This window comes from Phyllostomus discolor, chromosome 2 (assembly GCF_004126475.2).
Source record: "Phyllostomus discolor isolate MPI-MPIP mPhyDis1 chromosome 2, mPhyDis1.pri.v3, whole genome shotgun sequence".
NCBI lineage: Eukaryota > Metazoa > Chordata > Mammalia > Chiroptera > Phyllostomidae > Phyllostomus > Phyllostomus discolor.
The window spans coordinates 211,586,960-211,875,317 of NC_040904.2; the positions used below are offsets into that span (position 1 = coordinate 211,586,960).

A 288,358-nucleotide genomic window follows, 5' to 3' on the forward strand; every position below is an offset into this window, starting at 1 on the left:
AGCCTGAAATAAAAACAGGAGGATAGATACAAAAAAAAAAAACAGAGAATCTGTTCATGAGTTAGGGCACAAGAGAGTTGCCAAAGTAAAATTAGAGAAGTTGCTTTAGGTAACGATGACAACCAGCTGGAAGTGTCTTCGGAGATCAGGAACCAGAACTTGGAAGAGCCTGCAGACTTAGAAGGTAAGCCTTGCAGGTGTGCAAGCAGTTTTCAAGGGGAGGAAAAGTGGGTTGAAACTCCCACTACTTCCTTTTCCAGGAAGTGAGAGAAGGGTCATCGAAGAAAGAGCAGTTGGAGAGGAATTGCAAAGCAGGAGGTAGAGATTGTCAAAAATGCCAAATACTTCAATCAGCCAGGAGGGATGATTTAGTAGAGGAAGAAAAAGGAAAAACTATTTGGCTCAAAGATCAAAATGATTTAAGATGCACATTGGGAAGCTTGCTCCCAGTTTTATCCTGTCTCATCTCATATCCCCTGCATGTGCCCCTGACACATAGCCTTTAACAGATTCTTTATGCAAATATAGGCAAACATATTATGGAAAAAGGCCTTTTGATTTGCTTATTAGAGGATGTTGTTGGTAATCAGTGAGACTGCGGCTTGAAGGAGACACCGGAAGTTGTATTGCAGTGCTAAGGAATAAAGCTGAAGAGGAACAAATTTGTTGAATACAGGAGTCCCAGACGTTGAGCTAGGGAATCAGCATCTCTTCTTTCCTTTGCACCTTAATGCACACCTGGGGCTCATCAGCCATATTTCACAGGTGAAAAGACCAAGTGCCAAAGATTTAGTAATTGCCCAAGTCAGCTAATAACTTGCAGTGCCAGGAATGGTTGGTGAAGGGGCAGCTAGAAAGAGAGATTTCCATGTTAGGGATAGAACAAGAACAAGTGAAGGTGTTTCCATAGTAGCAGATACATGCGTTTTAATTTTTTTTAAGATTTTATTTATTTCTAGAAGGGAAGAGAGGGCAAGAAACATTGATTGGTTGCCTCACATGCACCCCAACTGAAGACCAAACCTGCAACCCAGTCATGTGCGCTGACTGGGAATCGAACCAGTGACTTTTCACTTCACTTCATGGCATGATGCCCCACCGAGCCACCCACATTCACTGGTCAGGGCGATCTGTGTGCATTTCTTAAAAATCAAAGGTGAAAGGAGTCAGAACTGTAGAGATGAAAAATCCATATAAAGTAAAAGCAAGATAGTTTCTTGCATGAAGGGATAGAAGGCTGGAGGCAGAAGTCTCTATTTTGTGGAGGAAAAATAACAGCAAGTGAAGCAGAGAGGCAAGAGAGGGTTGGAAGGCTCAGAAGACAGCTGAGTTTGCAATCGTCACAGTGGAAAGTGAGAACAGTAAACTCGTCACAGCTCATCAAAGCAATGAAGCACTCTGCAGAGAGTGGGAAGTTGCAGGAAGTAAATTCATCTTCCCAGAATTGTCTGCCCTCACCCTCAAACAAATCCTCTGCAGCTCTCAAGAGGGAAGGTGGAAGAAGACCAAGGTGATGAACTCAGGTGACTGATGGGTCTCTCTAATGGTCAAGGTATTCTGGAATTGGTGCCGCAGTCAATTCTGGCTGCTAATTCTGGACTCCAGATGGAGGTATAAAGAAGTCATGGAATGAGGACACGGAAGAGGTGTGACAGAGGTTGGGGGAGAGGAAGTACAGTGTTAGAATCTAGTATCTTGGCTTGTGGGCCTATTTCTCCTGCTAGGCTAGGCTCCTTTTGGCATTCATTCATCCAGGAAACACTATTGAACACCCATACTATGCTAGATCCTGTGCTAGGTGCCAGGGAAATGGGCTATCAAGACTGCCCATGCTAAGTCTGCCATCAACGGGAAAGGCAAATTCTCTGGTGAAAATTATGAGAGAGGCCTAAGAAGCAGTAGGTCATTCATCATCTATGAAATCTCCAGGCTGGGCAAGGAGAACACTACAGGGGTGGCCTATAGGCTTTTGAGTGAATCTGGAATAAATGAAAGCAGAAATGGAATGATGACAGGTAAAGAAGTTAGTATTAAAGACAAGATCTTGAAGACTTGAGATCTATAACTAGCAATGTTTAATATCCCCGAAATATTATGGTTACTAGAAAAAGCTGGGAATTCAAATGGAATTTCCCTGGGAGGTCTTGTTTTTAGTGGGAAGCTCAGAAATAAGTAATTTTTAAAGCAGTTTGGTACCTTTGGAGTACCAAGGAAAGGGTACATTTGGAGCTGCTAAGAACCAAGCGTCTAGAGCCTATCTGCCTGCAATTAACAAGTAGCACTCCGCTTCTACATGAGCAAACTGGATACTCAACCTGCCCATGCCTTTGTTTTGTTATCTGCAAATTGTGATCATAATAATGGCTAGTATTTATTTAGCACTTACTCTGTGCATTGCACCAAAGGCTTTACTTGTAGTATTTTACTTAATACCTGAACAACTCAGGAACACAAGGATTAAATGAGATCATTTGTGCAAAGCAGTGATACCTAGTTAAGACCTCCATAAACGTTAGAGGCTTTTATTATTATTGGCCAACCAGAGCAGAGAGCGGGACCATCAGGGAATAGTCTCTGGACTTGGCCTTATTTCCTGAGGAGAGGTGTTCCAGAACGGGGGAATGCCTTCACCAGATCATGGTGTGACCTGGCATGGTGGGTGCTGGGAGCTATACCGCTTAATGGCTAAGACTGGGGACTCTTAAGCCGGGCGACCCTCAGCATGTCACTCAGCTTCTGAAACTTAGTTCCAGTAGTTGCTGGAGTCTTTTTTTTTTTTTTTTAAACTGCAGTTTCATTGCAAGGTGTCACTTGGAACTCAATAAATGCTGATTTATCTTAGGCATCTTCGTTTCCCTCAGAACTGCACTCAGTGCCAGACAGGCAGTAAGAGTGGGGGTGGGGTGGGTAGGTGATAATTATCATCATCATCACAGCAAACACATAGCAGGCTAAGTGTCCAGACGTCAACCTGCTGCTCAATCCTCGCAGCAATCTTTTTAAAAAAAGATTTTTATTTATTTTTAGAGGGAAGACCAAGGGAGGGAGAGAGAGAAACATCAATGTGTGGTTGCATCTCACGTGGCCCCCACTGGGGACGGGCCCGCAACCCAGGCACGTGCCCTGACTGGGAATCAAACCGCAATGCAACCCTTTGGTTCGCAGGCGGGTCCTCAATCCACTGAACCACACTAGACAGGGCCTCGCAGCAATCCTAAAGGCAAGTTTTAATGTACCTTTTCCCAGATGGGGAAATGAGGCACAGAGCAACTAAATCATTTATGAAGCGGTAATCCGTTTCTTGTAAACGAAGAGAAACTTGTTAACCCTAACTAGCGAGCCAGCAGGCGAACTCGACAACCTTGAACGCCCAGGTTTCCCGGAGCTCCGGGGGCGGGACTAAGTGGAGGAAGTCCCGCCCCAAAGGAGGAAGTTCCAGCCTTCAGGCTTCCGTTTCCGCCCTCGCTGTCCAGTTTATTCTGGCGGGGTGGGAAGTTCCGAATGGCGGCGGGAGGTGACTGTGGCGGGCAGCAGGCGGCGTGCGGGTATGACAGCTACCGCTCGCCGCTTGCTTCCCGCTACGCCAGCCCGGAGATGTGCTTCTTGTTTAGCGACAAGTACAAATTCCGGACCTGGCGGCAGCTCTGGCTGTGGCTGGCGGAGGCAGAACAGGTAACGGACCTTGGAGCTGAGAGACCCGGCGGAGGGAGGCGGGTCCGCTTCAGCACGTGCCAGGCTCCGCGCCCAGCGTGGGTCTAGTCGCCTGGGGACAGCTGCGCTGCTATTTTCGGCTAGGCGTTAACTTGAACGAGGAGCTGCAGCCCCAGGACAAGCCAGTGCAGGAGGCCGGGGAGCCGCCACCTGTTGTCTCCCGTGCTTTTAATCACGGAGGGTTAGAGACGCGGAGGCAGCGAGAAGTTCAAGTCTGTGGTTTCAGGGCCAAAATCTTGGCCATTCCTGCAGGAGTACACCGCTAACCACTGTGCGCTTGTGACGTGCTGTTGCCCTAATTTCTTTACAACATCTTTTCTTGTTTATCCCACACAGCCCTTGCAAAGTAGGCAATGCTCTTCCCACATTAGAGGGGGGAAAACCAAGTGTGTGTAATAACCAAGCCACGCGTGTCGTGTGCGCTGGGCCACCCAGCTGTCAAGAACGGAATTGGGAGGTGAACCTGCGCGCCTAGCCACTTGTCTTCCACGGTGCCTCTGTAGTGGTTACCAACGAAGTTGGACCTGGGTTCTTGAGTTCAGCCGGGATCTCAAATTATAAGGGAAAGTTTATTTACAAAGTTGCAGAGGTAGTAGAAGTGAGCCAGCTGGGCTGTGTAGGCTGAGGAAACAGGTTCCACAGGCAAAAGAAAGGGCCCTTGGAGCTTAGGAGCAAGGAAAGAAATACCCTGAACAGTCGAGTGGGCGTGGTGGGGGGGGGGAGAGGAAGACCGTGGGGAGAGGGGCCTGGGCCCTTCATCCTGAGGGTTTTAGAGGAAGGGAGTTTAGGGGAGGTGTTGGGAGTGGACCTCAGAACACTCAGCAGCTTCATGCTGACCACGAAAATGACATTTATTCCATGGGTGTGGTTGGCACCAAAGGCACTAATTGGATTTTTGTTACCTACCTGAGTAGGGTGATTTAAGCTATTTACCATCTGGTTGGGCAGAAGTGTAAACCATTTATTCCTTGTCCTTGGTTAAGGGAGCATAGGATATTAGATGGCTATAAACTGCTCAGGCATTGAACTATCTCAGTTTCTCTGTTCAACTTGTCCTGGTTTATTAGCCTGTCTCCACCATGACAGGGCTGTCCCAAAATCCGTGCTTCCTAGGGCACTATTTTCATTTCACAGGTCCATGTTTTGCCTCTGAAGAGGGAGAATCGGAGTAGAGGTGTATCAGACGGGACTTAGGGTTGGTTTGATGAGAACTACTTGTAGAGCTGTTCATCGCAGCGTTTTCCCAAAATAGCTCCTGAGGGGCCTTTCCCGGAGAAGTGGAAGGAAGCTGATCCAGACAGCTATAACGTTTCAGAGGAAAATGCCACAGCAAGCAAGACGGCAATGTTCTGAAATGTCATGAGTAAACAGCCAAGTAATCCGCAGTAGGTGAATGGAATGGTGGTACAATGGAGCTTCCCCAAAAGGAAACTTCCATTCTCAATCCGCTCCATTTCACTGTGCTCAGGAAAATAAAGTGACATAATAGCAGGCATTTGTATGCCAGGCACTGTTTTAAGACTATACATATTAATAGCTTATTAACCCTCAAATCAGCCTGTCAGGTAGGTACTGTTTTAGAGAGGTTACAGATGGTGAAATGGAGGCGCAGAGAGGTTTCATAAACAACTGACCCACTTAATGGTAATGGATAGGAAAAGACATTAATAGTGTGTGGTGGTTTCTTATGTACCAGCATGTACTCTTTATGTTCTGTTTCACTTGATACTTTGTTGTATAGGTTAGGCTAGTGTCATTCAAAGGCTTTGCAGGGTTGTTACAGAACAAACAAGGGGGGCCTGGGACGATATAAAGAAGCCCCCAGGTCCGTTATGTCCGCCGCCAGAGGAGAGACGTCTCCAATGCCAGAGATTTGTGAAAAGGAAAGGAAACATTTATTTAATGCTATACAAACTTAAAGTAGGGACCTAATGTCTTCACCAAAAATCCTAAAGTCCCTTAAAGCACCCACAAACAGACACAGTCCTTCCTTCCTTCTCCCTTTGCCCAGTCCAGAGTACCGTATCTCCTAAAGCTGCGGGGGTCCCTACTCTGGCAAAGGCACATGGTCCTCTCTCCCCGGACCACGGGAGTCCCCACTCTGCCAGAGCTGCGTGGTTCTGTCCCTCCGGGCCGTGAGAGTCTTCACTCTGCTAGAGCTGTGTGGTTCTCTCTTGCAGGGCTGCGCATGGTTCTCCCCCTCCCATGGCTGCCGCGTCTCGGTTTAAATCCCAGCGCCAATCTTCCTCTGAAGCCCCATTTCCGGCTCCTCTCACAATTGGCTACAGCTGCCAGATTCTGGGCAGGTGTGGCCCTGTGGTGTGGAGCCAATTATCTCCAGGCTCTTCTGGATCTTATTACAGATCCCTATTTGAGGCTCCCCTCTTGGCTGCACCTTGTTACAGGGTCACCAGGGCTAGTAAATGGCTTCAAGCTAGAATTGAAATGTAGAGCCACCTGAAAGTGTTCTTTCCTCAGCCCGGTCTGCATATTGCCTGAAATGCATACAGTTTTTTCTATAATCTCCTGCCTTTGGATTATCTATTAGGGTATCACAATTAGCAGCATAAATTACATAATAATTTAGTAGTTCAGGGAAATAATTGAGGGATGAGAGATAGGAGGAGTGCAGAAAATGAACCTGGAATGAATTTTGACAGGTATACATTGCTTGAGGGTAGGAAGCAGTTTGGTCACACCGCCCCCTGCTGTTTTGCTCTGGGAGGAGCCCTGAGATGTTCTAAGTACTGGCCCAAGATCCAGAGCAGTGCAGGCCACTGCAGAGTGGCTAGTGTGACCGAGGAGGTGAATTTTTATTTTCTCATTTTAATCAGTTTAAATATAAATAGCCACATCTGGTCAGTAGTTGCCATCTTTGACAAGATAGCTCTAAGATGCAAGATCCTCCCCAGGGCCCAGGCTTGGGAGTTCCAAGTCAGGTTTGAATGAATTTCACCAACGTACATAGTCACCACTTGGATCCTGGACAGCCAGTGATAGATGAGTGTAAGATGTTGGTGTGTTTACTTTCTTATCAGTATCTCCTGGAATTGCTTTCAGTTGCACTGAATTTCTATACCTGATTTGTTGGCAAAACTACTTAACTGCATTCCTAATTTTGGTTTCTCTGAGTAAATCCATCTGGGTGAAACGTAAAGCCGTGGCTTGGATCGCACACCTTGGGCGCTTACCTGCCAGTCAAGAGTGAGCAACAATGCTCTCCTCGTGGAGTGGACGTTCTGAGGGAAGGGAGGGGTTACTACATTTGTAAAAGTGCCATGCGATATGTGCTGTCAGCAAAACCAGGCTAAAGGGGAGGAGAGATGCAGGAGGATGTCTCCCGGGGAGTCAGGAGATAAATCTCTCTGAAGAGATGACGTTGGAGCCCAGAGACCAGAATGTGTGAAATGAGCAGAGAAATAGATACAGGACCTGAGGGAGCAATGATCAGGATCCTATTGTTGTATAATTGGGGTTTACTTAGAACGTAATTTACCAAGATTCACTGAGAGAAAGTCATTGCCTCCTTACCATGTACTGTGAGTTACTCCAAATTTTAATTTAAAAATTGGGAGAAAGAGCATAAATGCTGACATGAACTAGTTTTTTCCACGGTGTCACCCAGTTCAAATAATCGTGACTCCTGAAGTGATGTCATCTTATCTTGTGTGTTCTGCAGACCCTGGGTTTGCCTATCACAGATGAACAGATCCAGGAGATGAAATCAAACCTGGACAATATCGACTTCAAGATGGCAGCCGAGGAAGAGAAACGATTACGGCACGATGTGATGGCTCACGTGCACACATTTGGCCGTTGCTGTCCAAAAGCCGCCGGCATTGTACATCTCGGGGCCACCTCCTGCTACGTCGGAGACAACACAGTAGGATCCTGGGTGGTTTTGTTTCCACTTAGGGACACGATCTTTATAGTCCATAGTTGTAAATTACAGTTACAAACTGTAGTTTATTCTATCTAGTTTTGGAAGTGGCTCCGTAGATCTTTAGCTTTGGGGGTATCTTCATGCTCAGGAATTCTCTGCTTTGGATATTCCTCCCATCTAGACTGTAAGCCCCCAATGGCCTCCATAGAATAACACTTGCAGATACCCTTATGCGTTGGTGTGCTGGGCATAAGCCAAGGTCTTAGCATTTTCAAGGCCAAGGTTATTTTCCAAAGGGTTTTTTTTTCCCCAAGTCCTTTATAATTCTTTGCCATGATTCTGAGAAGAAAATGGGATTGCAATATAATTCTTAAAGAAAACCTTTAATCAGAAAAAGCATCAGCATGTGTTTTCCTAAGAGTTTACTAGGTGCCTCACACTGTTCTAAGCATGTTACATATATTCGTGTGTTCTCCATGACAGTCGTAAGAGATGTTATTATCTCCATTTTTAAACAGCTTCACTGGGGTAGGGTTTGCATCTCATAAGTTTTCCCATTTTAAATGTACGGCTCAGTGAGTTGCAGGGAACTGATGCCGCTGTTCGCCTTCACGTGCCTCCATTGTTGGAGCACGGGCCTCGGCCTAGGAGTCCTCTCGTGCCTGTTTGCTTCCAGACCGTCCCCGGCCTGCTCTCTGTCTTTGCAGTCGTGCCTTTTCTAGAAATTTCATGTGAATGAAATCAGAATATTTAGTCTTTGGAATCTGGCTTTCTTATCCCCATCTCTGCAGCTGAGGAAACTTAAAGAGGTTGAAGAACTTGCCTAAAATTACACAACTAGAAATGATACAAGCCCAGGTAGACTAGTTCCAAAGTAACATTTTCTATTTGAATTTTTATTATTATTATTTTAAATCCTCACCCAAGGATATGTTTGTTGATTGGTGTGGGGGGGAGAGAAAGAAAGAGAGCGAGACATTGATGGTTGCCTCCTTTAAGCGCCCCGACTGGAGATAGATAGAACGGCACCCTGTTTGGGGTATGGGACGACGCTCCAACTACGTGAGCCACCGGGCCAGGGCCAGAGCTGTGCCCTTAATCTCTTAATCACAGCACCTGTGGGAAGGAGTTAGCTTCCAGATACACTTCCAACTCAGATGGAAGTCACTAACTTTTAAGTTGCTTCAAATAGTCTTAAGTGGTATGTAATTAAAGGCATTTGTACATAATTGGTGAGTCAAATAATGGAGAGGAACGGCCCTCTCACTGAGAATTTGTTGTACTTGTTACAAGTACCCAGTGTGTTGTTGGGCTCAACAGTTAGTGTCTTGTATCTCAGAGTTGCCTGAAATACATCTCTTCTCTCCCCAAAAAACAGCTTTAATTTCCTAAACCTTGATGTTCTGGTTCATGACTTTTCTTGGTTGTTGTCAGCAATCGCAGACCTGAGACAAGGGAGAGGAGACTAACGCAGGGAGTGAATCCCGCAGAAGCTTCTCGGGGACTCAAGCACTCATCTGCGGGAAATAGACATTTGTTGACCTGGGCGTCTTCACAGTATCCAGGATGGGGGGGTCACCCCTCAACTATTTGCCAGCCATTTTAGGTACCACATAGATGTGGCTTTATGAGTATAAAGGGCTTGTTCCTTGTAGATTCCCGTAGTGCCACTAAGTTGGTGTGCTTTTAAAAGAGTGATCAGGAAAGAACGACTTCCCTTAGCATCTTCTGGCTTGTACAGTGAGTTGCTAATAGGCAGAGGACTAGCTGAGAAATCAGTCATTAATGCCCCAAAACTGTTATGTAATAATGTTTGGGCAAAGTGGTTTATTATAAGACCATCTGCGTTTTCCTTTGCAGGACCTGATTATTCTTAGGAATGCACTGGACCTGCTTTTGCCAAAGGTGAGGAGTTGCCAGAAATTTCCTACCAGCCCCGGATTTCCTGTGATAGGGCACGGGCAACACTTAGGAGTAAATCAGGACAATGTAAATCTAAATAGCTGATCATTTATTCAGGCGAATGATCCTATATCTATTCTGTGGAACCAGTAGTCTCTTATTCAGTTAAAACACTGTCGGTGAATGCTTTTAAAAGCCTAGCCTTTTAAATGAGGGAAGAAGTGGCATGTTGCTGGAATATGTGGGTCAAATTTACGATTTTCTCCTCTTTTTCTGCATGAGCGTGTCAGTGGTCTCAAAATTGTGCAGGAAAAGTTTGTGACTTTAGGTAGTCAATTCAGTGTTCGAACATTCATTGCTATGACCTCTTTCAAATACTTTCGGATACAAAGATGAAAAGATATGTCCTCTGCCTTCCTGAGCTGGAGGTCTGATTCTGTATTAAGTTGTCAAGAAGTTTCGTTCCTGATTATGTAACGAGCTCAACCTGAATTCACCCTCTTTCTCCCACGTGGTCTTTCTTGTAGCTGGCCAGAGTGATCTCTCGGCTGGCCGACTTCGCGAAGGAACGAGCTGATCTTCCCACCTTAGGCTTCACACATTTCCAGTAAGTGATGTGGTGACCTCCCGGGACTGGGCTTGTTGGTGTGCGCCTGGCGTTCATTTGTTTTTTCAGCTCTCCCGCAGGGAAACCTTGAGGTGAGTCGTCTCAAGACATAGCTGAAGTAGATACCTTGGATGCTTGTGAGGGACGGACCTGATATGTACCCCCAAAATCTGTACCTGTGAGAGAGTAAATATAATAGTTCATGTGGGGAATGTTGGGAAACATGAGTCAAGAGCCTTAAAAAGTATTCATGCTCCTTGATTTAATAATTCCATTCCAGAGAATCTAGACCAAGGACGTAATCCAGATTATGGGGAAAGCTTTGTGTGCAAAAATCTTTGTTACAGTATTGTAATAGTAAACTTTGGAACCAATCTAAATGTCTCACAATAAGAGAATAATTAAATAAGGTATATAGTGTATCCACAGGTTGGAGTTGTATGCAGCCACTAAAAGGATGCTGGTGAGACTAACATCATGGAAATGTGCTTAGGTTAATGTTAGGGATCAAAATGGCATATACATTGCACAAAGAAATCACACCAAACTGTAAATAGCGATTGCTCAGGTTTATGAGATAATAGGGCAATTAATTTTTTTCTTTACTACTTTTTGAATTTTAAAATGTTCAAGTAGTTTTATGATTACTAAAACCAAAAGCCCTTTTTAAAAAGGTTTATTTTTAGAGGGGAAGAAAGGGAGAGAAACATCATTGTGTGGTTGCCTCATGCGCCCCCTACTGGGCACATGTCCCTCAAGCCACTGAGCCACACCAGCCAGGGCAGAAAAGACCCTTTTAAAAGCTGATACCATTTTGGGGAGCCAGTAGCAGGTTTCAGGTGAGGATATTTGAGTGGTGTATTCACAGGTGCCTTATGTTTTGGTGGGGTATTGCTATGGTAACAAGGATCTCCTCTCCTGTATTACTAGCATAAGAGAGCCTAGGTTTGGGGTGAGTCTCCCTGAAAGTTAGGGCCTATGCTTATTGGTAGAAACCGGGAAAAAATTGTTCACGAGAAGGGGCCAGTGCTCGGCGTGTGTGCGTCTCGGCCGTGACACACGCTCCCTCTGCTGCCCCCCTCACGCCTGTGCTGCGGCTCCCCTTCCTCCCGCACGTCTGTGGGAGGGTGCTCCAGAGCCGCAGGCGCCCCAGGGCTCCTCTGGGGACCGCAGGACGGGAGGCATCTGCTGCCGCGGCCAGCGGGCCTCGGGGCTCGGACAGTGGCGTGGCCTGTGGGCGTCACCTCGGCACGGGTCGGCCCCTGTGGTGGGAAAGAAGCAGCTGTATTGAGATGTAACTCACACGCTATAGCATTCACCCCGTTAAGGGTGCAGGGGAGTGGTGGTTGGTATGTTTAGAGTTCTGCAGTCATCACCAGTACGTAATTCCAGGATGCTTTCGTCACCCCACAGAAACCCCGTACCTGTTAGCGGTGCCTGTCACTCCCCCGTTCCCCAGACCCAGGCAGCCACTGATCTATTGTCTGTCCGTGGGTTTGCCTCTCGTGGATATTTCATTTACATAGAAATCATACAATATTCATCTCTCCTGACTGGCTTCTTTTACCTTAGCGCGGTGTTTTCAGTGTTCGTCCATATCATAGGATGTATCAGCACTTCATTTCTTTCTGTGGCCAGATAGCAATGCTATCCTGTGGATACACCACCTTTTGTCCAGGTATTGGTGTCGTTTCCCCTTGTGGCTGTAGTGTATGGTGCCGCTATGAACAGATCCATGCAAATTTGTTTAGTTCTTTGTGCCAATAATCTGTTAACAGGAGTCAGCAAAGAAAACTACTGTGAGATTAATTTGGGAATATATTATAGCATGTGGTTTACCTGTTAACAGATGTTCCTGGTGGTGGTCCTTGATTTCCCCAGCTATCGGTATCATTAGCCTAACAGAGAATTTCCACCTGGGATGGGCTGCGTCCTCTGTTAGATCTCCAGCATTGCCCCGACTGACATGGCTCTGTGGGTTGGGTGTCGTCACACAAAGCAAAAGGTCACTAGTTCGGTTCCCGGTCAGGACACATGCCTGGCTTGTGGGCCTGGTCCCAGTTGGAGTGCATGCAGGAGGCAGCCTATCAATGTTTCCCTCCCTCGCTACCTCCCTCCCTTCCCCTCTCTCTCTTAAAAAAAAAATTATTATTATAAACAAACTGCAATAATGCTGGAGTTCTTTATTTTTGTTTTTAAGAGTTTAAGTTTTATGTTGCAAAACAGACCTGCAGTGGATTGGTATAGACTTCTGCCTGAACACAAAGCCATTAGCTGCTTTGTCTGGGGGGTTTGGTCGTGTGCGCTGGGGGCTCCCCACAGCGTGGCTGGCTCCTCCTCAGGCCGTGAGTCCTTACAAGGCCCTTCCTTGACTGCCCAGCTAGAGTAGCGTTCTCCATTGTTCTCATTTTCTTTTTTCATAACAAATCAATAAGTATCTTGTTTGTTTGTTTATATCACGTGTGAACGCCATTGGATAGGGACCTTTATACTCTCTGAATGTTTGTAAGTGACATAGAATCTCTTTAACTGGTATTTGCTCAAACGTTTTAGCTCCTGTTTTGTCTATGCCGATTTCTCCATCTCTTAGTGTCATCCCTTCCTGGGGTGACAGTGATGGCTAGAGGAAGCAGCGAAGCTTTTATGAATGCTTCTGCTTGGTTTGAAACTCCCCTGTGTTCTCTTTGGGCCGCTCTCAGGCCTGCTCAGCTGACCACAGTTGGGAAACGTTGCTGTCTTTGGATTCAAGACCTCTGCATGGACCTGCAGAACCTAAAGCGTGTCCGAGATGACCTGCGCTTCCGCGGGGTGAAGGGCACCACTGGCACCCAGGCCAGCTTCCTGCAGCTCTTCGAGGGAGACGACCAAAAGGTATTCTGAGAGCAGCCTGCGGGGCACAGAAACTCAGTGGGGGAGCCCCAGAGGCAGAGCTGACCCCCTGGACCACAGGAGGTTGGTCTCGGGGTGAGGGCAGTCTCTGGGCTGAAAGGGCTACGGGGGAGCGCATGCTGGGCAGGGTGCCGGGGGGTTCTCATGCTGGGCACACCCGGATTACTACAGGGGTGTTTCTTCTTTCCCAGGTAGAGCAGCTTGACAAGATGGTGACAGAAAAGGCGGGGTTTAAGAGGTAGGTAAAGGGGAGCAGTGCTGGCCTGCCTATTAATTGATGAAAGGCCTGTGTTCACTATACCGCTAGATTTCATCCTAACCTTTGTGCCATTTTCTTTGTTCTTCCACCCATTTCATTCCATCTCTTGCCTGGGTTTTCTTTTCTTAGAGCCTAGATTCTATTTTCTTACAATCTGTAAGAAAAAAGGAAACTTTTACTTCTGAGATTTTTAGAATAGGTTTACTTACCCATGTTACTGTTTTTGCTTATGTACTGAGGGCATCCAGTGGATTAGTCTAGTCTGGCCATCCCGCTGAGGGCCCCAGGCTCCACGGTGGCACCCTTTAGGCACTGGCATCAGGCTGCAGCAGGACACGGGAACGTGGACTGTGTTTCCTTCTTGGTCAGGACAGCTGTCTGGGTGCTGGGTGTTGACGAAAAGGGTGGAAGGGCAGTGCGTTCCAGGAGCCAGTCATCGGTGTGGTGCTCTGGGCCGAGTGTGACTCAGCATGCCAGTGAGGCCAGGCGTTCCCTGGGGCTCTGTTTTTGCTCATTTGTTTGACACAGTCACATTTTGAAATATTTCCACTTAAGGCTCTTTTCTGTTTATGCCTAGGGCTTTCATTATCACAGGACAGACCTACACACGGAAAGTGGACATTGAGGTGCTGTCTGTGCTGGCCAGCTTGGGGGCGTCAGTGCACAAGGTGAGCGGTGGCAGCCTGTGAGGGTGGGGATGAGACCTTCAGACACCACAGACAGACCAGAGCAGCCTCGGACTTCTACTTAATCATGTCACTCGAGATATCGGGTGTCACTTTTAACAATTCGGGGCCCATGAATGTAACCTCTTAATTAAGGTGCGTTGAAGGGAAAGACCAGTTTTGGCCTTCTCCTTCAAGTTCACCTTGCCACTGTCCTTCCATGGTGTCTCACGCAGTGTCTCACAAAGACGGGTCCATGCTCCCCGAGTCTGTCATCCCGGCTCTTCAGGAGTCAGGAGGGGTCTGAGTGAGGCTCTCCCGGGAGCTCTGGGGGGGACGTGCTGAAGAAGGAGATGAGCTGCTTGGGCTCAGCAACAGCATACTTGACGGGCTGTCTCCTTCATCAATCTAGGTCCTGCCCCTGGTTCCTGCACTCAGGAACGTGGGGTGATGCCTCTGCCCCTGCTTGTCCCCAGATCTGCACTGACATACGACTGCTGGCAAACCTCAAGGAGATGGAGGAGCCCTTTGAAAAACAGCAGATCGGTGAGTGCGTGTGGACACCACAGAGGTGCCGCGAGGCTCGCAGGCCTGTGTTACCAGCTCACCCGCCCGGCCTGCCTGGGCTCTCCCTGCCCTCTGACATCGTGCTGCCTGTGCTTCTTGCCCTTCCACGCGGGCAGGCTCCAGTGCGATGCCGTACAAGCGGAACCCCATGCGCTCCGAGCGCTGCTGCAGCCTTGCCCGTCACCTCATGACCCTCGTCATGGACCCCCTGCAGACGGCGTCTGTGCAGTGGTTTGAACGCACGCTGGATGACAGTGCCAATCGGTCAGTGGAACGGGGATGTCACAGAAGGGTGTTTTGAGTATGTCTGCATTTTCTCATCGTCCCCAAGGAGCCTGGAGTCCAGCAGGAAGGCAAGAACGTAGAGAGAACAGGGTGATGAGTGTTAGGCTTAAAGTGTGTACTGGGTGCTCTTCGTGAGGACGCTGGGAACGCTTCACAGGAGGTGAGGCTTAATACTTAAGGAATAAACAGGCATTTTAAAAAAGATTTTATTTTTAGAGAGAGGAAGAGAGGCAGAGAAACATCAATGTGTGGTTGCCTCTCGTGTGCCCCCTACTGGGGACCGGGCCCGCAACCCAGACATGCACCCTGACCGGTGAATCTTTGGTTCTCGGGCTGGCACTCAGTCCACTGAGCCACACCAGCCAGGGCAGGCATTTTTAAAAAGGCACTTAAGACAAGATCGGGAGCATGTGTAAAGGACCAAAGGCAAGAGAAAGATAGTTTAGGGAGTTACTAATAGCCGATGGGGCACTGAAGAATGAAGTGCGTATGTGGTAAGAGACGAGTTAGGACGTGATCAGGAGTCCACTTACCTGAAGAGGAGTTGAGGTGGTGTTCGGAAGGCAGGCTGACGTCAGCTGTGGTGTCTGGCGCAAGGATGTGTTAATGAGTTATGAGGTGGGTCAGAAGTAATTTGTAGCTGTGGGTAAGGTACCAAACATGCGTATGGTATTCTACGTTATGTATATACTTATTTAAAGCAGGTTCACGTTGCACTTGGGTTGTACTGGGATTTCTTGAGTGGAGGACATACATTAAAGCCAGGGTTTATCTGTGGAAATAAGATACGTGGACTCACTCAGAAATCAGTCACTGAATACTTTTAGTGGGGTGTGACCTAGTGAGACGGGCCTGTTAAAACACCCTGCAGCAGTTTGGAGAATCAGCTATAAGGGGACATTAGTCTAGTCCAAACAAGTCTGGAGGCTGCTTTAAAAATCCCATTCAAGCCCTGGCTGGTATAGCTCAGGGGATTGAGCACAGGCTGTGAGCCAAAGGGTCTCCAGTTCGATTCCCAGTCAGGGCACGTGCCTGGGTTGTGGGCCAGGTCTGCAGTGGGGAGTGTGCAAGAGGCAGCCACACATTGATGTTTCTCTCCTTCCTTTCTCCCGCCCTTCCCCTCTCTCTGAAAATAAATAAAGTCATTTAAAAAATAAAATTAAAATAGTGGCTGATGGGCCAGCCTTGGTAGCTGACTAGAGTGAGTGTTAAGTTTGGTGATGGGGCCCTGGCCAGGTAGCTTCACTGGTTAGAGCGTCATCCCAATATACCAAGGTTGCAGGTTCGATCTCTGGTCAGAGCACATGCAAGAAGCAACCCGTGAATGCATAAGTGGAACAACAAATTGATGTTTCTTTCTCAAATCAATAAAAGAAATGTTTTCTTTTTAAAGATTGGTGACGGGGTGCTAGTGGCATTCACAGAGCCAGGAGCCACAGGGAGTGGGAGAGTGGGTTCGAGTAGTGAACAGGAGGCAATGGGAAAGTGGCTGAATTCTGTTTGGGGTTCGGGGATCAACCAAGTGGAGCTCTCTGATTGGGTGTATGGTCTGGCACTGGGGCAAGTGGTCTGGAAGAGAGCAGATAATGGCTTCAAGGGCCATCGGGGTGCTGGGGTAGTTGAAGTCAGAGAATGCAGGCAGTTGTCCAGATAGCACATATGACCTGAGAAGTTAATAGGACTATTTCCTGGGACACACCCTACATTTCACTGAGATTGTTATTTGCTTAAAGAGATAACTGAATTGGTTGTTTGTTTTCCAGACGTATTTGTTTGGCTGAAGCATTTCTCACTGCAGATACTATATTGAATACGTTGCAGAACGTTTCTGAAGGATTGGTGGTGTACCCCAAAGTAAGAGGCCTCAGTTTAAAAGCACAATTTTAGGGAGGGGTTGGAGTGTGGGAAGTGGAGTGGGGAGCGAGTGGAACCTTCTTCTGCTCTACAGTGGGTACGTTGGGGGCTCCATATTCTGGGAGTCCTTCCGGCCGGCACTCATTTTTCAGGTTGTGACCAGAGGTCTGGAGCACGAATGTGTGTGATTTATAGACACGGTCCTAGAAAACGGGGAAAGACACCCCGAATTGGCTTCAGCTGCCTACCAGCAGGACCCACCAGCTGTGGTGTGACTGGCAGGGTCGACCGTTCCCTTCGCCTGTTTTTAAGTTCCTGAGGGAGACGGGTTCGTGTCCACCGGGTACTTGCCTCTCGCAGTGGGCGTTGACATGTAACAGCTGGAGGTTTTAGGGATTGTTTTCAAGGAAGCAACTTTTAAAAGTTTACTTAAGTCAATATTTCATTTTAAAATCAAAATAATGCTCTGGATTACTGAGGAAGATTAAAAATACGGTGGAGAATAAAACAATCCATCCTGCTCCCTTTTTCTGTGAACACGGTCGTTCATGTCCCTGGTGTGCACTGTGCTGGTCAGAGTTGATGTCATATACTGCATATGTGACTTTGAGGCATCTTTCTCGGCCCTTCGTTCATTCTTCTAGGTGATTGAGCGGCGCATTCGGCAAGAACTGCCTTTCATGGCCACGGAGAACATCATCATGGCCATGGTGAAAGCCGGGGGTAACCGCCAGGTTTGTAACCCCTCGTGCGCCTGGATAAGTGGGGAGTGCACCTTTAGTCCTAAAGGAGAGTGGATGCAGGAAGGAGTTTCTGTCATTGCCCTCAGCCACGGTACTGGTACAGAACAGTGACCGCATTCTACCATAGAATAGGCTTATTCTGTAAAAACCCTGTTTATTAAAAGTGAGTCACTAATCACTTGTAGCAAAGGTCCACTCTTAATGAAGGCATTAGGTTTGAGTTTCCATGGGAAATGATGGGAAGTGGGCAGGACACGAGCAGATGGTGCCAGAGGCTTTAGAGTAGCCTGCGTGAGGTGGACATCCACTTCCGATTTGCCCCAGGTCGTGGTCAGAGAGTCGGGGTCTTGGTGGAGTCAGACTGTGAGGAAGCACCTTGGCCTGGAGGGGCTTGTGTACCACTCAGAGGCAGGGTGGGTGTGAGGTGTTGGTGACTTACCAGGGCATTCAGGTGGCCCGTTAGTGGTGACCCAACGACCCCTCACTGTCTTCCCAGGATTGCCATGAAAAAATCAGAGTGCTGTCCCAGCAGGCAGCTGCTGTGGTCAAGCAGGAAGGGGGTGACAATGACCTCATAGAGCGCATCCTCGCCGATGCCTACTTCAGTCCCATTCACTCCCAGCTGGACCGTCTGCTGGACCCTTCTTCTTTCACCGGGCGCGCATCCCAGCAGGTAAGCATCAGCGCTCTTCCACGTGGGCTGCAGAGCCTGGAGTCCTGTCGTGCGTCCACTTCATGGGAATTGAGCGAGTGGGGCGAGTTAAAATTTGGAGCCAGTTGCGCTGGCTCAACTGTTAGGCTTTAGTTCTTTGGCTCTGCCTTAAGGATTTTCTCTGGATTCCTTTGAGTTCTCTTTTGGTCTAGAGACTGGGGTGTAATGGACAGAGATTGGGCTTTGTCATCAGGTAGATCTGAGCTTGGTCCTGACTTGTGGCGTTTCCTGGCCGACAGGACACACGCACACATCTCATAGGGCGGTGTGAGATGGAAAGGCCTAGCATGGTGCTTGGTGCATAGTAAGTAGTCAGTGTTTGTCACTTTTCCTCTTGGTCTCTTGGGGACTACAAGAGTTCATTCAAAACCATTTATCAAATGTAGACCATGTGCCCTGTGTGGGTTTGGGTGCTGTGTTTAATTCTGGGGCTTTAAGCCCTGGCCGAGTAGCTCAGTTGGTTAGAGTGTCATCCCGATACAACAAGGACCCCTGGTCAGGGCACACACAAGAATCAACTAATGAATGCGTAAATAAGTAGAACAACAAATCAGTGTTTATCTCGTGTGTCTCAATAAATTTTTTAAAATTCTGGAGCTTTAAAGATGTTTAGACCATTTTTACCTTCAGGGAGCTCAAAACTTAGTGGTGAAGACTTGTAAATAGTTCATTGTAATACCAAGCAGTACATACAGGAATTGAGGGAAGCACATCTTTTCGGGAATCAGAGAGGATGATACAACCTTAAATAGTAGAAGTTGGGGAAGACTTCTTGGAAGGCGTGACATCTGAGCTGAATTTTAGGGACAAGTAGGAGTAAACCTGGGAACGTCAGACTATCTAACATGGAAGAGAGAAACTGCGATCATGTGGCAGAGTATGGAGTGCCCCAGAAGTAGTTACGGGATTTAAAGTCGAAGACAGCAGGAGTTTATCATTATAGTCAAGTCACTCTGGAGTTTTGGACTTGAGAGATTTGAACTGGAGGTAGGGGGCCGATAAGGAGGCTGCCGCAATGGGCCGAGCATTGAACGATGAGGGCTCGGAGCCACCACGGGTGGATACAGACAAGGGGGGAGAGCTGAGTGCTCCTTAGAAGGTGAAGCACTCGGTAGTTGGTGGGATGAGGGGGAGGGAGGAAGCAGTGATGATTTTAGCTTGGGTCACCGGGTGGAGGATGGCAAGAGCCACTGAAAACGCAGCTCAGGGGCATAGCACATGTGGGCATAGTGGGTTCAGCTGCCTGTGGCGAGGGAGAGAGTTCTGACAGACAATTGAGAAACACAGCTCAGCAGTGGAGTAAATTCTTACTAGATTAGGTCTTTTCAACTGACATGGAAAAATTATCATCAAAACTTACATCCTAATGTTTTCTTTTGTTTTGCTTTCCTCTTTGGCAGGTACGGAGATTCTTAGAAGAGGAGGTGTATCCCCTGTTGAAACCATATGAGCACGTCATGGAGGTGAAAGCAGAATTGTGTCTGTAGGGCTGGAAGAGAAGCAAACAGAGTCACTGTTGGCTGTGTTCGCTTTTATTGCCGGGTCATGAAAACCTACTCTGGTGTCTTATTTCACCTCAAAATTGTTACCTTGAGTTAATGCAGCACTTTCCACGACACACCCACATTTCTCAGGGTTTGTAATGGAGAAATAAATTGCCTTGTAGTTGGACTCTGGGTTTTTGTTTTGTTTTGAGCAAAACAGACTAGCGTGATAAATGTAGCTTATAGTTTGCTCTGCTCTTTTGAAGCGTATTTTCTGGCTAGTCTAGGCCTTTTCACCTGTTAACTTGATTCTGAGGTAGTTAAGCAAGTCCCTGGTCCTTCTTTTGAGGGTGACTTTGACTGGGGTCTAGCAAAGGAACCTGGACTCAGTGGTTCAGCACAGTTGGGTGTCTTTATTTGGTTATGTTGGGCTAGAAGAAGTGATGCAACCTGAAGACCCAGTATATTCTCAAAGAAACTGATTTAGTCATCAGACTTAACTCAGCTCTAGTTGTACCTTACTTGATGTTTTGGTCAGGCTTTTGTGTATCAAGTAGGATATATTGATGTCATCAAAGCATTTGACAGTCTTTGACCCTGGTTACAGAGACTGATGGTTTTTTGAATCAGCTGCAGCTAAAGAAGGTGCACCGGGAATTACCGCCCACCCGGAAGGAGTGCACTGGTGTTATCTAGGCCTTGGGGCTCTGTCGCCAGCCCTGTGTCTCCAGGTTTCCTCAGCACAGATGAAATGAAAGGTTTTTTTTCTTTTTATCAGGTTTGCAAATGACACAAAACTAGGAGAATTAGCCACTACATTTATTTGATAAAATAACTAAGATTTTATCTAACCTTAAACTGGCTGAAATGATGTCAAAACTAAGAGGACAGAATTAAGATAAATTTGAGTACGTTGAACTCAGTGTAGACCAGAAGTGGTTGCCAGTGAGGTAAGACAGTTTTAGGACGTGTTAATGGTATGCGTCCCGAAAACCACCACTCTTACTCCATGCTCATGGCGTGTTCAACTTTGGACACACGGTCTGAGGAACAGATCCCTGGAGAGCCAGCCTCCAAAGAAGACCTTGTCGTGTGTGGTGAAGGAAGGTTGGGGCTCTTTCCCCCGCAGGAGAAAACTTGTCTTTGCTTCACTGGTGTGAGGAGGAAGAGTGAGTTAAGTATCTGTTGTCCCAGGAGGCACCGCTGAGCCCAATACCCGCTGTTGAGAGTCTGGGGCTGGTTGGACCTGGACATTCGCCGCTGCCCCATCACCTCAGTTCAAGCAGAAGACGACCTACCTGTCAGGAGTGGGAGTGCTTTGAGGGAAGACCGTCTTCACTGCCCCTAATTGTATCTAATCAAAGGGAACAGAATTTAAGAGCTCAACTTACTGGAAAAAAAGGAGAATAAGGCAATCCTTAAAACCAAATTTTACAGTGCAGTTCAGTGTAGCAAGCAAGCCTGGGTGGCAGGGACCCACATGACATTTCAGCTCTTTCAGAATCAATTTGATTGTTATTCTTCTCGTGAGACCCTTGAAGGGATGTTTAAATCGGGTCTGGCACAGGAATGAAGTCACCAGGCTCTGCTCAAGCATTCTCCCTCCTCTAGTACGGGCCAGATAGGAGGAAGCGAGCTTCCGTCAGTGTAGCTGTAGTCAGAGGACTTCTATTACATGGTAGACAGGCCGGGCAAATTGAATATAATGGATTTTAGTTAATAACCTTTCTCATAGGAAATACGATGCTAACAGTCTTGCTCTGACAGTCACATTCGACTTCTGAACTCGTGATTGGTAATCCTGGGCTGTTGGAGTGGGTGTATCGGTTTGTTGTGTGTTTCTTTCCTCTTCCACTGTCATTTTTATATACTAGTGATATACTCATAAGTGCAATTTTGTTATCTTTCCTTTTTAACATTTTAATTAAAGGCATTTGGGTGGGCTGAAGGTTGGCTGAGAAGAGAGAACACTCATACCTTCTAGAAGATTAGGTTGAAATCAGTGAACTAGTGATGGAAACTCCAGGATCTGAACCATCCGGGAATCAGGGCTTGGACAAACCAGGGGGCGACTGGCTTCAGTTCAGCGGCACCCAGGGACCTGGACACTTACTGCCCTTTGCCCCCGGCCGATGGTAGATTTCACTTAATAACCAGGAGTGCCTGATGGTGGCGTGAATCCTGGGTGGATGTGATGGTTAAGTGACTGAAATCGCACAGCACCTGTCATTTTTCTTCTGAGTCCAGGAGGGTGCTCCGCTCTTCCCCTCTGGTCAGTCGGGGGGCAGGCTGCGACGCGAGGGCGCTGCTGTCGGTGCGGTTTGCCAGCCGTGGACGACAGTGCATCCTGAGTGGAACCAACCAGAGACTGGGGACTGAGTCAACAATGGAATAGGAAAAACTGAAAAAGTTTCAAAAGCTGGAAAGCTACATAATGAAATATTAAGGGTAACGAGTTTAAGGTGACTTCTGTTTTCTTTGTGTACTTTTCAAGTTTTTAATGCAATTTTTATTTCAGTGAGCTTTACATTTTACAAGTTTTGGATTTACAGAAAAATTGCAAAGATAGTACAGAGAGTTCCCATATACACCATACCTGGTTTTCTCTATTATTAATACATTGGTATGGTATTGAAGTCACAATTAATGAACCAATATGGATACATTATTAAAGCCCTTTTTTAAAAAAAATTATTTATTTTTAGATAGGAAGGGTGGGAGAAAGAGAGGGAGAGAAACCTCAGTGTGTGGTTGCCTCTCTCATGGCCCCCACTGGGGACCTGGCCCACAACCAAGCATGTGCCATGACTGGGAATTAAACCAGTGACCCTTCGGTTCGCAGCCCACACTCAATCCACTGAGCCACACCAGCCAGGGCAAACCCTTAGTTTTTAGCTAATGTCATTTTTCTGTTCCAAGATCCCATTTGGAAAAGAAATTACATTTAGTCACAACTTTTTGAGTACTGGAATTCATGTACATTATCTAAGGTATGTTCTTTATCAAAGATGTGGTCTAATGAACACAAAATCTAGCTCATCAATTTAGCTAATTCTGAATGTAACTGGAAGTCAAGGCAGAATTGGGTTTTTCTATTCTGGGTCTGTGTGACCTCGTCCTTACCTCATTAAGTGCTGCGTACAGAGAAGTTCTCGGAGGCCAGATTTCTGAAAAAAGTAGTGTTAAGTGGTAAGTATAGGTGTGAATTTGTCTTCATGAAACGTCCAAACTCAAGAAGGAACAGCTGGTTTCCTGCCCAGATTTCAAGTTGAGCATGTAAGGAGACGAGTGACCTGCAGGTGACTCCAGAGACAAAACGAGAAATGAGCAGTGGATAAAAACAAGAGGCCCTCTGTATCTCCTGGTATAACAAGGCCCTTTGTCCTCAGGAAAACAAGGTTTGACCTGCCCTTTCAGATTCTGACGTGTGCTTGGTTCTGCCCGTTGTATCTGTGGTGGTATTAGGACTTCCTTTTCCATAGAGCCAGAAACTGTGGTTTGGCAACATCCCAGCCCAGGCAGGACAGGGTGGGAGGAGGGGTTTGGAGGCATCTTTGGGAAATCCTGTAGCCAGGCCCTGCAAGGAAATAACAAGCTGATATTGAGTAGTGGGTTTTTTTTTTTTAAGATTTTATTTATTTATTTTTAGAGAGGGAAGGGAGGGGGAAAGAGAGAGAGAGAGAGACATCAATGTGCGGTTGCTGGGGTTATGGCCTGCAACCCAGGAATGTACCCTGGCTGGGAATCGAACCTGGGACACTTTGGTTCCCAGCCCGCGCTCAATCCACTGAGCTACGCCAGCCAGGGCGAGTAGTGGTTTTAAGAGGTCATGTGTGAGACTGGGAAGGAGAGGGGCCTTGAGGGGTGTGAGCCAGTTTCTATCCAGGAGTGAGTGATCTAGCCTTTTACAGCTGTGGCTCGAGGGCACCGAGACATTTAGAGCAATGGGAAAGTGTTATTCCTCTTCCATGGTTTTAAACTTTAACAGGACACCTGTCTTTAAAAGTTGTAATTAGAATAGTGCTGGTTGTATGAGTTGAGGCCACGGATATTCAAAACGTATAATGCAGAAATCCAAAGATCTCAGAAGGATTCATTCTATAGTTCCTTAAACAAGGTTCCTTAAACATTTCTTTTAAGAGAAAAATAAGAGGTAAAATAATATATTTATGCTTCACATGTAGAAAGCTTCATTTCTTTAGGGATAGCCTGGAGGAAATAAGTGTTTACAAAATACTTTGTTCCTCATCCAGGTTTCGTACTTGAACAGGTATTTTTTCCAGCACCCTACTCTGTGCTAGGAACAGTGATGAGCAAGACAGGCGGCCCTCCTGGGCCTGCGGCCCCAGGGCAGGCAGCAGACTGCACAAAAGGGTGAATGGCTCTTCATGACGGGACGTACAGAGTCCAGCATCTGAACACATGTCAAGTTCATTAAGCTCCACTGACCAGAGGTGCTCTTGAAGCCCTGGTCGAGGAGCTCTGCTGGTTAGAGCATCGTCCCAACACACCAAGGATCCCTGGTCAGGGCGCATACAAGAATCAGCCAATGACAAGAATCAACCAATGATGCAATAAACAAGCAGGACAACAGATCAATGTTTGTCTCTACCTCCCTCCCTCCTGTCTCTCTACAATCAGTTTTTAAAAAGTGCTCCTGATCTGTAACTTCAACAAATTCACACTGCTTTGCTTGGTTTTAGCATCTTGTAATTCACTATTCATCATGAGGCAGGTGCTTTCCCCACCTGCAGTGTGCTCAGCTGAACTACTTCAGTGCACCTGGCTCTCCCACCACCGCCCTTCACGTGGCATGAATTGATAGGGGCTTTGCCTGGGGTGCTGTGCTAGTAAGCTGAGGATTTGGCATTTTTCTTCATCCCTTTTGTTGTCTAATGGAGGCTAAATGTGTATATAGAATTCTTACACAGCATTTACAGATAAGAAAGTTTCATTGACTTGGTAGCTAGTCTCTCATTCCTTAAAAAGGGAAGTACGTGTATTCTGTCTCCTGTGGCCTTTGGACCTGCCCATTGTTGATCTCTAACAAGTGTTCCACTGGATTGTGTGTGTTTGGGGCGGGGAGGATTAAGTCTTGGGGAAAGTAGGCAAAAATGAAATGCTAATGGTTTATTGCAAAAACCAAAGGGGCCTATGCTAAAACTAGCATTATTCAGCCATTGAGTTTTGACACCTTGGCTTATCTTACAACTATCTCAAGAAATTGTTTTCTGCCCTGGCTGGTGTGGCTCAGTGGATTGAGTGCCAGCCTATAAACCAAAGGGTCACCCATATGATTCCCAGTCAGACCATGTGCCTGGGTTGCAGGCCGGGTCCTGGGTGGAGGGTACGTGAGAGGCAACCACACATTGATACCTCTCTTTCTCCCTCCCCCTCTGTCTAAAAGAAATAAAATCTTTCTTAAAAATATTCTTTTAAGGTTTTATTTATTTTTAGAGAGGGAAGGAAGGGAGAAAGAGAGAGAGAGACATCAATGTGGGAGCCGTGGCCTGCAACCCAGGCATGTGCCCTGACTGGGAATCGAACCTGCGATGCTTTGGTTCACAGCCCGTGCTCAATCCACTGAGCTTTGCCAGCCAGGGCTCAAGAAATAAAATCTTTAAAAAAAATTGTTTTCCCCAAAATACAAATTCAAAACATATCCCCTGAAAGTTGTGTTATGAGAGAAAAGGGACGTTACCACACTCAAAAGGCTGGAATTCATTGTTCTCAGGCAATTAAAAAAAAAAGTAGAAATTGTAAGAGCCAGTGGTGTGATTGGGAGAAAAATGAAGTTGGCCACAGAAACTGGGTTCAGATTTCTGCTCTGCCACTTCAGAGTTCTCATAATTTTGGCCAGGTCCTCTGTAAAATTCCAATGATCAAATTCACCCTGCTTTCAGCACAGGAGTGTGGTGAACCACGTGGAAGTAAAGTGAGCATAAAAACAGGCAGATGACTGAGACTGCCTTCCTGTGTTTGTAGGCTTTGCCTGTGATTCCCATTCACTCACTCTGGGCTAAGGCACCACCACCTCGGAACTCCATTAGGAATCCGTGCTCAGGTTTATAATAAGCAGCTCTAAAACTAAATGTGTATCACTTCAGAGGAGGGTGAGATGTCTAGAACTTTCCGGTAATGCTATTGTAACTTGTGGTGACCTTTCTAAAATGTGTCAAGCAGGGGTTTTTTGTTTTTTTGTTTTTCCCCCAGCTTAAGGTCTGATGTCAACTAGGACGGGGACATCAAATAAGGATGGGTCCGCCACCTTTTTGAACTTAGTCTGTACCGTGCATCAGCATTTTCTCACAACCATTAATTCACATTCTCATTTCCTAGAAGAGCTAAATGTTAGCGTCGTTTAGTGATTCAAATGCAGGCCTCCGACTCCACCCACTATATTATGCATGCCCAGAGAATACCTTTCCTGGGCATGACCTCAACAACGACAAATTCGTTCCAGTTTGGGGCTCCTACCAAGGCTTGTGAATTGTGTGAGAGTGGCTCAGGCTGGTCCAGCATCGGTTATGTGCAGCCTTAAAGAGGGCACTTAAGTTTTCAGAAAATTAACATCCAGTGCGGCTCCTTCCCAGAGCCCAGCCGTGTCTGGCCCCCGTTCTGACCGTGCATTCACCTCATATTGCCCAAAGCGCAAACGGGAAGCCGGTGCACACTGATGGGGTAAAAACAGGCTCCGAAGGTTGTTCAAGAAAGAGCCGGGTTCGGGGCACGAAAACCACACCGCTCCCGCCCATCCAGTCCCGGAGTCGGAGGACTTCAGCTCCCAGCACGCCCCGCGGCCGCCCGCCTGGCCCCCGCGCGTGCGCGGTGTCGCCCCCGAGCGCTGACTGGATTCTAGCTGCGGAGCCGCGGAGCCGCGAGCCCGACCCAGGTTGGCGTGAGGTGGCGGGGCGTCGTGGCCGCGGCGGCGGGGCAGCCGGACGGCTCCTGTGGGGCAGGTAAGTGCGGAGAGAACGGCTAGCGGGGCTAGCTGGGTCTGCTGCCCTGGGGTCCACACATGCGCCTCGCGGCTGTGGACACACGGACGGACTGACAGACGGACGGACGGCGGAGGAGGGGAGAACACCTGCCTGGCCGGCCCTCGCTGGTGCGGTGCGGGAGCTGGGGCCCTGGCCGGCGGCCTGGCGCGGGCTCCCGCGTCTGGGGACGCAGCCTCCAGGGCGGGGACGGTGCTCCGCTCCGACCCGCGTGCCCCCGCGTCCCCGCTCAGGGAGGGGGCGGCCTCGGGGAGGCGGGACCGCCCCCAGCCGGGTGGCTCTGCCCGGCCTGGTGCGAGGGGAGGGGGGGGGCCCAGCTTAAGTGCCCGGGGGGCTCGAGTCCAAACGTCCCTCCCCGGCACCTCGGAGCAGTTTCACAGAAAGTGCACCAAATGCGGGGTGGGGGTGGGGCTTATATTATATTATATTATATTATTATATTTTTGGGAAGGGCGGCAGCCCTGAGCGCACTCTTCGGACGTACCTTGCGGCTGCACCGAGGGTGCGTCCGGCGCCCAGCGCGGGCGGAGCCTCGGGCCGGGGCTCCGCACACTCTGCAGGATCGCTCGTGGAAACTGAGGCGTGTGCCGGGGTCACCCAGTGTGGCTCGGAGTGGAATTTGGGGAATTATTCTCACACGTAGTCTAATGAACCAGGTTGCTTCTTATATGCGTGGGGGGGGGGGGTAAAAGTTCGTTTCAGTGACAGATGACTGTCACATGTTTTCCAGTCTCTGCTGCACAGGACACTGTGGTGGGTTTGGTTTTTTTCCGTGGGGTATTTAAAGGTGCCCTGGAATATTTTTTTTTATTTATTTTTTCTTATTCTTTCTAAATTCAGGTTCCTAATAAGACTGGGGGAAAAAAAAGAAAACTGAGTTTTCAACTTCAACTTGTTTTACTTGTAACTTTTGTGATTATATTTGTGATTATTTGTAGATACGCATTATGTTTCCTGGTTCTCTTTTCCCTCATTCCTTATTTCCAGGTCTCTCTGAACTCTGAACAATAGGTGTACCTTCTGTGTGTTACATAGACTTGTTTCTGTGCTCCATGACTAGTTTGTAATTGATTCTAAATACAGCTCCATAGCTTTCCCATCTTCTGACAACCCTTAGTGCACGTAGCCTGTTTATCACTAATCGCTGTACTGGCCTCGGCTCTAGTCCTCTTTCCCCCCCTTTTTTAAAAAATGTTTTATTTATAGCCCTGGCTGGTGTAGCTCAGTGGATAGAGCGGGGGCTGTGAACCAAAGTGTCCCAGGTTCGATTCCCAGCCAGGGCACATGCCTGGGTTGCAGGCCATGGACCCCAGCAACCGCACATTGACGTTTCTCTCTCTCTCTCTTTCTTCCTCCCTTATCATATCTAAAAATAAATACATAAAATATATTTTTAAACATTTTATGTATTTATTTTTAGAGAGGGAAGGGAGGGAGATAGAGAGAGAGAGAGAAACGTCAATGTGCGGTTGCTGGGGTCCATGGCCTGCAACCCAGGCATGTGCCCTGGCTGGGAATCGAACCTGGGACACTTTGGTTCACAGCCCCCGCTCTATCCACTGAGCTACACCAGCCAGGGCTCTCCATTCCCCTTTTTAAGCACAGAGGTGTGTGGTCTGGGAGAGTGGGGCTGGGGGTGATGTTTCCGTTGACCAGACATGGGTGACAGGTGAGCATGACCCATGACCCTCTGGTCAACCATTAAAAAAGGCTTGTGAACAAAAGTAGTTGACATACAAGAAGAGCACGGTAACCTTGTGAACTTGGGATCCCGTCAGGTTGACAGCAAAGTCCATCAACTGGGGTCGTACCTCACAGAAATGAACCTGACATTAGGGTGGAATATTTGAGAGAGGAACTTGGGAGAGAATCGTCTCTTACATCAGCACGGCCATCTTTCTGTGCCTGGAGTGGCGGCGGGGAACACCTGTTGGCTTATCAGCAGCGTCCTCTGTTTGTATTTCCCATTTCTCTTTCCTTAGCTCTCAATGAGAGTTTTGGCAGGAGCCCCAAATCTTGTGTGATTTGGTGATTTAACATCAGTTTCATCTACTTAAGTCTCCAGATCAGCGCTGCTCTTCAGCTGGCGGCATCACTGATTTTCCCACAGCGGCCATTCACGAGCTCATGCAGACTGTCACAAGGAAGGGGAATAATAGCTCAGGGGGTGGTGCCCACAGAAGAAATAAGAAGCCCGTTTCTTTGCCGCCCCACAGCACACACACAGTGAGACAGGAAATGGAGACTGAAGCACAGGCCATAAGGAAGAGTTAGAACACCGAAGTCCGGATTTCTGCATATAGTAATAATCATCAGTAGCATTTATTAAATGTCCTGTGTTTGCTGTATGCTGTAATTGTCACTGTGAGGTGTAGGGGTTAGTCTCATTTTATGTGTAAGTTGAAGTACCGGAGTTCCGTAAATTGCCTACAGTTATGGCGACAGGGCCAGAATGCAGCTTCAGGTCTGATCTGACACCCCTGCTCTGTCTAATGTGCTGCACTACCTTACCAACAAGTATGCTCAAGTCTCTCATTCTTGAAAAAGTATAAAACTTTACTGTGATCACATTTCTCCTTCAGAGAACTACCATTTCCTGCCCTTTTCTTCCATTTACTCCTTGGTTTATTGCAGTCTGGCGCTTACCCTCAACTCTAGTGCAGTTGCTCTTATGAGCTCCACTCAGCCCTTTATTGAATGCCTACTATACGTACCATCTTCCAGACTTACAAAGAGGCCAACACATGGTCTGTGCCCTCTTTAGGTACTAGTGAGAGAGGAAAACAAATTCATCTACATAAACATGATGTGTTAACTGCTGATGGAGCAGTCTTTGCTCTTGGGAGTTAGGGGAGGAACTCTTCACTGAGAAAGTGACACTGGACTGCCAACAGAGAGAAACCCTGCCCTGCCCTGTGTGGCTCAGTGGGTTGGGCGTCAACCCTCAAACCAAAAGGCCTCAGGTTTGATTCCTGGTCAGGGCACCTTCCTGGGTTGCAGGTTCAGTCCCTGGTTGGGTGCTTAACACATGCAACCGATTGGTGTTTCTTTCCCTCTCTCTCCATTCTCCTCTCTCTAAAAATAAATAAAAAAGATACTAAAACAAACCTGAGAGAAACCCTAAATTGTTTTAGACAGTAGTGTTGGGACTGCATACTTGGGTGTGGACTTTTAGGAGAAGCTGTATCTTGCCAGTGAGAAATGATACACTTGAAATGTAGTGTAGGCTTTAAAGTCTGACAGACCTGGGAACTGATCCTTAATTTTTTTCTTTATAATACATGTCTAAAGTGTAAGCTCTATGAAGGTAGAGTCTTTGTCTTTTTCACCACCTCACCCCTATCTCCTGGAATAGTGGTAGGAGATCAATAAGTAATTTTTAACGAACACTTCCTAGCATATTGTGTTCTGCACATGGTAGATACTAGTACTCTCGTCGCATTGGATTGGCCAAAAACTGTTTAGTTTGTCCTGTAAAATAAAAGACACATTTTTCATTTTCACCAATAACTTTATTGATTTGGATATTTTGAGTATATCGGCTATCTCCTGTATGGCATCACATTGATTGTTCTCAGTTAATGTCTTGATTTGATTGCCATCACCTTCCACTGGTCTGAGTGACCATCATCCAGTGAGAAATTTCCAGCAAGAAACTTCACAAACCACTTTTGACAGGTCCAGTCGGTCACAGCACTTTCTGCATATACTGCACAGATCTTCTTTTGTTTTAGTTGAGCTTTTACCTTTCTTTTAATAATAAAGCATAATATGCTGAAAATGTAGCTCATTTTCTTCCATCTTCAATATTGAAATGGCTACACAAAAATTCACCAATTTTTGGTAAGTTTTTTTAAAAGGTTTATTTATTTATTTTTAAAGAGAGGGGAAGAGAAGGAGAGAAACATCAATGTGTGGTTGCCTCCCATGTGCTCCCCACGCTGGGGACCTGGCCCGCAACCCAGGCATGTGCCCTGACTGGGAATCGAACCGGCTACTCTGGTTCATAAGCTGGGGCTCAATCCACTAAGCCACACCAGCCAGGGCAAATGTTTTTTTTAACAAGTTTGTTTTTTTTAATGCACTCTGATATGCCAGCTGTCACAATACAACATAACATAATTGTTTCAAATGAAGTTAAAGACAACTAAGTGCTACTGGAACCATCTTATGGAAAAAAACAAACTTTCTGATCAACCAAATACTATGTGACTGAAAAAGTGAGGCTTATAAACTGATTTTGAAGACACCATTGTTTGAACAATATACACATAATCACTGTTGCTTCTTTTTGACCAATTAGACTCATTACCTATTCATAAATGAGGAGACATTCACTTCATTTCAATAGGCACTGTTAACTGTGTCTTCACTTCTAATATTATCCTTCTCTTCCAGTCATAAACACATTACTGCTTTTTCTAAGTGTTTGTGATACAAGTTTTGTGTGTATGCTTTTTTCTCTGCTGCTGATAGGAATTGTTTTGGGAAGTAATAGCTTTTTCAATAAGAGTAATGTCAGAAATGAGATTGAACACACCAACCCAGTTATCAGAAGGCTTATTCTTGAGAAGGGCCTGATTTCCAATTATGGGTCACAGAATTTTTTTTTTTTAACAAAATGATAAGACCACTCCCTGACCTCTCTAGATATTTAGTTAGCCTCTGGCTAACATACTAAAGACATGAAACAACAGATCATTTCCCTCTTCTTGTGTTTGACTTTCATTTGTAAATATCCTTAATTTGTGTGACTTAAGGTTAAAGTCCAAATACCACTTTTTTTTTTAACTTTTGAAGTCAGTAGAGTATAGTAATTAGGAGCACCTAACGAAGTTCAAATTCTGGCTCTACCACTTCGAACTTTGATATAACTTCCCAATGCCTCATTTTCCTCTTCTGCAAGATTGGAATAATTACTGCTGCTACCACCACCACTCATAATAATAGCTAATATTTATTGGGTATTTACTGTATACTAGGCACAGAATTTTACTTATATTAAATCAATCTTCACAACCACTCTTTATATTATTAGTATTACACCCATTTAAAGTGAGGAGATGGTCACAAAAATGATGAGTAACTTGCTTAAGGCCGCACAAATAAGTGGTTAATTAGGATTTGAACCTGGGTTGTCAGACTCCATAGTTTGTGCTCATAACTTCTTACTTCATAGGGTCATTTTGAAGATTAAATAAAATCCATGTAATGTGTCTTGACAGGAAGTCTATAAGTGCTGGCTGCTATAGTTAGCTTTGAGTTTATAAAGCATTTCACATTTTCTAATTTGTTCGTCATAAGTACAACAATACGTTGTGACCATCACTGTCTTACAGATAGGAACCGAGTGTGGTCATTTGCCCGAGGTCATACAGCAAGCATGAAGGCAGTGCCCTGGCCTTGGTCCTCTTCCACACCTGGAGTTTTATTTTGAATATGAGGCATCATATTTTGAGAGTTTAGTGGGCATGTGTTATTTTGGCCTGCCCAGCATCCAGTCCAGGTTTTACTGAGAATTAGCAGCTCACTTTTGCTGTGAGGAAACACCTGATCCAGGTTGGGCCAACATGTTGATGTGTTCCTCCTTTAATTTGAATCTTGGGTTGAATGACAGAGTGACAGTCACAGCTCTCCAACCAACCATGGATTCATTCCTCATGTATAGACGCTGGAACTGCTCTGTTATTCATACTCAAAGACTTGACTGTTCACCTTTTCCTCAGTTCTGTGCCCTATCTCATATCCTTTAAATATATTCCTATATTACATAGTTTGTTACCCAAAGTCAGTTTTTGTGGCTTGCATCTGATGCTCCCTTAACTTACTGTTTCATGACATGCAGCCACATCACCTACAAAAGAGTTAAAATAACTCGTTAACTGTCTCTGAAGAGAAATCTCAGAGAAAACCTGAAGGTTATCTTCAAACGTCTGAAGCATGTGGTGTACAAAGTGTCCCTAAAAAGAATAAAGATATTGCTCACAAACAGATTTCTGTTCAAGTTAACTTGACAACTACAGTGGTACTATTCAGGGTGGCATGGAGCGACGGCTTAGGAGTCACTGAGTGTTTGATATGGGCAGTGCTTAGCCTCTCTGAGCCCTGATTTTCTCAGGTTTCTTAGCTCAGTGGTAAATGCTCAGTAAATATTTCCCTTGGTACCTCCCTTGTAATACCTCAGCCTATTCACTGCCACAAAGTAAATATAGGATTGGATTACCATAGTTGAGGGTTACTATGTAGTTATTTTCATATCTGCAATTGAAACATCCCCAGTAATTATATAGATGGTAGGGCCACATAAATGACTTAAGATAAGATGGTTTGTAGGCCTCTATGGTTTAATTATAGGGAGAATAGGGACTTTATTAACTATATTTATCATCTCATTTTAAGTGCCATATGCTCTTATGTTAACATAAAACTTTATTTAAAAGTGGTCCTTTTTAGCCCTGGCTGGCATAGCTCAGTGGATTGAGCACGGGCTGCAAACCAAAGTGTCACAGGTTTGATTCCCAGTCAGGGTACATACCTGGGTTGCAGGCCATGACCCCCAGCAACCGCACATTGATGTTTCTCTCTCTCTCTCTCTCTCTCTCTCTCTCTCTCCCTCCCCCCTCCCCCCTTCCCTCTCTAAAAATAAATAAGTAAAATAAAAAAAAAAGTGGCCCTTTTGACAGTCAGCCCTCAAGAAAATTTATTTTCCTCAAAAAACTCTTGCCTGCCATTGTTCAGAGCTACCTGAACGTTGAATTGCAGTTTGCTAATCATTATTTGTTTCGCTTTTACTTCCAAGGAGGTTGTTGCCCACCACCCCTGATGGTGGGAATGACAGAAGGTCCATGCAGTACCTTGCCTTTGCTTCCTTATCACCATCTAGGTACTGCTAGGCTGTAAACTTGGGGGAATGATCCTGGGAGGGACTCGGGGAGGTAACCAGATTATCTTGGATGACTAATTATTTTACAGGAAGACCCAGGGTGGATGCGCATGGTTCAGAAGTCTGTGCAGCAGGGCTTCATTTAACTGGCGCTGCTGTGCAGGAAAGGGGGAGCTGTGCCTGGGCTTGTAGAATTCTGGGGTGAGGCTGCTGTTTCTGTGGTCTGTGTTTCCACAGTCTGCTCTGCCTTGCATAGTCACCCCTAACTTTTGCCTACAGGGACACTATCTCTGGTCGCAAATGAAATACTGACTCGGGAAAGGGAAAGCAGTCCTAGTTGTAAGGCTGTGGGAGCAGGAGCGGGAGTGGAGCTCAAGGTAGAGTTGATTATTGGAGTCATTTTGCTCTTCTGCTGATGCCAGTTTGGGGGGAGGCAGTTAAGAAATTTGGATGAGAACCTCCGGCCAAGATGGAGGCATAGGTGGACACACTGTGCTTCCCCGCACAACCAAAAGACAGACAACAACACATTTAAAAATGAAAAACAACCAGAACTGACAGAAAATCAAACTGTATGGAAGTCCAACAACCAAGGAGTTAAAGAAGAAACATTCATCCACACTGGTAGGAAGGGTGGAGATGGGCAGCTGAGCAGAGAGGACTCATGTGTGCAGCAAGGCTGCGGCTAGCGGAACCAGCGAGGCTGCGGCTGGCAGAACCAGCAAGGCTGCGGACTGCAGACTGGGCAGTCCCACATTCGCATGCAGATAAACTGGGAGGAACAACTGGGGAGCGAGACAGACCGTACAACCCAGGGTTCCAGCGCAGGGAAATAAAGCCTCAAGGCCTCTGACTGAAAACACCTGTGTGGGTTTCGGCTGCGGCAGGGGAAACTCCCAGCCTCACAGGAAAGTTCACTGGAGAGAACCACAGGGTCCTAGAATGTTGTGTTGCCACCCTTCAAGGCCAAGCAGGTTCATGGTATTCGTGCGGACAGAAAAATATTCACAGAGCTGTTGGGATGTCTGCCATGCCTTTATTCATGGGTGGGCAAGCCACACACACTGCAAGCTGCATGTCTTTCTATCTGCATGTCTCATGTCGTGGCACCTGTCCCCTTGCACGTCTCTCATCATCATCACCCCCCAGCATGGAGTCCCTGCCTGTTTAAGTACTAGAGGGAAACAAAGCCAGCAAGATGCCAGAACATTACATAATATAACATAATTCTGCACATGCGAGCCCACTTCATGTTATGGGAACAGTTTATCAGACCCAGTCCCAAGGCTATGAGAACACTGGTTATCAGGCTCCTCCAAGGCTGTGGGAACACTGCTTCCCCTAGCTACCCAGACACCTGGGTGAGGAGGAAGCCTCCACTTGCCCTACAACTCACCCCTTCTGGGTTCCTCACCTTACAATCTATGCAAGGATGTCTTCCACAAGGTACCTTGGTGAGGAGGGCAGAGCCCTGCACCCATTACTCACAACAACAGTACAGGCTACAGCAACAAGCAAGCAAAACACAAGCACTGCCACAGAAGCAATACTACAAGCTCCAATAGTATACAGCCAAAACACAGGTAATCAGGCCACCCCTAGGTACAACGGCCAGTCCAATTTTCGTATAAGTATGGTCACTCATGTGGGCCACCCACTCAGAGGGTCCCAGTGGGAACAGTGGCCCATGTAACATTCTGTGCCTCCCAGCAACATCCAAGAATATGGGTCTGACACAGACCTGTCAGAGCCCAGCCCATCTGGGCTTGTCCTTTGGAGTTCTCAATGCAAAAGGGCGCTGGTCCAGCCAGCACCACAGCCTCAGCTGTGAGCTACCCTGAGCCATCCCATATGGAGTGGTTGTGGTTGCTTAACGGCCTAGGCCAGTCATACCACTGCTTTGCCCCAGCAAAGATTTCAGTCCAGGTCACATTTCACAAAGGATGTTTGCTGTTCCACTGGTTCATTCAGTCCAGGTCACAATTCACATTTCATTGCTGTGCCACTGGTGCTGAAGCCAAGTCCAATTTGAGACAAGCAGGAGAGATGTGCCATGGGAGACAGGCCAGTGTGCTCAGGGAGAGTTCAGTGCAGACCCAGCATGCTGATTGGTCAGCCACTAAGGCATAGGTATGAACCCAGTCCACTAACGTATTACCTTGCACTCTAAGGGTGAAAAGACAGAGCAGTTATAGGCACCAGTAAAGGCAAGTTAGGACCCTCAGGAAATACACAAGCCAGCTTTGGTCAGCTGATAAGACAATGGCTGTCCAAGGGGGTCTTCCTGGGCATGAATACCAGACCTTTCGTGCCTCAGTTGGGGGTTTAGCATCTACCTGCAATAACTGGAGAACTCATAATAGGCCATAGGGAAATCACAAAGGTGCCACAAAGAAGTACTTCATGGTCTGCTGGCCCCTGGATATGTCACCTTTAAGATTGGGGGCCAGGTCCCAATCACCCAGGGCACTATTTGTAAGTTTCTCTCCACCCCTTGACTCCCAGGGGCAACAGGAGCCACCCAGCACACATGGGAGGCTTTGACTTCCCAAGGCCACGTCCAAGTGGCTGTTTGCCCTCCCTCCAGGCCCTCTGGAGCAGGCAGGAGAATATTCCCCTGTTTTCCCATGTCTGGTTTCAGCAAAGCATCCTTAGTCTGTACCTGCAGTTGAATTGGAGCTGCAGTCTGGTGGAGCAGCACTTCCACCGGAGCTGGGCCCCACCTCCAACTCCTCATTTAGAGTCCGGAGGACAGTCCATAAGCACGGGGGAGGCAGCTGCAGTTCGCAGGCCCTGCTTTAAGAGACCAGTGTGCTATTCAATCATTCCAGCAGTGTGGGGATGATAGGCCACACAGAATTTCCAATCAATCTGCAAGTCTAGAGCCCACTATTGTACTGAGGCCCCAGTAAAACACGTCCCCTGATCACTTTCAATGATTAAGGGTCTCCCATAAGCAGCACATAACCGTTCCAGTGCAGCAATCACTGCTTTCTGATCTGGATGCTGTGCGGGGTAGGCAGCCAGAAGTCCTGTGGCCGTGTCCACACCTGTGAAATAGCATACTTATATCCCTCTGAACTAGGTAGGAGGGATATAGACAGGTGGATGTAGTATCCCCAATTACATCCACCTGCCACTGAGTCAGCAGTACCCGTCCCTGCACTACCTGTTCAGAAGTTCCCACAAGCCTTCAGGAATGCTCTCACGAGCAGACAACACAGGTCTCACAGGTTTCTTGGGTTTCTGCCAATGTAACAGGTAACCCTCAGGTTTTGATAGTGGACCACGTGGTCTTCTGCCCAGCGTGTAAGAGGCAATGGTGTAGCCACTGGGCTACTCCCCTTCCTGAGGGACTGATGGGTACCATTTCTAGGCACTGCATCTTGGGCAGAGTATCAGCCTCACCATTCCCAGGGGAAGCAAGAGGTGCATGTCCTGTAACATGATATATAGTAATTTGTTTCTGGTGGCCTAACTCCCATAAGTCTTGCCACAAAGCCTGTCCCCACAATGGTCTATGCATAAGCATCCACTTATTTGTACCCCATGTAGAGATCCATAATGTTAGCCCCCGGTACACTGCCCACCTATCTGTGCAAATAGTCAGGGGCGGGGCTTCATTGACAGTCACTATCCAAACAGCACAGAGTTCAGCCCATTGACTGCTTTGTCCCATATCTGTGTCAAACCACATCATCTCTGTTTCTGATTGGACTGCCTCAGCTGTCCACACAGCAGGCTGGCCTCTGCTGGACCCATCAGTGTGCCATGCCTCTGAGGGAATAGGTGCCTGCCCCTCCCAAAAGGGGCTGGTTTCTACCTCCTCTATAGGGACAGGAATGGTAGATTTCTGATCTACATAAATAACTGGACCTAATGCGTCCTGTAGCCCAGCCTGCAAAGGGCTAGTGCACAGAGCACTGCTTTGCTGCAAATAAGCCCCCACTTAGCCAGCGTGGGCATCTGAGCCATCCCACTGCGAGGCTTGGCCGTCCAGTCCTGGATCCACCCTGCAATGGGATGGGTGGTCCTAACTGTCACAGAGGCAGTTCCTGCTATGGCCTCAGTGGCCAACAGGGCAGCATATATAGCAGCCAACTGCTTTTCAATCAAGTAGTACCATACCACTGCTCCCTTCCATAGTGGGACCAGAAACCCAAGGGTTGACAAAGCTGTTCTGATCATTGCCATAAACCCCATCCAAACCCTTCCTGTGTCACATGCACATCTAGCTTACAGGGTCTAGCAGGGTATTTCCTCCCTCTTCTTGGGAGGTTGGCACAGCCAAATGGGCCTTTAGACACATAGGATGGGCCTCTTTGGGTCACACCCCCAGGGTTTGGACAGATAAGTTAGGCCTGCACCAGACCCTGGTGTGCGGGCACCAGGAGCTGCACTTGTGCAACACCACACGCTGCCTGGGTGGGTGCTGGTTGCTGGCGCCACCACTGCATCCCCTTGGGTCACCAGGACACTGATTCTGTGACCCTGGTGACTGCTGTCTCTGTGGCTCTAGGTGCCGCTGTCATCTTCTGGGGTGTCTGGCGCTGCACTCGCCTGCCACCACGGCTCTCTGGCCTACTCCCTATTAGTGAGCTTTCTGAGTTCCAGCACCTGCTCCCCTATCTCATACCACATCCAGCCTGCTTTCTTACAGCCTCCCGGGTCACTCCACCAGTTCCAACAGCTCCCACAGCCGCCTCTTCTGGAACGCTGCTGTAAAAGCTCAGCTCCAAGCACTCGGCCTTGACCTACAGGCACAGCAACCCACGCTACTCGCCTGTGGAGGGGTTGTGGGGGGATCCCCACCTCTTCTGATCAGCGTGCTGGGAACAGAGCTTTCCAGGTGCTGGTGCTGCTGCCACCAGATCACCGGCCCTGGCCGGCCCTCCAGCCAGTCACTCTCAGCAACTGTGTTCCAAGTCTGTGTGGGGCAGGGGAGGGAAGGGGATTCCCAGACCCAAACTTACCCACAGGCTGCTGCCCTCAGGTAACTCAGTTCATTTCCCCCCACCCTTTTCCCTTGAATCACTCACTAAGAGTGGGGAGGGGGCCTGCAGCAGCTCAACTGCTCAGAGGCAGACTCAAGCCTTCAAGGCTTTTTTTTCCCTATGCCTCTGTGTTCCGTAACTTTGCAGGTCAGGAAGTGCAGTCTCCTCTTCTTCAGCCTTTGGGGCTTCCCCTCTCAGGGCTCTTGGAACTTCACTTTGTCTCAAGGCGTAGTCTCCATCTCAGCTCATAAAGCTGAAAGAAACACCCAGCCTATGGCCCCCATGGCCGCAGAGACACTGGGCTTTTCTAAGGTCTCCACTACCCACAGGGCTTTCTCCACTGTGTCAGGTATGCCACTGACATGGGGCCAGTCATGGGGTGGGAGGCCAAGCTGCCAAGAGCCCGGCCCCTGAATACTACCTGCCAGTGACCAGCCACTCCAGGGGTGCTGGCTCCATAGCGTTCTGTGACAAATCCTGATGGCCCTGCCAATTGTGTTGCCACCCTTCAAGGCCAGGCAGGTTCATGGTATTCGTGCAGACAGAAGAATATTCACAGAGCTGTTGGGATGTCTGCCATGCCTTTACTCATGGGTGGGCAAGCCACGCACACTGCAAGCTGCATGTCTTTCTATCTGCATGTCTCACGTCATGGCACCTGTCCCCTTGCATGTCTCTCATCATCATCGCCCCCAGCTTGGAGTCCCTACCTGTTTAAGTACTAGAGGGAAACAAAGCCAGCAAGATGCCAGAACATTACATAACATAACATAATTCTGCACATGTTGAGCCCACTTCATGTTATGGGAACAGTTTATCAGACCCAGTCTCAAGGCTATGAGAACACTGGTTATCAGGCCCCTCCGAGGCTGTGGGAACACTGCTTCCCTTAGCTACCTAGACACCTGGGTAAGGAAGCCAGACTGCCTCCACTTATCCTACAAACATACACAAACCTGCCCACCCAGGAATCAGTACCAGAAGGAGCCAATTTGATTATGGGTAGCGGGGGAAGTGACTGAAAGCCGGCAAAGAATGGAGCAAGCAGCACTGTTCCCTCTTGGACCCCTGCCCCACATACAGCGTCACAACACAGCAACCTGGGTTGTCCTGCCCTGGTGAGCACCTAAGGCTCTGCCTCTTACTACGTCACAAGGGTGCTGAGACCAAAAAAAAAAAAAAAAAAAAAGCCCAAATGAAAGAACAAATCAAAGCTCCAGAAAAAAATACAACTAAGTGAGGAAGAGAGAGCCAGCCTATCAGATACACAGTTCAAAACAGTGGTAATCAGGATTCTCACAGAAATGGTTGAGCTCAGTTGCAAAATGAAAGAACAAAATGAAGGCTACCCAAAGTGAAATAAAGGAAAATGTACAGGGAACCAACAGTGACGGGAAGGAAACCAGGACTCAAATCAATAGTTTGGAGCATAAGGAAGAAAGAATCATTCAAACGGAACGGAATGAAGAAGTAAGAATTCAAAAACATGAGGAGCGGCTTAGGAACATCCAGGACAACCTTAAACGTTCCAACATCTGAATCATAGGGGTGCCAGAAGGAGAAAAGCAAGAGCAAGAAACTGAAAACTTATTTGAAAAAATAATGGAGAACCTCCCCAATCTGGCAAAGGAAATAGACTTTCAGGAACTCCAGGAAGCTCAAAGAGTCCCAAAGAAGTTGGACCCAAGGAGGACACACCAAGGCACATCGTAATTACATTACCCAAGATTAAAGATAAGGAGAGGATCTTAAAAGTAGCAAGAGAAAAGGAGACCGTTACCTACAAAGGAGTTCCCATCAGACTATCAGCTGATTTCTCAAAAGAAACCTTACAGGCAAGAAGGGGCTGGAAAGGAATATTTCAAATCATGAAAGGCAAGGGCCTACATCCAAGATTAATCTCTATAGCAAAGCTATCATTTAGAATGGAAGGGCAGATAAAGTGCTTCCCAGATAAAGTCAAGTTAAAGGAGTTCATCATCACCCAGCCCTTGGTATGTGAGATATTAAAGGGACTTATCTAAGAAAAAGAATATAAAAAATATGAACAGTAAAATGACAACAAACTCAGTTATTAACAACCAAACCTAAAAACAAAAACTAACTAAGCAAACAACTAGAACAGGAACAGAGTCACAGAAATGGAGATTACATGGAGGGTTATCAGCAGGGGAGTGGTAGGGGGAGGGGAGGAAAAGGTACAGAAAATAAGTAGCATAAATGGTAGGTACAAAATAAACAGGAGGAGGTTAAGAATAGTATAGGAATTGGAGAAGCCAAAGAACTTATATGTACGACCCCCGGACATGAACTGAAAGGGGGGAATTCGGGTGGGAGGGGTTGTGCAGGGTGGAGGGGAATAAAGGGGGTAAAATGGGACAACTGTAATAGCATAATCAATAAAGTATATTTTTTAAAAAGGTAGGCTTAGAAAATAGCATTTTTCTTCTTAGACCCTATCTTCAAATTGCTTTACTTTTTCTGGTCTCCTGGTTTATAAGCATCTGTTTTCCTTAATTTAAAATAATAATTTTTATTGATTTTTTTTAAAAAGAGAGAAACATCAGTTTTTTGTTTCACTTATTTATGCATTCATTGGTTGATTCTGTGTGCCCTGACTGGGGATTGAACCTGCAACATTGGCATATCCAGACAGTGCCCTAACAATTGACCTACCCAGCCAGGGAAGCAGCGCTCTTCCTTTAAACTGTTTTTAGTGGCTTTTGCTTTGGGGAAAGGATTTCCTTTCAGTGTAACAGCAAGAGCCACCCCAGGTGAAGTCACACACCTGGGGATTTTGTTATAGTCTGTGAAAATAAAACAAAAACAATGCCTTGGAAACTGAGTTTTAAAGTGTTGTCAGTTCTCTTTCCAGTGATTACTTGGACTTTTTTTTAGAAACTTGTGACAGTCTTTTAAAAGGTAAAGTAGCAGATTTTTACCTTTTAGCAGTTTAGGGAGTTCCTGACTTCACAGGTTGCTAAGATGTCAAATTCATGCTGAGCAGTATAAGTAAAGTGTTAGTTACAAATGAGAGGAAAAGGGACCCTTTTCACAGTTATAAATAAGCTATTTCTAATAGCTTACACCTTTTTATTTTTCACTCTCACTTTCCCTGGTTTTGTATAAACATTAAATCCCCCGAGGAGATGGATGTTTAAGGTGGTAAGTAGTGGCTCTGACAGGGAAGGAGCAGGGAAGACAGAAAGGCTACATAGGTGCTGTAAGTTCAGAGCTTCATTTGTGAACCTCGGGAAAAACTCAAGAAAGACATATTCTTCTTCCTCAGTGTTCTACGATACTTAAACCGTAATTTAAAAAACTTAAATATAAGCCCTGGCTGGCATAGTTCAGTGGATTGAGCGCAAGCTGCGAACCAAAGTGTCGCAGGTTCGATTCCCAGCCAGGGTCCATGCTTGGGTTGCAGGCCATGACCCCCAGCAACTGCACATTGATGTTCCTTTCTCTCTCTCTTTCTCCCTCCCTTCCCTCTCTAAAGGAATGAATGAATAGAATCTTTTAAAAAAAAGCGAATGATTTAAAAATTAAAAAATTGAAATATAAATCATGCACCACAAAGTCACCCTTTTAAAGCACGCAATTCAGAGGTCTTCTGTATATTCACTATGTCATGCAACCATTACCGCCGTCAAATTCCAGAATATTTTTATTGTCCCCAAAAGGAAGTCCATACCCATTAGGTGTCATTTCCTATTTTCCCTTCCCTCTAGCCTCTGGCAGCCACTAACCTACTTCTTGTCTCTACCAGTTTGTCTGTTCCAGGCATTTTGTATAAATGGAAACATACAAATATTACTGGCTTCTTGCACTGAGCATGTTTCCAAGGTTCATCTGTGTAGTAGCCTGTTTCAGTACATCAGTCCTTTTTATGGCTCAGTAATAGCCCAGTACATGGATATACACGTTTTGTTTATCCGTGCTTCATTGATAGACATTTGGATTGTTTCCATTTTTAGGCTATTATAAATAATGCTACTGTGAATATTCATGTACAGGTTTTTATGTGATGATATAATTATTTTTGAGCACAATACTTCTGTACTTTGTCAAAAAAGAAAATATTAAAAATCAAGACCAATAAACCCATACTCCTACCACCTAACCCAGCCATATTTATTTTTATATTACCTTCAACGTGCACATACAATATTCCAAATGGCTAAGAAATCATGTACTGTCTTGATGCTGATGACTTCTCTATTTCTTCTTCAGCCCTCTCCAGTTGGACTTTCACTCTCACCACTAAAAATTAGGGCTCTTGTCAAGATCAAGACCACCAGCAACCTCCAGCTTGCCAAACCAGTGTCCTCATACTACTTGACCTCCAAGTGGTGTGTGATGCTGATGACCATCCACTCCTCTGGAAACACTGTCCCCTCTTGGTTTCTGCAGCACCACACATTACGAGCGTTCCTTCTACTTCCCTGGCTACTCCTCAAATTATATGTCCTGTTTCTTTTTCTGCCTAACCTCTAAATGTTGGAAAATTCCAGGATTTGGTCCTAGGCCCCCTACTCTGTAGGCCTTCTGTTCTCTTCTCAGTCACAACATTTAGTCCTAATGATTCTTAAACCTGTATCTCCAGTTCTGACTGTGTTAAGCTCTGCGTTCGTATATACAATTGCCTACTTGGTATCTTTGCTTAGAGGTCTAATAGGCGTCCCAACTTATCATGGCCAGAGCAGATCTCTTGACTTTCTAACCCTGAAACCTGCTCTCTCCTCAGTCGTTCCTCATCTTGGTTGGACCTGCACAGTTGCTCAGGTCAGAAACCTCAGGTGACGTCAATTCCTTCTTTCCATTATCTCTCTCCACCTCCAAATTTCATCCAGAATCTAGTTAGTTGCCACCAATCTCAGCTACTTTAGTGCACGATAGAATCTCTCACCTGGACAACTGTAATAGCTTCTCCTCTTAACCCCTCTGTAGTTCACCCTTCAGCACCGCCAATGCGATTTCTTTAAAAATCTGAGTCAGAGACAGGGTCATAACCCTGCTCAAAGCTCTCCATCGGCTTCCCATTAAATAAAAGCCAGAGCCTCTGCCGTGGATAGAAGGCCCTGCATAATCTAGCTTCTGCCTGCCTCTCCAGTGCTGTCTGCTACTTCCCCCTCATTGCTCTGCCGCAGACACACTAGCCTTTTATTTCTCCAGTGTCATTTCTGTCCTTTAAGGCCCCCATTGCAGGAGCCATTTCCTCTACTCGGGCTGCCCTTCTAGGTCTTCGCAGAGCTGGCTCCTTGTCAGAGCTGCCGTCAGCTGAAATGTTCTCCCCTCAGAGAAGCTTTCCCTGACCACCTATCAAAAATAGCCTCTGCCACTGCGTTCCACTCTATAAAGTAGTATTCTGCGTTATTTTCTTCATAGTATATATTATTATCCTGAAATTACTTATTTACCTATTTTTATCTTACAATTTTTAAAAAATTGAGGTATAATTGACACATAACGTTGTATTAGTTTAAGGTGTACAACATAGCAATTCAATATTCGTATACATTGTGAAATTATCAATAGTCACAGTAAGACTAGTTACCATCTGTTACCTTAAAGCTTTTTGCAGAAGTTTTGCAAAAAACTTTTTTTCTTATGGTGAGAAGTGTTAAGAGCTTTCTTAGCAACTTTCAAATACGCAGTGTGTTATTATTAACTATAGTCATCAGATGTACATGGCATGGCCATGACTTATTTATTCTATAACTGGAAGTGTCTCCCCCCACTACCCCTGCTTTTGGCAACCACTAATCTGTTCTCTGTATCTATGAGCTTGACTTTTTTGTTGTTGTTTTTTTTAGATTCCACATATAAGTGAAATTTTATGGTGTTTGTCTTTGTACCTGATTTATTTCATTGCTTACTTATTGATTGTCACTAATATTAACATATGGTATTTACTAAGCTCATACTTTGTGATAGATATTTATTTACATTTTCTCATTCATCATCCCCATTTTACAGATGAGGAAACTGTAATTCACAGCAGCAAGAACTTTGTCCACTTGTTTTACTGCTATATCCTTAGCATATGTAACAGTGTCTGGCACATGGTAGTTGCTCAAAAAAAATTTATTTTTGGTTGGGTAAGTGATGGAAGGACTCCCAAATTTATATCTCTAGTTCTGCATCTCCCTGAAGATGTAAACTTGGTTATCCAATCACCTGCTTAGTACCTCCACTCAGATTTCTAATCAACATTTAAATTATCCCACAACTCTTAACTCCTCCTTTGCCTAAACCTATTTCTTTTTTCCTCTTCCTCATATTAGTAAATGGCATCACCACAAATCCAGTTTAGACCAGAAACCTAGGCCTCACTTTTAGTTGCTCCCTTTCTCCATTCCCCACATCCAGTCCAGCAGCAAGACTGTTGGTTCCTTCTCGGGTTATCTCTGCCCCCACTGTCACCACATCAGCCTCACTCCCCATTATCTCTTTCAGACTTGTCTTCCTGCATCTACTCTTGTCTCTCTTAAGCCATTTTCCACATAGCAACCAAAGTGATTTTTAAAAAACATGTTAGCTCACACCACCACCATGTTTAGGGCCCTCTTGTGGATTCCTGCTGTTGTTACAATCTGAGTCCTTCACTCTGGCAAACAGTCCTCTGGTGATCCCGTGCCTCTGCCCCTCCAGTCCCCTCTCCCCATTCTCCCCCTCGGTCGTTGGGTTTCAGTTTACATTGAGCTCCTTCCCTGCCTGCAGGACCTTCCCCACCTCAGAGCCTTTGGGCTGGCCATTCCTTCTGCCCGTGACTCTCTCTACTCCCAGGTCTTTACAGGACTGGCTTCTTGTCCTTCAGGTTTCAACTCAAATAGCACTTCAGGTATTTCCTCCCTGGATTCCATATCACATCAGCCATTTTATTCAGAGCACTTACCACACACTGGAACTGTCATTTATCTATTCATGTATTTACTTATTTTCTGTTTGATTTTCCCCCTCTAGATTATAAATAATTCTTGCCCTACAACATAATATGTATTAGAGAAATATTTGGGGAGTGAATGCCTGAATGATAAACACATTTCTGGGTGTACATGCTATATTATAATATCATGTTTTTCCTTAATGTTAGATCATAAATAGTACCAATTTCCTTTAGTCCCCATAATTGAAATTCCTTTTTTTTTAAAGATTTTATCTATCTATTTTTTTTTGGAGGGGAGGGAGAGAGAGAGAGAGAGAGAGAGAGAGAGAGAGAGAAACATCAATGTGCGGTCGCTGGAGGCCATGGCCTGCAACCCAGGAATGTACCCTGGCTGGGAATCGAACCTGGGACACTTTGGTTCCCAGCCCATGCTCAATCCACTGAGCTATGCCAGCCAGGGCCTTGAAATTCTTTTTATACTCTTGTGTCTGGCTTATTTCACTAAGCATATTGGTTCTTTTTTTTTATGTTATTATAGTATGCTTTACATACAATGAGTTCATCCCTTTTCGTGTGCAATTCTGCCAGCTCTGACAAAGATAAAATCATGTAATTACAACACAGTCAAGATACAGAAGAGTTCTGTCACCCTAAAAAATTACCCATGTCACTGTGTAGTCTACTCTTCCTACTACCCTCATCTGGTAGAAGCTACTGGTCTGTTTTCTCTACTTAAGTTTTGCCTTTTCCAGAACATCATATAAATGGAATCATGCAGTATGTAACCTTTTCGGTCTGGCTTCGTTCCTTTAGCATAATGCATTTGAAGTTCATCAGTGTTGTTGAGTATGTCAGTAAAATTCTTTTTTGCTGAGTGAGTACTATTCCATCATATGGATATACTACAGTTATTTACCCATTCACAAGCTAAAGGACATTTGAATTGTTTTCAGATTCTGTCAGTCATGGATAAAGTTGCTGTAAGCATTTACATACAGGTTTTTATGTAAACAAAAGTTTTCATTTCACTTAGGTAAATATACTTGGAGTGGGATTGTTGGGTTGTATGGTAAGTGTATGTTTCACTTTATAAGAAACTACCAAGCCCTCTTCCAGAATTGCTGTGCTGTTCGAATTCCCACCAGCAGTGTGTGAGAGTTCTAATTGCTCTGCATCCCACCAGCACTTGCTATTGTTAGGTTTTGGTGTGGGTAATATATGGTTCTAATTTGCATTTCCTTAATGACTAATGATGTTGAATATCTTTCTGCATGATTGTTTGTCATCTGTATATCTTCTTTAAACATTTTTTTTAATTTACAATTTTACTGATTCTAGGGAGAGGGGAAGGGAGGGAGAGAGAGGGAGAGAAAAACCTCTGTGAGAGATGAACATCGATCAGTTCCCTCTTGCATGCACCCCGACAGGGGACTGAACCCACAGCCCAGGCATGTGCCCCGACCAGGAATTGGTGACCCTTCATTTTGCAGGACCATGCCCAACCGAGCCACACCTGCCAGGGCTGTGTATCTTCTTTGGTAATGTTTCTATTCAAATCTTTTGCCTGTTTTTTCAGTTGGGTTATTTGTTTTCTGCTTACTGAGTTTTGACATTTCTTTTTATTCCAAATAGATGTGCTTTATCAGATATGTGATCTGAATATATTTTCTACCATAATGGGCCCTAGTTGATAAAATCCAATTTATCAACTTTTTTGTTTTATAGCTCATACTTTTAACGTAAGGTAAGAAATCTTTGCCTAACCAAAGTCACAAATATTTTCTTCTATGTTTTTTTCTAGAAGTTTTATAGGGTTAGGTTTTCTATTTAGGTCTATCACCCATAATGAGTTAATTTTTGTGTATGCTGTGAGATATGGATTAAGATTTTTTTTGCAAGTGGCTGTACAGTTTTTCTAGGCCCATTTGTTGAAAAGACTACCCTTTTTCCATTGAATTGCCTCTGTATTTTTGTTGAAAATTAGTTGTCTTATTTTCTTGGGGCTGCCATAACAAAGTGCCGCAAGCTGGGTGACTTAGAGGAACTGTAATATTATCTCACAGTTTGGGAGTCCGGAAGCCTGAAATCCAAGTGTCAGCAGGGTCATGCTCATTCTGAAACCTGCAAGGGAAGAAGATCCTTCCTTGCCTCTTCCAGCTTCTGGTGTTCCCAGACTTTTCTTGTCTTGTTAGCATAATTCCAGTCTCTCCTTCACCCGGTGTCCTCCCTGTGTGTGTATCTTCACATCGTCTTCCTATGTGTGTGTTTGTGTGCACCTTCCCCCTTTTATAAGGCCACCAGTCATACTGGACTAGGGCCCATTTTAATGTCTTCTTAAAATTGGTTAAATCAGCAAAGACCCAATTTCCAAATAAGGTCACATTCTGAGGTACCCAGGGTTGGAAATTCAACATCTTTTGCGGGGGACATCATTCAACCCATAATATTAATTGACCATATATATGGGTCTATTTCTGGATTACCTGTACTGTCCCATTGATACGCATGTCTGTCCTTTTGCCAGGGGCACGCCGTGTCAGACTGTGTGAGTTCTCCAACTTTCTGCTTTCCCGTTCCTGGCACTATAGCCTGCAGACTCTCTTCAGGCTGTAACTGGGGGAATTGTTTTCTCTCTCTCAGGATTCACTGTTCTGTGCTGCCTGCCATCTGGTGTCTAAAAATCACTGTTTTATGTACCTGTTCAGTTTTTTAGTTGTTTGGGTTGGGAGAGTAAATCCAGTTCTTGTAACTTCATCGTGGCCAGGTGTGAAAATCCATAGTTGGAGTGTGAAATGATTGAATCACAATTTTATTGTGTCAGTATACCAAAACTTGAAGAATTTTTCTACTGTTTGGCATTTAAATTATTTCATATTATTGCTGTATAGACAATGCTACAGTAATCCTTTTCATGCACATATCTTTTTGCTTTAATTGAATTATTTCCTTTAGATACTTTTCCAGGAGAATGGTTACTGAATAAAGGATGTGGAAATGTTTGTGGGTATTCTGTTTTCAAAGGAATGTACCCATTTACAGCAGTTCGTGAGTGGGCTAGTCTTCTATCACAAAACTAGTTTTTGCTGGCATTGAGTATTTAACAAATTAAATGTATTTTTAATTTTTAATATGTATCAATTTACATTAATATTACATGTAATATGTATATACAAATAATTATACCAATATACGTAATGTTCATATGTGTGTATATACAGGGTGTGGCAAGAGTAGCTTTACAGTTGTCTGTATAGAAAATAATGTGATAATCGATAATACAAGAATAAACTTTTTTTTCTTTTTTAAAAAATATTTATTTATTTTTAGAGAGAGGGAAAGGAGAGGAGAGAGGGAGAGAAACATCAATGTAGAGTTGCCTCTTGCACGCCCCCTACTGGGGACCTGGCCCGCAATCCAGGCATGTGCCCTGGACCGGTAATCGAACCAGTGACCCTTGGGTGCACAGGCCAGCACTCAGTCCACTGAGCCACACTAGCCAGGGCAAGAATAAACTCTGTTTCATTCACAATCGTAAACCTGCTTTTGCCCCATCTATATATGTGTGTGTTTCTGTCACCAAAGGGGATAGACCTCCTTGGCTCTCTGGTTCTCAAATTCATAACCTTCAAGCCCTGGCCAGGTAGTTGAGTTGGTTGGAGTGTCGTCTTAGAACTGAGAGGTTGAGGGTTTGCTTCCCGGTCAAGGCACATACCTAGGTTTCAGGGATCCCAGGTTCAGGTGTGTATAGGAGGCATCCAGTTAATGCTTTTCTCTTGCACTGTTTCTTGCTCCCTTCCTCTCTGTCTTCCCTGTTCTCTAAAAAAAAGCAATGAAAAAATGTTCCCAGGTAAGGATTTAAAAAAATAAAAACAACAAATTTCCAAGAAGAGATCTATCCAGGAGCATCCAACCTTTTGTCATCTCTGGGCCACACTGGAAGAAGAAGAGCTGTTTTGGGCCACACAGGAAATACACAAACACTAATGAAAACTGATGAGCAAATAAAAGACTTTAAGTAAATTTATGATTTTGTGTTGGGCCGCATTTCACAGCCATCCTGGCCTGCATGTGGTCCACAGGCTCCAGGTTGGACACTGTTTTGGTCAAGTGCTGACACCTCCTCTGATCACTTTGGCAATGCTATTGAATGTTATGATTGGCACAGCTCAGGTCTGTGCTTGCCTGGAATCAATCAGTGAGGCTTTGGAAGTTGAAGTCATATAAATATCAACAGCTTCCTGAACCACACAGTTGGAAAGAATGAGTAGAGGAAGCAAGTTTCAAAATGTGTGGGGTCAGTGTGGTAGGGAGGTTGCTGTTTTCCAGATGCCCAGAAGAAGGGAGAATATGGAGTGAATAAAATGCTAGTTATTTATTACTGTGGCGTGAGCATGACTTTATTTACTTTTTTTTTCATTTGCTGTTCATTCATTCATCTAACTTATCTAGCAAATGTTTATTGAGAGCCTGAGTGCCAAGGATGCAGAGAGAAACAAGACCCAGTTGAGTCTAGTGGACTCAGCCAAAAAAGAAAAAGGGATAAAAATGTTAAGACGCCCTGGCTGGTGCGGCTCGTTGGATTGCTTGCCAGCCTGCAAACCAAGGGGTCGCTGGTTTGATTCCTGGTTGAGGCACATGCCTGGGTTGCGGGCCAGGTTCCCAGTAGGGGGCGTGCAAGAGGCAACCACACATTGATGTTTCTCTCCCTTTCTTTCTGCCTCCCTTCCCCTCTCTCTAAAAATAAATAAATAAATAAATAATCTCTAAAAAAATGCTAAGAGGTAAGTTCTGTGATGGACTTATTCACAGGACTTAATAGGAGCATAGAGAGCCTCAACTAAAGGCAGGGAAGAGTCGTGAAGGTATATTGTCTATTGATGTGTAACAGATCACCCCAAAACTTAGTTGCTTAGAACAACAATAATCATTTACTATCTGTAATGGTTTCTAGGAATCCAATTCAGAAGCATCTCAGGAGATTCTGGCTCGTGAGAGAGGAGGGTCTGTCTCAGGACATTGCAGTCAGGTGTCGGCTGGGGCTGCATTACCTGAAGGTTTGAGGCTAAGGGATCTGCTTCCAAGGTGGATCACTCATGTGGTTGGCAAGTTGGTGCCTCTCCATGGGACTGTGCCGTGTTTTCATGACATGACACGGCAGCTGACTTCCCCAGAGCAAGTGGTAAAAGAAACCAAGGTGGAAGCTGCAATGCCATTTATGTATGGCCAACCTTGGGAGTTAATACAGGGGCCCTGCTGCTGTGTTCTCTCAGTCACAGAGGTTAGCTGTGGTTCACTGAGAAGAGGTCCCACACAAGGATGTGAATGCCAGGAGACAGAATCATTTGAGCCTTCTTGGAGGGTGGCTACCACAGAAGGCTTCTTTCTGTGATAAGGTGTCATTTGAGTCGAGTCTCGCAGTACATATACGACTATCTGGCAGATAAGGAGACCATTAGAGACAAAACAATGGAGACACTGGACAGCTGATAATAAGGAGGCTGCCCTGACTGTATTGTAAGGTGGGTGTGGGATGGTAAGGGGGGAGTGAGACCAGATCATGTAGGGCCTCATACTGCTGGAGTGTGTGGCCCTTATTTTGGAGATAACGGCAAACCGCTGAAAGAGCGCAGCAGGAGATTTAGGTTTCAGGACTGCACTAAAGGGTAATGTTGGCAGTAGGAAGCAGCTGAAAATAGGAGACTGGAGTTTGTGAGAAAGGTGTCACTGCAGGACGGCGTCTGACAGGTGCTTGTGGCAGCTCTGGCAGGGCATGAGATTGCTCAGGAGTAGCTCCCAGTGAGAAGAGCAAGGGCACAGGGCGAAGCCCACAGGCAGTATGGAGATATGCTGAGGAAGAGAAACCCAGGAAGATTCCCACTGTTTTTGTGTTCTACCTTCAGAAAGAATACTCATATTTTCTTTCTTTTTTTTACATAATTTCCTTCTTTATTCAATATAAAGAAATCAAGTATATACTTGCCTTGTCCAGACTATCCTCAGCTAAGAAATTTAATCTTTACTAAATCAGTCTTCAAACCCTCCCTTTCCCATTCTTTTCACTGGCATTTCTTTTTTTTTCCTTTTTTTAAAAAAATATTTATTTTTAGAGAGAGGGAATGGGAGGGAGAGAGAAACATCAGTGTGTGGTTGCCTCTTGAGCACCCCCTACTGGGGACCTGGCCTGCAATCCAGGCGTGTGTCCTGACTGGGAATCAGTTTCCCTTTGGTTTGCAGGCTAGCGCTCAATCCACTGAGTCACATCAGCCAGGGCCATTTTTTTCTTTCTTAATGGACTTTCTTGGGGTGACACTGGTTAATAAAATTATATTTGTTTGAGGAGTATAATTCTTTTTTTAAAATTATTTAGTCATGAAATCTTCACAAACGTGTAATCTTTTTTTTTAAAAGATTTTATTTATTTATTTTTAGAGAGAGAAGGGAGGGAGATAGATAGAGAGAAACATCAATGTGCAGTTGCTGGGGGTTATGGCCTGCAACCCAGGCATGTACCCTGGCTGGGAATTGAACCTGCGACACTTTGGTTCACAGCCCATGCTCAATCCACTGAGCTATGCCAGCCAGGGCTGAGGCGTATAATTCTAAATACATCATTCGTAAATACTTATATACTTTCCTTCATTTTCCAGTAAAATGTTCATATTCTATGGAGTATTTATTGTCTGATTTTACTTTTTTAAGCATTCTAGTAGCCACATTATCATCTTAGTCCAGCCTTTCTGGGACTTTTCTGTCCTTAATGCTTCTCTCCCAGTTTATTGTTATCAGTAGCCTTCAGTGTCCTGTTATTTTCTTGCACAAAAAAGTAGTCTTCAGGATCTCAGAGGCCTCCTGGAATACAAATATTTTTGCTTTTGCTGCTTACAGTTCGTGTTCCCTGAAACTTGATCTTTATCCAGAGCCCCCACCCTCCCCCACCCCCCAGGGATTTACAGTGACATGTGACGATCTCTGCTTTGTGAACAAAATGTGTCTTTTAGGACACGTGGAATCTACAATCTAGGGAGGAAAATATTGGAGGCAGAGTAAAGGACTGACACCTTTAAGCATGTAAATTAAATTTTTAAAACTTCTTTCTAGAGCTTGCATCAATCCTGTTTCTCAAGTTTCTGCCTGTGTGTGCTGTGACTACAGCAGGGCAGCCGGTGAGGTGGCTAACTCCTCAGCTGCGTCTGTGGGCTCCCAGATGGCTGATTTCAGGTGGTTTCCATAGTGATCAGAGGCAGGAAAAACCTGCCTGCCCAGCTTAGCAGTATCACATCCGGCTCCTGTTAAGACTTACGGGGAGTTGATGGGAGATGCAGAGATTCCTTAAAATATACCCAGAATCTGACCACTTCTCAATGGTCCCACTGTTGCAAAGCCAGCATCATTCTCACCTCTTCTGCCTTGCTGTCTCTGCACTACGGCTGGAGAGAGCTTTTATTTATTTATTTATTTTAAATATATATATATATATATATATATATATATATATATATATATATATATTTAAAGATTTTATTTTTTTATTTTTAGAGAGCGAAGGGAGGGAGAGAGAGAGAGACAGAGACAGACAGACAGAGATATCAATGTGCGGTTGCTGGGGGTCATGGCCTGCAACCCAGGCATGTGCCCTGACTGGGAATTGAACCTGAGACACTTTGGTTTGCAGCCTGCGCTCAATCCACTGAGCTACACCAGCCAGGGCTTCAGAGAGAGCTTTTAAAATCGAAGTCATGCTTGGGTTCACCTCTGCTTAGAGCCCTCCAATAATGTCCCAACTCATGAGAACAAGATCCAGTCTGTCCCACACTGTAGGGCCCTGTATGACCCCTGCTGCATCTCCCACCATCTCCTTCCACTCTTCCTTCATCCTCTGCCCACTGCCTTGTTGCTTCTTCCTCCGGCCAAGTATGCTCGAGCCTTAGAAGCTCTGCACATGCTGTTCCTTCTGCCAGAATCCCCTTTCATCCAATAGCCAAGTGACTTGATTCCTCACGTCCTTTTGCTTTGGTCTTTGCTCTGGCATCACCTTATACTCAAAGAGCTCTTCCTGACCATTTTACGTACAGAGCCCCTCCCTTCTGATACTCTGCCTTTCCCTGGCTTTATTTCCCTCATAGCACTGCAGTGGTCACAACCCGACACAGCTGTGTTTATGTTTATTGTCTGATTCTCTGCTCTAACGGGGCCAGGACTTTTGTTCTCCATCGTTCCACCTCAGCCCGAGGGCCGCACCTGGTGAGTGGCAGTGCTCAGTAATTGTGGAGTGAATGGAGGGGTGGGAGGCAGGCTAAGGTCAGGAAGGGAAGCGGCTTGGTGAGCATTATGTTCCCTGCCCCTAGGTCTTCCACAGCCAGAGACGGGTCATTTCCTCCACTGCGAGCAACGCCTGTGTCCCTACACTTTCCCTGCCCTTCTAGAGGAAACAACCAAATGACTGCCTCTGGGGTGTGGATAAGTCTGTCTCATGATCACAACTGGCATATATTACTCTGAACCATATAGAATTGTCGTTTTTATAGTTTGTAGTGGACGAATATCAGCAATATCAGATAGCTTTTACTGTATCAATGTTGAAGGCCCAGATACTAACAATAACTGTCTAGAAATTACTGGGACTACTGCTAATGCCTGATGCTTACTGAGTACTTGCTGTGTGTCCGACAGTGTGCTAAGGGCCATGTTTGCATTCTCAATCTTTATAATCACTGTGAGATGTAGGAGTTGTCATTCTGTCTTATGGGTAAGAAAACTAAGGTTTAAAGAGATGAAGTGAGCTCGCCAAAGTTATACTGAGTGGGGAGCCGCAGAGCTGGGATTTGAATCCACATCTGTCTGCCTGGAACTGTCTTCATTTGAACTGCAGCTGTCTGGCTGCTGCAGGAAGGCGAAGGTGGTGCAGAGGGGGAGCTCTGAAGCTGCCCCCTCCTGAGGCTGGTGCTGACGATATGCATAATGGAGCACTGGGTTCTTTCCCAGCGCTATCTAGCTAGTGGCCCTGTGTCGTCATTTCATGGGGCGGGGCGGGGGGTGAGCACGGTGTTTGGTTAGGGCACAGTTACTAGAGTCCATTTGGAAAACTGTCTGTGGGTCTCTTCTAGGCTTATTTTCTTGTGTATAAGGAATAGAGATATCTGCTTCAAAATGCATTGTGAGGATTGAATGACATGATTTAAAAACCTTCCAGCTCAATCCCTTTAATGTAAAAATATGTAATGTTCCATCCAGCACAAAATTCTGATTCAAATCACTCCCCGCATGTCTGTTATACTGAAGGAAGACATTACATTTTCATGATCATCCTCGACAGGACAGACAAGCTGACCTGTTAGGGACGCAGGTTCTGCCGTCTGGTTCTCTGTCTGGAGGCAGGAGGGAGTGGCTCTCCCAGTTGGGCACCAAAGCCTCCATTGTGGACATTTAACCCAAACTTGGCATGGTCAGGGTGTGTCTGAGGACAGGAGGAGATTCATGACCCAGCTGAGCTCCCCTTAGGCGTTCCAAGATGACGCTTTTGCCCCCAAATTTGTAAGTATGTCTTTCAAGAGAACTGGAGTTTTTTACGTGCCCATTTTCCACCTGTGCTTGAGTTAAGGGCCCACACACAGAGTGACGTCTTCTCCCAGCTCCCCCTAAGTGGTTTCATTTTCCTTGTTTTTTCTTTATCACGCATAGGACCCTTCTAGCTTACCCAGAATCCCAACACCAGAATTCTGTAGCAGACAGTGTAGAGCAGACAAGCGGGCTGCTGTGGCCCGGAGTAACAACTAGCACCTCTAATTTCTTGTCACCCGAAAGATGGCAAAGGAGGTTTTTCTTTAGGTCTAAATATAATTACAAAAACTGTAAGGCAGCTTGTTCTAAATATTTCAACCATCCCTCCTACTTTTGCCCTCATGTTTATTTCATGGAGTCAGCTCTTTTTACTCCATGGTTAAAAGTAAAAGGCTTAAAAAATGGAAAACGTCTGAAAAAAACTACCCCGAAAATGTGTTTCTGTTGAAGCTCAAGTGGGTGATTATAGGGTCTTCTGGTTCTAATAGGAGCAAGTTAGAAATAGGAAGTTAGAAAGTTAGAGGATGCGCCTAGTGCTGGCTTTTTCTTTTTTTATTTTTGAGATAAAATTCACATGCTACAAAATTTACCATTTTAAGGTGTACATTTCAGTGGTTTTAGTATTTCATGTGCAGCTGTCACCACTGTACAACTCTAGAACATTCTCCGTCTCCCCAAAGAGAAACCCCGTACGCAGGCAGCCTGCGTTTCCCCTCTCCCCCAGCCCTTGGTAGTCACGCATTACTTTTGGTCGTGGATTTGCCTCTACTGGACGTTTTATTTAAATCGAATCATACGATATTCATCCTCTTGCAACTGGCTTTTTTCACTAAGTGTAATGTTTTAAAGGTTCATCTGTGTTAGAGCATTATCCATACTTCATCCCCTTTGACAGCTGAATAATATTTCATTATATGGATGGATATTCCATACATTTTGCATATCCATTCACCAGTTGTTAGACATCTGGGCGATTTCCACTCTGGGGCTGTAATGAATAACGCAGCTGTGAGCGTCCATGGACAAGTTTTTGTGTGGACATGTGCTTTCGTTTCTTTTGGGTGAACAACCAGGAGTGGAATTGCTGGGTAATATTTAACCTTTTGAGGAAGAGCCAAACTGTTTTCCACAGCAGCTGCACCATTTTACATTCCCATCAGTGATGTCCGCGGGTCCCAGTTTCTTCACAGCCTCACAAGTACTTGTCATTGTCCTTTTTAAACATTGTTTCTTTATTGACTTGAGAGACAGAGAGAAGCATTGATTTGTTGTTCCACTTACTTATGCATTCATTGGTTGATTCCTATATGTGCCCTCACCAGGGATCAAACCTGCAACCTTGGCCTGTCAGGACTACACTCTAACCAACTGAACTCCCTGGCAAGGGAGTTGTTGTTTTTTTTATAGCCATCCTAGTGGGTATGAAGTGGTATCTCATTGTGGTTTGGGTTTGCATTTCCTTTTTTTTAACATTTTTTAAAGATTTTATTTATTTATGTTTAGAGAGGGAAGGGAGGGAGAGAGAGAGAGAGAAACATCAATGTGCGGTTGCTGGGGGTCATGGCCTGCAACCCAGGCATGTACCCTGACCGGGAATCGAACCTGCGACACTTTAGTTCGCAGTCCGCGCTCAATCCACTGAGCTACGCCAGCCAGGGGTTTGCATTTCTCTGATGAGTAAAAATATCAAGCATTTTTTACCTGCTCATTGGTCATTCACAACTCTTTTTTGGAGAAATGTATATTCAGATCTTTTGCCCATTTAAAAAATTGGGCTTTGTCTTTTTATCATTACTGAGTCCTTAATTTTTAAGTGAACAAAAAAGGGAGGGGAGGGAGGCAGCGATTTAAACAGTGGCAGGGGAGACCTGAGTTAGATGGCAGCTTCCTCGTTTCCCAGCTGTGCGGTCAGTGAAAACCGTGGCAGAGCAGACCGTCGGGGAAAGCGGGATGTGTCTTTGCTGGGCGAGTGTGGGTGACTCAGGAGCTCAGCTGTAGTTTATCTAAAGGATTCCTCAGAGATGCTGCCTCAGGGAAACCTGTTCACGGGGGTTTTGTTGGTGGCTGGGTCTTTTCTTATTTAAGAAATATTTGCCTGAGCATAGGGCCTTATGAGGTCTGTGTGTGTGATTCTCTCCTTCCCTAAGACGGGAACTGGATGGACACTCCCCTTGGCTCACAGAGCTGCTGAGAACATTGGTTTTGTAGCTTCTTCAAAGTGTGCCCTCCCTCAGATGAAATGTTCAGAAAAGGAGGCTTTTTTAAGTGTGATTTTCCCTTCCCTTGTTGAACAGTGGCCGGGACTTCCCTCGCCACTGCTTCTGGGCCAGCAAAATCAGAGTGGTGGGTGGAAGGACCCCCAGCGGGGACTGCCTCTGAGTGACTTTCCCCTTTGCTTCCCTGCCAGGACAGATGTTTCTGAACCAGATGAAGCCTGAGGAGCCTGCCCGCCGTAGGATACGAGGATAGAGGACTTCACGCCTGCATCTGCTGAAGCTTGCCTCACCTCTTCACACCATGTCAGGTGGGGAGCAGGGCCCTGGGCTTGGACATGGAGTGAGGGTCTGTGGGATGAAGGGGGGCTGTTACCCAGGAGGCCCCCCTGTGTTTATTTTTCACACACTTCTGAGGATCGAAACCATCCAGGTAAGGGGTGGAGGAAGGAGGAGCCTTGTGACTGGGAGTCCGGGAGAGTTTCAGCTCTCTTCCCAGCTCAGTTTTGGGAGTTTTCCCGAGTCTCTGTCCTCTCCCCTCCTTCCAGCTACAAATCCTCACTCATAGTGGAGGAAGAGGCAAGGAGGAGGAGTTTGGTGGTATTTGTAACATGCTTTTTTTCTTTTCCTTCCAGAAATTTGCACATTTCTGGGTTTCTACCTCTCCCCCACCTCACTTAAATGGTGCAGTCAGTCCCCATGTGCTGGAGCGCTTGAATTGCCCCAAAAGCTCTGTATCGCTTTCATCTCCTATTCCTGGTTTTCCTTGGTTCCAGGAAGCCACACATCTTCTGCCTCCGGTCCCTTCTCAGCCCTGACTCCGAGCATGTGGCCCCAGGAGATCCTGGCCAAGCACACGCAGGTACGGCGGTTGCAGCCGGGCACCAGTGGCTGTGCTCCCAGGTTGTCGTGCCCGAGGGGACCTGCGGCTGCAGTCTCCCAGTGGGTGGCAGTTCCACCCTATTCACACAGTCAGAGGCCACCATCAGAGCTGGCACCGCAGCTCCACGTCCTCTGAGAACCTGCCATTGGGTTGGGGTATGACGGCACTGAGCGCTCAGCATCATTGGGACACGAGCGCGTAAAACACGTTCCTAGAGTTGATCTGATGTTGTTTGACCTTGGGGGGAAACAAAATGCTGAGAGAACTCGGCAAGACAGTGGCCCCTGTGGCTGAGTGATGAACACAGAGCCTTTGGTCTGAGCCTGTGGGCCTAGACGGGAGGCTACATGGCAGACTCTCCTTACCCCGGGTCTAGAAGGAAGAGTCCGCGGAGCAACCAGAGTTCTCCTATGACGAGTTCGGTTTCCGGGTGGACAAGGAAGGTGAGTGGAGTCCCTCGCGTGTACTCTTGCGGGCGACCCTGGGGAGGACTCCAGCTCCAGTGACTCTCTCTGTGCAGGTGACTCACGCAGCTCAGCTGACCTGCACCACTCAGACCCAGGTGCTTCAGGGGTCAGCCGGTGGCTGGCGGTCTTTGTGCGCAGAGCCCCGCCGGAAGCGCCACACAGTTTGACTGTGAGGGCAGACGGTCCCCCTGACCCAAGGGTCAGCTGGGTATGGGCACCTCTGATTGTTTTAGATTAATTTTATTTATATGATAGCAAAAGCAATGTTCCTTGTAGAGAAGTTAAAAAATACAGAAAAGTATAAAGATTAAAATAACTTAATCTGGTGTGGCTCAGTGCATTGAGTGCCGGCCTGAGAACCAAAGGGTCGCAAGTTTAATTTCCAGTCAGGGCACAGGCCTGGGTTGCCGGCAGGGTCGGGCCCCCAGTGCGGGGCGTGTGAGAAGCAACCACACATCGATGTTTCTCCCCTCTCTTTCTTCTTCCCTTCCCCTCTATCTAAAAATAAATAAATAACTTATTTAAAAAAAAAGATTAAAACACATTAACCTGAAGATAACTGCTGACATTTTAATGTATCCTTTCCTGGTTTTGTGTTTATGTCTTTTTTTTTCCAGATCGTTAGATTTTATTTTTTTTAATATATTTTATTGATTATGCTATTACAGTTGTCCCATTTCCCCCCTCACTCCCCTCCACCCTGTACACCCTCTCCCACCCTGTTTATGTCTTTATATACATATATATATATATATATATATATATTTTACCTTTAAAGTTTAAAAAAATTTTTATTGCAGTTGACATTCAGTGTTACGTTAGTTTCACATGCGCAGCATAGTGGTTCAACATTGGTGTAACTTAGGAAGCGATCCCTGTAATAAGTAATGCCCACCTGGTACCACACGTGATTGTCACAATATTACTGACCATTCTCCCTGTGCTGTACTTTCCATCCCCGTGATTATTTTCTGACTACCAATTGGTACTTCTTTCTTTCTTCTTTTTTCTTTTAAATTAATTTTATTGGGTGACATTGGTTAAGAGGGTTATACAGGTTTCAAGTGTGTATTTCTGTGATACATGGTCAGTGTATTGCATTGTGCTTTCACCCCTCAAATCAGATCATCTTCTGTTTCCATATATTTGGCTCTCTCTGCCCTTTACCTCTCCTCCCATATACATGTTGTTATACTGCTCGTATAGCACAGCGTTATACTGTGAGCATTTTTCTGTCACTTGAGTTCGCTTTAAAAGCATAGTTTTCCAGTGGCTGCAGAGTGTCCCATTATAGTGGCTTTATCATGATATTCTTATAATCATGCTTCGTAAGTGGGCCTGTAGGTCGTCTCCTTCTGTGATATATCTGCTGGTTCCCGAGTGGACTGTTGGGAAAGCCACTGTCCAGGGTGGCCTGTCACCGGGATATAACTGTGACCACATGATTTTAATGGACTAAAACCAGTCATCTCAGGTCATTCCCATTTCTGATTCTGACTAAGTTTTCCTTGTTCTCTAGTTGGCAGGCAGATATTCGGAAATCAAAAGCTGGGCCTGAGGGGGGACTCAGGGAACTTTCTAGTGTGATACAAATATTCTGTATCTTGATGGGGAGACTGTTTAGACACTTGTTTGATACTCACCAAAATGTACACTTAAAATTTGTGCAATTTACTGTATGTAAATGCACTAAAGGTGAAGTTGAGAAAGCCGAGGCTGAGTGTATGGCGTTAGGATGAGGAAGGACGAGGCTCTCCCTGGGGCTGATGCACAGCGAGGCTGCCAGGAGGTTGTGGGAGCCTTGCCCATGTCCCCTCCAGCACTTTGAAGAAGGCCGACTGCTGTCCACCCTCCACTGTTGTGTCCCCAGTGCCTTGGACAGGACCAGAGGCGGTCTTGGCCTCGTGGAGTATCCTGGCAACACGTAAACAAATACGTGTGAGGGGCAATGAGAGCCATGAAAAAATTCAGAGCTGGAGAGGACGGGAGGTGGGTTGTGTGTAAGGTGGTGAAGGAGGGCCTCCCCAAGGCAGAGACATTGGGTCAAAGATGGGGAGGAAAGGGAGGCAGTGAGTAGGGCCAAGGAAGAGGAACAGTAAGTGCAAGGGCTCTGGGTGGGAGTGGATTTGGTGGGGAATAGTGGAGTGGAGGAAGCAAGGGGAAGGTGGGACGTGGGCACAGGGAGAGGACGGGACAGCAGGAGGTGGGTCACGGAGCCTTCTACGTGTCTGAGTGAGGCTGGCGGGCGGGTGGCACCAGAGAGCTCTGAGCAGTGACATGGTCTGACTTGTGTCTTCAAGGGCACTCTGACTGCGGTGTGGAGGTTTGCTCTGAGAGGGGCCGGGGCGGGACAGGGAGGACCCTCTGAAGGCTGTGGCAGTGGTCCTGAGGAAGGGTGATGGCTTGGACGAGGGCAGTAGTCAGAGGGGTGAGACTCTGCCTGTGCGCTGAGGACCCGGCCAACGGTATTTGCTGACAGATTGACCACGGGGCAGACGTGGAGGAGAAACCGCAGGTGGTTCCGAGGTTTAGGTCTGAGTACCTGGAGGAGGGAGAAGAGTTTGTGGATCTGGGGGGGGGGGGTCCTGGAGGGACAGGTTTGGGGGAGAGCGGAGAGCTCGGGCTTGCTGGTGCAAGTGCTGCTGGAGCCACGGGAGCGGTGGGTCTGGGCCCTGGGCTGACAGCCCCGAGACATTTTCCTCCCTTCCCTCTCACCCCCGTGTCCCTGGGTGCTCCCCTGGCAGATGGGGCTGACCCCACGTCCGGCAGGCTGCCAGCTGTGTCTCTGATGGAGGACCCTCCACAGCGGCTGCGGTGGCAGGCCCACCTGGAGTTCACCCATAACCATGACGTGGGCGATCTCACCTGGGACAAGATTGCTGTCTCCCTGCCCCGCTCAGAGAAGCTCCGCTCCCTGGTGCTGGCTGGCATCCCACACAGCATGAGGCCACAGGTGAGGCCGTGGAGGCCTGACCACAGAGGGCCACGGGGGAGCTCAGGTGCCCCATCAAAGGCTGAGTGCCTGTCGGCCCCTCCCCTCAGCTGTGGATGCGGCTCTCGGGAGCCCTGCAGAAGAAGCGGAACTCGGAGCTGTCCTACCGGGAGATGGTGCGGAACAGCTCCAACGACGAGACCATCGCTGCCAAGCAGGTGAGCTGCGGGCGCGGGGCCCTCAGGAACCGTGGGCGGTCCTGTGGGCAGGGGGTGGTCTGCCTGGCGTTACAGGAGCCCCCTTGTTGGCCTCTCCTTGGCAGGGTGGCCGGGGAGAGCACAGCAGCTGCGTGGCAGCCCTGGGCGGCCCTCTCCCCCACAGACGTGCGTAGCGCAGTCTGGCGCCCTTCTGGGCTCCCTGTGGCACAGGGAGAACTGTCAGCAAGGCCGTCTAACCCGTTTAACTGGCTGCACACTAGGGTCACCCGGAGATTTTAATGTAGATTTCCAGGCCCCACTCCAGATTCTCCTCCCATAGTTCCATCCTGAAGCCCAAGAGTCTCGTTTCATTGTTGTAAGTTCCCAGGTGAATCTGATAGAATCAGTTACACGTAAGCTGGGCTCTAATCCTGAAGGGAAGGGGTCGAAGAATCCCCACTCCTGGGAGAGAAGCCCGCCTGGGGTGTACCCCAAACAGGGGTCTCCCAGCCTCTCCCCCAAGTCTCGGGTGCCAACAGCCTGGCGGGTGTGGACCTGTGCTGGCTGGCCTTCAGCCGTGTCTCAGAGGGTTTTGTTGTGTGTGGGCCGCCGGCAGATTGAGAAGGACCTGCTCCGCACCATGCCCAGCAACGCCTGCTTCGCCAACGTGAGCAGCATTGGGGTGCCCCGCCTGCGCAGGGTTCTCCGAGCACTGGCCTGGCTCTACCCAGAGATTGGCTACTGCCAGGGCACGGGCATGGTAAGCACAGCCCAGGAAGCAGAAGGGGTGTCCCCGAGGGTGTTTGTTCTCCAGGCCCCCGGAGCAAATAATCTCACCATCTAGGGCAGCAGGGCGTGAAGCAGGGGTGGAGGCGGGAATCCCAAGGAGGGCCGGGGATGCCAAATACTGTGGTTCTAAGCCTGAGGAAAGCACACGGTCTGTAAGTGACCCTTAGAATGGGCACTGCTTCTCACTTGTGTGGAGGAGACCTGGGTCGAGGCCCCTTGTCCCCTGCCCTGGCCAGGTGGCCGCCTGCCTCCTGCTGTTCCTGGAGGAGGAGGACGCCTTCTGGATGATGTGCGCCATCATCGAGGACCTGCTCCCTGCCTCCTACTTCAGCACCACCCTGCTGGGCGTCCAGACCGACCAGCGGGTCCTGCGCCACCTCATCGTCCAGTACCTGCCTCGCTTGGACAAGCTGCTCCAGGAGCATGACATCGGTAAGGACGGGCTGCCCCTCCTCTTCTCTGGGGTCAAGGACGGACCCGAGGCCTCCTGAAAGCGCCTGCAGAGGACGCAGCCCCTGGCCCTCGGGTGGGGGTGGAGAAGTGAGCGCGTCTGACGATGGCTGATACGCAGACATGCGGTCTCCGCTGCTCTTGTTCTGTGCTGCCCTGACACCTGTCTCCTCCCTCCCCCTGGAGCAGGGCGGGCCTCTTGCTGCTTTTTGGGAGACATTTCTCACCTTTCTGCTCGCTCATGTGCTCGGGGGTGCCCCTTCTCTCATACCGTTCCCTGCCTCATACCGTTTGCCCGCAGAGCTGTCCCTGATCACGCTGCACTGGTTCCTCACGGCCTTCGCCAGCGTGGTGCACATTAGGTTGCTGCTGCGCCTCTGGGACCTGTTTTTCTACGAGGGCTCCCTGGTGCTCTTCCAGACCACGCTGGGCATGCTACGCCTCAAGGTGCTGCTGCAGCCCCGTCCCACCCGGGGCCACGCCGCCCAGCTTCCCAGCTAGACCAGGAGCTCCGTCCCAGACGCAGCTGTCCCGGTGCCCCTTCTCTTGGCGATGCAGGGGGTCCGGCTTCAGCATCGTGTGGCCTAAGCACCGGCCCCTCCTGACAGCTACCGCAGGGGGGTGGTCTCCTGGGGCCAGGGACACCTTGTGCTCAGCTGATCACCCCGGGAAGTCACGCATGCCAAGGGATGGTAATTGGTCAGTGACCCCCCGCTCCTTCCCCTCACATGGCCCAGGAGGAGGAGCTGATCCAGTCAGAGAACTCGGCCTCCATCTTCAACACGCTGTCAGACATACCCTCCCAGATGGAGGACGCGGAGCTGCTGCTGGGGGAGGCCATGCGGCTGGCGGGCTCCCTCACTGACGTGGCCGTGGAGACCCAGCGCCGCAAGCACATGGCCTACATCATTGCAGACCAGGGCCAGCTCCTGGGGACCAGCACCACCACCCACCTCTCCCAGGTGGGCCTGTGAGGGAGGAGCTCTGCCTCACCTACAGCACGGGGGTCTTTCGAGGAAGCCCAGAGAGCGAGCCCGTCCCTGTCTGCTGCCCCCTCCCCAGCTCAGCACCCAAGGCCGGGCTCGGCCCAGCAGACCACAGCTGTGGGGCGACATGCCCAGTTTGGGTGTAGGGCAGACCCAGCTTTGAACTGACAGGACACTTCTGATGAGGTGGCCCGCCCGAGAGGCCCTGGGCTGTCCCACGGAAGGGCTCGACTCCCTTCCTCCAGTGCTGAGATGCCCTCCACCTGGCTGGGCGCCTTCCTGATGCTGACCCGCTCTCCTGCCTGCAGGTGGTTCGCCGTCGAACCCAGCGGAGGAAGTCCGGCATCACCTCCCTGCTCTTCGGTGAGCATTATGCCATAGGCAGCTGGGCCCGCTCAGTGGCTCCCTCCTGCCAGCCAAGTCTAAGCTTTTGGAGCCCGGGGTGGGGGGCAGCAAAGATAGAGCCAGGGGGGTGTCCCTTCATCCTCATACTTCGGGATGGACCCTGAGCCTCCCTGCAGTTGGGGAGGGGGCTGGGCAGGAGCCATGGCTGCCATAGCTCTCTGGGCCTCTCAGGGGAGGATGACTTGGAGGCACTCAAGGCCAAGAACATCAAGCAGACAGAGCTGCTGGCTGACCTCCGAGAAGCCATCCTGCGTGTGGCACGCCATTTCCAGTGCACTGACCCCAAAAACTGTAATGTGGTGAGTTGCAGGCTCCCTGTCCTGTCCTGAGCCCAGGGGCTTGACCTGGGGGCTCTCCTTCCTCATCCCCACCCTGAGGCACCCTTTCCTTGGTGGGCTTTCCCACTGCTCTGGCAGGAGCTGACCCCAGACTACAGCATGGAGAGCCACCAGCGGGACCATGAGAACTACGTGGCCTGCTCACGCAGCCACCGGCGCCGGGCCAAAGCCCTGCTGGACTTTGAGAGACATGACGATGATGAGCTGGGCTTCCGCAAGAATGACATCATCACAGTGCGTAAGGCGGGCCTCGGGAGGTGGGTGCTCAGAGGCAAGTGGATCCTGGTTGCTGGGAGCAGGTACTGCCACCTACCTGCTGGCCCCAGGGCTGTGGCAGGTTATCCAGCTTCACCCAAGCCCTCTCCCTGCCAAGAATTTCCATCGGCCTGGCTGAGGAGGAAACCAGAAGGTGTGCAAGCCACTGGGCCCGGGCAACCAAAGCTTTGCCCCCTGTCCTTTTCCCCTGCAGATCATTTCTCAGAAGGACGAGCACTGCTGGGTGGGGGAGCTGAATGGCCTGAGAGGTGAGGCCCTGGTCGGGTCTCCAGGTGAGGGAGGTGGGCTGGGCAGTGAGGCTGGTCACTCTTCGCTGTATCCCTTCGGCCCTGCCACCTGTCGCCAACAACTGGGCTGAGCCTGTCCTCAGCACCTTGGGGGGAAGTGTGGGTACACCAGGCTCCTCACAGGACCCCGCCTCTCCCACAGGTTGGTTTCCAGCCAAGTTTGTGGAAGTTCTGGATGAACGGAGCAAAGAGGTAAGCGGGGCACAGAGTGGAGCCGCCCTGGGAGACGCTGCCCCCTCCACCCTGGGAGGCCCATGCCCTCCTAGCCAGGGCCTGTGTCCTGACCAAGTTCTGGCATGTGGCTGTGGATGTGAGGACAGGGAGAGAGGGGGGCTGGTGGTGTGGGTCTGGGGCCTCTCAGACCCTGTCCCCGACCACCAGTACTCCATCGCTGGGGACGACGCCGTGACGGAGGGGGTCACGGACCTCGTGCGAGGGACCCTGTGCCCGGCCCTCAAGGCCCTGTTTGAGCACGGACTGAAGAAGCCATCGCTGCTCGGGGGTGCCTGCCACCCCTGGCTGTTTATTGAGGAGGTGAGTCAGTGGCTGGACCCATGTTCCACACTGTTCTCCCCACGCCCCTGGGCCCTGTGGAGCTGGTGGCAGGAGCTTTTGGGGTGGTGATTTGCACTTAATCGGACCCTATGGCTCCGACCTACCCAGTTGTCCCTGACACTATCCCCCTGCCCTCAGGCAGCGGGCCGGGAAGTAGAGAGAGACTTCGACTCCGTGTATTCTCGCCTGGTGCTATGTAAGACATACAGGTAACCAGGGCCCAGGCCCCTCCCCTGGCAGGGTGTCCATCCCGGCATCCTTGTGGGGGGGAAAGGGAGCAGCCCAAGCCTGCACGCCGGGCAGCTTTCGTCCCCACTTCCCCAGGCTGGATGAAGATGGCAAAGTTCTGACCCCGGAGGAGCTGCTCTATCGGGTAGGTGGGGCCTTGACTGCAGCCTGGGTCCTGGGCTGGCACTGGGTGCATCTGAGTGACAGCTGTGTCTTCCCAGGCCGTGCAGTCTGTGAATGTGACCCACGATGCCGCACACGCGCAAATGGATGTGAAGCTCCGCTCCCTCATCTGCGTAGGGCTCAAGTGAGTGTCTGCTCCTGCTGCAGGTGTGACAGTCCCCGGTCAGACAAGGGGCAGCCTTGGCTTTGGCCCTGTGGGGGAGCAGGGGCCTGTGAGCTGGGCCTTCCAGGACCCCGAGGAGGTGGACAAGTGGAAGGCAGCAAGGCTGACTCTCCAGGGCCTTCTTCTAGCACAAGACCAGCTCTTGCTCTGTGGCCAAGGAAGGCACTTGGGGGTTATATCAAGCACAGATTTTAGCAAAGTGACCAGTGAAGAGACTTCCTAGAAGTGAGTCTACTGCAGCAAACTAGGGAGGGGAGCCCTGCCTGAGGAGCCTTGGGCATTTGTGAGGCTCAGGCCTGGGTGAAGGAGGTGTTTCTGGATCTGCCACCACCTGGGGTGGGAGGAGGGGCTGGTGAGACAAGCTCAGGAAGTGGCTGTGGCCCCACCAGGCTGGTGAGTATGCACTTCACTCGGGACTGACCAGCAGGGCTCAGGGTCCCTGTGCCTGGCAGGAGGCGCTAGCTGTCTCGGATGCAGAGAGGAAAGGGCTGAGTAGAGGACATGGAGGGAGAGGGGCTGGGGCTAGAGAAACCCTGGAGTGGGGTGGCCCGGCCCAGGACCAGAGGGCAGAGCCCCACGACCAGAGGGCAGAGCCCCACCATGGTCCTCAGAAGACACTATGGATGCCCCCCCATCCCCAGTGAGCAGGTCCTGCACCTGTGGCTGGAGGTGCTCTGCTCCAGCCTGCCTACTGTGGAAAAGTGGTACCAGCCTTGGTCCTTCCTGCGCAGCCCCGGCTGGGTTCAGATCAAGTGTGAGCTCCGGTAAGGACCCTGCCACGGTGCTGGGCTTCTGGAGCCCAGTCCAGTGACCCTGGGGGTTGGAGGTTGGAAAGAGCCAGCCTGAGGGTGACTGACAGCCTCCCTTCCCTCCCTCCCTCCAGTGTCCTCTGCTGCTTTGCCTTCAGCCTCTCCCAGGACTGGGAACTTCCTGCAAAGAGAGAGGTAGGTGGTTGGGGTTGGTCCCTGGCCCAGCAACCTTTCTCCTGAAGGGGCTGCTGTGGTGTGTGTGCTGGCAGATCAGTCCGAACACTTCCTGGGTGGCTGAGGCAGGGCCCCGTGGTCTCGCCTGAGTGCTGGCATTGCCTGTAAAGGACCACTCGGGCTCCTGCCACCTGGGGCTTCCTTGCTGTGCGGCCCCAGACACTGAGGGGCTGTCCCTGTGTGCAGGAGGAGAAGAAGCCCCTGAAGGAAGGCGTCCAGGACATGCTGGTGAAGCACCACCTTTTCAGCTGGGACATAGATGGGTGATGCTCTTCCTCCAGTGGCCCCATCATGCCCAGGCCTCTCCCAACCCATCGGCTACCAGAGCAGCTCCTTCCTCAGCAAGAAAGCAGCACTGCCCTGCTTTGGACAGGGGCCGAGGTGGCCCAGGCCTAACCCAGCAGGAGCAAGGGGAGAAGACATGGAGTGTCAGCCAGGCGTCATGGTAGGGAGATAGGGGACACCACCCTGAAGCAGAAGGTGGGGGGCCTGGCTCAGTCTGTCCCACCCAGTGTCTTTCTGTCGGCCCGGGCCCCAACTTCACTACTTGTACTGACCATAAACCTCGTGAGGAGGCAGAGAGCCACCTGTCAGTTTTCACTCAGGAAAGGAATGGGGGAAAGGAGGGGGGTGGCTAAAGGCTCCTTGGCCTCTTTGGGTTGTAAATAAATTGTCTTTGAGAAACCACATCCGTCTTTGGTCCAGTAGGGGCCATGGAGCTCTATGTCCAAGGTTCTGCCCTTTCTGGAATGGTCTAGATGGACAGCCTGGCTGGGAAGGTGGGGCTGTGGTGTGGCCCTCAGATGCTTGAAGGCCTGGGGCCCAGCCGTACCAACCGCGTTGTCCCTATATTGAATGCAGACTAACAAATGGGGTTTCTGTTTTTATTTTAAAAAGTTCACACAGCTTCCCCACTTCTGTCCCAGCACTGGTTTTGGTGACTCCCTCCCCAGTAGCCCAGGGCCCTGTGGGTGACACTGACAGGCCAGAAGGGAGGCTGGGCCCCAGCACAGGAGGGAGCCATGGCCTGAGGGCTACCTCTGGCCCCACTCTGTGGCTAATGCCCCTCCTGTCCCAGGGCTGTGGTGGCTGCAGTGAGGCAGCGGATGGAATGTGGGCAGGGGACCAGGAAGCACCTCTGCCCTTGTGGCACTGATAAGGAGCAGGACAGGTGGGGTACAGGCTGTGATGGGGTGTCTACATGTCAAACGCACGTGAAGGGTGGAGCTAGGGACCCCAGAAGAGGTGGTCTCCAGGCCATTCCGTATGTGCACAGTAGGATGGGAGGGAGCTGCATCCTCCTTCCCCCCCAAAAATATATGTATATATGTATGGCGATATATAATAGAGGTATGTACACCTGTACAGAACACGTTTGCTACCAACCGCTAAACGGTTACACTACACCAAGACGTTAACGTGGCAGCTCCCCCCACCCCCCACCAAACCCCCACCTTCCCAGGAACCTGGGGTCGGCCCACTGGGAATGGGAGGTCGAGGCCCTGCTTGCTTCTTCCCTCACAGGGAAGGGAGGGATTCATGCCTTGCCCACCTGAGCAAACTGCAGCCGGACAGGTTACCTCCAACCTCACAAAAGGAGGTCAAATAGAACACCCCTGGCCTGTCCAGGTCTCTCAAACCCAGGGGTGGACCCAGAGCTGCTGCTTGGCAGCTTCTCTCTTGAGTGAGCCTGAGCCAGGGAGGGGGAAGCAGGGCCTGTGATTGTCGGGACTCACGACCGCACGGAGAGGCTGAACCAGGCAGGAGAGAGCCGAGCTCCCTACAGTTCCCGAGGCTCCCAACTTCCAGCCCCTCCAGTCCCCTGGCAAACCTGAAAGCTACAAGCAGGAATCCCAATGTAGCTGCAAGTCGTGGCCGTCAAGAAAGTCTGTGGAGAAGAGGCTGGGGGCCGTGGTGCTGAGCGGGGCCAGGCTGAGCACGGGGCCACCTGATGACAACTCTAGCCAGTCCATGCTGTCCAGGTGGCCGTCAGCCAGGTCCAGGCCCATGCTGCCGGGCTCGGGGGCAAAGTGCAATTCCGAAGTGTCCATGGGTGAGGGGGGGTGGTCCAGGATGGCAGAGCTGCTCAGCATCTGGCTATGGAGGTCATCAATGAGGGAGAGGGGCTCTGGCCCCTCATGTCCACTGGTCAGCAGGGGCAGCCCTGTGCTGCTCTCCAAGAAGTCCTCCAGGCGCCCAGGGAGGGCAGGTGAAGCCGATGGAGGCAGGGCAGCCTGGGGAAGATCAGCAGAGGGCGGGGAGTGTGTGGCCAGGGGTGACCCGCAGGCTGCTGTCGAGGGAGGCTTCTCTTTCCCTGGCAGGGATGGTGGCTCCTTGAAATCTGCTGAAATTTCTGTCAATCAAGGACATAAATGGATGTCAGAAACCAGGCCTGAATAGGACCTGAAGTTGGACCCTACCTTATACAACGTACAAAATTACCGCAAAATGGGCCAAAGATCTAAATTCAGGAGCTAAAACTACCGAACTCTTAGAAGAAAACAGGGAGGAAATACTCATGACATTGGATTTGGTAACGATTTCTTGGTTATGATGCCAAAATCACAGGCAACAAAAGAAAAACTTGATTACAGAAAATTTTCAAACTTTTCACTATCAAGAGAGTGAAAAGACAACCCATGGAATTGGAAAAATATTTGCAAATCATATTATCTGATAAGTGATTCGTATCCACAATAAAGAACTATAATTCAACAAAACCCAAGTGAAAAATGTGCAAAGAACTCGTGGACATTTCTCCAGAAGATACACCAATGACCTGTAAGCACATGAAAAGATGCTCCACAGCACTAGCCACGAGGGAAACGCAAACCAAAACCACGATGAACCGCTCACACCCACTGGGGTGGCTGTAATCAAAAAGAAAAGTGTTAGTGCAACGGAGAAACCTGCACCTTGTGTACTGCTGGCATGAATGAAAAGGTGTAGCTGCTGAGGAAGAGTTTCGTGGTTCCTTGAAAAGGTAAATATCAAAAACCTTAAGGTCCAACAACCCCCACACCGCTTCTGGGTACAGAAGCGAAGGAGGGAGAGCAGGGGCTCCCAACAGCCGCCCGTACGGCCACGTGCACAGCAGCACTTCTCAGAGCGGCCAAGAGGTGGAGCAACTCAGGTGTCCAGTGGGCGAACGGATCAGCGTGATGTGGTACCGCCACACGGTCAAGTACTATTCAGCCATAGAAAGGAAATTCCGGTGCACACTACTGTGTGTGAACCATGATGGCTCTATGCCAAGTGACGTGAGCCGGAAACAAAAGGACAAAGACCAATTCCATTCATAGGAGGTCCCCACTGTGAGTGTACTTAATGCCACTGAACAGTAAGTACATTTAAAATGGTTAGAATGGCAATTTTTATGTATACTTTATTTTACAATAAAAAAAGTTATGAAGAAACAATCTCCATCCCTGTAGGTCCTGTCCTCTCACTCTTCTCCCATCCTAGCTGGACACTGCTCTCACCAGATGACCAGCTCCCTCCAAGTAGACTGGTCAACCCGCCCAACTGCCACCAGTGAAGACGCCGCCAACCCTACCCACTTGATTCAGATGCCCTCTTCTGGCACCCTTGCCACCTCTTTTTCTCTGGCCACTTCCCAGTGGTCCGCTGGGTGCAGGCGGCTCGCCCCCTCCCTGACTCTGCCACGTCCTCAGCCCTGGGGCTGCAGGCCGGCTTCCTCCCCACTTCCTGCACAAGCTCTCTGTTCCTGTCCGGCCTCGTCCCTCCCACTTTCGGTTCCTGTCTGGACACTGGGAACTCCTGAAGGTCACACCCAGGCCTCTCCAACTGCCTCCCAGCCCAGCAGCCTCAGTGCCACTTGCTCTTGTCAGAAATCCTCCTCAGGTCCCACTGCAGACCCCAGTGTCCAGGGAGTCTCCCATTGATCAAAATCAATGACCAGGTTTTGAGCTTTTTTTAAAAATTGAGGTAAAATTCACCATTTTGAAGTGTACAATTCCATGTCTGTGCTCTCTCCCTTTATTCTACCACCTCACTTAACCCTCCCCCTACCGACATAAAGCAGTTAAAAAAGAAAGTCCACACTCTTGCTTTCTTGCCTGCTGCCACTCGTGAAATCCCTGTGCTCCAACCTGACGCCAGCCCTGCTCTGCTGCCCTGTGCCCTCCCTGCATTCGGGTCCCCTCCCCCACACCACCAGGTTGGCCCCCTGGCATGCAAACGTGCTGCCCTTTCTTTGCTCCCCTTTGCAGGAAGCCCTCTGCAGAGAGCTCTCCAGACCTGCTGCTCCCCACACCTGCTGGCCTCTATTCAGCCTACAACTAACTTGCCCACTGTAGCGCCCTGGCTGAGGTCACCAATGGCCACCAGATCTTGGTCTCTGTCTTCCCTGGCTGCCCATCAGCAGCCCTCAGCTTCGGGCCTTCACCCTCGGGAATGCCCTCCCCACCTTGGCCAGCCTCATCTGCGTGTGTCCCCAGCTCCGCTTCATTCTCTGCTCACCCAGCCTCGTGGCTCTGCCTGCCGATCTAGACGCCAGCAACTCCCCAGTTACTGCCCTGAGCCCAGACCTCACCTGGGCTGTGCGCATGATTCCTCCAGTCTTGGGACATATCTAAACCCAACCGAGGCTGCACATTACATGGCCCCACACACCCCACCAGAGCTCCCCCCCAGTCACACATCTGCATCCTGGTGACTCAGGCGGAAACCCTTGATGCCATCCTTGGCTACATTCTTGTCCTCTCGCCACACTCCTAATCCATAAAGAAATCAAACTGGCTCTCTCCACAGCAGACTCTGACTTCTCCTGACTCCTCGCTTCTCCAGTTTGCTGCCGCCTCCCAGCGCCTGCCCTCTGCCCCTGGCCTGGATCGCTACGGCGGTCGTCTTGCTCCTGCCTTTCCATAATCCTCTGCTCAAAGATGTGCGGTGCATTGCGGCATCATCCAGAGTCAAAGCACCTCCACGCTGCACCCATGAGGCCTCGTGATCTGCCCTTGCCCTGACTCTGACAGCTGTACCTGCTCACCAATCACCCACCCACCATGCACCTGAGATCCTTCCCTCCTTTTCACAGCACTTAGTCCTATCTCAAATGATATAATTTACTTATTTTGTCATTTAAATCCCATTATTTTGCTCACTGCTGTGTCCCAGCACTGCAGGGACAGTGCCTTCCAGGCAGTGGGTCTGGGTAAAGCAAAGGAGTGTTGAGGCTACACTTCCCCTCCCCCGGAGTCTTGCCAAGGCCCTGGAGGCAGGGTGTCTTAACCCTTGCTGTGTCCAAAGTTCGAGGCCTGTTGCCTATTAAGTGGTCAATAACAAAGAATAATCGACCCAGCAAGGGCTGGAGACACGCTATGGAGGAAGGAAGAGGCAGGGAGGCAGTTCAGGGGTCTAGACTTTACCTCCACTCTGAATAAGAATGTCAAACAGGTCATCCATCTGTTGACTCGAGGAACCATTTTCCTGTGGGAGAAAAAAAGGACAGAAAAAAGAAAGGTGAAAATCTACAACAGGAGACCCCTAGCTGGGATCAGGGCGTACGCCCTCCCCCTCTGCCCAGAGCTGGGAGCCAGACCCAAAGAGCCCACCGGCCTAAGCTCAGGCTCCAGCGCCCACATACCCCACTGGACCAGGCCCCGGCACACCTGCCTGGAATGGCACAAGGCCTCTGCGCCCTTACAAGACTGGTTCCTGCCCACCCCCATCCTCCAGCTGGGCTTGGGGGGACTGTGGGAGCCCAGCCCCGCCGCCTAGGCAGCCACCCACCCTGACCAGGCCTCAGCCTACCTTCTTCACCTGCTGCCTGGGCTGCTGGTTCACGGCTTCTTCATAGCCAGGCGGCTCCTTCTTCAGCAGAGAAGTGGGGGTCCCAAAGCGGGGCTGTGGTGGGATCTCCAGGTCCATCTGGGCTGGTGGGCCGGGGGCTGGAGAACCAGGCTGGGACAAGGGCTGGACATGAGAACGGTGAGAGAAGCAGCAGTTGGGGGAGGGAAGCAGCCCCGGGGCGCTGCACACTGAAGGAGCACAGGCCGGGAGGCGCCCACCTTCTGGGCCAGGCCAACTTGGCCAGCAGCACTGGCTTTCAGGAAGCTTTCAGAGAAGCCACTGGGGAAAAGGGATCCAGGCTGGCGGAGGCCCTGACCTCTGACCCTGCAGAGGGTGGGGCTCTGGGCTGGCTCCCCCTCTCCTCCCTTTCTGCCTAAGGTTGCTCAGGGCTGCTGTCTCCCATCCTGAGGTGCCTGGTTCCTGGCACTGTCCCCTCCATCCTGGAATTCTGCAGGGCTGACCGGCCACACAAAGCCAAAAGGAGGCTGGGTTGAGGGTTTGGGCTGTTAGGGTGGCAGCGGTGGCAGGGAGCCAGCTGCCAGTGACACTGTGGTGTGGTCCCCTGGCCTCTCTGAGGGGAAGGAAAGGAGTGAAACTCACCAGCCTCAGCCCAGTCAGTGCCCACCCCCCGCCCCCGCAGCCAGACCCCGGGCCAGAGAGCTGAGCCCACAGCCTCTCCCTGACCCTCACAGAGGCCCGTCCCACACCCACGGAGCAGAGGCAGGCGTGGGCCTGGCCTGGGGGGCCGCTCCGGAGCCCTCTGCTGGGGTACAGAAATGTTCTGACATCAACAGCCGGAGGAGGTCTGCAGCCACTGACGGCTCCACCCTTATGGCTGTGGGGTCACGAACAGGTACCACAACGATCCCAGGTCTTAATACCCTCTTTGGTGACAGAGGGATGGCAATCCCTCATTTGAAGGGTTGAAGGGGAAGTTTAAAGGAAGCAAGCCTGACCTGCCCAGCCACGGGGGCTCCCGGTACGCAGGGCTGCCATTAGAAGCACCTTCACACACTCCTGTGTCCTCTACTCCCGCCCACAGCCACGTACCTGCTGGGGACTCCCACTGGCCAGGCCAGGGCTGTCTGCGTTCTTATTGGTCACGGTGAGGACGAGGTGGGTCCCTGTGGAGTCAGTGATGATGGTGGGAGGTGCGACCCCCTTGACAAGGCCAGAGTCCTGTGGGCCCAGAAGCAGCTGGGGTGCGGGGGCCGGCTCTGGCTCGGGCAGCACAGCTTCCTGCTTCACCACCACTGCAGGGGGCGCCAGGGCACAAGTGTCTATGTGGTGGGCAGCAGGGGCTGCCAGGCTGGGGCTGAAGGGGTGAGCAGGGCCCAGGGGCTGCTGGCTCAGCTGGCAGCTGGAGAAGCTGTTTTCCTGCTTCACTGGGACGCCAAGAGGGGCAGGGGCCGGGGCGGCGGCCGGGGCAGGCTGCTGGGCCCGCTTCTCCTGCTCCAGCTGCAGCCTGAGCCACTCCACCAGCTGCTGCTTCTGCCGGAGCATGCGGGTCAGCTCCTCGATCTGCTTGTCCTTCTCCTGCAGCATCTGGTCCTTGTCACGCCCCTCCAGCTCTGCCCGCACCCCAGGGCTCACGCAGCAGGACCCAGCCCGGGGACCCTCCTCCTTGACGAGGATCTGCAGTGGCGAGGCCTGCAGGGTGAGCTGGGTCAGTGGAGATGTCACCATCTCACCAAAGGTGTCCCCAGGCGTGGAGTTCTCGTCGCCCGTGCTGAGCAGCGAACGCTCCGAGGGCGTGGGAGACACGGGGGGTGTGGAACCCGTGCTGCCGAATTTCACCACTCCGTTGCTGGTCACGGTGGCCACCACCACCTCTGCTGGGGCCAGGCCTGCTGCCACCAGGGCGGGCCCCGTGCTCAGTCGGGCCGCGGGGAAGGCCACCACGACCTCGCCAGCCTTGGGCAGGATGGAGGTGGCAGCAGGGACCTTGGAGGCTCCCGGGGCAGGGCTGACTTGCTCTTGGTAGGCACGCAGGCGCTCAATCAGGTCTGTCTTGGTGCCTGAGACGGGCAGTGACCGCAACTTCAGCTCCTGCTTCAGCTCTGCCACCTGCAAGGGGGCGGACAGTCAGGGCAGCAGGGGATGCAGGGAAGTGGGTCCAGGCAAGAGGGCAGTCAGAGGAGGACAAGCCCTGGCGTCTCCCAGGCCTCGTCTCCTCAGGCGCCCTGGCCACTTCACATACCTCCGTGCCGCCCTCACCCCCCGCAGCCCTGGAGGGGGAGACGCCTCCCCCGCCCCCGTGTCTGGGCAGGACACGCCCTCGGCTGTCCCCTGCCCTAGCATGATGGCTGGTGCTCAATGACCACTTACTGGACTGATTAAATTTTACAGATACAAACATGAAGCTCACAGGAGGAAAATAACTTTCAAGATCACAGAGCTAATGCTCTGAAGCCGCTGTGAGGCACCGGTGTGTTGCTGCGGTCAGGGCACGATACAGGCCGGGCGGGAGAGTTTGTTCAGAGGACAAACTCTCAAGGGAAAATGTGACCTCTTGGGACAGTCTTCTGATCCGGGGAGAGGACGCAGGCCAGGCCCCAGCACAACCCACCCCTCCAAGGCCCCGGGACACGAGCACGTGCCGCCCCCCTCCCAGGCGGATTCCCCGCTCGCCCGGGAGGCAGGGGTGTGGGGCTGGGGGTCAGTGCTGGCCGGCCCAATGGGGGAGGCGGGTGTGCTGAAGCAGAAAGCCCCGCGTCTGAGTCCCGGCTCTGCCCCCCGCCAGACCTCCCCCGAGGCACCCCTGCCAGCTCATCCGTAAGTGGGGGACACTCCCTGTCTCCCACACGGCCCTGTAGAGGCCGAGGAAGAGGAGAGGCACACAAGGGCTGGGTAAGCCCCAAGGCCCTGGACAGGTGCTGGCTGATGTCGCCAACGGCCAGGGCCAGGCAGGCCCTGGGCCAGGTTCCAGGTGCCTCTGCTGGAGACTGGCTCTGGAGCTCTGCTCCGCCTTCCACCACCACGGGTGCCGGGTGCCGAGCGCCGAGCCGGCTGCTCTCCCTAACTTTCGGATGACCGCCTACCTTCATGTCGTCCAGATTGGCAGGCAGGGACCCCGGTTTGCCAGTTAGTGAGGTGCTGTTCTGACGTGCGAGCCCACCAGGCCCGGGGGCGCCCGAGCCGGAGCCGGTGCTGGGAGTGGAAAGGCTGCGCATGGGGGCGGGCCCACTGCTTGCCGCAGCCTCACTCGCCGGCCTGCGGAAAGACAGACAGCAGTGGGCACCCACAGGTCTCCCCCTCCCTCTTCCCAGGGGCCGAGCACAGGTGGCCTGGGACGGGGGTCTGCCCACAGGCACCGCCTGGGGACTACTCCTGCAAGATCCAGACAAAGGATCCTTGAAGACTGGGGTTCACCCACCCCAGACCTGGCTGGCACCTGCCTGTCTCGGGGCACCCACAGCGGGGGTGGGGGGAGGGGGGCTGTGGTGGGCTCCTACTTTGGCGGGGCCGGCAGGATGGTCTGGTAGTTATAGTGCTGCTGCTGCTGCTGGTTGAGGATCTGCAGCTGCAGGAAGAGCTGCTGCTGCTGCAGGATCTTGGCATAGGAGGAGTCCATGGGGGGCGCCCCCTTGTCCTGCTTTTGGTCCGGGGGGATGTACTGGTGATACTTGAGCTTCTTCACCTTTGGCTTCAGTTCCTTGGCTTTCTTGCTGCGCTGCAGCTTCTCACCGGCAGACTTGGGTTGGCTTTGCTGAGGGCGCAGGAGACGAAGGGGCCGTCAGGGGCAGTCCCAGGCCTCTCGGAGGGAGGCCGCCAAGTGGGAGGCCGGTGGCCATCCCACTGCAATGGAGTGGCTTCCGAGCAGGCACTGCCACCCACCCTGCCTCGTCCCCCTCTCCTCGTACTAGACCGTACCCCTCAAAAGCGGAGGCCTCATCAGTGGCCAGAGGTGTGCCAAGGAGGGGGCAAAGGCGGACTGGGGGGGAAGGCTCCAGGCTAAGAGAAAGTCAATCAAAAGCAGATGTCACTGTCACACCAAGCAGAGAGTGAACACGACAAGGGGGTAAAAAGAGCTGGTCTCTGGAGCCCGTGTCACTCACACCAGCTCCTTCACAGAGACCGTGTCGCTCAGACCTACAGGAACCCTGCCCGGGCAGGGAGTCCCAAGTTCACTTGGAAATGAGAAAACAGGCTCAGAGGCCACACAGTGACCTTGATCACGCCACGTGAGGGGACCTGGGACCCAAACCCAGGACTCCAAAAGCTCTGCTCCTTCGCCAAAGGGGCCTCGAAGACCCCCGACTGGCACACCAGGGACCCGGCTGACCAAGAAGGGTAGTGGATCACGGCCGGAGGCCTGTGGCTGTCAGGAAGGGTAGGGCTGGATAACGGCAAGCATCAGCAGGGATGTGCCAGGCCAGGGCTGTGGAGAGCGGAGAGGTTTTTGAGCCGGGAATGCCAGACAGAAGGGTGGGGACTTGGTACAAAATCCGCTGGGGTCGTGACCCAGTGGCAATGGGGACTGAAGCACAGTTTGGGCAGACGGACCAGAGGAAGAGTGGACAACGGGAGCACGTGGCAGGGGAGCAATTCGAGGGTTTACAGCTCTGAGCTCTGGCAACTATGACACCGGTGGCCACTTTGCGGGAGTCAGGAAGAGGCTCTGGTTTTGGGAGGGAGCACGGAAAGAGCGAGGAGACGAGAGAGCTGGCAGAGCACCTGGGTGCGTGGAGAAGACCCGGAGCAAGGCTGCGGAGCGAGCGGTGGGGCCAGTAGGGACGGAGGACGGAGGACGGAGGACGGAGGACGGAGGCTGAGGGCTGGGCCCGGGAGAGCCCCGCAGAGAGGGAGGAGCAGAAGGAGCCGAGGGAGAGCAGGCACGGAGAGAGGGGCACGGCCCAGGGGTGCCTGAGGACGATGGGCGGCCAGGGTGGGAGTCAGGGCCCCCGAGGAGGGCTCCCTGGCGAGGCTGGGGGCCCGCCCACAGGGGCTGAGGCCGACCCAGAGAGGAGGAAGTGAAGACAGACACGCACACTTTCGAGCGTGTGGTGGTCAAGGGAAGGCACAGGTCATGACGAGGAGCAAGTCTGGGGGAGGAATTTGGGGGGAATGCTAACAACTGTGGCCAGTCAGGAAGAGACCACAGAGGCAAGGAAAGCACCCACTGTGGAGGGAGCGGCCCAGAGCCAGCACAACGCCCTGGAGCACCGGCTGGAGCACCGGGGGCCGGCCGAGGGCGCTGGCTGCTTCCTCTGGGACTCGGAAGCCTCAAAGCAGGCAGGCTGGCTGAGGGGCGGGGCCCACGCAGGGCGGGTGGGGGGGCTCAGGGAGCCCCACAGACAAACACAGCACCCAGAGGTGCAGCCACGGCTCAGCTGGCGTGAGAGAACACGAACTTGGCCCACTCCCAGGCTGGGGGCGGCAGGAGCAGAGGACCACGGAGGGCCAGACTCCCACCAGGGCGGGTGGGGAGTGTGGGGCGACTGGAGAGCAAGGCCCGACAGGGGAGCGGGCGGGGCGGGAAGGGAGGGAACCCGGCCAGCAGGAGCAGGGCTGGGTTGCCGAGGCCCTGGAGGCGGGGGCTCTACAGGGCAGGGAGGACCGGACCGCGCTCCTGGTGCCCACGGGGTTGACGGCAAACCCAACGGCCCCTCCAGGAATTTCAGGGCGGGCCATGAAGGAGGACAAGAACGAACCCCTGTCACTGCCAGCTGAGTGACCTTGGGCCCTGACTTCACCTTTCAGCTCTGCTGCTGGGGGAGCAGGCTCTCCGGTGCCCCCCAGGGAGGGCCGAGATGAAAGCCCGGCAGCCCAGCCCGGAGCACAGAGCACGCCGTGCTCGGTGAACGGGGGAGAGCGCTGCGACAGCCGGCATCCGCGGAAGCACCGAACACCACCTCGGTGACCTCTGCTAGGCCCTGACCAGGGGGCAGCGATGTGCACCCCGCCCCCGCAGCTGTCCCCACAGGGGCACGAAGTCACAGCCGGCTGCGAGGGGCACAGGGAGGGAAGAACGGCCAACTAGAGAACGGTACCTTAATGAGCGTGGGGGCGGGCTTGGCAGCGGGGACCGCGGTTCCGTTGGCGAGGCTGGGGGGCAGAGGAGGCTGATCCGCCAGGAAAAGCGTTTCTCCAGCATCTGGGCCCACCGGGAGTTGAGGCACAACCTGCGAGAGAAGGGGAAGTGAGGGGGGCGTGCCATCTCCGGGGGGCAGTGCATCCGGCCCTGCTCTGCCTGGAGGTGGGTGACCGTCACTTCCTTACGTACCATCACTTGGGGCAAAGGGGACGAGAAAAGGGAGAGACAGAGGGTGGTCGGGGTGGGCCAAGGAGGCTTAGGAATCACAGGTGGCCCGGTGTCCTCCCCCTGGGACCACAGGCTGGCCAGACGCGCCCCTTCCCTGGAGCAGCCAGCTCTTGAGCTACCAGCGCAACACCCCTCCTACCATCGTCTGGCCTGGTCTGAGCGAGGGGCCCCAAACGGGGCGGCTCCAACAAGTTCGGGGCCCACAGGAGCAGGGGAGGCACGCGGGGCAGGCCAGCTCACCTGAGTGGGGGGTACAGGGGTGGCACTGGGCAGTGGCTCGCTGACTCGGGCTTCCAGGGGTGATGGCACTGAGCCCTGGGACTCATGGCTGGCAGGCTGCTCAGGGGATAAGGCATCGCTGCTGTCCTCATCGAACGAAGAGCTGTCCGCTACCTTCGGGTAGTTCACCTGGCCCACTGAAAGCCAAAGCCAGCGTAAGGCTCCACCTCAGGCCCCAGGGAAGGGGAAGGGGGGCCCTGCTCACCCGCCAGAGGCTGTCCCAGCCAGGTGCCCGTCGGTCCTCCAGCCCCCTCCGCCCCCCTGCCCCAGCCCAGCAGCAGACAGGAGACGGGAGACCAGCAGCCAACCTGCCTGGTGGGTCCGAGAGAGCTCTAGGAAAGCGCATCATCGTGACTTCGAAACAAAGGCTGGAAAGAGTCCCACTGGCCCATTACAGTGCTCCCCTGGGCAAGGAAGGACCTGACCTTTCACCTCTTGCTTTTAACTCTACACTGCAGTCAGTCTGGAAAGTTCTCCCCTCCCTCCCTCCAACCCGCTACCTCCCCTGGCTCAGCTTCCCTGCTGCTGTTACAAGTACTTTGTTTCCACCCCGTGGCTGCACACGAAACTCCCCTCTTCCCCAGAGGCTTGTGGACCCTGCAGGGAGGGCTCCCCAGCCAGCTGCCTGAACCACGACCAGGGGCAGTCCAAGGAGCCTCTTGGAAAAGGAACACCTGCCCGTCCAGGTGAGGCAGGACCACTGGAAAGATGGTGACCTCCCTTGAGTGACTCCCAGAGACCGAGGCCACCAGAAGAAAACCCGTCCTGCGGGCTATAACCACCCTGCCCCGCTGCACCCTGGGCTGGGAGGGACGAGAGTGCAGGTGCCTCTGGGGCCGGCTGGGGCCAGGCTGGGAGGGAGAGGCAGCAGGAACCGAGTCCTGGTGTGGAAGTGTCAGGACCAGAGCAAAGGAGAGACGGTAACAGGGGCCAGTGGAGTGATGCAGGAGACCCAGGCCACGACCCCCGCCTCAGCACTGCTGGGGAAGAGGCTCTGCACCAGGCCGCCGCCCGCCCAGGAGGAACCCAGGCAGTGACCACGGCACAGAGGTGAGCTGTCGGCCACACCTGCGGACCTGCTGTGGTGGGAAGACCGCAGAAAAGGAACAAGAATAAGCCAGCAAGTCTCCCAGCAGACGCTTCCCCTCCAGGGCCATGACCTGAGGCTCTCTCCTCCCCTGGGGCCTGGGAAGGAAACCCGTGGGTCTGTCCCTCCGCCAGCCAACTGTGGTGACGCAGCCAGGCGTGCCCATGGCCGGGCTGGCTCACTGCCCTCTCGTCTGTCCTGGCAGGGCCCCCGCGCAGTGCACGCAGGGAATGGAGGCTGCTGACCACCGTGGACTTCAGGACATCACACTCCTGGGTTTTCTCCCGTGATCTCTCACTGCCAGCGAGACAGCAGCCGCACGAGGGGACCAGCACGGAGGAGTTGCATCTCTCTGCCCTCTGGTCCCCCCAACCCAAGGAAGCTGCCGGCCACCCTGCAGAAGGCCAAGGACTGGTGCAGGCCTGGGTCACCGCGGCCAGGCGTGGGCCGAGTGCAGGATGTGGAGGGACAGAGACGGGTCCCTGCGCTCTGGGAGTCATGGCCTGGCTGCCTTGGGGTGCAGAGCGTGCTCTGTGCTAGACGGAAATGCAGACGCAGGGGACGGTGATGAGGGGCTCAGGGGGGACTCTGGGAGAAAGGCTCTGAGACACGAGTCTCAGGGTCGGCTCGGGGTGGCCTGCAGAAGAGGTGTCTGTGCCAGCGACTGTGGCAGATAAGGGAAGTCCCTCCCAGGGCCCCTTCTCTCAGGCTTTGGACGTCTCAGCTCCTGCCCCACCCCTCCCATCTCCTGACCTCACCCACAGCCTGCTCCACGTTTCCCAGCGGAAAATCCGTCCTAACCTACCATCTCCCTCTTTACCTCCCCCCTCACGTCTTGATCAAATGCACCACGTTGGCCATCACCACTTCCTTACTCCCTGCTCTGTGCTCAACCCGCGTGACCGGCCCTTTGCCAGCGAGGGCTTCCTTCTCTCCATGGCCAAACCAAACTACTCCCAGGCCTGAAACGGGCCGTGCTCCGCCAGACCTCCAGGACACGGCCCCTGCTGCCGCCTCCGTCCGGAATGTCCTTCTGCACTTCTCCACTCGACAATGTGATTCAACCTTCGGGTTGACCCAAAATGTGCCGTATCATCTGTGGCACTTCCCCAGCCACTGCACCGTGCCCCTCCCTGAGGGCAGCCCATCCCGGCCGGCCGCGCTCCTCTGCACCGGACACACAGCCCCCCGCTCTGTGCTGCCCGCCGCAGCCCTCCCGCGAGTCTGCCAGGTGCCAGAGCTGTGCCAGGTCCCTCGTCCTGCAGTCCAGTGACTGAGCTGCATCACAGGGCCTGGCCTTTCTGCTACACGATGCCGGCATCTGCTCGGGGGCCAGACTCAGAAGTCACCTGTTGATACATCAGTCTCCACCCCGCGGACTGAATTCTCTGAGGGAAGCCGGGCAAAGCCATGAGCCAGAAGGGCTGGCGGGGGCCCAGGGAAGGGCTGCCTCCGGCTCAGTGGCGGCCCCCTGCCCCGTCACGCCACCACCTGCGTGCACAGTGGCCTCTGACCCAGGGCTCAGGGCACAGCTCGCACGCTTTGGGGCCCACTCCTGTGGCTCCCCTCGCGCGCCACGCCCCACGTCTAACTCGTGTGGTGGGCGCAGTCGAGCCTCCTCCCCTGGAACCACGGCTACCTCCCGAGAGCAGGAACACACAGGCTTGTCCGTTCAGGCCTGGGGCCCGCTGCTGCAAAGCGGACCTGTCTGCACCAGAATGTAAGGGAATCGTGTCCGACCACTTGACCGTGGCAGAGGAAGCCCTGCCCGTCCTGGGCTCTGCCCGTCTCCCATCCCAGGTCTTGACACCCCTCCTTCCAGCTCCACGTCCCGCTCTGCCTCTCCCCCCTGCACGCACTCCACCTCCTGCTCACCCTGCAGCCCAGCCTTGGCGGTCACCTCCTCTGACACTGCGCCCCCTGTCAGGGCAGGGGTGGGGGGCCCTCTCTGCGCGCCCTCCCCAGCACGGCTCTGGCTTCTGCCTGGTTTAGCTGCCTGTGTCTGCGTCTAGATGTGAGCTCTGGAGGGACGAGGGGCTCGGTCTGCCTTGTGGGGCTGTGGTCCTAGCACCAAGCACACGGTTTGGATCAGCCAATATTTCAAAAGTAAAATGTCTGTGGAAAGTGCCAGGCTCCAAAAAGAGATTTCGCCAATGAAAACCGACAGTGTGGCACAGGCCTCCGGTTCCTGCCACCTCTGCACGCGCACGCACACACCGACCGTGACGTCCCCCGCCCTGGGGGAGGAGAGCAAGCCCAGAGCCGAAGGCGGACAGAGGCCTCTTTGTTGTTCACCTTGCTACGCTGGCACGGCACTGCCCCAAGCTGAGACGACCTGTTTATCAGGCTCTCACACCCTGTGCCTCAGGTCCCCGAGTCACAGCAGGAGGTCAAAGGGCAAGACACTCAGGGGGCCCCCCCCACCTGGCCTGCAGGCCCACACGGGGTGCCGGGCCTCCTCACCGATGAGGGCTTCCTTCAGGCTGGACTCCACAGGCAGGATGTTCTTCTCCACCAGCTCCATGGGGCCGGGCCTCTGTGCAATCTTCTCGTTGAGGTCGTCGGCCAGTCTGGCCCTCTTTAGCTTCAGCTGCTTGGCCTGCAGGGAAGGCTCCGCCGAGGTCTCTGCCGTGGGAGAGAGCGGAGTGCGGGAGGATGTAGGGATGGATCTGGCTCTGCCCTGGGCGCTCCAGAGCGCCTCTCCTTTCCTCTGAGGGAGGAGCGGAGGCCACCAGAACGCAAAGCACATCCCAGGCAGCAAAGGGCGGCCCAGCTGAAAGCTTCGCAAGGACAGGAGAGGAGGCCCCCGCTGTGGGCAGCGTGGGGTCACACACGGCGGTGCAGCGGTCTCTACTCCCCCGCGAGCTCTGTGTTACGGGAGCAATTCACCCCCCCCCCCCCCCGTTTTGGGCCTCAGTGTCTTCGTCTGTAAAATGTTGGGGCTCAGACTGGGAAAGCTCTCTTCCAACCCCAAAGGTGGTTCAAAACTACAACAAGAAACGGATGGATTCACACTGCCCTCAGCAGCCAAACTCCTCCCGTCACTAGGGTGTGGATGAAGAGCGTGCTGGAGCCGGGCAGAGGGTGTCTGGGACGGCCGCATTTATCCATCTCAGGTGCTCAGGTAAACGCTGACTCGATGAACCAATGAATCAATGAACGGGTGAATGAACGAATGAATGAAAAAGAGAAGGCAAATGCATTTTAAAAACAGGTTTGGGGGGAAAGAACTTTGTATCAAGAGATGAGATCCAAGACCACCCTCATGGCCACAGGAGAAAAGGGTAATAAGCCAACCCAACAGAGTGTGACTGTGGTTGTCTGGGAACTCCCACGACCGGCGACGGCAGCCACAGCCCTGCCGTTCCGCCGTGCCGAGGCTCCAGCTCCCCCACCGCCTACAGGAACGGGAGTGATAGGAAAGGGAAGAGATGTGGGTGGCGAGATGGTGAGCCTGCAGCGACAACAAGGTTCAGAAGCATTTCCATGATAACACACCTTCCAAAATGTGCATCCTGACCAGCTCCGATCTCTCTGGCCGGGAGCGAATCTTGCGTTTCAGATAGTCCTCTGTCTGCAGGAAAAACACACCGAGAAGCTCTCAAACCCGGGGCACAAGCTTGTGGCACGGACCAAAATGGAGCTGTGGCCGTTGGTCGCCTCTGCAGCCCCCAGGACCCCAGCCCAGGGACGGCAGGGTTCAGAGGCCCCACCCACCAAGGGCACCATCCGTCAAAACCACTGGTCATTTTGAGGTCAAACTACTGATATATCTATTTTAAATCTACTACTTTTACTGTCATAAAAGTAATATATGTTCATCAAAGAACACAATTAAAAAGTAAAACAATCAAGTATTTTAATCATCCCCTGTTAGTATTTTGGGGTATTTGCTTATAATCATTCTTCCACAAAGGCAACACCTTAATTTTGTAGAGTTGTAAGCAGACTGAATACAATTTTTATATCTATTTTCCAAAACTTTTTTATGATCTCATAAACAGTTTCCATTCATTCTGGACGACTACCGAGAACAACACTAATTTTGATACATGGTGTCATAGCTCCAGTTCCTCCAAGTCCGAGGGCCTCATTTCCTCATTTCTGAGGCTCCAGGCAAACGAAACCGTCTTGTTGACAGCCCCAGAGCTGCCCCCACTGCCTGGCGCTCCCGTTAGAACGTATTCATGTGGCCCCAGAGCCATCGGACTCCAGGGCTGGAGCTCTTAACCTCCGCATCAGGAAATTTCAAACCGTACTTCAAGTCCATCGGTGGTTCAAGAGCAGCAGGGAAGAGACAGGACGAGGTAAAGTAGGGCAGGGCAGGGCAGAAGCAGAAAATACAGTATTAGACTACACTGCGTGCGGCAGAGGTCAAGGCCTTGTTCTGTCCCGCTGGCCCTCGTCGGCCACACGGGCTCTGACCGGGCAGCCAGAGCCAGCCCGGGGTGATGCGGAGCTCTCCGGGAGGTGGTGTAAGAGGGGCTGGGCCCTGGTTCCGTCACCCCATAGGCAGAGGGCAGAAAAAGTGCTCTGGCTGCCGTAGGAGACGCTAAAGCAGGTGCCAGATGCCGCAGGTCTCCACAGCCCTCAGAGGATGGCATGAAGGTCTGGGCAGTGCCCAAAGCCAAGACAGAGTATAGTACTGATAAAAAAAATACCCAAGTCCACAGACCAAGGTGTGAGTCCCAGCTTTGCCACTTGCTGGCTGGACAAATTACTTAAAACTTTCTTAGCTGCAGCTATAAAATGAAGACAGTAACACCTAATTCATAAGAGCTAGTATGAGCATAAACAAGAAAATTATATACCTTCACATATAAAAATGCCCAACAGCCCTGGCTGGTGTAACTCAGTGGATTGAGTGCTGGCCTGCAAACCAAAGGGTCGCTGGTTCAATTCCCAGTCAGGATACATGCCTGAGTTGCGGGCCAGGTCCCCAGTAGGGGGCACATGAGAGGCAACCACACATTGATGCTTCTCTCCCTCTCTTTCTCTCTCCCTTCCCCTCTGTATAAAATTAAGTAAAATATTTTTTTAAATGCCCAGTAAAATGGCAGTTGCTTTAATGGGCTCACAGCTACTCCCTGCCCGCTGGAGAAGCAGCCAGGAAACGGGCCGGGGCGCAGGCAAAGCCACTCCCTCTCTACCGCGCTGCACTGTCCCACACTCCCGGCACGAAAACTGTCCCGTTTGTTCCTGCTTTGGTTCACTCTAAGGATTCATCATGACTTTCCTTAGAACGTTTTTAAAAATAAACTTAAAGAGAAGGCAGCAAGAAAAGCCTTGGAGGTCAACATTTCAGGCTCTGAAGAGCTGTGGGTCTTGGGGGACCTCAGTCTGTGGTCCTCCCTCTGGGAGATTCTCTTCCCTTGTCTTTGACGTGCAAGACAACAGTGAAGGGAGCAAGAGGGGAAGCGTGTGCTGGCAACTTCCTAATCTCCACCCACAGCGGACAGAGGAATATTCCCCTGGGGCTCCCGAGGGAACCGAAACCAAGCGGGGACAGGCAGCAGCCAGGTGCGAAGCATGAACCTGGCCTCAGAGCAGGGCCCCAGCTTCTGCTTCCACAGTCTCAGACGGACACCGGCTGCTCAGGACACACGAAGACCGGCGAATGCCTGCCCTGAAAGGTGTGAGCAGTGTAGCCACTGACGCGGAGGCACCACGGCTGGCGTCGTGCCCGCACGTCCGCAAATGGTTCAGGTGGAATCAAAAATGGGAAAATACAAGTGGTCCCCAAAGCCAGAGGAGGGGGGATCAGTGATCACTACAAACTCTTGAACCTGCGTGGTAAAGGAGGAGACTCCCTCTGATCACGCCCCATGTTCCGGGGCCCACTCTGGGAGATGGCGGGGTGGGGATGAAATAGCAAACGAGAGCTTTCTGTTTGGAACTGAGAGGCAAGGGCCGGCCCTGCGGGCGGGCGGGCTGGGGAGGAGCACAGCTAGCAGTGCAAGGTGCTCTGACCGCGCTCTCTCCAGAGGCGCTCGGGAGGAAGACAGTGCCTTACCCTGGCCCGCTCCAAGCTCCTTCTCTGCTCGTGAAACGCAGCTGGACTTTTCAAAGCTGTCGGGAAAAGAATCACAAGATAATCACTTCGTTAGTGAAGCATCGTGTCTACTGCTACAATTTACTGTGTTGAAGACATCTTAAACTCAAGTTAATTTTAGTAGTGCTATTAACATCAGCTGAAATGAGGAAAAAAGCAGCACCCAAGTAAGCACACGTCTTCATGGTCCGGCTTACCCCATTACAATGGTCTGGGCTATTCGTCCCTAATGGGAGCAGTCACTGACCTAGGCTGGGCTCTGTAAAGTGAACCCGTCAAATAGAACTTTAAAAGGTATCCTGGACCCATTAGCTGGACTGGTACGGGTACCATCCCCGTTGACTGGCCCATCTCCGAGAACAGTTCCTGGGCCTCACCTCACTCTCGGGGAGGGTCAGAGCGGCACGGCAGGTCCGCCCGACTCCAGCCTCATGAGAAGCCACAAAGTGACCAAACTGAAGGGAGCGGCTCAACAAAAAGACATGTATGTCTACTTGGGTGCCATTCCCCCTTCACTTCGGCTGGTATTAACAGTGCTGCTAAAATTAACCTGAATTTCACCTCTGAGGACCAAAGGGACTTCACGGCGATTGTGTGTCTGACCCTGGTGCACACGCACCACCGGCAGCCGACAAGCGGGGCTCGCTGCAGCCCTTGTCCAGGACTCCGCTCTGTGCGGGGGCCACCCCCACCCCGGGGCCACGGCTCCGGACTCCGCAAACGACGAACACTGAGGGTGGGAGACCAAGCAGGACCCCCCACAGATGTGGCACCAGGGCGAGAACTCTGTGTCAGAAACTCAGCTACAGGGACAAACGATGAGGTGGGGCACCCTGAGGATAAGGGGGTGAAAGGCCTGACTCAATTCAAGTAAGGAACAATAGCAATAGGAGAGAAATTCACAACAGTGGTTAGTTTCACTTCTGCCGCCCCAGAATTTCAGAACAGCTGCGAAACTGTGCGAGGAGATAACTTTTGCTAGGCTGCTGTCTGTGGTAGGAGCGCAGGGCAGAGAGACGCTAAAAGTAGCAAGAGCATAGATATGACCCTATCCTGCCCGGGCCTTTGTACTTCCTCCCTCCATCCCAACCCTCCCCCCCCGGGGGCGGGGGACTGGGCTTCAGCAACAGCAGTCCCAGAACAAAGTCCCAAATGTCCCAGTAATACTTATTTTAAAATTGTTTTTAATTTTAGTATTAAAAAGAAACTGTCGTAAAAGATGAGTTGAGAGCCCACACCATCTTCTAACAGCAGGGGGAGCTCTAGATTTAACAAATGTTCTCTCAAAAAAAAAAAAAAAAGCACAGGCTCCCTCCCCAACCCACTAGAGCATTCCAGGGCACTATCCAGGCCACCCCAACTGTGCTCTGAGGAGGTCCAGGGCATCTCCGTGGGTAAGCAGGCAGCCCCTGCACCTGCTTCTACTGGGTAAGGCTGGTTCAACTCCAAGATCAGTCCCCAAAAGCCGTGATTCTGTAGGAATCTGTACTAGGCATGACGGACCCGCAGGGCATGCACTCGTAGCCTTACTCTCCCCTCGGAGAGCGCATTACATGGATGGGACAGTAAGTACAAAGAATCAGAAAGAAAACTCAGTGTCTGCCCCACCCAACCCCAGCTTCCTTTCTGCCTTATTTTTCTCCACAGCACTCATCACCAGCTGACATTCTTGACAGTCACACTGCAACTACCCTCATGTGTGTACTGCCAGCCTTCTACCGGTAGGAGAGGCTTCGTCAGGGCGCGGCAGGGGTTTTGTCCATTTCTCTCCCTTCTGACAGCACCCCCAGTGCCTAGGGCACGCGGCACGTAACTCATGCAGTGGCTACTGAACACTCTGTAAGAAACAGACACAAAGTGCGCATGCGACAGGAAAACTGGGGGGCTGTGGGAGAGCACAAACTTTCATTTGCACACCCAGAATTAGGGTGTCATTTGGGTTCAAAACCTCACAGAAGTCCCAGACAGAAAATCAAGGCATCCGTGTTCTTGTCCTGGGTTTTACCAAGCACCACTGGTGTGCCACAGGGTGTGGCTATTTTGGGGGTCTCGTTTTCTTCTTCTGTAGAGTGAGAATCTGTCCACCTCCCAGGACTCCGGCAGGAGTCAAACAGGATAGTACTCTGAAGCAAGTGGTGCCTTGAAGGTGCTGCTGTCATCAAACACGGCGACTGGGCGGGATCGTGGGTCTGATTCCCACGCAGGTCAGCTAGTTTCCGTGCCACAGTCGCACACCATCTGTCTGAAAACCCAGCTGGCTTGCTGCCTACACAACCTACGACGGCTGGCCCAAGGGCTAAGGCACAAATCCAACTTGTAGAAAAACAAGCCACGAAGTCCAGAATTTGAGGGAAGGGGCGCGTATCGTTTTCATGGACAAGAAGGATGATGCGGCACTACTGGGGATACACGACAGGCGACCTGGCTGCAACGTGCATAACTTTGTTTGGCTCCACTGAGTTAAGAACGTTTTCACGTAACAGCAAGGAAGAGATTGCTATTTTTTGAGTGCCTACTTGCGTGGCAGGCGCTGTTCCAGATAATTTAACATGCCCACAGATTCTACGTGGTAGGTGATACTCCACTTCACAGATAAGGACAGACTCGGGACGGGCAGGGAAGACTAGCTAATGCAGAGTCAGGATTACGACCTAACTCTGTCTCGCCCTCAGGTCAGAGTTCTTTCCACTCCCCTGGGTTGGTTTCTTAACTTCTTCAAAAAGTAGAGAAGGAGGGCCCTGCTGGATGGGGAGGCGAGGAGGCTGCAATCACACATGCTGCTTTGGGGTAGGACTGAATGCATGCAGTGTGGGAAGGTCAGCCCGGCCACAGGAGTGAGCACAAACAGGTGTGAGGAAGGCTCAGAGGGGGGGTTCGAGGGACCGCAGGCGCAGAAAGCCATGGTTCAGAGCCTGGGGCCCCCTGTGCTGTGGGGCTTACAGGGCAGCCTTCAACAGTGATCCCAGGAGGTGGGCTGGGGGGTGGGCTGGGAGGGGAAGGAGAACCCCAGAGGAACTCAAGAGCTGCTCAGAGCCCAGTAAGGGAACCAAAAATGAGGACCAAGAAAAGAATTCAAAATGGTAATTACCAGCCCCAAGAGACAATTCCCTGTGGTAGGAACCCGTATTCTAATCTGATATGTGATAAAACCAACACTGCAGGAGGCTGTGATGCCCTTCACTGAGTGGAGGCCCCGGCCCGGGCCAGTTCTGCACCCCCTTCTTCCTTCTCTAGACAGACCGCCTCACACCTGGGCCAGTCCCTCCCCGTCCTTGAAGAGCCCCCTCACTTCGTGCTGCTCTCCCCATTTCTTTTTTCATTGTCATCCAATGACAGTTGTCCCTCCTTTCCCCCATCACCCTCCTCTGCCCGCCCCCTCCCCATTTCTAACTATGCTCTCCTACAGCAAGGTCGGCAGTTCGACAGCTACTTTAACAGATGAAAGGGGCAACGCCCCCTCCCTCGTCCTTCAGGATCCTGTCAAGAGTCCTGTAAGGCACTTCCCAGGCTTGTGCGGGGACAGACCGGAGCCGGGGCAGTCCGTGCCTGTGGTACCCTGGGCTGTGGGGTCCAGAGGGCATCCCCCCCGCGTGTCCAGCCAGCTCTGTTCAAGGCCGCAGCTGGAGAGGGCAGGAGGGGATGTAAGGGCGATAAACAGGGAGCCCTGGGCTTTCTTGATGTAGGAGCGACCAGCAGCCACCTCACGCTTCCGTGCCGAGGGAAGGAAACACAAGGCAGACCGGCAAGACGGAAAACACGGTTTACTTTAAACTTCTGCTAGTTGCGGGAACAGCCCGAAGACACGTCGTTAACCCATAAACGCGCCCGACCAGGAGGGCCACGTTCCTCTTGGACCACCACCCCCCTCCTCCTTGCTGCCCTAACGGTTTTCTCAGAGTAGCCGGGACACTCCTCAGAAATCTCATTTTCCCAGAAAGGGAAGCCCTGAAAGGCCACTGCAAGCCCTAGAACCGTGCATGTTGTTTATAGGAAGACACGTCCCTGGCGCGGGGAGGCAGTTCCGAATCCTCTCCTCCGGCTCTCCGGCGGAGCTGACTCTGCTGGAACACTTGCACTTGCACAGCTCTGTGTGCACAAAGGGAAGTGTGCAGCGCGTCCTGAAAGGAAAAGAACCGAGCTCCCCACGGAGCCAAATGCACAGAGGTGGCCGAGAGGTGTGGCGTCCTTAAGCACAGTTTCGGTTCCAGATGTGGGCCCCGCCCCGGCCAGCCAAAACCACCCACTAATACTTTGTTCCCTCTCTCCAGCACTTACTTTCTTTCTCCCCTTACCCGTTTGCTCCATTAATTAAATGAGGTCACTGTGAACTAAAAAGAAAGAAATGTTTTTAACTTTCTTTTCGAAAATACACAGTCATCCCTCAGTATCTGTGGGAGACTGTTTCCAGGACGCCCCGTGGACACCAAACTACCCTTATATAAAATGGCACAGTATCTGCATGTCACCTATGCAATCCTCCCGTATACTTAATTTTTAAATAAGATTTTATTTATTTTTAGGTAGAGGGGAAGGGAGGGAGAAACAGAGAGAGAGAAGCATCAATGTGTGGTTGCCGCTCACACGCCCCCTACAGGGGACTTGGCCTGCAACCCAGCCATGTGCCCTGACTGGGAATCGAAGAAGTGACCCTTTGGTTCGCAGGCCAGCACTCAGTCCTCTGAACCACACTGGCCAGGGCCTTCCTTATACTTTAAATCATCTCCAGATTACTTATAATACTCAATACAATGTAAATTAGTCATCACACTATATTGTTTAGGGAATAATGGCAAGAAAAGAAGTCTGTACCTGTTCAGCACAGACGCAGCCACCATAGGCCTAACTACACAGTACACATCAGCAACCACGTGACATTACTTTCCGGAACATTTTCAGCCCCAAGTTAGTTGACTCATGGATGCAGAGCCTGGAGACGAGCAGGGCAAGGTGTACTGCCGTCACTTCCGAGGGGAACTCAAAGTTGTGCTCAGTGCGTCTACAGGCTCTGAGGCTCCCAGTGCAGGAGCACTGGGATCCAGCAGTCCTGGTTTAATGTAGCACCGAGGCCCGGACCAGTGTGGCTCAGTTGTTTGGACGCTGTCCTGCATAGCGAAAGGTTGCCGGTTCAATTCCTGGTCAGGGCAAATGCCTGGGTTGCAGGTTCAGTCCCCTGATCAGGGCACATCTGAGAGGCAACCAATCGATGTTTCTCCCACTCTCTTTTTCCCTCCCTTCTCCTCTCTAAAAATAAATATATAAAATCTTTTTAAAAAATCTAGCACTGAGGAGTAGGTATGAGGACCCGTGAAACCAACCTATCATATTAATTTAGTACATTAAACAGTGCGTTCCCACCACTGGCCCAGATTTATTTAAACATGAAAGCAAGTGGAAGTCTAGGATCCACAAAGCAGTTCTGGAAATAAACCTCAGCAAGGAAGAATAGCAATTAACCACCAAAACTTATTTCCTAATCATTACGATTAAGAAATATTAATTAGGTGCCTGGGTCTGAATGTCACTTTATTCGGTGCTGACAAAATAAAAATAATGGTTCTCATCCTTGATAAGACACTATTCCAGAAGCTCTCCACCGATCCTGAGGTCAGAGCAACTCAAAGGCCATGAACACATTACAGCTAACGGAGGCCAAGAGGGCGCCACAGGCCCAGAAGCCCTTCTTTCAGGCACGCCTGCGGGACTCGGTCCCCCTGCAGACGCAGCCGGCATCCACGCAGTGCGCGGCAGGGGCTGTGTGCGTGCGCGTGGGAACAGGTTTACCTAACGACCTGGGTGTGAAACTAGAAGCACACTCATCCATCCCTCTGTCCAACAGCCAAGTGTGAAGTGACTACAGCAAGCCCTCACTTAACACCGCCGACAGGTTCTGCAGCTGTAAGTGAAGCAGCGTTTCACGAACTGTTTCACCACAGGCTCACTGATGTAAAGGGGAGTTTCGTTCTGCCCCGGCTGCTGTGGCTCAGTTGGTTACAGCGTCCTCGAGTGACCGAGGGGCTGCGGGCTTGATTCCCAGTCAGGGCGTGTGCCTGGGCGCGCGTCTGCTCCCTGGCCTCAGTGCGCACGGACGGTGCCCAACGGGTGTCTCCCTCTCACATCAACGTTGCTCTCTCTCCCTTCCTCTCTCTCTCAAAGCAATGGGGATGAAAAAAAAAAAGTTCAATTCCTGCAACATCTCATCAACATTACAACGGAATGATGCCGAATGAGGCGATGTCCCTCGGGGACCCGCAGTACTGCGCCAGTCACCGAGAACAAGGGTACGCAGCACGGGCCCAGCCCTCGGTGGCGGTCCTCAGAGGCAGCTCACGGTCTGCTCGGGAAGGAGACATGTAACCACAACACAATATGGAAGCACAACTGCAGATGTAACGTAAAGTGCCACATAGGACAGACGAGGCAACGTGCGGCCTGCATCCAGCCAGAGGGAAGAAGTGTGTGAACTGTCCAGGCAGACTTTGCAGAGAAAATACAAATGAGCAAAACAGAATCACCCAGAGACAAGGCAGAGAGGCGGAGGTCATCTGAGGCTGAGGAAGAGCAAGAGCGTGAAGGTATGAAAGTGCACCATTTCCAGGGACTACGAGTAGCCTGATACGGTTGAACCTAGGAGTTCACGTGGGGACAGTGCAGCTGGCGGGGAGGCAGGGCCCAGCCCACGAAGAGCTTCAATGTGTTACTGTGGGGACTCCTGCATCTGGGAAGACGCAGCAGACGTACTGTGCTCTATTCCTCCCACTCATGACAACTAAAAACTCTGCACACTGTATATTAAACAAACACAAGCAGTCTGACGTGAAGAATGCCAAAGTGGTGAGTTTCCTGGGTTTCCTTGTGCCTCGTGCATGGAGCTGAAGAAGTCAGCGACCGGGAAATGCCAATGAAGGTGGACCGAAAAGGCCCTAGGAAAACCTACTCTCACTAGCCAAGGGACCAGAGAAAGGGCAGCCCAGCAAGACAGAAAACTTTTAGACAATAATCATTGTATTCCAGCCAGACACCAGAGAAAGACAAAAGGAGCCTCACCCCTACACAAAAAGGTCAAGTGGGGAGTCAGCTTTCTCCCCTTGCAAGGCTGTAATGAAGCACCCCAATACCTCTGCCTGGGCTGTGTCAAAGGAGGCCAGACTGCATGGAGGGGCTTTGGGAGAGTTATTTCCAACTTGATGTTTTATGTTAAAACAAGCAGCCCTGGCTGCTGTGGCTCAGTGGATTGAGCACCAGCCTGTGAACCAAAAGGTCACAGGTTTGATTCCTGGTCAGAGCACGTGCCTGGGTTGTGGGCCACATCCCCAGTTGAGGACATGCAACAGGCAACTGATCACACATTGATATTTTTCTCCCTCTTGTTCTTACTCCCTTCCCTTCTCTCTGAAAATAAATACATAAAATCTGTAAGCAAACAACAAGCAGAAACACACCTGATAATTGGCTTATAGTCATGTCACCCCATGCCTGAACTCACATGCTCTCTCCTTCCCACACCTCCTTTTAATTTTAAATTTTTCAAACTCTCAAATGCTGACAGAGCAAATAATGAACAGCCCTGTAACTCTGACCTAGATTCACCAGGCACCTTTCGGCCATATTTATTTTACCTCGCTTTCTCGTTTGCACACAGGCACGCACATTTTTTGTTGTTTATGGAATCACTTGAAAGTTAACTGCACATAACAATCACATTTCATCCCTAAAATCTTCCGTATGCGTTTCCTAAGAATAAGGACATTCTCTTACATAGCTAAATACCTTTATCGCACCTAAGAAAATTATTATTAATTCAATAATGTAATCTAATTTACAGCCCATATTTGAATTTCCTCAGTTGCCCACAAACTGACTTTCATAGCTGTTTGCATTCCCACCCCCCTCAATCCAAGACTGAACCAAGAGTTACACACTGCATTTGGTTGTTGTCTCTTTAGTTACAAGCTAGAAGGGTATTCCTACCTTTTCCATTTTCCATGGCACTGAATTAAGTATATAATCAACTGTCTTGCAGAAAGAATGACCTATATTTTGAATCTGCTTCCTCATGATAAGATTCAGGTTAAACGTTTTTGCCAAGAAAATTACTTAGGTGATGTGTACTTAGTATCAGAAGGCACATAGTATCATGTTGTCCAACCACCGATGGTGCTAAAGGTTTGAAAGGTGACACCAGAGCGCTTTACCCTTTGTAATTAATATGTTATCTGTGGGGTAACATTTTTGAGGACATGTGAAAATTCTGCTCCCTAACCACCATTTACTTAATCATTTCAGAATCTACTGATGGTCTCTGCCTGAAATCTATTATTACAGCAGGAACTGCAAAATAATGAGAATTGCATTTGTACAAGAACATTCTAGTAATGATCAGGAGGCCATTTAGAAGAACAAAATGGAATGCCTGGGTGAATGTTGTGCCATTAACACTTCCAGACAGGGGGTGCAGGAGGATAAGCTTAGGACAGGGTGGAAGAGACTGAGTTCAGTGTTAGGGAGGAGATGATTGTGAGCCATCCTATTAAGAGATGTGCGAGTCGGGTGTATGTCATGTAAAGATCATTATCCTTACAATCATCATCATCATTTAGGGATAATGTGATAGATACAATGTGGAGGCAAGATAATACTTCCCCGGCTAAATCTTAGGGAACCCCAGAATTTAAACACGGGTGATGAAGAGAGCCTAGCCAGAAACCTGAGGCTCACAGAGGCAGGAGAGGGCTAGGCAAAGCAGATGTCGGGAGTAAGTTTCAAGGAAAAAGGTACAGGCATAAAGAGAGATGTTAATAGCGGACAAGCAGACGCAATAAGGTTTGCAAAGTTTCCAGAGGATCACTTACACTAGGGACACACAGCTAATGGGCTCAGAGCTATGCCCCTGGGCTGGTGGGGGCAGAAGCTAACTGTGACAGGCTGAGGAAACGGAGGTGAGGAGGCGGAGTCCAGAGGTGTAAGTCTCCGAAAGGTTAAGATGCACGTACTAACAGTTACTCGTGCACTCTCCCAAAAAAGTATGTATTGAGAGCCCACATGTCAGACCCCATTTTGGTACTGGGATACCCATGTTCTCGTGCAGCTTACACTCTAGTATAAAACATACAACACAGTAGTGTTGATAGTTGTTATTATGTACCACAACACAGAAGTGATAACACATACTATGAAGAAATATAAAGCAGGGTATGCAATGGAGAGAAATGGGTGGGAGCAATTCATGTCAGTGACCAGTTAAGACTTTTCTTTATTTTTAAAAATATTTTATTTATTTATTTATTTTAAAGAGAGGGGAAAGGAAGGAAGAAGAGAGGGAGAGAATCATCAGTGTGTGGTTACCCCCCTCATCCCCCCAATTAGGGTCCTGGCCCGCAACCCAGGCATGTGCCTTGACTGGAAATCGAACCAGCGACCTTTTGGTTTACAGGCCTGCGCTCAGTCCACTGAGCTACACCAGCCAGGGCAGTTAAGGCTTTCTGATGTAACATTTGAACAGAGACCTGCAGGAAGTGAGTGAGCCCTGCAGCCATCTGGGGAAGAGCCTTCCAGGCAAGGAACACCGCTAGTGAGGGCCCTGAGTGAGACACTGCCTCAGTGACAGAGCAACATGAAGGAGGCAGAGTGGCACACAGTGAGCAGAGAGAAGAAGAGTGGGAGGAAACGGGGGTGAGGGGTGGCAGAACTCGGCTCTCAGGCAGTACTGGAGGAAGTAAAATGTGGAGAAGAAAGAAAGCAGGATAGTGTCCATCAATACTGCCATTGACAAAAAGGCCCCTGAGGGTAACATAAGACTTGCTGTAAATGTTTCCTCGTTTTATCCCTGATGTTTGCACAGCACGTTGGGAATTCCCTTACCTGAGCTATTATTTTCCACACTACATGCTCGTAATGGAGAACTGACTTGCCTGAGATCACATCCTCATCGACTGCAGAACAAAGACCAGACTCTGGCTCTTCTGATTTCACAACTCAGATCTTTTCTTTTACGTGTATCTCAGCATGAGAGAGGAAGGAGGAAGGGAAAGGTGGTGGTGGGTTGGAGAAAGGGTATCTCACTAATCAAGCACCTTCCCCCCCCCCCCAAAATGTGACAGCAAAAAAACAAAACAAAAAACAAAAACAAAAACAAAAACAAAAATCTGACTTTAATCTGTTCTTCCACATTTAGCTTTCTTCCCCTGGTCATTCCTTTGGGAATGAAATGCTGCTTTGTCCTTTTCTCTATTACTGGCAACGGGAGGGACAGAAGGGAGGACTTCAGCAGAATTCAAGGGGACCTACCTTCTCCCATTCCTTTTCCCTCCAACCCTCTTTTGAAGGGCTAATATTGCAGAAGAAGGAATCGCTGAATGATCAAACTCCTTCCAAAGTTAACTGAGTCTTGCCCCGTCCCAAGGCCCCAGCACAGAAGTTTGTCACACGGCTCCAGGCAGCTCCTTCGCTCTGCCAAACTGACCACTGACGTGGTGCAAGGCCACACGAGAGGCAGGCTTTTCCCAGCCCTGGGGAGAGGGGTTCATACGTTCTCTGTACTCAATCATTTATGTAAGACAACCTCAACTGTCCTAGTGATTAGTTATCACCCCTTGACTTGTGTGGACAGGGCCATCCTCCACTTCAGAACTCCTGGGGAGAGGAAAATAATAACAGTCTACACCAGAGATTTTCAATTAATGTGCTGTAAACTTTTTAAAAACATACAATACCTGACTATTTACTTAGTCAGGGGCACTGACCTCTTTTCTCTTAGACTGTCAAATAAAAAACCAACAATAACCAACACAACAACAGCTGTCTGGTGTGAATGAATTAAAATTATACCCTTTTTTGTCAGATTGGCCAAAAAATGTATTTTTTGATGTGCTACAGAATTTTAGTAGTTTGTGTGCCACGAGATGAAAAACATTGAAAATCACTGGTCTGTGCCATTACTACAAATTAAAAAGGGAGAGACACCAGTAGCCCTTGGTCCGGGCTTCTCCAAGTGTAGTTCAAGAACCATTTGCATTAGAATGTCTCTGGAGCGAAGATTCCCAGGCTTTGAGAATTTTATTTTATTTTTTAAAAGGCTTTATTTGTTTGTTTGTTTTTTGTTTGTTTTTGAGAGAGAGAGAAAGGGGAAGGGAGAGAGAAAGAGAGGGAGAAAAACTTCCATGTGTGGTTGCCTCTCGCACACCAACCCCCACAGCTGGGGACCTGGCCTGCAGCCATGGCATGCACCCCGACTGGGAATCGAACCAGTGACCTTTGGTTTTGCAGGCTGCCGCTTAATCCACTAAGCCACACCAATCAGAGCAAAACTTTTAATCTTTGTTAAACTCTTTGAGGATTCTGGTACCACCAAAAATTAAAAAGCCATTGTTTCCCTAGTCCAAAAGGCAGAGGAAAGGTGACACTGCTGAAAGAAAGTAAAGATTTTTATTTCTTCGTTCTCCACCACCAGGGGCAAAGCGACTAAAAAGTACACTTAGTAAGGACTTGATAACTTTCTCAACAGCTTAATTCTTCATTTCAACTCTGTGACCTGTGTAGGTGGCTCATACACTGGCAAAAAAGTTCGATCCCCTGAGCCCCTTTCAGGATCAATGCTTTGAGCTGCAGAGCGAGCGTTCCTAAGTCACACACCCTGGCAAGGGCCTGAGTCCTCGGGGATGGATTCTGGAGCCTGCCTTCAGAAGCCAGGGTGTGACAGTCACAATCAATGGAAGCCATAGCGGAAATGCAGCCCTCGGTCTCAGCGTCCAGCAAGTGAGGAGCACCAGGGTTCACCAGTGTCGATACAGGAAACACAGAGGGTCACTTACACAATGAGCAACAAGAGAGCGGAGGTCAGCAGTGTCACTGGTTGCGTAAGAGTTTTAACTACTGGTATTGGGTAGATGATTTTTCTTAGGATTCTGTATCCAAGCAGAGCAGAGGCTCTTAACCTGGGGAACACTGCACCAGCTTTAGAGTATCTAGGAAACCTTAGAAAGTGCATGCTGGATTTTGAGTACTTGCTCGGGCAACTGTCTAGTGAGAGAATGTGTAAGATTTTCTAAGGAGCATCAATGGCACAAAAGAAGTTAAGAACCTCTGATTTAACCAAGGGTTACTGTGACAGATGTGGAAACATGCATGTCCTTGGCCTTTAAGACTCAAAACCAGCAGACAAGAGCAGTAACTTGGAAGCTTAAAAATGACAGGTTTACTCTTGCCCCCACCACCAATTTTTATCTTACCAACTATGGGCTCCTGACCTGACACTATTTTCAATTTTCAGTATTTTCAAAGTGGAAATTTTGGTGAAAGTACAGCAGGCCACCATCCTAAGATTCCTATTTCAGCAAGAACCATCAGACTATGATCTTCAGTAATTAGCAAGGGCTTAAAACAGAAACCTGGGTGGGATCTGCCTGTCTTTTAGTGGTGGTGTGACAATGGACGAGTCACACAGCCCCTCTGAGCCTCAGTATCCTCATCCACAAAATGGCAATTATACATACTACTCTGATGACTGTTAGCCTTAAAAGTGAAAGTGCTTTGTTAGAAGCCCTGTTAAGCTTGAGGCACTTCCACTGCTGTAAGGGTTTTCTGTGCCACCCTCCTTCTGAAGAAAGCAGCATGTATGGAGTCAAACGCTGAGAGCTAACTGGGCTTGACTTTCATTTTTTGTTTTACTGCTTTTAGCCATCGTACCAAAATGCCTACAAAAATATCCTGTAGCAAAGATCATTCATCAAAGAGCTGTGTCAACATTTCCAAAGACTGGCCAGACCAACATAAACCAGGAATAAGTTCGCGTGAACCAAAGAAACAGTTGGGCGGTAGGGTCTGGGGAAGGAACCACACACTCTGGGTCAAGTAAGGATCCACACTAACTGTCAGAAAACGTGCTTCACACACATCCTGTTTTGGTACTCAGGCGTGCCACCACCCAGGGCCGTCACCTCCACCCAAACAGGCAGGAACGCCAAGCACCAAGAATGAATATGTACAGTGGAGACTCAAGGATGCTAAATCTTTACCTTCCAGAGGTGCAAGCTGCTCCAGTCTTGTACCCTTGACTCACTGATGGTGAAAGAGACTCCAGACGGGGAGAAAAGGTCGGTGCACAATCTTGTGTAGCATGAGCATCAACAGTACCGTAAATTCCAAAAGGTTAAAGTGTCAGGGGTTAAATATTTTGCACCTAACTTCCAAGCTTCTTTTTGACATATACATGCCAGCCATGTTTGTATCTGGCTTTCACACCACTGCCCAGTGCAATGCTCTGAATCATTACGATCCCAATTTGCGCACGCGCACACACACACACACACACACACACACACACGCTGTCATCTCTTTTTGAAGCCCCATAATCAATATTCCTAAGTCACCTGTGTAGATACAAGTCCCAAATCGCCTCTGCCCTTCTGAAAACAACATCCCACTAAGCTGAAGAATGTTAAATCACCACCATCATCAGATATATCTATCAAGGTTCCCTCATGGCTATGGAATAATGCTTCAGGATTTACTTGTATATTATTCAGGTAAAATTAGTGAGTAGCTTCAATAAGTGACTTTATAAACTCCTTTACTTCATTTACTACCTTGAAAAGAAACTGACTTTGGATATCTCACACATTTCCAAAACTAGTTATTAAGTGAAACTGAATACCTACAGTACCTTTTAGGTATTAAATTGCATCAAGAACTCCTATCGAGGAAACCTCTCTCGATGGTTTAACAGAGCTCCCTGCTGGATTCTTCTTTAAATTCAACAATGAATATACTCAGAACATGAACATACAGCTTACTCTAGAGTCCTATTTTAGGATTTGTTAGCAACTGGCCAAAAAGGGGGCTTTATCTTAGTCACTGACCGAGCCGAGGAGTACACCCTACAACAGCAGGGAGATGAGGATGCTGACTGACATCGAACAGGTATGTAACATAAATCACCTGGGACTGATGGACCCAGCTGGTTGTCTCCTGAGATAAAAGAGAAGATATCACTGAGGCCACATGCCTAACACAATTTTCTCTGAGCTGCAAATCGAGGGATCAGGTTAGCCCCAATTCCAGAACACATGTTTTACAAATGCCATTTAAACTTGGGATTCGACTCCAGCTAAACGACCACACTCTGATGTATAAAGACACATCATCTCAATGTGGTGGGGGCGGGGGGATGTGCTTAAGAAAAAAGTTATGGTGTACACCTGAAACCCATATACTGCTGTATGTCGAGCCACGTGGATGACACTACCGTGTGTGAAGGCGAGGAGGGCCTCCGAGACCAGCAGGAGCCTGAGGGCATGACGGGAGACGAGCCGGGGGCAAACTGCAGGGCGTGGGGGATGCCTGCTCTGTGCCCCTGCTGGAGAGGGGCCCTGGTCAGGTGTTGGCCAAACTTCTTTGCTTCGCGGGGACAGCAGTTCAGAGACTGCCACACAGAGCTGCCAGCAACTCCTAAGTGGACTGGAGCAAACGGGAAACCACCATGGCCCAAGTGAGGACCGATTCTCACCCGGCCCCCACCCAAACTCACAATTTACAAAGTCTCTGTCGAGACATGTATCTCTCCAATCGTATGATACTTCACTCAATAACAAATAAATGCCATCTCCTTGAAGCCTAAGATTTTGTCATCTAAATCTTTAAGTTTAAAAAACAAAAGGGCAATTCAGCCTCAAACCACACCATCTCATCTGCTCTGGAATCACTACTACGTCCCCACTGGTGAAACGTTTCCGTCTCTTGGCAAGTTGTCCAGAAACAAACAAACAAACAAACAAACAAACTGACAGACATGGCTTCCAACTGGGGCACTAGTTTAATTGTTTTAAGAGAGGTTAAAAAAGAAACATCCACCACCATGGAAGGCAAGCTAATAAAATGACAGTCCTGTTAATGCAGGATTGAAAAAGGGGCAATCTTAACAGAGAACAATGTTGGTGAGTGGCTCTTTGATTCATAATGATTTTCAGCAATTGTTAAATCCACAGGTAGGAAGAAAAATTGAATTAAGGAGGTTTTTATTTACTGAAAATAGTTCCTGCTCCCAAACACTGGTTTTGGCAGAAATTATTGATATACATATATATATTATTGGATTGGCCAAAAATTTTGTTACTTTTTTTCTGTACAATGGCTCTAGTAGTGCTTGTCTTTAACTTCATTCGAAACAACTTTGTTAGGTTGTATTGTGACAGCTGTCATATCAGTGTGCATTAACAAAAAACATCAAAATTTGTGAATTAAAATATATATATGTATTTATTTAGAGAGAGGAAGGCAGGGAGAGAGGAAGAGAAATATCAATGTGTGGTTGCTTTTCACATGCCCCTTTCTGGGGACTTGGCCTGCAACCCAGGCATGTGCCCTAGACTGGGAATTGAACCGGCAACCCTTTGGTTCGCAGGCTGGCACTGAATCCACTGAGCCTGACCAGCCAGGGCCAAAATTGGTGAATTTTTATGCAGCCACTTTAATATTAAAGATGGAAGAAAATATGCAACATTTTGAAGTATTATGCTTTATTTCAAGAAATGTAAACACACAACAAACGCAAAAGAAAGATTTGTGTAGTGCGTGGAGGAGGTGCTGTGACTGGTCGAATGTGGCAAAAGTGGTTTGCAAGGTTTCTTGGTACTATTGGTACTACTGACACTTTGCCCAAATAACTCTCTGCTGTGGGGATGTGTCTTATGCATTGGAAGATGTTTAGCAGCAGTCCTGGCCTCTACCTACTAGCCAGTAACAGGAGACATCCAACATATTCAAAATAGCCAAATCAATAGTTATTGGTGAAAATGAAAAATGTGTCTTATTTTTATAGGAAAAAGCTAAAGGAATTTTTGGCCAACCCAATAAAAGCTGCTTTCGGATTCACGAGACAGCAGATCGCAGCTAATGCTCCTCTCGTTGTTCACTGAGAACAACAATTTCAAAATAATGAGCAACACATCATCTCACTTATCTCCAAACTCATTCTGTGGAGTAGGTAAGACAGGTATTATGACACTCATTTTTTAAAAGTTGAAGTTGAGTTCAAAAAAGTTAACCAAAGTTACCTTGGTCCTAAGAGGCACAGTAAGGTCTAATAGTCCATTGTCTATTAAAATAGCCACCTACCACTTGTAACTATTTAAATTTAAACTAATTTAAATTAAATTAAATTAAAAATCCAGCTCCTTACTCAAGCCAGTCTCGCTGCAAGGGCTCAACAGCACATGTGCCTAATGTCGTAGAACATCTCTACCATCGGTGAAAGTGCTACCAGGCAGGGCTGGTCTAGAGGCTAGTGCTTCCGAATTCACAGTAACTTGGGGAATGTAGATCACGTGGCATCCCAGTTGCTTTCTCATTACAAGAAACTCTGAAACTTCTTAGGAATTACAAAAACAAATTAGTTTTAAACGACCTTTACCAAAATGCATTTGATCCATATGTACTCAGGAGGGAGAATCTTGAAACTCAGTTTTATATTTGGTGAAGAATAATATAAATAACAATTCCCCCAAGTTACAAATAACAAGAATATCAAGATTTTTAGATTCATAGGAAAAGGGATCATAGTAATCAAACCTAACACTTCCAGCCATTAAATAACCTTTTGCAAAGTGCAGAATTATATTTTTCTTGGTGTAGGGACTGCTGCAGTCTGATGAGGAGGAGGCTTTCAGCTCACACTGGGGCCCAGTAGAGTCACAGCTCGGGTTAACTACGAGAGCTACAGCTGGGCCGCCCTGTCTCTGTGCAGACCTCTTAGCTAACACTGATGGCTGAATCGTGACAAAGGGATCAAACCGTAGAACTGAAGTGTTAGGGAGTCAAGATGTAATGAAGTTTATTAAAAATACAGAACTACAGGAACTCATGACACGAAGCCACTCTCTTCAGTTTCAAAGTGAGACACACGGGGCCCGCTTACGGACCCATGAACCAGTTAAACAAGTGGCCAATTTGTTCACTTTTTCACTTAGCAACTTGTTTTGAGTGCCTTTTAGGGCAAGGCAGTCTGTGAGGCCTGCGGACTGACACTGACTGGCTGTCCCCTCGGGGCTGTGTCGCCCTCACACTCTATGGTCCTACCAACCATTCAAAGGTAAATGCTGCCAATGACACTGGCTGGGTGCACAGAAGCACCACTTAAGATGAAAAAACAAGCTCACTCAAGAAACGCGGCAAGGTCCTTAGAGATCTGTAAGACAGAAAAAAATAATTTCTTCATGTGCTTGCCAAGGTACCAAGCTTTTTCTATTACGAGCACTTGGTAGATAATAAACTGAGGATTAACTATAGCATCAGAAACATGCCACTCTGAGAATTTTCTCAGGAATCCACAACAGAATGACAAAAAGTAGAGGAGGAAGAGACAAACAAGTTTCTTCTCTCATATCCAGAAAGAGCACAGGAGACTTTTTTTTCGGTCAGACTTTTGTCTGGGTCAGAACTTCCATGCTTTCCTTTAAAAGGTTATTCCTCTGCAGCAGCTTTCATTGCCAGAACATTTTTCTTAGTTTTCACCTTAACCTTATGACCCTGTGTACCTTTAAATGTCAAAGAGAGAGGCTGTGGGGGACGCTCTGTTTGAGACCGAAGTGTACCACACAAGACCCGTCTCTTCTATGAGTCTTCTCTGAACACAGAAGCATTCCCGATCTTTATCTTGGGAGTTAAACACCAGCTTCCTGTCTGCCACTTCTACTCTCCCTCAAGACATGCAGAGCTTCAGACATCATTAAAGAAAGCTTAAGGCCTGGAATATGTAACCCTTTGCTATCTGGCACGCTGCGTTTGGTAGGGTTTCAGTGGTGTTAAAGGAGACATGTGTTTACATGATGAGAATGAAGGATTCTGGGAAATGATCCTGTTTAAAAATACACCAGAAACCAACTTCTATACCTCGCGGTTTAGGTGCCAGCATGAACAGAGCATATCAAGCAGCAGAGAGAAGAGTGTAGATCCTTTAGTTGGATCCTTTAATTGAGAGATCCTTTAGTCCCCTGGACTTTATGGAAAGGCCATAGCCCAACTCTGAAGGACATGCAGAAACACGACCAACCCTGAAGGCAAGAGAGCAAACTGGAGACAGTGTCCCACAGATGCAATGTCAGAAGTGAAAGCCGGTCCTACATGGGAACTGTGCATGGGTAATCTGGGAAACGATATGGGTGGGTTTTTCTTCCCAGAGCTAGAAAAACAGATTGAGATGAGAAGAATTTGATAAAAGATATAAACACATAAGTGATGAAGCAGAATACAGCCATGCTACACTACTCTGTTCTCCCAGCTTGCGGGCCCCACCTACGTCCTAAGTTGGACAGCAAACGTAAAAATGAAGGTACTTTTCAGAAACTCTTCCGGCCAGCAAGATGGGAAATGGAAGCAGGCACTTCAGACCAGATGTTACTTTTTCAGGTCTCCAAATCTCCAATAACCAGCAACAACCCGCTGGTCATTTATGATCTGCCCCCAGCACTGCTTATACTTTCTCTGAGAGACGCGGAGATGCTGGTGGAAGATGGCCGAGGCCACACCAGGAACCCGGAGAGTGGGCGCAGAGCTGTGGCGAGGAAGCAGGTCACTCGCAGTACGGGGGGCTGGCACCGTGTGAGCCACATCTTTGGGGACCCTATCTGTGTATAACCAGGTATGTGGGTGAGCAGGGGATTTCATACTGGAAGCTAAGCCCAGGCCTCAACATTCTCTCTCCTAGTCTAAGAGTTTGCTACTCACTTCCTTCACCAGAAAAGCCGAAAGCCAAGACTGTTCATAGCTGGAGGCGGCTCTTGCTTATGAGGGAGTATGCAGTATTCTTACAGGAGCAGGTCTTTTCTATTCCAATAGGAAGGGCCATTGTTCTCACTTCTCAGATACAGAGAACAATTCAAATTACACAATTAGATATTCAGAACATTTTTGAACCCAGGCTCCTGACAGAACAGGAGCGTCATTTCAAATTTCATGCCCAGAAATCCAACAAGTTTGCAACAGAGTGGTTATCTGTTTCTGTCTGTCATGCGTACACCCCACACACTTTAAAACTGGCTGTCTTCAGTCATTCGTTCAGTGCCAGACACTGGGGACAGAAACATAAATAAGATGATACTTTCTTAAGGAGCTCACAGTCTAGTTGGAGAGAAAACCCATACGCAGATAACACCAAAAATTGAAGCATGACTTGTCTTAACAACATGGAGCACTTAAGCTAGGAGGCTGCGTTCAATAAACCGTATTAAAGAGTGATCTCCAGAAGCCCCTGATATCAAACGAAAGACAGAGGGAAGGGTGCAGGGCGCTGCTGCATGGCTTTTAGATCCTAAACATACTCAGATTCTGAGAGGTGGCAGTAGGCTCTCAGAACTAGCACTGTAACTGCAGTGAACACTGCACTGATCGGCACTGAATTGCCCTTTATTTTGTGTGTGAGTCAAGTTCAGCTACCCAAATAAACTGTTAAATGTCTTGAGGGCAGGCAGCATGACATACCTCTTTAATCTCTATAGCGCCTAGGACTATCCTGGGCACAAAGCACCTGCTACACAGGTGATGTCCTTGGTGAAAGGGACAAGTAGATGAGACTCTTAATAACTTGTTCTTCTACAGAGGTTTGTGGATGGGCACATCTGGAGTGTTTCGTAAAGCACAACACCGCCCCACCTCATCACATTACTGACCCACTGCACACACAAGCCATCTGTTCTGTCTTACACTTTAAGGGGCGGGGGAGGGGAATCCTTCCCTTCCCTAGAAAAGAAGCATAATGCCGGGAAATGACCTCGTGGTTAATTGTAGAGAACAAAAAGACAAATTTGAGACCGATGCTTAGGAACAGAAATAGAGCTCAGGCTCCTTATACTTGCCATACGATTCTAGCTCTCAGAAATGGACCTGCCATCACAGTGACAGAAATCAAATCACATCTTCACTTGCTTAAAAGCCTCCAATGGCTTCCCATTGTACTTAAAACAAAATCCGCCTCCTCTGTGTGGTTGGTACAGCCTCATTCTGGCCCCGCCCACCGTACGAATCTTAACTGGCCCTGCTCTCCTCTCACTTACTAGGCCCCAGCCACAATGGCTTCCTTGAGGTTTTCAACATGCCAGGCTCTTTCCTGTACTAGGGCCTTATACTTGCTTTTCCTTCTCCCTGGGACCTCTATCTATTTCTGAATGGCTAACTCCATCTCATCCTTCAGATCACCGCTCAAATATTTCCTGTTCAGGGAGGCCTTTCTTGACCATCTTCTACAAAGTTACCCCATCCTGTTACTTATTAACATACCAACCAGTTGATTTACTTTGTAGCACTTACCATACTCTGAAGTTACCTTGTTTATTAATCTGTCTCCTTGTTTACTATCAGTATTCTTCTAAACATAAAACTCCTGAGAGCAGGAGCTAGATTTATCTTGCTGTATCGGCAGGCATATAGTAGGTACTCAAATATTTTGAATGAATGAATGAATGAGTGAGAATTAGGAAAATACAGTGGTAGTAGGTCAGCAGACACTGTGTTAATATGAAAAACATCAGCTTCCCCCCATGAAGCTATGAGCTGTTGTATGACATTTTTTAAAACTTTATTAGGGTATATTCAAGTAGCAAAGTAGCAATAAAAGAAGGAGCGCCTAAGCTCACTGTTTATGACTTAAAAAAAATGTCAAAAAGAGCAAAATCTTGCTGGCTCCTGCTTCCACTCAGTTTGTTATGTTGTTGGTATTAGAAGCAAATTTCTTATTCCTCTAGCAGATTCCAAGGTTGGTTTAATTTCTCCCTGAGTGATGCAGCTCTGCACCCACTGTGCCCAGATCTGCAACCCCATCTAAGTCTCCATTACAGGCACACTCATAGTCATGCCAGCCTTAGGGTACCCCGAGGATCTCACTCTAAATAAAACTGCGGTCGATTCAAAATACCAGGTAGAAAAAGGTTGTTTTCTCTCTCTAAAAGAACCTCAACACTATGGCAAATCATAGGCATGAAGTGGGTTCTTCCTCACAATACTCCAGATCAAGATCTACTCCTCCTATAAAGGGAAGTGCAACAGGGTGTAGAAACCCTTTAAAGGTGCGATTCAAAAGCCAATAATTGCACTGTTAAATGTAATGCTGCTTGTTTCACTGAACTCAATCAATTAGGGCAGTTATCCTCACTGTTAGTGACTGAGCGCCACTGAACTTGGGGAAAAAAAAAAGCAAGCAGAGTGAAAGATGAAACCTGTTGCTCTTGTATTCTGTTGGATGCCTTCCGGGGCATACTGGGTACACACAATTTTGTCCTAAAAGCAACTCAATCAAATGCCGAAAGAGAATGGTACTTACGCGGCATGATCCCTTGGCTCACCAGTTCTTCTCGCGTCCGCCGCTGCTGGAGCTTCAACTGCAGCACTGCAGGGCAGCAAAGAGAGAGGAGAGAGAGGAGAGATGAAGGCTCGGTTGGGCATTCCACCATGAAAGACTCATTTTCAAATGCAAACAAAGTCTCAGAACAGAAGGGTGTAGTGTAAAAGAAGGATCCCCTTGAATTGTGACTGTAATTGCAGAAGTGGCCTGATACAGCAGGGTTTCCGTATTCTGCTGTGGGCGGCAAGAGGAAGTTGCGAAGGGTCTTGCAGGGTGATAACAATCCACAAAGTACCAAACTCTTGCCTCTTGCTCAAAACCTCCTACAACACTGTCCTCCTCTTAAGACAAAAAAAAAAAAAAAAAAAAAAAAACCCAAAGAAACAAACTTCACACACAAATGCTTAACTCAAAGAAAATGTTAGGGCCACAACCCAGCAGAAAGAGCTTCCTAGATAGTTCACACTTTCTTCCTGGTAGCAAATGTTTACCACCATAAATATAGTGAATGATATAACTATTTACATAGATCAGGAAGTATTGGTAAAATCTTTTCATCTGTATCTAAAAATCATACCTATTTTTACCAAGGAATGCATTTCTCTGGACCAGAAAATATTTTACCATTAATACAATTCTTTTTTTCCTCTTCACTTAGAGCCTTCCTCTGTAGAGGTGGAAAAAAAAAAAAACCCTAGATGATTCACAGCACATGGGCTAGAGAAGGCTGACAGGTGTTTCTCGTGTTTCCTCTCTGGCAGCACCCCTTAATGAAACAACTTATTAGTCAAGATCTTTATTTCAAATGCCAATAAAACTTAAAGGGCACTGTCACTACACACCATGCACAATGATGATGCCGTGGCCTACATCCAAAGGCTAGGTGAGAAAATGTTCAAAAAAGGAAGGTTGGGAGGGCCCCATGGGCCAAGGACAGTCCCCTTACATAATAAGTCTTCAATTACAAGGTCCCTGCAAGTCACATCTGAGAGGAACCTGCCATCCATCAGGAATCATATTACCCTAATATCTGCCTTTTCTATCCACAGAGTGATTTTTAGGAAAGCCTCCAAGAATGGCAGAATCGTAACTAGGCTTCTGACCATATCTCAAATCCAGCAGGACCAAGGTAGAACCTGTCTTTCTCCCCAAAACCTAACCCACTTCACACTCATTTTCTCTTTTACGGCATCACTGTCCTCCCCAGGTCTAATACTAAAATATTTGAGCCAATTTCATCTCCTGCACCTCCTCAATCGTCCTATTTTGTCAAGTTTCTTGCTCATTTTCCCATGTGGCAATGAGAGTTCACTGGCTCGTGTCCTTACTTGTGCTACGTGTCTTCCATTCTAAGCCGCCCCAAGGCTGTCCAAGTCACTCTTGTTCAAGCACCATGCACTCTCCCAACTCTTACTCGCTCCACCTGGAAACGCCTACCACCTGCATCTAACCTTTCTGACTCTCAAGCATTCAGAATCAGTCTAGGTCTTTGGTGAACTACTTTTTATCTGACATAAGAAGTAAAGCAATGTTTTTTCCTGTGTAACACTTAACCTCTGAATATACTTCCTCTCTCCTGCCAGTTTGAAAACTCTAGGAGAGCAGGAAATTCAGGGTGGGGCAGAAGTAACGCCACTGAGTATGGGTTGGGCGGGTACATGAATGTCTAGCATAAGATGGACAGTAATTTGAAAATTTCACCCAGAATGTCATATGATGTGCTTCAGTGTGACACTGTTTTGTTACAGAATTATATGCTTATGATTTTGTAATAAAAGATTTGGCATAGATGATCAGCTCATAAAACAGGGGCATTTTTTACACTGGACTCTGTATATCTTGTTAATGTGTGCCCCCCCCCGCCACCACAGCACTTATACACAGTAGGCATCTAATAATTGTTTCCTGAATTGAACTAGGTTTCAAACTGATGATACACATAGTCTAAGAAATTTAACCAGGAAGTTATACTATATTCTTTTTCTGTTTTTTTTAAAACAAATTAACACTGTGAGCAACAAAACTCAGCAGATTAAAATACATGTAAATAGCAATAGTCACACTAGTAACTAACATTTATAGGACATATGCACCGTTATTCTTTTTTTTTTTGAAATTTTATTGATTATTCTATTACAATGGTCCCATTTTTTTTCTCCCTTTTTTCCCCTTCTGCCCTGCACCCCACCTCCCACCTGCATCCCCCTCTTCCCTTAGTTCATGTCCATGGGTTGTACATATTAAGTTCTTTGGCTTCTCTATTTCCTACACTATTCTTAACCTCCCCCTATCTACTCTGTATCTACCATTTATGCTTCTTATTGCCTGTACCTTTTCCCCCATTCTCCCTCCTACCCCACCTTGCTGATAACCCTCCATGTGATCTCCATTTCTGTGTTTCTATTCCTGTTCTAGATGTTTGCTCAGTTCATTTTTGTTTTTGTTTTTTAGGTTCAGTTGTTGATAGTTGTGGGTTTGTTGTCATTTTACTGTTCATATTTCTGATCTTTTTCTTAGATAAGTCCATTTAAAATTTCATATAACAAGGGCTTGATGATAAGGAACTCCTTTTTCTTGACTTTATCTGGGAAGCACTTTATCTGCCCTTCCATTCTAAATGATAGTTTTGCTGGACAGAGTAATCTTGGATGTAGGGACTTGCCTTTCATGACTTTGAATACTTCTTTCCAGCCCCTTCTTGCCTGTAAGGTTTCTTTTGAGAAATCAGCTGATAAGTCTTATGGGAACTCCTTTGTAGGTAACTCTCTCCTTCTCTTGCTGCTTTTAAGATTCTCTATCTTTAATCTTGGGTAATTTAATTATGATGTGTCTTAGAGTGTTACTCCTTGGATCCAATTTCTTTGAGACTCTCTGAGCTTCCTGGAAATGCCCAAGAAATGGACACATCAAAACAATTGGGCCAATCAGGAGTAAAAAGCAAAAGCAAAAATAAGTGCTGTGCTCTCAAGCCCAGCTCTGTGGCTTCCATTGGGAAGGCCAGAGAAGGAACAGTGTGGATTTTAGCCTTATACGATGTGTATGTAGCATGCTGATAATTAGAATACTCATCTTTGCAACATTGAAATATACCTACTTTTTTGGTGTGTTTTATACCTCGGTTTATCCAACAAGCCTGAAAAGTCATTTAGTAACACCCAAATTGTAAACCTAGATCACCTATCACTCAGAACACCCAAGGCCATTATTCTCTAAACACTCAACTAGTTTCATCTTTAGAATGTATGGTTAGAGTAAGTGAAGGGTGCCTGCAGGAGAGGCTATTCCTCACATTCTGCTGCCTGGGTTACTACAGCATCACCACCAAAACGGGGATTGGGAGTTGGGATGGGGAGAGGGTTCTCCATTCACACAACTAACACGTTTATTTGGCAACTACTGGTATTCCTCGTTTTATTGCACTTAGCTTGATTGCACTTCACAGATCTATGTTTCTTCTTTACAATGGAAGGCAAGACCTTCCACCAGCAAAAAGATTATAGCTCACTTTGTTGCAATACTCATTCTGTTGCAGTAGTCTGGAACCAAATCCACAACATCTCTGAGACACGCCTATACTATCTGCCAGGCCCTGTGCCAGGTGCTGAATACACCTATGGTCTCTGCGCACAGAAAGCTTTCAGTCCAATGGGATAACACACAGCAAATCACATGTAAATAGGTACAAGTTATGATCAATGTCTTATAAGAAAAGGATAAAGGATATTAAAGAGGACACACACTGGAATCCATAGTTCTTCCTCCTTTAACATTCTGTGATAACTAACTTTTCACATTTCCTCTTTACTATAATACAGTCAATTGTTTAAGATATTAAAACTCCTTGAAAAACAGAGAGCTCAGGGTAAGCTGAAGGAAAATAAGAGAAGGCTGGCAGTTTCATTTATTCTTTACACTTATTTGCTTAGCTGCTCTAGCTGGTCAGCACATCTACTCACTCCATATTCATGCCTTACTCAGTTCTCCCTCAGTCCCTTGTCAAAACTTCCCTTAGGCACTCAGTTAAGGAGTACAGGGTCCACTATATACAGCAGACACTTCACTTGCTGCTGGGGATATAGTAGGGACCAGAGCGACTTAATCACTGCCTCCAGTGAAGTTCATACATTTCCATGGAGGAAATGACCATCAAATAAGTACTTAAAACAGTGAAAAGTATTTTCAGAGAAAACATGCTCAGATACCACATCCCAACTAGGCAGTCTGACTGTTTCCATGATTCAATTCGCGCATTCAAACATCTTTTGTACCCTCAAAGCCAGGGCTGGGTGTTAGAGATATGCATGTGAATTAAGACATTGTTCTCATTCTTGTAGAATTCTTAAGTCTAATGGGAAAAAAATAAACTCAAATTAGTAATTACGATGCTATAAGAAAAACACTGGTGTCTGTGCTACAGATTTTTACTTAAGAAGTCATAGGAAAATTCAATTTTAGCTAGCACATTTGCCCTGTTACTAAGGTTCCCTGCCAAATTATAGTCATCTAGTCTTATAATGTAATATACATGTGTGCATAAATAATAAAGAAATGTTGGTTTCTTAAAAACAAAATTCAAATAGTTATCTATTTTTTAGGTGCAAAGGTGATATTACCCAACACTGGAAGTGACAAAGAAAGAGAAACAAGATCCTTTCTATGTGGGATAGGACCAGGGGACGTATAAACTGGGCCTTAAAAATATTTTATCCTTGGCCTTGGACAGTGTGGCTCAGTTGGTTGGATCATCGTCCCATAACCAAAGTGTCGCAGGTTCAATTCCCAGTCAGGGCACATATGTAGGTTACAGGTTCAATCCCCTGTCCAGGTATGCAATCCCTGGTTCGGGCGCGTACAGGAGACAACCAATTGATGCTTCTCTCTTGCATCGATGTTTCTCTCTCCCTTCCTCTCTCTCTCCAAAGCAGTGAAAAAATGTCCTCGGGTGAGGATTAAACTGATCCTCAGATCAGTATGTGTTAAAGTTCAAGGAATTTTCTGATGTCATTCCCAAGAGGTAACACTCACTCCTCTGGGCCCCTACTTATTGTAATCTCCCACAAGTCTTTCCTGATAGAACCTACAAGATGTAAAAGAGAGGAGAGATGCCTGCATTTCCTTCTTCCTTTCCACTGACTCTCCTGCTCCCTAGTTTTCAATTCCCTGCCCCATAGCAAGTCTGAATTTTTTTTCTTTTACTTCTTATACATAATTCCTTAAGCTTTCTAAACTAAGTTTCTCTAATCCTTTTCGTGATTAATTTTCTTCCTTCAACTTGGGAAATGAGCCTGAATGGGTTAGCACAGTGTACACTGAACCAAAAATGTATTTCTGGCTTGTGCTTTTAGCATAAACAACAGCATTTTAAAGTCCCAATGTATTCTATAATTAGCCCTACCCTTAACCAGAAGGGTTTACTGTCAACCTGACTATGATTTCTGGGGAAAGGAGTAAGCACTGCATATTGACTTGATTATATAAATATTTCATAAGTTCCAAGTGAATGCAATATACTTAACAGAACTACCTTTAAGGGGGGACCAAAAACATCAAAGAATCGAAAGACGGGGGTAAGGGAGAGGGAAGGGAAAAGAGAAAAGAAAGAGAACTGTTTCCTTTTGGAAGGCAGTTCTGGAACATGCAGTCAGTGAAGAAGTACGTTCTGTTCCCAGACTCTAGACAACCTGGTGTGTATAAAGCAAAACTCAGAGAAAGGCAGAAGAATCGCTACCCAGTCATTAATAAAATTAAATACACAGTGAGTGTTGAAAGTATGCTCCTGAATATCTAAGCTGTCAATATGGAAGTAGTGGTTGAAGGACTCCGAAAGGTTGACTCATCTGTTATCCAAAAAAGAGGGACCTGCTGAAATTCAGATCCAGATTTAAGACCCACCCACCAAAAAAAAAGTGGAGGTGAGAAAAGGAAAGTGAATTCTCTCTGGGATCCTACTGATCCACCATCTAAAAATCATATGGTTAAATGTGGCACCCTATTTTGGATCTTGGGACAGAAAAAGGACATCGATGGGAAAACACATGAAATCCAAATAAAGTTTGGAGTTTACTTAGTAGTGTACCAATGTTAATCTCTTAGTTTTGACAAACGTAGCATGGTTATATAAGATGTTAACATTAGAGCCCTGCTGGTGTAGCTCAGTGGATTGAGTGTGGGCCTGGAAACCACAGTGTTGCTGGTTCAATTCCCAGCCAGGGCACATGCCTGGGTTGCAGACCAGGTCCCAATAGGGGGTGCGTAAGGGGCAACCACAGGTGAATGTTTTTCTCCCTCTCTTTCTCCTTCCCTTCCCCTCTCTCTAAAAATAAAATCTTTAAAAAAGTGCAGTAAGTAAAAAAAAAAGATGTTAACATTAGGGACGGCAAGGTGGAGGGTATATGGAAACTCTCTGTACTATCTTTGTGACTTTTTGTAAGACTAAAATTATTCTAAAAGAAAATGTTTACTTAAAAAAACTCATGGATTTGATTCTCCCTTTAGAAAGATTAATGAATCAATTACTAAAATATATCAAAGATAAGGTTTTTTCAAACTGAAATGTTACCTTGTCTTGGACAGAAAGAAATTATTTCTGTAAATGATTATTTAATTATAAAGAACAAATAACAATGGGCCTTTTAATAAATTCAATTTATAAAATGATTGTGACATAATCATATATAGTACACAATAATGTAATACTGCAAAGACTTGAAGACAGGAATTTCTAATTCTGTTTAAAGTCACATATGCCAACCAAAAACCATGTATAATGAGATTTCAAGTTTGATTATTTTACCAATATGCTGAATCATCCATCTCTTTCACAATTCCATCAATTTCTCTTCCATCTCTGTACACAGTGTGTAACCATGAGTTAAAATCTTCCCCCTGGCTGGCGTAGCTCAGTGGATTGAGCGCAGGCTGGGAACCAAAGTGTCCCAGGTTCGATTCCCAGCCAGGATACATTCCTGGGTTGCAGGCCAGAACCCCCAGCAACCGCACATTGAATCTCTCTCCCTCTCTCTCTCCCTCTCCCTCTCTCTCTCTCTCTCTTCCCCTCCCTCCCTTCCCTCTCTAAAAATAAATAAATAAAATCTTTAAAAAAAATCTTCCTCAAATAATCATCTTTAGAAATTAAAATATCAAAAAACAGTAAATGTTTTCTATTTAACCTGAGTATCATGGGGAATACAGGCAGAGAGAACAGGCACCCCCTGGTCTGGTATACCTGGGCTACTTATACATCTAACCTGCGAATTCACAAAGGATAAGCTTATGAAAACCGAACCTCAGCTCCTAGATTATGCAAAATAAAAGGTCTCTATATTGCATAATAATACAGTACTTGTGAAATAGTGTAAACATGCATGTATCATCTTATTTAATTCTTAAGGCTCTGTGGAAGACACTATTATTATATAATACTATGTGTAGAGGAGGAAATTGAGCATTAGAAAGATTAAGTAATGTGTCCAAGGTGACCCATCTCAATCTACAGTCTGAGCCCTTAACCACTGTTACATGTTGCACTTTCTTCTTTCAAAAAACACACCAGGTCCCATGTTTAAAAATGACACTACACTAATAATGTTATCTGCATGATGTGGCTGGAAAGATCTATGTACTTACCAACGAGGGGAAATCTAGGTGATTTCAGTGAACAATATATGACATTTCACAACTCTATGATCTGAAAAGAATTCTTATATTCAAATTCCAAAAGGAAGAGAGACTAACAGGGTAACAGTGGTCACATGTAAAGGTCATTTCGAGGGACTCCTCCCAGAGACAAGAGGCGCTCTGGAAGGATGCAAGAGGACTTCACAGGCCTACTTCCCATTAGTTCTCAATGCAGAAACATCCACACTGAAAAGGCAGAGAACACTCACTTCCTGGTACAACTTCCTTCCTGCATTCCGCCAGGGGTTCTTCCTTGGCACTAGGGAGATTCCAGGTTGATTCATTCATTTATTAAACTAATATTTATCATGCACCTATTATATGTTAGGCACTGTGCTAGGTGATGTGGCAGTAAAATGAGGAACAGATGAGGTCCCAGCTCTCACGGAGTACATGTTCTAGTGGGAGAAACGTAACAAATTATATATATTATAATTTCTCGTGGTACATTATGTGAAGAAAAATACAGAGGAAAAAGAGAACAGAGAGTAACTGAGGGTGGTCATTTCAGACGGAGTAAACAAGCAAGGCCCCTCTGAGGGGAAAGGTGACTCTTAAGCAGAAAACTAAATAATATGATAAACATGAAAAGATCTGGAGAAATAGCAAATACACAGGCACTGAGGTGAGAAAAGGCTTGTTCTGAGAAGGAGGCTATGATATAAAATGGAGAATTTAATATGCTGAACTCCTCCTACATGATGCATTCACTGGGTTGGATATCCTACTTCAGTGACTCATTTAATCTTAACAGCTATTTGAACTATGTACTACCTCAACTTTATAGATGAACACACAGAGGTTCAAGAAGATTAAGTAACTGTTTTCACAGCTAATAAGAGGCAGAGCCAGAGTTCAAACACAGATTGGCCTGACACCAAAGTCTGCTTTTTCTACTACATCACATTTATTGCCAGAGTAAGAGCAAAAAATATTAATAATTATATATAAATATATAACTAAATAAATCAAACTCTTTCCCACATCCTCAGAAATCTGGGGCTCACCATTTCATTTTGGGTAGTTGCTTATCTCCTCTTTGGGGAAAAGAAGCCGTTTCCTTCTCTAACTGCAGCAGACATCTCAGACTGCCAGCTGCTTCAATGTCACAAGCCCCTGTTCTGAGGATCTACACGACAATGCTCAAACAACCCCATCGCATGAGGCTGAGCATAGCGTGTACTTGCGCCAGATGTCTGAGCTGACGATAAACCAGGACTGCGCTTCCTTTAGACTGGCAGAGCCATCTGAACAATCCCTTCCAAAGTCAAAGGCACCAGGAATAGCATTTTCCCAGCTGCATTAGTTCTGAACATTTGCCCAGAAAATAAGAGCAGCCTTGAATCTCATTTGCTATTCCCTGCTGGTATTACTGGTGCTGACATTTTGCATGCAACTTTGTTGAGGGCAGGTGACAGGTGAGCCAATTTAAAACCTAGAAAAGGAGAGTAACTTTACAGCAAGCCAGAAGTGACAAAAACATTTTCCTTTAAAACTGCATTAGAGTGCTTACTCCTTCTCTAACTTTGTAACATGGACTTGAAAAACATATAGCATGGTAAAATTATCAGGACTGAAATAATGAAGGAGGCCTGTATCCTCATTTAATTTCTGTAAATACTTGGAAAGTTGTTTTTTTCTAGTAAAGTATTTCGAACTCTACTGATAGCCTTTCCTAGTTTGATATTTTTGAAATTAATTTTGAGTGTTTATAGTAATTAATGACATTTCATTTAACTGACATTGAGAAAAATAAAAATGTAAATTTTGATTAAAATAGTTTTTAAATAGTTTTTTTTCCTAGGGAAGAACTAAGGAGCAAAGACGTGATTAGAAATCAGAAATTTGGCCAAATGGGTTAAAAATACACATATACACAGAAAAGTCTAAAAGTTTTTCAAGTATTTATGTGGAAAATGTTCTATGGGTTTATAAAGAAAAAAAACAGTAATTTCTCACTCTTAAATCCTAGGTGATATAAAATTTTATCTCTTCATCTCAAAAAATTAAAGGAATACATTAAAATAAAATTTCAGTAAGGGCTACAGCAGAGTTTTCTTCTTTACAGAAGAATGAAGTCCGTAAAATCAAACTTCACGCAGCACCCAAAGTGTAAGAGTCTACCCGCTACAAGTCTATCAGTTACAATTATTGGAAGGGTTAAGGTTCTCAAGATCAAATACATAAAAGAAAAGCCAGTCTATTACAATATAATAGCCCATTTAACTGTGGGGGTTTCTGGCTCCCCATCCCCCAGGTCTGCTAAAGATTTCTCCAAAGTAAAGGTGCATGTAACTGCAAAGGAGTTCACGTTGCTGGGACTGCAACTTTGTATTTCCTGACGTCTGTGTGGGTCAACTTGCAAGTGGAACATTTCAATACTGCAGGTTTTGCACAAAATTTTACGAAACAAACCTGCATTAAGTTAAAGCAGAACTGAAATCAATGCCTTCTCTGACCACTTCAGGATTAATTCCATATTATTTTCCTATGACAGAATGCTCCTTTTTATTTAGATGTTTGGCTCCTTCAGCACATACCACAGGTGGAGAGGACATTCCAGCTACAAAGCTAAAATAAAAGTAGAATGCAAAGTGATCAAACTATTACCCAGTCACCATATACAACATTTTTCTAGCATAATTTTGAGTAAGACTGTGCCACGCCTATCAGCAGAATGCTAATTTTTAAAATGTTCTGATACTAGCTTATAGTTTCCCTCTTCCTGCATTTTCAAATCGTCCCAGTATTAACATCTCTCCCTAAGAAGCTGCACCCTAGTTCTTTCAGAAAAATGCATCAGACTTATCTGACACCCTTGTGACACACAAGGCAAGACCCCCTCTTTCTGTGGCTCCTCTGTCTCTCCCAGCTCTGAAAACAGCAACAGCTGGGGATCATTAAACCGACAGAAATAGCATAGGAGACTCCATCGGGTGTGAGTGGGGGGAGGAGAGGCTCAGTATCAGATTTTAAAAAATCAAAAGGGCAACAGGAAAGGGGCAGAGAGAAAACGTGAAGCCTAAGGAGTGGGTCACACCCAACCTTCCTTTACCCAGTGCAAAGGGATGCACTGAAGCAAATGAAGGGACAAGTTGCAGCCTAACTTGCCTGGCCCCTACCTATTCTCTGATGGAATGTTTAGTCAAATCTAAACATGTGGGTCAATGAAGACAGACTGGTGTGGGAAGGGAGGGGAGTCATGGCATCTCAGCGGTTAACCCTGGGTCATCCCCAGTCTGGAGGAGTCACGTAGAGGGTGTGAGTGAGTTCTGGGGTTATGCTGACAGTTAATTTCAACTCTAAGATAGGGTAGGGGCAAGGGGTATGAGAATGCATGCCAACTCCTAAGTGGCCTCAGAGACCAAACCAGTTCCAAGGCATCCCCTCAATTGGAGAGGACCAAATGCTAGATGAAATGCAGGCTCTCTGGGTTGTTCATGCCAGAGAACAGCCATGCCTCTAATGCCAGCTTTGTAACCTGGCAAGCCTCCGAAGGTCGGTGCAGGAATGTGCCATCTGCCTGGCCCACTGCCCGAGTGTGATCAGCACATATCTGGTGCCCCAGAAGAGCTTTAGTCAGATCACCCCATGGGAGTGGGCTTGCACAGCCTGATCTATTCCTTAAGTCTGGTTAGTTCCAGGATCCTAGGGTACCCTCTCTATCCCCACATTTGCTAGGGTGTCATTTAATACCATCAAGACCTCTCCCACCAAGGCACTCTCTTTATAACTAATCTTAGAGAACTGCAGTTTCACTTAGCTCCCCACCTGCAAGCCTGAACAGGAAATGATTCGATTGCAGATATTATGACTGCAATTCTCTTTGGCAACAGTGTTTGGTAACTGTGAGATTGCATGAACTTCAGCTGAGTATTTTATTTGATGTATCTAATGATTTACAAGAGAAGACTTCAGGCTGATGGTTGTTTTCAACAAAAAGCAACCACTACACCACCCTCTTTTTGAATGGCTTGCTTCTTTTCTAACCCACAAAACTGGCAGGAAAATATGCGTATTTTCCAACTACACCAGTTTGGCTAAGTAATTGTATTTGAACCTGGTTTTCTATAACGAGTTTGAAAACCTCACAATAATTAGATCATTCTGAATATTTTAAGTTAATATTAAGGAGGGTAGAAGGTATAAAAAAATAAATCCACTAGAGAGGGGACCACAAAGAGTCTAAACTCTATATAATTTACACACACACATCACATACAGTTCATTTTAAGGTTGCATAACATCAAAGGACAGGATATGTGTTAACCAAACTATTGTGACTATTATCACTTCTCAGTGTGTGCAGCCTAGGTGAGAGTAATTCTATCAATTTATCTCTCATCAACCTTTAACAGAGTATACTCTTTACCTAAAATGTAAAAAAACTAATGTCAAAAATATTCATACTCAATCACTTACTATGTATATTCCTTGGTACGAGGTATAAGGTAGGAATTGAGAAGGAAAATAACCCATACATTTAGGTAATACTTTACAGAGCTACTTTCACACATGTAATCCTATTTGACGCTATGGATTAGTGGCAGACATCACACCTACTATACAACAAAAGAAACTGGCTTGTCAAGCTTAAAGCAACATAGCCAAGCTCACCATGGCAAGATCAAAGCAAGAGCTTCAGGTTTTTGACTATCAACTCAGTACTGGAACATTAGCTACCTATCAGACAAAGGCTTCCGTCCTGAAGAAATTACTCTCTCCTACCTAATGCCTTGGTTGGTGTTTCTCCAATCTACCAAGTTTTTTCTTAGTAAGAATCTTACCAACTTCCTGGTTCAACATCATATTTTGAATCTAATTTAAGATAATTATGGAAAAAGGTTATTCATTATTAACACAAATAAAAGATGTGAGTTCCTTATGAAGGCTAGAATTATTACGAGACTCAATAAAGCTGTCATTTTGGATAAACACATTTTGTTTACGAGCATGATACTGCCCTCTAGTGCCAGAAGCACGGTAACCTCAGTAGACTAACTCAGTTAATGTATATTAACCACCTTCTATGTATAAACAAACACACTTTGCTAAGCACTTCGGAAGGGGAAAGAAAGAGAAAAGGTTAAGTCTACCACACACCTACAACCATAAAAACTATATAAGCTCCTCAAGAAATTTATAAATGTAATAGAGAACATCAGAAATGTAAAAGAAATCACTGTAATAAAGACAGTGATATCAGTGCTTTAAGAGTTTGTAGACATCGTAAGTGACCAGATTACGAAAAGGATTAGGTAAGCTTCATGGGAGCGGCAGCATATAAATCACCTTCGAAGGACTTCATAAACCAGAGATGAACTGCATGAACCAAGTCCTGGAGGTAGGAAATGCTATAAGAACATAATTAATATGCTCCAATTTAGCTGCAGCATTGCGTTTGTGAAAGGGGGTAGTGGAAAGTAGCTGGGAAGGCCGGCTACATCAGACTGTGTAGGGTCTAGAACTGTGCTATCCAATAATGTAGCCACTTGCCACATATGCCATTTAATCAAAATTAAAACTTCAGTTTCTCAGTCACTCCAGTCATGTTTCAAGTCTCAACAGCCACATGTGGCTAGTGGTAACCATACCGGACAGTACAGATACAGTACTGGGCCATGCTGCACCAGAAAGGTGCATTAAACCACAAAACATCAATCTTTCATGGCTCACTCTTCCTAAAAAATGCGTATCTGATCCTTGCCAAAGTCTGTTAAGAAAAAACATAGGTCCTAATGCCATAAGAGGTGGATTAAAAAGTTTGGTTCCTATCCTTCTGGGCATATCCAACTGTCAACTAAAACAATGAGAAAAGCATCACACGTGGCCTCCTAATAATCCTAAACAATTACTTTTTAAAATGTGTGGCAGCCTTTAAAAATCTTTTTTTTTAATTAGGAAAAAACAGAACTAAGAAAACTACAAACGAGTAAGATTGTTAGGGATTCATCTATAATAATAAAACATAAGACTGAGAAGACTCATTTCCACTGTCTGTGTATCTGTGAGTGTTTGAAGGAAGAACTTATCTTTATCCCTCAAAAACCTGCTTCAGCCCCAAAGGAGTACCATGAGACATCCTTTATACTTTCACTACCTAACACATAACTTATTTCTTTTGTGCAATTTACAAACAATGTGTATTTATATCCGTAGAACACATGAAGTGCGTCTTCTCAAGATCCAGTAGACATTCAGATTCTAAGTGCAGGTTCTAAGCACAGTTAAAAAACAAACAAACAAAAAAACAGAAAAACACGGTCAATTGCTTACGGTAGCTGTCCATAATTACCATTTTGATCCTACTTATGAAAAGTCTGCATTTCTAATTCCTATGCACTTCTAACATGTAAAACAAAGATATTCTTAATTCTCCGATTGAGACTCTAAAACACTACAATCCTCTCCTTTGGATTACAAAAAGTCAACAGCAACAAACAGCCCAAAGATACAAGTCCCAAGCCATACTACCCCTCTGGCTTTCAAATAATCTTCCCTCTAACACTGTTGCTGTGCTGTTTCTTAGACATTAGTGCAGAACACATCCACATATTCAAAGAAAACTCAACTGCTCTCAACCGGTTTTGTAAATTATTCTCTTTGCAAACTGAGCACTGATAATCATTCATTTCTTCAGTGGATTCTTTCACTGCCAATTCCACATGCTCAAACCATCTTGTCAGATGTTCATAAAGACCCAAAAGAGTTAAAAAATTCAAATTTGTCTTGTAACAACAAGACCTACTTAGACAATTCTACTTAGAAAAGTAGAACTTATGTAATCAACACTAGTAAGTATATATATATAAATTCTGGTAATGGGTAATAGAGGGTATCCAAGATAGGAGAGGAAAAATGCTGATAATTCTTTTCTAGTCACATTTAACAGAATTTGGATAAATTCTGTCCCTATCCCCCCTTTTTCCATAACCCAGAACTCTTCAGAGAGAGTTTTCTTCAAATTTAAAACTGAACTTTTTTGCAGAACTCAAATGTATCTGTGGGTTGTTGTTTTGTTTGTTTGTTTGTTTTGCAGTTTCAAAAATCAAAAGATGGATGTTCGCAAAGGAAAATTCCTTTATGGGTGTTAAACCTAATTAAGAGTTTCCTGCTATCCTTCATACCCCTGAATGAAATTCTAAAGTCATTCTACAATTACTAAAAAAATTAGTAAGGGCAGTCTGAACTGTTCACCCTAACCAAAACTAACATGAAATACAAGTAAAAAGGCTTCCAAATGTTGTTTTACTTTAAATTATGTTATCGCCCTGGCTGGCGTGGCTCAGTGGATTGAGTGTCAGCCTTCGAACCAAAAGGTCACCGGTTCCACTCCTGGTCAGGGCACACACCTGGGTGGTGGGCCAGGTCCCCAGCTGGTTGCATGAAAGAGGCAACCAGTCAGTGTTTCTCTCATACATCCATGTTTCTCTCCCTTTCTTTCTCCCTCCCTTCCCCTCTCTAAAAAATAAAGTCTTTTTAAAAAAATTGTACAAATTATGTTATCTTAGTGTTACAAGACCTTAGAGGTCATCTATCCACTTTCAGTATTTAGTATAGAAGAAACTGAAGTTATAATCATCAGTAGTTCCCTGTTTATTTGTATGGTATTGTACCTATAGCCAAAGTATGTCTTATTGACAAAACACTGTACTAGACCCATATAAAGGGGAACTGACTAAAGGAGTTTCTCATTATTCTTCCATAATCTTGATTTGGTATATGAGTTCTGCATGGGTAGAAAGAGAGGAGTAAGAAAGTAAAATGTCCTGAATGCTGTACAATCAGATCATGAAATACACCCTAAAGTATCATTTGTAGTTATGTATCTGTTCAGAGCTCAAAGAGCTTTAAACCCTGGGACAATAAACCACCAAAAGTCAGAGCTTGGATGGCTACAGAGAAATGGGGAGTGGAAAAAAGACAGAAGTAAATTGAGGAGGAAAAAAAAACATGCAAATCCCAAAGAGACAAATATGCCAACCTTCCCGCAAACTGTGATAAGGGGCCAGGCACACTGCCGAGTAGCTGTCCTTTCCCGGCTTCAGGACAATCCATGAGAGTGGCAGAATCCTGCACGTGTGTTGATAATTCTTGGTCTTCTCCTTCAGTATGCTGGGGCAGATGTGAGACTCCAAGGGCCAGTGTTGCAATAAACCCGTCTTTCTTCCCTCACGCCTTAAAGAGGCCATTTAGTATTTGCTGCAGATCTGATTAGCATTGCTCTTTAGGTTAAAGTGGGTACTTCATTTCTGCAGCACTGAGAGCTGCAAGAACAGCTACATCCCAAGTTTCCTTAGGGAGTGGGCATTAAAAGCAGTGACAGCAGAAGGTCAGAATCAGTAAGTCTCCTGGAAAACATTTCTTCCTGTCAGCACTGGGCCTCGACACAGACACCTCCCTCCTCTACCCAAATGCCAAAAAGCAGGGCTGATTTCAATGTGTAGACCTGGAAGACAAGAGGGTTCCCTTAGAGAAAATGCTCGCAGCCACCACCAACCAACCTCATTCACCCAAAATAGTAAACAGTTGGTTTCTCTGCTCAGAACTAAAAGGCTTCTGCCAGACAAGCAGCACCACATGACCAGGTTCCCTCTTCTCTCCTTTGCCTCCTTCCCTTCTTGTGCACAGTCTGCACCAAAGAGGAACAAAGAGTTAAAACACTGCACTATTTTATTTCATTTGGCATTTGTTTTTAAAATGTTTATATAGATGAAAGATACCAAACTGGGAAGAGGAGGAGGTACAGAGAAAAACTAAGAAGAATTTACTTTGAAATAAGCCATACCACAGCATTGAAAAGAGTACCATTAAACACAATAGTTAATGGGCAACTGTGCTCAATAAATGAACAAATGAATAAACAGACACTTCTTAGCAATCTGCAAATATTTTGCTGACAAAATCTCCAAAAGAAGACATAGCTTGGTACATATGTGATTTTTTTCATTTAGAAAGAAAAGAAAGGCTCTTAAAGATGCTGGTTAGTGTCAGAGACCATGGATTGTGACAAGAGCGTCAGCTCACCAAGATCTGAGATTCATACCTTTATCTTGTGGACCTCAACTTACCTCACAATCTGACTTTATTCCTTAGATATCATAGGGATCTTAGATACCTTAGATATCTTAGAGATCACTCAAGTCACTAGGTGGGCAACCAGGGCAGCTACACTAACAGAATGAATTGAAAACCTACCCAGCTAATTAAGGAAACAGCTGCCACCATGACATTCACCAACATTTTCAACTATGGGGGGTGGGGGGGATGGATAATAAGGCTGGTAGCACAGCTGGAGCCAGATGTGCCACCAGATTCTTCTCGTAAGGTTCTTTAGCACTTGAAAGTTGAGCAAAACATATAGTGTAGAGGCATGGAAACAAAAACCTCTACACTGGGCAATTCATTCCAGTAGAAAAAATAGGTAAAGTATAAGAATCAATTTTGTTACCATCATCTACCACAGCTCCCACCCAAAGGGCCAAGCAGGGGGCTTTGAGAATAGAGTTGGCCATCTTCACCCGCCCTACCCCCACATTATAAGATGCTCAGTGAATATCTGTAAAATGGATAAGAAAGAAAAAGGGAAATGAAAATATATACATCAGAAAGCATTAATTTAACTAACACCTTTCCACAACAAGACCATACTAAAGTAATTACAGGAGGTTCTCAAAATAACATCCTTTCATCATAATATTGATGAGATGTCATAGGAACTGAACTCTTGTTTCTGTCAATTAGCCTGTATAGACTGGTTTCATTATACATCATTTAGCATAAGGCCGCAGAACCCATCTGGCAACATTACGTGAAGACTTGCTACATACTTGGCCAGTGTTAGAATACAAATATTATACTACCAATAAATAATCTGTGGCCAAGATGAGGAGCATGTGGAACTCTCAGGCATTACTGGAGACAACACAAAATGATAATGTTACTTTAGAAAACAGTTCAGAAATTTCTTATAAAGTTAAATTACACTTACCATACAACCTAGTAAATCATATTCCTGGATATTTAAACAAAAGGAAATTAGAACATACATCTACATGAGGAGATGTACATGAATACTCATAGCAGCTTTATTTTAATTGCTAAAAACGAGAAACAACCCAAATGTCTTTCAACTTGGGTAGAACAAAAAATTGTGGTATATCCACACAATGAAATACTACTTAGTGACTAAAAAAAGAAACCCGATTCCTGCTACAGACGACATACACAAACCCCCAAAGCTAGCGAAAGAAGGCAGACACAAAAGGCTACTACTGAATCATTGCATTTACATGAAATTAAGGAAAAGGTAAAACTGTAAGGGCAGAAATAAGACCAGAGGTTGCCAGGAGTTGGGAATGGGGAAGGAGACTATCTACAAACAGTCATGACGGGACTTTTTTTGATGGACACATTCTATATATCTTGATTGGGATGGTGGTTTAGCTTTCATCAAAACTCATTGGCCCTGACTAGGTTGGCTCAGTTGGTTGGAGCATCGTCCTACACCAAAAGGTTGCGGGTTCATTCCCTGGTCAGGGCACATATCGGAGGCAACTGATTGATGTTTCTCTCACATCAATGTTTCCCTCTCTCTCTCCTTCCCTTCCCCTTCCTCTCCCTCTAAAATCAATAAACATATCCTCGAGTTAGGATTTAAAAAAATTAAATTCATTGAACCATACCCCCCAAAAGGGTGACCATTGTTATATATAAATTGATCTCAATTTTTTAAAAAGCAGATTATGAAATATTACACACAGAGGCAGAATGGAATAGTTAAGAATACAGGCTCTAGAGCAAGATTGCCTGGGTTTAAATCTTGGCTCTGCAAATTACTAGCTATGCGACCTTGAGATCTTGAACGTTTCTTTGCCTCCATTCAGTGGGAATAATAGTATTCACCTCAAAGTGTTGCTGTAATAAATGAGTTAATACACTTAAAACAGTGCCTAGGCTATACACATTCAGTACAAGCAAGCTGTTGTCATCACACAATTATGTAACACATACATAAATATGTCTTCGTGAACAGGAGAGAGTGGAAGAACAGCCACTATCTGAGTGATGGGAATAGGATGATTTTATTTTCTCTCCCCCTGCTGTTTACCTGTTATCTTCTACATTTTCTACACTAAATAACTCTTCCCTTTAAAATAAAAAAGTTTTTTCTCAAAAAAAAAAAAAAACAATGAAAGAAAGGACACAGGGCTGGGATTTAAGAGTCCTGTTTTTTAGCTGTGCTGCTAATAATTTAGTTGTATGACCTCAGGGTGTCACCTTCATCTCTAAAAAGGAAGGGCTGGAACAGATAGGGTGTCCTCCATCTCTAAGAAGGAATGGTTTTCTAGAATTTATGGTGGGACTACGCAAGCTATACCCTTTATATTGTTTCATTTCTCTTTCCATACTTACTGTGTGCAAACCATATGTAAGGCTCTGTGACACAGACAGATGAAACACCCAAGTGCCTGCCTTCACAGAGCTTATTATACACGCTGTTCAAAGAAACACAGACAGACTTATACCCAATTATTCATCAGCACGATAAGTGCTCTGAAGGGAACACAGAAGCGGCCTAGCTGGGTTTGGAGGAGTCCGAAAAGACACCTGAGCCAAGAACTCAATGGTTAAAAAAACAACTCACCAAAGAGATGAGGAAGGAAATTCTATCCAAAGGAAGTGGAGTATACAAAAGCAAAAGGCATAAAAATAGCGATTTCTTGGGGGATGGAGGAGAAAGAGTATCTGACAGCAGTGTGGAAGCAGGAGGGCCAACACCAGGAGCAGGGGAGGCCGGTTAGAAAGAGAGAGATGAGCATTCACACCACTGATAATTTCCAGAAGTCATAGGGGACTGTAACTGTTTTATTCTTATTCAAATATCTCTATATGCCACAAATAACCCTAATAAATATTAGTCTATGATGTACTTTGCTATATTTACAAATACAGCATATACTTACAAAAACTTGATAAACATAAGTATCAGTTCACTTCATTTTCCATGGTTAGTAGTACATACTTGTTCATTCAATAAATATTTATTGAGTGTTTGTTATGCGCTGGACAGAAGAAAGACACAGACAGAAAACAAATGAGCAACCAAAGCAAACAAGAAAACCAGATCACTATTTCTTCTGCACACCTATTGAGAGGTCTACCCCTCAGAAGCAGGATAGAGGCAATGTGATACAGTGGCTGAGAACTTTGTACCTGGAACCAGCCAGACTTTTGTTCAAATTCTTGCTCTTACCATCTCACCACAGTCTGGCTTTGTGTAAGTCATTTAGCCTCCTGAACTTCCATCTCACCTGAAAATGGGGAGAACATCACCAAATTCATATGGTTTTAGGGTGAATTTAATGAGATAATCAATCATCAGTATGTCAGGTATATAGAAAATGTTCCATAAATGGTTCCTTTTATTTTATTATTGTTTAATTTTAATTTTTCACTTTTTAGAACAGCTCATAATCTCCCACTATAAAGCCAAAAATACAGGGTAGAAAATAAGAGGAGCAAGGTATTAAAAAAAATCTGTTTAACATTACTAAATTAACATTTTAGTAAGTTCATAACTATTTTCTTATAAAAATGTCATGCTCGGAACTAACATTCCTTTAGCATTTCTCAAGCTGTTAATATCTGCCTACCTAACAGGACCCAGTAAATTAAATAAAAACCATCACCAAAAATAGGGAGCCAGTCACAGTGTCTTCTGGGATTCATCGTTCTGACTCTAACACTGAGTCATTTAAAGAGCAGAGGCAACCCAGAGTACTGGTAAGTGGTCTGAACACCAATGTGCAGCGCAGCTGCCAGAGCACACTGCAGGCTGACCGTTCACTGCAAACGGAAACAGAAAAACCAAGATGGAAAGAGAGTTTTCTAACTAACCGCCTCTGAGTAATCACAACATCCAAAAGAAGAAGGGCACAGCAATGAATGTTTCTCAAGTAAGCAAACAAACAAAAACAAGACCCTGCTGCCTCCCTATAATCACATACTCAAAATGTTTTAACCATCTTCTAAAATGTTTATTTCTCACACATGACTCTGAAAACAATAGCAGTCATTTAAAGATTTTGAAGGCAAAACATACATACAACAACACAAAAAGAAAATTTCTTCTCTGTGAAGAGATCTTAAGAGTCGAAATAATTTTATTTAAACCTCCACCCATAAACTTCCCTTGGCAATGAAACCAGGCAGTGACACCCCAGCTCAAACAGAATTTAAGAAGCAGAGGAGAACCTGCACAGGATTTTCAAGTACAGGCTACAATTTTTTAATACTGAAATAAAAATCTACATCTGTAAACAAAAAGAACATCATCCTTTTACATCTCTTCCTCTTGTTAGTGGTTTACAATCTCCTTTATAAAGACAGTCCTCTGTATCACGCTTCCAGGCAACCCCAGGACCTTTTTGCCTACCTAATACTAAAGAGGACACCTTTTTGCTATGTTCTTTTACTTTCCCTCTGTCATCCAAGCACAAGGAAGCCAGCAGCTTGTGAGCCTTCTGAACAACCTGAGCATCCCTGCTGTGCTCCCTTCCCTTAAAGGTCTCCGGCTGTACTGTACTTTAAGCAAGAAGAGCCTAAAGAAACCACAAAGACAGGTCCTTCCCTTTAGGTACAAGACAGCTGAGCTAATGAGGCTAGACATCTGTTCATGTGTGCTTCCCCATAACTGCCTGTGACAGTCCTATAGCAACATATCACCATTTGGGGTTTTTTGGTTTGTTTGGTTTTTTTTTCAGTTGTCCAGCTGTCACCAGTCAAGATCTGGCAACAAACTTAGAAGTGCACAGTTCGAAGGAAATAGCTATTAGATGATATTAAACTATATTTCTGCTGGCTCTTTCACATTACTTCATTGTTTTTGATTATTCACATCTTTCAAGGGTTGAAAGCTGCTAGAACTCCCCCAGGAAAAGGCCAACTCCCTTCACTTATCTCTTCTAAACAAGAGTACAGCATATTAATTCTTCTGCAGATCCAGGCATTTTACCTAGAAATCAGAATGCCCAGCAGCCACTCACTCGGTAGGGTTCCATGTTTTGCTTCATAGGCACCAATCCTCTAGTATACCCAGATACACACAGGCTCCAATCTCAGGACAGTAAAACAGGAGCCACATTTAACTACATGGTGTCTGTAGTTTGGGGACCTGAAATATAGCCCATTTACTGAGCTCTCTAAATGGTACAACACTCAAGAGTCAATCCCAATTTGGAATGCTTCTTAAGTTTAAAAAAAGTGTGCCCTTCATCATACACCTTACCTTGAGACTCTGACACTATTCAACAAAAAACATCTCTTATCAAGGCTGTACTGCAAAGACGGTGTTAACATTTCCCAGGGTACTTTATAAAAATAGACTATGTAAGGCTGCACAGGTCCACTGAAAAGATTCAGTTAAATTTACATGAAAATAACTAATTTCATAGCTTTAAATCTAAATGGTGAAGTTAAGAAAGTTCAAAACTGGATTGGGAGTAATGAGTCTTCTCTGTAAAAGTTTGTTATTTTAAGGAAACAAATATATTGTTTTATAATTGCAAATTAATTTTAAGAATTCAAATGGACCTTTCCTAATGGACCATCCCTTGCTTTTTTATTGATTGGTTTATTGTGCAGGTGGTAGGATTCCTGTATAACTTAGTGTTGTGTCTTACAAGGTTTTGGATTGTCTGACCTATTTGTGTATTTTGCATTGAGAGTATTTAAATGTGAATAGTGAACATTTTAATTAATGGTTTTTTTTGTGTGTGTGTATAGATTCTTTATATATATGTATTCTTTATCTCTAAATATTTATGTTGGCCCTGGCTGGTGTGGCTTAGTGGACTGAGTGCCGGCTGAGAACCAAAGGGTGGCCAATTTGATTTCCAGTGAGGGCACATGCCTGGGTTGTGGGCCAGGATGCTGGTAGGGGGCACGTGAGAGGCGACCACACATCGATGTTTCTCTCCCTCTCTTTCTCCCTCCCTTCCCCTCTAAAATTAATTAATTAAATTTTTTAAAAAACTTAAAAAATACTTATCTTAAAAACTATTATCAAAATGTTCCTTCAAATGTTCATCAGATGTTTCTTATGATAAATTAAAAATTAAGAATTACTTAATAAGCACTGGTGTGGCTCAGTTGGTTGCAGTATCATCCCATAAACCAAAAGGTCGTGGGTTCAATACCTGCTGAGGGCACATGCAAGTTGCAGGTTCCATCCCCGGTTGGGGCATGTACAAGAGGCAACCAATCAATGTTTTTCTCTTGCATCCTCTCTCTAAAATCATGCCCTTGGGTGAAGATTAAAAAAGAAATACCTAATAAGCCAATAGTAGATTTTAGGACAATTTATGATATGCAGTCAATTAAAAAAAAAATCATGTACATTCTAGTTGTAAGAAAAGTGCTTGAGCCAGATGCAGGCGGTAGGATTATGTTTCTATTTTCCCATTTGACGAGTCTCACATATTTAAAATCCGGGTTTCCGGCTTCCTTTAAAAGTAGATCTCTCAGAGTTGGCCCTCTTCCCCACCGGGGGAGAATAAACCTTTTCTGTAAAAGTTTGCTATTTTAAGAAAACGATGTGAATGGTGAGGAACAATTAAAATCACCTCTAATCCTTATATTTTTATGAAAAGCAACAGAGAGCCATGATCTTTTTCTGAATCCAGCCAGATCTTATATTTAAAAATCATCCCCACAAATTTAAGCAATCAAAATGATAAGGGGAAGTATAGCAAAGAAGTTACTTAAATAAGTGAGAGACTAGATAAGAATGTGATTTAAAAAATCCTCATTTTATAAATTCAAATTAAAGTGTGTCATAAGGGACGCTCCACTCTTTAAAATAATGAAACATTCCAAGTTGAAGTTGACTCTCTGAGTATGCTGTTAGGAAATTCAAATCTGCCACCTGTTCATGTCTATCGTCTTAACACCCTGGCTCAAAATTTACCGATTCCAAGAAACCTTTCCTAATTAACCTCAAAAATCTCTGGTTGCTCTACCCACAGTACCTTCAGCATAAATTTTCCTCTTATTTTTTTTAGCAAACAATTACTTCTATCTCCAACTGAATGCTAACTCTTCTTTTTTGACATTCAATATATTTTTTTTGTAGCTATGAGTCTGTTCCTGTTTTATTTTTTCTTCAGATTCTGCATATAAGTGAATTTATATGGTATTTGTTGTCTTTCTCTAATTTATTTCACTTAGTATAATAACGTCTAGGTACATCCATGCTGTCACAAATGATAAAATTTAATTATTTTTATGGCCAAGTAACAGTCCATTGTGTGGTGTGTGTGTGTGTGTACCACAACTTTTTAATGCACTCGTTTATTATGGGCACTTGGGTTGCTTCCATGTCTTGGCTATTATAGATAATGCTGCAAGGAACATAACAGTGCATACATCTTTCAGAATTAGTGTTTTGAGTTTCTTTGAATATATACCCAGAAGTAGAATTATTTGGTCATAAGGCACTTCCACTTTTAATTTTTTTAGGAACCTCCATACTGTTTTCCATAGTGGCTGTAACAATCTGCATTCCTACCAACAGTGCATGAGGGTTCCCTTTTCTCCACATCCTCACCAACATTTGTAGTTCATTTATTGATAATAGCCATCCTGACAGGTGTGATATCTCCATATAGCTTTTTAAAAAAGATTTCATTTATTTATTTTTAAAGAGAGGGGAAAGGAGGGAGAAAGAAAGGAACAGAAACATCAATGCGTGGTTGCCTCTTGAGTGCCCCCTACTGGGGACCTGTCCCACAACCCAGGTATGTGCCCTGACTGGGAATCGAACCAGCGACCCCTTGCTCCACGGGCCAGCACTCAACCCACTGAGCCACAGCAGCCAGGGTTCAATGTAGCTTTAATTTGCACTTTTATAATGATTAGTGATGCCAAGCATCTTTCCATATGTCTATCAGTCACCTCTATGTCCTCTTTGGAGAAAAGTCTATTTGGATCCTCTGTACATTTTTAATTGGATTGTTTGTTTTTTTGGTGTTGAGTTGTATGAGTTCTTTACAAATTTTTAATATTAACCCCATATCAGATGTGTCACTAGTGAATACCTTCTTCCATTCAGTAGGCTGTCTTTTCTTTTTGTTGATGGTTTCCTTTGCTGTGCAAACACTTTTTAGATTAATGTAGTCCCATTTGTTTTTTTTCTTTTGTTTCCCTTGTTTGAGGACACATATCAGGAAATAATATTATTAAAAGAGGTATCAGATTTTACCACCTATGTGTTCTTCTAATAGTTTCATGGTTTTGATCCTTACATTTAAGTCTTTAATTCATTTTGAGTTTATTCTTGTATATGGTGTAAGAAAGTTGTCTAGCTTCATCTTTTTGTATCTGTCCAATTTTCCCAACACCATTTATCTAATAGACTGTCTAACCCATTGTATATTCTTGCCTCCTTTTTTATTAATTGGCCAGATAGGTATGGGTTTATTTCTGGCCTCTCTATTTGTTCCACTGATCTATATATCTGTTTTTATGGCAGTACCATGCTGTTTTTTATTACCATAGCCTTGTAGTACTTTGATATAAGGTAGTGTGACACCTCCAACTTTGTTCTTCTTTCTCAAGACTGCTGTGGCTATCTGGGATCTTCTGTGGTTCCATATAAATTTCTGAATTATTTGTTCTAGTTCTGTGAAAAACACCATCTGTCTAGAGTGGGTTTTGACTCTGGTGGGAAAATTTTCAGGGTGCCCCACCTCTTGAGAGGCATCCTAAGCAGGCTGGAGCCATACACAGCTTCACTGGGCTCCTTCTTTTGCACTACCTCCTTCCTTCTAGTGGAGTGATTTGAAAAACGAGTAAAATATGAAGGAGTATGTTAGAAGGTCATAAGTGTGAAGGAGAAAGATAAAGCCGGTAAGTGGGACAGGAAGAAGTCTGCAATTTTAAATGGGATACCAGGAGAGGCCCCATTGAGAAGGTAAGGCTGAAGCGAAGACCCACAGGAGCTCCGGAATCAGCCGTGCAGCTGCTGGGGGAAAAGCATGCACCCCCTGGGGCGGAGCAAACACAAAGCTCTGGGGCAGGAGTGCCTGGCAGGGTCAAGAGCACCCAGGAAGCCAGAGCAGGCGCCTGATGGGCTGTGGCGGAGGTGAGCATAGCGCCCTCACCCATCGGAAAGGCCTTGGTATTTGCTCTGGTTGCACTGCAAGAAAGTTTGTTTTTTTTTGCTTTTTAAGATGTTATTTGTTCGTTTATTTATTTATTTATTTTTAGAGAGATGGGAAGAGAGGGAGAAGGATTCACACACCCCCAACTGGGGACTCACGCACCCCCAAACTGGGGAGTTGGCCCACAACCCAGACATGCGCCCGGGCCAGGAATCAAACTGGGAAACTTCCAGTTTGTAGGCCAGCACTCAGTCCACTGAGCCACACCAGTCAGGGTCCACTGAACACAGATTTGACAAAGAGAGAGGTGGAGTACCTTCGTTCCTCCCAGCTATCACTGTTCCAGATACAAAACCTGTACTACTGGTATGTCAGATAACGTAATCGAATTCCATTAGGTACTGCTGAGTAAGAAAAGCATAAACTGAAAAAATGTATATAATATAACCCCATTTAAAAACAAGTCAATGGCAAAAAGAAAAAATCTGTATGCATTTGTGTGCACATGGATCTGTACAGGATTATGTGAGTTCAGAGAAAAATACAGGATATACACTAGGTTTACATGGTTTGGGGGTAAAGACACACCAGTGTCAGGGTATATGAAAAAAGAAGGGGAGGGAATGCTAAGAAAAAAGTCTGCACTTAAAAAATAAGAATGCAGATTTTCAGATTTATGCATCTATTTAAAATTATGTGTATGTGTTTTATATGAAAACTTAAGTCAATTTTTAAATAATAATTCCCTACACCAAGAGTAATGAATCATGACTTTAAATGATTTATTCAATTATCTCATTCAAATTGCTGCATTTATCAGCTGACGTTTTTCTGTACTGTGTCTCTAAAACTAATGACCCCCATTTATCACCACCTTCACAACTTAGGCAGAGTTAAGACTCACAGCAAGTAAGCACTATTAGCAAACACTAGCTACCAGCAAGCATTAAGTGATATTCAATAAAAATGTACTCTACAAAAAAGCCTGAAACATCGCTGAATACACTATTATTTCAATTCTTCAATGGCCAAATACAATACATATTGGCCATGCTTATTACAGTCGGTGAGTTCTGACTAGGATAGACAATGGTAATCATTAGTACCTTGTTGAAAATTGCTGTGCATGCCGGGAAGCATACTCTAATCTTAGAAACCAAATTATTACATTACAAAAAAAAAAAGTGTTCTCAAATCCCAGTTACTGTAGAAAGAATCTATTATTAATGTTTCTCCATTTTAAAGAAAATTCCAGCTGAGATACATCTTTGTATCGAAAGGTAGCACCAGAGGTTCCTGAATGAACAGGAAGTCATCCCATCCATGCACAGAACACGGCAGTTTGTGTAAATAAATCTTATTGGGAACAGACAAACCCATTTTTTTCACACTCCATCATCATCTGTGCTTTATTTTTTAAGTTTTGTTGTTTCTGTTATTTACTTAATCAAATGGGAAACTCAATTATCCTCAATTTTTGTTAGGGAAGACACTTATTTTTCCCTAGAAGCCACTACACTAATCTTAATAGTAGCACATACATGTCAGGTATGTACTGTTCTATGTGCTCTACACATACCAACTTTTTTAATCCTCACAAAACACAGTAGTTCCCACACCAAGGTGATTTTGTCCCCCCACCCTAGGGCACATATGGCAATATCCGGAGACATTTTTGCTTGTTACAACTGAAGGTTTGCTACTGGCATCTGTAGGCAGCAGCCAGGTATACTGCCAAACACCCTAAAATGCACAGGGCAGTCCCCTCACAGAACTATCCAGCCCCAAACATTAATAGTGCTGGGCTGAAAAACCCTGCAATGTTTCTATGAGGCAAGCCCTACTGTTCCCTAAAGGAAGAAACTGAGGCCTGGAAAAGATAAGTAATTTGCTTAAGGTCACACCACTAGCAGATGGCAAAGCCAGGATTTGAACCTAACAGTCTAGCTTCAGAGTCCATACTCTTATAAGACCTTTCACAAGAAAGACCCTATTTGAGAAGCTTACCCATAACTTTCTCTCCCTCTTCCTAGGTTCCAGGCTTCTTTGGGAGAGTAATTTATTTGTTCATTCATTCAAAACTCCATCTATCCATCTGTCATCTACCTATTTGACAAGTATTCACTGAGCATCCACTATGTGCCTGATACCATTCAAGGCAATTCTACATGACCAGATAAGACCTGTCCTTGTGATAAGTTCCCCACTCACACCCCCCTGCCATCCTTACTAATCCCTTAACCTGCTAAACATGATGACACCTGAGCCTGGAAAGTTCTTCCCCCAGAAAAACATGAGCATGGCTCACTTCATTTCATTCAGGTCTCTGCTTAAATGTCACTTTCTTAGAAAGGCCTCCTCTGACCTTTCTAAATTGACCTCTGACAATTTCTAAATTAGCTACAGACTCTTACCATCTATCCTGTTTCACTGCTTTATGTTTCTTAATAGCATTTCTCATTCCTAATACTACGTTATGCTCATTGTTACTGACCTCACTCTCAGCAATAGAACATAAGCTCCACGAGAGCTCTATCTTCAGAAGTGACAGTTAACTTGTCACATAATAAGCATCCAATTAGTATTTGTTGAATGACTAGATTAACAAGCATCTTTCCAATATAACAATCTTTTCATGAATACCATTGCTCACCTGGACTTCTGCAACTGCCTCTTATTTGGCCTCCCTGCCACCTTTCTTAGCCCCCTTCAATTTACCTTCTACACTGAAACCAGAATAATCTTTCTAAAATACAAATCTAATGCCATGCCTCTACTCAAAGCCCTTCAATGACTTTCCATTGCTCTTAGGATAAGAGCACTAACACAGTTTTTCAGGGTCTCCCTGAATCTCTAAGTTATTTTCTTACCATTCACCTTCTCACATTTAATAACTATTGTCATAGCAGTCATAGCTAACATGTATTGAGTAACTGAGTGTGTGCCAGGCGTTATATGTCCTAAATCATTTAGTCCTAATGCATGAGGTAGGAATTACTGGTGTATCTATTTTCAGATGGGGAAACCGAGGCACAAAAGAAGTTAACTGTCCAAGGGCAACTAGTAAGTATAAGGCCAGATGTAGCCCAGGCAGTCGGGCTCCAGAGCCCTCCCTCATACCCAGTGTACCACACTGTCTCTGTAGACCAAGGCAACAGAAGTCCATCCCTTCCTCAACTGTGCTATTTTACTCCACAACTCCAGGTCTTCACATTGTTCTCACTGCCGAAACACACTTCAGGTCATAGCTTAAATGTTCCTTCCTCTGCAAGGCCTTCCTCCAATGTTCCCTAGAATTGTTTGGATCCCCCCGTTTTCTCCTCCCATGGCATCCTAAATTTCCCATTATAACCCCCATTCTATTTTGTTATAATTACTTGTCTTCCTTCACCAATCAATTTCAGGCTGCGTGAGGACAGAGAATATGTCTTTCTTACTCACCACTGTACCCCCAGCGCCTGGCACAGGCTCTGGGATATATGAGGGGCTGAGTGCACAGTTTCTATGGCACCAGCACCATGAAGCCCTTTCTAACCCCCTTCTAAAAGAGGTAATTCATTGTTTCTCTAAGAACCCTGCTCATATGGCAGATATTTTATGCTTTATATTTTGTTATATATCTGTGGGAAATAATGTATGTGTTATTTTCCTGAATGCTTATAAAAATCAGTTATAAAATCACATTTATGGGACCTTTAGAGTGTCCTTCACAAACTTAGCACTTAAAAAGTAATTACTGTATATAAGGCGTCTCTCTGTATTATTATTATTATTATTATTATTATCATCATCATCATCATCATCATCCTCACCTGAGGACTTGCTTATTGATTTTTAGACAGAGGGGAAGGGAGGGAGAGAGGGAGAGAAATATCAATGTGAGAAACACCAGTTGGTTACTTTTCGTACATGCCCCCACTGGGGACTGAAACTGCACCCTAGGCATGTGCCCTGACTGGGAATCGAGCCCATGGCTTTCCAGTTTGTGGGACGACACCCAACCAACTGAGCCATACCAGCCAGGGCTCTCTGTATTATTTCTTACAGCTGCCTGTAAATCTACAATTAACTCAGTAAAATTTCTATTTAAGAAAGAATTACTGAAAGAGGAAAAAACCTCAAGACAAAGGGCCCAGCATGCGCCATTCCCTTTCCTTCCCGTGCCCCACCCGCCGTCTCCCCCGCCACCTCTCTTCCCAGACATGCGTCTCCTAAATTCTAAGGTGACGGGCAGCTGGCAGCTTGTGCCAGGCTTATCGCCCAAACCTGTCCCTATGGCCCTTTTTTCTAACTTCCCCGTGAGCTAAGGCAACCCAGCATAGGCTCTCCATTGCTTCTTCTATGCGGTCTTTTTCTTGCTACTCTCAGCGGGCCTGATCTTTCCCTTGAGGAAGGAAGGGAGGGAGGGAATAATTACTGAAAGAAATGGATTGATAAATAATTACTCAAGAGTTTAAAATGATCCCCCACTATCTGGTGAAGACCAAACTCTCCAATTTAACATTCAGGGTCCTCAATAATCTAGCTCCTTATTACCTTATTCAACCCAATCTTCTTTTCCAACTCTAATACCTCCAATTCTAATCAAGGAGAAAACTTTCCTCTTCCTCACACACCATGCCTAGTTTAGTTTCCTGTTCTTGCCTTAGGGAAACTCCCCCTATCTGCACACCTTTGACTCCTCTTGCCTATCCAAACTGCGCTTTCCCTCAAGGTCCAGCTCTACTCTTACCTCTCCTGTGAAGTTTTCCTGACCTCGTTTATCTCCTTGTATCTCCAAAAAGAATATAAATTTCCTGAGCCTCAGAATCATTCCTCTACTTCCCAGAAATCCCTGAGAGTACCTACCAGAGTGTTAAGTATATAATCAATAATAAATACTTGCTAATTGAAAAAGAAGTCTCATAATAGCCATGCATATTATCAACCCTTGACCACCCACACTGACAGTGGAAGCCGCTGCATAGGATGACAACTATCTTTTTGTCTATATTTGTATGAAGTACTAATGTAGTTGTTTCCAATTTTCTAGGAAGTTACAAGGCTGCCACAAATGATCCAACTGCACAATTATTCCCTCGTCAGGCCCAGAGCCTGCTCAGCTTATCATTCCATACTAGCAAGCAACTGTGTAACTTTTCCTCATCTGTGACACAAAGATAAAAATAAGCAGAGGTAGTCATATTCTAAACATTTGCTGGTTCACACCTTCTCCTAATAGGGAGGTTATTGTTTGGACACCAAATATCATCTATTCTAACTCCTACGGGGCAAATATCTTGTTTATATCAATAAAGTGCTTTTGTAAATAGAATATAGTGACAATAAAAATAAGAATTTGAAAGAGAGATTTGCCAAAGAAAATCCCTATGATGATCTACTCTTAGTATAATCCAGAATTGATAAAAAGCCAAGTTCTTCCCATAGTCCACAGAGTCCCTAGGCCAAGGCAAAGGGACTTTGCCTTGGCCTAAGGCTATTTTCCCTAAGTGGGAGATTCCAAACTCCTAAAAGTCTGTCCCGTTAGCTTCTTTCTCATCCAAGTGGTCAAAGTTGTCTTATAACAACATACCACACAACTGAAAAGCTAAGTTTCTCAGCCTGAATTTTTGTTTATACCTGGTAGAAGCTACAGCTTTCTCCCAGAGGGATTTCACAATGCCTAAGCTTATCTCTAGGAAACTCTTCAAATACTTTCAGTAACCTAATGGCAACAGCTTTGCTACTAAAAAATTTCCCAACATCTTCCTGTTTTGGAAGGCCCTGCTGAAATCCCCCTCCCCATAAAGGGGAATTTGAGTAAAAACACTGCCAGCTTCAAGTTCCCTTAGGCAAATTTCCAGCCTCAGTGTAAGGCCATGAGGTTAAACATTTCTCAATGACGCAGGCTCCCTCAGAGGGAGGAACAAGGGGGGAAAATCAAGACTTATTCTTCCCAGTGCAGTAAATCAAGAGACAGCAGCCAACTCCTAAAAAATGAAATATGAGTGAAGTTTAACTATATACTGTTTGCTGTGCTAAGGCCCCCAGGTAGGAGCACAGAACCAGGATGAGAGCTGTGGGATGGGAGAAAAAATGATTACAGAAACAGCAATTTAGCCAAACTGATAGCTAAATCTCTAGAGAATCCAGAATATTAATACATGTATGTTTCCAGTCACTGTATAATTTGTTACTAGAGCAACTAAAGCGTAGTGACTAAACTGGTGGCTGTGGGGTAAGGAAATGGAGTCACACATGAAGTAAATCATTAGTTAGGTTTAAAATGTATATAAGGTGGAAGACTGGGAAAACTCAGGAAAAGTATGCTTAATCAATTTCTTGGGCAAAGAGGATATAGCTGATGATCACAGAGAAGGCCAACTCATCTGAGGGACTGGTAGGGCTCTTGGACCTTTAGCCAACTGCTTTTAAGATAGAAGAATGAAATAAAAAGAGCTGTTCCCTTAGAACTGATTTATAGATCACAGAACTTTAGAGTTAGAAAAGGCCTATCACTTACAAGAAAATTCCTATGTTGAAAATACTGCTATATATGTATAATGCTTTAAATAACAAGTGGCATATACCTGCTATGTACCAGGAACTAGGGAAACAGAAGACACCTGTCCTGCAATGAAAGACCTTACTTCTAATGACAAGACCTGCTAGAAACGATAACGTAATTAAATAACTGCTCTGGTGGTTTGGACCAAGTATGGGGGAAGCACAGAAGGAGCACCTAAGTATGTCTGGAATCAGACCACATGCATTTCAGAAGAGGCGGCCCCTGCTGGGACTTGAAAGATGAGTAGAAGTTAGCAGGCTGGCAGGCAGAGAGACAAACGGTCAAAGCAGGGTGAAGATTACATGAAAAGAAACAGAAAATTAAAACAGCACAGAATGTTCTGGAAAATAAAAGCAGTCCAGCGCTGCTGGAGACTGAAGGTGGAAGTAGTAGGAGATAACCAAATAATTAGAAGCCAAACAGACAAATTAAGAGTTTAAAATTTACCCCATAAGAAATTGAAGGATTCTGAGAAGAAAGGATTGTTAGAATTATCAGAAAAACTATCTTGGCAGCTGTATGAAGAACAGATTAGAAGGGTCAGGTTATAGGCAGGGAGATCAATGAGAGGCTACTGTAACCATGGTGAGAAATGGGCAGAGCCCGATCTAGGGCAGTGAGACAGAATGGAAGTCTAAGCAGGGGTAGAATCTACAGAACTCAAGATACCAAGTCAATGTGAGGAAAAGAGGAATTATGAATGACTCCTCGGCCCTGGCGGGATAGCTCAGTTGGTTAGAGGGTCGTCCAGATACGCCAAGGTTGTGGGTTTGATCCCCATCAGGGCACACACAAGAATCAACCAATGAATGCATACATAAGTACAACAACAAATCAATGTTTCTCGGTTTCTGTTTCTCTCTCTCTCTCAAAAAAAAAATTAAAAATAAGACTAACAATGGCTTCTAATATTCTGGATGGGCAACTGGTACTGAGTTAGGGAATGCAGGGGTAGTCATGGAATGATACATCAATTTTAGTATGTAAAAGGCTGAAGTGTATGTGAGTCATCTAGATTGTCGAGGTGGGAAAAATTCACAGATTAGAAGAATTCAGAGCTCAGGATACAGACACAGAACGTCCTAGAGATACAGACACAGACATCCTGATAAGTGATAGCTGAAGCCACAAGCTGGGATGACATTGCTGGGGGAAATGTATAGAGTGAGAAGGAAAAAGGGTCAAGCCGTAGCCCTGGGAAATGCTGACATTTAGAGGCAGAAGAACACAAGACTGCAAAGAGACTGCATAGTGGACAGGGAGACAGAAGTCAAGCTGGAGAGAGAAGGGTGTCAGAGTTCAATTGCCCAGGATCTGAATCTTTCTTATTTGAAGGAAATTCCGGGACAGGGGGGAGGCAGACACCTCTTCCTATTACAGAAGCTGAAGAGAACAGGTAGTCTCTCAGCACCCTGGCATCGAGCTCACAAAGATAACCTAAGTCTAGCCAATAAGTCCTCCTATCTAGAACTTCAAAAACCAGGGGAATCACACAAACTTAGAAAATATAGTAAGAAGTTATTCATGGCACTGTCCTGGTGGCAACAGCAACAAGAATACGCTGGAGACCAGGCCAGCAGCAGTGGCAAGAAGGTTCAGTGAGCAGTGCCAGTGAAAGAGTCCTCAGCAAACCACTTCTGTGACGTGGGCACCACCATGTTTTACTTTGCTCAGTTTCTGCCCTCTACTACCCAGCCTTCTGATTAAGGCTGTGCACTATCCAGTAGTCTTCAAAAAAAATTTTTTTTGCCAAGATTAACCAAGATTACACAAAGAACCCCAAGTAATATAAAATGAGAAGAGAGCATCGAATGGGGTCAAAGAGTAAAGAAAAATAAAGTAAGAGGAGGCCTAAAATGGGCCCACTGCATAGTGTGACTAGGTGATCTGGGTAAAACTGTTCACCTGTGTTATCTCATGCCATCCTTACGACACCTTCTAAGGAAGATAAAACAGGTACTACATCCTTATTTTTAAAAAAATGATTTAATGAAAAAATTGAGGCTACAAGAGATTAAGAGGATTGTTTAAGGTCACACAGTTCTTTTTTCTATCCAAGGTTGCCCTCGAGAAAGTTATTTTATAGATGTTAATTAAAGGAAATGTTAAAGTCTATACTGATTCTTATACCAAATGTTAACTAACACAGATGACAACCACATACGGTTCCCAATATTGGACTTTCAGCTTTTTCTTTTTTTTCTTTTTTTAAGATTTTATTTATTTATTTATTTTTAGAGAGGGAAGGGAGGGAGATAGAGAGAGAGAGAGAAACATCAATGTGCGGTTGCTGGGGGTCATGGCCTGCAACCCAGACATGTACCCTGACTGGGAATCGAACCTACGACACTTTGGTTCGCAGCCCGCGCTCAATCCACTGAGCTACGTCAGCCAGGACGACTTTCAGCTTTTTCAATGTGGGCAATATAAAGAGAATCCTAACAAAAACACTGGGATCCTTGTAGACAACTACCCAGAAACATACCTCAAGGAACAAGAGGCTCCTTGTCATTCACCATTCCCATGGCTCCTTTACTGGTCATTACTTAAAGAATACATCATCAACTGCAGGCCTCAAGTAAAATAATAAGGAATCTTCCATCCCTAACCATGAGAACCACTGTGGGAATGAGAGAGGGTGAGAGCTATCAAAAGAAGATGATTATTTCTCAACTTCATTCCTTTGGGATATGTCACAGCCAGGAAGGGAGAAGTTGGAAAAAAGCAGCTTTCACAAGCTGCCAAATCCATGTCCTAGTCCCAGGGGATAATTAGCCAATGGGGTTTTGTGGAGTTGATGTCATGCTGGCAGAGGCTAACGTTTTGTGGTTGAACATGTAGCCTCTTGATATTTAGCTACAAGGCTAAAAAGGATGACATCCTGAAAAGCCAAGAAACTCATACCCATAACACCACCACTTAACAATTTGAATCTTAAAAGTAATTTGTAAACTTGAACTGATCCAACTTGATCTGAATAGTTTACAAGAGCATTTGTTAAACTACAAATTTTCTAAATCTTATTTTATGTAACTTTTGTTAGAAAAAGAAAATGTTAAGCACTTCCAAAGAACAAAGACAATTTAGAAAGCTTAAAGTAACAAAAGAAAGAACTTAGAAGAAAGGGAAATCATTCCAAGGAATAAAGTCTGTTTGTGGTACTTTAATCCCACTACCAGCACACCAAGTTTAAAGCTGGCTGACGTCTTTATGAAAACAATTTTTGGAACTGAGTACACTAAGCCAAGAGCTTTCAGAAGCACCACATATCTCACAAAAAATTGTCTACCTTCACCTTAAAAGTACTCTGAGAGACAGGAGGTAAGAAATCAGCAGGTAGGGATAAGTATTCAGACACTAAACTCTTGATTTGGGCTTAAGCTATTAAATTTCAAAATGAATGCTTGCCATTTTAATAAAAATTGTTAAGTCACTTGACTTAAATATGCCATGATGATCTCCCGAAGCCTGAGAGAAAACTAAGTACAGTAAAAAGAATAAAAAATTAACCTCTAATCAATTACTGAAACATACAGTGCTCCCAAATACGTGTTAGTGCCCTATGTGAAACAGACAAATTTTGGTTCAACCCTGAGCAGAGCAGTATCTAGTGATACGGATACAAATACTCTGTAGGTTTATATATCTTGACCATTTCACAAAAAGTGAGGATAACCTTTCTCAAAATGAATGAAAGAGAAGGGAACATGGTATCAAAAAACATGACCTCTGTATCTTATAAAGGAACTAGAGAGTCATCCTCAGCAAGACAGTTTATACTTGCTCTATGAGGGATAGTTTGGTTGGGGGACCTGAATACTGAATGTGTTAGGAGTAGTTTCTTCTTCCCAATCTTTCCAGTATTTCACATTCACTGCATTCACTCATTAACATACATTTATTTAGCACCTACTGTATATAAAGCTAGATAGATGGACATAAAATGGTAAAACAAAATTAACAGTAACAGATAAAATATCCACCTTCACAGAGTTTATAATCCAGTGAGAGAAATACGCATTAAACAATCAAAAAATCCCATAAATAAACTATAATCTCAAAGTATGGGTGCGTGAAGAAAAAGAGAGTGAGAAAGAATGAAAACCACTGGAAGGGAGAGGCATTCTCCGAGATCTGAAGGGTAAGTAGTAATGAAACGGGTAGGAAATAGGAAGGAAAGAAGGAAGGTGGATGGAACCCAGAAAGCACAAGGGCAAAGAACAGGATTGAAGCTGAAGAGGTGTAGGCAGGAACAGAAAAAGTGAAGCCATGCACACTGGGAAACTAGCCTGCGAGTGCATGAGTACAAATATCCACTTCAGGACTGAACATCATCTGAATCCTTATTCTAAACTATCTAAACTAGAACAGGATCCCTATGAAGGTGGGGACCATATGTTTTTCTAGATTCTCAAACATCCTTCATGTAACATTTAGCAAATTCTACAATTACATCAAAAAATATTTTTTGTTTATATTTATCAAGACTTTTCTAAAAATTTCATATTCACCACCTTAGTTGGAGGTAAATACAAATTTGGTTAACACAGAGTCAACTGGCCAAAGCCTGACTCCAAGGATCATCAGAATAAAGCTAATGGTAGCTTATTTGCAAACATCTCATGGACTGACTTAGCAGGTATAAAGCTCAGCTGTTAAGAAGTCCCTGCAAGTGCTGTATTACAGAGCTCAGAAGGAAAAGGGTAAGGAGGCCAAGGACTTTTTTCTTACCAGAGTCAGCAAGGACCTTCCCGTGGAAAATGTTCCTACTGTAAACACACACGGGTTCACAGAAACCGTTTGCTACATCAGAAAAAATCTCCAACGCATGTTTATGGCAAGACACTCGGGGTTTTGGTTAGTTTCAAATATATGGCACTGGTTTTGGCCACAGGTGCAGAGTCAGAAATCTTACTATACTGTAATTCAAAACAGTATCCTTTCTAACATTTTGAACAGGTGCAAGAGTCACCATTAAAAACAGGGAAGCTTCTAGGCAAAGGTTAGGGTTCACGGGAAGGCTTTCTAAATAAGTTAAATGTGTGTGTGTGGGGGAGGACATCTCTAGGCAAAGAGGAAATCTAGGACAAAAGAATTTAATATAGGTATTCAAGAGGAGGAAAAGGTTATTTTTTTGTTGTTGTTCTAAACTATTATGTCACAGTGTTCTGAGGGAAGAATAAGGCAGGGAGGGAAGAAGGCAAAAAGGTAGACTGTGTAGTAAGAGAAGAGAACAGAAGAACCTAGGCAAGTTGCATAGCCTGTCAAGAGCTACTACATAATTACTTGGGGATAAAGGATTTCAAATTCACGCAGAAAGTAATATAATATAGTGGTAAAGAGCATGGATTCTGAGGCCAGATTACCTGGGTGTAATTTTAGCGCTACCACTTACCAGGTGTGTGTCATTAGACACATTGCTTATCTACTCTGCATCCTCAATTTCATCATCTATAAAATGGGGTGAGAGCATCCATCTCACATCGCTGTTACATAGAGTAAAAGAACTAATACATGTAAGAAGTTTGGAACACTGTCTGGCACATGGTAATTCTATTTAAGTGTTAGCTGCTATTTTATTTTAAGTACATTTTTATATTTTTACTGGATTCTTACAAAATCCACTTAGAATTCCATAATCTAGAAATGTCTCTCTTATGTTTGGGGTTTGTTTAGGTTTTTAAATTCTTTTTGCATTTCCCTATTTGGTCTCTACTACTTTTTAATAGTTTGTTTTTTAAAATATAAGGCTGCCCTAGCTGTGCTTAAGGGGGATAATAAAATATTTGTCCACCTGTGGGCATGTTTTGAATGAGAAATACTCAAACCCTGGCTTTAGGCATGGTCAGGCCCCAAAACTGAGTAAGGGCAGCAGGAGAAGAAAACCTCAAAGAGAAAGCTCAGGAGCCACCTACAGAGCTGGTCTTTCTGATTTAGGGATTATCTTTCAGAACTGTCCCCAAATCTGGAGGGTTTTGTGTGATTATAGCCCATTTCCTGGAGGATATCAGGGTTGGGAGACAGAGGTGATGCAGAATTATATAGCACATTTCCTGGCAAGATACCAGGGTTGGGAGACAAAGGTGATGTATGTGGGAAAGAAGTTCACACTCTTGGGTATGTGTGTGTGTGTGTGTGTGTGTGTATTTTAAATTTTTTATTTTTTAGACAGAGGGGATGGAAAGGAGAAAGAGTGGGAGAAAAACATCAGTATGTGGTTGCCTCTCACTTGCCCCCAACTGGGGACCTGGCCGGAAACCCAGGAATGAGCCCTGACTGGGAATCGAACAGTGACCCTTTGGCTCACAGGCCAGTGCTCAATCCACTGAACCGTAACAGCCAGAGCTTGTTTTGTTTTTTTAAGCATACCTAGCAGTGCTACCTCCTTTTCATCTTTTGCTTACTTCCTTCAAGAGTCACTTTAACTACAACCTCCTAGGGCTCAATACTCCACAGTGGAGGTGAAAGGCAATCAAGCTGACTTTTTATAGCCAATGGAACATTTTTCTGTTGTACATAAAAAGAAAAATAAAAGCCAATAGAATGTTCCACAAACTTAAAAATATTTAGAACACCCACTCACAGGTTTTGAAAAAGCACAGCAACAGAATCATGCTAGTTCAAAAGCATAACACTGTCTAAAATTATCAATCTTATTTCATTTTGTAAACTAACTAGAAAGAAAAGGGAGATAGAAATTAGCAACAGAAGTCAGAATTCCTAAGCTAATATTTGAAACAGTTGTTAGCCAATATTAAAAAAAAGGAGGATTTAACCTAAAGGTCACTTTATGCTTACAAGAACTAGAGATAATTTTTTAAGTTTTAAAGTCAATTTCATTGAAGTTTAATTTTGATAAAATAAACCACTCATTTAAAGCACACAGTTCAATGTGTTTTGACAATTGTGTATATCTGTCATAACCACTTTGACAATTAAAGATACACAATATTTTCATCCCCCGAAGTTCTCTTATGTCCCTTTGTAGTTCTCTTCTCTTTCTATTTCTGGACCCAGGTAACTATTGATCTGCTTGCTGTTTTAGTTTTTATTTGTTGAATTATATTGTATTGATTATGCTACTACATTTGTCCTGATTTTCCCCCTTTGCTTCCCTCCACCCAGCACCCCCTACTCCCTCAGGCAATACCCCCACCATTATTCATGTCCCTGGTATAAGTTCTTTGGCTACTCCATTTCCTATGCTGTACTTTACATCCCCTGGCTATTCTGTAACTACCTATTTGTACTTCTTAATTCCCTCACCTCTTCACCCATTCCCCCATGCCCCCCTCCCATCTGGCAACCATCAAAGTACTTTCCGTATCCATGATTCTGTCTCTGTTCTTCTTGTGTGCTTAGTTTGTTTTTTAGACTCAACTGTTGGTAGATATGTATTTTTGCCATTTTATTGTTCATAGTGTTGATATTTTTCTTAAATAAGTCCCTTTAACATTTCATATAATAATGGTCTGGTGAGGATGAACTCCTTTAGTTTTTTCTTGTCCAGGAAGCTCCTTCTTTGCCCTTTGATTCTAAATGATAGCTTTGTGGGATGGAGCCATCTTGGCTATAGGTCCCTGCTTTTCATGACTTTGAATATTACTTGTCAGTCCCTTCTAGCCTGCAATGTTTCTTTTGAGAAACAAGCTGACAGTCTTATGGGTACTCCCCTGTAGATAACTAACTTCCTTTCTCTTGCTGCTTTTAAGATTCTTTCTTTATCTTTAACTTTTGGCATTTTAATTATGATGTGTCTTGGAATAGAACTCATTTCCATTTTGTTTGGGACTCTGTACTTCCTGGACTTGCATGTCCATTTCCTTCACCAAATTAGTAAAAATTAAAAAAAAATTGTTTTTTTTTTTCAAATAGATTTCCAAATTTTTGCTGTTTTTCTTCTCCTTCTGGCACCCCTATGATGTGAATGTTGGACCTCTTGAAGTTGTCCCAGAGGCTGCTTATACTATCTTCCTCTTTTGAAATCTTTTCTTGTTGTTCTGATTGGTTGGGGTTTTTTTGCTTCCTTATGTTCCAGATCATTGATTTCATTCTTGACTTCATCCACTGTACTGTTGTTCCCTGTAAATTGTTCTTTATTTCAATTAGTATATCCTTCATTTCTCACTGGATCTTTTTTATGTTGCTGAGGTCCTCGCTAAGAGATCCTTGAGATCCTTGTAACCAGTGTTTTTGGCGCTGCATCTGATAGATTGCTAATTTCAATTTTGTTTAGTTCTTTTTTTGGAGTTTTGATCTTTTCTTTCATTTGGCCATATTTCTTTGTCACCTTGTTTTGGCAGCCTCCCTGTGTTTGTTCCTATGTACTAGGTAGAGCTGCTTTGACTCGAGGTCTTGGTAGCATAGCCTAATATAGTAGGTGTCCTGTAGGGTCCAGTGCCACAGCCTCCCCTATTACCCAAGGTGAGAACTTGAGGTGTGCCCTTAGTGTGGGCTGAGTACACCCTCCTCTTGTAGTTGAGCCTTGATTGCTTTTGGCAGACCAAATGGGAGGGATTTACTCAGGCCAGCCAGCCGCAAGGACTGGCTATGACCTCTTACCACCGATCTCTTCCCTCCATGGAGGGTTAGCTGTGCAGGGGCAGGATGGTGATGATCTGATACAATCTGTAGCTATCCACTGGGTGATCTGGCCCTGGGTTTTCCTGAGTGGTGCAGGCCAAGGTCGGCCCCCACTTGTGTTTTGCCCAGGGCCACCCTGCCTGAGCTGTAAAACAATCTGAGATGGCTGCTACTTGTGCTAGGCTTGGAGATTCCCAGGCTAAGCAAGCTGTGAATCTATGCTGGCTACTGCTAGTGTCAGGTATGGGGCTCACGGAGGCCAGCTCTTACTTTTGTGAGAGGACTTGAGAAGCTGTGCAGCATGAGCAAAGACCAGCCATTCATACAGAAAAGCAGCTGGGTTGGTCCTATAAGTTGTGGAGCTGAGTCTCTAGTGATCTCCAAGGCAGCCAAACAGTGTTAAGCCATGTTGATGGAGTCTCAGATATGGCACCAGCTTGCCAGTGATGTGGCTCTGTGGGGGGAGGGTTTCGAAAGGGGACCATGGCCTCTGCTCACCTTGATGCCAAATACTTCAGTTTCTCCCTGGGTACCACTGGTGCCTTTCAAGCTGCTACCCCAGCGCTAGAGCTCAGAGGGAGGGAGTCTCAGTAGCTGAGTCCATGTAGGTGAGTCCGTGTGTGGGTTCTTTAAGAGGAACTGCTTGGGGCTCCAGAAGTTTCTTCTACCAACTCAATCCCCACTGGTTTTTGCTGCCAGAAGTTGTGGTGACTTGTCTTCCTGGCTCTGGAACCCTGGGCTGGGGGGCCTGGTGTGGGGCTGGGGCTCCTCACTCCCAAGATATCCCCGCAAAATTTTTATCCACCAAACATAGGTGAGGGACCAGCCCATTTCACATCTGTGCTCCTTCTACCAGTCTGGATGGATGTGGCTTTAATTCCACAGTTGTTAGACTTCCACTCAACTCGATTGCTGATGGTTCTGAGTGACAGCTGTTCTATATTTAAGTTGTAGTTTTGATGTGGTTGTATCTGCCTACACTGCCATCTTGACCAGAAGTCTTCATACAATTTTTAAAAATAAGATCTAATTCACATACCCATTCCATTCAGCCTTTCAAAATACACAATTCATTAGTTTTTAGTACATTCCCAATGTTGTGTGACCATTACCATTATCTAATTCCAGAACTTTTTCATTACCTCCAAGAAACACATTCCTGGCAGTTACTCCCCATTCATGATCCCATCCCCTGCCACCAGGCCCTGGCAACTGCTAATCTATTTTATGCCTCTATGAATTTGCCTATTCTGGACATTTCCTATAAATGGAATCATATAATATGTGGCTTTTTAGACTATCTTCATTCACATAACATAATGTTTTCCAGGTTCACTCATTTTACAGAATATGCAGGTACCTCATTCCTTGTTATAGCTGAACGATATTCCATTGTAAGGACAAACCACATTTTTAAAAAAGATTTTATTTATATTTAGAGAGAGGGAAAGGGAGGAAGAAAAAGAGGGAGGGGAACATCAACAAGTGACAGAAACATCGACTGGTTGCCCCTTTACGTGCCCCAAACGGGGACCGAACCCACAACCCTGACTGGTTTTGCCCTGACTGGGACTTGAACAGGCGACCTTTTGCTTTGTGGGACAACGCTCAACCAACTGAGCCATGCTGGTCAGGGCCATACCACATTTTGTTTGTCTGTTCATCAGTTGATTTTACTTCTGGCTAATGCTGCTATAAACATTTATGTACAAGATTCTGTGTGGACAAATGTTTTCAATGTTCTTGAGTATATATATATACATTGGAGTAAAAATGCTGAACATATGGTAACTCTATGTTTAACTTTCTACAGCATCTGCATTTTTAAATTAAACATTATTTGATATACTTTTGGATTCACATACAGTTGTAAGGAATAATACAGTGAGATCCCATCTTGTGTATCCTCTACCAGTTCCCCCCAAATGACTACATCTTATAAAACTATAGTGCAACATTACAACCAAAATACTGACACTTATGTAGTCAGGATATAGAACATTTCCATCACTACAAGGATCCCTCATGTTGACCTTTTACAACCACATCTACCTTAGTCACTGACAACCATCAGTCTGTTCTCCATATGCATAATTTTATCATTTTAAGAACATTATATAAATGGAATCATATAGTATGTCACCTTTTGGGACTGGTTTTTTCACTCAGCATAACTCCTAGAGACTCACCCAGGGTATTTTATGTATCAATAGTTTGGTCCTTTTAAAAATTTTTAATTGCTGAGTAGTAGTATTCTACAGGCTGCATTTTTAAAAACATTATATACCCAGTCAGGGTACATGCCTGGGTTGCAGGCCATGACCCCCAGCAACTGCACATTGGTGTTTCTCTCTCTCTCTCCCTCTATCCCTCTCTCTCTCTCTCTCTCCCCCTCCCTTCCCTCTCTAAAAATAAATAAATAAATAAAATCTTTTAAAAACACACACACACAAAAAACAATGTTTCTTAAAAAAACATTATATAAATGGTATCATTCCATGTGTACTGACTTGAGTCTGGCTCCTTACATTCAGCATAATGTTGTTGAAATTCATCTATTTTTAAAAATGAATCAGTAGTTTGTTCATTTTTACTGCTAGTTATTTTCTACTTTATGGGTGTACCACAATTTATCCATTCACTTGTTGACAGACATCTAGGGTTTTCCAGTTTGGGGTCATTAAAAATAAAACTCTGTTATGAACCTTCATGTACAAATGTGAATGTATGAGTTTCCACTTCTCTTAGGTTAAGACCTAGGAATAGGACTGCTAGGTTATATAGGAAATATGTTTCACTTTTAAAAAAAATGTCACATTGTTTTCCAAAGGGATTATGCCATTTTACATTCCACCAGCAGTACATAAATTCCCGTTGCTCCATATTCTTGCCAACATTAGGTATTGTCAGTCTTTTTAATTTTAATTATTCTAGTGGGCATCTAGTGGTATCTCACTGTGGTTTTAATTTAAACTTCCCTAATGTCCAATGATGTTGAACATCTTTTGTGTTATTTTGTTATCGAGAGTGTTTCTGGGGGGCTTGAATCTCTTTTTTACCCATTTTTTATTTTTCAATTACAGTTGACATACCTTATGCTAGTTTTATATATCAGGTATACACCCCAGTGATTACACACTATGTAACTTACTAAGTGATCATCCTGACATACCTCACACCCATCTAACACCATACATAGTTACTAGAATATTATGGACTACATTCCCTATGCTGTACTTTACATCCCCATGACCATTTTGTAACAACCAATTTGTACTTAATTCCTTCACCTTTTTCAGCCATCTCCCCGACCACCCTCCCATATGGCAACTGTCAAAATGTTCTCTGTATCTAGGAGTCTGTCTCTACTCAGCCTGTTTGTTTTGTTTTTTAAATTCAATTGTTGATATATACATATTTATAGCCATTTTATTGTTCTTTTTTTTTAATCTTTTCTTCTTCTTCTTCTTAAAGAAGACCCTTTAACATTTCACATAGTACTGGTTTGGTGGTGATGAAATCCTTTAGTTTTACCTTGTCTAGGTAACTATCTATCCTTCAGTTCTAAATGATAGCTTTGCTGGGTAATCTTGGTTGTAGGTCCTTGCTTTTCATCACTTAAATATTTCTTGCCACTCCCTTCTGGCTTGCAAAGTTTCTGTTGAGAAATCAGGTGACATTCTTATGGGAGCTCCTTTATAGATAACTAACTTCCTTTCTCTTGCCACTTTTAAGATTCTCTCTTTAGCCCTGGCTGCCATGCCTCAGTGGACTGAGCTCTGGCCTGAAAACCAAAGGGTCACAGATTCGATTCCCAGTCAGGGCACATGCCTGGGTTGCAGGCCAGGTCCCCAGTGGGGGACATGAGAGAAGCAACCACACATGGATGTTTCTCTCCCTCTCTTTCTCTCACCCTTCTCCTCTGTCTAAAAATAATAAATAAAATCTTTTTTAAAAATATCCTCTCTTTGCCTTAAACCTTTTGCATTTTAATTATGCCTTGGTGTGGGCCTCTTTGGGTTCATCTTGTTTGTGACTCTCTGTGCTTCCTGGCCTTGTGTGTCCATTTCTTTCACCAAATCAGGGAAGTTTTTCAATTTCTTGTCCCCTCTCTCTCTTCTCCTTCCGGCACATCCAGGATGCAAATGTTGGTACACCCGAAATTGTCCCAGAAGCTCCTTACACTAGTCTCATTTTTAAAAATTCTTTTTTCTTTTTGCTGTTCTGATTAGGGTTTTATGCTTCCTTATACAGTCATACCTCGGTATTCATTGGCTTCAGAACTCATCAAACCTGGTACGTGCCACATTTTGATGAGAAAAAATGTTTCAGCACTCAGCACTTGTTCATCACTCATTTCATTTGCTAGAACTTGTACGAGTCATGATGCCACCCCACAAGAGAAAATGTTTCATCAATCGTCACTTGCTTGCCACTTGTTGAAATGAATTAATGATGAATACCAAGGTACCACTGTATTCCAAATCGTTTATTTGACTCTCAGCTTTATCTACTCTACTGTTGATTCCCTGTGAATTATTCTTCATCTGAGTTAGTGTACCCTTCATTTCTGACTGGTCCTTTTTTATACTGTTGAAGGTCTCACTAAGTTCATTGAGCATCCTTATAAACAGTGTTTTGAACTCTGCATCTAGTAGCTTGCTTATCTCCATTTTGTTCAGTTCTTTTTCTGGAGTTTTGATCTGTTCTTTCATTTGGGCCATGTTTCTTTGTCTCATTTTTGCAGCCTCCCTGTGTTTGTTCCCATGTATTAGTGCTGCTACATCTCCCAGGCTTTGTAGAGTGGCCTAATGAAGTAAGTGTTCTGTGGAGTCCAGTGACACAACCTCCCTGACCACCCAAGCTGGGCACTCAAGGTGCACAGCCTTGTGGGCTATGTACACCCTCCTCTTGTAGTTGAGCCTTGTTTGCTGCTAGCACATCAATGGAAGGGATTTATCCCCAGGCCAATCACCTGCAAGGACTGACTGAGACCACTGACCATGGTGGAGGATCAGCTATGCTGGGGCCCATGCCACAGAGCACCACTTTCTCTGATGGGGCTCTGGTGCCCACTAAGTCTGTTGCTTAAGTGTATTGCTTATGGAGGTTGGGTGGTGGTGCTTCAACATGCTCTAAAGCTAGCTCCGAGCCCTCCCAATGGCTACTACTTGTGCTGGGCTTAGAGGTACCCAGACAAGGCCAAGCTGAGAACCAAGGCTGGCTGCTGCTAGTGCCAGGCCTGGGGCTACTTATCAAGAGGCACAGGGGTACACTGAGGACAGATGCTGCTTGTCTGAGAGATCTTAGGAAACATAAGGCAAAACATAAGGCAAGAGAGGCCATTTGTATGGAAAAGCCACTGGAAATGATTTGGATGGGCCCATCTTGTGGGGTGGGGTGATGCCTCTGGGAATCACCAGGGTGGGGCAAAGAATGTAAGCCAGGTCGATGGAGTCTCAGATAGGGTGCCTTCCTGCCAGCTCTACAGGGGCAGGGCTCAGAAAAGAACAATAGTCTTTGCCAGCACTTCTGCTTGGGGGGAACCACCCTCCCAGCTCTCACCTTGATGCCAGATAATTCAGTTCCTCCCCATATGTCTCTGGTGTCTTTCAATCTACTGCCCCAGCACTGTAAGTGAGCCCAAGTAAATCCATGCTGGGCCCTTTAAGGGAAACTGCCTGGGACTCCAGAAGCTCTCCAGCTCCCTTGGCCTCAATCCCCACTGGTTTTTACAGCCTGAAGTGGGGCTGACTCCCTTCACTCCTCATGGGGGCCTCTGCAGCCAAGATCTCCCTCCCAATTTTTATCTGCCATATGTGGGTGCGGGACAAAGCATTCCATGAGTCCACCCCTCCTACCAGTCTCAATGTGGCTTCTTCTTGAATTCCCTAGTTGTAGGACTTCCATTCAGCCAGATTTCAGGCGGTTCTGAATGATGGTTGTTCCGTCGTTTAGTTGTAATTTTGATGTGGTTGTGGGAGTAGTTGGGTACCATGTTTACTATGCTGCCATCTTGATTCAAAAGTCTTGGTTCATGTCTTAGGTTTCAGTTTTAAGAGTTCTTTATGCATTATAGATACAACAGCTTTGTCAGATATGTGTATTGCAAATATTTTTCCCCCACTCTACAGCTTGTCTTTTCATTTTCAACAATCCACAAAGAGGAAACAATGTCTTGTGTTGGTTTTTTTTTTTTTTAAATATGGAAAGCTTCATGGATTTGCGTGTCATCCTTGCACAGGGGCCATGCTAATCTTCCCTATGTCGAGGAAACAATGTCTTTAAACTTCATGAAGTCCAATGTAAGAATTTTTCTTTTATAGTTCAGGCTTTTTGTGTACTTTAGCTTTTACACTTAGGTCTATAAACCATTTCAAGGTAACTTTTGTGTATGGCATGAGGTAAAGATCAGTGGGTTTTTTGTTTCGTTTGTTTTAGGAGTTTGAGAGGACAAAGACAGTTCTTCCAGAATTCTTTGTTGAAAAGGTTTCCTTTCCTGGTTTATCAGCTTTTTTTAAACAAAGGGAAGAAAAATAAAATACTACTTCTAAATACTCAAAACTACTGCCATTTCAGCAGAACAGAAAATTCCCACATGTTTCCCATGCCTCTATACCTCCCCACCTCAGAGAGAATAGGCCTGAGCACCAATGGTTCAGAGAAGAAGCAGTTTAACTTCTAGACAAGGAAATGTCTATTTCTGAAGCCATTACCTGAATTCACACAAAAAGGAAAGAAGAGAGTAAGCCCCCACCATTTTCCCAAGATGATCTGAGATGTGAATATAGCATTCTCATGCATAATTGTTCTGTATGGTTTCAACCAACATCAACAGAAGCAACTAACAATATGGCCTTCAGCCACACAGAGGGGTAACTTAGGAAGTGCAAAGAGCAGTACTTTGAAAATCAGGACATGGAGAGTCCAAGCTGTGTAATCTTGGTTAGTCACTCAACAGCCTTAGTCCCGGTGTGTTCATCTGTAACATGAAGGTTTTGTGCCAGGTCATTTCTTAAGGTCCCTTTCCAATTAAACACTTTAAAACGCCAGAAGAAGACTATTTGTCCTTTCTTCCAGAAGTCAAGAAAAATAACCCCCAAAAAAAGATGTCAAAGTGTGAACATTTGTCAAATGGTGAAAACTGTACTAAGAACGATTTTTCTTTTTTCTGTTTCCTATTTTATCCAATGTGTTCATACTAATTAGACATCATATAATCTTTCCAACCACTGTAGGCTTATCTTCTATTTTTATCATTTTAACAGTGCTTGCTGCCCAGGAAATACAAGAAGCCATCTTTATTTCACCTGTTCACCTCAAAAAAACAGTCATTACAAAACAAAATATCTTTTGGAACAATACTTCTGAACTTTAATATGCACCCGAGGATCTTGTTAAAATGAAGATTCTGACTGCACATCTAAGGTGGAGCCTGAGACTGTGCATAACAAGCTCACAGGTGTTACAGATGTTGCTGATCCTTGGAACACACTGTGAATAACAAAGTTTTAAAAGACTGAAGTCACAGTATCTGTCTAGATAGCCTAATTATTGTTAAAGCTGTAAGTTTTCAATACTCTACACAACCAAATATTTTATAAATTAGTTTTATGGCACCAATTTGAGGAATATAATCTAATCAATTCTCAAGAGAACATACTAACTATGACAATTCAGAAAATCAAGGTAAATTTAACTAACACTTTAACTCTTTCAGAGTTCTAGGTCCTATTTATAAAGCAGACATGAGGCAATATGAGTTATGGCTTTTTGATAAAGAGTACATGGGTGAACTATGTATGGTGTCAGATGTGTACTGAGATTTAGCACGTTCTGTCATGTCTCATCACCAGGGTGTATACCTGAAACTAATATAATAATATGTTGACTATAATTGAAAAATTTTAAACTAAAAAAATTTTTTTGAAAGAGTAGATGAGTTGTTATGAAAATTTCCACATATACCCTCAAAGTCAAAGAACAAAGTATATTATAGAAATTTACATTCAAATAATTTTTAAAATTTTATACTAACACCACTATTTTATGCCTAAGAGAACTCAAACTATTCTAACACATCAGGAAAAAAACTGTTTTCAGTTTATAAAAACATCTGAAAGGTTCAGCAAATTGGAGCAAGTTAGTGTGCAGAGGGAGGCTCTACAGCCCTGGCCGGTGTTGCTCAGTGGATTGAGCACCAGCCTGAGACCAAAGGGTTGCAGGTTTGATTCCCAGTCAGGGCACATGCCTGGGTTGTGAGCCAGGTCCCCAGTAGGGGGCACTCAAGAGGCAACCACACAGATGTTTTTCTCCCTCTCTTCCTCCCTCCCTTCCCCTCTCAAAAAATAAATAAATAAAATCGTTTAACGTTTTTAAAAAAGGGAAGGCTCTACATCTCTGCCAAGAACATGGCCTAATACAAACACTGCAAAGATAAATTTCAATAAATCTTACAAAATAGAAACAAAGGCAAAAAGTGTAAAAGGGATTTATACAAACTGGACTGGTCAGAACGAACAGCTTAATGGGATGAAGTGCCTCTTTATCATGCATTGTTTGGTCAGTGGGGTGCTTTGACTACAGAGGTCCCAAGTGAACAGTTCTAGCTCCTAAACCAAAACACTATGTTTTCAGCCATTTTCTCTCTTTTAACTGTAGCTATGGTACGTACATACACACAAACACACACACACACTCCTCCCTCTCTCTCCCCTCCCATTTAATATGGGTTTTATTTGAATACAACAGAAATGAATGCTTATGATAGAAAATCAGAAAAAAGACAGTAAAACTGAAAAGAAAAAAAAATCCCCTATGAAATCCCACTTACCCATTCTGAGGTAGAACCTTATAGGCATTAATTTAGGATTATATGGATAAATGATAAACATTTTCCAGATCTTTAAATAATCTTATGACTACATTAGTATTCAAGAATCTGAATGTACAAGCAGGTATTTAACCAATTTCCTACTGTTAAAATCTCAGTTGTTTTGCTCTGGCTGGTATAGTTCAGTTGGTTAGAGCGTGGTCCTGTAAACCAAAGGTCACGGGTTTGATTCCCGATCAGGGCACATGCCTGGGTTGCAGCTTCCATCTCTGGTCAAGGAATGTGCAAAAGGCAGCTGGTCAATGTTTCTCTCTCACATGGATATTTCTCACCCTCCCTCTATCCCTCTCTCCTCCTCTCTCTAAAATCAATAAGCATCTCCTCAGGTAAAAAGTGAAATAAGTAAAATTTTTACTATTATAAAGAATACGTGTACTGCTAGAGTACACAGATTTGTACATATATAAAATTTTACATATTTTAAAATAATTTCCTTAGAACAAATTCCCAGAAGTATTTCAAGGTTAAATTTTTTTTAAATTTTTATGAGTTGCCAAATATCAAGAGGTGTGGCAAGTTGTCAGACTATCCAGGAAGATTGAAAAATAAATAAAATGGCCCTGGTTGGTGTGGCTCTGTGGATTAAGTGCCGGCCTGTGAACCACAGGGTCACTGGTTCGATTCCCAATCAGGACACATGCCTGGGTTGTAGGCCAGTCCCCAGTAGGGGGCATGTAAGTGGCAACAATACATTGATGTTTCTCTCCCCCCTCCCTCCCTCCCTTCCCCTCTCTAAAAATAAATAAAATCCTTTCAAAAAAATAAAATGTAGCTGCATCTAATTGCACTCAAAATCCTAATAACAACAAAAACCATAACATCAAAAATCAATGAAGCATTTACTACATGTCAGAAACTGTTATAAGCATTTTACATATAGTAATTCATTTAATACTTACAACTTCCTGAGTTGGCATTCCTACTATTATCATCATTATTATTACTACTATTTTACAAGTGAAGTAACAAGCACAGAGAGGTTAAGTCATTTGCCCAAGGTCACACAACTAATTAGTAGCAGGGCTAAGAAACCTGGACTCCAAAGTCCATGCTCTTAAACACTATACCTACTCTTCCAAAATTTTTTGATGCTGGGACTCCTTTAACCTCTTACAGTTACTGAGAACTTTAAAAAGCTAACGTATAACACACTTGTTTATGTGGGTTATACATAGCAGTACTCAGAATAAATTAAAAATAAAGACACTTAAAAGATTTATTACTTAGCACTGGCTGGTGTGGCTCAGTTGGTCAGAGCATCATCCTATAAACTAAAAGGTCATGGATTAGATTTCCAGTCAGGGCACATGGCCTAGTTGCAGGTAGGGCCCCTCATCGGGGTGCAGACAAGAGGCAACCAATTGATATTTCTCTCTCATATCAATGTTTCTCTCCCACTTTCTCCCCCTCCCTTCCCCCCCTCTAAAATTAATAAGCATGTCCTCAGATGAGGAAAAAGATGAGAGATGTACTATTAAAAAAAAAAAAAACATATCGCAGGTTCGATTCCCAGTCAGGGTACATGCTTGGGTTGCAGGCCACGGCCCCCAGCAACCGCACATTGATGTTTCTCTCTCTTTCTCCCTTCCTTCCCTCTCTAAAAATAAATAAATAAAATGTTAAAAAAAAACAGCAATAACCCCACTACATGTTAACAAATATTTTTATGAAAAATATTATTTTCAAAAATTAAAAAACAATTGTAAAAGGAATGCCACTGTTTTATCATTTTTGCAAATCTTTTTTTGTGTATAATAATGTACTAAGAGGCAGCTGAATATTCACATATGATACTGCAACTCAACCTGTTGAGAGATTGTACATCATGTACCTCTGGAAAACTACATTGTACACTAAATGAGAAAACAACAGTAAAAAAGGCAAATAACATTTTACTATAAATATATAGCATTTCCATCTTGCGCCCATTGAAAAGGATGCCCACGGAGGTCCCCAAGACACACTCTGAGAATTAAATCATTTATTTAAGAATTATTATTAAGTGCATATTATGTGTGAGGGCCTCTTATAGGCACTGAAAACAGCAGAAAACAAAAGAAAAATCCCTCACTTTGAAGTATTTAGATTTTAAATGGGAGAGAGCAGTAATCAATAAAAAAACAATCACGTCTTCTGTCAGATAACTGGTATGAGGAAAAATAAAAGCAGGATCTTTAAAAATAGAATGAGTCAGGGAAGGCCCAACAGAATAAGTGGCATTTGAACAAAGATCTGAAGACGGTGAGGAAGCAAGCCATGAGGCTACCCAGCAAAAAGTGCTCCCATGTACATACAAGAAACCTCAAGTACACAAGCCATGAAATAGGAGAATCCCCGAAGGTGTGCGGGGATAGCGAAGAGGCCACCACAGCTGGGGTAGAGTAACCAAGGGAGCCGGAGGGCATGCAGTCAGAAAGTTATAGGAGAAGGGGGAAGGTCATGCAGAATCCTGTAGGCACCATCAGGATTTGAGTTTTTTCTGTGAATGAGAACCACTGGAATGTTCTGAGTGAGGAGAAATAGGGTCTGACTTTCGTTTTAAATGAACATATATAAGTAGTGACTGCCATGAGATTAAGGATGCCCAACACCCTGATACCGTAAGTTCAGCCTGATACTGCCCTTTAGTTTGTTGAGAACAAGACAGAGAAAATTGGTTTTGTTGTGGATGGCAAAGCAGGGGGTTTTAGTATTTTTTTCCTTGTTATTATAAAGAAAATCCTTTCAAAAACAACGCATGTGGTAATCATAAAAGTGAACTTCAAAAAAAAAACACAACTATGAGACTCATCTTTCTATAATTTGGCACTAATAAAGCTCAAAGTGTGGTTCATGGTCTTGACAGCTTGCCTTATCCAAAAGGAAACAAGAGGGAGGAAAAAAAGATAGAGACAGATAAATTCAAATTTCTTTGATCTGGGTCCTAACTCTAAGAGGACCCAAGATAAATCAGTGAGTCAGAGAAAGAGGAGTAAGATGTAACCCAGAACACTGATGACAACAGCTGTCTGTCGGCCTACCTGTCTTCTGAGATCATCAGCAAGGTATGAGATCATCACTGAGTCCAGAGAAAACAGAGCAAGACAGAGGTCCACCAGAGAACCACGGGGTCTGTAGCATCTGACTCCACTTCTCTGGGGCAGGAAGCGGACACTTAGGCACTGGTTTTTATTTCTGCCTCTTAAGATGTGAGTCAATGTGAGTAGCGATGGAAACCTCCAATGGGAAAACCTAAGGAAGACCAAGATCTCCAAAGAAAATTATAAACAATATCACACATCAAAGGTCTCTGATGGTTTCTCTGTAAGTAAGTTATAAGAAAAAGAACACTGTAATGGGTGTAAGGAAATGAATCCTCCTTCCATGCCTGCCACGACTTATGTGACTTCAGGAAACATATGAACCTCAATGGGCCGATTTCCTTATTTTGAATAAAGGAGCGAATAAGAAAACACCTAAGGTTTCCTTCAAACCCTAAAATCCCTTTAATATAAGCAAAAACATGTTTTTTAAAAGCTTACATTGATATTTAGGATGTTAGGAGATCCAAAAGACAGGGAGTACTGAGGGCTCTAGAATTCTTCATCAGCTCTACAGACATCTGAGCGACATGAACACAAACAAGGGGCGCCTCCTTAAAGACCTAACATGCCGCCAAAAAGGGCAAAAGTTGCTTTCCCGTCACTTTCCTTCAACCTTATTTTTATAAATAACTACTCCCCTGCCTCCAACCCATACTATTATATAATATACACAGTTCAGAGGACAACTCTAACATAATGATCAGGGAACTAGAAGTTAAAGAAATATGCAAGAATTAAGTAACAGACATCAAGAATGAGAGAGTAAACAGACTAAGGAAACACTTTAAAATTATTCATGAATATTTTTGAATAGGTAGCATGCATATAGTATACAAAATAAAAGACTCAAAAGGTATATATTGTTAAAAGAAAACAAGACAGTTTTCTAAGGGACGAGTTAAAGAGGGCACTTGGAGACTTCAGTGTATATCGTGCTCTGCTTCTTAAGGCTGGGTAATGTGCCCACGGGTTTGCGGACTGTATATATTGTTGTACACACTCTACATATGCTTTTGCATTTACTGGGTATTCCATGATCATAATAAACATAGAGAGAACTCAGCTGTTTTGTGGAACAAAAATGCTCTTTCCAGACCAATCCCATGAGGTATTCACTGTTACTAGTTTCTTCCAGTCCTTCCAGAGATACCCTATACGTAGACAAGTGTGCGGCGGAAGGCAGGGTTTGGGCAGTGTGTGTGTGGGTAGATGTGTGCGTACACGTGCACGAGAGAGACAGAAAAAACAAACTGGCTCCATAACTGAGCCTCATCAAGATCAGGTGTATATCATGGGACCAAAGCATACCTAAGGACCTGCTTCAATCCTCTTCTCTGCAAGGGAAATCCCCGCCACTGTTGCAGAGTTAGAAACTAAGATTGCACGAGCTGAATGCAGGGACAGGGCCTGCCTGCTCAAAGCATTACATATTAGCTGTCAAAAGCCGAACCCCACAATTTCTCTGTTCTAAAATACATGAGACTCAAAATATCTGTCTAAGATAATTAGTTTTCTAATCACAGTGATCTAAATAGGTTTCCATACTGGTGACAGATGCTTTAATCCTCTAACTGTGGCTTGATCAGAACACTTAGATCTAGCAATACACACCCAGGAAGACAGGGCATACTGCACATCCTGAGATGTGGAAGAACTTCTATTTTGAAAGTCATGCTTTCAACAGCATCTGCTTTGGACAAGGACTGGCTAAGATACAGGATGGTGAATAGAAATGGATTCATTTCTTAATGCAGAACAGATCCCAAAACACTTCGATGAATTCTTAATTTAAATGGCTATGCCTATTTATTGGAGGAAGCATGCCAAGCTATTCTTCATTCATTTAAATTAAATTTTTTTTTGCCCTGGCTGGCGTAGCACAGTGGATTGAGCGCGGGCTGCGAACCAAAGCATCGCAGGTTCGATTCCCAGTCAGGGCACATGCCTGGGTTGCAGGCCACGGCCCCCAGCAACCGCACATTGATGTTTCTCTCTCTCTTTCTCCTTCCCTTCCCTCTCTAAAAATAAATAAATAAAATCTTTAAAAAAAAACTTTGAGGTTCTACCCATGCCAATGTCAGGAGCCAACCTATAGATGAATATATTGCCTTGAAAAGCTAATAATCTAGTAGTTAAGGAGGCAGGTAATAATGATAATTAGTCTACATTGTAAAGGTGGTGCTGTGTTGGAACCAAGAGAAGGAAGGGTTGACTCTGTCGAGAGAGGTTTCACAGAAAGGCAATATCTGAACTGGATCTCAAGGGTCAGTAAGAGACCACCATCAGTAAGCAGGATGAAAGTCTTTACATGCAGTATGCCTCACCAAAATCTCCAAGTTCCAAACACTACAAGAAAACTGTCAGTAAACATATAATGTACCCTGGAACTTTGCTATAATATTCAGTATCCTAAAGTTTAATTTAGGGTAAAGATTTTGCATCTTGAATCTTGTCTTAAAGAGGTTTAATTGCTTTAAAAATCTTATTAAACAGTAGCTTCACCTATAAAGCATACATTCATAGAGGCCCAAATATTTTACTCCTAAAAAGCCTATGGCTCACATAGTGTAAATCTCCTGACAATTTTCTTTAATGGCTCTGGCCAGGTGGCTCAGTTTGGAGCATCACCCTGTGCACCAAAAGGTTGCGGGTTCAATTCCCAGTCAGAGCACATACCTAGGTTGTAGGTTCAACCTCCCGTCAGGGCATATGCAGGAGGCAACCAGTCAATGTTTCTCTCTCCTTTCTCTCCCCACCTCTCTAAAATTAATAAACATATCCTCAGATGAGAACTTAAAAAAAAAACAAGTAAGGCTGGCTTTAGTTACACTTCATAATAGATGCTCTTTCATTTCCCATCATAAATACAGCTGTCATATTACTGTTATAATCTTTAACTTCTGCTAAAAGCTACAGCTTAAGAAAACAGTAGCAATTTCATAAAACCAACACATTCAAGTTTTTGAAGATTTAAGAATCACAACTATTACAGAAATTGGTTTCCTATTACTCCTTGCTATACCCAGTTTCTCTACTTTTACACACATGCAAAAAAGGTCCATGTACATGCTGTTCTCTGCAGACCTTCCATCCTACCTGTATCCAACACCCCTGTCAATTTCACCTACACTTGTCTTACATTCTATTATCCTTTGAAAGTTTTATGAAGTAGTTGGTCCAACAGATGGGTAGCTAGCTCTGCCCAACATATGTCATAGGAAAAACAGCTCTTGCTCAAGACAACAAAATAAGTAAATCCCTTTCCCTTATCCAGCTGGGAACAGTGAGACCCCTCAGGTGAAAGCAAATTATCTTTTAATGTTTATTAAGAAAAGTTACTGGAATGAGGTGAGCTGTAAGTAAAAGATGATGAAAGAAGGAAGAAAGAGTTCAAAGGCTACCATCCACTCCCTAAGATGAACTCTGCACTTGTCCACACAAAACCAGAATACAGAGAGGAAAAAAATAATCTGAGTTAGTGTAACGGGGAGCTATTTCATCAAAGACAGATGGGAAACATTCAGATAAGCATATTATCTTGTTTAGAATACACAGCTCAACAGATCTGGGGGAGGAAAAGGAAAGGCAACCTGGAACACATAGCATATACAAACAGAAAAACTCGAATGAATAAATGACTTATCATGGTCTTATTTGTAGAAACAGAACAGTAGCAATATCTTTTCTCTTTGCTCCTTACCTGTCGATAAAGCTTAAACAGATAGCATCTGATCCTGTCTTCAGATGGATATCTGTGTCTTTCAACATACTATCTAAGCGCTCCCCAAGGACAACAATGAGACCAAATCTGCCAGACACAGTATCTGGCAGAATGAAGGAGTCTCATTCTACTTTGAGTTAAGGCCAGTGGATGGGAAGAGGTCCTCAAATGCCACTTGTATGAATCTATCAAGATAGGCTATGAAACAGGAAAACACTAGAGACTACATTTTAGCAAAAGTCTAAAAATAACAAAAGAACATTCCCTATTTTTAGATATCTAACTTACAGATTTAAAAACACTAAAAGTAAACCAAACCATTAAAAACAAACTGGAATTTTAAAATGTTTTAAAAGATCCTTTTGAGTTGGGAAAACTGTTTTTAGAGAAAAAACTTCCAAAATCCTGCATTCTTTGTTTGCTGCCTCCTTGCTCAAACTTTCCCATCTCCAAAATTTAGAGTCTCAATCCTGTATGTTATCAAGAGCATTTCCAAAGAACCAAAAGACAATATAGAAAGAAGAAAGAAAAGGAGAAAGAACAGCAAAGGAAAAAATTTTAAATATGCTTTCACATAGAGACATAAAAATAGAGTATGTATTATTGCCTAAAGACAGTAATGTTATAAAACAGCAAAAACAAGTTATCTCACATTAAAAGCAGTGTCACAGATAATAAAATAATTGACTAAAGGAAAACAGTTATTTTCCCCCATATAAATCTCCTCACTGAACAGTTTTAAGGCCAGTAAATATCTAATTTGAAGCTGTCTGAATAATTAGAATTTGCAATTAGAAAACATTATTAGCATTTTTACAATAAAAATCTGAAAATGAATACATTTACTGGGCCATTAATCTACTCCCAACTATCTTCCTCCCCATCTCCATCCAATCCAAGTGTAAATATTCCCAACCTTTCTTAAGAAATCTATGGCAAATAGGGTTTGCAAGAAACATGGGAATTACCGGACTGCACAGCCATCATTAACATCTCAGGTTCCAGTAGAGTCATGACAGATTCTTCTCAGAGACAACAGCCCACAAATACAATGAAAAAATTCACAGTCGCAGAAGAAAGATGTTGTCTTCAGAGACTACTGACGCTTTCGTAAATCCAGTCTCATGCCTTGTGCTCAAATCAGACTGTGAGGACTCACTCCCCTTCTCCAGCACCCTTCAGACAAGTCAAGATGGCACAGAGTTGAATTACTGCCGACAGGAAACCAAAAAAAGCTCTTAAGTCAAGACATATGAAGTGTGGTTAGAAGGGTGAGGGAGCTCCTCCCCTTGCTATTTGTCTGGGGGGGTGGGGGCGGGAGGAAGGAAAGAGGAATACAGAAAGAGACCTTCAGAAAAGCCATCAACTGCTTTTCCCCCCTTCTCTTTTAAAAAAGAGAGGATGAGGTTCTGTTCCCAATCTTAGTTTAAGGGACTCTGCTGCTATGCAGCATAGAGCAACAGATTAAACACAATCCTCAATCCTGTGAAAGAAAGAGCTCAATTACTGACCCACTACCGGGAGGTGGGGATGAGGCACAGGCACACAGAAACACATACATCCAAATAAATATGTATGGTGAGTTCGTTTTCTGAAAAAGAGATCCAATGGGTTTTTCCTATGTGATATTTATAGATAACAGACTGAGGAAGTTGCATATTTAACCACAGAAGCTCAACTATTTCTCCACCCCCACTCCAATTAAAATATCTGTTTCAAAAAGTCATCTGAATACATTCCAAAGCTGTAATCTGTCTTTCAGATCTGCCGATCCCCAATAAGACCCCTGACTTGTTCCTATGTGAGACATATGATCTGTGTATAGACAGCTTACTAATGTTATTTGACTTTTCTAAAATGCTTTATGATCTTGCTGGATATATGGAACACATAAGACAACAGTTCCAATACATAAGAATTTCCTTTTCCTGATGAATTGCCTTTTCCCGATAAAGAAATTTCAATCCTTTTTTTCCTACCACAGCGCGGGATCTTCTAAATTAGAATGAACATGGGCACTTTACCTTTCATGGCAAAAACAAAAACAAACTAAAATCCTTTTACAGCAATTTTCACTTACCCAAAATTATAAGCTCATTCATTCCCTTCACAGTATTTTTTACTAACTGATATTTACAAGAATATTTAGATGCTTTTTAGCATATTTAGTTGACTTTTAAATAGCCAAAAACTAGAAATCCGTGTTTATATGTTTACCTAGAAATCCTCAACTTTCTGGTTAACTCTCGGCCTGTATCTTGACAGCCTATCGCTATAAACTCAGCCCAGCAAATGCCTAAATGTTTCCATATTCAAACAAATGATAAATGAAAGCACTGAGACAACTAAAAAAGAAAACTCTCAGAATGACTGAGGGCAGTATTTTATTGTTAGAAAAGAAAAGTAATGCAAATTTCGGGTGGTGGATATTCTGTGTTGGGGAGAAAAACTCCCTTTCTTTCTCACTCCAACATCACATAAAAAAAAAAAAAAGCTCTATACAGAACTGTGGGAATGACTCAACAGGCAACAGAGTGGCAGCCAGTGCGGGCTACATGCTGCTCTGGAAAGACAGAATCATTCCCTCTGGCCCCTTCTGGCAACCAAGCTCTCAAACTGTCTTATGAAAAATGGGTAAATTTCAACTCTCATACTACATAATGGTCTGGTCAGATGTTAGCAACTAAAGGAAAAGCATCCCTAAAAGGCTGAGTCATTCTTTTGTCCCTATGTGGGCTGTACAATTTGCTGTGTAAGGGTATTTTAAATGAAACAAGTTCTCACAGTACTGCACTTACCAGAAAATATATACAAATTATAAAATCTATGCACAGAAGGTGCCTAGAAAAGCAGAGGGCTGTTTCCCTCCTGCCAAAGCTTCTCTCTTTGCTGTTTGAGAGAGCTCGGAAGGCCCTATACATACTGACAGTTGCATGGCTGGAGTCAACAGTAACCTATAACATTGCAGCTGACTGGTTAACTTTTTCACAGTAATTCCACACCCATTATTTATGTCATCTGAACTTTGGGATAAAAGGCGCTAAAGAAAGACTATTTTTAAAACATGTAAAAAATTAATCTTAAAAAAAAAAAAAGGAAACAACACGCAACATAATCTTTGCTTACTGCTAAGATTTTGCATTTACCCCAGAGTATGAGCACAGCGATGGGTTTCACAATTCTAAGTTTGAACTCCTATGGCAGCTTCAGTTCCACTATTTTTTGTATAAATTATCAAAAATTTCATAGAAATAGAACTAAACTTTGACAAGGTCTCTGCACAAGTGAACACGATTTTCAAATTAATGACTCCAAGGGAATGAGAGGTAATGATCTTAATTTTCAATAAAATAAGAGTTCTTTTGCTTTTAATCATAACTCTCTAGCTAATCAACACACATTTAATATGACCTGTAGTCAGTATTAATCTACTCTAAAGGGAACTGATAACTATGGCATATCAATAGTTTATCCACAAAGCTTTTCCCCCCACCACTGGCTCCCCAAAGGAATTTAGTGTTCCTAATCAAGAGGAACTAAACAAGCCCTGGCTGGCGTAGCTCAGTGGATTGAGCTTGGGCTGCAAACCAAAGTGTCGCAGGTTCCATTCCCAGTCAGGGTACATGCCTGGGTTGCAGGCCATGACCCCCAGCAACCACACATTGATGTTTCTCTCCCTCCCCCCACCCCCGTTCCCTCTCTAAAAATAAATAAATAAATAAAATCTTAAAAAAAAAAAAAGAGGAACTAAACAAGTTCTAATCTCACTTGACCTTCAGACTGGATTTCTCATAGTTTCCATACTCTTCTAAAAACTTACCTCCTTGGTTTTCCTAACTCTCTGACCTTTGCTCTCAGAATCCTAAGTGGCTCCTCTTTCTCCACTCCTTCCCTTTCATATTCTCCCTGAGCAATCTCATCCTTCCTTAAGGTTAACTACCACCTACATGCTGATCCATATCTAGCCCTGACTTCACCTGTAGGCTATCAACTATGTATCTCTACCCAGACATCTTAAACTCCATACGTCCAAAAACAAACTTCCAATATCATCACCCTATTCAAACCCTCGAGGTGCAATGCCTCCATTTCCCCTAACTTAGGTAACACCACTCAGGTCCCAAACCATAAACTAAGACTCCCGCCCGTCCCTCCAGCCCCAAACATCCAAGTATAACTGATTATCATATAATTTATTCCTCAAATCCATCCTTTTTGTTCCATCCCTACAACCAGTGCTTTATTTCAGGGCTTTAACAATTCCTGTCTGGAGTATAGCAACAGCTTTTAAAAAAATTATAGAAAAGTTCAACCATGCACAAAGGCAGAAAGAATGGCATAATAAGCTTTATGTACCCCAGCATCTAGCTTCAAAATGTGTCAACACGTGCCCCGTATCTCCACACAGAAGCACCCAGACAACACTGGATCACTATAAGGCCAATTCTAAGTATCATCTAATTTAATCTTTATTCTGTACATATAAAACATAGTATTTTTAACAAAGCACAACACCAATACTGCATCTAAAATTTTTAAAATCCCTTAATATCATCAACTACCCAATTAATGCTCATTTTTCCAACTGTCTGATACTGTCTTTAGGGTTGATTTATTCCAATCAGAGTCCAACAAAGGACAACACATTGCATTTTCACTAATGTGTCTCTTAAGTCTCTCATGAATCTATAGATTCCCCCTTCCTCTCTTCTCTTCTCTGTTGGAAAAAAACAGGTTGTTTTCCTACATTTTGGATTTTGCTAACTGTATCCCCATGGTGTTATTTAACCATGCTCCATTCCCTGTATTTGCAGTAAATTACGAATTAGATACAGAAGCTTGACCCAATCCAAGTTAAAGTTTTCACAAGAACATTTCATAGGTGGTACTTCAGCAACAGCTTCTTAACAGTGCTCCTTTCTCTCCAGCCTTGCCTTGATTTAAACCCATCCTTGCTACCACTTGATTCTCATTCATCTCCAAAAACTCAGCTTAAGTGCTGCCTTCTCCAGAAAGTCTTCCCTGATCCTGGCACTTTCCCTACCCTCCTCACACCCTCCACGAACATAATAAATACCCCTCATTTACACCCCCCCAGAACCTGTGCCCACCTATAGTATTGTTCTTTACTGCATGACTTAGTGCCTCTGTATTAAAAGATCTAGCACAATGTCTGATGTGAAAGCATTTATAAATGTATGCCAAATGAAATGAAAAGCCTAATTATTACAGAAAATTCTAACAGCATGGGGAAAGTTCATAACAACAAAAGAACCCCTACCTACCAAGAAAAGATAGGCAGTCTGCTACAATTTTCATTAGAACACATGCTGAAGGTGTTATTATTTAGAAAACTACATGAAGACTAATTATCCATAGCACTGAAGTATAGGACTAACATAAACAAGGACATCCACAATAATGCCCTCAGCAATATTAAATGCTAATGACAATGAAAATGCTCAAATTGTAGGGAATGAGTAGGAGAAAGTAGAGAAACAGCAGGGCTATGATGGACTGTAGTATAAACAGATATACACAAAATAGCAAATGATCTCTGTCGGGTGAGGGGATTGAATAAATGATGCCACAGAATGAACTGTCATACACCCATTAAAAAGGCTACTTATAAAACATTCGGTGACATCTAAAAAATTTTAAATTATACAATGCTAAGTGAAAAAAGCATAGTATGAGGCTCAGTTATTTTTAAAACATACATTTGGAAGAAGACTAGAGGGAAATAAAATATACACTAAAAGCAATTTTTTCTGGAAGATGGAACCCACTGGGAGGTGTCTGTTTATTTTATTTTTTAATGAGGGAGACTACCTGGTATCTCTAGTCCAGGAACCTAACACAACATCTGATAAACACACAAGAATGGGAAATTGATTACCTTTAAATGCTGAGATGAAATAGGTTACCTCTAAATCAGCGGTCCCCAAACTTTTTGACACTACAGTCCATCTGTGACAGGGAGTGGGGAGGACCAGGGATAGGGCAGACGGACAGGAGGCGGAGCTCAGGTGAGCTTTGCTTCTGGCCAGGTTCCTAACAGGCCTCTGACGGATACTGATCCACCCCCTGGAGTTGGGGATTCCTGCTCTAAATACATTGTAATCAGAATCAATGAATTGATGTGCTTAATATTTGGACATTTGAACAATGGCTGGGACACCTAATCTACAAAATCCTTGACAACCAAGCTTCCTGAGGACCATAGTAACAAAGCTCTTTCCTTTCCCCCAGAAAACGTTATAATTTGAATCAGAAACTGCCCACTCAAAATTTTTACTTCTCCCAGCAGTTAATTAGTACCTCCTGTGCAACACTAAAGCATGAAAGGCTACAGTGCATACACTTATAGGAAAAAACTACATTATCTGCCCTTTCTGCCACAGGCTACACATGTGGAAAACAAATGAGTACTTCCTAAATTTTACACAAAGGAAAGAAAAGCCTATGAAAGGGGACAAAGCACATTCTTTTCGCTTCCATTCTCTCCTTACTCCTCTTTATATAACTCTTCCCACCCCAACCAGCATAGCAGATACCTGTATTTTGTTTCAGAAAAATATTTGGGATCAGCAAGAACAGTTAAAAAATAATTTTTTAAAAAAGATAACACTAACAATAGCATTAAAATATATGAAACCTCTAAAAGTAAATCTAATCAAAGATGTGTAAGACCACCACAGAGAAAATTATAAAACTTCACTGGCAACCTTACAGAAAATCTAAATAAATGAGGAAATATATACAATCACAGTATAATATTCTAAAAATGTTAATTCTCCCCGAATTGGTTTATAGATTTAATGTAATCCCAATCAAAATCTCCATGAGTTTTAAATCCGTATGGAAAGACACTCTTGAAAAAGAAAAAGGTGGGAGGACTTCCTTCTTTCTCCCATGTAACAGGGCTCGCTGAAGCTACCTTCATCGGGACTGTGAGGTGCTGGTGCAGGCACAGACAAATAAGACCCACGCAAACCTAGACTGAGCTCAGAATCACACCACACATAGGCAGGTCCTTGATATATGAAAGAGGTAGCTCTGCTGATCAGTGGGGAAAGTATTTTCAATAAATGAGAGTCCATTTGAAAAAAATTAAATTCAGGTTTACTTTACCCCCAAACAAAAAATTAAGACACAAAACTCATTAAATATAAAAGACTCATAAATCAATTACATTAATTTAGAAATCCTTAAAAGACACCATAAAGAGAACGATAAAGATATCTGTAACACATTTAAGAACAAAAAACTAGTATTATAAATATGTGAAGAACTCCTAGTAGTTCACAGGAAAAATAACTGACAACAGTGGGAAAAAATAGACCAAAGATTTCAACAGGCACTTCACAAAAGAAGATATCCAAATGGCCGATATAAAAGATATTTAACCTTATAAGAAAACAGTAACATGAAAATCAAGAATGTCATAAGGCATCTTTATATCATTAGCAGAGTGTACCAGGACACATGAAGAACAGCCACAGAAACGTGTAATAACCCAAACCTGGCAACAACCCAAAAGTTCACCAACAAAATGGAGTTTTTATAAAACGATGGAATAATTTTCCATGGGAGCATCCACTATACAGTAATGAAAATGGATGAATTAAAGCTATATACATAAACAAATACCACATGTGTTGAACAAAACAAGAACACTGGCATTTCTGGTCACTGGTATGCACTCCACTATATCAAGTGTTTTCTGTGGTCATGAAACTTCTTACAGATTATTTATGTATTAAACCCCTCTTCTTCTCTTCAGCATTGTTCTAATATCATTGAGTTGGCCAAAAAGTCTGTTACATTTTTTTTTCTACAGAATGGCTCTAGTATTGCTTAGTTGTCTTTAACTTCATTTGAAAGAATTTTGTTAGATTGTATTGTGACAGCTGTCATATCCACATGCATCATTTAAACAAGCATCAAAATTGGTGAATTTTGGTGTAGCCATTTTAACATTGAAGATGGAAGAAAATAAGCAACATTTTTGGCATATTGCGGTTTATTCAAGAAATGTAAAAAACACAACTGAAAAGCAAAAAACAGATTTGTGCAGTGCACGGGGAAGGTGTAGTAACTGATCGAATGTGTCCAATGTGGTTTGTGAAGGTTCCTGGTACTACTGACATTTGAGGCAAGTAATTCTTTGCTTTGGGGCTGTCTTATGCATTGGAAGATGTTTAGCAGCACCTTGGCCTCTACCCACTAGAAGCCAAGAGCAGGAGATAGCCAACATACTCAAAATATATAAATCAATACAGTTATTGGTGAAAATTAAAAATGTGTCTTTTATTTTACAGAAAAAAACTAAATGCACCTTTTGGCCAACCCAACAGTATTTCACCATTATTTCCTTTCTAACATTGAACCCAATTTCATTCTCTTGGGTTTCTTTTCTCCTGCCAAAATGATAATTATGTTGTGTACACCATTATGTTCGCTGGCCAGTTTCAAGTACCCACATTCCCTTTAAGTATGATCACAATTAATCTATAGGGGGCTCCTGGCAGTTAGGAAACCATTCTAGCAACTGAAGAGGCTGACTCAGACACTAGAGTAGACGGGTGATGTAGATCCGAAGTTTTTAACTTGTGCTCTTTGAGAGCTGCCGGAGGGCACGAAGGATGCCAAGTTAGTAGGGGTCTGGCTGCTGCATTCCGGTTTCATCCAACCACAGCACATGTTTTACACACTGGGCTTAGGTATACAACTTTCAATTTAAAGAGTTCTTCAATTTAAAAAAATTTTGAAACTTCTGGTCTAAATGTTCTATTGCTAATTAAGAAAATAAAATAAGTACTCCACTTTTACTTATATGGAGACAGACTCAGAAAGTCTTTCTTTCAAATTATCTAAATCCTGAATTAAACAAGTTTTTTTTTTCTGCCTAGTGACAGTCAATAATCACTTTCTTGTTTTAATTGCTTAAATCTAAAATGTCAACATTTCAGTGAGTTACTAGTTCGTTTCATCAATCATCATTTGCTCATGTATCCAATAAATATTTATCAAACACTATATTCTAAGACCTTACTACTTAAAATGTGGCAACAGCAACGGCATCAACGTGGATGCTGGTTACAATCTCAGGCTTCACCCAGCTCTAAAAATTGGAATCTGCATTTAACAGGAACCCTAGTTAACTCATTAGCAGTCTAAAGTTTCTGGCTAGCACTAAAGATAACACAGTAAGCAAGACAGACTGTAATCCCTGCTTTCACAAAGCTTCTCATCTACTCAAACATAATAACAAATAAGTAGATAATTATGCACAGGGTACTTTGGGAGAAAACTGAAAGAGCAAACTCCTGACCTAAGCAGGGAGTCTGAGGAAGAAGTCCTGAAGAAAGCACCCCCAGATTCTTGACTGAAAAAGAAATGTCAGACAGAAGAGAAGAATGGTCATTCCAGTAAGAAAAAAAAAGGACAGGAAGAGGAACCGAGATGTGAACGTGTGTCTCTTATGGGAAATCCCAAATCAGTTATTGTGAGTGGGAACAGACAAGGGGCGGACAGAAGCTGGCTATGAAGTACCTGGTTTGCCATGCTGTGGAGCATAAAGAAAATGGGGAACCAAAGTGACTTCAAGCAAGAAGGCAGTAACCACATTTATGATTTAGAAAGGTCATTCCAGTGGCCACAGGGACAAGATTAGAAAAGGGGAGCCCTGATCGGTGTGGCTGAGTTGGCTGGATGCTGTCTAGCAAAGTGGAAAGTTGCCCTTTCAATGCCTGGTCGGGGCACACGCCTGGGTTGCTGCCTGGTCCCCCAGTTGGGGTGTATTCAAGAGGCAACCAATGGATGTTTCTCTCTCACATCACTGTTTCTCTCCCTTGCTTTCTCTCTCCCTTCCCTTCTCTCTAAAAAATAAAGAAGACAGGAGACCAGTTAGAAGGACATTGTCATAAAGCATCTGAACTAAGTGGTAGCTGTAAAGATGGCAACAAAAGGATAAATTCAGTAGCTGTGAACATTGCACGATCTGCAAAAACTGGTAACTGATAAATGTGAAGACAGACAAGGGGGTAGAAGGAAGATGGGATAAAAAATTATTTCAAAAAATCATGTTATAATTTTCTGAAGGAAATTTTGGAAATGCTGATTTTAAAAAATTTAAAAACTTCATACCTAAACATGTTACTTACATAATCAGAAAGGGAAAATGTTCTTTACGTCCAAATCTTTTTACCTACTTCTGGGAATCTATCCTCCAGTTATATGCACCAAGATTTCTATGCCAAGATGTTTACCACAATAGTATTTACACCACTAAGAAAATAAAAACAGCCCTGGCCAGCGACTCAGCTGTTGAAGCGGTGTCCCGTACACCACACAGTTGCGAGTTTAACTCCCAGTCAGGGCACCTAGGCTGCGGGTTTGATCCACGGTTGGGGTGCACACAGGAGGCAAATGATCGATGTTTCTCTCTCCCTTCCTCTCTCTCCAAAATCAATAAACATGTCCTTTGGTGAGGATTAAATAAATAAATACAAACAATGCAAGGGTCTCATAATAGGGGATTGGCTAAATGTTGTACACACCCAATTCAAATATCAAGCAGAGAAAAATGTTTTCTAAGACTGTTGAATGATATAGAAACATCTCATATTTTATGAAAATAATTTATACAGGCTATATTTGTATAAAGTCAATAAACAAATGAACAAACAAAAACTGACAGAATACATATGAACAGCAGTTCATATATATACAACACTGGCCCTCAATGAACTAACTGTGTAATTATGAGGGAATTTTTATTTTCTTTTTTTCCCTATGTTTTATTTTATTATAAAACAAAGCCTTAAAAGTTTTCATTTACAAAGAAAACAAAACAAACAACCCCCTGGTTTGAACATCTGGATAGAAGGTGGTACCAGTTCCTACAATGGAGAATTCAGCAGGAACTACAGGTAAGATCATGAGTTTAACTCGGAGCATACTGAGTCCGTGGCATGTCCAGTGGAAGTGTCCAACAGACAGCCAAACATATGAGACTGAAACTCAGGGGAGAGGCCTGGCCTGGACATACAGGGTGGGCAAAGTAGATTTACAGTCATGAGTACATGAAAGAGTTCATTCTTGTGTTATTTGTTAATTATTATATGCATATATGTAAGTACGTATGCATGTATTACAAACCTACTTTTGCCCACCCCTGTATAAGATGGGAACCAACAGCACATAACGGTGGTTAAAACCAAAGTTGTACAGGAAATCATTCAAGGTAAAGATATGGAGTAAGAAGCAAAGAAGCCCTAGGGTTGAACACTAGGGAGCAACAAGATTTAAAAGATGGGTATGGGCAGAGAAAGATAGCAAAAGGTCTGAGCCAGGAAAAAAGTGGCTTGAAAGGCAGAGCTTAAAAAGTCAGTAAAGAGGAATGTCATAGAAGTCAGCAGAGGAAAAGTCTCAGGTCTGACGGAGTAGTCATCCATATCAAATGCTGCAGAGAGGCCAACAGAATAAAGAGTGCCTATCTGACTGATCTACAATGAAAAGAACACTAATGGCTTGGGCAACATCAGTTTCTGAAGTAGGTAGGGACAGAAGCCAGAATGCAGTGAAGTCTCCACAATGTGAGAAAGTAAAGGCAATGCCTGTAAATTAGTCTTTCAGGAGCTTGACTCCAAAGGGAAGGTTAGAGTTGTTTTTCAAAATGGGAAAAATCCAATTGATATATAGGACAAAGAGTCGAAAGAGAAAGGCTGAAGATAGCCTAACACCTCTGTCCCAATAGCAACAGCTGCCTTCTTCTCCTCTGAGACCATCACAGCTGTCCGCACCAATTTTCCCCGCTTCCTGCCCAAGCAAGATACAGGAGGTTTGTCGTTTGCTGTCTGTCATCACATTCACTGCCACTTCTCCCATCCCTGAGGAATGCTGGTCTCGACTCCTGCTCAAGGCAAAGCCAATGCCTTTGGGTCCCATCCTCTCCCATCTCCACAGGAACCTTGCTGTATCAGTTATTCTTTCTCTTTTTCTGTCTTCGGCTTTTCCCTTTGGATTAAATCTTCCCCCTTAACATATATAAATCAGCTGAACTCTCTGCCATTTGTCAGGGGGAAAAGTAGAAATTACGAATGGGAAAAGAACACACCGAAAAAAAAAAACCCCTTGCTTTAGTGTTCACTGATTCCCAAAATAAAAACTGCTTGAGTTTCCATTACTTTTCCCACTATGGATATAAAAATTAAGAGTTCTTGCCTCTAGTGAGACACATAAGTAAATCAGTAATTTATTCATTCAGCAAATATTTACTTGATGCCCACTATGAGCCAGATGTTAGATAAACTGTAAGCAAAATAAAGTTTCTGGGTTTATGAAATATACTATCAGCTGGGGGTAAAGGGAGATACAGAAAATAAACACACACATATACCCAACAAAATAAGTGGTTGGAGGACAAGGCAAGACAGAGAATAATGGGAGGTGCTATTTTATAAAATAGATAGGGATTGCCTCCCTAAGGACATGACATTTGTGCAGGCACTTCAGTAAAGACACAGCAAGTATCAAGGCCCTGGGACAGGGAGTACAGTCGATGTGTTCAAAAAACAGCAAGGAAGTCAGTGTGGCTGGAACAGAGTAGAGAGAGCGAGAGGACAGAGATAAGAAGTCAGGTCACAGAGGACACCAGCGCCTCATCACAAGACCTATAACTTCATCATAAGCCTCACAGGAAGGTACTGCAGGGTGTTTGCGAGGAGTGTAACAATGTCTAATTTCAATTTTCAAAGGCTCACTCATATTGCTGAGTGGAAAATTCCAATTATAATTTGAGGTGATAAAGTACAATGATAAAGGGCCACTGGGCAAATCAAAAGAGAAACACCTAACAAGGAGTATGAGTTAGGACATGCTTTTCAAAGGGAGCAATGCCTAAACATGAATTATTGGCAAGAAAGGGGGAGTCTATGTCAAACAGCCGGCACAGATGTAGAAAAGCAACAGGAGTTTTTGAAAAGGTTTGGGTATTTCGATTTCCCAGCATCAAACAGTCCAAAAATATTTTCTAAAAATATACCTTTTATAATGTCCACCAAAAAAAAAAAGATATCCAGGAATAAACCTAGTAAAATATTTGTATGACCTTTATGGAGAAATTATAAAACTCTATGGAAAGATATTAAAGGAGACCTATTTAATTGGAGAGATAACTAATTGAGGATACCCAATATTTAAAATGTATATTCTTCTCATTAACCTATAAATGATAGATTTCAAGTCAAAATCCCAACAAGTATACAAAAAGTTATGTATAAGAATTTCATAGCACCATGATTCATAATAGTCCCAAATATCCACTGAAAGTAAAATGGATGCCCTGGCTGGGTGGTTCATTTGGTTGGAGCCTTGTCCCATACACCAAAAAGGCTGCAGGTTCGATTCCCTGTTGAAGAGTGTACAAGAGTCCACTGATCAATGTTTCTCTCTCACACCTATTCTCTCTCTCTCTCTCTCTCTCTCTCTCTCTCTCTTTCTCCCTCCCTCCCTTCCCTCCTTTTCTCTAAAATCAATAAATATATACTTGGGTGAGGATTAAAAAAAAAGAAGTAAAATGGACAAATTTCAGTATATTCATAAAATGGATTATATATATAGTAATGAAAAAAACTACAATCACACACAATTCAACACAAATTACTCCCTAATTTTAGCACAGTTTATAATACACTGATGTTCAATAAATATTTGCTGAATTAATGAATTTATGGAAGGGGTGGGGAGGGAGAAGTAAAAAAGTAGGAAGACAAATTAGAAAGTAATTATAATAACCCAGGAAGAAGATGTTGGGTTTATAACGATCACCCAAACTTGTTATTTCTCTGTTTTACAAGAAATAATAAGATTATACAAAACTTTTAAGAGACACGAAATAAAGTAAGGCTCTATATGAAGACCCTGGTTCAAATCAGGCAATACAAGAACTCCATGTGTACTCACCATTCTTCCGCTCACTGAGTGGGGGCAAATTGGGATTCCTGCCAGGGTGGAGGCTGAGGGTCAGCTCGGGCTGCAAGGAGAGCTCCTGCAGTTCATTGGCAACAGCTTCGCTCTGGGGACTGGGAGCAGCAGACAGGGACACGAGCACCGGTTCATCGTCATTTTCGCCAGCCCCTCCTCCGTCCAGCCCATTCACAGCAATGACGGAAGGGGGCAGGCACACTACACTGGAGAAATCCACTTTGGCTTTCGTGATGGCAACCTGGAAATGAAAGGAGAAACAAAAAGTTGAGATGTTACTGTGAAGAAATTATTCCACTAAGTATAAGCTGAATACTAATATTTTAAATTATATTCTTAGCAAGCTACCATTATTCTTAAAAACTTTTTGTAAAGTAAGGTAGCATCATTTTTAAATTAACTATGTACACAGAGTGCATAAGATACTGTCTGATGCTGTCCTCAGCTACCTCACTCAGGAGGACAACATATAACTGAAATACAAGGAAATGGTGGCCCAGGAGAACCAGCTATGAGATCAGTGTTACCTCCCAACTACTAAGACAAGTAACTTGAGAAACAACACTTAATAAGTATCCACAAAGAATAAGGGTATCATGTTGTACCAATACAATCTGGGGGAGAAAATTTCTTTAAGAAAACAATTCTCAAGCCATTAGATTCCATAACGAAATACAGAGATATCTGTTTGATGATGGGCATTAGTCTACATGAATGTTTGGTCATGGTATCCAGGAACAGGATATTAAAAACAAAACACCTAGCAACAAGGGAAAGAACAAGATCTTTAAAAATGACAAGTACATACAATATGAAAGTCTCTTCACCAACATGGGAATTAATGATTAAGTGAATTAAGAATATATTTATTCACCAAATCCTATGCAATTAACAATAATTTTTATAAAGCATTTAAAATGTGGAAAACGTTTATCTAAAGTTAAGTATAAGAAAAGATAGGCCCTGGCTGGTGTGGTGCAGTGGACTGAGCGCTGGCCTGTGAACCAAAAGGTCGCCAGTTTGATTCCCAGTCAGTGCACATGCCTGGGTTGTGGGCCAGGTCCCCAGCTGGGGATGTGTGAGAGGTAATCAAGGGACATTTCTCTCGCACATCGATGTTTCTCTCCCTCTCTTTCTCCCTGTCTTCCCCTCTCTCCAAAATTAAATTAAAAATAAACAATAAAATCTTTTTAAAAAGCATACTTATATATAAAAATGTTTTACAAAAAAAAAAAGACTATTAGGAAGTATACTAAAACAAAACAAGTTTGACTGGACCATGAACATGTTTTCTCTTTTTACTTTCTTTAGTTTCCAATTTTTCCCTAAAACACTTAGGTGTTTTTATGTTTTTGTAATAAAATATATATTGCTTTTATAATGAAAAAGCTATAGTTCTACAGAAAGGGGGGCCCTAGGAGTTAGTTCTCTGCAGACCTTAGTCTAATTTACTTCAGATGAAGAAATCAACATGATATTGCAAAGTCGTAAAGAAAGGCATTAAAAACTAAAAGGACCATCACATTCTACCTTCATGTAAGGATACAGTATGCCCAAACCTGATTATAGTTCTGTTTGATATACCTCATAACATGTAAAATGTTATTACATTTGGAAAACATCCTGATAAGAGCAATTAAGATGGGGAGAAAGTGGCATTAAAGAGAATAAAGATATTGAGGACTCTGCTCAAAAAAGGCTGGAAGAAGACCTGAATAAGGCAAGTTCAAAAGAAAAAAATTTAGGAACCCAATAGTCTAAGAGGTAAATATGGGCAAACATTGGGAAAAGAATTGTTTTTTTGGAGCCCTGGCTGGTATAATTCAGTGGGTTGAGCGTGGGCTGCGAACCAAAGGGTCGCCGGTTCGATTCCCAGTTAGGGCACATGCCTGGGTTGCGGGCCAAGTCCCCAGTATGGGGTGCACAAGAGGCAACCCACACATTGATATTTCTCTCCCTCTCTTTCTCTTTCTCTTCTCTCTCTAAAAATGAATAAATAACATTTTTAAAAAAGAATTGTTTTTTAAGGGTTTAAACAATTTTTAGGAATTAAAAACCAACAGATATACACTAAGAAAATTCAGAATCAAACCTTCAAATATTATTTTTCCCATTTTTCCCATGACTTACCATAATTTAAGCCATGTCTGTGTGTGTACTGGGACAGAAACAATTCCTATACATGATTAACCCATCTGGCTCAGTATTCTTTGCCAGTGACCCTGAAAAAGCATGTCTGCTTTCCTTAACAGCCTTTTAAAACTGAAAAAGACTCAGCCTGGCTGGTGTGGCTCAGTGGTCTGAGTGCCAGCCTGCGAGCCAAAAGGTCACTGGTTCAATTCCCAGTCAGGGCACATGCCTGGGTTACAGGCCAGGTCCCCAGTGGGGGCTGCATGACAGGCAACCACAGATTGATATTTCTCTTCCTCTCTTTCTCTCTCCCTTCACTTCTGTCTAAAAATAAATAAATAAAATCGTATTAAACTTTAAAGATTCAAGGATCCTCTGAGACCTAAACACCTTAGGACAGTAATCCTCAATACCCTTCCCCACCCTGATCATATGTGACAACTCTTAGTAGGAGGACAGTATCAAAACTTCAGCCATATGACCCAGGAAAGGTGGCTTCATATACAGTAGTAGGTTTTCAATCAACAGTTGTTAATATTCAATGAAATATTATTCAGCTATAAAAAAGAAGTAAATCCCGTCCTTTGCGACTACATGGATGGACCTTGAGGTCATTATGCTACGTGAAATAAGTCTAATAGAGAAAGACAAATACTGTGTTATCTCACTTATACGTGGAATCTAAAAACAAAAACACCCCCTGCAAAAAATCCGAACTAAAAAAAAAAAAGAGAGAGAAAGATCAGATCTGTGGGTACCAGAGGTGGGGAGTGAGAAAAATGGATGAAGGTGGTCAAAAGGTACAAGCTTCCACTCATAAGTAAGTAAGACCTAGGGATATACTGTATAACATGATGACCATAGTTAACCCTGCTGTATGATATATCTGAAACTTATTAAGAGAGTAAGTACCAAGAGTTCTCATCTCTCTCTCTCTCACACACACACACACACACACACACAAAAGTTTTTCTTTTTTGTATCTATAAGAGATGATGGATGCCAACTAACTGTGATAATCATTTCGCAATACATGTATGTTAAGTCATTATGCTATATGCCTTAAATTTACACAATGCTGTATGTCAATTATGTTTCAATAAATCTGGGGGGAGGGAGTTATTATTCAATCATGGATTATATGAGTTCATTCCTCTCATTAAAAAACTGAGAAATTTAACTGAGATAGTAACAACTGAAGAAAGACCCTGCAGATACTGTTTGCACATTAACTGGCACACAATAAATGCTTGTCTGAACAAAGGCAGAAGCAAATGAAAGATACATAAAAATAATCTGGGACACAAGACAGGAAAATCTTGAGAGAAATCTGAATGATAAAGGAAGACTTCATGAAAGATAGAAAAACACACCCTGGCCAGGGTGCTCCACTGGTGGGAGCATTAACCCATGCACAAAGATTGCAGGTTCATTTCCTAGTAGGGGCACATGCTTAGGTTATGGGTTCAATCCCCAGTCGGGATGTGTACAAGAGGCAGCTGATCTATGTTTCTCATGTCAAGATCTCCCTCTGTCTCTCTCTCTCTCTCTATCTCTCTCTCTCTCTCTCTCTCCCCCCTACCCCCTCCATCTCTCTCTAAAATCAATAAACATAACCTCAGGTAAGGATTAAAAAAAAGATACGGAAACACCTAGAATGTTTGAAAAAGTCAAGGAAAGCAATCAGCAAGCCTCACTGCATTTAAGTACTCTAGTTAAACTGTTGGGATAGAATCATAATTTCATATAAAGTTCTTAACCAAACAGCAAAACCCCATTATTTCAGACTTAACTAATATCTGTGCTACTAGAACTTAGTCTAAGTAAAATTTTGTGCTACTGAAGGGGGGGGGTGTCAAATGAAAGAGTACCAGCAATTTCAGTGTTTACCAGATAAAGAGAAAAAATAAAATACTGTCTCACAATTCATTCTTTACATGATCAGAAAAGAGACAATACATTCAATGTTAATATGTAAATGAATATTTAAAATGAATTATTTTTTCATTAAAAATGTCCTGGCAATAGTGTTTACTGGGTATAGGGTTTCAGCTTTGCAAGATGGAAAAATTCTAGTAATCTGTTGTACAACGATGTGAAACTACTTAACACTACAGAGCTGCATACTTTGAAATGACTGAGATGGTAAATTTAACGTTGTGGGGTTTTTTACCACAAAAATTTAAAAATGGTCTAGCAAGATCTCTTCTTAAAAAAATAATTTACTGTCCCAGTCATTGTAGTTCAGTTGGCTGGAACGTCATCCCATACACTACAAGGTTAGGGTTCAATCCCTGGTCAGGGCACATACTAGGTTTTGGGTTCAATCCCCGGTTGCAGTGCATGTGGGGGGTGGCCAATTGATGTTTCTCTATCTCTCTCCACCTTCCTCTCTTTCTAAAATCAATAAACATATTTTTTAGTTTTTAAAATAATTATACTAAGCTAACCCATATTATTCATTGAGTGTGGAAGAAGAAAATATCTATTCTTTAAAATATTCTTAAGAGAGGGACTTCCATCCAAGATGGAGGCATAGGTAGAAAGATACACTGTGCCTCCTCGCACAACCACAAGGACAACAACAAATTTAAAAACAAAAAATAACCAGAACTGCCAGAAAATAGAACTGTATGGAAGTCCACCAACCAAGGAATTAAACAGTTAAACATTCATCCACACTGGTAGGAGGGGCAGAGACAGGCAGCCAGGGCAGAAGGTCCTGGGGCAGCAAGGCGGAGGCTGGAGGGCAAGGAGGAGGCTGGAGGGCAAGGAGGGTGAGGAAGTAGCTGGCGAAGTGGGCAGTCCCACATTTGCATGCAGATAACCAGGAAGAACAACTAGGGAGCAACACAGACTGTGAAACCCAGGGTTCCAGCATGGAGAAATAAAGCCTCAAAACCTCTGGCGGTAAAAACTTGTGGGCGGTTGGGGCTGCAGGAGAAACTCCCAGCCTCACAGGAGAGTTCGTTGGAGACACCCACAGGGTCCTAGACCGTACACAAGCCCACCCACCTGGGAATCAGCACCAGAAGGGCCCAATTTGCTTGTGGGTAGTGGGGGAAGTGACCAAAAGCCAGCCAAGAGCCAAGCAAGCAGCACTGTTCTCTCTTGCAACCCTCCCCCACATACAGCACCACAATGCAGTGACCTGGGTGACCCTGTCCTGGCGAATACCTATGTCTCTGCCCCTTACAACATAATAGGCATGGAGACAAAAAATATATATACATATATAGATATATTTTTTTAGCAACCAATGTATATCTATATTTATAGATATATTTTTGGAGCAACCAAAGCTCCAAAAATAGAACTAAGCAATGAAGAGAGAGCCAACCTATCATATGCACAGTTCAAAACACTGGTAATCAGGATGCTCACAGAAATGAACTGAGTACAGTCGCAAAAGGAGGAAAAGGTGAAGGCTATGCAAAGTGAAATAAAAAAAAATATATATGGGGAACCAACCGTGAAGAGAAGAAACCAGGACTCAAATCGACAATCTGGAGCAGAAGGAAGAAACAAACATTCAAACAGAACGAAGAAACAAGAATTCAAAAAAATGAGGCAAGGCTGAGGAACGTCTAGAACAACTTCAAACATTCCGTCATCTGAATCATAGGGGTGTCCAAAGGAGAAGAGGAAGAGAAAGAAGTTGAAAACTTATTTGAACAAATAATGCAGAAATTCCCCAGTCTGGCAAAGGAAACAGACTTCTAGGAAATCCAGGAAGCTTACAGAATCCCAAAGAAGTTGGGACCAAGGAAGCACACACCAAGACACATCATAATTATATTACCCAAGATTAAAGATAAGAAGAGAATCTTAAAAGCAGCAAGAGAGCCCTGGCTGGTGTAGCTCAGTGGACTGAGAGTGGACCTGTGAAACAAAGGGTTGCCGGTTCCATTCCTAGTCAGGGCACATGTCTGGGTTGTGGGGCTGGTCCCCAGCTCAGGGTATGTGAGAGGCAACCACACGTTGAGGTTTCTCTCCCTCTCTTTCTTCTTCCCTTCCCCTATCTCTAAAAATAAATAAATAAAATCTTTAAAAAATAAAAAAAAAAGCAAAAGAAAAGGAGACATTACCTACAAAGGAGTTCCCATAAGACTATCAGGTGATTTCTCAAAAGAAACCTTTCAGGCAAGAAGAGTCTGGAAAGAAGTATTCAAAGTCATGAAAAGCGAGGACTTACAACCTAGATTACTCCATCCAGCAAAGCTAGAATGGAAGGGCAGAGAAAATGCTTCCCAGATAAGGTCAAGTTAAAGGAGTTCATCACCACCAAGCCCTTATTATATGAAATGTTAAAGGGACTTATCTAAGAGAAATAATTGAGATAAAAAAAAAAAAAAAACTATGAATAAAATGACAACAAACTCACAACTATCGACAACTGAACCTAAAACAAACAAAAAAAATGAAGTAAGCAAACAACTAGAACAGGAACAGAATCACAGAAATGGAGATCACATGGAGGGTTATCGGCAGAGAGGAGGAGGGGGAGAATGGGAGAAAAGGTACAGGGAATAAGAAGCATAAATGATACGTACAAAATAGACAGGAGGAGGTTAAGAATAGTATAAGAAATGGAGAAGCCAAAGAACTTATATGTATAACCCATGGACATGAAATAAGAGGGCTGGGGGGAATGCGGGTGGAAGAGGGGGGTGCAGAGCAGAGGGGAATGAGGGGGGGAATGGAACAACTGTAATAGCATACTCAATAAAATATATTTACAAACTATATATTACAAAAACAAAAATAAATAAAATGTTCTTTACTTTTCATTAATGTAGAACTCACTTTCCTCCTCCTTTGAATTTGATTATTACTACTGCTGAGATTCAGAGACTTGACTTCGCATGTGTTACTACTCCCTAAGAGACAATAAAGACCATCATCTGACACCATGATTTTTCTACTGAAGCATGAAGTTAAAAGGCAGGAGTCTGTAATCCTGGTATGTACTTAATGCATATAACCAGTACTTCTAGAAAATGATTTTTTTTAAAGAAACTGTGGGAAATGGCTCCCAAAAGAAAGCCAACACAAGCGTAGTGCTAGGCAAGAAAAGATAATGAAGTTTAAAAGTAATGTTTCTTAGAACACATAACTTTTTAATAAAAAAAGGATTTGAATAGTGACTTGAATCATGATTGGGCCTGCCAATACCTGGAATGAAAGAAAAAACAATTTGAAAAAACTGTTTTAGTGAATGTTTCATTCAGAATTTATTTTATGAGCACGGGCTGCGAACCAAAGTATCGCAGGTTCGATTCTTAGCCAGGGCACATGCCAGGGTTGCAGGCCACGGCCCCCAGCAACTGCACATTGATGTTTCTCTCTCTCTCTCTCTTTCTCCCTCCCTTCCCTCTCTAAAAATAAATACATAAATCTTTTTTAAAAAATTATTTTAATAGCTTAGTAACAAATTGAGTTCCATATTTATAGGATCATTAAGAGCTTGAAGAGTTTACTTAAAATTTTTATATATATACTTTAACACATGTTTTTATTGGGTAAATTATATGCTATAACAGTACTTGTTAATTTAGAGATTTCAAAAATTTCAAGATATATCCTTTAAAAATGTTAATATTAAACTGTATTACACCCTGGCTGGTGTGGCTCAGTGGATTGAGTGCTGGCTTGTGAACCAAAGGGTCTCCAGTTCGATTCCCAGTCAGGGCACATGCCTGGGTTGCAGGCCAGGCCCCCAGTAGGGGGCACATGAGAGGCAACCACACATTGATGTTTCTCTCCCCCTCTCTCTCTGTCTCTTCCCTTCTTTCTAAAAAGAAATAAAATCTTTTTAAAAAAAACTATTACAATAAAATTCTTACATAAAAATTGGGGGTAGGGAGAAAAGAAAGAAGGATGGTAAAATGTTGATAACTGTTGAAGCTAAGTTTTGGGTATAAAAGATTCACTATACTATTATTCTCCCTATATTTGTGTATGTTTGATAATATTGTTAATTAAAAAAAAAAAGATACTTCCACAGATAGTTCCATAAGATACTTCCACTTTGTTGCACAGAACAAAGACTTGGTGAGACAAAAAGGAAGGTTTCTTGTATCTTGACCTTAGAAAATGAGCCAAACAAAAGTCAAGTACAAGCACTAATGAAAGAGAAAATATTTAGCATAAAATATATACACTGAGAAGATTTCTCTAGCCAGCATGCTATATTCTACTCATTTTTAAATAACCCACAGGAGAAAGTCCCAGTAAACTGATAATCTCGAGACAAGCTCCAAAGACGTGAAGTATAGCCATCATATATTAAGTCTCTTCTACCAATTCCTGAATACTCCTAAAATTTTAATTACTGTAAAACTTTCACGAACAAGAAAACCTAAGAGTAATATTTATCTCAGCATCTAGGTATCACATTCTTGAGAAAAATTAAAAGTTACATCTCAAGCAAAAATACTTTCTGAAATGTCTCAAAGGAAAAGAAAATAACCAGAAGAAAAAAATCTGCATAATGTTTTAGTGTTATAAATTTATAATTCCACTGAGTCAAGATGAAACTTTTCTTTTCCATCATAGGATCACCAGGCCAATTTCTTAGCTGCTGATTCACATATGATCAGGAGCAGCCAGAACAAAAGGAACCAAGGGGCAGGCCATCATCTCCCACAACCCATCTGCTTCCCTCTCTGGCTGGCCGGATTCCACTTCATCTGTTCTCCACCCCAACCCCCTTTTGGGGCTGCGAGCCCTCTGCTGGTGCTGAGCATACATGTAACTAGAAGCAACAACACAAAGCACGTTAGAGAAATGGAAGAGCTCAGACCGACAGCTGATAAGTCTAAAAAAAAGTATATACTAGCAAGATTCTTTATTATGACCTGTGAAAAAGTTCCTTGCAACCAAATTATGTGATTCCTGTTAAAAAAACATGTATGAAAATAGTTGCTAATCAAAGAACTTATATTTTAGCTGGACAAAATTTTACCTTTTTCTCAATCTATCATAAACATAGTAAATAAACCAAAATACTTAAAACTCTTCCTGTCTAAGCAGATATATATATAAAATTAGACACAAAGAAATGAGAACAAGTATTTTCTGAGAGCTTACTCTTTATGTACTAGGTACTTCCCTGGATCCTGCAGGAGAAGGTAAGGAAAATATCAAGTCTCAGCTAACTAGCTGCCCTTATTATCTCTGTCACTACCACCCCCATCATCTGCAGATAACTTAAAACAACTCAGACTTCAAGAAATGGCAAAAAAAAAAAAAAAAAAAAAGGCCTTCCTCTTCATCTTACAAATCACGTCAAACCAAGGAATATGAGAAACAGAAATACATACAATTGACCTCAAAGCAATGGAAAGCACATAAAAAAGTAGTAAGGCAGATTCAAGATGGCTACGAAATCACTGGCATTTCTCCCTTTCATGGGTGAGGTCTAGTTAGTTCCCCTCCCTTGACTCTGACCTGCCCTGTGACGCCTCGACCATGGAGTACAATGAAAGTGATGCTGTGCCAGTTCCAGGTCTAGACTTTAAGACGACTGGCAGCTTTTACCTTGCTTCTACCATTACTTACTTTTACTACTATTTTAATGAGTTAATAATACACTTGATGAAAGGAATTTTGTTCTACTGTCCTTTTAACTCAAGTACACAGAATAGGGACTAAATATATATTTGTTAATTTAACTAACTATATAACCCTCACAGCATATATACAACCAAAGTCAGCACTGATTCAGAGAAAAAGAGGGAAGATAGTTCTGTCATAGGTAGGTATTTATGTTTAATCAGAAATACAGAGGAGATCAGAAAAGGCTTCCTGAGAGAAGTAACATTCATATTTGAGGACAGCCATAAAAAATGGGTAAGAATAAGAAGATTTACTTGTTTTTCATTCATTCAATAAATATCTATTAAGTAGCTACTATATGTCAGATACTGTTTCTGAGTGCTAGGGAATAACAGTAAATAAAAACAAAGTTCCTGCCCTTGGGGAGCTTATATTCTTCAGGAGACAGAATATCATGAACAAAAACACGGATGTGAGAAAGTGTGGATAATGTTCTAAAAGGGTAATTCAATTTGGCAGATGACATGGTGGTTCAAGTACGAGTTACATGAGTTGTGACTGCAACAGCAACCTGAGTTTAGCTCTAGAAAACAGGGAGGGACATCATCAAATAGAAAATTAATCTGGCAGCAGAGTAAATACAATACTGGATTGGAAAAAAAGGAATATGAAGCCCTGGCTGGCGTAGCTCAGTGGATTGAGCATGGGCTGGGAACCAAAGTGTCCCAGGTTCGATTCCCAGTCAGGGTACATTCCTGGGTTGCAGGCCATAACCCCCAGCAACCGCACATTGATGTTTCTCTCCCTCTCTCTCTCTCTCTTTCTCTTTCTCTCTCTCTCTCTTTCTCTCTCTCCCTCTCTCTCTCTCTCTCTCCCCCTTCCTTCCCTCCCTAAAAATAAATAAATAAAATCTTTAAAAAAATGTTTCAAAAAAAAAAAGATCTTGAAAATTATTTAAAGAAAAAAAGGAATATGAGGTTGGGGATAAAGTTACAAAGCTACCTCAACAGACAAGGTATAATGTGTTGAGACCCTGAATTTGTGTAGTAACTGTAGAAAGAAGGGAACTGCCATACAACATCGGAATCACACCTAGCACAGGGCAGGGACTCAAATTTTTATTGAATGAATAACACAAAATTTATATGGGATATGATGGCTTGTGTTTGGTTGTGGGGACACAGGAAAGGGAGATGTCAAAGATGACAGAGTAACTGCTAGAATGATGATTCTGCTAATAGAATCAGGGAAAAAAGGAGAAAAGCTTTTATCTGAAGGAACGATGAATTTGATTTTGGACACTGGATCCAGGAGCCAAAGCCAAACTCATTTACCTAATGCCATTTGAGTTTCTACTAGGTAAGAAGGAAAACATGGAAATAAAGGTGCAATGTTAAGAACAAACTAGAAAACAAAAATAGGAAGAGACATCAGAAAAACATAGGGAGAGTAAGAGAAAGAGGCAGAGGTATTGATATAAGGGAACGATAAATCGCTATCAAACCTGACTGTTGATAACTCAGGAAGTCCCAGTCTCAGACTGCCTACTTTGGGTCTTAGACCATCCCTCTGATTCCTAAAATTATTGTATACAGCTGAGTATTTAATTTCATATCACTACTTTCTACTCACACTATTTTAGATGCTCAATAAAGCTGTAACTTTATAATGCTGAGAAGCAACCAGCTGTCCCCAAACTTAAAGACACAAGTAAGCTCAAGGGCTTACATAAAAGGACATGAACTTAACAGCTGGAAGCAGCAGAAATAAATAAAAACAGAAGATAGGTATGTTATTCCCAGGCTCAACTTCTTCTATTGATTACCTCTATACCTTCTTGACAAGCCCCTGCCAGATACCCATAACTTAGAACAGCAATTTTCAACATTTTTCATTTCATAATACACATAAATTAATCATTAAAATTCTGCAACACACCAAAAAAGCAAAGGCACTGCAAGGTTAACTTGAAAGTGGGTGGGTATTCATACTTCAGAGTCCATGCCCCTAGCCACTCTACCAGAATTTGACAAGAAGCAGACAGCCATACAAAGGAAACAGCATGTGTAAGTTCAAGGGCCATGAGGTGGGAATGAGCTTGGCACCTTCAGGGAACACAGCCAGAGAGCAGAGCAGGATGGGAGAAGCATATTCTATGAAAAACTGGATGTCACTGGGAGGTTTTAAGCAGTGGAGTGATACAATCTGACGTATGTTTTTAAAAGATCACTTTGGCAGCTGTGGAGAGAACAGATTGCAGGGCAACTTGTTCACCTTAGTCTTCAGCCTGACTTTGAGTTTCGTATAACTTACCAATTTGCCTTGCCCCCTAGTAACAACTGCAATAAAGTTTTGGGAGAAGTTATGATATGTGACCTGTATCTCAGTACATCATGAGTTTCGTAATATGACCTTGAGCAAGTCACTATGAATAAAAATTGTTACTATCTTAAAGGGTCTTATGAGAAGTTACTCTAAAAAGTACAAAGAGTTTAACTACAAGGTGGTATCTTGTTGCAAACATTTAACAGAAATTTAACGATTTGCCTTAACCCTCCAAATCCCCCCTCCCCAAGAAAAAGTTGCTTGAAATGTAAAACACTATTTTGGCAAAATGACTTTGTTACTACATTCCTTGAACTATATATTCATACCCACCAACACTACAGATATGCTTTCCTGACTCCTGTTTCCTCTTCTACAGTGTTCAAATGCATTCCAATTTTTTAATGTAGAATTCTGTCTTTTGGAGATTTTATTCTCTAGAAGAAAGGATGATGGACATTTAGAAGTCCATATGAGCCCTGATCAGACAGTTCAGTTGGTTAGAGCATCATCCTAATTCACCAAAAATTGTAGGTTCAATCCCTGGTCAGGGCACATACAGGAATCAACCCATGAATCTACAATTAAGCAGAACAACGAACTGACATTCCCCTATCTCAAATCAATAAATAAAAAAAGAAGTTCACATGCTTTATACAAAAAGCCTAAATAATTTTTTAAAGACTTTATTCGTTTGTTTTTAGAGAGAGGGGAAAAGAGAGAAACATCAGTGTGTGGTTGTCTCTTACACGCACCCCCTACTGGAGAACCCGTCCCGCCACCCAGGCATGTGCCCCGACTGGGCATCAAATTGGCGACTCTTTGGTTCGCAATCTGGCACTCAATCCACTGAGCCACGCCAGCCAGGGCAAAAACCTATTAAATTTAAATGTGATCTAAACATATTTTGTGTATTCACCTACAAAATTATGTAATCTGTCATGAGATGATTTTCAAATTCTTCTGTCACTTCTACTCTTTCTTATACCAAAACCTTACATTTCAATGAACCAGGACACCCTGAAATGTTGTTGACAAGTCACAGTATAGAAATCTGCGATAGTGATCTCCTGTTCAGGTATGAATACTATGAAAATTTTTGAACATACTAACTCTGGAATGAAAAACTTGTTGAGGCAAACCTCACCTAGGATGCAGTTAGGGGAAAGGAAAGACATTTCCAGTATTGTGCTTTGTCTCTACACTACAATGAAGCATTTGAAGAGAAGCCCTATTTTCCAGTGGCAGAGCCTCATATCCTATCCTTAGGTTTCCCAATAGTTCTCTTCCTATAGCTTAACATTCAGCTTCCTTTTTATAAAAGGAGCCATGTATATTTTCCTAAATTTTTTTTAATGAAATTTTTTTGTACTTGAATGAGTACATTTTTTTTTTTTTTTTAGAGAGGGAAGGGAGGGAGATAGAGAGAGAGAAGCATCAATGTGCGGTTGCTGGGGGTTATGGCCTGCAACCCAGGCATGTACCCTGGCTGGGAATCAAACCTGGGACACTTTGGTTCCCAGCCCGCGCTCAATCCACTGAGCTACACCAGCCAGGGCCCTAAATTTTTTTTTAATCCTCGCCCAAAAAACACTGTTTCATTGCTTTTAGAGAGAGAGGAAGGAAATGAGAGAAACATCAATGTGAGAGAGAAACATTGATTAATTACATCTCCTACATGCCTCAACCGGGGACTGAACCCACAACCTAAGTATATGCCCTAACTGGGAATCAAACCCACAACCTTTTAGTTACGGAATGATGCTCCTCCAATCAACTGAACCACACCAGCCAGACCTTCCTAAATTCTTGATAAAATATTTTCAAACACTGGGAATGAAATTATACTGCCATAAAAAAAAAGAAAAAATCCAGAAACTGTTGCAATTTTGCAGAACATCCCAATATAGCAACCCACACTTAGAGAAAATGTACTTTGAAGACTGGTGTGTCTGTGGGTCTAGCAGAAGAGGCCAGGCACCTACCGGTGCCACAGTGAGACCTTCAGGGCAATGTGTACACCTATGATAGCACTGTAGCTATCACAGATGAAAGAGATACAGAGGTGAAACAACCGTTATATCACCAGCATATTTATCAATTATTCTTCTGATTGCACTTTAATTTAAAAAGCTAACTTATTAGTTAAACCAATCTACTCTGGCAAGATCAGTTACTATACAAAAGCACTGGCTCTTCATGTTACCTTCATAGTATACAGCAGAGCCCATTTTAAAATGTATTTTCAGGTTTTTATTGTCATTAAAGGCTTCAATCAACATAGAACCTCTGGAAACATGATGACTCTCAGCAACTTAAATAAAAACAGCTTCTAAGCCCTGGCCTGTGAAGCTCAGTTGGTTGGATCATCAATTCCTGGTCAGGGCACATGCCTAGGTCGTAATTTCAGTCCCCGGTCGGGGTGGATGAGAGAGGCAACCAGTCAATGTTTCTCTCCCTCTCTCACTCTCCCTCCCTTACCCTCTCTCAAAAATCAACAAGCAATGTCCTCAAGTGAGAATTAAAAACAAACAAAAAACCCAGCTTCTCAAGTCTTGGCTCATTATTCTTCCCTTTTGACAGCCTCTAATTTCAAATAGTAGTTTTCCCATCCAATTATTATTTCTAAAAAAGGTGCTGAGAATTTCTGATGAAGTAAAATGTAAAAGACATTAGTAAATACAAATACAATTTTAACTTTTTTACAATTGTATTTAAACCTTAAAATAAAAAGGGAAGAGGGAGTTAAGGCAAAGAAACCCATTTCCCAAACAAGGCAAATAATACAACAAAGTGGTCTCCAAAGCACTGCAGGAGTTTCCACGTTACAGCTACACCTAAGAGCAATTACTGTAGAATTTAAAAAATGCAAAGCTGCACAGCAGCAGCGCTCAGCAGTCAGTGCAATGCCCTTTGAAGGCATCTGTGTAGGCAACAAGCATGATATGGAGAGCATGAAAAGAAACACCTGAAACTAATATAATGTTATCTATTAATTATACCGCAATTAAAAAAAACTGCTCTAGAGGAAAGCCTAATTTGAACTCAATTTAAAATACAAAAACTCAATCATTTCTTGGGAAAAAAATGAAACTAGGGAGGGAACATTCTATTCTATACGAACAGAAGAGATACTAGAAATAACCTTTCCTCTGAGAAGGAAACTCATATTATTAGGGAGACTATCCAAAGCCAAGTCTGCCACTCAAAAGATAAATACAAAGGAATTCCAAAATCTTATAAAAGCATGCATATCTTGCACTATGATTTGTGCTCCTCTAAGATTTGTGTAAGTTGAGCAGCTAAAACAATTATCATCATCTCCACTGGTCAATTCTAAAAAGCTCTACTCCAATAAGCCCTCCTGTGAAAATGCCTGAGGAATCTGAGTGCCACCAAACAACTCTACCCGATTAAAACAACAGACCTTTGTTTTGTCTACAGATGACCACCAATCCTCCCTATAACTTAAAAGCAAATATAGGCACAGGACAGCTCGCCAGCATCTCAGACAAAGACTACAATGTTTAGTGGAAAATATGTAATAAGGAAACCATAGTTCCCTATGTGACACCAGGGACCCAGCTCACAAATATAACTTTGGTAACCTTATCTTTTCTCGTGCTAAATCTCCTGCAAAACTGCCTCAGGATGAAAGAGGAGGGTTTCCAACCCTCAAAGCAAAGAATTCCCCAGCTTTAGCTTTGGCTGAATTATACACACTCAAGGCACAAAACAAATACACAGTGAATGCTCAAAGAAATTATCAGACTTGCAACTCAAGGAAAGCACAGTGCAGCAGAGCCTAAAAGGCTCTCTCTAGGTGGACCCAAAAAAGGTAACCACAGAGCAGTACACAGAAAATGCAGAGGAACGGAATGCTTATCTCTGTTCTTCACCCCCACAGTGATATATATAAGTATTTGTCATCTGCAGAGTACTTCATATGTCCAGACTATTTTATAATCACAATTCTGGGATTATTCCATCACCATAATTGACTGTGACTGGTTCAAATTTACTTTCCTCCTCCTAAGCATTCAGATTACAACAGATGAGAGAAAGTAAGGATGGCAGAGTAGAAAAATAGACTCTTTGAACCCCATCAAAAAGATGGTAGAATTGCTGAATTTTAGGGTTTGAAGAAAACTGTCGTATAGGATTGAGTGCTGGCCCGTGAACCAAAGGGTGGCAGGTCCGACCCCCAGTCAGGGTGCATGCGTGGGTTGCAGTCAGGTCCCCAGCTGGAGGTATGTGAGAGGCAACCACACATCCTGTTTCTCTCCCTCTCTCCCTCCTTTCCCTCTAAATAAAATCTTTAAATAAATAAATAAATAAATAAATGTCTTTTTAAAAATTATATAAACTTTTTTTAAAAAATCACATGAGCTAGGCTCATAACAAAAAGCATTAGTCGTTCAGATATTATGACCTGAATAACGTTTTTAAAGCATCTTTCAGACTACAAAAAGGAGGAGAGAGCTGGGCGGGGAGAACAGGGAGTGTAATCCAAAAGCTGTTGGAGAAGTCTGAGAGGGAGATGAAGGTGGTTTAGCCAAGGGCAACATAGTAAAGCAGATGGTGAGATCACACCGTTTTATATTGTAGTAAGGGTAAGTATTACCTTATGAAACTTTCGGATATCTGTATATTTATAGGTCTAACATAAAATGTCTCCAGTTATGAGTCACAGCAAAACAGTCTGTGATACATTGCCCTAGGACAGCAATTTTTAACTGGTGAGCCACAAGAATTTTTAAAACATGCAATACCTGACTATTTAGTCAGGGACATTGACCTCTTTTCCCTTAGACTGTCAAATAAAAAAATAACAACAATAGCTGTGCAGTGTGAATGGATCAGAATTATACCTATTTTTGTCAGATTGGCAAAAAATATATTTTAGGGGTGCCCCAGAATTTTAGTTATTAGTTTACGTGTGCCGTGAGATAAACAGGGTTGAAAATCACTGCCCTAGGACGTTGAGAACACTTATGTTCCCTAAAATCTTTTTCAAAGTCCTACATTAGGCTCAAGTAAAGCAAGCTACAAGGTTAATTACATACCAAATATAATCTTATTGATCTGCCAAAAGAATACATCATTTTGTCTTTAAAAAGAAGAAGAAGAAAAAAAAAGGAAAGACCAGTACAAGCATTCAAGCATCACTGGAATGCCAGGCACAAATTACGTTATTTCTACCAACCATGGAGATGTACAGATTACTAAAGAAATATAATGCCAATTTTCTTTAACCACTAAAACATTCTCCTGGGTGGTGTATCTCAGTGGATTGAGCGCGGGCTGCAAACCAAAGTGTCCCAGGTTCGATTCCCAGTCAGGGCACATGCCTGGGTTGCAGGCCACGGGCCCCAGCAACCGTACATTGAAGTTTCTCAGTTTCTCTCTCTCTCTCTCTCTCTCTCCCTCCCTCCCTTTCTCTCTCTCTGTCTCTCTCTCTCTCTCTCCCCCCTCCCCTCCCCTCTCTAAAAATAAATAAATAAAATATTTTAAAAATTAAAAAAAAAAAACATTCTAACCATTCAACTACTACTAATTGCAGGGATTCAACAGCACCAACACACCTTTATAATAATGCTTTCAAAATTGTCAGGAAAATACGTTACTCTCCCAAATGAGAAAAACATGGGCTAATTCTCCTTGAAGAATTCAGAGTATACACTTCAGCTCTGAAAGATTCTTTCAGAAAAGTTCCTGCCTTAAGCAATAATCTTTTTAAATAACAGAGGTAAAACAAAACATTATCTACCAATTTGCCCAATCTTTAGATTCAGTTAGCTCAGTCTCTCAACAGCAACCCCATTGGCATTTTAGGTGGGAAACTCTTTGTTTTAGACTGTAAACCTTGGTCCCTGACCACCAAATGCCAGAGGGGCATTTCCTCTCTCCCCCTCAGTCACCATGCCAAACCAAAAATGCCCCCATACTTTTCCAAATCTCCTGGGGAAATATGGTACCTCTCCCACTGAGAATCACTAAACAACTTAGCTGATACCCTCCTTATACCAAACAATTGCCACCTAATGAATTATAGCCCCTAGATTCAGGGTAGAGATGACAGGTAGCATTCACTAATTTAATCATTTCCAGGTAGCATTAAGATCATCTTGTCTGGCCCTGGCTGGTGTGGCTCAGTTGATGGGCGTCATCCCACAAACCAAAAGGTCGCTGGTTCAATGCCCTAGTTGCAGGTTCAGTCCCCAGTCAGGGTGCATTTCTCTCCCTTTTTCCCTTCCCCTCTCTCTAAAATGGAAAAAAAAAAAAAAAGATCATCTGGTCTGAAGCAGAAAGATTATTTACCATCTTTTTCCTAGCACAAGAAAGTCCCTGAGTGTTATTTTCTTTTTTTTTTTAATTTTATTTCTTTATTTTTAGAGAGAGGGGAAGGAAGGGAGAGAAGGAGAGAAACATCAATGTGTGGTTGCCTCTCACATGGCCCTCACTGGGGAATTGGCCCACAACTTGGGCATGTGCCCTGACTAGGAATCGAACTGGTGACCCTTTGATTCACAGCCTGTGCTCAATCCACTGAGCTACACCAGCCAGGGCCTTGGGAGTTATTTTCAAAGTAGTATGTAGCATATGTAAACCTTTAAGAAAAAACATAAAGGAGGAAACTTGTGTCTCTAAAAGAAATCAAATTTATCCAACGTGGAGGTCCAGAATAATACTGACAATGTGACTGCTGTTTAATAACATGTTATTAGACAAAAACAACCTGTCTTTATAATATACAACTTCCAAAATGACCAGGAATGGGGGGAAGGGGGAGGGAGGGGGAGAGAAAGAAAGAGAGAGAGAGAGGATAGAAGGGAGGAAGGAGGAAGAAAATAGAGCCCTGGCCAGGTAGCCAGTTGATTATAGCATAGTCCTCATACACTGAGGTTGCCAGTTTGATGCCAGGTCAGGGCACATACAAGAATCAACCCATGAGCCCTGGCTGGTATAGCTCAGTGGATTGAGTGCCGACCTGTGAACCAAGGGTCGCCAGTTCGATTCCCAGTCAGCACATGCCTAGGTTGAGGGCTAGATCCCTAGTAGGAGACATGCAAGAAGCAATCACACACTGATGTTTCTCTCCCTCTTTCTCCCTACATTTCCCTTTCCAAAAACAAACAAATAAAAATCTTAAACCCCTCCCCAAAAGAATCAACCAATGAATGAATAAAAATATGGGACCACAGCCCTGGCTGGTGTGGCTTGGTAGATTGAATGCCGGCCTGCAAACCGGGGCGGGCAGGCAGGGGTGGAAGGGGGGTTGCCAATTCAATTCCCAGTCAGGGCACATACCTAGGTTGTAGGCTGGGTCCCCAGTTGGGGACGCATGAGAGACAGCCACACACTGATGTTTCTCTCCCTCTCTTTTCCCTCCCTTTAACCTCTCTCTAAAAATAAAAAAATAAATAATCTTTAAAATTTAAAAATTTTTAATGGGACTTCCAGCCAAGATGGAGATGTAGGTAGATACACTGTGCCTCCTCGCACAACCAAAAGAAGGACAACAACAAATTTAAAAACAAAAAAACAACCAGAACTGCCAGAAAATTGAACTGTATGGAAGTTCGACAACCAAGGTGTTAAAGAATAAACATTCACACAGACCGGTAGGAGGCATAGAGATGGGCAGCCAGGCAGGGGCTGGACGACTGGGGCTGGCAATGCTTGGTGGAGCAGAGGTGCCACATTTGCTTATAGATAAACCACAAGGAAAACTAAAGAGCTAGACAGACCACACAACCCAGGGTTCCAGTGCAGGGAAATAAAGCCTCAAAACCTCCAACTGAAAAAACCTGTGGGTGTTTCAACAGCAGGAGAAACTCCAAGCCTCACAGGAGAGCTTGCTGGAGAGACCCATGGGGTCCTAGAGCATAAAACCACCCACCTGGGAATCAGCACCAGAAGGGCCCAATTTGCTTGTGGGTAGTGGGGGAAGTAAGTGAAAGCTGGCAGAGAGCTGAGCAAGCAGCAGGGTTCCCCCCAGACCCCTCCCCCACGTACAGCCCCACCACGCAGCAGGGTGTGTTGCTCCACCCTGGTGAATACCTAAGACTCCGCCCCTTACTACATAAGAGGCCAGCCGAAACCAAAAAATGGCCCAAGTGAAAGAACAGATCAAAGTTAAAAAAAAAAAAAGAACTATGCAAAGAAGAGCCAACCTATCAGACACACAGTTCAAAACAGTGGTAATCAGGATGCTCACACAAATGGTTTCACATGGTTGCAAAATGGAGGAAAAAGTGAAAGCTATGTAAAGTGAAATGAAGGAAAATATACAGGGAACCAACAGTGACAGGAAGGAAACTGGGACTCAAATCAATGATCTGAAACAGAAGGAAGAAATAAACAAACAGAACAGAATGAAGAAACAAGAATTCAAAAAAATGAGCAGAGGCTTAGGAACCTCCAGGACAACTTTAAACATTCCATCACCTGAATCATAGGAGTACCAGAAGGAGAAAAGGGAGAACAAGAAATTGAGAACTTATTTGAACAGATAATGAAGGAAAACTGCCCCAATCTGACAAAGGAAATACACTTCCAGAAAGTCCAGAAAGCTCAGAGAATCCCAAGGAAGCACACACCAAGGCACATCATAATTACATTACCCAAGATCAAAGATAAGGAGAGAATCTTAAAAGCAGCAAGAGGAAAAGAGACATTACCTACAAAGGAGTTCCCATAAGACTATCAGTTGATTTCTCAAAAGAAACCTTGCAGGTAAGAGGGGGCTGGGAAGAAGTATTCAAAGTCATGAAAGACAAGGACCTACGTCCAGTATGACTCTATCCAGCAAAGCTATCATTTAGAATGGAAGGGCAGATAAAGTGTTTCCCAAATAAGGTCAGGTTAAAACAGTTCATCATCTTACCAAGCCCTTATTCTATGAAATGTCAAAGGGACTTATCTAAGAAATAGAAGATCAAAAACTATGAGCAGTAAAATGAGAACAAACTCACAACTAAAAACAACCAAACCTGAAAACAAACAAAAATGAACTAAGCAAATAACTAGAACAGGAACAGAATCACAGAAATGGAGATCACATGGAGGGTTAATCAGTGGGGAGGGGGAGGGGAAGAGAGGGGGAAAAGGTACAGGGAGTAAGAAGCATAAATGATAGATACAAAATAGGGGAAGGTTAAGGATAGCATAGGAAATGGAGAAGCCAAAGAACTTATATATACAACCCATGGACAAGAACTAAGGCGGTGGGGGGGCGGCGGGGGCGGGGGGAATGCTTGTGGGAGGGTGGTGTGGGGCGGAAGAGAATAAAAGAGAGAAAAAAATGGGACAACCGTAATAGCATAATCAATAAAATATATTTTAAAAAGAAATATTAATGTTTCCACTTCGGTCCAATAAAGGACAGTGCTGTATCTCTGAGTAACTTTCTGCAAACCTTGCTAAGACCACAAAAGCTTACTATCTTAGGAGCAGAAAGACAATAGATTTGGAAACTTTAAATGTAAAATGAAAAGAAACACTTCAACTTAATTTCCTATTTTAAAAAAACGTATGGTAATCTCTTTACAAGCATGATGACAACAGTCAATTCTTTCAGCCAGTCAAAACATTCAAATGGGGGGTTTTGGGTATTTTTAAAGAAGACTAATTTGCATTGGTTCAGGGACTTTTGCAGAGTTTCCCAAAAGAGCAGTGCTGTATTTTATTATAACCCCATATCTATAGCCCCATTTGCAGCTACAGAGATCAAGCAAAACTGCACCTATAATCAACCACAATTCCTTTTGCTTGAGCTATGAAAATACTAACCTACTCTGACCTCCTCTGCACCAACTTCAGCAAACCCTGGGTCGAGTCTCAACTTCCCAAAACAGCACAGATGTCTCTAATTTCAGACCTGCTGGTCTCCTCTCTGCCTTTGGCTAGGTCAGTAGCAAGCCCCAAAAATACAAACAAAAACAGAAAACTCTGCTAACTCAAGTAGGTGTCTTTCTTTCTTTCCCCATAAAAGAATGTTCTAGCAGACACAAGTAACATACAAGGTCCAGCAGTAGTAATGCCTGCCTGAGTGTGGTTGGTAGAGTAATAATATGGGTGTAATAATTTAAAGTTTTAATTTGAGCATTTCATCTAAGATGTCATATGGTGTGCTTGTGTGTGATATTGTTTTGTTACAGAATTACAGGCATAAGCATGTTACAGACTTTATAATAAAAGATTTTGTAATAAAAAGGGCGTTTTTTGTGCCAGACCTGCATATCAATATACAATTCTATTTCTCTAAATGGCTATAATAAAAGTCAAAATAGTTCAAGACAGTGATATTCACTATATTTCCCACCTAGAATTAAAAAATTATAACATCAATGAAATGTATATATTTCAATAAAAGAACATATTTTCAAAGTTTACAGTACCATGCCTAACCCTTAGTAGACATTCAAGAAATGTTAGTTACTCTGTCCTTCCTGTTAATTCTTACACTATTTCCATGAAATATTTCCTTTTTATTACTACCCCCATAAAAAGCAGGAGAACAGAAAGACGGTAATTTCCTAACCGACCACTCAGGTAAGACCATGAAAATGCAGGCCATTTCATGAGGGTGATGAAGGGATGCTTCTGCAGGAGTTAGACTTTAATCTACCCTCTTCATCTCCCTTCCTAAGAAGCAGTGTCAATTCCAAGGACAATGTTCCTTCTGCCACAGGAAGTGGCTCAATTGTTTTTCCTTATAGCAATGTATTATCAGTTCTTGTTCTTTGGAACTGAGAGAAAGCCAATCTCAAGAACCTATGCTGTTCTAAGTGCAGATGCAGCAAGAGTCCAAAGATTGTCCTCAACCCATGGAACCCCATGTACAAGTTCACAGGATTCCTCTTAGGGGGCTTCAGCAGAGTATTGTCACATTGGTTGCTGGGGTTTTTTTGGGCGGGGGGGTGTTTTGGTTTTGGTTTTGTTCTATTTTGGCTATCAAGTTCAGCCTCCAAGTGATCCAAGTTTCCTGCACCAGCGAGCAATGGCGCCACCACATACCTATAAACATAAAAAACTAGAAGTACATGAACTAGCACTAGCCCTTACTGTGACAGAAATAGGTTTGCAGAACTGTGTGAAACTGCCACCGAAAGTCCTTTTTGTGGACATCTGAGACGAAATAGATACATGAAGCAACGCCGTATCTGGTGTACTTTCATTCAGGCTCTGGAGCTTAAGATAGGAACACACACATGTTATGTCCAAGTCAACTCTAGTGGTTACAGATGGACGGGTTCTATCATCAGTAATAAAATTTATAGTTGTCAGTGACGACCTGGTTACTGTCAAGACAAGCCATTTGTTACATTTAGTCTACCATTTACAGAAGCTGCTAAATTTTAGAGTGACCGGAAAATTTATCTACCCTGTCACTTCCCACTACCCTAAGCCAGTTTATAAATATAATGGCTCCAATACAAGAACTCTGTCCTCTAAAGACTGAATCACAGTGTGTAAGTGCATGTGTGAAATTCACAGTTCTGTTCTATGACCACCACCATTTTATACTGGTTGCGCTATTTCTTTGGCATTTAATACATTCTAACAATATACTTGGTGTAGTCCACAATATGGGATAAACCACTGGGCCATGGTGAGTGTTTCCCTAAACAATAATCAAATCCGACCTATTCTAAGGTCAGTAGAACTGCAAATGCTAACCAATACCTTAGACAGGAAAGAGTAAATAAACCTGGGACCTACCTTGTTTACAATTCCCACAGACAGATGAAATTCAATTCCATGCCAACCATACCCTTCGATCACTAAAACACAAACAGAAAAATAAATGTTCATGCAATATAAGCAGTTCTTCCAAAGGTAGTTCTTCTAAAGGTAGTTGGTTTCAAAAATAAAAAGCTATTTCTTATCTTCTTTCTATCCTTTCTATGCCCACAACAGTGGGTAAGCTCTGTCACTGGCAAAAAAGACTCAGAGAGGTAGACTTAAACAATAGATAACACCAGCCTGCAAACCAAGGAGTCGCTGGTTCAATTCCCAGTCAGGGCACATGCCTGGATTGCAGGCCAGGTCCCCAGAAGGAGTCACGGGAGAGGCAACCACACATTGATGTTTCTCTCTCTCTTTCTCCCTCCCTTCCCCTCTCTCTAAAAATAAAAGCTTTTTAAAAAAATAAATTTAAAAAAAAGGTAGCAGTAATTGAGTACTTACTATGTATGCCAGGCACTGTTTCTAGGTACTTAAATGTATTAATTAATGTAATCCTCACAACCACCTTGTGAGATACTCTTGTTAACTCATTTTACATCCAAATAGCAACTGATCTATACCTCTCAAAAGTGCTCTTAGTGGTTAAAAAATGCCTTTTAAATAAATGTAGGCAATCTCAACCACTGTATCTGGCATGTCTCAATGGCTAATACCTGTATCCCATATTCATCCACTCTGTGCATTTCTTGGGTCCCCACAAGGTGCTGAGCAGTATACAGGTGCTAAAGAGGATTCAATCTCTGTGCTTTAGCAGTTGATAAACTAACTGTGGAGTCAGACTAAACTACAAGAAATGGTTGAAAAAATGAAATGCCCTGTGATGAGGTACATTGTCTTTATGCAATCACTGAGTATAAAAAATAAAAAAAAATTTTAAAAAAACTTTGAGAAAAGGGGAGGAAAGCTGCACATAAAAAGTACCCTAAACCTAGACCTTTAATGTAGGTTATATTGGCAAAATAAGAAAAATGGCTCTTCAGGGAGTAAAACAAGAACAAAAACATGGTACCAGGGACACAGTGTACCTGGGGTCCTTCATAAACTGATTCCACCCAATTTAACTAGCCTTTGCTGTGGCCACTGATCTCCCTCTCCTTCCCCACTAGCCAAACCAAACTTCTTACTTCTAGGACATACAATCTTTGATAGTTCCACTGTTTCTCCTACTGCCTAGAATGTTCTTCCCCCTTTTCCCTGGTGGGTAACATTAATTCTAGTATATAGTAGATACTCAATAAAACATAACCATTGTTGTAAATAACTTTTATTATTATGTAAGATACAATTGAAACATTTTCCTAAAGCCTCTTCCAATTCCCCAGTTAATCTCCTCAGTGCCTCCACCACACTCGCATGGCATTCGTCCATTTCTCCATTAGAGTGGCAAAACTTTTTATTGTCCTAATGTTTCCCTATTTCCTTTCTCTTACTTGTCTGAACAGGAAACATTTTTTATACAACTTGCTATTGCCTGAGACCTAGCACAGTGTCTGGCACATAATAGGGCCTGCTAGGTACTTGTTAACTGAAGGTCCAACTGACTCAAATTTACAAAACGAGTAAGATTATTCTAAAAAGTCAGCTCCTTTAGTATACTTAAACAATTGTTTGTCAAAATCTAATGCACTTTTACATTTTAACTCATATGTCTGCTACATAACTACACCAACAAATCAAGCACAAAAAAGTCAAAGTGGATTGACTAAAAACTACCAGCTGACTAGTTTTTGCCTGACAACAAAACAAGGCCCTCCTCCATGCTGAGACAGAACAAATCAACTGAATTGATCGCTCAGGTATTGTGCCAGTGACTGCCTTACTGAAACGGTGTCACAGTTCTGTATGCAATATATATGTTTAAACTGGTATTTATATTGGCTGTAGTTCTGGATAGTTGAGGTTACAAATTTAGAAGTCCAGTCATAAATCCAAGGTTTATTTATAGAAACTCTCCATATGGTAGGAATTTAAAAAGTAAAACAGCAGCCTTTTTCCCTGCCGAAAGCAGACGGCAGCAGAACGCCAAAGCAGCACACCCTCTCCTGACTCTGCTCTTGGCACTGCTTAAAGCAGAGGAAGAAATGTGCAGGGCAAGCAGGGGCCCCCCTGAAAATCAGTCACCCAGGGCAACGGGCATTTTCAATGTCTGTGCTATTCAAAGCTTAAGTATCAGTTTTATACATGCCCATGTTCATTTAAAGCACAAATTGTGGCTTGGAACTTAAAAAATGTTCTGATGTGCTGGTTTGTCCACATATTAATCCAGTCAGCCAGGTTTAAACATGCAAGCTTAAAACATTCTCTAGATCGTTATGCAAAGGTATGAGCTCGATCCTTTACTCTCAGGAAAAGGAATTTAGGGAGAATTACTAAAACAATAGCATTTCAATGGAAGCCTTAACAGAAAAAGTCAACTCCTAAATAGTGATGAGTTACTTTGTTAAAATATCTAAATGGAAACAAGATACAAGAAACAATGACAGTTTCTTACAATTATTAATCTCAAAATGAGATCACAGTTGATCTCATTTTAGCTCAAAGTTGTCAAAAAATTTCAAAATTTTTCTACATGAGACCATCTTATAAAAAGGTTGTTCTAGTCATCCACTGACTAAACCCATTTCTAATCCACCTCTAGAACTTACTTTACATTGAAATGAATATATTTTTATATGAACACTGTTACAATGCAAAGTTCTTTTAATCTTTTATTTTACTGGCTTGTTGAGAAACACCAATAAAACTTGGAATAAAACTTGGACTTAATTTTTATAAATGAACCTCAGAAGCTCACACACACAATCACGTCATTTTCAGCTGGAAACCAGAGCAGAAAGAGTTCAATGACTTGGTAACAGAAACACAGGGGTCAAAATCTGATAACTAGAGCACTGTACTTATTCTACAACATACTTCTAAACATACTGCTTTTTATTAAGACAGAAAATATTTTGGAAACTACAAAACAGAAAAAAAGTTTAGTCATGGCCAGGTAGCTCAGTTGATTAGAGCATCATCCCAATAGTTGTGGGTTCAACCCTGGTCAGGGCACATACAAGAATCAACCAATGAATGCACAGATAAGTGGAACAACAAATTGATGGGTATTTTTTCCCCTCTCTCTCTCCCGCACTCTCTCTCTCCAAAAGCAATACAAACTTTTTTAAAAAGTGTGCACTGTTTTCTTAAACAGAATATGAATATTTAAAATGAATATTTTTATTATTCATTGTTTTTCCCCTCATAGTAAATTATTTTAATTTTTCAAAATGGGTAATATAAAACCATGATTTTTAAAAAACAATCCATTCAAAAGGTATATAGTGAAAAGCAGGTCTCTTTCCCATCCCAGTCCCCCAGCACTCTGTTACAGAAACAATTTTAAGTTTCTTGTCATTTGTTTTCTTAATGACTGAATCACTCTCCTATGCTTACAAATGCAGCTGCAGAAGGAGCTGAATGATTTAACTGGTGTGGTTATTGCAATATCAGAGAGAGTGTATCTCCACCCTCATTAAAATGTGAGCATCTACAGCACTGAAAATTTGTGCCTCCCTGTACATACTCACTCACATGCAAACACAGATACACCCAAAGGAGAAAGTTCATTTGTGTGTGGGGGTAGGGAGGGGTTTAAAATATACATTACATAAAATGTACCATTTTAACCATGTTTAAGTTTACCACTCAGTGGCATTAAGTGCATGCACAATGTTGTGGAACCATCACCACTATCCACTTCTGACACTTTTTCATCATCCCAGAAACTCTGAACCCGTTAGACAGTAACTCCTCCGTTCCCAACCCCTCAGCCCCTGGTAACAACTATTCTACTTTTTGCCTTTTTGAATTTGCCTATTTTAGGTATACCTCATATAAGTGGAATAATACAATATTTGTCCTTCTGTGTCTAACTTCTTTCACTTAGCCTAATGTCTTCAAGGTTCTACATGTCATGGTATTTCAAAATTCTTTTCCCTTTTCAGGATGAATAATATTTTACTGTACATATATACCACATTTTGTTTATCTATTCATCAGTGGAGGGCCATTTGGGTTGTTTCCATCTTTTCACTATTGTGAATAAGGCTACTGTGATACTATACAAGTAACTGTTTAAGTCCCTTCTTTCAGCCCTGGCTGGTGTGGCTCAGTGAACTGACTGCCACCCTGCGAACCATGGGGTCATTGGTTCAACTCTCAGTCAGGGCATATGCCTCAATTTCAGGTCCCCCGTAGGGGAATGTGCAACAGGCAACCACACATTGATGTTTCTCTCCCTCTCTTTCCCCCCTGCTTTCCCCTCTCTCTAAAAATAAGTAAATAAAATCTTTTTTTTTAATATTCTATTTCTAGAGAGGGAAGGGAGGGAGGGGGAGGGGGAGTGAGAGAGAGAGAGAGACATCAATGTGCAGCCGCTGGGGGTTATGGCCTGCAACCCAGGAATGTACCCTGGCTGGGAATCGAACCTGGGACACTTTGGTTCCCAGCCTGCACTCAATCCACTGAGCTACACCAGCCAGGGCGTAAATAAAATCTTTAAATAAATAAAAAGATTTCTTCTTTCAATTCTTTTGGGTATATACTGAAAAGTGGAATTGCTGAATCCTATGGCAATTCTATGTTTAACTTTTTGAGGAACCACAAAACTGTTTTCCACATATACATATGCACATAGCCCATGGACACACAGAACAAGGTAGTGAAGTGGGGGGGGGGCTGGGTGGAAGGGGGAAATGGGGGACGTCTGTACGAGTGTCAACAACTAAAAAAAACCCGTTCTCTACAGTGACTGCACTATTTTATACCCGTGATACCCAAGGGTTCCAGTTTCTCTTCCTTGCAGTTTTTATTAATAGCCACCCCAATGGATGTGAAGTGGTATCTCACTGTGCTTTTCGTTTGCGTTCAAAGGGGAGGATTCCTATGTCTATGGCAGCCATTTTCAACCAGTATGCCACATGAATTTTTAAAACATGCAATACTAGACTACAAATGCTGCAAGAATTTTTTAAAAATGCAGCAGTTTAAAAGAGTCCAGTACTACATGTTTTAAAAATTCTTGTGGCACACCAGTTGAAAATTGTGGGTATACAGCCTCCAAGCATTTTGTGTTTGAAGGTGTTCCTGTGGCTCTGGTCCACCTCCACCCAACAAAGAAGTGTCTTACCTCCCGGCTCTTCACCGTGGTTCTCACGAGTCTATCGTTCATCCGGTATACCAGTCACTTCAGATCTTTTCCACTACAACTCCCACTGTACTCTACTCTGCCTTCTCTGCATCTCTCACATACCCTTTCACCTATGCTTTTTAGCTTTCTTCTCAAAGGTTGGTCTATTTATAACCAGACATTGCCAGTTTAACCAACACACTCCAACTTCTGGAAGAACCAACTACTCACAGCACTTGGAGCACTTTTAAGTCTTCTCAGGAATTGTCAACAATGTTCAGGAGTTCTTTCTGGACTACTAAGATAGCAATTTTCAACCTTTTTCATTTCATGGCACACATAAGCTAATTACTAAAATTCTGCAGCATGTTCTGGCTGGTGTGGCTCAGTGGGCTGAGTGCCGGCCTTTTCGATTCCCTGTGGGGGCGCATGCCTGGGTTGCAGACCAGGTCCCCAGGTTGATGTTTCCGTCCCTTTCCTTATGCCTCCCTTCCCCTCTCTCTAAAACATAAATTTAAAATCTTTAAAAAAATAAATGAATTCTGCAGTACACAAAAAATATACTTTTTGCTGAGCTAACAAAAAAATAAGATGTAATTTTTATTCATTCACTATTTTATTCATCCAGTGAATAAATAAAAATCAGATGGCTGTTGGTTGTTGTCGTTTTTTTATTTGACAATCTAAGGGAAAACAGGTCAGTGCCCCTAACTAAAGTCAGGTATTGCATGTTTTACCAACTCATGCAGCACACAGGATGAAAACTGATCTAAGGCACTTATCTTTCTTGGTTTTGGGTTCAGCATTCTATTGGATGCTTAAAAATGACAGAAACTTGGTCTCTGGATAACCTACGTTTTACCATAGGTATTTTCATGTCTAAGTCTACCTGCATTTAAGCAGAGCTTGCAGATCAATAAAAATAAATACATTAAACTTCTCACTTCTCAAGAACACAACAAAGATGGTAAAGTTAAAAATACATTTTTAGTAACCCACAATAAATTGTTATTCAACTGTCGACAGTGCCTGGAACATAATAGGCACTTGATAAATATTTTTTGAACGAACGGTTTAAGAAGATAAAACAGCAGCAGGGAAACCAGTGTTTGTTTTGGAGTCAGGTCTGGATTTTTATCTCAGCTCCTACCTTTATTAGTCATATGATCTTGAGCTAAGTTACTTAGCTTCTCTGAGCCTCAGTTACCTCACCCAAAAAACAGATGAATACCCCCACCCATCTTGCAGAATGACCATGAAAAGATGTTATTGGTAGTATATTCAAATATATAATTGCTTTGTTGGTATTGACTTCTACCAAAAAAATATGGATGCAAACAAAAGAAACAGTTCAATAGTTCACAATTCATTTATTCAACAATTATTTAGTGAAGGCCTAGTATGTGTTTGTGTAGTTGCATAAGATATACCAATGATCAATATAGACATAGATCACTGTTCTCATGGAGCTTAAATTTCAATGCGAGAGAGGGAAATAATTAAAACAACAAATACAACAAGTATAACTTAAAATATAATGTTCTGGGAAAAAAAAAAAGAAAAGGTAGATCACAATAAAGGGAACCAGATGTGTCGGGGACAAAGGAGTTAATTTTAAATAAGATGATTAGGGTAGGCTTCACTGAGAAAGTGACACTGGAGTGAAGATCCGACAATCATGAGAGTTGGCCATGCAGCTATCTAGGGGAAGAGCATTCCATACAAAGGCAACAGCCAAGACAGAATCAGGAGTATCACGTTAAAGGAACAACAAGAAAGCTAGTGCAGCGCCAGCAGACTGAGCAAGAGGAATATAGTAGATGAGGTCAGAAAGGTTACTAGAAGGCCAAATAATATAAGGCCTCACAGGCTTTTTTTCAGAGTGGAATGGCAAGTCACTGTTTTTGAACATGAGTGACATGATCTGACTTAGGCAAAAAAAGAATGATTCAGACTGCTGTGTTGAGAATAAAGGAAAGGGTAGAAGCTGGGAGATTAGTTAGCAGGTACAACAATAATCCAGACAAAAGAAGACAGTGGCTTAGACCACAGTGATAGCAGTAGAAATTGTTAGAAGTGGTTGACTTTGGATATATTTTAAAGGAAGGTCCAGTAAGTTTTTCTGGCTGACAGGATATGGGGATGAGAAAAAGATTAAGAGTCCAAGTTTTGACCAGAGCAACTAAAAAGACTACAGCTGTCATGAAATAAGACAGGGAAAGTTCCTGATTTGGGATGGGGCGGGCGGGGGAGGGGGGCAGTTTAGAAGAGGATATTAATAGCTTAATTTTAGTTTTATATATGTTTGAGACAGTTGGCTTTCCAACAAGTAAATAGGGTCAGGTTGATGAAATAACGGTTTTTAACATTCCCACTTTACTCTTGTAACAGATGATAAACCATAGTTTTGTGTTGTTGCTTTTTTTATCCTCACCTGAGGACACGCTTATTGATTTTAGAGAGACGGGGATGGAGGGAGACAGGCAGAGAAACATCAATGTGAGAGAGAAACATCAACCAGTTGCCTCTTGCTTGCTCCCGGACTGGGACCAAACCCACAGCTCAGACACGTGCCCTGACTGGGAATCGAACACTTTGGTTTTACGGGGCAGTGCTCCAATCAGCTGAGCCACACTGGTCAAGGTTATAAAACATAGGTTTTATCTGACCTAGAATCTACAGTTTTATAACAAATTAATTTCAGCAGTTAGAATATATACACACAAAGGCACTCACTAAATCTGTTGATGCTGATTAAATCCCAATGACTGACAATATCTTATAAAGCTTGAGGACCGAGACTGAAATCCATTCCAACACATAGTCACAGGTACGGAATCAAATCTCAGTCAATGAGGAAGAATAATAACAGAATGAGCCCCTGGCATTTTGTGCCAATGCTGATTTTCACCCTGACAGTAACTGAAGAATTCCAGTGGCTGGTCCTAACACGATCGACTTCAGTCTGGCATATTCCTCTTGTCCTAAACACTAATTTTTCCTCCTTCTGTTCCCTGGAAGGTCCAAAAAAAGAGAATGGCCCAGAGCCTGAGAACAAATGCATCTAGGAAGATGAACAATTCAGAGAGGAGGCTACCCAGGGCCAGCACTATTCCTACATCTTGGCTCAAGATCATTTGAGAAATCACAAAATCACATCTCAGTGCTGGAAGGAATCATCACATGTCAACAAATATTTCCCAAGTGACTGTGTGCTAAATGCTAAGGATACACAGATGATTATGACAAAATTCCTATTCAATGCACTGTGTGCTTAGTACTACTTTAATAGAGGAATTAACTAAGTGTTATGGGAGTGTAGAGATGGGAATAAAAGAGCAGATTTTTAAAATAAATTGCCAAGAATTAACTTGGGACCACCCCATTCACCCTCTCCTACCAATCTTACATGCAGAAGCCTCAGGTCGTGAATCAGGCTAAGGAGACAGCAAGGCTGCAGTCCTTTCAGGGCTGGGGCCCGCGACCTCTTAGAATCACAGTCTTGTTGTCTTATGTGCTTGGTTAAAGGATGTCTCTAGAGGTCATTGTGTTCATTTCCATCTCCCCTTTTTTCTTTTCCACAAAAAATCTAGGATCATGAGAAAATACCATTCTAGTCCAATCATTATTTTCTCAGTGACAGTCTCCAAATTTTGTAAGATAGTACTTAATCCCTTAAAATACTTGCTGGAAGAAAACAGTGCCTTCTCTTTCCATCCTAGAGGAAATCTGATTTAACCTAGGCTATATACAAAGGCCTGGGTTACAACTTTAACTTCTACAGTAAGACTAACTGAAACCGCTTCCAGTGCCACGTGACTTTCCCTCTGGCCCAAGTTCTTAAACCATTCGCCCCCCAAGGCTTAGGAGTCTTTCTAGCGCTGAGTCTTCTGGCACGCTTTCCTTTTACTGCTAATTGTGACTCTCAGGAATTCAGCCACAAAGCACTACAGGAACTTTATTAATTCACAGACTATTTTTTTTTCATTTTTATTTTCTAGACAAAATCTTAAAGGCCTGTAACGCACAGTATCAAAAAGTGTCGTGTCTTTACACATCTCCGAAGGAAAAACTTATATCTGACATGAGTTTTTTACTTATTGGTAATCGAAACATACGTTGCCACAATGACACAATTCCAGCAAACTGCTGCTATCTCAGCAATTACAATGAAGTATATGCTTTCAATAGTGAGTCAGGCCTTGGAAGTGGTTTAGCACATGGAAATTCACCAGCTGGCATCTACAATTAGATTCAAGGGGACAAATGGAATTTTTGTATGAGGTTTTTCCAAGAGTTAACTAGTTCTTAAAATTGATTATACATTTCTGAAGTATTTACAGATAAAATGATATAATGTCTGGGATATGATTTAAAATATTGTGGAGGGAAGGAGTGAGGTTAAATAAGACTGGTTACGTGTTGATAATTATTGAAGCTGGGTCATGGGTCCATGGTGGTGGTTCATTTTATTATTCTCTTTATTTTTATATGTGTTTGAAATAGTAAAGATTTAAGGTGTTTTTTTTTTAACTATGTCATGATCTAGTGAACTTGAAAAACAAAGAACAAAGTGATTCTTGGGACCAATGGGCTCCATAATCTACCAGAGTAAAAATTGTTTCTTAAGACATATCTCGGTTCTAACACTCATTTCTCAGTGAACAAATAACCACTGAGCACAACTACCACGTGCCAGGCACCAGTATGAGTACTGAGGATACAGTGATAAACTAAATTCTCTCTCCCTAAAGGAACTGAGTAGGGAATCTCTCTTTATGAAAGAGGCAAGCACGTGGTGTCCAGACCAAACACAGACCAAACAAAAGGGAGATCTAACCCAACTCTCCCCTCAATCAGGAAAAGCTTCCCAGGCACCCTCTATGTTAATTTTGAAAGATTCAACCCAAAGAAAGTAATCATTTCTTTTTGTCCATTTGACGTTTATCGTCTCAAAGACCCTCAGACCAGAAGTAAATAAATGTTCCTTTCTGAAGTATCAATTTCTCTATAATGCTGAAATTATCAAACTGTCATTCAACAAACATTTATTAAAACTTACCATGTGCCAGCACATGCTAGACAAAAAGAATAAAATATGGTCTCTGTCCTCATGAGTTTATAATCTCAGAGCATAGGAAGAAAAAAACCAAGTAAGTAAGTAAGATATCAAGCAGAAAAAATAATTACAAACTTCAAGCTGTAAAGGAAACAAGGGACTCTGTGGGCAAAAAAGTATTTACTTTAGATATGGTGATAAAGGAAAGCTGAAGAAATTCAGACCAAGGGGTAGGGCTCATAAATGTAACTGACTGAAGGGCAAAGGAATTCCAGACCAGGTGGTGAGATCAGCAGAGATAAAGCATGCTTACAATGTGGGTCATGGGCAGAAATCTTGATTTTAACTGTAATGAAAAACCATTAGAAGGGAGGGATTTAAAGCATAGAAGTGGCATGATTCAGTTTATATTTTCAAGATCATTCCCAATACTCTAGAAAGAATGGATCGAAAGAGAGTAAGAATTTTTACCAAGAGGAAATTTAGGTAAGTAAAAGCAAATAGCAAAATTGATTTTGGCCAGTGAAAATCATCTCTGCATTCTACTAACAATCCAAAATCATTTAAACTGCCTACTTAGTCCAGGCTTCACCTACAGTTTTGTTTTTAGTTTTTAATGTTTACAACCACTAGGTCATAACCTCTGAGGAGCTCTCTGCGAAGCTAAAACAAGCCCATATGCCGGGGGTTAGCATTCTTCTCATTCTCCAATTGCCAAAGTCAGATTAATTTTCATTTACTCATCTCCTATTCCACAATCAGCTTCTTGACTAAAAGGAAGAAAGAAGGGGACTTCCTCAAGTGTTTCAGGAGACAATAAACTTTACTGAACATCTGATAAGGAATGTGATTGCATAACCTTTCTTTGCATTGCCAACTATGTTCCAGGTGAGAACTCCACTCTGAAAGCAATTCTAATTTTCCTGTCCAAATTATCTCAGAAAGCCGCCTAAAGCATACCCATTTATTTCTGGTTTTAAAAAAAGTTTCCTCATTCCAAAGTCAGAACAAGAATACATTTCTAATAGCATTTGTAATTGATAAGGAAAGAAAAATAAATTCCACTGTCACTCCCTAGGGCATATTACTAAGAAATCTTAATAAAGGCACTAACAACGTCATGCTCAAAGAGCTTTACTCAGTTATCTGAGAAACAGAACAGAAGGAGGAACAAGAAACAGTACCACCATCTGTGAAATATCCATGAGCTCTACATACATTATTTCACTTAGTCTTGACACCATCCCTACAAGATAAGTACATCCCCATTTTACTGATGAAGACGCAGGCCCAGAGAAGTTGACAAAAGGTCATGCAACTATTAAGTGGTTTCCATGGCCCAACCTCTTTCCACTAAATGTTTAAACAAAGGTCTAATTTAGAGAAATTCTTCCACATGACTAATGTATTACTAGTCTGACCATTTACACATGTGTGTGCATGTGTGTTTCATCTGGAAATCTAATCACTGATTGTAAAATTTTCAGTGGGGAAAATGTTTACGATTCCTACTTGGAGACAGACCACCAGAAAGCACCTCTAAAGAGGTAAGGAAGTTTGGAGGCAAAAGCAATTATCAGGGTTATTTGCTCTTAATGAAAGCCAAAGGAGCTCTCCTTGAAGGCAGTACATATTGTACTTTCTCAGGGCTAGCACCTGTGGCTCCCTACCAAAAGCTATATACAAGGACCATTCTCAAGTCCAGAAACGTCTGTGATGATTTAGGGCAGTGACACTGAGCAACACGTACATGCAAAAACAGCTATCTGTCAACAAACAAAATCGAGTAAGACCACATACATGAAAGCACCTACCAGTGGCCAGCACAAAACACATACTCAGTAAAAACTAGTTTCTTCTATTCTCTGCTCTGAGGTATTATTTGTAAAAAGGAAGGAGAGAAAGAGAGAGAGGAAGGGAGGAGGGAGGAAGGAAGGGAGAGAGAGAGAAGGAAAAAAACTATGCTGAATAAGCCATATCATCTTATTTAGTTGGTCAAATTGATGAAATACTCTTTCTCTAAAACTTAGATTGAGTTTGCAGATCTGGCCCCACATTTGCAAAGAACAGGGATACAACCAGCCACATCTCAGAAGTCAGAAGTCTTCTCTTAAGGATTATTTTATTTCCTCCATCAAACAGCATCATAGCAAATAGACAGAAGGGTATCTTTAAAGCAATTTTCCCCAACGGCTGAGTATAATACAATCAGCAAAACCACCAAACTATCACTGCAACCTACATTACAATCTGCATCCCTCTGTTTCTACGATCTGTGAGTGGTAACACACAACCTGGCATTTTCAATCATTATTTAACACCTCATATCAAGGCAAATTATTCTTCAACTATTTCAATAGTGTAACTTTTGAAATGGAATGATCTTTTCTTTCTTTCTTTCTTTTTTGGATTTTATTTATTTATTTTAGAGAGATAAAGGGCAGGGAGGGAGAGAGGGAGTGAAACATCAATGTATGGTTGCCTCTAGTACACCCCATGCTGGGGATATGGCCTGCAACCCAGGCATGTGCCCTGACTGGGAATCAAATCAGCGATGCTTTGGTTCTCAGGCCTGCGCTCAATCCACTGAGCTACACCAGCCAGGGCCGGAATGATCTTTTCTTTAAAAAATTACTTTAAATCAATTCTATCATTTAGATGCTTCTGAGATTCAAATTCTGGGATTAACAATCTCCTACTGTAATTAACGTTGAGATGATGTGAAGTGGCAATGATTGCTGGAAGGAATATAGTGATAACTGTAAGGATCAAATGAAAATCATAGGAAGGCCCTTAGGGGTCATCTGACTTAATGCTCTTATTTTACAAAGGACAAAACTCAGACCAAAGAGGTTAGAAAACTTGCTCCATATTATATATCTCATCAGCAAGAAAGAGAATGAGTTTTTGTGGTTTTTTTAATCCTCACCTAAAGACATTTTTTTCATTGCTTTTAGAGAGAGAAAGAAAGGGAGAGAGAGAGAAACATCAATGTGAGGGAGAAGTATCAACTGGTTGTCTTCTGTATACACCCAGACCAGGGATCAATCCTGCAACCTATGTATGTGCCCTGAACAGGAATTGAACCCACAACCCTTCAGTTAGAGGACGCTCCAACCGAGCCACAAAAGTCAGGGCTGAGAAAGAGGTTTTTTAAGCCCCAAGCCTATTGATGCCCTGTTAGCCAGCTAATCTCTCTTTAATAATAGCTGCTACTTAATAATTTAATTACAATATACTAGTTGCTATACTAAGAATTTTAAATATTTATGACCTCATTTAATCTCACTCAATCCTATGAGGAAGGCATTATCACACCTATTTTATAAACGAAGAAACTAGGATTCAAATCAAAGTCTGTCTAATGCCAAATTCCTTGGTTTCAACCACTACACTACCTACTTTCTATTCATTCCTTCCTTCCTTCCTTCCTTCCTTCATCAAATATTCCCTAGACAGGTCAGGTTCTATCTCAGCCCTAGGAATACTAATGATGAAAATGGACAAGATCTCTGCCCTTATGGAGTTTATAATAAAAAATAATCACTTCAGGTATGACTGGTAAATACTGTGGGGGGGGGGGGGGAATAGCAATGTGATAATAACTATCTACTGATATGAAAACACTGAAAACACTGAAACACTACCATCTCATGCCTATTAGAATGGCTACCATTAAAAAAATAATCAGGAAATAGCCCTGGCTGGTGTAGCTCAGTGGATTGAGCATGGGCTGCAAACTGAAGGGTCGCTGGTTTGATTCTCAGTTAGGGCACATGCCTGGGTTGCAGGCCAGGTCCCCAGTGGGAGCCATGTGAGAGGCAACCACACATAGATGTTACCCTTCCTCTTTCTTTCTCCCTTCCCCTCTCTCTAAAAATAGATAAAATCTTTCTTAAAAATAAATAAATAAACAGAAAATATGCACTGGTAAGAACATGGAGAAAACGAAACCCTTATGAACTGTTGGTAGGAATGTAAAATGAAAGTACATGCTATAAATTTAATCTTAGTGAAAACTAACCAACATTCTAAACCTACCAAAGATAACAGGTATTTGAAAAAGTATATTCTGAAAGGCAGATAAACTAGTGTCCTCTTTCTTTAGTATGATATTAATTCTAGTGTGAGTGTAAGTAGAAACATTTCTAACCAGAGCAACCTGTCAGTGAGTATAATAGATCTTTCCAAATTAAAATAAACAGCCCTGACTGGTGTGGCTCTGGATTGAACGCCAGCCTGCGAACCAAAGGGTCACCGATTCGATTCCCAGTCAGGGCACATGCCTGGGTTGCAGGCCAGGTCCCCAGTAGGGGTGTGCAAGAGGCAACCACACATTGATGTTCCCTTCCCTCTCTTTCTCCCTCCCTTCCCCTCTTTCTAAAAATAAATAAATAAAATCTTTAAAAAATAATAAACTGTCAAGATAATTATACACATATGCAATTTCAATGCCCACTTATTTCTCCCTGTTCCCATATTCCTGTTAAATTTCTCTCAGTCAGTTCCTCTGATATCTCAGCACAGAGACAAACTCTGACTACTATACAGGAAAAGACACTTCATTAAGCTCTCTTACTAGACTCAGATTGCTGCTGTGGGAACTGCCTCCTCTTAAATTTCTGGGCTATTATCAGATAGAAGCAGCTCTTAATCTCCCTGGCTTCCTTTTCAGGTGCCTGTGCCAAGAAAAGGTGGAGTAGAAAAACACAGGTCCACAGTTATCTAAAGTACTTGTACTTTCATCCATTATGGACTCTGAACTGCAGTTATTCCTGTTCAGGCTAGAATGTACCATCCACCTTCTTTCTTTTATTTACTATACCTGCTTGATACAGTCCTTACATAAAATACATGAAGAGAAAATAATATCAGGTGTGCCTACTACCCCCAATGAACTGTGATGTTAACAGGAAGAAAAAGTCTTGGTGGAAAAAAAATGTTAAGAAAAACACAGCACTATGGGGAGAGGAGAGTCTCAAAACAAGTTTGAGGCTGAATTCACCAAGGAAAGTAGTTCTGTTCTGTAAAGGAGTCAAGCCTCAGGCAAACTTAAAAATAGGCAAGGATAGAGTTTGCAGAATGGGAGGAAGAAAGTTGTTCGGAGAATTCAGGGCAGCCTGATCAAAGTCAGGAAAGAAACAATTATCAGTACAGAATGACAACCAGTGCTTTTTAAAGTTCTGGTGGAAAAAAAATGACATGTAATAATTCTGTTTGGTAACTTATAAAAGCATCCATTTGCCATAACCCAGTTTAACAAAGACAGCATACGGCCATACACTAACTACAAGACCAAGAAGCAATTTGCCTCCAGAAACCAAATCAAGTCGGTCAGCTCGTCCCTCATAGAGTCTCTTTTTAAAAGGAAAAAACCTGTCATTTCTACATCTATACCAGATGATATTCTGAAATGTTTGTTTCCTCTCACCTGAGAAGTTACTATGTACAGAGTCTGCGACTAAGCTTGTGCTATTTTTTCAGATATAGCAGAGTGTAAGCACAGAAGACAAAGAAATGGAAGCTGAAACAGATTCTAAGCGAGAACAGCTTAGTCAGCCTTTGCTTTTATAAATCAAATGTAAATTTCATGTATATAATCAGTTGTCATTGGTATAATTCCTCACAGTCAGCAAGTACTTTATTTAGACAGGGTTTTACACGTGGTAGATGCTCAGTAACTATTTGCAAGAATGAATGACCCGATTTGCACTCAAGACACTACAGCCAGAAGTCAAACAAATGAACTCCATAAAACGACTGCAGTTAGAAAAATGCAGGAGGACAAAGAATGGGGTGTTTTCTTGCAATGGAGCTGCAAGAAGATACCTTATACATCCACTCACTCATTCAACAGAAACCTGAAGACCTGTTATGGCCCATGCACTCCTGTAGTACGCACACGTGTGAGAACAGATCAGCTGTAGGACACTGATCTCAACCGAAGTTGGCGTGCAAATATGTTTTGTGTAGTCCACAGAGTGTTGACCCACACAGCATTTTTAAATCAACTCTGAGGTATAATAATTTACAGTAAAATACACCTATTTCAAGTATACACTTTCAATGAGTTCAGTGAGTTTTGACAAGTGTACATTCTTGTGTAGTCATCATGCCCAATCAAGAAAAAAAAAATCTCATTAACCTTCATGTCCATTTACAGTCAATACCCCACCACCACCCCACTCCAGCCCCAGGCAACCACTGATCTAGTTTCTATCACTATAAATTAGTTTTGCCTATTATAGAGCTTCAATTAAATGAAACCAAGAGTAAGTTCTCCTTTGTGTCTCACTCTTTCACTCAACATCATGTTTTTGAGATTCACTCGTCTTGTTGCATGTGTTCATAATTCATTGTTTTGTTTATCCACATTTTTTTATCTGTTCACCTGTTGGTAGCATTTGGGTTGTTTCCAATTTTTTGGCTATTATGAATAAAGCTGCTATAAACATTCATGTGGTCTTTTTGTGAATATGTTTTAATTTCTCTTAGGTAATAAATACTAAGGAGCAGGACTACCAGGTTGCATGATAACTATGTGTTTAACTCTATAAGAAACTGACAAATTATTTTTCAAAGTGATTGTACCACTAAATTCTCGTTGTTTTACACCCTTACCAATATTTAGAATTGTGCATTTTTAAAATTTTAGCTAGTCTAGTGGGAATGAAGTAGTATTTCATTGTGGTTTTAATTTGTATTTCCCTGGTGACTAATGATATTGAGCATCTTTTCATTTGTTTTTAGACATTCAAATATATTTTCTCCTGTGAAGTGTCTATTCGAAACAAATCTTTTGCCAATTTTTAGCTGGGCCATTTATCATATTGAGTTTTAACATTTTTTATATATTCTGGATATGAGTCTTTTAATATACAGGGTCTGGCACAAATAACACCCCTTTTATTATAAAATCTTTTATTACAAAACCATAAGCATGTAATTCTGTAACATATCACACTCAAGCACTCCATATGACATTTTATGTGAAATGTTCAAATCGCTGTCTATCTCATGTGAGACATTTACATACCCTGCCAACCACACTCAAGCAGGTGTTACTTCTGTTGGATCCTGTGGATGAATATTTTTTCCCCATTGGTGGCTTACCTTTTCAATTTCTTAGTATCTTTTGAAGAATGAAAAATTTTACTTTTGATAAGGACCCATATATCAACTTTTTCTTCTATAGTTAGTGCTTTTTATGTCCTAAAATATTTTGCCTACCCCAAGGATGCAAAGATTTTCTTACAATTTCTTCTACAACTTCTTAGAGAGAGGGGGAGGGAGACAGAAAGAGAGGGAAAGAAACATCTACTAGTTGCCTTGCGCACGCACCACACACCAGGACTGGGAATCAAACCAGCAACCTTTCAGTTTGCAGACACCACCCAACCAACTGAGCCCCACTGGCCAGGGCCAATTTCTTCTGTAATTTTTATGGTTTCAGTTTGTATATTTAGGTCTTTGAGCCACTTCAAATTAATTTTTGTGAACAGTGTGAGATAAGGATTAAGATTCACTTCTATACATACAAATACCCAACTGTCCCAGCAATATTTGTTGAAAGACTATCCTTTCCCCTTCTGAACTACATTTGAGCCTTTGCTGAAAAATCAACTGGCCATACATGTATCTATTTCAGTACTCTCTATTGCATTTCAATGATCCATATCTATTTTTATACCAATACCACACTGTCTGGAGTACTCTAGCTTTAGAACGCCTTGAATCGGTTTAATTTAATTCCCCCAGATTTGTTCTTCTGTTTCTAAATTGTTTTGGCTATTCTAGGTTCTCTGCATTTCCTTGTAAGTTTAAGCATGTCAATTTATACAAAAAAATCTAATGTGCTGAGATTTTGACTGTGAATACACTAAGTATTTGGGGAAGATTGGACAGTTTAACAATTACTGGATCTTTCAAACTATAAACATGGTATATCTCTCCTTATTTTGGTCTTTTTTAACTTCTCTCAGCAATGTCTTCTGATTTTCAGTGTAAAGGTCTTATATATCTTTCATTAAATTTACTCCTAAGTATAGAATGACAGGAGAGATTGTGGGAATTGACAAGGTATTAGGTAAAAAAAACTCAGGAAATAATGTCATACCAAAAATATAAAATTGTCCTGACTGGCATGGCTCAGTTTGTTGGGCAACATCCCACAAAGCAAAAGGTCTCCGGTTCAATTCCCGGTCAGGGTACACGCCTGGGTTGCAGGTTCGGTCCCTGGTCAGTTGCAAATACGAGAGGCAACCAGTCGATATTTCTCACCATGTGGATAGTCCTCTCCCTCTCTTCCGCCTTCCGTTCCCTTCTTTCTAAATAAAATCTTTTTTAAAAAAGGAATATAGCCCTGGCTGGTGTGGCTCAGTGGACAGAGTGCCAGCCTGCGAACCAAAGGGTCACCAGTTTGATTCCCAATCAGGGCACTTGCCTGGGTTGCGGGCCAGGTCCCCAGTAGGGAGTGTGTAAAAGGCAATCACACATTGATGTTTCCCCCCCTCCCTCCCTCCTTTCCCCTTTCTCTAAAAAAAATAAAGTATTTAAAATATATATATATATATATATATATATATATATAAAATGATTCCCCAAATAAAGCGATAAATTATGTTAAATATAACTTGAAAGATAAAGAATGAAAATATCCCTTCTTTCAGTCATTAATCCATTCAAAATATTTAAGAAACTACTACACACCAAGTACTCTTGGTGCTGAGGATACTATAAAGTCTCCTCCCCTTGTACAGATTATCATCTAGTGGGAGGAGACAACAACAGCAAATATACATCTAGTGGTGACGAGTCCCGTGGAGAAGGTAAAGCAGGATCAAGGAAACAGGGAATGCCTGGGATTGAGGAATAAGGTGGCTTTTTACATATGATGGCCTCTCTAACAAGGAGACATCTGAGCAAAGATCTGAAAAAAGTGAGGAAGTAAACCATGTGGAGATCCAGGGGGAGCGTATTTCAGGCAGAGGAAACAGAAGTGGGAGTGCAGCGGAGTGAGCAAGGGGGAAAGTGGCAGACCGTGAAACTGACTGTGGAAAGCAGATCTGCGCCAAGAAGATCATAAGAAACCAAGGCCAGAAGCAGGGAGTCCAGTACAAAGGAAGCTACTGCAATAATGCAAACATGAGATAGTAATGATGGTCAGTTACATGCAACTTGGTTAAGCTACAGTCCACAGTTATTCAACACTAAGTGCAGCTATGAAGTTACTTTGGAGATGTGATTAACATTCATCATCAGTTGACTTTAAGTAAAAGAAATTATCCTAGATGATCTAGGTGGGCCTTAAGAGCAGAAGTTTTCTGGAAGAAATTCCACCTATGTACAGCAACTTCATCTCCTGCTGAGAGTTACAAATTGTCCTTCATGACAGCCTAGCCTATGGATGCTGAGCTTGCCTAGCCAGCCCCCACAATAAATAAATCCTTAGAATAAATCCCTTAATATATATTTCCTAACTGCTTCTGTTTCTCTAGTTGAACTCTGGTACAGATTTTGGAATCTGGAAGTGGGGCACTGCTGTAACAAATACTTAGAATCATGGAAGTGGCTTTGAAATTGGATAATGGGTAAAGGCTGGAAGAATTTTGAGAATGGAAAAAGCCTAGATTACCTTAAACAGGTTGTTGGTAGAAATATGGACATTAAAGGCACTCCCGGTGAGAGCTCAGGAGAAAGTGAGCAGCACAGTAGAGAAAAGCCTACATTGTTTTACAGAATATATATGTTGTCATGAACAGAATGCTGGTAAAAATATGAACATTAGAAGTATTTCTGGTGAGAATGCAGAAGAAATGAGGAACATTATTAGAAACAGAAAGAAAGACAATGTTTTTTTATAGTGGCAAAAAAAAAAGATTGAATTATATCCTACAGTTGTGTGAAAAGCAGAATTTATCAGTGATGAATTTGGTTATTTAGTTAAGGGCAATTTCCAATAAACATATTGAGAGTGCAGCCCTAGTTTGCCCTGATGCCCTAGTTTAGTTGGTTGGAGCACTATCCTGATACACAGGGGTTGGAGGTTCGATCCCCAGTCAGGGCACATATAAGAATCAACCAATGAATGCATAAATAAGTAGAACAACAAAGTGATGTTTCTCTCTCTCTCTCTCTCTCTCTCAATCTTTCCTTACCCTCTCTTACTAAAATCAATTTAAAAAAATGTTTTAAAGAAAGTAGAGCCTGGTTTCTTCTTGCTGCTTACAGTAAAGTGAAAGAGGAAAGATTAACTGATGTGAGAAATGTTAAAAAAAGAAAACCAGGACATTCCCTGGGTGGCTCGGTTACTTGAGTGTTATCCCATACATCAAAAGGCTGCAGGGCACATACCTACATTGCAGGGTCAATCCCTGGCTGGGGCACACATGAGATGCAACCAATCAATCAATGTTTCTCTCTCACATTGATGTTTTCTCTTTCTCTCTCCAACTCCCTCCCTCACTTCTTTTCACTCTAAAAATCAATAAACAGCCCTGGCTGTTGTGGCTCAGTGGATTGAGTGACACCCTGTGAACCAAAGCGTTGCTGGTTGGATTTCCAGTCAGGGCACATGCCTGGGTTGCAGGCCAAGTCCCCATCAAGGGGCATGCAAGAGGCAACCACACTCTGCTGTCTCTCTCCCTCTCTTTCTCCCTCCCTCGCCCTCTCTAAAAATAAATAAATAGAATTAAAACAAAAACAAGCCCTGGCTGGTGTGGCTCAGTGGATTGAATGACAGCTGGCAAACCAAAAGGTTGCTGGTTTGATTCCCAGTCAGGGTACATGCTTGGGTTGCTGTTGGGAACCGCTCTGCCTAGCTTCAGGAGCTGTAACCCACCCCCCATAGCTAAGGCTGAGTGAGCAACCTTCGGACCAGCTGCCACTAAGGAGACAAAGCTTATCTCCTTGGCAGGAGTGCCACTTCTGCTCCTTTTACTTCATCCATAACTGGTCCCCAATGTTGGTTGGTTAGCCAATGATGGGTAAGATTCCCCAAGGGGGGAACAACCTAAGACAGGCACAATCACATGGGAGGCCCCCAAGGAAGGACCTGGGGGGCTACAGCAAAAGGGAGTGATGAACCCTCACCCCTCGGCTTCAACAAAGCCTGAGTCCTCATTCTGTCTTCGAGAAGTCTCCTAATCTCTTGGCTGCCTTACTTCCCCTGCCTGACTTAAGCCTGAAACAATGACAGAGGGTGGCGCAGTCCTTTGCTGGAAAGGGCAGATTCCCTGGGTAATCAGGCCTGAGAAAGAATACATAAACTCCTGTGAAACCTGCTTCGCTAAGAATGCTCTTAATTAAATGATAAAGGTCAGAGCAGGAAATGAGTTTGTTTCCCAAAGTTTTGTAGCCCTTTAGCTAACACAGGACTCGGTAGTCCATGTGAATTTATCTCATGTCTCATCCATAACACCGCGGACACTGCCAGCCAGTGTCTGCGTAAGGTTGCAGGCCAGGTCCCCAGTTGGGGGCATGTGATCTTTCACACACTGGTGTTTCTCTCCCTCTTTGAAAGGAAAAAAACAACAAGCTATCCATATCTTCCACATCCTAATTCCTGGAACCCACAAATGTTACCTTATATGACAAAAAAAAAAAAAAAAAAGGTTGGGTCTTTGCAGATGTGATTGAATTAAGGATCTTGACATGAGATTATCCTGGATTATACTGATAAACCCTAAATGCAATCACATGTCTTTATAAAATGGAGGCAGAGAGAGATCTGACACACACAGAGGAGATTTCAGAGATTTGAAGATGCTGGCCTTGAAGACTGAAGCGATACGGCCACAAGCCAAGGAATGCAGCAGCCAACAGAAGCTGGAAGATGCAAGGGACAGACTCTCCCCTACTGCCTCTCCAAGGATGGCTGACACCTCAATTTTGGCACAGTGGATTTCAGACATTTGGCCTTCGGAACTGTAAGGGAATAAATATGATTGTTTTAAGCCACCAAGTTTGTAGTAATTTATTACAGTAGCCACGGAAATTAAGCTAATGCAGACTAAAACAAGGGTGAGTATAGCAGAAGCTGTACAAATTGATCAGATTATGGGTATATTTAGAAGACAAATGTAACAGGATTTACTGATCGATCTGATATGAAATAGGAAAGAAAGAGAAGATGATCCTAAGTTCTTGCTGAGTAACTACAGGAGTTAACCTTTTACTAAGCTAGGGACAACTCATTGGCTCAGCAACATGCAGTCAGTGGTGGCCTCACAGAAAACTGTTTTGGCCCTGGCTGGCGTAGCTCAGTGGATTGAGCGCGGGCTGCGAACCAAAGTGTCACAGGTTTGATTCCCAGTCAGGGCATATGCCTGGGTTGCAGGCCATGACCCCAGCAACTGCACATTGATGTCTCTATGTCTGTCTGTCTGTCTGTCTGTCTGTCTCTCTCTCTCTCTCCCCCTCTTTCTCTCTCCCTTCCCTCTCTAAAAATAAATAAATAAATACATAATCCTTAAAAAAAAAAAGAAAACTGTTTTGATAGAACTTGGGCTGAGCACCAGATATGATACTACGATTAGAAAGCCCAGAGTACTATGATTTTATAATGTTATAATTTACTTTGAATATCACTCTGCTCTATTTCTGGCTGTTATTTATCTGTTCATTGCCCTTCCCTTTTACCTAGCTCCAATCTTTAATAGACCAAAATTCAAGAAGCAAATTGATTTTGCTACTTGATTCTTAATTGCTACTTAATTCTTAAGTGGGCGAGAAAGGAGAAGGTAAAAAAGAAAATGGGTTACTTTCATTCATTCACCAAGTATTTATTGAGCATCTATTATATGTCATGCCCAGCTTTATGCTAGATGCTGGGAACATAGCAGTGAAGAAACAGACCTGGTGCCCAGCCTCATGAAGTTTATGAGAAGAAAAACATAAAATAATTACACAATTAGTTAGCTGCAATTTAACTGGAGCTACAAAAGAAAAATTCTGGGTGCTTAGAAAATAAACATGCGTAGAATGCTTATTATGTGCTAAATACTTCGCATGTAATTTTATTTACCTCACCACTATCCAATGAGGAAATAGAGATTCAGACAGATTAATTCCTTTGCCCAAGATAACAGAGCCAGGGAGCAGTAGAGCCAGGACTGAAAACAGGTGCATTCAACTGCAAACACATCACTACTATCTCCAAACAGTGGGGAAATCTACTATGGGGTTTTTTTTTTAATAAAAAACAAAGAAGTGGCCAGGAGAAGTAAAGAGGGCCATACAGGTAAAGTTTTGAGGATCCCTGTTCTAGAAAGAGTTTTCTAAACTCACTTGATGAAGGTGAATTTTGGAGGGTATTCAAAAATCCTTTAACACTCTCCAAATAGAACAAAAGGTTACACTATAATTAACTCAAGTTTTATTTAGGCAACCAACAGGTTATTAAACATGACGAAAATAAAATGTCATGAATAACTTGTCCACACTATACAGATCATGCCCAGCTTTCACATAAATCATTTCTGCCAGGTTCATCTTCAGAATTCGCTTTCAGGTAGAAGTAAAAATGATTTTTTAAAAAATAAGTTCAATCATGCCACAGAGTAACTGATTTTGGAAAATGATTAAACAATCATTTGACTCAAAGTACACACAGATTCATGGCAGATATCACACACATGAGTCACACCATCTATGAACTTCTACTGGGTAAAAGGAACCTTTATATCTATTTAATTTTAAATCATCATTAGTCTATAATCTCATTATATTCTTGGTTCCCTATTCTCACTCCAGATTCCACCCAACCCCCTGCATAAAAGAAGAGCAAGCCCTGGCTGGTGTGGCTCAGTGGATTGGGTGCTGGCCTGCAAACCGTAAGGCTGCTGGTTCAATTCCCAGGCAGGGCACATGCCTGGGTTGCAGGCCAAGTCTCCAGTAGGGGGCGCACGAGAGGCAACAACACTCCTTGTTGCTCTCCTCTTCCCCTCTGTCTAAAATAAATAAATAAAATATTTTAAAAAAGAAAAGCAAAAAGTAAAAGCTGAACATAAGAAAATATTAACAAATTAATAAGATAATGTGAAATTATTTACTGAATCTATAGAATGCAATTTAAAATACCACCACATTTTGCCTTCAATGCCACAACTTTAAAGCATTAACCTAGAATGTTAGAATTAAAGAGTGAAAAGGCTCCAAAAGGAAGCTTTTAGTTCAAGTGATTTTAATTAAAGTGTATCAAGAATAAGAAAGATGCATTGTGGGTGAAAATGGAGACAAATGTACTTGAACAACAATAAAAAAACAATAAGAAAGAAAATGGCTCGCCCTGGCTGGCATAGCTCAGTGGATTGAGCTCAGGCTGTGAACCCAAGTGTCGCAGGTTCGATTCCCAGTCAGGGCACATGCCTGGGTTGCAGGCCACAACCCCCAGCAACCGCACATTGGTGTTTCTCTCTCTCTTTCTTTCTTTCTCCCTCCCTTCCCTCTCTAAAAATAAATAAATAAAACCTTAAAAAAAGAGATACATTGATTTGTTTAAAAAAATAATAGTAAAAAAAATTAAAAAAAAGAAAAAAAGAAGAAAGAAAATGGCTCTTACTTTTCATTCCTAAATTGTTTCCCCATCTCTAACTCTTTTTTTTTCCTTTTTTTAAAAGATTTTTTTAAAGATTTTATTCATTTATTTTTAGAGAGGGAAGGAAGGGAAAGAGAGGGAGAAACACCATTGTGTGGTTGCTGGGGGCCATGGCCTGCAACCCAGGCATGTGCCCTGACTGGGAATCGAACCTGCAATGCTTTGGTTCGCAGCCTGCGCTCAATCCACTGAGCTACGCCAGCCAGGGCTCCATCTCTACCTCTTAGAGCAGGGGTATTAAACTCATTTTCACCAGGGACCACATCAGTCTTATGGTTGCCCTCAAAGGGCCAAATGTAATTTTAGGACTGTATAAATGTAACTACTCCTTAACAGTTAAGGGAGAGATCGGCGCTGCCGCAGAGTAGAAACAAGGTGCCAGATGAAACAAGGTGAAGGGTCAGATTCGGCCCTCAGGCCTTGTGTTTGCCACCTGTGTCTTAGAGGAATGACAACCCTAACCAAGTAGTTCAGTTGGTTTGGGCATCACCCTGATACTTTAAGGTGGTGGGCTCAATATCTAGTCAGGGCACATACAAGAATCAACCAATGAATGCAAAAATAAGTGGAACAGAAAAAATTGAGGTTTCTCTCTCTGTCTCCCTCTTCCCCCTTCCTCTCTAAAATCAATAATTTTTTAAATTTTTAATTTAAAAGAAAAGCAACCAATGAATGCATAAATAAGTGGAACAAATCAATGTTCCTCTCTCCCCCTTCCTTTCTAACACCAATAATTTTTTTTTTAATTTTTAAAGGAAAAACAACAGATATAAGATAACCTAAGATACTTTAAATATACCCATCATACAACAAAACATAAAATTAACAATAAAGCCAGTTTCACAACCATAACATCACTCTCATACCAAAATGCAACATGGCGTGTCCTAAAGTACAGGGAAAGGACAAGTTTCAAGTTCCTATAAATTCTGTGGTAGTAAAAATATGCACAAATTTGGCCCTGACTGGTGTGGCTCAGTGAACTGAATGCCAGCCTGTGAACCAAAGGGTCATTGGTTCAATTCCCAGTCAGAGCACATGCCTGGGTTGCAGGCCAGGTCCCCATCTGGGGGCATGCAAGAGGCAACCACACATCCATGTTTCTCTCCCTCCCTTTCCTTCTCTCTAAAAATAAATAAATAAAATATTTTTTAAGTATATAATATGTACAAATTCACAATTAAGAGACTTTGGAATCACTTATACCAGGGGTGTCCAACCTTTTGGCGTCTCTAGGCCACACTGGAAGAAGAAGAGTTGTCTTGGGCCACACATTAAATACACTGCAACACCAACACGTATTCACAAAAAAAAACCTCACAATGTTTAAATAAATTTATGATTTTGTGTTGGGCTGCATTCATAGCCATCCTGGGCTGCATGCAACCTGTGGACCACAGGTTGGACACCCCTGATTACACCATTTATAGATCCTAAAACACTGACAAAAAAGTTTTTAATTTGGACTTTATAGTATGCCCTTATTTAGTTATTTATTGAGCAATTTAAAATGTGAAGTCACTGTTATAGCTTTCCATTTCAGGAATGGCAACAAGATCCATACAAGGAATACTGAAAAAATATTTTGATAACTACCACAAAGAGTTCTCACTATACTGACATTTTCCAACAACTATGCAAAAGAAAGTAAACAGGGATAGACATTTACTAGAGGCAAAATTAGGCACAATACACATTAATGAAGGGAGTCATCGTCTTTTAATTCAAAGACAGACCTGAGTTCAAATCCTGAGTGTGATCTTCCTGAATTAGTTAATCTTTCCAAGCTTCTCCTTCCTCATCTGCAAAATGATACCACGTATTTCACAGAGCTGGGGAAGACTAATGAGGTCGCACCATGACGATGCCACTGTCACCTCCCTTCACATTTCTCCTTAATCCTTACAACAACCTCATGCTGTAAGAATTACTAACTCCATTTTACAGATGAGGAAATTAGTCAGCAGATGGTTAAGTAGTGAGCCTATGGTTACACAGCTGACAACTGTCAGAACCTAGCTTCATTCATGACCTTAAGCTTGACATGTTACCCCACTAATTATTTTAACTCCCTCATACTTGGGAGTTTTGACGTTTTTTTCAAATTACACCCATTATACTTTAAATTTTGATACCAGAGCAAAGGCTTTTCAAAAAACCAAAGTCATATATAGCCAATAACGTCGTGACAAGGTGGCGTAGTGACAGATGATTACTAGAATTACTGGGGAGATCACTCTGTAATGTGTAAAACTGTCAAATCACTATATTATAACACCTGAAGTTAATATAATATCGCATACCAACCATACTTACACAGAAAAATTTATGAAGAACCAAAGTCATCCGTAATTCTCATAACTTTAGAGGTCAAAAACCTCTAAGCAGCTCACCTATCTTCAAATTCAGTAACAAACAAAGGATACACTCCAGATTTTAAAATGAGCTATCCAAATTACCTATTATCAGCACTCATATATACAAGGAATGATTTGTAAATGCAGATGAACAAGAATAAGGGGGGCCCTAGCTGGTGTGGCTCAGCTGGTTAGAGTGTTGTCCAGTAACCAAAAGGCTGCAGGTTCGATTACCAGTCAGGGCACATACCTACATTGTGGGTTCAACCCCCAGTCCAGGTATGTATGTATGATCCCTGGTCCAGGCACGTATGGGAGACAAACCAATCAATATTTCCTTCTACATTGATGTTTCTCTGTCTCTCCCTTCCTCTTTACCTTCCTCTCTCTCTAAAAGCAATGAAAAAATGTCCTCAGGTGAGGGGGAGAAAAAATGAGTAGGAAAGCAAATGAACCAGACATGCCACAAAAGTGCAAATATGGTTTCCAAAGAAAAGGACATTTTTCACAACACTCAGTCTTTGAAGGATTCTGCACATGTTCTATTATTGCTGTGTGAGCCAGCTTTAAATACAGGGTGAAAAACTGACCCAGGCTCAGCCATCAGACTATTGTGGATCCTCAAACCATTTAATTTCTCAGTGCCTCCGTCCAACTAAACGATAAGAATTGGACTTGAGTCACTGAACCACTGAACGGAAGAAAATGTAAGCAATTAGCTCCACCCAAGGCACCTTGGGAGATTACCAGATAACTGCTTTAACACCTGCAGCAACATGAAGTTCAATGATCTTTTCCTCCTCATAGAAGTGATATAGTATTTTTAAGAATCTCTGTAGATTCTTTTGTGACTTGGTAATAAAAGTCCTCATTCTAATAGGTATTTTTACTATGGGTCCTAGTTCTACCTCCAAGCTCTTTTGAAGCATATACATCTTAAGTACTGCTTCTGGCTAAACCCATTCTGCAGATAGAAGGCACAGTAATGTAAAGAGGGACAAGAAGGTATGATATGCTCTTAATAGGCAACTATGCACCTCCGGAGGTCTTGTTTTAATTACCGAGTTCAGATAAATGAAATCATTGGTTCACTTTACTTTGCAAAATAAAAATTATCAGACATAGGTACTTGAACTGGAAAAAATGATACTGAAGCAGCAGTGATTAACATTTAAATGCGTCTTTCTAAATAATCACATCATTCTACATTCATTCATCTCCAACTCCAACTTCATTCACTCATGTTCTATGCTACTGCCAAAACTTAGTAACAATGACAATGATGATGTAAGTTGATCCAAGGACCTGGCATAATTTTAACTTATTTGATCCTCATAGCGGCAATATAATCAGGCAGCATTACCATCCCCATTTTACAATTAGTATGTCACTAAGAAGACAGAAGTAGCAAGAGTATCACAGTCACAAACCCATGGTCATACAACTAGCAAGTGGTGGAGCCAGGATTCGAACGCAGGAAGTCTAGTCCTTATGCTCATTAACTTCTTGAACTTTGCAACTGCTTGTCTATCATTCTGATAAGTTAATGTTGCCCTCAATATCAGAAAAATTACTCCACCCTCACCTTGCACACAGAGATCAAATATTTGTCCTTTGTCTAAATGCTGACTAGAACACTTAAAATATTTCAAATGGCCCTAATTCATTGTTCACTTACAAATATTAGCTGACCATGTAGAAGGCACACAGTAAGAACTCCACAAATATTTGTAGATATCTGTCAAAAGATTAAATCTTTCCCAATTCCCTCGTCTCCCCAAAAGTGATCTTTCCTTCCACTGATTTCTTCCCAATACTCTGTACCTTCTTTCAACACTTATTTTTCTATGCTATTCACTGTGGTATCCAGCCTCCAAGATGAGCTCTAATGATCTCAGGTCCTGGTATTCACATTCCTGTGCAATCCCTTCCCACAATGTGTGACCAATAGAACACTGGAGAAAAGATGGTATGTGACTTCTGCAGCTAAGTCATAAAAGACAAGGCAACTTGGTCTCTTGGATTATTTGCTCTGGGGAAGCCAGCTAGCTGCCCTGCCATGAAAGCATTCAAGTAGCTCTAGAAAGAGGCCTACAAGGAGAACTGAGACCTCCTACCGACAGTCTGCACCAACTTGCCAGTCATCTGAGCAGACACCTTGGAAGATGCCAGTCTCAGTCAAGCCCTCAAAGGACTGTATGCCTAGGTGACGTATTACTGCAATCTTTTAAGGGACCCTACACCTGAACTGCTCAATCAAGCTACCCCCATATTCCTGATTCACAAAAACTGTGAGAGATAATGTTTATTGCTGTCTTAAACACTAACTTTTAGGGTAAGTTACACAATAGATAGCTAATACACTACTCTGTAAAGCTGTAAGCTCCTTAAGCAGAGAGACAGTTTCCTTGATTATCAAAACTCTAAGGCAAGGCCTTAGAAATAATCAGTGCCTATATTTGTTGAATTGTGGCAGTGGGCCATTCCCTTTGTTCAATGTTCCTTTTCTTCCCAAATGAATCCATTTATAAGCTACTCCCCATACTGTAACTATAATTTGTAATCTATCAATGTCTTCCCTTTTCCCTTTCAGAGGCCTTCTGAAATACAACCTATGCATAGCTTTTCTCAGCAGATGAAAATGTTCCATATTTTGCAAAGAAAGAAGTGAAGGCTTCTTCTTTCATTATACAAAGTCAAATGAAAAATATACAGGGAATCAACAGTGAAGGTATGGGAACTGGGACTCAAATCAACGATTTAGAACAAAAGGAAGAAATAGACATTCAACTTGAGCAGAATGAAGAAACAAGAATTTTTAAAAATGAGGAGAGACTTAGGACCTCTGGGACAACTTTAAATCTTCCAACATCTGAATCACAGGGGTGCCAGAAGGAAAAGAGGAAAAGCAAGAAACTGAAAACTTATTTGAAGAAATAATGAAGGAAAACTTCCCCGATCTGAGGAAGGAACTAGACATGCAGGTCCAGGAGGCTCAGAGAGTACTAAAGAAGTAGGATTCAAGGAGAAACACACCAAGACACATCACAATTAAATTACCCAAGATTAATGATAAAGAGAGAATCTTAACCCTCAAGTGGTCAAGTGGATGACAACAGTCATCCATGCAAAATAATCGTCACTTTCAGTCCAAAGCCCAACTTTCTCACAGAAGTTACTTAGATGATTATTCATAAAAAAATGTTAAAAAATTTTGTTCATTTAAATTCCTACTTTTAAAGTGGATAACCAATGCATTCCATGCGACCTCTCACGCCCCATTCAGAAGTGCGACCACTGCAGGGTTAAAAGCAGCAAGAGAAAAAGAGACATCACCTACAAAGGAGTTCCCATAAGACTATCAGCTGATTTCTAAAGAAACCTTACAGGCAAGAAGAGGCTGGAAAGAAGTATTCAAAGTCATGAAAAGCAAGGACCTACAACCTAGATTACTCTATTCAGCAAAGGTAAAGTGTTTCCCAGATAAGGTCAAGTTAAAGGAGTTCATCATCGCCAACACTTGTTACATGAAATGTTAAAAGGACTTATCTAAGAAAAAGAAGATCAAAACTATGAACAGTAAAATGACAACAAATCCCCAACTATCAACAACTGAACCTAAAAAAATAACAAAAAACAAAACCAAACTAAGCAAACTAGAACAGGAACAAAATCACAGAAATGGAGATCACATGGAGGGTCACAGTGTAGGGGGGTGAAAATAGGGAAAAAAGATACAGGGAATAAGAAGCATAAATGGTAGGTACAAAATAAACAGGGAGATGTTAAGAATAGTACAGGAAATTGCGAAGCCAAAGAACTTATATGTAAGACTCATGGACATGAACTAAGGGGGGCAGGAATGCTAGAGAAGAGTGCAGGCAAAGAGGGATAAAAAGGAGAAAAAAAAAAAAAACAGGATAAATGTAATAGCATAATCAATAAAATAGGCTTAAAAAAAGAAAAATATTCTATATTTTGTCAGCTGATTTTAATTATATTTTGATTAAAATGTCTAATTATGTTAAAATAAAAAATCATATTTTAACATGATTATTACTCATAATCACACTACTCAGTGTAAACATATATTTATTCATGCTAGTCCTTTTTTAAATTTTATTCTCATTCAAAAGAGAGGGGGAGGGGGGAGGGCGATGGGGGTGGACACTGATCAGCTCCCTCCTGCATGCCCCAACAGGAACTGAGCCTGCAGTTGGGGCTTGTGCCCTGACTGAGAATCGAATGGACAACCTTTCAGTTACAAGACAATGCTCCAACCAACTGAGCCACTCTGGCCACGGCATGCTCATCTTTTATTCAACAAATATTTACCAAGCATCTATTATGTCCCAAGAATTGCTCTTAAAGCTGGGAATAAATAAAAACAAATATCCTTAACTTTGTGGAGCTTATAGTCTAGTATATGCTCTTGCCATAGTGGGTCTCTTTAAACATAATAATACAATAATCTTTGTTATTGTATTAACAAGTCATATAATCTTTGTTATAGACTTCAAAATTCTAATTTCCCCTTTGTAAAAATTAGTTATTCAAAACTATTTTACCCCGTTCACTGTCTGTTTAATTGGCCATATGTCTGATACCCTTTACTTTGTATACTTAAATATTTAAGCTGCAGTCTCAAGAAAAGTCCATACCTGTTTAAAAACTATGGTACCTTTACACAATGGAATTCTATGCAGCAGAGAGAAAGAAGGAGCTCCTACCCTTTGCAACAGCATGGATGGAACTGGAGAGCATTATACTAAGTGAAATAAGCCAGGCAATGAGAGACAAATACCATATGATCTCACCTTTAACTAAAACATAATCAACAAAAGAAAAAAGCAAACAAAATATAACCAGAGACATTGAAATTAAGAACAATCTAACAATAGCCAAAGGGGAGGGGGTAGCAGACAGTGGGGGGAAGGGTTTTCAGGAATTATGATAAAGGACACGTGGACAAAACCAAGGGGGAGGGTGGAAGCAAGGGAGGGAGGTGGGTTTGGCTGGGGGGGTGTGGTAGGGAGAAAATGCAGACAACTGTAATTGAACAACAAACAATAAAGTGATTTTAAAAAATTTTGTAAAATGCTCCATATAGAATCAGTATATATCAATCAATGTCTTCCATTTTTACTAAATGTTTCCATGGGCCACACTTTTTAGCAAATGCCACACTTATAAGCATAAAATAAATACTATTGTTAAAGATAGCTGTATTATATAAACTATTTTTAAAGATTTTATTTATTTATTTTTAGAGGAAGGTGAAGGGAGGGGGAGAGGGAGAGAAACATCAGTGTGTGGTTGCCTCTCACATGCCCCCTACTGGGGACTTGTCCCGCAACCCAGGCATGTGCCCTGACTGGGAATCGAACCAGTGACCCTTTGGTTCAAAGGCTAGCATTCAATCCACTGAGCTACACCAGCCAGGGCTTATTATATAAACTTTAGTAATGCTGAAACAAATATGAACATTTCACAAAAAGTAACTTGTAATGGATGTGATAAAGTGACATTATGTAAGTGGAAGTCTGTCACATCATTTATATTTACTTCTACAAAGCAGAATGTTAAAAGGGAAAGAGCATACTCCACTTTTAAGACCGAGATTCAAGTCCTGGCTCTGTCACTAACCTTACACAAATTATTTAATTATTTTGAGCCTTAATTCCCTATTCTAAAGTGGAGATAAAATCCACTTCATAGGTTGAGAGGATTAAGTAATACATTAAAAGTCTAACTTAATGCCTGCTACATAGTAGGCACCAAGAAATGCCAATACCTTCTTCTTCTCTAGGACTTATACCTGCTACGGTCAGAAAAGTGCCAGGGAATCTTTCCAAGTTCAGTTACTCCTGTTTGGAATGATCTTCCTCTCCTTCATCAGTGAGTTAAGATTCAGTTCAAACATCATCTTCTCTTTGAAATCCAAAGGAAGAGCTCCTTTGCCTCTCCCACACAATTCTGGGTTTGTACTGAGAGTTTATCTAAATGTGTTACAATTATCTCTCATTTCTTGCCTCTCCCACTAGATTGTGAGCTCCTCATGAGCAGGGAACATATTGCACTTACCTTGATAAAAATTAGTTATTCAAAACTATTTTACCCCTTTCACTGTCTACTTGATAAACTCAGCTTTTAGAAAAACACCTGCCTGGCATGTTACAGGCATGGAACCGAAGTTTCATGAATGAATGAATGAATGAATGAATGAAGTCATTACTTAAGGAGTACTCATTGTTACTACTAGGTGACCCAAACTTTATGTTATTGCCCTTTATGGGGTGAGGTGCTGTTTTATACTTCTTTTGAATTCCTTCCTCATACCACTCAGCAGCATACTAAGGACGAGGAAAGTCTGCAATAAATACTTTTGGATTATGGGATTCATATTACTCTTCCATCTCACATTTTACTCTCAGTTAAAAAAGTATCCTACTGGATGGGATTTTTTTTGAATCAGGATCTTCTTAACAGCAGTTGTTAGAACTAGACTACAGTTCATTTTCCTTTGCAGCTTTTTGAAAAAACCAGGAATGGTTTCTTTCTAAATTGTTTCATTAAAAAACTGGGTGTCATAAAGCCTTTTGATTCATCATGAAAAATACAAAGGACGTTAGACAAAACTTAGTTTAATAATTTTCAGCCAAAGGTTCCCCACCCTGCAGTCATGGGGCTGTGGGCCAGCTGGCTGTACCACCTCATCCCTGCCCTGGGAGGTGGCGGCTTTTCAACAGTAAAACTGAGTAAGATTTGGAAGGTTGTGTTTTTTTTTGCGGGGGAGGGGAGTCTTTTAAAGGTCTTAAAACACACAAATTTAACTTCTTATTGAAAGTACAGGTTATGTTACTTTGGCTTCAGGTAGAAAAGATCTGGAAAAGATCTCAAAAACTAGCAACTTGGGAACATTTAAGACAGCTTATGCATTTAGGAGTTACGTAAAAACACATGAAGCCAGGTGTAATTTCATATTACATTTAAGTGATGTTATTTCACATTCCTGTACACACACGCTTCACGCCAAGTACAGGCTGGGAAACAGTTACCATCCACCACCTGTCCTTTATGCTACACAAGTACGGCGGTATGCTATATCACCATATTTATGCTACATAATAGTAAGAAAACAGAGAGGAATCCTGACAAAGCCAAGTTGTGCTGGTGCTTAAATACAAACTGGTCTACCAGTCGTTCTCAACTTACAACCACCCACGCGATGGGTACTATCCGCATTTTTCTAATGAGGAAACTGAGGTCCAAGATCACACAGTGGGCCAGTGGTAGGTTTGAACGACTGTCTAGGACGCTCCGGCCCCAGCCACTACAGTCCCAATGGTTTTTTATGGTACCGGCCGGGGCAGGGGATGTCATCAAAGCGCCCCGACAGACACTTTCTTAGAGGGTCAAGTTCCTGGCCGTCAAGTTTCGAATCTGCCACAGCCATTTCACTTGGAGGCGCTCGGGTTGCTCCACAGGCATCAACAAGTCCAGGTGAGCCTCCCTTACCTGGGAATCCTGGGATTGCACACGGATCCTGAAGGTTTGCACAAAGTGTGGGGGAAAGCGCGCGACACCCGGTCCCTGCTGTCACAATACTCCCGAGGCGCAGCGGGGGCGGGAACCTCCCCACCCGCGCAGCCGGGCCGGGCAGCGCACAGGTGCACGACCGCGCCCCGTGTCACCCGCCCCAGCTCCGCGACCCGGGCCTGGAGGGGCGAAGGAGAAGGGTGGGGGTGACGGAACGGGGTGGAGGCACCCGGCCGGCCCTGCCCGACCCCCCGAGGGCGCTCGCCACGGGGTTAGAGGAGAAAGGATGCTCAGGTGGGGCGGGGCCGCAGTGGGGGAGGGGTCCCTGGCCGGACTCTCACTCACCGCCTCGCTCTGCACACTCCACACGGCCCGAGCTCCCCGGCGGTCCCCGCTCCGGCTTTCGCCGCGCGTGTCTCCTCCCAAGGCTCAACGTCCGGCGAGGATGCGCAAAGCTGCGGAGAAGTCGACGCGAGCGGAGGGTGTGCAGCGAGCGGAGCCGAGGGGGTGGGGAAGATGGGACAGTCGTTCTCGCCGCCACCACGGGCACCACGGGCACCACAGACACGGTCGCCGCCGGCTCCTCTCAGCCACGGAAGCTGCGGACCCTCCCACCACACCCGCCTCCCGCCTTCCACGCCGCTGGCTGGAAGAATGATAGCGGGACTGGCCAATCAGAGGCCTTCTGAAGGCCGGGTCCCGCAGGCAAAGGGAAGAGCGGGGACGAGAAGGGTACGAAGGAGTTGAGGGAGGAGGCGGGACTTCCTGTGATTGACGGCCCCGCGAAGCCAATGGACAGCGGGAAGATGACCTCATCGTCGAGGGAAGTCTGGAACTGGCCGAGCCGGGGCAGGGAGGTGGGAGGAGGTCCGCGACGAGCCGGGGGCGGGGCGCTGGGTCCTTAAAGAAGCCGCAGCCCCATTGGTCATCACACAGTGAAAGGAAGGGCGGTGGACCCGGCTGGACTTCGCAAAGTTGCCAAGGGGTCAATGCCACAAGCTCTTCTACTGCATCAGTCCTTCCGACCCCATCCTGATCCTTTTAGAGGCCTGAAGGTTACCCCTGGGGCTTGTAAATGGATTACTTGCACACTTCCCAAAAGGATACTCAATAAATTTCACTTTGGCCTGGAGCCCTGAATTCCCGTTACAGCTCCCGCCCCACCGAGGCCCGCTGCCTGAGTCAGCGTCCCCTACGGTAAAAGGGGGGCTACTGACACCTACACCTCCCTACCTGCCTGAACTGTTGAAATCGTCAACAGTGAAAGTGTTTTGGACTTCGAGAAGGAAAGGAGCTGAATGAACCCAAAAGCTTGTGTTAAATGACTCCAGGAAGAGCCTCTCTGTAAAGGGGAGGGCTGCACTAGAGGACTCGGGAGGACTCTAGCAATTCTAAAATGCTGATGTCCTGCTCTCTCAGTTACCCACTCATGTAACAAGGAGCGGTGCGCGCGCGCGCGCGAGTGTACTGCATTAGGCATAGAGCCCACACATGGACCTGGCTCAGAACTTAAACACGAAGAAAGAATGCAGGCTAACTGGGAGAGAGAAACGAGTAAAGCAAGGTTCACAGCCGTAAGTGCCTTGGTGGAGGCAGGCCGTTTGCGGCTGCCCCTCCCCCAGCAATGGGAGGGAGCCCAGAAAAGGAGAAATAACTTGGACTTGGCCGGGTGGAAAAGAGGGGGAAGTGCTTTCCTAAAGCTTCATGGGGAGGGTGTCAACAGGCAGGGTTGGAGGGAGGAGTAACAGTAACTAGAGGAAGAAGGGGTTAGGGCATTCTTCCAGGTTTCGGGAGTAGCAGTGTGAAGGTACAAAGACTGAAATGGGGAAACTCATTTTATCTTCCAGGGTAAGCTGTCACTATGATTCCCTGTTCTGCCCCAACGGTCTCCAGTGAACACCCATTGGTGCAATTCTCCGAAAAAAGGAGGTAGAGGGTGCCTCCTCACCCCCTCCAACAGCCGCAAAAGCCAAGGTGGCCCTGGGTATTCCCAGTTATTCATATAGTCGTCAGCTTCAAGTTCACTACCACACGTTGATCACAGACTCTCGGAGTTGGGCAGGATCCTTTTGGCCCCTTAGTCACACACCTTCCCCCAGGCAGGAATCCTTCCACAAAAGTCCGGATAAAATTATTTATTCAACATTATTCAGTATTTCTTGAGTAAGCTACAAAGGGGGTAAGATGAGCTAGTCACTGCCCCGGGGGGTGCTGTCACCAACTGGGAGAAGTTCAGGCACAAGCTAAGGTGACTACACCATCAGGTAACACCCCAAGTGTCATGACTAACAAGAGGGTGCAGAGGTGCATCTGGGAGAAAGTGCTGCTGGCTGCCGTTCTTGGGCGGGGCAGATTTCCCCAACACAAAACCCAGGTGTGGCTTCCCAGCGAGAGTCTACCGAGACACAGCCTTTGTGGAAAAGCCAAGGTGAAAAGGAAGCCCAAGTGTATTTTATTAGTCACGGGAAGAGGAATATGCCCATCACAGTTTCCCAGACGTGGCGACTCACCACCTCTCAAATAGGCCTGTTCTTGTTTCTGGACAACTTCAATTATATACATTTTGTGTAAATATGTATGTGTATGTTGTATATGAGGTCTGTCTGGAGGAAGTCCAGCCATTGTTAATATAATGAGACTGGTTTGCTAGACATTGATGTAACCTGGCAGCCACGGAGAGTGGGCTGGAATGCACATGCATGAACAATGACGACTTCACTGTACTAGTCAGTGGGGGCGGTAAACGCTGTTGAGTGAGCACGTGCGCTGTGTGGCCATCTCATTTAAAATGACTGAGCACGTAGAGCAATGAATCTGAATCTGCATCAAGTTTTGCATTAAGGTTGAACATTCCTCTGTGGACAATATTTGGATGATTCAGAAGGTTTTCAGGGCCTGGCTGAAACAGCCCTGGTGTGGCTCAGTGGATTCAGCGCTGGTTGCGGGCCATGTCCCCAGCAGGGGGCTTGCGTGAGAGGGGCAACCTATTGATGTTTCTCTCACACATTGGTATTTCTTACCCTTTCTCCCTCCCTTCCCCTCTCTCTGAAAATAAATAAAATATTTTTTAATAAGGCTTTGAGGGACAATGCAAGATGGTTGAGAACCTGTTGAGAGTGATCCACATGCTGGAAGGACTGCGACAAGCAGAACACCTGAGAATGATAAATGTGCAGGGGATGCAATCTACAAAGATCAGCGACCCAGGTGACTCAGCCCCTCTACAGCCCAGATTTGTGTCCTGGGACTTATGGCTTTTCCCAAAACTAAAACCACCTTTGAAAGGGAAGAGATTTTGGACCGTCAATGAGAGTCAGGAAAATACGATAAGGCAGCTGATGGTGGTTCCAACAAAGGATTTTGCAGAGTGTTTTGAACAGTGGAAGAGACATTGGGAGAACTGTGTGAGATCCCAAAGTACCTACTTGGAAGGGGACTGGGGTGTCACTGTCCTGTGTACAATGTTTCTTGTATCTTCAATGAATGTTTCGATTTTTCATCGTACATAGCTGGATGCTTTCTGGACAGACCTCATATATATAAAGTGTTTACATACATGTCTTATGGACGATCTGCCTTTCTCTAATCTCTGACCCTAGATCCTAGTGTTTCCCCCTGAAGCTCTGCAGAGCACATCTAATTCCACTTTGTCATGACAACGTTCCAAATATCTGAGGTAATGAGGATGCCCTCTTTCACACCCCCTCTACCCATCTCTCAGACCAATAGGGATAAAGTCCCTTTTTATTGTTGCCACCATTCCTCCGATGAGGGTTTCCGCACCCCTCACCCTCCCAATGACTTCACGCAGTCATCTCTCAGTTTTCCAGGATCGGACAGGGACATGGGTTGTTTTCATGCTCCCATCAAATGTTCCCTTGCTTCTGGTACAGGGCGGCTAATTTTCTCTGGGGAATCCTCCTCCCCACTCTCTGACTTCACCATTCACGTTCCCAGTGGGGAAGACATGGCCCAGTCTTAACCAGCCTAACCACTGTTCCCGCCCTCCCCATCACCAGGACCTACAGTGAGTGATTTAGGGAAAGGCATGAGACCCAAGGCAGTCCAATCAGAATGAGTCCTGGAACCTTTGGTGGAACTACTGGGACAGAGATGTTCTCCTTTTGCCCTGGGGCTGCTGAACTATCTGGCCACGCACCTGGAGTTTACAGGGACGACCAGGGGAAGAAGTTGCTCAAGGATGAGGCCACGATCAGAGCTGAGATACACACGAAGGCCTCCACGGGGAATGACTTTGTTTGAGAACCTGAATCCAGCAAGTTTCTGCATATTGGATCTTGTCTTGGGTCAGGGTTCTCAGAAACAGAGAGATGCAATTTACCGAGGGAGGAAAAACCTGTAAGGGAGGAACCTGAGCAGGCAAGGGGAGGTGGAAGAGCCGAGCAAGGCTTGCCTCATCTTACCTTGACCTGATGCACAGTGGAAAGCTCTGGAGCATAAACCGCACATGCCACGAGGTCATCTTCCCATGTGGACCCTAGCATCCGTCAGCCATTGTCTGTGAACCACGAGGGGGTTAAGGTCACCAAAGCCACTCCCTTCCGCTGAGGGCAATTCTCTGGAATTTCAGGCACTTAGTTACCAACACTCACAGCAGCTGGGGAATGGGTGCCCTGGCCTGTGAAAGAGGCGGGGGGAGGGGGCGTGGGGGGGGAGGCGGGGGCACCATTCAAGTCTGCCAATCAAATGGTTCAATACTTTTCCTACCCCAGTTGAGTTTCTGTCCCTTGCAAACCAAAGTGTGACTTCATAAAACACGCAGGCGCAATCTGACCACCACACAGTACAATGAGACCTTGGCCTTCATTGGTCTGACTCCCTGCATCCATTAGCACCCTAGGTGGCTGCATTAGCAAATTTAGTAGCTCAAATTGACATTATAACCAATCTTTCCCACGCTTTTCCTCTAGAGCTTTTCTCCCACAAACTGAAACGAAGCCAAATTCATTCTTTTGTGAACTTCTATAAATTATTTAACACAAATGTACAGTTTTAAGTGTAACCCTGCTAATAACTAGTTGTCATTCTGTTCGATTCCATCTTTTGCTGCCACTTACTGTAAACACATGCCGATCCGATTCTGGCACCCATCACACTGGCCACCACTTGTAGTTTTGCTGCTCTTACTGAGAGGGGCAGACCCAATGACAGAAACCTTCATCAGACCACTGGAGACTGGTCTCCCTGCCTTCCCACCCACTATTCCGCACTCCTGGAAGACTCACCCCACTCGAGCTTTTCCTCTGTCTCTCTCCCTGGGGAATCTCTCCAAAGGTATTTCCCAGGACTTGACCACCCTCGTCCCCAGCAAGTCCTGCCCTTTCCAGATTGTTCTGCCGTCTTTGTTCAGGTGGGTCCCTTCCGCGTGTCTCCTCTTTTTTCCCTATTCACATCCCACTTCCTCCACTATTCCTCCAGCCTAAACAGATCTTTTCCTAAATATATCTTTTCCATAGCTTCTTCTGTGCCAAGAACAATACTAAGCACCATCAGTGCACTTATTATTTAATCCTTGAGGAAATCCTGAGGTGGGTGCTCTTATGATCCCCATTTTTCAGGTGAAGAAACCATGACTTAGAGAAGTTAATTAAGTGACCCAGTATCACATAGCTAAAAACTAGCCAAGCCAGGGCACAGATGCTAAAATTAGCATTCTGGATGTGACTCAATATACATTGCTGGGCTACCTACAAGGAACTAGAGGAAATATTTTTTTTTAAAAGTGAAATAGACAATGCTTACCCACAATCCCAAATAGGATCCATAAATGTCACTACTAAACAATGCTGTAAGGGCACCAGGAAGGAAACAGAAAGCCCTGGCGGGTACATCAGTGGGTTACAGCATCGTCTTCAATACACCAAGGTTGTGGGTTTGATCCCCAGTCAGGGCACATGCAAGAAGCAACCAATGAATGCATAAATAAGTGGAACAACAAATTGATGTTTCTCTCTCTCAAATCAGTAAATAACTTTTTCTAAAAAATAAAAAGAAATGAAATAGAAGGGAGACCTCATGCCTGGTGGGAAGCCTAGTGAAGCCACGTGACAAGTGTGTGTCAGGCAGGAGCCAGGCAGGGCACTCCAGCTCAGGGAGCACTGTAATTCCAAGGAAGGAAAACGAGGGAGCGTGTTTGAACGAGGGAGTTGTCTGGTTCGCTTGAGAGATAAGGCTTGAAAGTTTGGTCGAGGCCCTGTTGTAAAACAGTAAAGAAAGCCAAGGCAGAGCTGGTTTTGGGCTTTCGAAAACAGAAGCCAAACTGGTGGTGAGCTGATTGGATAGGAGACTGAAATGGGAGTGAGGAGGTCACTGCTGTTATCTGCCCACAGGAACCAAGGACCTCTGATAGTGGGGGCAGTAAACTTGGATTACTTTTTCCCCTATGCTCTATAAACACTCTCTGTCCCTCCATGCCTCTGTCACATGCACTACTGAGGACCTGACCCGCCACCCAGGCATGTACCCTAGACTGAGAATCGAACTGGAGACCCTTTGGTTCGCAGGCCAGCGCTCAAGCCACTGAGCCACACCAGCCAGGGTGCTCCTTGTCCTTTAAAGATCATAACATCCTTGGGAAGTGTCCATCATTTTTTAAAATGTGCCCATAACCTCTAAACCACTAACAATTTCTCGATACATAATAATCGCTCAGCACATATTTTTGGAATTAAATTGAATGCCTGACTGAGGTGATAAAAAAGCTGGGGCTCTGTTTAAGTGGTTTCATAGGAACTTATGTCATGCCTGCAACCATTATTACTTGAAAACAAAACTAGTTTTTTACTCAGCACCGACTATACATAGCATTGTCTCATTGAATTCTCCCAACAGTAGGTACCGACATTATTTCCATTTTATGTATCAGAAAAACTGAGGGTCAAGCTACTTGGGTGACCAATTGTCCCAGTTTGCAGGGACTTTCGGTGCTAAAACCAGGACAGCCCCAGTCAAATCAAGAAGGTGGGTCACTCCACCAAGATCCCTTGCCCCACATCACACAAGCCAGGGTTTAAAAACAAGTCTGACCAAATCAAACCCCCCATGAGGTTTTGTTTTGGCTTTCTGAACAGCCAATATAAATATCCTATTTGGGTACTTTTGGGATAGAATCCAAGCATACTCTTATATTGAAGTTGGCTCATGAATTTGGAGCCTGCTCAAGACCGGAGCGTATAGAGAAGCAGAGAATCACAAAATGGATGGGGTTTTGTCAGAGAAAAGGAATCCAGGCTTGGGGAATGTCTTTCCCGGAGGATGCCCTTACTCCAGAGTTCGGCTTCATAAACTGTTCTTTGGCGCCCTCTCGTGGTTGAGATCTGAAACCCCTCCTTTACTCCCTGGACTAGAAAATAGGCAACACAATGGTAAACCTTGAGAGGTAGAACCCAACTGAAAGTTCTTAATGCTTGAGAAGTATAAAGATTTGGGTGGGGTTTTTTAAAGCATAATTTTCTTATATTTTTTTAAGTTGATCTTTTAAGAGAGAGGGAGGGAGGGGGAGAGAGGGAGAGGGGGAGAGAGAGAGAGTCAGACAGAAACATCAATTTGTTGTTCCCTTCATCCATGCCTTCCTTGTTTGATTCCTGTATGTGCCCACATCTGGAATCGAACCCACAACCCTGGCGTATGGGGAAAATGCTCCAACCAACTGAGTTACCCAACAGAAAGATTTTGTTTTAAAAATAAAAACTAGGCCCTGGCTGCTGTATTGAGCACCGGCTTATGAACCAAAAGGTCACCTGTTCAATTCCCAGTCAGGGCACATGCCTGGGTTGCAGGCCAGGTCCCCAGTAGGGGACGCATGAGAGGCAACCACACATTGATGTTTCCCTCCCTCTCTTTCTCCCTCCCTTGCCCTCTCTAAAAATTAAAATAAATAAAATCTTGAAAAAAACTAAGATTGCTTTTTTTTTCTTCCTTAAATAAAGTTGGTCATACTGTCCTAATCTAGGGTGAGGACAATCAGACACAAAGTTCAAGTGGATGTCCTGCCCTGGCTGGTGTAGCTCAGTGGATTGAGCACGGGCTACGAACCAAAGCATCGCAGGTTCGATTCCCAGTCAGGGCACATGCCTGGGTTGCAGGCCATGGCCCCCAGCAACCGCACATTGATGTTTCTCTCTCTCTCTCTTTCTCCCTCCCTTCCCTCTCTAAAAAATAAATAAATAAAGTCTTTAAAAAAAAACGTTCAAGTGGATGTCAAACGCCCCACCCCACAATAATCAAGATATGTATATTTCAAGACTATATTTCAAAAAATAACAACTAATGCCCCCTAAACCGCACAATGATCAAAATGTCAAACTTTAAAATGCAGACAGTATCTGACCCTGCAGTTGCCCTCCCGCGCCTCGCCGGCCCCGCCGTGATCCCCGTGAGCACTGCACAGGGTCCGGGAAGCCCGGCGCCACCGCAGCGTCTCCGGTGGAGGACTCCGGAAGGGGTCACGTCAGACCTCACCCTGGGAAAACGGAAATGGGGCTTTTCAGGCTTGTCCACCGAACACCCTTCAGGGAAGAGAGAGCATCCGCGGTTCGAGTAACCAGAGGCCCGAAGTAAGCAAGAACTTTCTTTCAGGCTCCTGTTTAGGCACATTTTGAATGTGACTTCCTAATATATTCATTTTTGGTTTTGTTCTGTTACCTGTTACTAAAGTATATGTACATATGTCAGTAGCATACAGAAAAGTGCCTGTACCATAACTGTCCAGCTCAAAGGATTTTCACAAGTGCCGTGCATGTTAACCAGCCCCCAGACCAGGAAAGAGAACAGCACAGGACCCCAGAAGTCTCTGTGCTGCCCCCTTCCTTTCACTACCACTCCGAGGTACCTCTTTGTTGATAGCTGACAGTATAGATTAGTTTTGTTTATTTTTTAAAAAATTTTAACGAGATTTTATTTATTTATTTTTAGAGAAGGAAGGGAGGGAGAAAGAGAGAGAGAGAGAAACATCAGTGTGTGGTTGCTGGGGGCTGTGGCCTGCAACCCTGGCATGTGCCCTGGCTGGGAATCGAACCTGCGATGCTTTGGTTCGCAGCCCGTGCTCAATCCACTGAGCTACGCCAGCCAGGGCTAGTTTTGCTTATTTTTGTTCTTTATATAAATGGAATGATCTGGGTTATTTTTCTCAAAGCGGTGTTGGAGAGATTAGACCATATTTTTGTGTGTATTGTAGTCTGTCCATTCTCATTGCATTGTATAAATATATTTACAATAAATGTATCCACTCTGCTGATGTGTTGGTATAAGTATTCTTTTTTATTCTTTTTTTTGAGAGATTTTATGTATTTATATTTAGAGAGAGGGGAAAGAGAGGGAAAGAAACATCCATGTAAGATGATTGGTTGCCTCTTGAATGTCTTCCAACCAGGAACTGAACCCACAGCCTAGGCATGTTCCCTGACCAGGAATCGAACCGGTGACCTTTCAGTTTGTGAAACAATGCCCAACCAACTGAACCACACTGGTCAGGGCTCTTAAGGGTATCTTTTGATGAGTAGAAGTTCTTAGTTTTAATATAGTTCATTAATATTTTTTCACTTATGACTCTTTGTATTTCCTGTTTGGGAAAGATCTGCCTGTTCCAAGGTCATAAAGATATATTTATTCTAAAAAATGTATTTATGTTAGCTTCAGATCTGTAATCCCTCTGGAAATGATTTTTAGTATGGTGTGAAATAGGGGTAAAATAATTTTTTTTCCACTTGTGAGGCGACCATAGACATATGATATGTTTTTTCCCTATAAAAACAATTCATGAAATTATTGATAATTCCCTGTTAAGTTATATTCCTTTCCCCCAATTCTTCAAGTAAAACAGACACTCCAGAAATGGCTATTTTTGAGCACTAGTTAAGGCACATTATCGACATTACCTCATTTAATTATCATTATGCTTGTAGAGGTAGGTATTCATATTTTCAATTTTATAGATGGACACAGTGAGGCTCAGAAAAGTAAATATGCTACCGCCACCCAGCTAGGAAGTCCGCGGTCCTTTAGCCAGTGTCCTAGACTCCTCTACAGAGAAAAGTTCTGTTTGGGGGGACAGTCATCTGCCAAGGTGACATGTTTGTCTACTCACGAGTTGACAGATATTTGGACTCTTGCTAGTTGGGGGCTATTATGAATAATCCTGCCATGAACATTTTTATTTCATTGCTTCTCTTTTGTAGGCTCGTCCCTTGCTTCCTCCCCTGCCGGCTTCCTTTGGGATGGGTGCATTTTTGTGAGGGTGTGCTTGCATGCCGTTATCCAGATCTCTGGTGTGTGGACTACAGGTTTTCCCTTTGCAGCTGCCAGGAGGCTTATTACATAAAGTATCCACAGCTCCCTAATTTAAGCTGGTAACGACTTCACTTTGATGGCATATGGAAATAATTCTGCTCCCACTTCTCCCCTCATGTTTTAGGTTGTTGATCTCTCGATGTCTTCATGTACCGTTTCTCCCCCCACGCAGGAGGGGGAGGGGGAGACTGCCCGTCTTCGGTTCCCCCTGGAAACGTCCGTTCCAAGCCAGTCCCACGGGGCGATGCCCCAGGTCTCCCCGCAGTCACTGGTCTAGGACCAAGGGCATTACCCAACCCGAGTAAATGAGACCCAGCGGACCCACACTGGGGGTGGGGCTGTTGAAGGCTCTCTTGTGCTTGCGGAAGAGATTGAGAACAGTATCCGAGGTGGTGTGCAGACTGCCGCAGACACCTCGGGACCGGGAGGGAAACTAGACTGAAAACGGAGCCGACACGGGCAGAGGCAGAGGAGAGAAAGGGAAAGAACCCGGCACCTGCAGGGTGTTTTGAGCAACTGATCGCACCGTCCCGGAGGGAGCCTGGCCCGCCGCTGGGTGTTCAGTGGTGTGGCAGGACACGTCCCCTCACTGTCTAAGGCCACCGCGTTTGCTGTTGTTCTCTGAAGCCAGAAACAGTCTAACCGGGTCGGAGTGGTCCACAGTGTCCATGTTGCCGGGAGGCGGCGCGCATAAGGCCCAGCGGATGTACTTCGCCGGTCCAGTAAACCTCCTGGGGAGTGACCCACACCTGTTCCTCAGAAATCCTTTTCAGTCTACGTGATTTGAGTGGGTTTGATCCCTACCCCATCCCCCAAAGAGGCCACGCAATTGAATTCTGACCGAAGTACTCCACACGCCTGGGATGGGCACGTAACCGAACCAGGGCAATGAGAGCTCCCTGGGACTCCCTCCACAGACGTCGTGGGAAAAAAAATCTCTCTTCTGCTCCAACTCCACGAGCTATAAAAACAGCGTAGCCTCGGAGCTGCCAGTGGCCATCCTGTCGTCCGGGGGCAGGAGAAGATTGGGAATAAAGCCCAATAATGACCAGCATGACCAAAGTGTGGAGAAGAGAGGGAGGCAGGGTGCTCATGACATGGGCCACTCCTCTGGAGGGAGCCAGGCTTGCAGCCCCCCATGCGTGGGGCAAATCACAAGGGGGGATGGGTAAGGCAGGGGCTGCAGGGGACGGCTGGGGCTCCGGCCCTGCTGAGCTGCTGGATCAGGCTCCCCTGGTTCCTCTCCCTACCTGACTGGAACCGTGTTCTGATCCCATTTGTCCCCTGCCCCTCTGTGCTGCTGTCCTACCCACTCGTTCTGGAGTGACATTTTTTCTTCGCCTGAATGGACAGCGGGACTCCGTGCCCCACGGCCCCCACATCTTAGAAAACTACACACGGTGTGGGGAAAAAACGCCGATCAGACTCAACCTAATTATATTATATTACGTTAATAGCACCTGCTCCCTGCAGGCGAACAAAACGAGCTGAGCCTTGTGAAGGCAGAGATAAAACAGACACTTCACAGGAAACTCGGAGCAGAGGGAGGCAGGGCCACTAGGTGGTGGAAAGCAGAGCCTGGTTTCAAAGTCAGGTGGCCTCGGGTAATTTACGGAGCGCCCCCAAGTTTCAACCCTGAAATGTGTGCACTGGAGCTAAATACATGGACTGTAACTGAACCTCTCTCTCTGCCCTGCTCTGGGACCCGGCTGGGTCTCCTACACAAAGTGGGAGGGTGGAAGTTCTCTCCCCGGTCTCCCCGGAGTTCTCACCATCTGTGGGTGTCCCCTCACTCCTAGTGCTGCTGGGGGCCACCCTGCACTTTGGTGTGGGCCAGTGCCTGGACCCCTAGCTCCAGCTGCCTCTAAGTGTGGTGCCCCCTTCCCAGAGGCCCCAGCTTTCTGCTTCCCTTTCTCACCCCTCGTCTCTGCGTCTCCGCACCATGGTGTGTTCCGTGCTTTAGGAAGGCTTGGGGCACTTACTGAGACTTACACGAAAGGACTTTAAGCTGTGGCCTAATCTAACGGTAAAGAGCCTGTGACCTTGACCAGTTGACTTTAACAGCACTTTTGCAACATGGGAATGACAATGTATTCCAATGGTCATAAAATGCACCACCAAGAAAACACACCAACAGCCCTGGCTGGTGTGGCCCAGTGGATGGACTGAGTGCCGCCTGCAAACCGAAAGTTCACCAGTTCAATTCCCAGTCAGGGCACATGCCTGGGTTGCCAGCCGGGTCCCCAGCTGGGGGCGTGTGAGAGGCAACTGATCCTGTATCTCTCATATATCCCTCGCACATCGATGTTTCCCTCCCTCTCCTCTCCCTCCCTCCCTCTCTCTCTAAAAAGAAATAAAGTGTTTTTTTTTTAAAAAAAAGGAAAACATACGAACAATTCATTGCATTATGACAAAACCTCTTCACAATAGTCCGGGACAAGCCATAAATCACTCACAGCAACTCTCGTTGTTTTGAAATGCCTCTCACCCCTTTGGTGACATTTGCAACGTGTCCTATCTTCAGCTGTATTGCTTGGCATATGATAATCTTTCCACCCGTATTTTAGGAACACAATGTAACATAACTTCTGCTCCTGGTTTATCTTCATGTCTTAGGTTCTGCAAAGTACTTGCTATTGCTTTGTAAGAAAAGAGTAGCCATTCCTCCAAAGACAAAGCTTTGCTTCACTGATATCAGTTTCATTCCCTGTTGCTCCCCTCCCCTGACTTCCTCTCTATATTTTTACTTCTTATCTGAAAACTAAGTTAGAATATGATTTTTTTTCTGAAGACCATTTAAATAGTACTAAATTCAGGACCAACGGGGTACCTAATTCAGTTAAAGACAATATGAACAGCTGTGCTTAATATCTCAAATGTGCAAATAGCAGTGGCTCCATCATGATGTCGCCATTGATTGTAAGATACACTAACATCAGAGATGTGAAAACTGGGGCGGAAAAGAAGTTGTATCTCTTAGCCTTAGTTGAATATGATAGTAAATACCGGTATTGATTTGAATTCTTTTAACTGCAAGTGACAGAAAACCCAGACTGACTTGAGCAAAATGGGTACATTGAGCCAAGGAAATCCAAATGTCCTTGTATTATCAGCTTCAGGTATGGCTGGATCCAGGGCTCCAGGAGAGAATCAGAACTAGTTTCTGGCCATTTCCCTCTTTCCCTTCTATAGGGATGGCTTTAGTTTCAGGTTTCACATGGTAGCAAGCTGGACCAGCAACTCTAACCACCATGTCCTCTCTGGTTTCAAGCCCAGCAAAAAGGAATGTGGGTCTTTGTCCCAGAATTTTTAACCTGAGTTTCTTTTTCTTTTTTTAAAAGATTTTATTTATTTATTTATTTTTTAGAGAGAGAAGGGAGAGAGAGGAGAGAGAGAGAGAGAGGGAGGGAGAGAAACATCAATGTGTGGTTGCTGGGGGTCATGGCCTGCAACCCAGGCATGTGCCCTGACTGGGAATCGAACCTGCGACACTTTGGTTCGCAGCCTGCGCTCAATCCACTGAGCTATGTCAGCCAGGGCGAGTTTCTTTCTTTCTTTTTTTTTTTTAAGGTTTTACTTATTTATTTTTAGAGGGGAAGGGAGGAAGAAAGAGGGAGAGAAACATCAATGTATGGTCACCTCTCGTGTGCCCCCTACCTGTGACCTGGCCCGCAACCCAGGCATGTGCCTTGACTGGGAATCAAACCAGCGACCCCTTGCTCTGCAGGCCAGCACTGAATCCACTGAGCCACACCAGCTAGGATTCTAACCTGATTTTCAATGCCTTTTACTGGCTCTGGATCCCAGTCCTGGATACCAGTGCTGCGTTACCCTGCTGGAAACCCAGGAAGATAAAGAGAATGGAGATGGGGCAGCAAAAACAATAAACGTGACTTACAGGTTCGCTGCCGGGAGTTAGGTGGATTAGCCCTGGGAGCGTTAGGCCAGAGCCTGGCTCAGGGTGAGCCGCTCACAGGGTCCTTCCTCTGCTGGCTCTGTGCAGGTGGAGAAGCCTCTGGTAAGACACCCCAGCACCAGCTGAGTCAGCCCTGCACACAAACCTCCCAACCAGCCGAGTGGCACTGACTCAGCTCCTCCGTGGAAGCTGCCTGGAAAGTTAATAAGTCTTTGAAGCAAGACGTTCCTGCTGTGGTGTGGGCTGGTGCCGTGAGTGGGTGGGGATGAATGAGAAACAGTGAGAACATCGTGGCTCCTAGAGCATTTATGAAGTAAAGATGTGCAGAAAGAAAGAGTGAGGGAGAAGTCAAGAGCAGTAATGAGAAAGGGCTGCCCACCAGGGCTGTGGGTGCTTTCTGCTCAGGGTTCCGTGCTGCCCAGCCCTCCCCCCCCCCCCCCCCCCGCCGCGGCCCCCGGGGCTTTGCCCATAGCTGCCCCAGCCCCCGGCCCCGCCCGCCCCCAAGCTCTGCCAGTGAGATCTGCCCTGGGGCCAGCCCAGTTGTTTTTTCCAGACCCTCCTCCAGCTCTGGGAATTTGTTTCCCCTTCAAAGATAAGTTGCAAGGAGCAGAGCAGAGGGAATCTGTCACTTGGGAGGGTAGGGAAGGAACAGAGGAGGGAGGACCAGTTAGGAAGGGATCCCGGGGGGAGAGGAGAGGAAATGAAGGAGACAGATGCAGGAAGACGGGGTGGTGCAGAATCACACGGGGTGCTTCCTACAACCACTCAGGAGCTGGACCGAATTCAACACGGAGCCCTTGCTGTCTGCCAGCCCCCAACCGGGAGGTGTGGGCGCAGAAGTAAATGGGATGTGGCCCTCGCCTGCAGAGTCTAGTGTGGGAGCCCGTAAGGAAGTCCTTCACTACAGTGGACTTTGATTACAGCGATCCGGTGCTGAAGGAAAATGGCCCCAGGGGAGGAATGAGGCAGGCTGATGGAGGAGAAATCGCCAGCAGGAGGTCTCAGGTCAAGTCTAGCTTTAGCCCAGTTCAGAGATTTGCAGCCTTGGGCTCTGGAGCACAGCTATGCCCCAGAGGGCTTCCCCTCATGGCCTTTTTCTACATCTGCTTCAGGCTTTGCCTGCGGGCTCCTGGGAGTGGCAACCTCCCTGGGGCAAGGAGGCTCCTGTCGGCCAAGGGCAATCCTCTGTAGCCAAGGGCGATCCTCTGCGCAAGGGGACACCGGGGCAGCTGTGAGTCCTTGGAGCCAACGATCACAGCGGCTGGAGGCTGGGCGCACCGGCCTGGGAGAGCGCCCTGGGAGGCACCCACAGCATCTGCTGCAGCAGCAGCTGTGCTGCAGGTTTGGTGGAGGAGGCGGTAGGGACAGAGGGAGGGCAGGAGAGCTTCCTGGAGGAGAGGGCCACTCCACTGCAACTTGAAGAACAGCCGAGGAGGTGGCCAAGCAAAGAAAGAAGTGCCTTCTGGAAATGTTACGATATTTAAGTACGACACCGGGCATAGGGTGGGCATGGTGGGGCGCGGGGGGCAGAAGCCAGATTGTGAAGAGGCCTGGGTGCCTTAATAAAAAACCGGTGATTAAAGTTCTTCTAAAAAGAGCCCTGGCTGGCGTAGCTCAGTGGATTGAGCTTGGGCTGCGAACCAAAGCATCGCAGGTTCGATTCCCAGTCAGGGCACAAGCCTGGGTTGCAGGCCATGGCCCCCAGCAACCGCACATTGATGTCTCTCTCTCTCTCTCTCTCTCTCTCTCTCTCTCCCCACCCCCTTCCCTCTCTAAAAATAAATAAAATCTTTTAAAATTTTTAAAAAGATCAAACACTTATGATCTTTTAAAAATAAATAAATAAAGTTCTTCTAAAAAGAACTGGGTTCTCATCCTGCCCCACACAGTCTTTCCCTCGAACACTTACCCTCTGTCACGGCGCTGTGCATCCGGGCAGAACCGGGCCCCGGACACTGCAGAACTGAAGCGGGGAGGAGGCCACCAGTGGGGCAAATGGCCAAAGAGAAACGGCCAGAGAGCGGCCGCCTTCAAGGGCTGAAAACACAGGGGTAGAGACCCACTGAGACCTGTTTTCCTGCGTGGGCATTTGGAAGCAAAAAGCGTCATCACAGAGGAACCCTGGGTGGAGGGACGGACGAGCACAGACTTCGGAGTCAGAAAAGCTCAACCGTGCAGCCGGGTGGCTCTGGGCACGTCGCCGGGCTCGCTCTGCCTCCGTTTCCACGTCCTCACTCGGGCTCACATCTGTCCCACAGGGTCAGCGAGGATGCGGCAGATGTGTAAAAAGTCGGTACAAAGGTCAGTCGTTGTAAGTGTGCCTCAAAAACAAAAACCTGGCCGGTGAGGCTCAGTGGGTTGGGCGTCGCCCGTCAGAGGGGAAGGTCACTGGTTCACGCTGGTCAGGGCACGTGCCTGGGCTGCAGGCTGGGCTCCCCAGTGGGACACGTGTGAGAAGCGACTGATCGATGTTTCTCTCTCACACTGCTGTTCCTCTCCCTCTCTGTCTCCCTCCCTTCCCCTCTCTCTAAAAATAAATACATTTTAAAAATCATTTTTGCCCCGGCTGGCGTAGCTCAGTGGATTGAGTGAGGGCTGCGAACCAAAGTGTCACAGGTTCGATTCCCAGTCAGGATATATGCCTGGGTTGCAGGCCATGACCCCCAGCAACCGCACATTGATGTTTCTCTCTCTCTCTCTCTCTCTCTCTCTCTCTCCCTCCCTTCCCTCTCTAAAAATAAATAAATAAAACCTTTAAAAAATCATTTTTAAAAAATGAGGTTTGGGGTTCGGTCAGGGCCCACATGATTCTCTCCCTCTCTCTCTTGCTCTCCTTCTCTCTCTCTCACTCTCCTTCTCTCTCTCTCTCTCTGGCTCTTCTGTATCTAAAAGTAATAAAATGTTCTCAGGTAAGGCTAAAAGAAAATTTAGACAAAAACCAAACAAAAACAATGAGGAGAATCCTGAGGCAGGCTCATTTTGCTCCAGCCACCCGCCGTCTGGCCCCGAGCAGGGTGGCAACCCGCAGGACAGCACAGCGAGCCAGCAGCAGGGCCGAGGGGTAGACTCCCGTGCGTCCCTGACTCCAGCATCGTCGGCGGAATCGGCAGAAACCCAACTTCTCACTGCAGTTCACGCGTCAGAGGAGCATGTTTCCAGGAAGCCCCTTTCGGCAAAGAGCGTGAAGCCCCCAGATCCTCCAGACGGTTGGCAAGGTGTAGCTGGACGAGCTTCCCAGGAGACGGGATGAAAAGGGAGACAGAGAACAGACATGGGGCCCAAGGACTAGAGAGCAGACTGCATTCTCAGTGCTTCCCGTGCCTAGAGCATCCTCCCACCCCCCGCCCCCGCTTTGAAAAGCAGGTTTATTGAGATATAGTTCACCTACCAAACAGCGTCAAGTACACAATTCAATGGTTCTGAATATATTCACAGAGTGGTGAAGCTATCGCACGGTCAATTTTAGAGTAGTTTCATCGCCCGTGAAAGGGCTCCTACTCACTAGCGGTCACTGCCTCTCCCCCTCCCCCCCCCAGATCGGGGCAATCACTAATCCTCTCTGCACCTCTGGAGATGGGCCTGTTCTGAGCATTTCCTACAGACAGAGCCGTAGGGTGCACGCTCTTCGTGTGTCTGGCTTCTTCCCCTCAGCTTAATGACTTCGAGGTTCATCCATGCTGCAGGACGTATCGGCACTTCATTTTTTTTTTTATGGCTGAAAAAGATTCCATTGTATGGATAGTCTACAGTTTCTTTAACCATTCAGTTTATGGGCGCTTGGGCCGTTTCCAGTTTCTGGCTATTATGACTAAGGCTGCTATGAACACTCATGTACCGGCTGCTGCTGTGTGGGCATGTTTCCGTGTCTTCTGGGTATAGACTCAGAAGCGGGGCTGCTGTGTCATGTGGTGACTCTGTGGTTGACACTTTGAGAAAACGCTAGACTGTTTGTCTCAAAGTGGCTGTGCCGTTCACTGCACATTTCTACCAACAGTGCATGGCGGTCTCGGTTTCTCCGCATGCCTGTCAGATAAGATGGCGAAGTCTATCTACCTGATTTTTCTTCTGTTGCTCTGCTGTTGGTGTGTCACAGCTCAGAAGGTTTTGCCTAAACCCAGGTCGTGAAGATGCACCCTGTATCTTCTTCTAACAGTTTTATAGTTTTAGTCCTTTCATTAGGTCTATGATCTGTTTTTGAGTTAATTTTTACATAGGGTGTGAGGTAGGGATCCAACTGTGTGTGTGTGTGTGTGTGTGTGTGTGTGTGTGTATCCGGTTGTCCCAGCACCATCTGTTGAAAGGTTATTCTTTTCTCCCCTGAATTGTCCTGGGAAGGACATCCTTCCCTGAAATATCACACGGCTCCTTTTTAAGAAAGACAGGCCTTAAACAGTCCTTTCTGCATGCAGTTTGTACAACTCTTATGACTCCTGGCAAGTAGGGCCAGCTTTTCTCCTCCTGGCTCCGGCACCTTGGACTAGTGCCTATGGCCCAGGTGACTTGGTGTCCAGTACGGATTCCTAGTACCTGATAGAGGCAACCCCCCCCCAAACAAACAGATTCTGTCTTGGACAGCACAAGGGCTGGGTGCCCACAGAGAAGGCAGCGGACCTACCTCGGTCTGTTCTCCCAAAGATGTTGCGATGCCGGCCAGTCTCCACGTGGCCTGATACCTTGGAGTCTTTTTGGCCCAGGATGGTAGAGGGGTTTTTAGTTTTTCATTTTCCATTAAGAAAAGACATTTAGGCCCTGGCTGGTCTAGCTCAGTGGGTTGAGCACAGGCTGTGTACCAAAGGGTCACTGGTTTGATTCCCAGTCAGGGCACATGCCTGGGTGGCAGGCCAAGTCCCCAGTAGGGGGCCGAGTGAGAGGCAACCACACACTGATGCTTCTCTCCTCTTTCTCCCTCCCTCCCGCTCTTTCTAAAAATAAATAAATAAAACCTTAAAAAAAAAAGAAAAGATATTTAACTGAACGTGTAACAAAGCTGCAATTTATAAGGATATGATTTATAGAAGGCTTTTGAAATCTTATAAGAGATTCTTGAACTGAATTATTGTATGTGGTACCCTTCCCTTTTAAAACACCATTTAACACATTTTTAGATTGTGCTAAAATACAGATAACATAAAATGGATTTTAACCATTTTAAGAGTGCAGATCAGTGGCATTAAGTACATTCACAGCATTGGGCAAACCATCACCACCCTCCATCTCCAGAAATTTCCCATCTTTCCAAACCAAAACTCTGTATCCATTAAATAACAACTCCCCATTCCTCCCTGTCTCCCGCCTCTGGCAACCGTGATTGACTCCTCCAGGTACCTCATACGAGTGGGATCGCACAGTATTTGTCCTGTTGCGTCTGGCTTCCTTCACTTAGCACAAAGCCTGCGTGACGCGCACGTTGTAGCACGTGTCAGAATTCCCTGCCGTCATGTTTGCCTGAGCTGCTTTCCCGCGCTCCCTGGGGTTTTCTAGGAATCCCTGTCTGGGAACCTTGGAACTTAGAGGTGACCTCGTTTGTCTTTTACACAACCAGAAGGAGCCCGGCTGTGGTGCCTGGGTTGCCTCGCAGCCGCCAAGGGATGCCCACCACTTGCTCACGGGCATTCGGGCCACCGTTGCCACACTGGAGCGGGGGGTGGGGGGGGCACGGCCAGTATTGCTTGGGCTACCCTTCCCCCAACCACCTCTGTGCCAGGGCCTGTCCCATCTATCCTCCCACTAGCCACTCCTTCATCCCCTCACTGAATGGCTATGGTGTGCTGGCATTTTGCCAGGCACAGGAGCTAAAGTGACAAATAAGACAGATACGGTCTTGGCCTCCACGGAATGTCTGGTGAGGGGGAGACATCAAATGCTCAACTAACTACACACACAATCATATGATCACCATTGTGGCGGCTGCAGTGAAGGAAAAGCACAGGGTACAGTGTGAAAGGCTACACGGGGGCACCAGGCGGGAGCAGGGGGTGGGGGCACACTTGGGATCCATGGGCTGACACGCAGCTGTGCATCACAGCCCCTGTGCTGAAGGGATCCACAGGGGCGACTCGGTGGCCTGCACTCCCCTTGGTCTTGCGATCCCGGCACCACCGCGCTGCTCCCCTCTCCTTCTGGAAAATTGCTGCCCCCTTTTCCTACCGTGCACCTCTGGGGGTACCGTGCACCTCTGGGGGTACCTCTTTTGTGGTAGCGGGTGGCAGGTAAACTGTTCTTGACTTTGGAGGGAAACTCAGGGCATGTTCAGGACATGCGACCCCAAAGCCTTGCCTGAGAGGTCAGGCCTGGATTATCACGGCAGTTATATACCACAGCCAGGGCATAGTCAGATCCTTTCCGCCCCCCAGGCCCCCTGCCAGCATGACGTCATCGGCTGGTGCACCGGCACAACGCCTGTGGAACGTGGAAGTGTTCCAGGTCCGAGAGCACTTCCCCACTAGAGCGCCGCCCAGTCCTGATGCACGACAGCGAGGGGCACCGATGACCTGACAAACGCAAGCAGGGTTCCTGGCCTTCTCTGCGTCTTGGAATAGAGAGAAAAGCACCAGCCAGCTCCATAACTGCACAGCAGGTGGCGGGGACGGCGCCTCTTTTCTCTGGCAGCGATGGCACATCCGAACCGGGCGGCGTGTGCAGCCGCCACGTCATTAGGGTTTGGGCTGATCCACAGTCGCTGTCTCAGGCCCCTCTGCCTTCCTCTCTGGCCAAACTGGGAGTGAGGTGGGGATGGGGTAAAATCGCCAGCTCCGAGTCTTTGAAGGCCTTGATGATATCACTAATCTCTTTGACCCCCCCGGGGGGGGGGTGCATCGTTGCTTTTGGCTCATCACTTCGGTAAGGAGGGACTTCCCTTTGACTTTCCTCCTCACCAGATCGCTTGTTCTGCCAACCCAGTCATTCTGCCAGTGGCTGAGGAGACCCACCCCACCAGGGAGAGAAACAGGTCTGAGGAGCCACAGGGCCCATTCTAGCCCACCGCCACTTACTGCTCCACCCCCCTCGACTCCCACGCTGACCAGTAGAGCCCCGTGGAGTTCTGAGTCCCTGGGAATTAATATTAGCCAGAGCCATTGCCCAGTGATCACTGAAAGGCCTGAGTATTAACCTTTCCACCACACACAGTTACCTGGTGGACGGCCCCCCAGGTCCCCCTGGGGAAGGCTGGAGGCAGACTCACAGGGCAGCTGAACCCTGAATGACACAGGCTGGAACTGTGTGGTTCCACTTATACACAGGGTTTTGCTTTGTGTTTTTATATTTTATTGATTTATTTCTACAGAGAGGGCAAAGGAGGGAGAAAGCGAGGGAGAGAAACATGAAAACATCGATCAGTCACCCCTCGCACACCCCCAACCAGGGGTGGGGGGGAGGGGGCGGGGACCTGGCCCACAACCCAGCCATGTGCCCTGACGGGGAATCGAACTAGTGACCTTTTGCTTTGCAGGACGATGCCCAACCCACTGAGCCACACCAGTCAGGACTATAGGCAAGTGTTTTTCGGTAAACATACAGTCTGCCCTCCACATGCCCGGGGTTCCCATCAGCAGATTCAACCAACAGCAGATGGAAACAGGATTTTCAAGCCATGGTTGCGAAGCCACACGTGCAGAGGGCTGACTGTGTGCGTTGTTCTATGCCATTCCACGTAAGGGACAACAGAAACACAGCAGGGGGTGGGGGGGGGGGGTGGTCACTCATGCATTCTGGTTTTAGAGACTCCGGGACCAATTAGCCTCGTCAGTCTCTGCAGGTGGAACATCCTGGTAACCCCTTGGGCCCTGCCTAGTAACCAAACGATGCTCACTTTGCTCTGGAAATCCAGTGCGGCTCCGTGCCTCCCACAGCCCGGGGCCAGCGTGTCCCACTGAGACAAGGAAAGCCTCGCCTACTGCTTGTCCCGCCGGCAGCTCCCACCCGGGGCTCTTCAGACGCCTTGGGGCTCCCCCTCCCAAAGAATTTCTCAAGGCCTTGGTTTCCTGCGGGGGGAGGTCCCCTTGTGGGTAGCCAGAAAAATGCCCTGTCCAGTACATTCTGTGAAGGGATTAACTCTATTTGCAAAGCCATTGGGAGCCACGCAAGTGTTTTCAACAGCGGAGGAGGGCGGTAAGGTTTGTCGTCAGACCGTTCCTGCTGTTTGGTGGAGGGCGTGGTGGACCACGCCAGGCAGGGGCGAGGGGGACAAGAGAGGAGCTCATGCAATGGCCCCCCAGGAGCCTTCAAAATGCAGAGACAGCAGCCGAGTCCTACCAAGTCCAGGACAGGTGGGCGGTCAGGGAGCTACACCAGACCCTCGAGGAGGCCTGGGTGGGGCGTGGTCCGCGGGGGCCCGTGGCTGGGAGGGCGAAGGGTTTATGGCGGCGCTTAGGCTTGAATCTTCCTCACGACTCCGCAGGGCGGTCTGAGCAACAGGGCAAGAGCGGAGGGCTGGAGGGGAGAGCAGGTCAAAGCTTCAGCCCTCGGGGGAGGCTGGGGAGGCTGTGGGCGGCGTGGCTTTGTCCGGGGGCGCTGGTGACACTGACTGTGAAGCTCTGCCTCCCGCCTCGCTGCAAGCGGCGGCCCGCCGGGACAGCCTGCACTGCCCTGCCTGGGCCCTGCTCCAAGGAAGGGGCACGCGGGAGGTCAAAGCTGGGGACGCCTGCCAGGGGAAGACGCCGCACGCTGCCTCCCCACGTGTCCCTTTGCAGCGCCAGGAACAGCCTGTTCTGTAGTCCACGCACATTCGCCCAAACCTTCGAGCTGCATCATTAGCCCTTTGTGCAGATAACGGAAGCGAACCACCGCCGGCTGGCCTGCTTTGTCCGCGCAGCGCAGCGGGGACAGAGCCGCCGCCGACGGGATGGTGCCCCGCTGCTTTCCCGCCAGCAAAGGACTCGCTGTCCAGTGGCAAGGCCAGTGGTTCAGCTGGTGGAGCCTGGTCCCTTCAGGGTTGGCCTCAGCGCCCCAGCTAGGCTCATACTCTTTGAGTGGTTCCTGGCCACCCACTGGGAAGGCAAGCGAGGGCCTTGCCACACCCAGGACTTCCCCCAGGGCTGCAGGGCCCTTCTCGGGCCGCATCACCATCCCATCTACGGTCCTCCCCGCCCCCCTCCATGCATGTCCTTCCTCCTTTCCCAGAGGTCACCCCACAGTGCACATTTCACAAGCCTCTGCCAGTCAGGGGTCGGCTCCCAGAAGACCCACCCAGTCAAAGGAGGCTCCTTAGCGCTGGCTGGTGTGGCTCAGTAGATGGAGCGCCAGCCTGCGAACCAAAGGGTTGCTGGTTTGATTCCCAGTCAGGACACATGCCTGGACTGTGGGCTGGGTTGCCTGCAGGGGGACGCGCAGGAGGCAACCACACACTGATGTTTCTCTCCCTCTCTTTCTCCCTCCCTTCTTCTCTCTAAAAATAAATAAATAAAATGTTTTTTAAAAGAGGAGGCTCCTTAAGTATCTAGTTGTTTCAAGGATTAATAACAAAATAATGCGTATTAAATACCTTGTCTTGGCTCGAATGCCTCCCCCTGGGTCAGTGGGCTGATTTTTCCATTTGCACCTTCAAAATCCACTTTCCACCTTTATCCACCTTGTTCGGGGCCCCTGGAGGCTGACCCTCAAGGACAGCACCTTCAGGCAGAGACAAGATGGCACGAGGAGAGTGAGGCCAGCTTACTTCTTCCCCTGGTTCCACCCCGGCCAGTTGTGTCCCGCACACAATGCCACGGCTGCCGAGACAGCTCCCTTGCTCTCGGGCCTCGGGCTGAAGAGTTGCGACCCTAGGGGACCCTCCTTCTCATTTCCCTTAACCATGCCTCAACCTTGGCAAGTAGACCCTTCATCAAACACTCCTCTGCTTCCCCTTTCGAGTGTGTTCTGTGTTCTCAGGACACCACGAGTGATTCAGTCGGTGGGGATATGTTCACCTGCCGCAAGTGTTAGAAATGGCTGCAAGTGTTCCAGGCATCACGTCATCAGGTCCAGGCGCAACCAAGTCCAGAGGAGGCAAAGGAGACCAGCTCTTCCTGTGTCCTCTTTGTAAGAACAAGGAAAACTTTGCCAAAGGCCTTCCACCCCAACGCTACTCCCCTTGGCTGTGCCCCTGGCTGTCACTGGGAATGGGTCACGCACTGCCTTAGTCTTGGGTTCCCAGGAATCAGAGCCGAGGCAAAGGTGTGTTTGGGTATTTCACCCAGACGTGTGGTTCTGGGAATCACGAGTGAGGATTGAGGAGCAAAGCAAAGCAGCCGGCAGCACCATGTAAGTCTTTGGAGTTGTCCACCACTGCAAGTGACCGGTCACTCTATCCCATGGGACTACTAAAAAGGCACATGGAGAGTGTCCTAGGACCATACGTCCTGGGGAAAAAGGGAGAAAGCATCTCTTGGTGGCTTCACCCCTCATGGGTCAAAAGTTCACCCTAAGGGGTGTTAACTCGCCCTGCACTTCTGGGCTGCTTGCACACATGCACATTTCATGGGTCCCCACATTCCCAGTTGTGACGGCGACAACAGAGAGGATCCAGGACAGAGGGTAAAGGGCACAGGGTACAGGCCTGAGACGCAGCACCTCTGGGTTATACCTGAACCTGTTCCTGCACCTGAACTTGGTCGGCGGCTGTGCAGAGTGGGTCACCGCAGCAATAAATGGCATGTAAACTAGGTGGGGATGACGGGATTGGAAGAGGTGTGCACAGGCATCCAGGGGACGTGCCCAATCCGGAGGCCATCCCTGGCAAGGGCAATGATGTGACTGGTTTAAATGAATCATTTGGAGTGGGGTGGATGCTGAGGCTTCCACCTGAACGCTTCCTCAAAGAGGACATCCTTGACTCTCCTCTCCAGAGGACCCCAGGCACTCCCATCCCCCCATTCATTCCCTGCGTGCCACCTGCCACAAGGAGAAATCCACCTGGTGGCTGCCGTCGTGGGTTGACTGGCTCAGTGGCCATCCTCCCCCACCCACCCTGACCACCGCCGAGCACACGAAGGCCAGAAAGCTGAAACCCACTCTTCCCGGGTCCCTTGCTGCTGTCAGTCAGGCAGAGTGCAGGTGACAGCAGGGGTGGCATCACTGCGGAGCCACGCTTCGTGATCAAGTCACCCGGATTCGTCTGGATCTACACCTTGAAGGGGACATCTTCCCTTGTTAACTCGCTTGTTACTATCTCTCTCCCCACGTTACCGTAAGCTCCTTGATACCTGACCCTCGGTTTTCATCAGTGTATCCACAGAGCCCAGAGAACCTGGTACATAGCACAGCAGGGGCTCAAGAATGACTGGAAGGGTGGGCTGATGTGAGAACACTATGGCAGGTGGAGGAGGAGGAAAGGGTGGACCATAAGGCTCAGCTTCCCAACCTGCAAACTCTGGAATGCGCCTGCTCTAGGTCCTCACAACTCTTCCCTGTTCGCCCTCGCTCCCTAGATGAATGAGTTCATCCGGTGTCATCTGTCATCGTTTAACTTGATGCCCTCAGGCACGACCTCCCCTTTGAACCTCTGACTCACCCAATTATTACCCAACGTTTCCACCCTGGTGTAACAGGCGTCTCAAATGTCACGTACTCGAACAGAATCCTTAATTTCTCCTCTCAGTCTTCCTTTTCCACAGACTCCTCCATCTCAGTAAACAACAATTCCATTCTTCCCGTCGTTTGGGCCCCACACGCGGGGGGGTCATTCCTGATGCCTCTTTCCCTCGCACGTTTCTTGTCCAGCTCTTCAGCAAATCCTCTGGGCTCTACGTGTCTAGAAACCCACCACTTCTCCCCACCTCCGCCTCCCCGATCTAAGATACCATCATCTTTCAGCTGGACTATTGCAACAGGCTTCTATGCTGGATGTTTCTGGGATGTCTCAGGTTCCCAGTCAGGTTTTTCTCGGCCACCTCTGACGCCAGCGCCCGCTGCGGCAGGCAGCTGTGGGTGAGCTGAGCCGATCTCGGGCCAGCAGGGTCTTGTCTGGAGTGCGCACCTCGTGCCTGGCTGCTTCCTGCCCCAGACTTCAACGCCGCCCGGCCCTCTCGGCCCCAGCACAACGTTCACTTGGGTTGACAGCCTCCTGCCTCCAGCGTGAGCTGCACAGCTCTCTGCTTTCGGCCCCATTGACTCTTGATCCTATCGGAGCTGCTCTGCCCAGGAACCCAGATGCACAGAGTTAACGCCTCAGGAGCAACCTTCAACTCCTGGGGGACGGGGCAGCTGGGGAAATGTCCCTGCCTCCTACCCTTCAGGGGGGTGATTCCAGGGTCCAGCCTGTGCCCTGCTCAAGGACCCCAGCAACCTTGAACTCCTGATGTCCACAGCAGCAACACTGACAATGCACCCTTATGTCGACTTTTTCTTCTTTCCTGTCTCATCGTCCCCACTCGCTCATGCCTGCCCTTCGGGTCCTCTGGCAGAAAAGCCCTGTGGACACGAGTCCTTGTCTCGGCCTCTGCTCTCAAAGGAACCCACACTAAAATACAGTCTCGCTTTGTTTCTGTTGCTACCAGGAAGCAGACTGATCTTCTTAAAACACGTGTGATCGTCTCCCTGCTCAGCTGAAAGCCCCCCTGACTCCCATTTCCCCCGAAGGAAAAGCCGAAGTCCCGACAGTGGCTGACCAGGGCCGACAGAGCCCAGCCGTCCCTCTCACTCCTCTCCCACGTCACCTCCTGCTGACCCTCCCTCTGCTCCCTGAGAGCCACGCTAACTGGCCTTCACCGTCGCCCGGCGCGCTCCTGCCACAGGGACTTGGCACTGGCCGGTCCTACTGCCAAGCGTGTTTTCCTGCAGGTGTTTCCAAACATGCCCTTCACTCCCTTCAGGACTCTTCTGGAAACGCTGCTCAGAGAGGCCTTCCTGTGTAAAACGGCCACCTGCTCCGCCCTGCTGCTCCGCGGGCCACTCACCCTGCCTTACGCTTGTCATAGCACTGAGCACCAATATCCTAACTCGTCTTTTTCATTTTTGGGTATGTTTTCTGTCTCCTCCGGATTTGAACGTAATCTCCATGAGGACAGGGTCTCCGGGACTTTATTATTATTTTATTTATTTATTATTATTTTTTTTACTACAGAACCTAGAACAGTGGTTGGCAAGCACTTGATACATATTTGCTGGATGAAGCAAATGTGTAAGGAAGACTGGAGAAGTGTGTAGGGGTCCAACTACGGTTACCCCGAAGCCCCAGCTCCTGAGTCTGGCAGCGCGTGTGGCGGCAGCTCTTGGCCAGGAGGGGCCCCGGGGGCCGGCCACTGGGCGCCTCTGCAGAGAGCTCGCTCCGTGCTTTGCCTTCTGAGGCTGCTCCAGGTTGACGATCTCTTTGGGGGGGGGGGGGTCGATGTTCTGAAATTTGTCTGGAGGAATCCCAGGTGAAAAACCCCAAGGACTGCAGAGTATTTAGAAAAATAAAACCTCAGTGAGTCTAGTCGATGCTGCTCCTTTTCAGACAGTTTATCCCCTTCTGGTCCCTGAGACTCTGGCCATCACCAGCACGGAGTGCCCTGTCACCTCTGAGCACCCGTCAAAGGCTCCGCAGCCAGGGATTCCATCCTCAGTTTCGAAAGGACACTGGCAGTCTCACCACCAAGGTGGTTGGGATCCATGGGCCTCCAGGCAGGGGCTGAGGGTGGCCAGCTGGCCCAGCCACCCGGACCTGGGGTTAGGGCGCAGGCCAGGCCGGGCTCTGTCTTTCCTCCAGTGGGAGTCAGCCCGCTGGCCTTTGCAGACACCTCACGTGAAGACAGCGGCACTCCCTGTGAGCACAGGAGACGCAGCCCGAGCCTGGGGGAGGGCAGCCCCTCCCTGCTGGGGTGGCCCTGGCCCCTGGCTCTGTCTGCAGGCAGTCAGGAGCGGGAGCTGCAGCACGGGACTGAAGAGGTTAATGTTCATCTATCTGCCTCCGAATGTTAATGTGTCTAGGTGATGTCAGTGGGAACCGGGAAGGAGGGAGTGGGAAGAGCGGTGGGGCTTGGAGGCAGCGGAGGCTGCCAGGCTGCCCCGGAAGACCCCCTTCGGGACTGCGGGGCCGGTGCTCCAGGACAGGGAGGCAGGCGTCGGAGGCTGCCGCAGCCTGCGTGGGCGGACGGGCCAGCGGGCGAGAGGCACTGGCGGGATGGACCTGCAAGCCTCGCCGCTGCCCACTGACCCCAGTGCCAGCAACACCTCGGACGGCCCCAATAACCTCACCTCGGCTGGTGAGTGTGTCCCTCCCCAGAGCTGGGGGTGGGAAATGGGGAGGTCTCACCTCTGAACCGAACCGCCCGGGAAACTTTATTGCAGTTCTCAGGGAGAAGGTCTGCAGTCTGCTTTGCTTGCAGAGGGAAGGGGAGAAGGGGGCGGGGCAGGCAGGAGCCCAAGGGGTTGGAGCAAAGGCACGTTCAGAAGTGACAAGGGGGAGCATTGGAGATCTTGTTCCCCCTCCATTGTCAGTTTGGCTCAAATTAAAAAAAAAAAAAAAAAAAAGAATTGGCAAGGATGGTGGCTAGCGGTGAAGGCTCAAGGATGAGTTTCAAATATGCTTTGCAGGAAAAATTCCAGGCTGGAAAAGCCAGCAAGAGAAGCTGGAGGATAGCATGTGAGGAGGCAGCTGGAGGCTCCCTCCTTCACCGATGCCCTTGGCTTTTGGCTCCAACTACAGGAAAGGATCTGAACCATCCCGGCTGCCCCTGGGGAAGGTCCTGAAAGGGGTAACTCTCAGGGATTAACTTTCCCGGTGAATGAAACTGCCTGCCAGTTCCAGAGCTGAGATGCCCTGGAATTCGAGCTTGGAGGGAGCAGGGAAGGAAGGAAAAAGAAGAAAGGTTTTTGTGAAGAAAATTCTCAGGGGCTGGGCTGCAACACAGCAGCTTCAGTTTCTGCTCACCGGGGAAGCTCGGGCGCAGAAGGTGGGGGCCCCAGGAAATCCCTGAGAGCAGCCCAGGAGAGGTCCGGGCTGCAGGCCTCGTGGGCGGGCGGAGGCCTCCACCGGACGGTCGCCCACAGAGAGGCCCAGAGAGCGGTGCACAGCTCCCACCAGCAATGTCTAACATGAAATGCTCAGGGCTGCAAGCGGGGAAGGGAAAGTAGGTGCACACGCCCACATAGGCGCGTGCACACACTCTCTCTCTCATGTCCTTCTGGCTATTTCGATGAGGTTTCCTGGTGAAGCCTGGGGCCCCCAGTAACTCTTTGCAGGCAGCCATGGTGGTTGACTCTGTGCCTTCCGAAACCATGCAGGAGGCAAAGGCCTGGGTCCTTTGACTAACAGGGGGTGTGTGACAGTCTGGTAGGACTGACCAGGGAGCCGGTGGAAGAGGGCAAGGGGACAGGATGGGCTGGCACCGGTGTGGGGAGGGGGAATGGTGGGAAAGAGCTCCAGGTGCCGGGTGGGCGCTGAGCTGGAGCCGCACAGAGGATGAAGCAGCACGCAAGCGTGTCGCGGGAGGCTGAGTGTGCCAGCAGGATGTCAGCCCTCAGAGGGCACAGGCCGTGCCTAGCGACTGACGCTGCTCCTTCCGTCCCCAGGGCTGCTTCCTGGCACGGGGAGCGCCTCCTACATCAACATCATCATGCCTTCGGTGTTCGGCATCATCTGCCTCCTGGGCATCGTGGGGAACTCCACCGTCATCTTCGCCGTGGTGAAGAAGTCCAAGCTGCACTGGTGCAGCAATGTCCCCGACATCTTCATCATCAACCTCTCGGTGGTGGACCTCCTCTTCCTCCTGGGCATGCCCTTCATGATCCACCAGCTCCTGGGCAACGGCGTCTGGCACTTCGGGAAGACCATGTGCACCCTCATCACGGCCATGGACGCCAACAGTCAGTTCACCAGCACCTACATCCTGACCGCCATGGCCATCGACCGCTACCTGGCCACCGTCCACCCCATCTCCTCCACCAAGTTCCGCAAGCCTTCGGTGGCCACCCTAGTGATCTGCCTCCTGTGGGCCCTCTCCTTCATCAGCATCACCCCCGTGTGGCTCTACACCAGGCTCATCCCCTTCCCGGGGGGCGCCGTGGGCTGTGGCATCCGCCTGCCCAACCCGGACACTGACGTCTACTGGTTCACCCTGTACCAGTTTTTCCTGGCCTTTGCCTTGCCCTTCGTGGTCATCACGGCTGCGTACGTGAGGATCCTACAGCGCGTGACGTCCTCCGTGGCTCCCGCCTCTCAACGCAGCATCCGGCTGCGGACCAGGAGGGTGACCCGCACGGCCATTGCCATCTGCCTGGTCTTCTTCGTATGCTGGGCGCCCTACTACGTGCTACAGCTGACCCAGCTGTCCATCAGCCGCCCAACGCTCACCTTCGCCTACCTGTACAACGCGGCCATCAGCTTGGGCTATGCCAACAGCTGCCTCAACCCCTTCGTGTACATCGTGCTCTGTGAGACATTCCGCAAACGCTTGATCCTGTCGGTGAAGCCCGCGGCCCAGGGGCAGCTCCGGGCAGTCAGCCACGATGAGGAGAGGACAGAAGAAAGCATGTGCACCTGACGCCTCCCAGCCACCTGGGGCACCTCCGAGTCTGGAAACCACAGCAGCCCACGGGGAGGGATGATAGAAACCCAAGACCGCACTGGGAGAATGCAGGGGGGCTGGGCGGTGAGGGGCTGCTGCCACCAAACACCTCCCACGGGGCCCCCACATTTCTGGGGAGGCTCCGAGCCAGGCTGAGGGCTTCAGGTGTCAGAAATCCCCTGTGGGAGAGCAGGATGGAGTTGAACAGAAACTGAGCAAGAAGGAAATTTTGTTTTCAATGATCATTTTAGGGCCCTGCATTGGCTAGCTCCCAAATGTCTTCTTCCCAAGAGAAAGTTTTGTTTAAAATCAGGCAGGGCTGGGGTGTGAGCAGCGGGGCCACATGGAGTGTCAGGGGCCCTGGGGAGCCCGGAAGGTGGTGTGGCCTTCCACCTCTCATGGGAGGTCGGAGGGCAGCCTTTCTCCTGAGCTGGAGGATCGTGAGAAGTGACACAGGCCATCTCTCCGTGTTCCAGCGTGCTGTGTCCATTTCCCTGTACCTCTAGGGCATGCATGCTTATTGTTTGGGGGTGGGGGGTACTCTGAGCCCACAAGAGTAAAAGTCCAGTTTGCTAGGAGATCCAACTGAGAATGACAAGGCTAACTGGGGTGGGTGGGGTGGGGTATCTTGAAATTTAAAAACTAGGGAAGAATAAGGGGGTTTTTGTAGCTGTGTGTACATTGTCACCGCGGGGCACACACCTGTCCATCACCAGATTCCACAGTGAGTGCCCATCCGTGTCCTGCATGTGCAGGGGTCATTCTGATGCCTGGCGTGTTGGCACCATCTTCGTGCTGTGGCTTTTCTCTTCAAAGTGAAAGTGAATAAAGGATAATCTCCACCCACGTCTTTCTGGATGCTGCTGTCTAATTGCTTGGGCTTGGGGGTGGGGTGGGGGTGGGTGGCAAACAGGGAAAGAGGGGTCACTTGGCTTTGGAACCTCGACCTTGGTTCCGGCTACATTTTAGGAAGCAGAAAGCCGGGGATCGGCTTGTCTAACCCCACAGGGAGGCTTCCGTGACACAAGCGAAATTACTGTATGGATGCATCCGATTACAATTCTGTTGCCGGGCTTGTTCTCAGAACTCGGCTTCCTTCTCCTGCTCCAAAGCACCAGGTTGTCACCAGTGCTGGCCCCTCGGGCCCCAAGTCCCACCACCACCTACCCCACTGAGTCCCTGGGGGCGGGGCTGGCTTGTCAAGGGCAGCCTCAGCTTGCTCCTTGCAGCTGCTAAGATCTGGTGCGAGTCACACTGGGCGGGAAGGTTACAGACTGAGCCGCTGGGTGGCAGCCAAGGCTGCCGCTTCTCAGCCGCTTCGCGAGAGGGGCCGGGAGCCAGAGTCCTTCTCTAACCGCTCAGCAGCAGCCGCTGGAAGCTAGTGGCAGCCAATTGTGAGCCTGGGAGCCTCCAACTTGTCCAGATGCACCTTTAAAGGAGGTGCACCGGCACTGGCTCTTCTTGCCGGGTTTTTTGTTGCTGTTTTACAGAGTTGCAGCAGGTAGCCTGTTTTGCAAACTTTTGGGCAGCTTCTTTGGGTCCCGGGGGGCTCTTTTTATCATCATCTTTAGTAGTACTTCCCACCTGGGGTTCCGCTCTACCTGTGCAGGGAAGCAAAGAAGCTGATGGTTCCTTTTCCTTACTGGCTGACGGTGAGGTCTCGAGCTGTCACAGTTAAACTCCAAATATATTTTAGACACACACACATCCAACAGAAGCAAATAGATCCCTAGGGGAGCCTCGAGGCAACTCCTATCCACTGGTTTCCTGAATCTGGTTCGTCTATACTCATCTGGCCCAGGGCTCTATCTCCAACCCCCACCCCCAGGAACCCGGGAGAGAAAATAGGTGAGGCGGCCTCTCCCAGGAGATGGAACTGACTGAGTCAACAGCTCGGTAGGTGGGTGGGCGTACACCTCTGCTGGTGGCCCAGCACCCTGCTGGTGTTGGGCCCAGCAACTCCCAGGGAGGGCAGCACCCCTTCTTTCAGCTCCCAACCCCATACTGAAACCTTAAGTGGAAGCCAAGTAGGTTCCGCCAGAAAAGTGAGTGGGTGGTGATGTAAACAGAAGAGGGGGGAGGAGATTAGGGGGGAGACGAAGTGAGGAGAATAGAGGCAAGGAGACTGTAATGGGGATGGCGGGGGGGGGGGGGGGGGGGGGGGGGGGGGGACACGGACTGCCCTCAGCCTGATCCTGCCACAGCAGCCTGAACACACTCGAGGTGCCACTGGACAAGAAGCAGCGAGGGGAGGGCTGGTTGCTGGTGGGTGGGGGATCGGCTCCCTGACATCGTTAGAGGGAAGGGAGAACTGGGTGTAAGGTGGGTGGGCAGGCCTGAGGAAGGAGTGGAGTTCTCCTTTCTTCCCCATTCAACCTGGGGCTCTGGATTGAGGGCACTTTGGGGAACTGTGTGGGCCACCCTGAGCTCCAGAGAGAGTGCAAGAAGGGGGTGAAGACCATGCAATCAATCTCTTTGCTTCTTTCTCCCTTCCCTCCTGTAACAAATACTGTCCCTCCCATGAGGCCCCCTCAGATCATCCCCCAACACAGGGAGTGCTCACATACGGCTCCCTCGTCTGCTTCCCGGGAAATATTTCCTCTCCAACTGTGAGGCTGATGTCCCTAAAATCCCCTGTGGTAGAAGGATTCCACAGCCGAGGGCCTTATGGCCTCGCATGCATGGGAAGCCTTGTGCACACTGACACCCCCCAGAGAAATAACGGCCAGAGCACCAGGTAAAGGCATTAGCCGCAGTGTTTTGGTCTGTTTCCTGTGTCATCGGTTTCCATTCTGTTTATGTTCTCTGTAAAATATACATAGCAACTGAACTATACATTTAAAAATAAGGAATTAAATTTTAGGCCCTGGCTAGCGTAGCTCAGTGGATTGAGTGCGGGCTGTGAACCAAAGTGTCGCAGGTTCGATTCCCAGTCAGGGCACATGCCTAGGTTGTAGGCCACGGTCCCCAGCAACCACACATTGATGTTTCTCTCTCTCTCTCTCTCTCTCTCTCCCTCCCTTCCCTCTCTAAAAATAAATAAATAAAATCTTTTAAAAAAAGGAATTAAATTTTATATTGTTTGTATTTTTACCAATAAAAATTTACCAAATTTTATATTGTTTGTATTTTAATATATATATATATTATATATATCTTTTTAATATATAATATAATATATATATATACACAAACAAAATTTACCATTTTAAGAATTTTTTTTAAAGATTTTATTTATTTATTGAGGGGAAGGGAGGGAGAAACATCAATATGTGGTTGCTTCTCTCATGCCCTCAACTGGGGACCTGGCCTGCAACCCAGGCATGTGCCCTAACTGGGAATCGAACCAGAGACCCTTTGGTTCACAGGCCAACACTCAATCTACTGAGCCACACCAGCCAGGGCAATTTTAACTATTTTCAACCGCACAATTCAGTGGCATTAAGTACATTCATATTATTGTGCAGCCATCGCCAGCACCTATCTCCAGAATTTTTCCACCTCCCCAAACTGAAACCCTGTACCTATTAAACACAAACTCCCCTCTTTCTCTACTCCCCCCAGCCCCTAACAATCACCATTCTACTTTCTGTCTCTATGAATGTAAGTACTCATTTGTTCCTTTGTGTCTGGTTTATTTCAATCAGTATACTGTCCTCAAGGTTCATCCACATTATAGCAAGTATCAAAATTTCATTCCTTTTTAAAGCTGGATAGCATTCCATTTTATGTATATACTATCTTTAGTTTACCCATTCGCCTGTCCATGGGCATTCGGGCTGTCCCCACCCTGTGTTAGACTTATGAACAATGTTGCTGTGAACATGTATATTTAGTGCTGCGGACTCTGTTAACCCTGACCCAGCCCTCAGTACTGTGGTGTCTGAGACAGGGCCTTTGGGAGGTCCCCTGAGCCTGAAGTGACATTTCGCCCACCAAACTGTGGAGGATACAAAGGGAGGCGGCCTTCCCGGCAGAGGAATGACGTGTGCAAGAGCCCTGAGTTTGAGGGGAGTCTGAGGGACTGCTGACGGACGCCCCGACATGGGTGAACCAAGCAGATGTCTCAGCTGGACACCTACTGTGTTCCCAGCTTCTTCCGGGGTCTGTTTTGCGATGTGGTTGCAATCACAGGGTTGTAACTGCAGCCCGGGGCCATACCAATTCATTGCAAAAGGGAGAAGCACGAGAGTTTGGTTCCTCCCAGTCTCTCCTGGATCTCGTTAGGAAAAACAAAAAAAGAGGCTGAAATCCCAAATGCCAGCTCCATCACCAACCCGTGACAAAGCTCTGTCTGGCCAGGCGAGGGATAAACAGGGTAACCGTGAGGATTTCCACGGTCCTGTGCTCTGGAGCCGTGCCTCTCACCTTGAGCACGAACTACCCTGCCCGGCACCATCCCATTGCTCCGTGCTTCCCGGGCCCCTGCTGCCAATCATTCGAGGGAGGTGAGCGCCAGCGCCAGGGCCCCACCAGGGAGCCAGGTGGGCTGCAGCTGCTCCCCTGCTGGCTTCTGCCCAGGCTCATCTGGCTGCCTGCCAACCAGAGCTTTACTCGGGAGCTTATTTTTGGTGGCCCCCCAACTCTCCCTCCTTCCTCAGGAAATGGAGTGAGGAGGAAGAAATTCTGAACGTCTGTGGCAGCCTGCTGTCATCCCGGTCTCTCTGACCATTCATTCGGTCAGCCCTCCAATCCCCATCTCCCTTCCTGACCCCCAGTCCAGTGTTTCCATCTGTCCACGGGACAGCGTTGCCACCCCAGACTCAGTATGATGGAAAGCATATTTTTATGATCTTCCTGCGACTCACCACCCACACTCACTCTCCAAAATTCCTCAGTTTTCTCCAGCACGTTACGTCCCTCGCTTTTTTCACTCCCTATGTCTGTTCCATTATAAAGTCCTGCCAGGCCTTGCATTAAATTACCATATTTTAGCCCTGGCTGGCATAGCTCAGTGGATTGAGCTCGGGCTGCAAATCAAAATGTCGCAGGTTCGATTCCCAGTCAGGGTACATGCCTGAGTTGCAGGCCATGACCCCCAGCAACTGCACATTGATGTTTTTCTCTCTCTCTTTCTCCCTCCCTTCCCTCTCTAAAAAATAAATAAATAAAATCTTTTTTAAAAATTACCATATTTCACAGATTTATGCCCTCCATCTGATTTCTAGACCCCAAGTCACCTAGGTTTATAGCCCCAGCATGGCCACTAACTTGCTGTGTGGCTTTGGGCAAATCACTTAACCTCTCTGAGCTTTCTTGAATCTGTAAGATGGAGGTTAGATATATATATTCCTTGCAGGGTTGTTGTGAGAAGAGGCACATACATCGAGTGTACACAGGGAAGGGCTAAGGAATAAACCTGACAAGCCCAGGGGGGCCACATGGCAGGCTTGGCGAGCTCAGTGGCTGAAAGGAACCACGCAGGAAGGAGATCTGATCATAAATTTCTGACCCGCAGGTCACGGTGTAGTCCCGTCTCAGGCCTGCAGCCTCCTTCAGCGAGGTCAGTCTTTACCTTAAGTGAGCCCTACCCGTGGTTCTCATGCGCCTAGGACAACATACCTTTGAGACGCCAGAGCCCTTTTCTCTTCCGGACCCTCAGAGGCACAACTGCAGGGCACCAGACCACGAAACTCCTCACAGTTGTCTTGTTGCCCGCGTACCACCTCTATGTGCTGTGAATGTTAAATGTGAACCACCCTGGGCCCGCCCAAGGAGAAAAGTGGTATGTGTTTCTCTGTCTTGCTTTTTATCCAGTCCTAGAGGTCTCCTCACTTTGCTTCCTCCCACCACCCTAATCTACCGGCGACGAATTTCATGGGACTCCTGACATATTCTCCTTTGATTCTAATGTAAATGTAAAATTTGCTGCGAAACTGCCATTCTCCGGAGCATTTTCTCAGTTCGTTGAGATCTTGCTTCTGGGCATGCCCTCAAAATCTGGGGTCAAATAAATGCTTAGAAAACTTTTCTATAGGGATGGACATTGTTTCATTGACATGATGGCTGCCCCACAAAACATTACTCCTCTTCCCCCCATGCCCTCTCTCTCCGTAGCACCCAAGCCCGAGTCCTCCTCGCCCTACACCTGAGTCACAGCAGTGACTACCCAAAGGGTCCCCGGTTTTCTAACCTCTTTCTCCAGCCTAGCCCATCCCAAATGCCAAGACCAGAGAAATCTTTTTTTTTTTTAAAGAGATTTTATTTATTTATTTTTAGAGAGGGAAGGGAGGGAGAAAGAGAGAGAGAAACATCAATGTGCGGTTGCTGGGGGTTATGGCCTGCAACCCAGGCATGTGCCCTAACTGGGAATCGAACCTGCGATGCCTGGTTTGCAGCCTGCACTCAATCCACTAGAAATCTTAAAATATTGTATTCCTTTGGGCCCTCTTCTAATCCTGTAATATCCTATAACATTCCTTTCCTCTTGACACCAGGTTAAGTGAAAAACCCCTTCCAGCCCTAAAGTCTGCAGTAATACGGCCTTTCACACCCCAGGCATCTCCACTGTGTCTTTACGGAAGGCTATGGGGATGAATGGGGTTCCTGAGGGAGACGAAGAGAAGAGAGCTGAGGACAAGGCAGACTCCTAGGGCTTTAGCCTTTCAGAGCTGGGCAGAAGAAGAGGGATTCAGCCAGACATATGTAGGACTGCCATCCTGGAAGTTTCCAAAAGAAAGTGATCAAGAGCCTCACATGCTGCAGAAAGGTCAAGTTCAGGACTGAAGAGGGTGTATATAATGGGTTGAACAGTGTCCTTCAAAAAGATACGTCTGAGTCGTAACCCCTGACATCTGAGAATACGACCTTATGTGGAAATTTCGTCTTTGCGGGTATAATTAAGTTAAGGATCTCAGGATGAGATCGTGCTGTATTTTGGAGGGTGGGTCCTACATCCAAGGGTTGGTATTCTTGCACATTTATTAAAGGACAGGGAATCTGAGACACAGAAACACAGAGGACAAGCCACGTGAAGACCGAGGCAGAGGCTGGAACGACGCACCCAAGAGCCAAGGAGCACAGAGGAGCGCCGGAGCCGCCAGAACCCAGGAGGGAGGCACGGAACGGCTCCCCCTGGGTGCCTGCAGGAGGAACCAATTTTGCCTGGCAATTGGATTTCGGATTTCTGGCCTCCAGAACGGTGAGAGGATAAATTTCTCTGAACATTTTTTGTTGTTGTTGTTACAATCTAACAAGCTTGTACTTAGCTATGGCAGTCCTGGGAAACTAACACAGGGTGTCTTGGATTTAGAAGTCAAGAGGTTGCTGGTGGACTTTGTTGGTTTCTGAAGCAGAAGGAGCACCTTTTTCAGGTTGACTGGGAAGGGAGGAGAGCTGTAACAGTATCTAAAACAGCGTCACTTAAAGGAACAAGGTCGTTAAAGATAAGATGAAACTGCTAATGAAAAAGGAGCTTATACAGCGATAAGGTTGGAAGGACAGAAGTCACTGAATTCCAGAGCTGGAAGGACCATTAAACACGGCTGGTCACAGGTGCATGCACTGGGGAGCACATCTGTTGAGCCAGTTAACGGGCTCCCCCCCCAGCCCGCCCCCCCCCCGCCCCCCCCCCCCCCCCCCCCCGCCTCTTCTGCCCGATGAGTCTGTTTGCCTGGGAGAGGATTAGAAATGCACAGAGAAAGGGACAGCTCCGCTTTTGGGCATCCAAAAAAAAATAATTCCCGAGTGTAAAGCACGGGGATAGCTTTTAAAGCCAGTCTTTGTCCAGAGAGAAAAGGATTTTCTGAATAATTGAAACACGCATTCAGGTATCAAGAGCCAGGCCTGGTGGACTGGGCCACCAAGCTTTGTCATGAGCCTCGAGTGGCAGGAAATCAGGATATGATGCAACGCGTGTGGCCCAAGGACAGTCGTGAGGGAAGGCCGAGGCTGGGGACGCAGGCCGTCCCACATTTGGTCTTAATCTCCTCATCCATCCGCGCTAAAGCCAGGGGTTGAGGGAGGGGGGTGGGGGAAGGGCTGAGCTCGTGGAGGAGAAAGAGGAAAAGGCTCCCAAGACGCCGGGCTGTTTGAGTTAAATAGAAAAGTCACGTCCTGAATCCTTCCCCTCGGTTCACTTAATCCTCGAGACAGCTCGAGGTCTTCTTACAGGAAATGAAAACCCAGAGGCGCCGCTTCCCCGTGCTGCTGTTTTGAGGCCGGTGCTCAGACAAGGTCGGGATCCGCAGCTGGCGTGGCTCTGACCCTGCACATCCCGTGCGTTCCCCCGGCAGCCCCCCGCCTCACTAAAGGAGGCAGGTGGGGGTAGAGGAGGAGGAGGAGGACGCCGCCAGCTGAAGGGCCCAGGCGCCCCTGCGGGGGCAAGTCCCCGCCAACCTCTGTGCTCAGAGGGAGATTTCGGGTTGGCTGCCATCGTGTCCAAGAGAGGGACCCATCCCTCCCCTGCCTAGTTCACATCCCCGAATTCTTTCCCGGTGGTGGTGGTGGTGGTGGCGTGGTGAGGGGCGGGGAGCAGGACCTCGAGACCCAGGCACAGTGCGGTTTATATTTCTGCGCTGAGACCTTGGGCAAGCCGCGTAAGCTTCAGAGCCTCGGGCTGCACCGCTGGAGCAGTGGAGAGAGTACCGTCCCCCTTCCCGACGGGCGAGGGGGACCGGACGAGGACCCGTGTGTCCAGCACGATGCAGACAGCAGGCACAAATGATTCGGTTCTGCTCGTCTGTCTGCTGCGTCTCCCTCAGCTCTACTGTGACCCACGTTTTCCAGGTTAAATGCCCTGGGGTGGGGGGACCCTGGAAAAGTGACACAGAACCAGGGACCGACTCAAGAGGCCTGCTCAGGAGAGCTTCCCCTGACCTTGACCTTCAGCATTCCCAGGAAACAGAAATCTAGACAACCTTTTCTTGTGAAGGGAACAGAACAGTCTCCTTGGGTGCTTGGCTCCCCTGGCCCCCTCAGTGCAGGTCCAGGGGGTCTGTGACGCGAGCCCAGGTGTATCAGGGCGCTGTGGGGATGGGGCTCAGCCAGCTCCTCCCTTAAGAGGCCACCAGAGAATCACATGGTGTCAGTCACAGGGCAGTCACCGACCTCCAAAAAAGAATGCCGAACTCTTTCTTTCTCAAGTGATGTCGAGGGGAGAGGAGCTCCTGACAGGTGCAAAAGAAACACAAAACCCCTCGCTCTCGGCAGCAGGGGAATTGGGTTGCCACAGCAACGAGCGCCGTCCAAGTCCACTCATTATACAGCTTTTGAGACTTCCTCCTGTGTATCCATCCAGCTCGCCTCCCGGGCTTCTCCCAGCAAACCTGCTCGGGAGGGAGGCAGTGACCCCCTCCTTTCGAGGCCAGCCCCACCTGTCTCTGTGACGGGGCAGTATTTACTTGGTTTATGTTTGGTGGCGTGCAGGGAAAGGTGCCCTGTCATCCTCTATGATGTTACTTTTTATTTTATTCCTTCCTACAGAATTTTTTAAAAATGTAGTTAACATCTACTGTTTCTGTAATTTCTTTTTTTTAAAAAATTTCACTTATTTATTTTTAGAGAGGGAAGGGAGGGGGGAGAGAGAGAGAGAGAAACATCAGTGTGTGGTTGCTGGGGGCCGTGGCCTGCAACCTAGGCATGTGCCCTGACTGGGAATCGAACTTGCGATGCTTGGTTCGCAGCCCACGCTCAATCCACTGAGCTACGCCACTCAGGGCTGTTTCTGTAATTTCAACAAGCTAATAAAAACAGGGTGATATCATTAATATGCCTTCTCTCACCCATGCAACAGCTATATGTTGATATTAACCTCCCATACCCAGGCCCTGGTCTAGCTTTGCAGCGAAGGGAGGCAAGGCAGGACGGTCCCTGTCCCCACAGGGCTGACACTCCACAGGGAGACAGTCCTAACCACTGTTAGCGAGGGAAAGACACCAGGTGACTGGCAGGAGACTGGCAGGTCTGGGCATGCGCTGAAGAGGTGACATTTAAGCTGCGGCCTGAGGGTGGAAAGGAACAAAGCAGGGAAGAGGGAGGAGAGGGGATGGGAGCGAGGTTGCAAAGTCCCAGAGGTGGACGAGAGGAAAGGTCAGCGTGTCCAGAGTGAGGAGCAGGAAGGAGAGGGTGGGTGACAGGTGCAGCTGAGAGGCTGGTCGAATTCCCAGGACAAGGGGAAGACAGAAGGATTCTAGGCAGGAGAACGACATGATCTGATTTATGTTTAAATCAGTCACCAGGGCTGCGGGAGGAGGGGGGGCAGAGAACGGGTTGGAGAGGGGGCAAGAGGAGACGCAGACAGACAAGATAATGGGGTCATCGTTAGCTTCCTGCTGAATGACTTTGATTTTAGATGAGGCTAGAAAATTGCAAAGAGGTTAGAAGAGCCTACTCTTTAAAAGGCTCTCACATGCCCACCAAACCATGACACTTGTCGTCTTAGCTGGGCTGGGGAGGAGGGTGGCGGCCGGCTCTGTGAACTTTCAGGTGGCTGTGAGTCATTGTGGGATCGTGATTCAGCAGGTCCGGGTGGGAGAGGCCTGAGACTCTGCATTTCTGACGAGTTCCCAGGTAATGTCAGACCAGAAATAGCAGCGTGTGAAGGACTTTCACTTTTCAAACTTGCTGCAATGTCTGCATTCCTTTTTTTAAAAGCATGGTTAGCTTCTGTGATGGGCAACGATACCAATTATAAAGATATTTTCAAAGGGCCCTCAGAACAGCCTGCTAGAGACGGGAGAGGACAGAGCAGAAGAGATCAGAAAGGGACATCTGGCCCTGGCCACCCGGAGGAGCCCGAGGCCACCCAGCAACAGGCTCACCAGCTCCCTGGGGAAGCTCACGGCTCCAGCGGCCAACAAAGAAACAATCTCTACGTAAACATGAAGCACCGGCTGTACGTCAAGAACTCTGTTCGGTGCTGTGATGTGGTGGGGGCGGGGCAGGGGGAGCAGTCACCGGCAGAGGAGCAGGGAAGACAGATGCAAACAGAGAAATGCAGCCCAAGCCCAAGGGGCTAAGAGCATCATCCATGGAGGAGGCACCCGGAGTGCCGGAGTCACCTAGATCACCTCTGCCCGGACACCAGCCCGTGATCAGACACCAGAACAACGATCTACCTTTGAACAAGTGCCTTCTGGGTGCCAGGCGCTGCCCGGATCTTTTCGGACAAGTCTCAGAGCTCCAGTGCTTCAGGGCACACGCCCTGGGGCCAGGTGGCTACTTGCGTTCAGACCTCAGCTCTGTCACTCACCGGCTGGGTGAACTTTGGCACGTTACTTAAGCATTCCGAGCCTCAGTTTCCTCCTCTGAAAAATGGGGATGATAATAACTAAGAATGTTGTAAGGGTTAAATGAGTTACTGTGTGTGAACCTCTTACAAGGATGACTGGCATATAATAAGAGCTCTTAAAGCACTAGCTATTTTTTTATCCTCACCTGAGAACACTTTTTCATTGCTTTTTAGAGAGAGAGAGAGAGAGAGAGAGAGCAACATGCATGCGAGAGAGAAGCATCGAGTGGTTACCTCCGTATGTGCCCGGACAGGGAACCGAATGTGCAACATTTCAGTTACCGGACCCCGATGCTCCAACTGCCTGAGCCACACCTGCCAAAGCAAGACACTAGCTAGTATTTAATCCTCACAACAACCCTGTGAGCCCAGTAACATAAACACCCATTTTGCAGATAAAGACACTAAGGATCCTAGAGGTTGCTCTCAGCTCTGGAGAAGGCCCAGGCTCTGGGCTTGAGTCGTGAGTCCCATTTCCCACAACCCAGGCCAAGTGCTCCACACCCACCCCGGGCACTGCAAACAGACCTGGTCTCCCTCCCTCTGACTTAAAACAGCGCCACCTGCCCCATGCAGGAGCTCGAGGTGCCATGGGGAGAGTTCAAGTATGTCTGGTCCTCAGACGGCAGCATTCCCAGCTCTTCCCTCGCCCTGCGTCTTTCAGGCAGATGAGTCACAAACCCGAAACTCAGCCCTCAGCCCACAGGGGCCACAATACAACAAGACTACTCTCTCCCCTTCTGCACAGATGAAGGGGGTTTCTGAGATGAGGAAGCAGTCTGCGTCCATTTGTCTTACTCACTCCTGCTGGCTGGACGCAAACTGCTTTTTCATAGTGAGGCAAAAGGACAACGCGGGTGGGTGGGATGAGGTGACTGGGGCGTGCAGCGGAAAGATGACGGCACCAGGGCGCGGGATGCTGAGTGGGCCGCAGGGCAATGTGCAGCCGGCGGGAATCCTCTCCTCCCTCCCCTCTGCCCCTGCTCCAGGTGGAGGCTGTGGAGCGGGACTGCACTCCCCTCTGTCGGGGCGGAAGGGCCTGAAAGCATTCTGACGGTGCGACGAAGAAGCAGGCTCCTCGGCCACAGGGGCAGGCAGGCTGAAGAGGGGTCAAGTCTGCTTCTGGGTACTTGACTCACATTCGTATTTTTTTTTTAAAGATTTTATTTATTTTTTAGAGAGGGGAAGGGAGGGAGCTAGAGAGGGAAAAAAACACCAGCGAGTGGTTGCCTTGTATGCTCCCCCTACTGGGGACCTGGCCTGCGACCCAGGCATGCGCCGCAACTGGGAATGGAACCTGCAACCCTTTGGTTTGCAGGCCAGCGCTCAATCCACTGAGCCATACCAGTGAGGGCTCAAATTCATATTTTATTTATGTATGAAAAATAGATTTACGTGTGTATACGTTTCTTTATAGCCCCTTACAAAAATGTGTGCAATGTCAAGGAATAAAGCAAACAGCTTTGGGAATTGAAGCAAAAGGAAAATAAAGGGAGGGAAAATACTGAAACTAAGATTAAGATTAGTATCCATAAGTGTGTGGTAAGTACTCCTGTACAGTGTAATAAAAAAAACCTGTACCGTTGCTAATAAGGTCCATAAACTTGGTTCCAAGAACCCTAGTGGCCAAAGAGAAGGATGAACAAGTAAATATAAGATCCACAGGGTCCACAAGATGAATGCAACCCAGAACTTCTAAGAGGCACGGCCTTGACCTTGGTACTGGAACGTGCGAAGAATTCCTCCACTGGTCCACCTAAGGAGAACCCGGGATGGAGAAGGTGACCGAGGCCCTCGGTGGCACCCTGACAGCAGACACAATAGCAACCATTTCTCACACTGCTCTTTGGTGGGAGCTGCGGCACTGAAATCTCACTCAAGAAACTGGAGACAATCTAAGTGTCCCCCAAACTCACCAGGGTATGAACATCCCATGGAGCACTCTACAGCTCTCTCCAAGAAAGAGGAGCCATTCAGGTGCTCATATGAGACCATCTCCAAGACATCCCGGGAAGAGGAAAAGAGCAAGGGGCGGAGCACTGCCTCCAGGTGAAAGAAGGGGATATAGGAATACGTTTACACGGGAGTGGACAAAAGTCGGTTTACGGTTGTGAGTGGGCAAAATACAGTTTGTTCTTGTAGTGTTATTTGTTAATTATTGTATTATTTTTCATACGAATAACTGTAAACCTACTTTTGTCCACATATATATATTTAAGTGTTCGTATATGCCCCAGATCCTTTCCGGAAGGAATCACAGCAACCGGCACGAATGCTTTCCTCGGGGGAAGGGAACTGGGTGGAGGGTGATAGAGGAAAGAGGCCGACTTGTCACCGTACACCCTTTTGTACCTTTTGAACCTTGTACCACGGGAGCTTATGACATATTCAACACAATTAAATAATCCATTAAAGACATGCAAGCAAATCTAACCTAAGAGGGCTGTGCACCAGGGGCTCTAAACAGACACCCTTTCGTGGTCAAGCTTAAGGACAACATACAGATCACCCAAGGGAATGTAAGGCCCACACACCCTTCAAGCGTCAGACCGCCACGAAAGCTGTCTATCTGGGTGTTTTCTGCCGAGACTCGGCTGGACAGAAGGTCTACATTGCTGATAAAGATCCATTCCTTTCTTCATCAACTGCAAAATTCAAAAACCTTCCTTTGCACAAAAAACTGTTAGGACTAATAAATTTAGCAAAATTGCGGGACTCCAAATCAACACAAGGGGGTACAGCTCAGTGGTAGAGCATTTGACTGCACAAAATTAACGCAAAAATTGGGTGTGTTTCTATACACTAATGATGGACAATCTTAAAGGGAAGCTAAGAAAAACAATTGCATTTATGATAGCATAAAAAAACCCAAAATAGTTAGGAATAAATTTAACAGAGGAGGAGAAAAGCACACAATGAAAACTAACTGTAACCAAATTGTTGCTGACAGAAACCGAAGGAGACACCAAGAGATGGAAAGCCATTCCCCGTTAAGGGGCTGGAAGACAGTATTGTTAAGGTGTCGCCACTACCTAAATTGATTGATGGATCCAGTACAATTCTTATCGAAATCTCTCAATGCAGAAATTGAAAAATTCATCCTAAAATCCATATGGAACCTCAAGTGACCTCAAATAGCCATAAGACATCTTGAAAAAGAAGAACAAAGCTGGAGCACTCACACTTTCTGATTCTAAAAATCACTGCAAAGCTACAGACATTAAAGCACTGCAGTGCCGGGGTAAAGACAAATATATAGACGGGTGGCAGAGAATGGAGAGCCCAGAAGGAAAACCTTGTATATTATGGTCAGATGATTTTCGACAAGGGGGCCAAAATCATTAAATGGGGATGAACGGTTTTTTCACCAGATGGTGTTGAGCATACTGGGTATCCATGGGCCAAGGTATGAAGCTGGACCCTTACCTAGTACCATCTACAAAAATTAATGAAAGATGACACCTTTGATGTGGGACAGAGATTCAGTGATACGCACTGAGAGACTGAGTGTCCCTGCTTGTCCCAGTCTTCCCAGCTGCTGTTGGGAAGGCAGAGATGGAGCTGGCTGGGGTGGAGACAGCAGGTGAGCATCCTAGGGCAGCAAGAGTGCCACGAAAGGTTCTCCTTTACACACGCGTTATGTGTGCCACACCACATACACTATACACATCATGCATCCATCACAGGCATACCACACATCCCACACACAGGTCACACACTGCACGCCTCCCAACACATACCACACACATCTCACATACATACGCACACACCGCATCTCCTCCCTCACACACAAGTGTCACACGCATCACACACATCACAGGCACCCTGAAGGAGTGGTTTCATTCAGGCCTGGCTGATGCACAGATTGACAACAGGAGAGCTCTGGTGTGACCCGTTCAAAACATAAATAAAATTTTGCTGAGTCTCTATACACCTCCCCCCAGCCATCCTGGCTCAGAAATTATGATGAGATTAATCAGTAATCGATGCAGAGTTCGAGGAATCAACGTAGAGTTCTAGTGACTCCAGGGGAGCCTGCTCTCTCTCTCCCCACCTTCTGTCTGGGCTGCTCACTGCGCAAGCTCTAAAGGTCTTCGCTGGAGAACCTCCCCTTCAACTTCGTGCTCTGATGGATGTAAAAGAATGAAAGCCACCCCACCCCACCTTCAGAGAGTAACACTTCTATTAGCCACACACACCTTAGCAGGAGTGAGCACGGAGAGGAGCCTGACTTCTAGTTTGGGCTGGCTACCAACCAGCAGTACCCAGGTAATCAGAGGCAAAGGCATGGGTGGGAGAGGAGGGGATAAGGCAGGAGTCCTGCAGGATGAGCAGAGAGGGGAAGCTCAGAGAGCATCTTAAAAAAATTACTGATTGACTTTTACAGAGAGAGGAAGGGAGGGATGGGGGAGGGGAGGGGGAAAGAGAGTGAGAGAGGGAGACAGAGAAATATTGATTTGTTGTTCATTTATTTATGCATCTATTGGTTGATTCTTGTATGTACCCTGACCGGGAGTCAAACCCACAACCTTGGAATGTCAGGATGATGCTCTAACCAACTGAGATACACAGTCAGGGCCCTCACAGAGCGGCTGGAGGGGCGTGTGAACTGCTGGCACCGTGAGGGAGGGGCAGGGGACGGTGCCAGCATCTCGTGGTTCATCTGTGGTCAGCCCGTCCTCACTTGTGTTGTCGGGGAGACGAGAGCAGAAACCGGCGGGCCCCTGAACGTGAAGGCAGCAGATCAAGTAGGCAAAATGGGGTGAATAAGCAGGGACAAAGGACCCAGGCCAGCTCTGAAGAAGCCCCACAGTGGGACTCTGTACAGTTCCAAAATCACCCTCCCCCAGGGGAATGTCCTGAGCTGTGGCCAGAAGCACGCTGCCTCTCCCAGTCTGCCACTGCGCCCCATCGTGTGGCTGCCAGTAAAGGAAGGGTGTCGGCCCTCCACTTTGCCCTTGATGGCAGAACCGAGGAAGGCCTCACCTTGTGCTGTTCTACTTTTGAGGCACAAGGGTGGGGAAGGAGGAGGGCATCGTGCCATTTCAGAGAGCCAGCGATGTGCTCCCAGCACCCCCCTCAGCCCCCACCCCCATCCTCATGACTTAAGAAAACCTGCACTCATTAACCGAAAACTGTTTTCTTCTCAAGGCATTTTGACTTTTAGTCTAACTTCTGTTTCAATAATGAGTCAAAGGAGGAGGAAGTCAAGGCTGAGTTGTTCTTGGCACGCTGACCATCAAACAATGAGGAGCTCTGCCAGCACCCCCATTTCCCCCCCACGTCCCTCACTCCTCCAGAATCACAGCAGAGAGAAAGAGACCTTGACTGACTAACTCCTAGTTACTTTTTTCCTGCCTCCGGTGCTCCATCTCCTCCCACCGTTCCGTGAACACACGCAGTGCAGACACCAGCAGCCCGAGCAGGGCCAGCGGGCGGAACGGCCAAGCATGCTTTTACTCCCACGCCCCACACTGCTGGCTTCCCGAGGCAGGCCTGGCCCCAGCTGCGGCAGGTGCTGGCTGCTGACGCTCATACCTGTGCCCTGCTCAGGAGGTGCCTGGGATGTTGTGGCCACGTCCCAGCTCCCTGCCTTTTAGGGAACATGGCCTCTGTGGGGCGTGTTATGCTCCAGATCGCCCCATGGAGCTAGGCGGAGGCTGAACTTCTCCCCAGCATCTTCCCCCATGCCGTTTCTCTTGAGAGCCCTCCCTCAATAAGTCCTGAGCACGAGGACCAGTCTCAGGTTCTGCTTCTCTGGGCCGACTAGGACTCTCTCATCTGCTTCCTCTTTATAAGGTCATGGGTTTAAGCCCTGGCTGATGTAGCTCAGTGGATTGAGCATGGGCCGTGAACCAAAGTGTCGCAGGTTCGATTCCCAGTCAGGGTACATGCCTGGGTTGCAGGCTATGACCCCCAGCAACTGCACATTGATATTTCTCTCTCTCTTTCTCTCTTTCTCCCTCCCTTCCCTCTCTAAAGATAAATAAATAAAATTTTTTAAAAATCATGTGTTTAAAGGGTCCCTCAGGCACGGGCTCGGGCCTCCACTTTTTGGCTGTCAGCTCCACCTTGGAAGCCCCCCCGGCAGCAATGCCCCTTCTCCAGTGTGGTGACCATCTCATGTGCATGGGACGGGTCTGGAGAGGGCACACGTGTGTGGGTGCCAGTGATCTGAGCATCCTGCCTGCAGGGTAACGTCCATGGGACAACTATGCCCCCATCTGCATTAGGGTCCCAGGGCTGCCGTAACAAAGTACCACGAACTATGTGGCTTAAGACAATAAAAATCCGTTGCCTTATAGTTGTGGAGTCTAGAAGCCCAAAATCAAGGTGTTGATAGGGCAGGCTCCCTCTGAAACCTGTAGGGAAGAATCATTTTTTTTCCCTCACCCAGTTTCTGGTGTTTGCCGGCAATCCTAGTCAATTGCTGCCTCCAATCTCTGCCTCCATTGTCACGTGACCACCGTCTCCTGGGTCTTCTCTTCTTATGACACCAGTCATATTTGATTAAGGGGCTGACCCTATTCCCACAGGACCTCATCTTAACTGCATCTGCAATAAACTGATTTCCAAGTATGGCCATATTCAGGACAATTGGGGGCCTAGGACTTCGACATACCGTTTTTGCAGGGACACAATTCCACCCGTACCATCTTTGCCTCTGGTTAGCTGTGGGATGCCCCGAGTCGGGTGGTGTCTCTCTGCTTCAGCCGTAGGGCTAAGAAAGCAGCAGAGTGGTACAGCCAGAGAGAAGAACGAATTGGGGGGTGTTTGTCCATTTTCTACCCAGATGCCTGGTATGCGGAGGTGGCTGTCCCACAAATGACGCTGCTGCCCTCAGCGGGACTCTCTTGGGTACGAAAGGCTATTGTTAAAGCCCCTGTCCTCCCCACCCTACCCCACCAAACAGCCTCCGCTAGGAGAGCTTAGATCTGCCCTGGAGATCTATTCTGCATCGATGAAAGATTACTGGAGCTTTTCAGGAAGTTAGACCTCAGGGCCCATTATCTAACTGCCACTGTCTGTGACTGCTTGATGAGCCACAGGGGTGCTAAGAATATATCGGGTGGGACAGCCTGGGTGAGTCAAACAGGCACAAAAGGCTCAACACGCAGCCCTTTCAGGTCTCACAATGACTCTGCATTACGCGCAAGTCAATCTTCCGAGGAAATTGCCCGTTGCGTGGACAGAGCTGTCTCCTGGCTCAGCCTCTGGCTGCTGCACCCCCTTCCCTGCGGGCTCAGACAAAGGGGTGAGCGTTCAGCACTTCCCCGGGTCGGCGCTGTGACAGGTCCTTTCGCTGACAAATCCTGGCATGTGTCTGCCTTACTCAGGGCAGCGCAACATCAACCTGAAAGTGTCGGCTGTTTCCAGAATAATCAGTTCTCTTCCTGACCTCAGTCTCAAAGCCTGCTGCCGCCTTGACTTCCTTCAGCCTGCGATTTGTGTCGGCGTTTCAACAGGCTGCCTCCACCCCGCCCCTTCCCCCAGTTCACCAAACAAATGCAATGAGAAGACCAGCTTCAACCTTAGATTCTCTTGCCCTTTTTTTTTTTTTTTACCTTGCAAAAGCTTCTTATTAGTCTCCAGTGCTTCTCACATTTTAAGGTGCAAACGAATTAATTAGGATCTCATTCAATGCAAATGAAGATGCTGGTGGTCTGGGTGAGGCCTTAGATTCCGCATTCCTGATGAACCCCTGTGTGATGCCCAAGCTGCTAGTCCACAGACCACACTTTGAACAGTGACACTTCCCCGTCCCCTCCCCACAAAGCCCACCGATGTGTCAGGGACGTGACAGGTAACGCGACTAAGGTTTGCTCTGGGTGCTGGAGGAGGCGCAGGGACAGAGCCCCTCTCTGCTGGGGGAGTCAGTGGAGACCTCCTAGTAATTGTGAGCCGGGGTCGGGGGCCGCCTGACCTGTGCCTCTAGGAGGACGGCTTTGGGAATGGCCTGCTGTGTGGAGAACAGAAAGGAAGGGCCAAACTGAAGGCAGAGAGAGAGGCTGTGAGGAGGCTTGCGATAATCAGAACAAGACGTGATAATGTCTGAGGCAGGACAGAGGTGGCTGGGTTGGAGAGGAAGGGGAAGAGCACAGGGAGCTCTAGTAGTCTGTGTATGGCTCTGTCTAGCGCCAGTCCCCCACTCCCACACCCCAGGATGGGAAAGGTAAGGGCGGAGACTACCCTTGACCTCCTAGTGTGTCATACACACTACCCGGGCCACCGTAGGGCTCAGTGTACGTTTGCTGAGTGAATAAATGAATGACTATCTCTGTCCCACGGCACAGTGTACTGCTCTAGCGGCCACAGTGTTTTCATCGACAGGTGTGGGGTCCCCCTCCCTTAGCTGGGGCTGGGCAATTACCTGATTTCTTTCTTTTTTGCAGTTGCTTTCCTAAGGTGTAAGTAGGGGAGCTCCTTCTGGACACATGGCCTTTCTTTAGCTTGCCAGGATCCCTCATTAGAGCCCAGCCTGCTTTTACATCCTGTTCTGTTTTTCTGAGACAACAACTCTTGCAACTGTGATGAATTTCAGCAAAGTCCTGCTTTGATTTAGAAGACGCCATGTCCCCGAAGGAGTGAGTCTAATCTCATCCCATTAAGGAATGCTTTCACTAGTTGAAATGCTCACAGGGAAACTGGGTCTGTCTGTTCCAGGGCTGCTCCCCACCCCGGGGGAACGGCATGCCTCTGAGAGGTGCTGGCGCAGGGAAGGGAACGCTGTGAGTGAGGCTTGGTTTCTCGGTCCCTCTCTCTCTAACTCAGTGCTGGCCGGCACTGGCACCGAGTCAGGGGTCGTGTTGTCTTCTCTGTATCGCCCCAGAGGGAGGCCGTGAGAAACAAAGTCACACTGCAGTGACAGACGATGTATGACAGCATCTGAAAAAAGTGGTACTGGGGGGAGGGGGATAAGGGGACTAAATGGCAAAGGAAAAAAATACAATAAAGATTTAGTCAAAAGAAAAGAAAAAGAGGTACTGTCATTTTGCAAAACCTAACAGATAAACAGAGCCAGGCAATTATCCCCAATGGCTGCTGACATCACAAAAAGAGAGACAGACAGTCAAGCCCGAGAGAAGAGCAGCACCACAAGTTTCGCACAAACATCAAATCTGACTGGGATCGGGCCTCTGTGTCCATGTAGCATTTTGCAGAAGATACAGGGGACAGAGGAACCCTTTCCAGTGCCATCACAGGGACACAATCAGCACAATCCGAGCTCTGGGAAATGCTATGGGACTAAGGAG

The 288,358-nt window shown here is 45.4% G+C and overlaps 4 protein-coding genes, 1 long non-coding RNA gene and 1 other non-coding gene across 18 annotated transcripts; 4 read left to right on the plus strand and 2 right to left on the minus strand.

The window, feature by feature from the left end:
* The first annotated feature begins 3,456 nt into the window (after positions 1-3,456).
* On the plus strand, positions 3,457-19,796 carry ADSL (adenylosuccinate lyase). The gene is made up of 13 exons (XM_028533094.2): positions 3,457-3,672; positions 7,391-7,594; positions 9,455-9,499; positions 10,024-10,103; positions 12,803-12,974; positions 13,184-13,230; positions 13,829-13,919; positions 14,393-14,462; positions 14,600-14,747; positions 16,532-16,622; positions 17,267-17,356; positions 17,862-18,038; positions 19,478-19,796. The coding sequence occupies exons 1-13, from the start codon at positions 3,502-3,504 to the stop codon at positions 19,562-19,564; spliced, it is 1,473 nt and encodes a 490-aa protein (XP_028388895.1). The 5' UTR covers positions 3,457-3,501; the 3' UTR covers positions 19,565-19,796.
* A 2,628-nt stretch (positions 19,797-22,424) lies between these two features.
* On the plus strand, positions 22,425-23,702 carry LOC118498750. Its single transcript, XR_004901214.1, has 2 exons — positions 22,425-23,169; positions 23,373-23,702. It is a non-coding gene; the product is annotated as an uncharacterized LOC118498750 (long non-coding RNA).
* A 2,685-nt stretch (positions 23,703-26,387) lies between these two features.
* SGSM3 (small G protein signaling modulator 3) lies at positions 26,388-71,081 on the plus strand. 8 transcript variants are annotated; one of them, XM_028532992.2, is made up of 22 exons: positions 26,388-26,520; positions 57,291-57,407; positions 57,873-57,958; positions 58,356-58,422; positions 61,176-61,399; positions 61,489-61,596; positions 62,192-62,335; positions 62,601-62,796; positions 63,116-63,261; positions 63,552-63,776; positions 64,109-64,163; positions 64,377-64,504; positions 64,622-64,777; positions 65,013-65,067; positions 65,249-65,298; positions 65,488-65,640; positions 65,800-65,870; positions 65,986-66,034; positions 66,111-66,196; positions 66,877-66,999; positions 67,119-67,179; positions 67,378-67,905. In XM_028532992.2, the coding sequence occupies exons 2-22, from the start codon at positions 57,401-57,403 to the stop codon at positions 67,483-67,485; spliced, it is 2,298 nt and encodes a 765-aa protein (XP_028388793.2). In that variant the 5' UTR covers positions 26,388-26,520; positions 57,291-57,400; the 3' UTR covers positions 67,486-67,905. The 8 variants fall into 8 exon arrangements, with proteins under 8 accessions (XP_028388793.2, XP_035875557.1, XP_035875554.1 ...); XM_036019664.1 differs by having other exon boundaries at positions 61,191-61,399; XM_028532991.2 differs by having other exon boundaries at positions 26,389-26,520; positions 57,296-57,407; positions 61,191-61,399; positions 67,405-71,081.
* On the minus strand, positions 68,091-237,907 carry MRTFA (myocardin related transcription factor A). Of its 6 annotated transcripts, none has more exons than XM_036019657.1 (15): positions 237,555-237,907; positions 182,410-182,424; positions 178,677-178,938; positions 108,017-108,082; positions 86,677-86,732; positions 84,162-84,237; positions 83,127-83,288; positions 79,538-79,713; positions 79,026-79,157; positions 76,488-76,741; positions 76,074-76,245; positions 74,083-75,099; positions 73,003-73,155; positions 72,609-72,669; positions 68,091-69,571 (listed from the first exon to the last, which is right to left on the minus strand). In XM_036019657.1, the coding sequence occupies exons 2-15, from the start codon at positions 182,416-182,418 to the stop codon at positions 69,057-69,059; spliced, it is 3,111 nt and encodes a 1,036-aa protein (XP_035875550.1). In that variant the 5' UTR covers positions 182,419-182,424; positions 237,555-237,907; the 3' UTR covers positions 68,091-69,056. The 6 variants fall into 6 exon arrangements, with proteins under 6 accessions (XP_035875550.1, XP_035875549.1, XP_028388790.1 ...); XM_036019656.1 differs by having other exon boundaries at positions 72,994-73,155; positions 237,555-237,905; XM_028532989.2 differs by lacking the exon at positions 182,410-182,424 and having other exon boundaries at positions 72,994-73,155; positions 237,533-237,904.
* On the minus strand, positions 155,208-155,309 carry LOC114514231. The gene has a single exon (XR_003685963.1). It is a non-coding gene; the product is annotated as a U6 spliceosomal RNA (small nuclear RNA).
* A 26,605-nt stretch (positions 237,908-264,512) lies between the features above and the next one.
* On the plus strand, positions 264,513-268,721 carry MCHR1 (melanin concentrating hormone receptor 1). Its single transcript, XM_028532852.2, has 2 exons — positions 264,513-265,570; positions 266,880-268,721. The coding sequence occupies exons 1-2, from the start codon at positions 265,489-265,491 to the stop codon at positions 267,848-267,850; spliced, it is 1,053 nt and encodes a 350-aa protein (XP_028388653.1). The 5' UTR covers positions 264,513-265,488; the 3' UTR covers positions 267,851-268,721.
* The last annotated feature ends 19,637 nt before the right edge of the window (positions 268,722-288,358 follow it).

What these genes read in the sequence shown, in the direction of transcription:
- ADSL (XM_028533094.2), top strand. Translation starts at nt 3,502, where the DNA reads ATGGCGGCGGGAGGTGACTGTGGCGGGCAGCAGGCGGCGTGCGGGTAT. An exon ending in GAAAAGGCGGGGTTTAAGAG is followed by an intron (nt 13,231 to 13,828) that starts GTAGGTAAAGGG and finishes GTTTATGCCTAG; the next exon opens with GGCTTTCATTATCACAGGAC. An exon ending in CCGGGCGCGCATCCCAGCAG is followed by an intron (nt 18,039 to 19,477) that starts GTAAGCATCAGC and finishes CCTCTTTGGCAG; the next exon opens with GTACGGAGATTCTTAGAAGA.
- SGSM3 (XM_036019661.1), top strand. An exon ending in TGGGCATGCTACGCCTCAAG is followed by an intron (nt 63,262 to 63,551) that starts GTGCTGCTGCAG and finishes CACATGGCCCAG; the next exon opens with GAGGAGGAGCTGATCCAGTC. An exon ending in ACCCCAAAAACTGTAATGTG is followed by an intron (nt 64,505 to 64,621) that starts GTGAGTTGCAGG and finishes CTGCTCTGGCAG; the next exon opens with GAGCTGACCCCAGACTACAG.
- MRTFA (XM_028532988.2), bottom strand. Translation starts at nt 202,532, where the DNA reads ATGAACATTTATTTTTCTGTTTGTGTTTTAGTGATCGAAGGGTATGGT. An exon ending in GAGCCAAGGGATCATGCCGC is followed by an intron (nt 86,733 to 108,016) that starts GTAAGTACCATT and finishes TTTTCCCGACAG; the next exon opens with CTTTGAAAAGTCCAGCTGCG. An exon ending in CCCCTGTACCCCCCACTCAG is followed by an intron (nt 79,158 to 79,537) that starts GTGAGCTGGCCT and finishes CTTCTCTCGCAG; the next exon opens with GTTGTGCCTCAACTCCCGGT.
- MCHR1 (XM_028532852.2), top strand. Translation starts at nt 265,489, where the DNA reads ATGGACCTGCAAGCCTCGCCGCTGCCCACTGACCCCAGTGCCAGCAAC. An exon ending in CAATAACCTCACCTCGGCTG is followed by an intron (nt 265,571 to 266,879) that starts GTGAGTGTGTCC and finishes TTCCGTCCCCAG; the next exon opens with GGCTGCTTCCTGGCACGGGG.